The sequence below is a fragment of the Mustela lutreola genome, chromosome 1 (assembly GCF_030435805.1).
Source record: "Mustela lutreola isolate mMusLut2 chromosome 1, mMusLut2.pri, whole genome shotgun sequence".
Taxonomy (NCBI): Eukaryota; Metazoa; Chordata; class Mammalia; order Carnivora; family Mustelidae; genus Mustela; species Mustela lutreola.
In genome coordinates this window covers 228,610,047-228,898,404 of record NC_081290.1, presented here as the reverse complement: position 1 = coordinate 228,898,404, position 288,358 = coordinate 228,610,047, and the positions used below count along the sequence as shown (strand labels likewise).

Sequence of the window (288,358 nt, the reverse complement as noted above, 5' to 3'; positions counted from 1 at the left end):
AGCTAAGTGGCCTGGGGCAAGCCCTTCAACCTCTTGATGAGCCTCAGTTTCCACATCTGTGAAATGGAGTTGGTAACTCTCTCACAGGCTTGTGGTGGGGAATAAGTAAGTCAATGTCATAAAACACTTAGACTAGGGCCTGGCATAGAATAAGTGATAAAAATAATATAAAATACTATTTTCTTGAAAATTCCTTCTTTGTCAAATTTAGAAGCATGCTGTGACTCCAAATTTTCTCGGGCCGAGTTTCTTCAATGACCGTCGGCTCTCAGCAGGTGACCTCATAGAAGGTGTTATGCTCAGGAACTTGGATGAAAATAAGTTCTACCCTCTGCACCAGTACATTTCAAAATTGCCCTCGCCATACAATTTCCTTCTGACCCAAAACTTGTAAGGGAATAGTGCTTGGGAAATATTCCCTTAACCATTCTCTTCAGGCCTGGTGGTCACAGATGAAACAGCCAGCCTGCTGTGATTTGAAACGCAGGGAAAACATTCCACTCTCGTGTCACTGTCCCTGACAGCCTCACTGTGCCTGAAATATCGCCTATTATTCTTTGGCTTAAGCTATGGACATGAACAAATGTCTATGTGGGATGGAGACATTTGCTAACTACTGGGGAGCAAGGGGTACCTAACCACTGTCTCCAAATGTGATGTGCCCTAAAAATGACTTTAAGGCCTACGTTATAATGGTTGCTGAGACAACGGTGCTAGAGGTCAGATCATGAGATCCAGAAAGAAGGTAGTTGAAGGAGAAGGTCTCTTGCTCATGTAACCTTCTCCACCAACCATTGTGATATCCTGTCCTATTGATGACCCCCATGACCCACCTCCTAGTATTACCACCCTTCTTTTCAAATCTGGATTGGAGCCAGATTTGCTTTAATCAACAGGAGACAATAGAAGTGGCTCAGGGTCATTTCCAGACCTACATTTTAAGAAGGCCTGGTAAGTTTCACTTTTTGCAACTTTGGGAGCCTAGAGCTACCACATATGGAGTCTGGTGAGATAATGTAGAGAAGCCATAAGGCCATATGGAGAGAGAAAATCTCAATCATCCTGTAGCCCAGGAAATCTCAGACTACAGCTGAACAAGGGAGTGACCCCAAGCAAACCAGCAGGAGAACTGGCCAGGCAATCTCAGCCCTGACTGTAGAATCCCAAGCAAATAGAATGATTGTTGTGCTAAGCCATTATTCTTCAGAGTGGATTCTTTCACAGTGCTCTTCCATGGGGCAATAAATAACCAAAACAATCAAGTCTAGGCTCCAGGATGGTTAGTTTGGAGTGGGGGTGGGTTGGGGAGTGGAGACCAGGCAGAGAAGCACTGTTGAGAGGAAACGCACCTACAAAGCGTTCTTGAGTTTCTGAGATGCCGCCCTGCAGGTGAGCTCATCTCTTGTTCTGTGTGTCTTGCAGCCTCCCAGGGCCCTGGCCAGGCTCCCCTCAGCCTCACGCTCTCTTCCCAGCCCCCTCCCCCAGCCCAGACCGAGGACGTGCAGGTCCCCAGACAGACACATGTCTCAAGCAGGGCTCTCCCCTTGTCTCACCTCAAGTCCTAGCTCAGACCTGGAAGAATAAAGACCCCTCAATATCCCCCGTCCCTGCCCTGTCCAGCTAATAGGGCTTCTCAGTCCCCCAGCAGCTTTCCTCCAGGAGGCCAGCAGGACTTTTATGAGGGCCCTGGGGCTGGGGTGAGGCCAGTCACCAGTGGCATGGGAGACACCGGGGCCAAGAGAGGGATGCAGGTCTGGAATGCAGCAGCCACCCCCTCCCTGAGCGGGCCCTGAGAAAGGCGGAGCTTTTTGTTCCTTCCTGCAGACTGTGGGCAAAGTCATACTTAGCACAAGCTTTAAAAATACTCTCCCCACAGGCAGACCTCAACACTGTAATTCCCTTGACAGCCCCCACCCACCCGTTAAATCCAATGTCCTGTGCGGACCCGTGAGAAGTGGGTAGTCTCTCAGGTCCGAGCAGACCTCTAGGGAGTGGCGACACAGAACTTCCTATGTTTCTCCACAGGTCTAACCCAGTACCTCGCCGGCCCTCTGGAGAGACACTGATCACCTTTATTTCTCCAGCTTACACTTTACACTGAGGGCAAGAACGGCATCTACCTTGTCTCTCAAAGGGCCGCTGGCACCCAGGCTGGTACCCTGGCACGTAGTTGCTTGTCAATACATTCCTGAAAATAAATAAATGTGTTTGTTTCCTCTATTTTACTGACAGTGAAATGAAGGCCCAGCGAGGCTAAGTGACTTTCCCAAGGCTGCACAGCAAGCTCATGGCAGAAACCTGCTCTTGAGATTTCCAGTTCCTCTGCAGTAGGAATCTCCCTTCCCTTTCCTCTCCTCTCTCCCTCAGGCGGCAGCTGTGTCCTTCATCTGTCTGAGCTGGGATGGGGAAGGAGTCCCCTGTGAGGCTCCTTCTCCTCCTTTCCAGCTTCTTGACAGGGAACCACCTCTGCTCTGACTCTCCCCCAGGTGACGAGGTCTGTGCCCCGCTTCACCCATCCCTACAGCAGCCCTACTGGCAATGGAAGGGTGAGTTCCCCCCTCCACCGCCCCGGCCTGCTTCCCCAGCTGTAGCATAGTCAGCTTCCATTATCAAGGGCTCCTTCTGAAAAGAAGGTCTGGGAACCCCTATGAGACAAAGACTGAAGCCCCAGCCCCCTCATGCTCGCACCATGGCACACAGCACAAACACTCACCAGAAATGCCCAGAAATCTCATTTTTTCCAAATGTACCTAAATTTCACCTCAATGTTACGTAAGTTTCTAACTTTTGTGTGCGCGTGCACATGTGCACATGAATGGTGGTTGTGGTAGCTTTCAGGTTTTGTTTTTTTTTTTTGTAAGATCTTATTTTCATTTATTTGAGAGAGAGAGACAGAGCACAAGTAGGAGAGAGGGAGAAGCAGACTCCCTGCTGAGCTGGGAGCCTGATACGGGTCTGGATCCCACGACCTGGAGATCTTGACTGGAGCCAAAGGCAGACGCTTAATCATCTGAGCCACCCAGGAGTTCCTGGCTTTCAGGTTTTAAAACCAAACAAATCCAGATGATTCTCCCGCAGAATCAGGTTCAAAGTTTACACAGAGCTCACCTTCCACACCCATACCTCCTTTGCTCTTCACAACCTTCTTGTGGGGAAAGGAGGGCAGGGCTTACCACCAACCCGATTCACAGATGGGGAGAGTGAAGCCCTGAGCGTAGGTGGCAGAACCTTGGGGCTTGTACTCAGAAGCCCTATTCAGAGTGATTCCATTTCAAAAACAAAAGGAAAAGAAAAAAGGCCCAAGGTAATTACTGCACAGAGAGACCTGCCCAAAGAGCTTGCTTAGTCCTGGCAGGGAGCTTAATCAGCTGGTGGGAAGCCCATTTTCTAGGAAATGGGGGTGAGAGAGGAAAAGAATAATAAAACCCTGGGACAAAGGCAACAGGATGCTGAAAAAGTGACTCAAAGGATTAGGGCAGCCCAGGGTGTGAGCCTGCAGGCCTCTGTGCTCAGGATCCACCCCCACACACTTGGAAGCCCTGAGATTGTCAAAAACACCGCGGTCCTGGCCGCAGCGCACCCAGAGGTGTTCTGACCCCAGCCCTGTCATGGCGGTTCCCATGGACTGCAGTAGGAAGTGGCAAATGGCTACCTAAGCAGGGAGCTTGCACTCCCATCTGACAGGAGGGACTCCAGGGATCCTTGCAAGCACTGAGGTGCTGGCGGAACCAGGAGCAGAGGCCAGTCTCTGACCTGTCAGTGTCGTCCCCATGAGAGGACTGGGCCAACGCATGCCTCTTGCCTTTCCCCACCCACTGGCCCCTTTGCTTACATCCCTGTTCCTGGAGCTAATGCTCTAGTCCCAGGCTTGGGGCACAGAGGGTGAGGCAGCCCCTCGAGGAGAGAACAGAGGGGAAGCTTGGAGAAGTAGAAGTCTGAGTGAGTAGTGGCTGTCGGCAGTACCCAAGGACTGGATTGCCTTCACATCTTCCCCTCTGGAAAAACAACTTCCAATCTTTAAAAACTAACCTTTATTCAGGTGATTTTTAAAAAATTTCCCCAGTAGCCATTGCTTATATATTGACTTACTTCATTCTCCTGTGCAGAAAGATGTTTGACAGATGAGAAATCTGAGGCTCAGAGAGGTTACCTGATTTGCCTACGTCACACAGCAGGTAAGTGACAGATCTCTCTCGCTCTCTCTCTCTCTCTCTTTTTTTTTTTTTTTTTTTAAGGAAACTCTGTGCCTGATGTGGGGCTTGAACTCATGATCCTGAGATCAAGAGTGGCATGCTCCACCAACTGAGCCAGCCAGTTGCCCCCAGATTTCAGATTTTAAAATCAAGTCTGTCTGACTCTGGAGCCCATAAATAAACTAGGTGTATAGAAAACACATCCTAACCACCCAGAATGAGAAACAGAGACTCCTAGAGTGTTAGTCTCCTCCGTTCTTGCTCACCGCACCCGAGACTGGCGTTTGGCAGGGACCTTGGAAGGAATTTGAGGTCCTGCAGCTGGTGATCCAAGTGCTCTGATCTGGGCTCCAGCCCAATCCACCGACCTGTGAGTGGGGCCAGTAGGGAGAAACTTCTAGTCACCTCTGCTTGATTGTTCTACTGGCCAAGGGCAGTTGCTCTGGGGTTGGGAAGCCCCTCAGAGAAGGGCCCTATTGGCCCAAGTCTTCATTATTCCCCTTTTTTGGGTAATCTGCTCAAAGCCAACCAGTCGAGTGGGCCTGGATTTGAACCCAGGTCCTCTGACCTTCCTGTCCAGGCCTCCTCTCTGCCCATCCCAGGGCCTTGTTCAGTGTCAGATGTACCGAGGACATCTCATGGGTCATGGCTATTGTGGATGAGGCTATGGCATAGTCCCATATCCTATGCCCAGGCCCATGGCACTTTAACAAGGACCTCAGGGATTTCACTAAAAATGTCTGGCCATGTGGGGATAACCAGGCACGAAGGCAGGTCAGCAGGGAAAATATTTAGCCTCTGGAATCAGGGTGGCAGGAGAAGTGGGCGCACTTCTCCAGCTGTCCCTGCTGCTTTGTAGCTACATCACCCCAGCCAAGATGCTGGAGCTCTGGGTCCCTCACCAGAGAGTGGGGATACCAACCCTGTTTGCAGCCCATTCGCACCACCCTCAGAGCCCCCGTCACATGGCCTGGCACACTTTGGGGGTTCCTAAAAGGGGCCGACAACTTCCTCCACTTCCTGAGGTTGAGATTCAGGGTGCATCCCGGGACCAGGCCTGTGTTGGGTTTGACTGGGCAGTACTGGTGCCACGCTGGTGTGTGAGTCCTGTGACTCTCTGTGCTATTAGGCATAATGGGGACCCCAGGGAGGCTTGGGTCATTATGTCATTGACACCCAGCCAGGGGCGCGCTGATAAGACAAATTAATGTGTCATGGAGCCAGAAATCACGGAGAAAAAGGAACCAAAAGAAACAATGCAATCAGTAATGCCTGTCTACCACCTGAACGGCGTGTAAGTTTTCAGAGCAATTGCATGTCCGTGCAGTTTTCATCTTAACAAAAGCCTTGTGAGGAGCTAGGAAGGCACTGTTAGCTCCTTTTACAGAAGAGAAAACTGAGGGTCAAAGAGGAGTTTTGTGGTTTATCCAGGGTCATACATGCGGTGGCAGAGAGGAGGGTAAACTCTGGGTCTGGGCCCCTTCCCCAGACAGGGAAGGAGGGAAGGGCATGGGAACCCAGAATCCTCCTGTCTGCCCCCGCAAAATTGCCCTTAGTAGTAAAAAAAAAAAAAAAAAAAAAAAAAATCAAACGACACTGTGGGATACCATTTGCACTGTTATTGTCTCCTTTCTAGGAGGTAGTGTCTCCTTGGAGGACAGGGTGGGAACATGGGCTGTCTCACACCTGGCACAAGAGACAGAACTTTGGCACAACTTTGCTGAAGAGCAGTTTGGCAATATGTACCCAATGTCCTATAATGATTTCAAAATAAAAACTTTGAATGGAGCTACAACCCCAGCCAGGAGGTGGGTACTGGCAGGGAGGGGAGCCTGAGGGCACCCTCTGGGTGTGGACAGACAGTAATACCCTATCCTATTGATCAGGGTGCTGAGTACACAGCAGAGTTGTGACATCCAATGAGCTGTGCCCTTTGATACGTATGCTTCTCTTTCTCTTTATTAAAGTTCAGTAATAGGGGTTATTTAAGACTAAACCTACAGAAGAACATTTAAAGATGGGAGGAAATGTCTATATATATATATATATATATATATATATATATATATCTTAAGTAGAAAAAAAGTAGGGCACAAAATAGTATATATTATTTGACACAATATTTAGTTTAAAATTATATAAATCCAGGGGCTCCTAGGTGGCTCAATTGATTAACCCTTGTCATGATCTCTTGGTTGTGGGATTGAGCCCTACGTGGGGCTCTGTGCTCAACGCGAGTCTGCTTCAGATTTTCTCTCCCTCTCCCTTCTGCTTACTCTGTCTCTCTTTAGTAAATACATAAAATTAAAAAAAAAATAAAATCATAAAAATTAAGGGCACCTAATGGGCTCAGGTCGTGGAACATGTGACTCTTGATCTCAAGGTCATGAGTTCAAGTCCCATGTTGGACATGGAGCCTACATAAAGAGATAGATAATAGATAGATAGATAGATAGATAGATAAAACCATAAAAATGTATATATATGTAGAGAAATGCCTAAGAAGATACACCAGGTTGCTAACAAGGCTGCCTCTGTCTGGTGGAATGGTGCTTCATCTAAACTCACTTCTTGGCTCTGTATTTTCCATATTCACTATGATAAAGATGTATCACTTTTGAAAAAAACACGCACAGAGTGGTTTTAAATGCTACACTTCAATATTTGTATGGAATTCCCTAACTTACATGTATTTTTTAATAACCATGTTCTTAGAAAAATCCACAGGACAGAGATGATTATTCCCCTTTCAAAGATCAGGGAATGTAGGCCAGGGAGGGAGCCACTTATCCAAGGCCTCACCACAGCTGCGCATGGAGTGAAGGCTGACCTCAGCTCTCCCAGCTCCCTTGCTGAGCTGTCCCCAGGGCAAAAGACCATGTTGGGCACAAAGAGGCTTCAAAGGTAATGAAAATCACAGCTCTCTGAGTTGGACTTCACATCACATTCAGTCCAGTCCCACCATCTCTACATCATGCCGCAGAATGGCCACGTGCTCTCTCCTTGCCTCCAGTGCAGCCCCTTCCATTCTGCTCTATGCTTAGTGAATTGCCTAGCATTTTCACTGACCCCCAAGTCCATATCCTCTCCTCCACCTTCCTTCATCCATCTTCATCATACTTGTTGGGCCACACGAATACATATGATCCCTCTTTCTTGTGGAATTGGGGAGACAACAATCTGTCCCTGTCCCTCACTCCTAAGGATAGGACTTTGAGGTTCATATTTTCTAGACCCAAACCCCAAGGCCCCAAGAAATTGAATGACTCACCTGAGGTCACACAGTGATTTCAGTAGATGCTTACCGAGTGTCTGCTGTGGTACAGGACACTTTCTTGGCTCTGTTCTTATGACTGGAGCTACCTGGACACTGGGGGACCACCTGGGATCCCCCTTTTAGGAGTAAGGAGTAGAAAGGAGACATATCTCAATGCCAAACCTGCTTCCGGGTCCTCTGGAAGCCATAATCCGCCCCCCCGCGTCCCCCCACACACCAGAGTCTGCACACACGCTCCAACCACACACTTCCCTGCCCAGAACTACTCCCAGGCCACCCAAATCCCTCAGATCCCACCGGAAGTCCCAGCTCTCTTGCTCTTGCGATCCTGAGGAAATGAGTCAGGTGGGAGGGGTGAGGAAGGGAATGCGAGGAAGGAAGGAAACAGTTCTTGGTCTCTCATAGGGGGCTCTGAGGTGACCTTGAGAAAGTCACTTCTTCCCTTGGGACTTCAGCTTCCCCATGTGCCCACCAAGGTGTGGGTCCCCACCCCAAACCAAATCCCCACAGGTGCTGTTGTGAGGAGCCCGTGGGATCCAGGCTGGGGAAGGTCTTAGACAGATCAGGGGTTTGGGATGACTGAGTGGTGCAGGAGCTATGGCTGTTTAAAGTCTCCTTTCTTCCCTGCTCATTCATCCAAGCCTCCTCTCTTGGGCGAGCCTCGGGCGAGCACTAGTGGGAGGGAGAATCTTTGGCCAGGGTACCACCCCCAGTCTTTGGGGTCTGGGGGGAGGTGGGCAGCAGCGGGAGGCTAGTGAAGAAGGGGGTCAGAATGCAGGCAAGTAAACCAACAACTGCAAATGACAACAAGAAGCTCGGGGCATTGGGAGAGAATCCCAAGAAACAAAATCCGCTCCGTCTGTAAGATACAAGGAGGAAGAGTTGGCCCCTGGAGGGACTTTGAAGGAGGAGGAATAAGAGCTTTGCACTGGTGGACAAGATGGAAAAGGGCATGGAGCAGAGGCATGGATGTGAGAAAGGCCTCCCCTCCTGGCCCAAGAAGATCTTTCTAAAGATCCCTACAAAGACTCCCCGGGAGGCGCTGCCTCTGTTTGCAGGGCTCCAGAGAGACAGCCTGAAGCAGGGAACAGAGAGGCTGGAATAAAAGGCCTTTCAGGTCTTTCTAAGGTCGGGGATTCTGAACTGACCCCAATTAGAAGGAAAGCATGAGGTCATTTTCCACTCTGTGCCCAAGAAGCAGTGACACATTTCAGGACAAAAGAAAGATCTCGAACTGAAGTTACACAAAGCCCTCCATGGAATTACAAAGCCCTCCATGGAATCCGCATGCCTTTGCCTAGGCCTTTACCTCGGCCTTTCCTGGCCTGAGGGCCCTCATCTTCCTAGAATTCAGCTCTCAAGATCCTGTTCTGAGGTTCCCCAGTGAGGGCCTGGGCCCTGCGCCTCCTGCCAGAGGGAAGACCCTGGAGAGAGTTATGGGTGGGGAAGGACCGGGCATGGCTGCAGGCGGGTGACCAGCGCCCTGATCCTCAGGTCTCCCAGCTGGCCCCCAAGAGGTAGAGAGGTCCTTTTCTCACATGGATGCCCAGTTACCCCTGTCCCCTTAAAACACAGGTATAGCAAACCCCTTAACCACTGTTGTCCTCCTCTGCCAAGACTAGGAGCTTTGGCTTCTCTCTCTGCCCTCAGGGATGGTAGGTGGGTAAACTTAACATCATCCTGGTTCCGAGATGAGTCAGAATGGAGACTAGAAGGAATGGGGGGGGGGGTGCAGCTCCAGGAGGCCAGGTTCCCAGAGAATGTCTGAGTTAGGACTGAGGGCCCATAGAGGAAGCCATTACAAGACTTGATAACCAGCAGTGAGGGGTCAAGGCAGACTCCAGATGCTGGCTTGGCTGATGTGTTGGTGGCGGAAGGGCAGAAGAGAAAGCCAGGGGAGAGGACTACATAATGAGCTAGCAGGAAATGCCCATCGCCTCTTTTAGAATTTCACCTTTGGCATAATAGGAAAAAAATTGTAGATGACTGGGGCTCATGGGTGGCTCAGTGGGTTAAAGCCTCTTCCTTTGGCTTGGCTCAGGTCATGATCCCAGGGTTCTGGGATCAAGCCCCGCATCGGGCTCTCTGCTCCTCAGGGAGCCTGCTTCCTCCTCTTTCTCTGCCTGCCTCTCTGCCTACTTGTGATCTCTGTGTGTCAAATAAATAAAATCTTTTAAAAAAAATTGTAGATGACTGACTTAGTCAGTAGAGAGGTAAGTTAAATAATCTGTTATATCTGTACTAGGCAATATTATAAAGTAGGAGATGTGGGGAAAGAGTCACAATCAATTATGTTTTGAAACTGGGTCATAAGAGTGTTGCATAATAATCCTAGTTTTGTAAAAATAGATGTAAGCATCTGTAGATGAATTTTTTTTATTTTTTAATTTTTTAAAAGATTTTATTTATTTATTTGTCAGAGAAAGAGAGAGATCACAAGTTGGCAGAGAAGCAGGCAGAGAAAGCAGGGGAAGCAGGCTCCCTGCTGAGCAGAGAGCCCCACTCGGGGCTCGATCCCAGGACCCTGAGATCATGAGCTGAGCCAAAGGCAGAGGCTTAACCCATTGAGCCACATAGGCACCCCGATGATTTTTTAAAAAACTGAAATAGTAAACACCAAAATTAAAAGTGTTTATTTCTTTTTTTCTTCTTTTTAAAATTTATCTGGAAGAGGGTGGGCAGAGGGAAATGGAGAGAACCCCAAGCAGACTCTGTGCTGAGCACGTAGCACAACGAAGGCCTCAATCCCACAACTCAGATATCATGACCTGAGCCGAAATCAAGAGTTAAATGCTTAGCCGACTGAGCCACACAGGTGCCCAGCAGTTCTCTCTTGATGATAACTCATTGGGGATCTTTGCTATCTTCTTTGTGTATTTTTTGAGTTCTTTCATAAGGAACAACAGTGTTACTTATTTATGTGCTCTGTTCTGAGGAAGATATGGAATCTGGACTAACAGTTTATTAAAGCAATATAAAGGGTCTGAAGATACTTCTGTGTGTGTGTGTGTGTGTGTGTGTGTGTGTGTGTGTCCTGTCATGTGGGGAAGCAACCCCTTGGCCCCAGGCAGCAGCTGGGTATTTTCTTGTCTGAGTTCCAAGCAGCACAGTCCCTTCTGAATCTTGGGTCCCAGTCCATGGAGGACAGAGGCCACCAACAAATTGCATCAGGATCTCTAGCCTAGAACAGCTCTGGGAGCTTACTCCAAGTGGGGTGAGGCCGACCTCCCAAGGCCAAGAACCCGGAAGAGGGATGGGACAAAGGTATGGTGCTGTTGAGCTGGTCCAGGTGCACGTGATAATTAAAATCAATAAAATATTCAATTAAAATGTACTGAATGAATTGAAGAAGGGGCAAGATAAACTTTGTGAATCTTCTGGATACATTGGGAATTATTTTTTCAAATGAAAAGTGAATTAAACAGAATCATAGAGAAATTATTTCGAGACCAAGTACTAGTCTGTATATCAGCTGCCCCAGATGAGTAGTGCTCAGTCCCGGTAAGATCCCAGTAAGTCCTAGTGAGACACACCACTGACTGCTTGAGATCCAACTGAATTCTGTTCTTCCTTCCTAGCTGAGTCTAGTCTATGGCAGCAGCTAGGCTACATTCTGCTAAGTAAAGAGAAAGGGATAGAACCAGGGGCCTCTCTAGCTGTACTGTTACCCCCCTGAGCTCATTAGTTCCTCACACTTCCCTCCAGAAGTTCTGCACACATGGGATGTCCTTGGACACTTGCCTGAAATTGGCAGAAAGCCCCTGACCTTTTCCTAATGAGAGCATTATTAATGTTCTCTGACTCCAGAATGACAGCTCACTGCCTTTTTTTTTTCAGTCCTTCCCTGAAATTCTATTAATGTAGGAGCATCTGGGGGATTTCAAAGTTGGCAATGACCTTGACAGTTTCTGCAGCCGCTCTGCCTGCGGTGCCCTCGGGCATTCAGTGGTATTTCATAGGTTCACATAAGCCTTCCAAGGAGCTCCACAAATTCTAGACCAATTCCCATCCAATCACTCTGACATCTTCTGAGCAGACGAGGTGACCATTTCCTGGCAATTATTCTTCATCTTGCCTCCCTCTGTTCTGCACCACTGTGGTTTCTGCCCCCTAACATTGCCAGAGGTTTAGAATCAACTCTGAGTTATGGACTCATGAAGGTCAGAGCCTGAAGGGTCCCAGTCTGGGGGGCGAGGGGAGCAGTGGGTCCAATCGTTTTGTGCGAATTCATTTCCATTCTTTTCATCCATCATTTCTGAGCTGTTCTTCTGTGCTGGGCCCAGTGCCAGGTTCTCGGGGCACAGAGCTGGTGTTCCGTAATCTCCCCAATAGCCTTTGAAGAATTTGCTCACACTCACAGGGTAGAGAGACCCTGTAGACATATCCAATTCATTCATATCTCTTGAGGGCCACACAAAGTCTAGGAGAGGGAAGTGCAGGCTCCATACCTGGCATGGAGTCCTACATGGGGCTTGAACGCCCGACCCTGAGATTAAGAACTGAGCAGAGATCAAGAGTCGGCAGCTTAACCGATGGAGCCACCCAGGCGCCCCCAGAGCAGCTTCAATCTTCTTGGGTCTCTTGGGTCATCCAGATAGAAGTACCCCCAGCTGTTTGGGGCAGCTGCTCACTGGCCATACTCTTCTCCACAGAATCCGTGGAGAGACAACAAGTCTCCTTTCCCCTACTGCTCTATCTCCTCAGTCCCCCAAGATTCACCCCTACCTGGGCATAAACCTTTCCTCTCAGATGGCTGGGACCATCCTAAAAGGTGACACCAAGAAGAGAGAGCTTTATTTAAGCAACAAGGCCAGAGACCCCAAGTCCCCAAGCCCAGCCCCTGTTCTGCAAACAGGGGTGAGTTTATTTGCTGCTCTATCTGGGGGTCTTCAGAAGAACCAAAACGTGCCCCGGGTGGTTTAATAGTAAGGTTTCCCAAGGCCTCTGTCAGCATCACCTGAGGGCTTACTAACCTGTCTCAGCCTTACCCCAAATCTGCACCTCTGTTGAGTCAGAGTCCTTGGGGGGGGGGGGGCGGTGAAGCCAGAAATCTGTGCTGCTAATAGAGCCCCCAGGTGATTTTTAGGCTTGTCAAGTTTCAGAAGATTTCATCCCCTGGTTTCTCTTTCGAATAAAAGAACGCGTATTGACCATTCTGGCCAAAGGATTTTACAAAATTCTTTAGTTCTCTTCATGATGTAGGTGTGTGTATGTATGCTTATAAGGGGCATCTATATGGTGCGTATATGCATATGTGGTGTGTGTGCATGTGTGATGTGTGTGCATGTGTGTATTGTATATATGATGTGTGTGTGTGTTTGTGTGTGTGTGTGTGTGTGTGTTGGGAGGGCAGCAGGCAAGCAGGGGGAAGGTGGATTGGTTTTTCACACTACACGTGGAAAGACAGAAGTCCTGGGCGGGGGGATGCCTGGGTGGCGCAGTCAGCTTAGTGTCCGACTCTTGATTTTGGCTCAGGTCATGATCTCACGGTCATGAGATCAAACCCCGTGTTGGTCTCCATGCTCAGTGGGGTGACTCTGCCCCCTCTCCCAGCTCGCTTGTGCTTGGTCTCTTTCTCTCTAAAATAGATAAATAAATCTTAAAAAAAAAAAAAAAAAGATAAAAGTACTGAGGTTCCTGGCTGGCTGATTTGATAGAGCATGTGACTCTTGATCTCAAGGTCATGAGTTCAAGCCCCGTGTTGGGCATAGAACTTACTTAAAATAGATTGATAGGTAGATAGATAAATAGATAAAAATACCTATCTTTGGGGAGTGAAGTTAATAGTTATTTTTCCTTGACCTTCTGCTCATTTTTCAACTTTTCAACAAGGGGCATATTTGACTTATGCAACAAAAAGAAAAAAATTAAAAGGAATTCACTGTGTTTCATTGTCACCCACGTTGAATCCCTTAGTCCCAGCAAATCCTATGAGTGTGCTGCTACCTTGTCTGATGTATCAGTGGAAGAATGCTCACTGACTGTTTTTAGTCTGGCTACAGGAGCCATCTGGAAACAGGGATCCACCCTGTTCTGACATCCAGGGCTGGCCCAGATGGCCTGGTAGGGCCTTGGCTCGGTCCTGAGCGTTTAATTCCCAGAGTTCCAGGCAGCCTTGGAGCTGAACCCTTGCCAAGGGTGGGGTGGGGGGGACTAGGTGCAGAGCATAAGCCAGGATGGCGCCAGAACCTTCCATCCAGGAGAGCTGCCATAGGTCCTCACCTCCAAGACATGCATTGCCATCCGTGTATTGATTTTTGAAATAGAGTTCGACATCTAGAAATTGACATGTACATTCAATGAGGTGATAACTTCTTGTTTCCCCAAAGGATCTTATTAAATCTGCAAGTTATACTCAGAATGGAGCAGAGTGCCAGGGTCACAGTGGATGCCAAGAAATATCTCTTAATAGATGAATACATATATTAAAAGAAAAAAATCTGTCTTTTTATAATAGCACCATGCCTTCCACTGATCCCAAAGTAAGTGACACTTGCCTGGGGGCTCCCCTGGCTTGCTTGGCTTGGCATAGTCCCTTGGGGGACACTGAAGAAACACAGTGACCCTGTGAGCCATGACTCTTGAGTAGAACACTCAACCGACTGAGACATCCAGGCGTCCCAGGAATGAGGACATGTAAAGGGATATTAAGCTGAACCCGAGTGATACCAAAAAATATGTGATTCATTCCAAATGGGGAGTAGTTCATCATTATAAGAAAATTAACTATTTTGAATAGTTGTCTGCTTGGCCTGAGAAGGGAGTGACTGACTGAGTCCAGAGTTTAAAGGGATTTATTTGGCATGGAGCCTGGGTGGCTCAGTCAGGTAAGCATCTGCCTTTGGCTCAGGTCATGATCTTGGGGTTCTGGGATTGAGCCCCGCATCAGGCACCCTGCTCAGTCAGTGGGGGGTCTGCTTCTCTTTCTCTCTCTCAAGTAAATAGATAAAGGTCTTTTAAAAATAAAATAAAATAAAACAAAATAAAATAAAGGGATGTGACATCTAGCTAGTGGTCTCTAAGCGGGTCTCCTTGGTTGGTGGGGAACCTCCACCCCCATTCTGTAGTTGCTGTTGGCCCCCCAACCCCCACCCCACTCCAATACCCTACTGGGTACAAGTAGACACAAGGATAAGGGGCAGATGAGGATTAACTTGACTGTTCCAGATGTAACTTCGCATTGGGTCCTTCTCAAGATGACTGTGCAAAATCATTGGCATTTGTCTTGCAGGAAGGTCTGTGGGCCCCTCACAGTCTTTCCCCATCCCTGGGGAAGTCCCTTGATTTGGATTTGCCTTCTCTGGCTGAAAACTATGCTTTTTCCTCAGCTTAGCTCAGCTCCACTTCATCCCTTCTGAGGTGCCATGTGCCTTCCTAGAAGGTCCTCTTAATCCAACTCCTCTTGGGGTGGGGGGGGCGCGCGCATAGCAGGCCCCTTGGGAAAAACCTCAAACATCCTTGCCCCGCCAGAATCTGGGTTGTTCCTAAAGCACCACCATCTCCGATTTGGCCACTAGTGGGCGCTCTAATTAAGCCTCTAGCCAATAGACCTTCTCAGGCGCCAGGCGCGTACTAATCTGTACTCACTACACGTCCAGGCACACAGGCTACATTCTCTGGATGATTTCCAGGAAGCCCCCCTCAGATGGCTTAAGTAAGGAAGAGGTTCCCCTTCCCGTCGGGAGTCAGGGTGGGGCGCAGACAGGGACAGAGATGGAAAATACAATCCAGTCTCCAGGGAAGACTTCTTTACCCAGCTTTCTTTATCCAACTTTGTGTATCTTCATTGGGGGTTTTAGACTCTTTAAGTCCTTGGAGGGTGTCCTTCCCTTGGTCTCTGGTGCCTCCATGGGCTCTCTGAGACAAACAGGAAATTTCCTCAGCCCTGTCAGGCTTCTTTGATTCCAGCATCTTCTAGGTACACAAGGAGTCTGTGGGATGTGGATTCATACCCTCCCTCTTTGCTTAACAAGTCACTTGGGCAAGTTGCTGAACTTCTCTTGGTCCCAAGTTCCTTATTTGCCAATTGGGTTTTAAAATCCTTATTTCACAGAGTTTGGGAGTTTAGGCAGACAATATCGCGGGGCATTTGACATAGTGCTTGGCTTATAATAAATGTCCATTAAATGAGGATCATTATTCATATGGTCCTGCTCATATGTGAGCTTTCCTACTCTGGGCCTGGGATGCTTCCAGGTTTTCCAGGGCTGCTTTGCCTTGGGATAAGCTCATCCATTATGCTGCCTGTTGCCAGCTTGTCTCCCCGAGGAGCAGTAGGGAAAGATCACAGTTGTTACCTTCACACAGGGTGGGTCCCCACTCTACCCCATCACTTCTCAGTGAGGTGACCTTAACTATCTCTGAGCAGGGAGGTCCCTCCCCTGAAAAGTCAAGACACTAACAAACTGTTTAGAAAATAAACCTCCCTGGTCTCAAGTGGGCTGTTCTAAGGATGAAATTAGGTGGCATATGGCAGGTGTCTGGCACAACCCTCTCGGCCTGGGAGCCCTCAGCAGTGATTAATTCCCTCCTCCTCCCCCTGAGAGGGAGCAGTGGGGACAGTATCTGTCACCTGCATGTCTCCATCCACAAAACAGTTGTGACAGCTGAAGAAAAGAGTCTCTTGTACCAGGTCACCTGCACTGTAAAGGGTGAGTGGGGTTTGACCATTAGCAGGAAGAAAGAAAAAACCAGAAGTTCTAGAAATAGCTCTTTTAAATTTAAAAAGCCACTTTAAATTTTGCTCCCCAAGGAAGATTCAAAGCAGATTGTTCTGTTGAAATGTGTGTTTCTCTCAGGAATCGCTTGTACACGGTTGCTAAAGAGGGGTCCAGTGTCTATAGTACATGGGAGCCATATTGATTTTTTAAAATTTAAATTCAGTTAGCCAAAATATAGTACATCATTAGTCTCAGATGTAGTGGTCAGCGATTCATCAGTTGCATATAACACCCAGCACTCATCACATCATGTGTCCTCCTTAATGCCCATCATCAGGTTACCCCACCCCCTGTCCACCTCCCCTCGCCATATTGATTCTTAGGTAATATATTCCAACACATCCCTGTTTTGAAGCAATTAGGAACAAGCTTTCTTGTGACTAAAGGGAAGCAGTAGCATTTTAGGAAGGTCTTACAGAAAGCTGAAATTCCTGCAGAAGTGCTTTCCTCTGGGGCATGTTGCTGCTGATGTAGTGGCTTCAGGAACCAAGTCCTCTCCACTCTGTGAGGCTCTTGGGGAAGCGGATTGTGTGGATAAAGAAGCTGTGGAGAGACTTCCTCTTGTGTCAATGAAAACTTGTTTTCTTTTTTGAAGAAGTCTAAACCTCAGTTGAGGTTTTTCGCTTTGGGGACTCCAGCTCCGTTCGAGGCAAATGCCCTAAAAATCCCACAGCCGGGAGGAGGAACCTTGGGGTGAAGGCTGCTGGCATGTGGTGACCAGGATGCTGCGGGCAAGTGCTGGTGGCCACGGGGCAGCCATTGACTAGGATTGCTGCTGTATTTATTAGCGCTATGCTTACTGAGTTCCATAGGTCTTAAGTGTCGTGCCCCAAAGTCACTCTTTTGCTGGGGCTAAATCTATCTTTTTTTTTTTTTTCAGAGAATTTTATTTTATTCAAGGGGTTTTAATCCATCATATCCATTATTTATTTTGATGCTCAAATTAGCCTTTGCTTGGCTAGTGGGGCATTATCATTCTTTGAACCCTTCCTTAATTTCTTTTTTTTCTTTTTAAAAATTTTAAAAATTTACCTATTTTATTTAAACTCAATTAATTAACATATAATGTGTTATTAGTTTCAGATGTAGAGATCAGTGATTCATTAGTCTTTTGTACTACCCAGTGCTCACTACATCACATGCCCTCCTAAATGTCCATCACCCACTTACCCCATCTCCCCACACCCCTCCCTGCTCGCAACCCTCAATTTGTTTCCTATGATTAAGAGTCTCTTATGGTTGTCTCCCTCTCTGGTTTCATATTGTTTTGTTTTTCCTTCTCTCTTCCACTCTGATCCTCTGTTTTGTTTCTTAAATTTTACACAAAAGTGAAATCATATGATAATTGTTTTTCTCTAACTGACTTATTTCGCTTAGCACAATACCCTCTAGTTCCATTCACATCATTGCAAATGGCAAGATTTCCTTTTTTGGTTGCTGCATAATATTCATATATATATACATATATATATATATACACACACATACACACACACACACACACCACATCTTCTTTATCCATTCATCTGTCAATGGACATTTGGGCTCTTTCCATATTTTGGCTATTGTGGACATAGCTGCTATGAACACTGGGGTGAAGATACCCCTTAAGATCACTCCATCTATATCTTTGGTAAACCCTATAATTTTTACACCATGAGATTTTTACAAAAGGATTTTCTCTGTTTTATTTTCTTTTTAAGGTCTTACATATGGCATGACCACATTAGGCATGACCACATTTGGCATGGCCACATTTAGATACAAATGTCCACATTAGGATCCCATGGGCCCATTAGGATTACTCAAACCTCCACGAAAGCAAAAATTAAAATGCTTTTGGGGTCGTTTATGCCCCCTCAACCGCATAATTTCTAGGTTTGATAAAAACCATGTTACCACAACAAGAGACTATTCCTCATTTAGAAAGAAAAGTACATTTCAGAGGTAAGTAAAATTCAGATGTCATCTCCTCCAGGAAGCCCTCCCTGCCTTCTGCCAGTTTGGGCTAGGGGCCCTCTCCGGGCTCCCTCAGCTTCCTGCATTTCTCTGTCTCTGCTCAGAGTACATTGTGTGGTCACTGCTTCCACTGCTACACGGGTCTCACTGGTTCTTGGGGGTCAAGGGCCTAGCACAAGGCCAGGCACTGGGGTGGCATCAGGGAGCACTGTGCACTGAATGGAATGGTGTGAAAACACAGTTTGGGGCTGGTGAATAGAATAGTGCGACTCAGCCTGTACTTGCAGCCAGTGAGAACTTATTTCAGAGACTGTTTACCCCTCTAAGCCAGTAGTAAGCCTGTGTGTAAACACTTTTTACAAAGTTCGTGAAGTATTTAGCTTTGTTTACTAGCTCTGCCACAGGCCTCCTCCCAGCCTAGAAATCCCCCTGAGGTTCAAGGCGCTGTGTGCATGCATACAAAACCCAGGATGGGACTGCATGGAATGGCGAAGAAAACCAAAGCAGGAGAGCATAGGGAGGATAAGAAAGTGCTTGGCTGTGAATGAAGCTGTGTTCCAAGCCACACTCTGACATTCACATGTTGTGTGACCCAGACGGTCTCTTTGCCTCTTTGGTAGTTTCCTCATCTGCAGAAGGAGGGCTTTGGAGTAGGTCCCACCATTTGTTCAAAATATACTGGTCTTCAGGACCTATACAGTCTCTCCGTGGAGGAAAGAGGAATTAACGTCTACTGATGGGGCCTACAGTGTCCCAGGCAATTTGTATCTAATATATGAATTAAAGCCTCTTACAAGGTAGGAATTATTATCCTTATTTTATAGCTGCAGAAACCAGGCTTGAGAGATTATGTTACTTAGGGACACCTTGGTGGCTCAGATGGTTAAGTGTCCAACTCGATTTTTCATTCAGGTCATGATCTCAGGGCTATAAGAGTGAGCCCCACGATGGGCTCCATGCTCGATGAGGAATCTGCTTATGATTCTCTCCCTCCTTCTGGCCCCCCTTCCCTCCCACCCACTCATGCTCTCTCTCTCTCTCTCTAAAAAAAAAAAAAAAGAGGTTAAGTTTAAATTTAAGTTTTCATGAAACTGACATTGTATTGTGAAGATAAATAATAAGACACAAACATCTAAATAAGATGATTTCAGTTTACTGTAAGTTCTAGGAGAAATGATATGGCAGATTGCAGGTCTACCCAAGTCAAGGTCATTAGAAATGGCCTCTCTGAGATGACATTTGCGCTGAGATCAGGTTGAGAATGACCAGCATGTGATTATCAGGGGAAAGCGCTTCATAAGCTGAGGGAACAACAAGTGAAAAGGCACTGAGGCAGGGACAAGTTTGACTACCTGAGAACAAAAAGAAAGCCGGTGTGGCTGGAATAGATCAACAATTGGAAAAGCGTCAGAAAACAAGGTGGGAGATGGTGCCATGAGGCCATGGTACAGAGTTTAGATGGCTAGGCAAAGTCACTGGCAGAAGGTCAGCAGGGTCATGACATTCAACCTTAGAGACACTCTGACCCAGGCATCTCACAGTCCAGCTGAAAAGACCTGTCTGGAGACCCAACGAAGTCAGCTGGTGGTGGAGCCAAGAGTTACTGGAAGACCATGGTCTCCCTACTTCCCAGGGTGTTAAATCAGAGCTCTTGGCCCATCCAGTGACCCTGGCTGTAATGGAACTGTCCAGGCCACCGTCGTGTCTCTGTCCTGATCAATTGCACCAACCTTCGCTGGTCTTCTGACTCACACCCTTACCTTCCTAAGGTTTATTGTCTATACTGTAGGCAGAATGAGCTTGTTAAAATTTAGTTTAGTTGTCCGAACTCTGCTCAAACCCTGTGATGGTTTCCCTGTACCTTGCTATAACTGTTCATTTCTGTGTGTCCCCACCAGACGTGAGGCAGGCTCTTGTTTGGGAGCCCTGGACCCTTGGTGCGCTGAACACAGGCTCCAGCAGGCAAAAAACAAAACAAAACAAAACAAACCCTCAGTAACTGCTGAAGGAATAAACATGTATAGATATAAAACCGTGCAAGCAAGCAGATGAGGTGACTTGCTTTTTTCCTCTGTAGAGTCGTCTGGTTATCCCTGGGGTACAGCACATTGGTTAAGATCATGGGCTCTGAACCAGACTGCCTAGGTTGAAAACCTGTCTTTTCCACTTACCAGTGACTGGAACTTGGATAAGTTATTAGCCCTTTGTGTCCCCATTTCCTTGTTTATATAAAGCAGATAATAATACCATCTAACTTGTAGGGTGGTTGCAAGTATTAAATTAGTCAGGATATATGAAGGCCTGCAACAATTCTTGGTAACCCCCAACTACCAGTCACTAATATTATTACTGATATCTACATACGCAGTGAGTAAAAATAAATGCAAGAAAGGTCTAGACTGCTTCCACGGAGACTCCTGGTATTGAAGTCAATGCCCTGTCTTTGGAGGGTTCCCCTGACTAGCTGGCATGAACTTGGGCATGAACAAGTCATTTCACCCTTCAGAATCTGTTTCCAAATCTGAAAAAGGAAGGTCATTTTACTTCCCCCGTTGGAGGATAGCTTTGAGATTAAGTGAGATTATGTCTATCAAGTTTTTGGCACAGGATCTGGCACCCACTCAAAAAGCAACAAATGTTTCCTTTCTTCTCCCCTCTGGCCTGTGAGCTCAGCAAGCATGCCCAGCCAGGGATCCTTGTTAAATGGGCCTGAAGCTGCCCACACGCTCCGTGCCTAGCACAGAGCCGGGCCCTGTGGATGGACAATAAGCAGCAAACAGACAAAAGCAGCAAACAGACAATAAACACTTGTGGACTCTTACTTACGTAAGCTGCCTTGGCAATATTTCACACATCTGTCCCCTGGGTTTCATTTTTTTCTAGAAAACTTACCCAGAGCCTCATCATCTCTCATGGTGGCTATGCCAAGGACCACCTACTGATCTCCCCACTCTGGGAAGATCAGTACCAGACTGATCTTCCTACAGTACGGCTCAGACCACGCTCCTTGCCTTGCACAGAAGCCGTGGTGACCTTTTGGGCTGAGTCAACCCATCCCTGCTCCTTAGGCTGGTAGTGGAGGCTCACCACAGCCCACCCCTGGCTGTCCTCACCAGGTCCTCTCTCTACCCCCCTCTAACCTTAGACACACACACACACCACAAGATAGATTTGTCCCTCCCACATCTATCACTACAGCACCCCCACGGTACTGCTTCTTGCACCCGTGCTGCTGTGGACCTTGTATTGTGTTCATCCGTGTGCAGGAGCCAAGTGGGTCCTCGGTCAGTGTGATGAACAGCTTTGTGTTGGCCTTGCATAATACATACTTGACAGGTGAGTCCCCTAGTCTTGCCTGTTCTAGCATGCAAAAGTGTCTTGAATCAGTCTCTTGTCCTCAGCCCTGCTGTTCCCTAAGTCAGACCGAGTCCTCTCCCCCTGGGACCAATATGACAGCCTCCTAGCTGTCTCTCCTCTTTCCTTCTAAGCCCCACACAGACTGCCAGAGTGCCCTTGCTAAAACGAAAATCTCATCATGCCTTTCCTGAGCTGAAACCTTTTATTAGCTTCCCCAAGGCCACTGCTTAAAGCTGCCTTCCTCTTCAGCCTAATCTTCTGCTCCCCCATGTCCCAGCCCCCCTCCATACTTCCTTGTGCTCCTCCAGTCGTGCTTATAATACCATAGCAACCCTGTGCTGCTTCAGGTCTCTGTGTCTTAGCATATGCGGTTCCTTTTCCTTCAAATGATACCCCACCTGCCCTTCCTGTCCCTGTCATGTGATAAACAGTTGCCCATGCCTCCAAACCCAGTTCTGCTGAGAGTTTCGTCTGTGCAGGAGGAGATGGCTGACACATGAGCACCTTCCACTCTTGCCATACATTTGCCCTACAAACCTCCGGCATTCTCTGTGCACCAGATGCTCCTTAGAGGCAGCTACAGTTCTGGTCAGATCCCTGTGTGGGCCATTGGTACCCTGTGTTGATGGGAATGGTGCTCATATCTGCCTTGTTTCCTCCCCAGAGCACTGAGCTCCGAGCGGCTCCTGGCTCTGTCTCCCAGTGCCCTGCTACATGGAGGGCTCACACGATGCTCACACATGGGGGAGACCCATGAACAGGGGGCAACATAGGCACAAACGGTCTGTCAGTCCGTCTCTGAAGACTGAGGGAAGGCAAGTGTGGAACGGCACAGGACAACTTCCGAGATCTGAGCAAGGCTGACACAGTCTCTTGCCTCTTTTTCTGCAAGCTTGCCCATCACTAACGAAAAGATACCTTAGCTTTAGCTGTCCTGGGACTCCTGCTCAGGCTTCGGTTGAGTGGCTCCCAGGGGCAAAGTCCTCAGAAAATGCCCCTGCCACCCCCAGAATGCGGGGCGGTGACCAGGTCACACAAGTTGCTGATAGCCCAGCATGGTGGGAAATCAGCTTTGTTGCCATGATAGGGGGGAGGGGGCAGGAAATCTGTAAGCTTTGGATCTAGCTTCCCCTGTTCAGAGCTTCAGTGTGTCCATTCTTTTCTTTGACAAAGCTCACTTTGTACTTGGCACTGAGGATGGGAAGAGAAATTAGACTGTCCCTGCCCTGGAGAAGCACCTTGTCTATGGAAGCCGGCAGCGGGATTCAAGACAGATCATGGAGATCATGGAACAAATAAGTCACCATGTGGCGAAGTCCCAAAGAGCTGTTACTGAAGGAGAAAGGAACATGGTGCCTTCTAAGAATGTCAAGAAGAGGGGCTCCTGGGTGGCTCAATGGGTTAAGACTCTGCCTTTGGCTCAGGTCATGATACCGGGGTCCTGGGGTGGAGCCCTACATCCGGCTCTCTGCTCAGCAGGGAACCTGCTTCTCCCTCTCTCTTTCTGCCTACCTCTCTGCCTACTTGTGATCTCTGTTTATAAATAAATAAAATCTTAAAAAAGAAGAAGAAGAATGTCAAGAAGACAAGTGAGGGGTACCTGGAGATTAGGGGTAAAGATCCCAGGTGAAACAGGACACATTGTACAGGGTGGAGGTAAGGAGAACAGCCTTGTCACTATCGTTAAGAGCTAACATGGGTGTGGCACACACTCTGCCAGGCACTTTTCTAGGTGCTTCATGTGCGTTAACTCCTTTCATTGTCCCAATAAGGGATGAGGTTAATTGTGATTATTATCCTATGAGCAATGGAAACCCATTGAATGGTGGCCAAGCAGGGCAAATAAATCAGATTTACATATGAGAAAGTTCCCTCTGACTCTGATGTGGTGCACCAAAGAGGGTCAGAGTGGATGTCAGACGCCCATCAGGAGGACTGCACAGTCGGGGACCAGAGGCTAGATGCCAGGAGCCTGGACCTGGGGGCTGGCTGTGGGGGTGGAGAGAAGTGGACACTTCTGAGGGCTATGAAAGAGTGGAATAGACAGAACTGGTTGGTACTTACTCATTCTTCAGGACTCAGCCAGCCTCCCACAAACCTCCTCCCCTCCTTCTCTAGACTCCTCCAGGCTTGGCCACCTTTCTTCCTTCTAATAGCCCTGATCTTACTCAACACCAGATTCCAGGCCAATTTTCCAAAAAGCACATCACTGAAAGCCTGCTGCCCAAATGAATAATTCCTCAAACCATCGCTTTGCCAAATGGTTAATAAGCCAGAAGCAAATTCATAATAAGTCAAATCATTCAACGCTAATTCCTAAATTTGCTTGTTTCATTTTATTTTATTTACTTTTCTTTCTTTCTTTCTTTCTTTCTTTCTTTTTTTAAGAGAGAGAGCATATGTGCATGTGAGCAGGGGGGCACAGGGTTGGAGCTTTGCAGAGGGAGAACAAGAGGGAGAATCCATGCTCCGCACAGAGCCCACCCATGGCTTGATCTTAGGACCCAGAGATCATGATCTGAGTGGAAAAGAGTCAGACCCTTAACGGATTGAGCCACCAGGTGCCCCTTTCAAAACTACTATGTAATTTATAGCAGTTGGTATTTGCTGGGACAGGGTTTTGTGGTTTTTTTAGTTGTATTAGGTATGTAAAAAAGAATACTTATAAAAATATGCATAAAGTATAAAAAACAATGATACAACAAAACTCCTGCAGGCTCCTTGCTGAGCGGAGAGCCTGACGCTGGGCTCAATCCCAGGATCCTCGAATCATGACCTGAGGCGAAGGCAGACACTTAACTGACTGAGCCACCCGGGTGTTCCAGTCTAATTCATTCTTTACAACAATCCAGTGAAGTACAAATAATTAGCCTCATTTTATAAAGTACTTGAGGTTCAGAAATTTAAATGATTAAGGATATGAATCTAATAAGAAGTACAAGATTTTTTACATTGTATCTCCCCATATCATGAGGTGGTCTGTGAGAGGAAAAACCCAGACTCTGACCCATTCTTTAAGCAAAGCGTTCCTCTCTGGACAACTCCTACCCCACCCCTGTATCCCATTCTTCCCAGCATGTCACTAGTTCCTCCTTCCCAACCTCATTCCTCCCTGTCCCCTCCTCTCCATCACTAAAATCCATCATTGTCCACTGTTTGAACTGATATTGACCACTCACTGAATTAAAACAAAGAGCCAAGGACCTTAATCTACCACCTGCCCCTTCTCACCTTCCCCATCCCTCAGCCTCTTGCCCCCAGACAAGAGTCTTCCCTCCCCCTCTGACAGCCCACAGCTCTGCCCTACTCTGATGAACCTGAGTGCTTGGCCTGGGATGTAGCGTAAGCCTCTTCCAGATGGGAGCTCATTGAGCAAAGGTCTGGTCTTTCGTGTCTATTTCCCCAGCAGCTCCAGAGAAGTTTTCCCTAGTGATATTTAGCACTTTTCATCTGATGTTATTACTTTAAATATTTTTAAGATTTTATTTTTAAGTAATCTCTACACCAAACATGGGGCTTGAACCCACAACCCCAAAATCAAGAGTCACACACTCTACTGACTGAGCCAGCCAGGCACCCCTTTATCTCATGTTATAAAGGACCTGTTTTATTCTCCTTTATCTCCCCAGATCTCAGCTCAGGGCCTTGCACAGAATGAGCAACAAATATTTAATGAAAGAATCCATTTTTACCCAAACCACTTCCCATGCTGTGCTTGGATTAAGTTCAGTTAATGTTTACTGATCTGCTTTAAAGTACCAAATATTGTGCACAGCCCTCCTGTTCTGGGCCAACCAAGCCACTCCCTCCATCTCATCTCTGCAGGCTCAAGCAGAGGGCATACGAGGCATCTGGTACCTTTCTGGGCATAGTTTCAGAAACCTCCTGAAAGTCTGACCCCCAATAACAAGCACTAAGATTCACATAGCTCTTCCAAGTGGAAGCAGCACTGTCAGACCCATTTGATCTGCCCAGGCCCTGAATGCTACATGTGTCATGACCTCCGTGTTGCAGATAAGAAAAACCAAGGTCCAGAGATACCAAATGATTTGCCCTGGTCCACACAGGAAGTCTCCAGTACTGAATCCAACTTTTCTAAAGCGAGAACCCTTGCTTTCCCATTACAGAAATCTTCATGGCAGTTGGCAAGTCAGCATAGCAGGGTGGAAAAGGCTGGTAGCTTGGAGTAAGCCAGCCTTCGAGTTTGAGTTTCAGCCTTATCACTTAGTAACTGCGTGACTTTAATCAAGTCTTTAGCTTTCCTAATCCTGAGTGTTTCATCTGCAGATGAGGCAGTGACATGAACCTCACATGGTGATGAAGATTCATAGGAAGAAAAAAAAAATGTGTATAAATTGCCTTACACCTAGTCAGGGCTCAGTAAACTAAAACCTTCGCCTGGCTCCACTGTACCCTTTTGCCTAATCTCTATGACAATAATCCAATCCTCCAAGTTCTGTGCCCTAAACTATTAGTCTGTGAATGCAGGGGATTGCTCACCCACTGGGTTCAGCACAAAGAACAAATGCATATTAATTTCCTCATTCCTGGGCGCAGTTCTTTATTTTCCTCTGGTTGGTTGCTTGCCTTCTCTGAGACTTTTAAGAACATATATGTTTGGGTTTGCCCATAGCCTGATGTGGCCTGCTTTAGCTACAGAGCATGGTTTCAGCCTTCCTTCTCCCACACTGAACCCCTTTTCCCACCCACCAGTTACCAAGCTACAAAGGAGTCTGTCGTTCCTTGAAGCCCCCATGACCCTCAGGAGACATTTTTTTTATAGCTGATTTTCATCTCAGAAACGATTCCCTGCCCAACAAATGGTCTATAACAAAGAATCTATCAGTCCACTTAACTAAGTGCAAACGATGGGGGCAGGCCAGGTCCTAGGACCCAGAGGGGGTCCCCCAGAACTAGTCAAGAGGACCCCTGGCCATGTGGACAGGATGGAAATTAAACACCAGGCAGCAAGAAGTGAAAGCAGAGTTTATTGTAGGTACAGAGAGAAAGTGCAGACTCAGACAGAGTGTCTGGGAGACCCAGAAAGGAAAGGAGAATGTCTGGTCTTTGTTCGGGGGTCTCAGGGTTTTTACTGAGGATTGTGGTCTGGTGTACCTGTCCACTCAAGGCATCTAGGAACCCCTTAGAATAAAGACGAGGGTCCAGGTGTTATTCCTTGGAGCCTGGGCATGTGATCGTCGAGATGTCTAGCCTAGCTTGGGTGGTCTGGAAATCACATGTGATAGCTGCTTCTGCTCATTCTCACCTGGTCCTTCCTTAGATATTATCTATTTTAAAAAAGCATTAACTCCTTGTCCCTTACAATAAGGATATACACTATTTGCATTTGAGGCATGTGCAAAGTGGGATTGCAGGTTCTAGCAAGAACAGAAGCAGGGAAAGGAAGAAAAAAATCAGGTTTTTAGGCAGTCGGTCAGTTTCCCTATCTCACAAAGTCACGTGGCTCACACCAGTACTAATTACTATTCTGACTGCAGCTGGCAGTTACTGGATGTCTAGATGTGTGTAACGGCACTAAGTGCTTTATACACACGATCTCGTCTTATCTTTACAACAAAACATTGGGATGGGTAGTTATCTCTGTTTCAAAGATGAGAAAACTGAGAATTAGAAGGTTCGGTGACTTGCTCAAGACTACACTAGTGGCAGAGCTGTGGTTCAGAGCCCTGTCTGATTGCCAAGCCCAACTTCTTTCCCTGCCCTAAGAAGTTCCCCAGTGTGTTCATGGGAGATAGAAACCAAGAAACAAATACTTCATTCCTTGTGAATGTCCCTTAGTTTCTGATTATAAAATGTGGTTCTGTAATACAAAAGTCCTCCTCTGGAGGAGGAGAATCAAGAACTGGGATGAGGGAAAGATTTATTTTTTTAGTACTTTTTTGGTATTTGGTGCATTTTTTCTACCGGTATGATTTTTTTTTTTTAACTTAACAAAGTGTGTGGGAGGGGCGGGTAGAATATGCCACCCAAAATATGCTACTTTGGCAAGTGGATTGTTTCATGCTGAAAGCAATCGAGACCTAGCAGATTCAGGAAAAGCTTTTTGTCTCCCCCTTAAGTGCCTAAAAGAATTTAGAAAGGGGACCTGTAACCAGGAAGAGAGCTATTACCTAAGATCACATTTTCATCTGAAAGACTTCACCTGTATGGCGGGGCAAAGGGTTTTTTGCCCATCGTTTGCTCTTCTCACCTTCCTGTGAATCGCCTTCCCGGGTCCCTCCGCTTTGAAATCCCAGACCCAGGTCCTTGTCCTTAGTTTAGCAAGATATATAAGCGTGCCTGCCTTTGAATTTCATACCTTTGTGGGGACTTGTTTTTCTCTTGTTAAGCTACCTTTTTATTATAGGTGGGGTCTCAGCCAAGAACCTAGAATAGTTTTTAAAAACCAATTAAACATAGTAGAACATTTAGTAAATATAGTAAATAATAAAAAATCGTTCTTTTTTTTTTTTTTTAAAGATTTTATTTATTTATTTGACAGAGCGAGATCACAGTAGGCAGAGAGGCAGGCAGAGAGAGAGAGAGGGAAGCAGGTTCCCTGCTGAGCAGAGAGCCCGATGCGGGACTCGATCCCAGGATCTTGAGATCATGACCTGAGCCGAAGACAGCGGCCTAACCCACTGAGCCACCCAGGCGCCCTAAAAAATCGTTCTTAATCCCACTTTACATAAATACTCACTTCTGGCTTTTTTTCTAAGTGGTGTTTAAAATGGGATCATATTTACACATACCACTTTGTACCCTGCTTCATCACCCCCCCTCCACACCTCCTCCCCACTGCTTATTTGCATCTTATGACCTACTGACACATCTTTTTATGTGCATGATACAGATCTGATAGTACTGATGTTTTCCCGGTGGTTTATAAGCCCTTAACACTAGGAGAAAGCTGAGATGAACATTTTTGAATGGGAATCCTGTGCACACCCAACTGTGCACTCAGCTCGCTCCCAACTGATGCTCCTAATGACCCTGCTGCGGAGGAAGGGACCCCTCGGGCTCAGGGCTCAGTACAAGATGTTAGGGGTGCTTGGCCTGGGGCAGGGGCTGGTATCCCTGTGATACCCACAGAGAGCTCTCCCTCTGGGCTAGAGCTGGGCGGAGCAGAGGTCAAGTTACAGAGCTTCCTGGCTGGTCCAGGAGGGTCACCCCCCTACCATTCTGGCTCTAGGCTCAGCGGCACCTGCGGGCAGAAGTTCCAGCCAGCAGGGAGTGGCACACCAGGTCATGCCAGTGTCATTTTGTGATTATAACGCGTCCACAGGCGCCGGTCAGTCCCCATGACAATGACTGAAGTTCCTGTAAGGGGAGGTCCCCTCCAGACAGCTAAGAGGCTTGGAGAGGTGGCTGCCATCATGGATGGTGGTGAAATGACCTGAAAGATTAAGGATGTTCTGGATCCCTAAGTCCCTATTCCGTATGCTCTTACTGAATCCTTTAAAAAATTATAAATATGACACACACAAATACAGAATAATATAATAAACTCTGTGTACTCTTTACACAGCTTAGACACATCTTTGTATTTTCCTATATTTGCTTCAGCTCTTTTATTCTTTAAGAAATGGGGCACAAAGTATATAGTTGAGTGTCTCCGTGTAACCTCCCTAATTCCATTCTTATCTATCCCATAGGGGCTACTGCCATCTTTAATTTGGGGCTTACCAATTTATTAACTGAATGTGTGTTTTCAATGCTTCTAGTACGTCCGTATGGTCTTGCATGGTATAAGCTTTATATGAATTGTAGCCTACTATGACCATTCTGCAAACTTCCTTTTTCTTCCCCTCAATCTTAGGTTTTTGGGATTCATTCAGTATACCTGTGGTATACAATTTCATTTTGTGATTATACTTAAGCATGTGATTATATTTAAACATTCTTCTGTTCAATAAATAATCATGGCAACAAACACTCTTGTTCACACCTCCTAATACACAGATATGAGGGCTTTTAGGGTATGTTCCTAGGAGTGTTTGAATCATGCTGAATCGTGCTGTGGACACATCTTCACCTTCCCCTTCACCAGCCACTGCTCTCTGGAGTGACTGTCTCTCACCTGACATTTCCACCAGCGGTGTATGAATGTCCGTGTTCTACATGATTGACAAACTTGATTTATCTCTCTTTTTAAAAAGATTTTATTTATGTATTTGAGAGAGAGAGCCTGAGTGGTGGTGGGGGGGGCGCTGGTTTGGAGCTTACAGAGGGACAGCAGACTCCCCACTGAGCAGAGAGCCCAACATAGGTCTCCATCCCAGGACTGTGAGATCTTGATCTGAGCCGAAGGCAGATACTCAACTGGCTGAGCCACCCAGGGACCCCCAAACTTGATTTATATTTAATAAAAATGAGGGTTTTTTTTAAAAAGATTTTATTTATTTGACAGAGAGAGATCACAAGTAGCAGAGAGGCAGGCAGAGAGAGGGGGAAGCAGGCTCCCTGCTGAGCAGAGACACCCCCCCCAATGTGGGGCTTGATCCCAGGACCCTGAGATCACGACCTGAGCCAAAGGCAGAGGCTTTAACCCACTGAGCCACCCAGGTGCCCCGAGGTTTCTTTTAAAACCAAGTTCAAGTTTTATCTCTTCCATTTGCTCTCAATTGTACCTTGTATGAACTATTTTGACTCTCTAAGCCTTGGTATTTTATTTTATTTTTAAAGAATTTATTTACTTATTTGTCAGAAAGAGAGAGAGAGAGAGCATACAAGCAGGGGGAGCAGTAAGCAGAGAGAGAAGCAGGCTCCCCGCTCAAGGTGCCCGCATGGAGCTGGATCCCAGGGCCCAGGGATTATGACCCCAGCCAAAGGCAGAAAGCCCAATCAACTGAGCCACCCAGGCACCCCTAAGCCTGAGTATTTTAATCTGCTAAATGGAAAAGTGATTTTTACTTTGCTAGTCTGAGAGAATTAAATGAAAGAATGCATATAAAAATGCTTGCTTAAGAAATCCTTGGTGGGGGCGCCTGGGTGGCTCAGTGGGTTAAAGCCTCTGCCTTCAGCTCAGGACATGATCCCAGGATCCTGGGATCGAGCCCCACATCGGGCTCTCTGCTCAGCAGGGAGCCTGCTTCCCCTCCTCTCTCTCTGCCTGCTTCTCTGCTTGCTTGTGATCTCTCTGTCAAATAAATAAATAAAATCTTTAAAAAAAAAAAAAAGAAAAGAAATCCTTGGTGGCTCAATCAGTCGAATGTCTGCCTTCAGCTGGGGTCATGATCCCAGGGTCCTGGAATCAAGTCCTGCATCCAGCTCCGTGCTCAGCAGGGAGCCTGCTTCTCTCTCTGCCTCTGCCTGCTGCTCTGCCTGCTTGTGTGCTCTCTCTCTCTCTGTGACCAAAAAAAAAAAAAAAAAAAAAAAAAAAGCTTGCTTAAATGCCTGGCTAACATAATAGATACTCCATAAAGAGTAGTAGTAACAGTAACTATAGTAAATGATCTGTTTGTATTGGGTTCTTGCTCTGTGTCAGAGATTGTCCTGAGTGTTTTAAGTTCATTATCTCATTTACTCATAATAGCAACTTAGGAGGCTGGTACAAGTATTCGCTTAATTTTTCAGGTGGGGGAGCCAAGCAAATTGCTCAAAGTCACAGATAACATGAGGCATTGCTGGATTCAAATCTCTGGTCTGGTAGGGAGCTTACACTTAAACCCTCAGACAATGGGGAACCACTGAAAGAGAATCACTTTTATTTGTTTGTTCATTTGCTTGCCTATCTGACAAGAGTCTGTGCTACCCTATACGTAATCATCACCATTCTTTAAAAAAGATTTTATTTATTTATTTGATAGAGAGACACAGCGTGGGAGGGAACACAAACCGGGGTAGTGGGAGAGGGAGAAGCAGGCTTCTCACTGAGCAGAGAGCCTGATGCGGGGCTCAGCCTCAGGACCCTGGCTGGGATCATTACCTGAGCTGAAGGCAGACACTTAATGACTGAGCCACCCAGGCACCCCAATAATCACCATTATTATGTGGGTGGGGCATGTGGAGGAGAAGAAGGACCAAGGATTGGAGCTAACCCAACAAAGATTGTTCCCGGCCCTGTGTTTGGCACTAGGGACACGATGGGGCTCAAGACACTTTCCCTGCCCTGAGGTTGCCTAGATTTTGGTTCCGTGTTTCTCAAGATCTGGTTCCTGGACCATGGGTCTCACAATGACCCAGGCTGCTTGCCCAACATGCAGCTTCCTGGGCCCCCAGAGACTGGGGCAGGGCGCCCTGCAGGTTTCTGAAGGAACATAACAGGCAGCAATTCTAGTATTCACATACGTTTGAGAGCCACTGATCTAGCTGATTAGGAAGACAGACAGCCACAGTAACAGACAGCCACACTGCAGAAGGATAGGAATTACAATGGCAGGTCTGGGAAGAGTTTCTGGAGGAAGCCTGGAGTGGTCTGAAACCTGAAAGATAAAAAGTTAGCTATGGAGACAGGAAAGGAAGGGAAGATGTCCACAAAACCCAGCTGTGAGAGAAGTGACTCTTCTAGGGAAGAGTATTTAAAGTATTTTAGGATTTCCTGGATGGCTCAGTCCATTAAGTGTCTGCCTTTGGCTCAGGTCATGATCTCAGGGTCCTGGGATTGAGCCCACATCAGGCTCTCTGCTCAGCGGGGAGCCTGCTTTTCCCTCTGCCTATTTGTGTGCACGCTCTCTCTCTCTCTCTCTCCCTCTGTCAAACAAATAAATAAACTCTTAAAAAAAAAAAGAAAAGAAAAGAAAAAAGGATTTTAGGGTGACTGGAGTGGAGTGTGGGATATGTGGCAACAAGGCCATAAAGGTGGGTAAGATCCAGGTCACAAAGAACTTTGTTGGTCACATAGGGGAGTTTGGACTTTTTCCCCACAGGTAGTGGAAAATCACTGAAATTTGAGGGATGATTCAGAGAAGGACACTGATAGTTTTGAATTTAAGAAAGAGCCCTCTGGCAGCTGTGGTGGAAAGAATAGCAGTGGGACTAGAACGGGGCAAGGGTTTCCTTAGGGATCTGAGGGAGGGCACAGGCAATGAGGACCTGGACAGAGACAATGACAGCGAGAGAAGGAGAGAGGTGGACAGACCCAAGGGCCCACAGCGGTGATAACTGATTGGATACGGCTGGACAGGGATAGGGAGAAGTCAAGGCTTCTTTCTTTAGCAAACTGGGTCAATGGTTGTGAATTTCACTGTAGTAAGAAACCGTTGGAAAAGAAACCAATTTGGAGGGAAAATGATGAGATCACCTTATGACACACTAAATTTGAGATCTTCCTGAAATATAGAGAACTGTCCAAAAGACAGGTGGAAATGCAGGTCTATGGGGTATCCTGCTGGTTGCCCACTTAACATCCTCTTCCCCTTCCTCCCTAACAGAAGCCAACTTTGTTTGGGACAGTGATGTGCCTTGTTAAAACATCCATCCTCCTAGACCCTCTTGCCAGTCTTCTCAGACTCGATAGTTGGTCATGAGGTCCAGCTCTTCCCAATAAACTCTAAGTGGACATCACTGGATGGAGGTTCCAGAAAAGCTTTTGTTTTCCTGATAACAATGCACAGGTCCAGCTGGCACATGCCTTTTACCTTTGTCCTTCTTCCTTCTTTTTCTTTTTAAAAAATATTTTATTTACTTATTTGACAGAGATCACAAGTAGGCAGAGAGAGATGGGGAAACAGGCTCCTTGCTGAGCAGAGAGCCCTATACAGGGCTCCATCCCAGGACTCTGAGACCATGACCTGAGCCAAAGGCAGAGGTTTAACCCACTGAGCCACCCAGGCACCTCCTCTTCCTTCTTCTTGCCTAAACAGAGTAGTGATGCTTGGATAAGATGAAGCCATTTTGTGACCATGAGGATGAAGGCTGTTCGCATACTAAGGGAAGCAGAGAAGAAAAAAAGGATTTTGGCATGGTAGAGCTGTTATATGGCCCTGGGCTGTCTACCATCTGAGAAAAATAAACCCTAATTTAATAAGCCACTGGGGTTGGTTTTCTGTCACCTGCAGCAACATGTGATCCTAATTGATTAGGGCTAAAGGGCTCCAGCGCTAAAGCTCTGGAGACAAATCTGGGTTGGATTGATATTTTGGGTCAGCATCTAGATGGTAACTGACAGTATTTCAGTGGATACAAGAAAACCAGCACTGAATAGGCACAAATGTAAATGATTCTTCTAAATTGAAGGACAGCAGGCTTAATTTGTAGATACCGTTGAAAGGAGGAATTCTTGTTCACCAGGAAAGTGTCCTTACGCTACTTTATTGTTGATGTTTCCATAACCTCATTCAACACAAAACAATCAATTTAGGGCTATTCAATTACTACTCAACCCCATGACATTTATTTTGTAACAACTTTCTGGTTGCTAACCCAAAGGCAGGGATGGTTCATATGCTGGCAACTTACACCCCGGGGTGTGGTGTGTTTCGTGCTCAGGAGGTGACTTGGTAAACCTCAGTTTTCCATGAAGCAAGTGCCCTTGGAGTTTCTTTTGGAAAGGCTGGTATGAGGACTTCCCAGCACCTGTATTGCACTTGAACCTGATGGTCTTATCTTTTGCCAAGATTATTTGCCACAGTCTCCTAATTAACTAGAAGGTTGATCAGGCTAGTTTTCCTGATTCCTCTCTTCTCCCTGTCCTGCCCCCTACAAAGAAAAAAATCCAAAAACCAGAAACCTATTTTCCCTAACACATGGAAACATGTTATTCCCTTTCTTGAACACTTCTGTTGTCTCTAAGATAAAGCCCAAACACCTTATCTCAGTGTATTAGGCCTCAATCTTTCTATCCTTAGTTTCTGATAAATGTCCTCACCTCTCCCCCATCTCTGCACACTGGTCAGCCACTCTGAATGTCTCATTCTGCCTACATTTTATTTATCCTTTTCTTTTTTTTTTTTTTTTTAAGATTTTATTTATTTATTTGAAAGACAAAGAAAGCAAGAGCGGGGGAGGGGCAAAGGGAGAGGGAGAAGCAGGCTCCATCCCAGGACCTTGGGACCAGGGACTGGAGCCAAAGGCAGACGCTCAACAGACTGAACCCCCAAGGCGCCCCTTTCTTGCCCTTTCAAGTCCTCACAGACTATTTTCTTGCCTAATAATGCTTTCTCTGCCTCTTGCTCTGAAGGACTACCCCCATTCACCCACAGCAGCCAGGTTAATTTTCTGGCCTTTGGGCAGCTGGGAATGCTGGAAACCCAGGAGTAGTCAATCCCCCGTTCTCTTCTCCTGGATCTCTTTCCCCAATATCTCTCCAAATCCTGTTGACTCAACCCCTTAAACATCTATGAATTTGTCCCCTCCTCTCCGTCACTATTGCTGCTAAACAAATCACTACAAGTCCCTACAGGAACCTTCGTGTGGTCAGTCTTACCCAAGTCAGTCAATCCGTCCCACTCTCTGCAAATTTACCCATGTCTCTCCCTAAAAATTCTTCCTGTCCCTGATGGCATTATCCCTGCAGATCCCTCTCAAGCCTTCTTTCCCACGCTCCAGGTACAGAGAGAAATGGAGCCCAGTGCTGGCCTTCAGCCCTCTGTGCTTCACAGGCCCCTTCTCCTGCATTCCTCAGGGCTAGCATGGCACAATAGTTAAGAACATGGCCCCTGGCACCAGAACTGCCTGGATTTTAGCCTCTGCTCAGCCACTTCTTAGTTGGACGCCCTTGGGTAAAACATTTAATTTCACTGAAGGCAAAAGGTAGCCTTCATCTGTGGGATTGTCAGAAGATTTTAAAAGGTAATACTAAAGACTACTCAGAACAGGGTTGGGACCTGAGCAAATCTTATATAAGTATTAGCTATTATAATTATTACATTTAATTTTGATCCTTGAAAATTGTCTTTTTCTCTTCTTCTGTTATCTAGAATAGTGCAGAAGACATGGTACGACATGGCTTGTGGCTAAGATAAGGGGGCCAGGGAGCAGTGAGGGGAAATGCTGAGAAACTAGGGGCCAAAGAAGCTTACTTAGCTCAAGCCAACAAAAATTGGGTTTGGAGGACCTGGTTGACTTGGTCCATTAAGCCATTTGATAGTTGATTTCAGCTCAAGCCTTGTTCTCAGGGTCATGTGTTCAAGCCCTGGGTTAGGCTCCATGCTGGGCGTGGAGCCTTCTTAAGAAACAAACTGACTTTTTGCTCTCTGTGACCCAAATTTCAGCTTAGTTTAGAAAATAGGTCTTATAGGAAAATCAGGCCCAGGTGTTCTCCACCATCTCTCTTGTGCCTGGTGAGCAGGATGATGCCCTGAGCTTCACCAAGGGGGTTTCCTCCTTCCTTCTAAGTGACAATAATAGCACAATACTACAAAGTATTTTGATCTCATTTCATTTCCCAGGCATTGTATTTTGCAACCATCTTTTTCACTTAATCCAAACCTGAAGTGGGTACTGTTACTTCCCCATTTTTTAAAAAAGATTTTATTTTTAAGTAATCTGCATACCCAACATGAGGGTCAAACTCACAACCCCAGGATCAAGAGTCACACACTCCAATGACTGAGCCAGCAAGGTGCCCCTGCTTCCCCATCTTATAGATGGGGAAATTGAGGCTTATAGTGGTTAATAGGACTATAATCACAGCTTATTAAGAAGTGAGTTTGGGACATAAGGTTACATTTGCCATGTTCCAGAGCTGGTACTCTTTGTTTTTTTTTTTTAAAGATTTATTTTAGAGAGACAATTGGAGTGAGTTGGGGGAAGGGCAGAGGGAGAGAAAAATCTTCAAGCAGACTCCCAGCTGAGCATGGAGCTGGCCACAGGGTTGATCCCATGACCCTAAGTTCATGAGCTAAGCCAAAACCAAGAGTCAGGACACTTAACTGACTGAGCCACCCAGGCGCCCTCAGAGCTGATATTCTTAACCTCTTCACTGCTATGCCAGATTGCTTCATAAAAGTGGATGTTTTACTTAATCTGAGAAGTACCTGTGGACTTGTTCACATACTAGTTCTGGTACTAGGCCCTGGGAATACAGAGATGCTTATGGGTGATCATTTGTTTCCAGGAACTCCTAGCTGCCTTCTGTGTACAAGATAGTCAACAGGCAGTGAGGCCAAGTATGGGAAATGCACAGGGTGCTGGGGAGCAAGGAAAAGAAAGCATTAACTCTGCCTGAAGAGTGGGACCTGGGGTCCAGGTATGGAGGTGGCAGTTGAGTCTCAAAGTCTAGGATTGAGAGTGATGATTACTCTAGTAATGTTTCTGGAAGCATAAGCATGAGCAGGTGCATAAAAATTTATTCTTTGGGGCACCTAGGTGGCTCCGTGGGTTGAGGCCTCTACCTTTGGCTCAGGTCATGATCTCAGGGTGCTGGGATCGAGCCCTGCATCGGGCTCTCTGCTCAGTGGGGAGCCTGCTTCCCTCTCTCTCTCTGCTTGCCTCTCTGCCTACTTGTGATCTCTGTCTGTCAAATAAATAAATAAAATCTTTAAAAAAAATTATTCTTTGATGTTTTGTCCTGTATTTTAAGTGAGAACAAGAAATCCCAAAGGATGTCTGGATGGCTAAATCACTTACGCATCCAACTCTTGGTTTCAGCTCTCACCTCAGGTCGTGATCTCAGGGTCATGAGATCTAGCCTGGCATTAGGCTCCATGCTCATCAAGGAGTCTGCTTAAGATTTTCTCTCTCCTCCCTCTGCCCTTCCCACCACCCTGCCTCTCTCCCTGTCTCAAATTTAAAAAAAAAAAAGAAAGAAAAGAAAGAAAACTCCCAAATGATTTGTGTTTTGAAACTCTATTGTAATAGGGGCACCTGGTTGGCTCAGTCAGTTAGGTGTCTGCCTTCAGCTCAGGTCATGATCCAAGGGTCCTGGGATTGAGCCCCACATTGGCCTCTCTGCTTGGTGGAGAGTCTGCTTCTCCCTTTCCCTCTGCTGTTTCCGCTGCCTGTGCCCTCGCTCTCTCTCTCTGTCAAATAAATAAATAGATAGACAGATAGATAGATAGATAGATAGATAAAATCTAAAATAAATAAATGAATAAACTCTATTTTAATAAAACATACATATGTATATGTCTTAATAAAACACACACACAAACACAGAAATATGTTTGGTCCATTGTATACCAAAATATTATCACTGCTTATTACTGAATGATGAAATTTCAGATGACTTTTTTTTTTAAAGATTTTATTTATTTATTTGACAGACAGAGATCACAAGTAGGCAGAGAGGCAGGCAGAGAGAGAGAGAGAGAGGAGGAAGCAGGCTCCCCGCTGAGCAGAGAGCCCGATGTGGGACTCGATTCCGGGACCCCGAGATCATGACCTGAGCCGAAGGCAGAGGCTTAACCCACTGAGCCACCCAGGCGCCCCTCAGATGACTTTTTATATATGTATTTTTATTGGTTATATTTTTATATTGTGAAATATAACTTTATTGTGGGAATGTAAATTGGTATAACTACTTCCAAAAGCTATTTGGCATTATCTAATAAATGTGAAAATGTGCAGACTCTTCCATTCACAAGTAATATGCTAAAGAAATTCTTGTGCATGTGTATCAGATGTGTGCAAAGGAGTGTTCAAGGTAGCCTTGGTTACAGTAGCAAAAATGGGTAAATGGATAAATACAGTGTGGCATGGTCATGCGATAGAAGACATATAGAAGACAATCGAAGACATTACAAAAGAGTAAAAATGAAGAAACTACAAGTTTTTTAAAAAAGATTTTTATTTTATTTATTTGACAGAGAGAGAGACAGCAAGAGAGGGAACACAAGCCAGGGGTGGGGAGAAGGAGAAGTAGCTTCTTGCTGAGCAAGGAGCCCAATGTGGGGCTCTATCCCAGGACCCATGGATCATGATCTGAGTCGAAGGCAGATGCTTAACAACAGAGCCACCCAGGTGCCCCAAGAAACTACAAGTTTTATACAACAGCATAGATGAATCTTAAAAGTATATTGTTGAGCAAAAAAAAAAAAAAAAAAAAAAAGTCTAAGAAGAATGCTTACCATATGAGTCTATTTTTATAAAACTCAAAAACATGCAAAATATATACTCAGGGATACATTCATGTGATAAAAGTATACAACGGTAAAAGAATGATACAAAATTCAGGGGGGGCCTTGCGGGGGCAGTCGGTTAAGTGTCCAACTTGTGGTTTCAGCTCGGGCCCTGATCTCAGTGTCATGAGATGGAGCCCTACACTCAGTGCAAAGTCGGCCTGAGATTCTCTCTCCCTCTCCTTCTGACCCTCCCCATGCTCTCCCTCTCAAAAATAAATAAATAGATCTTTTAAAAAACAAACAAACAAGGTTCAGGAAGGTGGTTGCTTCTGGAGGGAGAGAAGTAATGAGATTGGAGAAGGATACACAGGACTTAAGGCATCAGTCATGTTCTAGTTCTCAAATAAGTTCTATCTTAATCAGGTTCTTTTTTTTTTTTTTAAGATTTCATTTATTTATTTGACAGATATCACAAGTAGGCAGAGAGGCAAGCAGAGAGAGAGAGAGAGAGAGGAGGAAGCAGGCTCCCCACGGCGCAGAGAGCCCGATGCGGGGCTCGATCCTAGGACCCTGGGATCATGACCTGAGCTGAAGGCAGAGGCTTTAACCCACTGAGCCATCCAGGCGCCCCTCTTAATCAAGTTCTAGCTCATCATTATTCTTTTTTTTTCCCCCCCTTAAAGATTATTTATTTATTTATTTGACAGACAGAGATCACAATTAGGCAGAGAGAGAGGAAGGGAAGCAGGCTCCCTGCTGAGCAGAGAGCCCGATTCAGGGCTCTATCCCAGCTGGGATCATGACCTGAGCCGAAGGAAGAGGCTTTAACCCACTGAGCCACCCAGGCGCCCCATCATTATTCTTAATGTATAGTCAGTTATGTATTATTTTTATATGTTATATATTTCATAATATATATTATATTATATTATTAATATATTATTATATTTTTATCCATATATTGAAATTTCCCATAATGAACATGAGTACAGTCAGTTATATTAAACAGAAAGATAACAAATGTAATGCCATTTAAAAAACTGTTATGCTCTTGTAGCTTTTCTTACCCTGGCCTCTTTATATTATTCATTCACCACATATTTGCTGAGGACTTACTCTGTCCCAAGCTGTATGTTGGGATACAGTGATGTTACATAGTTCCTATACTCATAGAGCTTACCCTCATGGGGGCTCTTTTGTGTCCCTGTAAAATTCTCAGAGTTTGGCTTTCACGATCAGTATTTTACAGATTCATTAGCAATGTTTGTTAATGTAGTTGTTAATCACCTTTATTCTGAAGCTACCTACTTAAATTCAAATCCTGGCTCTGCTACTAACTAGTTACATATATTTAGGCAAGTAACTTAACCTCTTTGTACTTGAATGACCTGAACTCTGAAATGGGAGAGAGAATAGTATCTACTTCATTGGGCTATGTAAAATTTAACTCAGTTAGTATAATATAAAGAACCCAGGACAGGACCTGGCTTGTGGTAAATGTACCATAAATGACACCTATTGTTATTGTTTTTGTTCTTTAAATATTCCTTGAGCAGCAGTTCTGACCAGGCATGTCAGGTCCCATGAGGGACTCATTTTAGTTGGTGATACAGAGACAGAATGAGACTGAGTCTGGAAGATGGATTCTTAAACAGACTACCATGAAATGTGAGAGAAGCTATAGTGGAGGGAAACCCAGGCTGCAGGACCATAGATGAGCCTCCAGCTAGCCTGAGGGGAGGGGCTCTTCCCTCTCAGGGTAGTGTCTCCAAGTGGGTAACATGCTAATATTCTCACATATAGGATCTAGTAAGTGCTGACAGGCTACCACAGATGTGCCTTGCCATAAGAAGCCAAGAGGCAATGTGTACATCATAAAATCACTCAATCTGTAAGCCTACACAGTTGGTTTCTGTGTATCAAATTTTCCTCTGCAGTTAGGAAATGCTGCAACATGTCTCATGTGGAAAAAATGGCTTACAGCTTGGATTTCTTTTGTCTTGGGAATTAGTGAAAAGGGTTTTCACTAGGAATCTAGTTGAAAGCTCCCAAAATTTGGGTTCTCTATTTGTTAGCTGAAAAACAAATACAGGGATTGGAAATAACATAAATATTCATTAATAAGGGAATAGTAACATGGATATATGATGCTTAAGTATATTGTGGTATATCTATAATATCGAATATGATATAATTATTAATATGTTTATAAGGAATTTTTTATGGCATGAGAAATGCTTATGAAATATGAAATAGAAAGGCAATATTCTAGCATGTAAAAAAATCCATAGATAAAATGCTGGATAAAAACATACTTACATGTTAACAATGGTTACTGCTAGTTGGTGGGATTATGAATGATTTCCTTTATTTTTTTCAGAGTTTTCTAAACTTTCCAATATAGGAATATATTACTTTCTTTAACAACACAGCTTTATTGGAGTACCTGGCTGGTTTAGTTGGTTAAATGTCTGACATCAGCTTGGGTAACGATCTCAGGGTCCTGGGACTGAGCCCCATGTCGGGCTCTCTACTCAGTAGGGAGTCTGCCTCTCCCTCTGCCTCTGCATCCCATCCCATGCTCACCCATGTGCGTGCTCTCTCTCTCATATAAAATCTAAAAAAAAAAAAAAAAAAAAAACCATCCTAATTAAGATATAATTAATCTACTATACTGTTCAGCATTTAGAATAATCACTGTATTCAAAAGTATACGATTTGGGGGCACCTGGCTGGCTCAGTTGGTGGAACATGAGACTCTTAATCTCAGGGTTGAGTTTGAGCCCCATGTTTGGTATAGAGACTACTTTAAAAAATAAAAAATCTTAAAAAAAATAAAGCAGGGGTGCCTGGGTGGCTCAGTGGGTTGGAGCCTCTGCCTTCGGCTCGGGTCATGATCCCAGGGTCCTGGGATGGAGCCCCACGTCGGGCTCTCTGCTCCACAGGGAGCCTGCTTCCTCCCCTGTCTCTCTCTGCCTGCTTCTCTGCCTACTTGTGATTTCTCTCTCTCTGTCAAATAAATAAAATCTTTAAAAAAAAATAAAGCATACAATTTTCTTTTATTTTTTTGCATATTCAGAGTTGTGCAACCACTACCATATCTAATTTTAGAACACTTCATTGTCCCAGAAGAAACCTTGTACATATTAGCGATCACTTTCCATTCCCTGCTTCAGCCAACCACTGATTTACTTTTTATCTACTTTACTTACTGTCTAAAGATTTGCCTATTCTGGATGTTTCATACAAATATGTACCCTTTTGTGTTTGGCTTCTTTGATGTAGCATAATGTTTTCAAGGATCATTGATATTGAATCAAGCATCCGTATTTCATTTCTTCTTATTGTCAAATAACAGTCCATTGCACGGATAGTCTATATTTTATTAATCCATTCATCAGTTTCCACTCTTTGGCTCCCATGAATAAAGCTGTTATGAGGGGCACCTGGGTGGCTCAGTGGGTTAAGCCGCTGCCTTCGGCTCAGGTCATGATCTCAGGGTCCTGGAATCGAGTCCTGCATCGGGCTCTCTGCTCAGCTGGGAGCCTGCTTCCCTCTCTCTCTCTCTGTCTCTCTCTGCCTGCCTCTCTGCCTACTTGTGATCTCTGTCAAATTAAAAAAAAAAAAAAAAGCTGTTATGAACATTCTTTTTTTTTTAAGATTTTTATTTATTTATTTGAGAGAGAGACAGTGAGAGAGAGCATGAGAGGCGAGAAGGTCAGAGGGAGAAGCAGACTCTCCATGGAGCTGGGAGCCTGTTCCGGAACTCGATCCCGGGACTCCGGGACCGTGACCTGAGCCGAAGGCAGTTGCTCAACCAACTGAGCCACCCAGGCGCCCCGTGTTATGAACATTCTTGTACAGTATTGTATGGCCAAGTTTTCAAATTCCTTGGCATACAGCTAAGAGTAGAATTGTTAGGTCCTACAGTAACTCTGACTGAGTATTCTGAAGAAGTACCGGACTGTTTCCCAAAGTGGTCATATCATTTTACATACCATCAGTGCATGAGGATTCAAATTTTCTCTGTCTTTGATAATATTTTTATTGTTTTTCTGACTATAGTCACCCTAGTGTATGTGAAGTAGAATCTCATCGTGGTTTTGATTTGCATTTGTCCAATGGCAAACATGAGCATCTTTTCATGTGATTATTGGCATTTCTCTTCCTTGGAGGAATGTCTAGCCATATGCTTTGCCCATTTTTATTTTTTTTTGTGTTTTTATGAAGTTGTAAAAGGTCTATATATTCTGAATACAAGTCTCTTGTCAGATATATCATTTATAAATATTTCTTCCCCTTTTTGAGTTGTCTTTCCACTTTCTGGATGGTATTACTTGTAATTTTGATGAAGCCCTATTTACCTATTTTTTCTATCGCAGCTTGTGTTTTTGTTATTTTATATAAGAAATCACTATGTAACCCAAGGTTACAAAAATTTACTTTTATGTAAACTAAGAGTTCTATAGTTTTAGCGTTTACACGTAACTCTATGATCCATTTTGAGTTAATTTAGTTTACTGTGGCAGGAAGGAGTCTAATTTCATTCTTTTGCATATGGATATCCGTTGTCACAGCACCATTTATCGAAAAGGCTATTTTTTTTCCTATTGAATTGTCTTAGCATCCTTTTTGGAAATCAACTGACCAAAAACTTATGGGTTTGTGTCTGGACTCTTCATTCTATTCCTATTAATCTACATGTTTATCCTTATGCCAGTATTACACTCCCTCGATTAGTATAGACTTTTAGTACTGAAATTGGGAAGTGTCAGTCCTCCAGCTTTGATCTTTTTCAAGATGGTTTTGGCTTTTTAAGGTCCCTTACATTTCCATGCATTGTTTTTATACTTGGGAAAATTTTCTTAGAAAGAGAGAAAGATAAACCTTGCTGATGGTACTATGGAATCCATTTTGTTTTCTGAGAGTGATACTATGGCAGTGCACCTGTTTTCTTGGTCAGGTGAATTTTTCTTTCCTAAATTTTGTCCTGGCTGTGGTAGACTTTTTTTTTTCCACTGTTGATGAAAATGTGATGAAATGTGCAAGGTATTGAATTAGTCAAGACTTCATCTCCTGCCTTCAGTCACTTGGCTGAGTCAGGGGTTCTTTCCACAACACCCTCAGTTTTGTTTTTTTTTTAAATTTTTATTTATTTGACAGAGAGTGCATAAGCAGAGAGAGTAGGAGAAGGAGAAGCAGACTCCAGGCTGAAAAGGGAGCCAGATGCAGGGTTTGATCCCAGGACCCCAGGATCATGACCAGAGCTGAAGGCAGCCGCCTAATCAACTGAGTCACCCAGGTGCCCCACAACACCCTAATTTTTTATTTAGTCCAAGCAAAATAGTATCATACTCTATTTTTGTGGTCTCTATGCTGCTTTTATTGTAATTTTGTCAGCAAATCCCGTTTTTTTTTTGTTTTGTTTTTTTGTTTTTTGTTTTTTGTTTAAGATTTTCCAAGTAAATTCTACACCTAGCATATGGGGCTTGAACTCACAATCCCAGGATCAGGAGTCACGTGCTCTACTGACTGAGCCAGCCAGGTTCTCCAATGCTAGCAAATCACTTTTGAGTATGTATTTCTGCATGTTCACTTTGAAAATATAAATAGATGTGTTCATTTATAAGTTATATATACAATTTTTATACATATTAAAAGCATACGCAAAACATTTTAGAGGCTGAGATTTTAAAAATTCTTAGAAATAGAAGTTGTCCCACAACTTCTGTTCCTCTTGGATCTTTACTATTCATTTCAGCGTGTTCCAGCACCCAGCCTAGGGCCAGATAAATAGCAGAAGTTCAATGTCTGCTGTTCCAAAGAAAATATTCAGATATCCTGCTATATCTATTAATACACACTGCCTCTATTCCTAGGTTCTGCACCCTGAAAGTAAAGGTTTTCCATCTATCATGTGCTAGGGTCACTTTGGCCAGAGGCTGTGGACGCATCTCCCTTTGTTTTCTCTTTTACTTGTGATTGCATTTTATCTGACTAGTTCCTTTAGAAAACAGCAATTGTATCATCCTTAACTATGATCTTCATTTCAAACTGCCTGGTCAGGCATGTCCTGAGTGCCTAGACCATAAAGAATGATCAGCAAACTTTCTTATCCAGATGTATCACTGGAGGGTATGAACAAAGGGCAAGGGAGCTCTTGGGAGTGACAATTAGGAAGTGATTCAGGAAGCTGGATTTTTTTTTTTTAAAGATTTTATTTATTTTTGAGAGAGAGAGAGAGAGAGAGAGAGAGCATAACCAGGGGAGCTGCAGGCAGAAGCAGACTTCCCGCTGGGCAATGGGGGATCATGACCCCAGTCTGAGGCAAACAGGCTCAATCATCTGAGAGCCACCCAGGCACCCAGGAAGCTGGATTTTAAAGGGCCAGGGGGAGTTAGCCAAATAGAGAAGAGAGGAAGGCAGTCCCAGCTGAACAGCAGGGCCAAATGCTGAGGTGGGAATAGACCCAGCACATTCTGAGCTAGGGAAGAATTTGAGTAATTGAGCGCAAGGGACCGGAAAGGTTGCGTTTGTGTTTTTAAAAGATCCCTCCAGCAGCGCTGTGTAGTGTTAGAGTCTTGAGGCTGGAAGTAGGGGAGGCTGTTAGTGCCTGGAGAGTAGGGCAACAATATTATAGGTAGCCTGTGGAAACCTCCGGCATTGGAAGCCGAAAATGAACCAGCTCAGCTTTAGGGCTTTGGCTGCATTTCTTTATTGGATCTCAACACCCCTCTTTTTTTTTTTTTTTTTTGCTACAGGGTTGTGGCCCATTCCCTTTGTTCCCGAGAGACACTTACCTCTACCTTTATCAGAAAATCACTGTTTATTTCCTACAGTTCCCGGGGGGCTGGGAGAGATCTGTTTCTGGGCTCCACTTGAGGCTTGCCCTCCAAGGAAGATACTGAGGTGCATCTCTACACAGGTTTTATCAAGCCAGGGCTTGTGGAAGGTTTCAACCCACTCCGCCCCCGTTAAAAATCAAACCACACGCGCACAGACACAGGGATAAAGGCTCAAACACGTCCAGACAGAGAAACGCCTCAGGGTTATCAAGGAGCCCCTAACCTATAGCCAGGGGCGTGTCTGGGTGGGACAGGGAGCCCGGGAACCGTCGCCCCCGCGTCCAGAGCACAGCCCCGCCCTGGGAAGAAGGGGGCGGAGGAAAACCTCAGCGCCCTTGGGGTGGGCGGGGCGGCGGCCCGGCGCGGGCGGCCTGGCGGCGCCGGTGGGCGGAGTCTCCCCGCGGGGTACTGCCGCTGACGGCGCCGGCCCCGCCCCTCGGGGGAGGGCGTGCGGGCGGCTAGTGCGGTGAGCGCGCGAGAAGGGCCGGAGCCGGCCTGGGAGCCTCCGGAGCCGAGCGCAGCGAGCGGCGAGCGCTTGGGTGGCGGCAGCGGCAGCGTGCGCGATGGCTCCGGCCGCGGACCGCAAGGGCTACTGGGGTCCCACGACGTCCACGCTGGACTGGTGCGAGGAGAACTACGCGGTGACCTGGTACATCGCCGAGTTCTGTGAGTGCGGGTGCCAGCGCCCGGGCCTGAGGCGGGAGGCAGGGAGGGAGGGAGGGCGCCGGTCTGAGGGGAGACGCCGCGTGAGGAAGGCGGAGGGCGGACCTGGCCGCCAGGGGAGGCACCAGGCCTGGCCGGGAAGGTGGAGTGGGGAGCCCTGGCCTGGGGGCAGGAATGGGAGCGCTGTTGAAAGGGGAGCGGACGGGGGAATCAGTGTGTCGGCTGAAGGGTGCCGGGGTCTGGACGGTTTGGGGGCGTTGAGTTTGGGGGAGTGGAAGAGAAGGGGGGAGCCCCCGCTGGACTTGAGGGGAGGCCTGAGGGGTAGGGCTGGGGTGAGAATTCCTGGCGGAGTGGAGGCATGGGGTAGGCTGGGGCGGCCTGAGCGGAGGTTGGGAGAGTGGGCACTGCTCGTTATAATGAGGGCCCAGGACACCTGCTCCTATTGTTGCTGCCACCACCTTCGGCCTAAGGGCACAGGAGAAAGGAACAGGTCCTAGCTTAGTCTTACCCCAACCGTGAAGAGTCCCAGGTTTTTCCATTCCTCTTCGTCTGTTCTCTTTGGACCTCTTCGGTCCATGCCAGGGAAGGTGCCAGGCTCTCAAGAACACGAGGGACCAAGACCCTGCGCCACTCTGCCTCCTTTAAGACCACCTAAGGCTTAAGGTTCATCTGAAGACACTAATTCCATTGCTTGCATCTTCTGAGGACTTGGGGAACATCCTCCTCCAGCTGCTGCTCCTGACAGTCCCCAGTTGCCCCCTGGGGTGGGGTAGAGGGGTAGGGATGGTGTGTGTGTGTATGTGTGTGTGTGTGTATGTGTGTGTTTCGCCAGATTTTATTCCACTAGGCTAGCGGAGCACAGGAAAAATCTGCCACTTTTTAAAATGCAGTTTACTTTGGTTAAGTTTTGAGAGCACAGTGTTTTTGAGAGCACAGTGTTTGATCTTTCTTCTGGTACCTATCTGCTTCTGGCAAAGTACAGAGCATTTTTTGGGCTATTTCTTTTTTTAATCGGATCCACTTTGTAAAGACACTAAGCAACTCTTCTTTGCTAACCTACTCTTTGTTGGGTCCTTTCCTCAGGCATTTGTTTGGCTTTCTAGGAAAGAGGCAAGAGTTTCCTGCTAGCTGATGCTACCTCATTCTCTTCACAATAATTGACTAAATTTAAAAAAACAAACAGAGACAAACCCGAACTCTTTGTAGTGTTCAAGACTTTAAACCATTCCTTTTAAACCATGATTTAGGTTGAGAGCCATTTATCCAGAACTACTGGTTTAAAGTAATAATTTTTATGTAGTGATGGAAGTATAAGGGCAAAGGGATCATTTGTAGTGTAATTACTTGGCAGCCCATGTGTTGGCAAGGAAGCGCTTTACCAGTTTGATGTTAGGTCATGTTGGCAAACCCATACGTGGTCCTGAGAAGGTCCATGAGAAGAAGAGACTTGAAACCATGCTTTCTGAACTGGAAATGTGTAACATGGAAAAGAGAAACTCAAGGGTCTTCAAATTTTGGATGGGCTGTCATGCAGAGCAGTTTAACTTTATTTCTCTAGAATGTGGAATTACAGTGTATGGATGGAAACTAACTGTAGAGGAGAGATTTTGCTTCAAAATAAGGAAACTTTTAAACCGAAGAATAATAGGATGGATTCAGGAGACATAGAGGTTCCTGAAAGTGTTGAAACAGACATTGCTCAACTAACTCACATGATTATTTTATGGAGAATTAATTGTTTAGTAAAGAAAAGGGGTTGGCTTTAGTTGTCCTTTAGGTCCTTTGCATATTTATGGGTGGATATAGGTAATAATGGCTCTTAGTTTAGAACCAAGGATTAGAATCAAGAGAAAACTGACAGTTAAGTCATGTGAGCTATGAGAGTGCAAGATACTTCTGTTCTGCCAGATAGCTCTGAGAAATGGGAAATGGCTTTTGGTCTTACCGTTCTCAGAGGAGGAAACTGAGCAGACTGCAGGGAGGGTTTTGACATAGGAATCGGGGTATAAGAAGAGGGTAAGTGAATGTTGGTTGTTGTTTGCACGTGTACCTTTGGAGAAAATTATTGGGAGGAAGTTGAGGTCAAGTCTTCTTACCTAGGAGGCAGTGGGTATCTATCATATTTTGGAGTATGAGAACTTGATCTTTGAAAAATATGCTGGTTAATAATGGTGTGTTTAAAACAAATGTAGTTTTGGGTGCCTGGGTGGCTTGGTTGGAGAGTCTGCCTTCAACTCAGGTCATGATCCAGGGTCCTCAGGGAGTCTGCTTCTCCCTCTCTCCTCTGCTCATGCTTTCTTTCACATTATATCACTCTCTCTCAAATAAATACATAAATTCTTTTTTTAAAAAGATTTATTTATTTATTTGAAAGAGAGAGAGAGAGAGAAAGATATATCACAAGTAGGCAGAGAGGCAGGCAGAGAGAGGGGGGAAATAGGCTCCCTGCTGAGCAGAGAGCCTGATGCTGGGCTCCATCCCAGGACCCTGAGACTGACTTCAGCTGAAGGCAGAGGCTTAACCTACTGAGCCACCCAGGCACCCGATAGATTCTTAAATAAAAAAAAACCAAAATGGGATGGGGTATTGGGTGAGCCTGGTAGTAGGTATTAAAGAGGGCACGTATTGCATAGAGCACTGGGTATGGTGCATAAACAATGAATCTTGAAACACTGGAAAAATAAAATAAAATAATAAAAAAAACAAGTATAGTTTTATCATTGTTATATTTACAGTAATGATACAAATATTAAAGATAAAAATGGAGATAATAGGCATATCTAAGTGCTTACTATATACCACACTTTAATAAGCACTTCATCTATCTTCTCTCATTCTTTTTTTTTTCTTTTAAAGATTTATTTATTATTTTAGAGAGCAAAAGCAAAAGAGAGAGTGGGTGAGCACTCACTTGCATGTGGGGTGGGGGGGACAAAGGGAAAGGGAGAGAGAGAATCTTAAGTAGACTGTTGAGCTTGGCTTGGGGGGTGCTCAGTCTCATACCCTGAGATCATTACCTAAGCTGAAATCAGATCAAGAGTCTGTAGCTCAACCTACTGGGCCACTCAGGTTCCCCTCTTTAATTTTTTCAACCTAATGTTGCAAAATGTGGTGTAGAGATAGTATTCAAGTTGAGGTCTGATTCTAAAGGCATTTTCATTTTGTCCCTGTATGTAAGGGATGATGATAGGTGAAATAGTATACTATTGCAAAGGATAAATTGAATAATTATTCAAGAGTCCTATCTTTTAGCATTAGGCTGTGTGTATTTTGAATAATAAAAAAAATGAGTTTCTGGAATTGCGTGTTCAGAAGTGGCAGCAGTTCTGAGTCACTGAAATACCTGAAAATTTGCCTTTTTATTTTTTAATATCATCCAAGGTCAGTTCAAAGTCTTCTTCCTTTTCTTCTTCCTCTTCTCTTTTTTTCCAAATTCCTTTTTTGCTTGAGCTCATTGTAAGGACAGGGGAAAAGGTAGAGTTTTTTTCTTAATTACAATTGCGAAATAATATATCCCTTGGTGTGGCAGAAGTTATAGGTACAGGCAGTCCTCACTCTTTATGGTAGTGACATGCAACTTAAAACCTGGCCAAGTAGTCTTTTGTTTTTTGTTTTTTGGTTTTTTTAAAAAGATTTTATTTATTTATTTGACAGAGAGAGATCACAGTAGGAGAGAGGAAGGGAAGAGATCACAGAGAGAGAGGAAGGGATGCAGGCCCCCTGCTGAGCAGAGAGCCCGATGTGGGACTCGATCCCAGGACCCCGAGATCATGACCTGAGCCGAAGGCAGCGGCTTAACCCACTGAGCCACCCAGGCGCCCCTTGTTTTTTGTTTTTAAGATTTTATTTATGATGGAGAGAGAGAGGGAGAGAGGGAACACAAGCACGGGGGAGCTGGAGAGGGAGAAGCAGGCACCCCGCTGAGCAGGGAGCTGGATATGGGGCTTGAGCCTAGGACTCTGGGATCATGACTTGAGCCGGAGACAGATGCTTAAGAGCTGAGCCATCCAGGTGCCCCCTGGCAAAGTAGTCTTAATAATCAATGGGAAAAGTTACAGTTGTTCTGAGAACTTTAAAATTTTTTGTCAAACACCATAAACCCTCTTATTGTTGGTTATAAATTAGAGAAATGAAAAAAAAAAAAGCGAAACTATTATTTATTACTCTGTAATTTAAAACATTAAAAACACTGATAATTAAAATGTGTTATTTCTTTGTACAAAAACTTACCAAAAGTAGTTTGAACAGTGCTGGCTTTCTTGTCATGTAACATGTGATGTGGAATGAGTGATTTTTCTATGCCTTAATGAATTGTCATTCTCCTTTCTAAGTTTGGTTCAGCTTCAACATTTTACTCTTTGCACTTTCAATATTGTGAAATATCTCTGAGAGTTCTTCTAATGCAGAGTTTTTTACTGGCATCATTTCTTCTGGTCCCTCTTCATCCTTTTCTTACAACCACTTTTTTCATTTATGTTGATTAGTTTGCCTTTAAGTTAGTCTGGCTGTTTATCTAGAGTCCCTCAGATGGCAGCAATCAACATCATCGTTGTCACCTATTTCTTTGATAACTGTTTATGTGTGATTGGAATTTTACTTCCAATATTATCACTTTTTGTTTCTTTGCTACACTTTCATCATTGTTGGCTATTTCCATTTTTTGCTTATTCATTTTTGTAAAATGTCACATACTTTCATTACCAGGAGACAAGGAGGCAACTCAGCTACACACTTGGCTGTCTGTACATGAATTGAATAACAAAGTGCAGTGAATAATCACTAACAGTTTTTGCCTTAATTTTTTGAAAATATTTTATTTACTAATTTATTTTGAGAGAGAATGCACCTGCAAGGGGGGGAGGGAGGGGCAAAGGGAGAGGGAGAGAATCACAAGTAGACTCTCCACTGAACACGGAGCCTGATGCAGGATTCGATCTCACAACCTGCAGATCATGATCTGAGCCGAAATTCCGAGTTGGATGCTGAACTGACTGTACCATCAAGGAGCCCTTCAAACCACTTTTCAGACTTAGATCTATAGTTAGTCATTAGAGCTTAGTAATGCTTGAAGGCAAAGAGCATTTTGAAGTCTCATCTTGGCTTAGTATTTACCTGTGTTGTCCAAGATATTAACTAGGAAGAATTTTCATTTGGTGGTACATATTGGAAGAAATGATAGATTTTTTTTTTTAATGGAACAGTAATTGGTATATGGGTAAATAAGAAGAATGAATACCTCAAATGGTAATTTGGGGAACTTTACTAAGCTAGAATACATAGAATAGTGAACATTTAAATGAAAGTCTTGGGATGGCTGGAAGGCACAGTTGCTTAAGCATCTGTCTTCAGCATGAGTTATGATCCCAGGGATCATGGGATTGAATCCAGCATCTGGCTCCTTGCTAAGTGGGGAGCCTGCTTCTCCCTCTACCTGTCTGTCTCTCTCCCTGACAAATAGATAAAATCATTAGAGAAAATAAATGAAAGTCTTGCCCAGTGCATTATTAGCTCTCGTTAAATTTTTAAGTTGTTCCTTTGATTTTGGGTTTACCCTATTCCTTTGCCAACTGTTTCTCTCTTAGTGGGAAAAAAAAAAACCTAACCGGGAGAGTTTTAGGTAGTGCAAAAGAGCATTTTAAAAGAAGTGGAGGCATGGAGAAACATTTTAAGTCTGGCAAAATGATAGAGCCCAAAAGAGACAGCAGAAGCATTAAACAGTGATACAAAAGTCCTACATATATACTGTGGGAAAAGTTTATGGTATAATGACTGGGAGCCAGGATCAAGATCCTATCTGAACTTCGCTCACTTGAATGTTGTGACTCTGGGCAAAGCACTTAGTCATTGTTTGTATCGGCTTATTTTCTATAACACGAGAATAATGATATCTGAGAGGGTTAGGAGAATTAAATGGCATGGTATGTGTTAAAGTACACAGTCAGGTGAAGTGCCTGGCCAATACAAGGTGCTCAATAAATATTAGTTGAATTGGAATCTAGTCAAAATAAGTCTAAAAAGAAAATCATACTGTGTTATAGTTGTGGCCTCCTCATCTGTAATGGTTAGTTTTATGTGTAAACTCGGCTAGGCTATCATATCCACTAATTTTTTTTTTTTTAAGATTTTATTTATTTATTTGACAGAGAGAGATCACAAGTAGGCAGAGAGGCAGGCAGAGAGAGGAGGAAGCAGGCTCCCTGCTGAGCAGAGAGCCCGATGCGGGACTCGATCCCAGCACCCCAAGATCATGACCTGAGCCGAAGGCAGCGGCTTAACCCACTGAGCCACCCAGGTGCCCCCATATCCACTAATTTAATTAGATACTAATCTAGGTGTTTCTGTGAAGGTATTTTATAAATGTTGTCAACATCTACAGTCAGTTGATTTTAAGTAAAGATTATTCTCAGTGATGTGGGTGGGCCACATCCAGTCAGTTGAAATGTTAAACTTTTGGGGGGGAGGTTTCTTCCTTGACTTACTTGACTCCTCACTTTGGCGGACCTTTCCTCTCTTCTCTTTTCCTCCCTTTCATCCTTTTTTTCATTTGTTTGCATATATTGAAAATATACCAGAATTTGTAGATGTTTTCAGTGGGATTGCTTTTGCACATGATGTTCCCTTGTCATTTGTAGCTACCTTCTCTCAGTGGATACCTCCTTAAACCTTGAGTGATTACTCCTTACAGGGTTGGATGCTTCTCTTTCCCTTGGAGGACTTTAAAAAAAAAACTTTTTTTTTTTAAAGATCTTATTTATTTGACAGACAGAGAGAGAGAGAGATCACAAGTAGGCAGAGAGGCAGGCAGAGAGAGTAGGGGAAGCAGGCTCCCTGCTGAGCAGAGAGCCCAATGTGGGGCTTGATCCCAGGACCCTGAGATCATGACCTGAGCCGAAGGCAGAGGCTTAAACCACTGAGCCACCCAGGTGCCCCTAAAAAAAAGACTTCTTTAAAGAAAATTATTCATTTGATAGAGAGCCTGCATGTGTGCGAGAGGAGGAAGGAGCAGAGGGAGAGGGATAAGCAGACTCTCTACTGATCCTGGAGCCTGACGTGGGGCTCGATCTCACAACCCTGAGATCATGACCTGACCGGAAATCATGTGTCAGACACTTAACAGACTGAGCCACTCAGGTACCCCTCCCTTCGAGGATTTTTTATTAACTGAAGTATAAAGGCCAAATTCTAACATGGCATGAAAACTCCTTTTTTTTTTTTTTTTTTAATGAATATTTTCACAACAGTCAAGAATTTTGTAGTGAAAAATCTGTTGCCTAGATTCTATTTTAACATTTTATTATGCTTGTTTTATACTTTTTTTTTTTTTTTAAGGTTTTATTTATTTGACAGAGCATAAGCAGGGAGAGCAGCAGGCAGAGGGAGAGGGAGAGGCAGGACTCTGGGATCATGACTTGAGCCAAAGGCAGCTGCTTAACTGACTGAGCCACTGAGGCACCTCATGCTTGTTTTAGTGCATATCTGTCCATTTACCCATTCTTCTGTCAATTCACTTTATTTTTGATACATTTCAAAGTAAATTACAGACATTTATACACTTTCCCCTAAATCCTTTAACATGCCTATTATCAGTTCAATTCTTTTTTTTTTTTTTTTAAGATTTTATCTATTTATTAGAGAGAGAGCATGAGAGAGACAGTGGGCATGGGCGGGGGAGGGAAAGGGAGAGGGAGAAGCAGACTCCCTGCTGAGCAGGGAGCCTGATACAGACTTGATCACAGGACCCTGGGATTATGACCTGAGCCGAAGGCAGACGCTTAACTGACTGAGCGACCCAGGTACCCTTAAAGATCAATTATTTGTGGGTTTTCTTTGGATGTAAAATTTATATTTGATGTTATGCACAAATTTTATGGTATATTTGCTGAATTTTAACAAGTGCATACATTTATGTAACCAAAACCTTTATTAGAATATGGAACTTTACTATCAAGGACGAAAGTTCCTCATGCCTCTTCTCTGTTAATCCTCACCTCCACCTTCCCCTTCTCTCTAGGGCAGCCACTGTTCTGATTTTCCTCCCCCGCATCATAGATTAGATATACCTGTTCTGAACGGAATATAAGTGGAATCATGCAGTATTTACTGTTTGGTATAAGACTTCCTTCATTCACTGTATGGTTTTTGAGATTTCACCAATGTTGTTGCAAGTTTTGGTAGTCCCTTTTTATTGCTAAGTGGTATTCCATTATATGAATATTCCGTAGTCTATCAGTTTTCCTATTGCCGAACACCTGGCTTTTTTCAGGTTTTGGCAATTATAAATAAAGCTACTATGAACATTCTTGCACCAGCTGTCTTGTGGAAATATATTTTCATTCTTTTTTTTTTTTTAATATTTTCATTCTTATAGGTAAATAGTCAGGATTAGAATAACTGGGTCAGAGGGTTAATTTTGTGTTCAATTTTATTAGAAACTGCCAGATCTTTACTCAAAGTGGTTTTACATAGTGTTTTACATTCACAGCATTTCATCCACTTCCTCACTAACATTTGGTGTGTCTTCAATTTTCACCATTTTCTTAGTTATGTAGTTTTTTAACTCATTGTGGGATCTGGTGTATTCTAAACTCTTTAGTCTTTGTTCCTCCCTTTTCCTATAATTCCTGCTTTCCTTGAATATACTGTACTCTTGCCAAAACATTGTTTATGTATTATGTTTATATTTTGGTGCACTTTTCATTGTTTGTGTTCTTCCCATGAGAGATAATAGTAAATCGTTTTTTTTAAAGCCATGAAGTTTGGGAGGTGGCTTATTATTCAGCAACAAGTAACTGAATAGCGTCTAAAGTTGAGTTTTTTTTTTTTTTTTAAAGATTTTACTTATTTATTTGACAGAGATCACAAGTAGGCAGAGAGGCAGGCAGAAAGAGAGAGGAGGAAGCAGGCTCCCTGCTGAGCTGAGACCCCCGATGTGGGGCTTGATCCCAGGACCCTGGGATCATGACCTGAACCTAAGGCAGAGGCTTTAACCCACTGAGCCACCCAGGCACCCCTAAAGTTGAGTTTTGAGCAATTTTGATTTCCTGTTGTGTAAACTCAGAGTATGCCAAATCACACCATACATTTTATTCTTAGAGGATGAAACTTTAAAAATAATAATAAAGTTTAATATAGGCCCTCTCTTTGAAAATTTCAGAGAATTTTTATAAGCATCATTTTATTTGTCCCTATAATGCACTCATAAGACTCAAAAGAGGCGTTTTACCCTGTGAAATAAGTACTTTAAGGTTGAAATAATTCAGTTGCATGACTGGAAAAATTTTTGATGCATTATAGGTGTGGACTCTATCTTAAAGTTCTTTAACTTTTCAGAGCAAGCTGCTTTTAACAGCAAGAGGAAAGAGTGAATGGACTCAAAATAGAACTCTTAACATTGCACTTGTTAAAATTTTGTTACTGCTGTAAAAACTGTCTTATGGTTGGAATTCATTCATTTCTACAAAACAATAAGGAGACGGTCTAGGTAAGATAGTCTTTGCAAATGAAATATTACAGTTTGAGGCTATTTTACCTGCTGGGTAGCAATTCCTCCCCACCCCCACCCCCTTTTTAAAGTAGACAGGAGGACAGTCTGGTTTTGTTGTCTGATATCCATTTGATCCCTGGAGTTCCTTTAGTTCGTTTTGCCAATTGGATGTTCAGTGTTCTTTTACTACTCTAGAAATATCCAACTTAGGTTAAGTGTCTCAGTTAAGTGTCTGCCTTTGGCTCAGTTCACGCACAATCCTGGGGTCCTGGGATTGTGCCCTGCATTTCCCATTTCAGGCTCCCTGCTCAGCAGGGAGTTTGCTTCTCCCTCTCCCTCTCCCCTGCTTGTTTTCTCTCTCTCTGTCTCTGTCAAATAAATAAAATCTTAAAAAAAAAAAAAAAAGAAAAAGAAAGAAACGTCCAACTTAAAGCTTGACAATCAAAGAGAATTATGACCTTGATAAAGGAGGACTGTTCTTTTTTAAAGAGCATTCATTAAATAAACATTTAGCCGCCCCCTCTGTGCCTTTCCTTCATCCTATTTCTTCCTTTTTCTCCAGAGATAATCACTATCCTTAGTTTATTGTTTATCATTTCCTAGCTTTTACCATATGCATTTCTAAAAATACACTGTTTAGGTTTCCTTATTTTATAGTCTATATAAGTGGAATTGTACTGTGTATGTGTGTGTTTATTCTTCAACTTGCTTTTCTCAATTATGTATCATCCTTGTTCCCAAGAATGATCTCTGTTGATGGGTTTAGATATAGTTCATTTATTTTTACTGTTTAGAATTCTATTGTATGAATATGTTGATTTATCCATTCTTCAGTTTTGGATGTTTTTTGTTTTCAGGTTTTGGCTATTACAAATAATGTTTTAAACTTTTTGTACATGTTCTAGTATATACAAATTAAGAGTTCTTGTATATATTGACAAGTATAATGGTTAGATTGTAGGGCATGCCCAAATTCAACTTTTACTTTTAGAAGATCAGAAGTTCTTATGTTTTTTTGTCTCATAACCTCTTTTATACATTTGAAAAATTTTTGAGGACCCCAAAGAGTTTTCTTGTGCACCTTTGTTGCTTCATTGGTTGCTTCAGGTAGGAGAGTAAATATGGTCCTTATTACTCTGTCTTAGGTAGACGTGTAAATCCTGTTTACAGCCTATATTTCTTGTTACTGCCTTCTGTAAGAAGTCTTCCTTAATTATTTGGTAAACGGGCTGTGTAGGTATCTTCATAAAATTGCTCTACCAACTGTGAGACTAGTACAAAGCCATGTGTACCATCAGTAAATGGTTTGCTTCTTTAAGAGATTGGACAAAAATAATGGCACTAATTCTAAAAATGATGTGAAATTTAAGTTGTATATTGAATTTCTGCTTTAAAATCTATTTTGTTCCTTTTGCCTGGCCTGTTTTTTACCCAGGCTTTTTTTTTTTTTTTTTTTTTTTTACACTGTCAGCTACTATGTGCCCTTATGTTTAAGGTATTTATCCTATAAAGCAGATAACTGTTTCTTTTATTGTTAAAATTCAGTCTTATTTTCTTGCTTTCTGTGACTACTGATATATTTTTATTTCTATCCTTTTTAAAAAAAAAGATATTTATTTATTTGACAGAGAGCAAGAGAGAGCACAAGCAGGGAGAGCAGCAGGCAAAAGGAGTGGGAGAGGCAGGCTCCCTGCTGAGCAGGGATGTGGGGCTCAATCCCAGGACCTTGGGATCATGACTTGAGCTAAAGGCAGATACCCAACCAACTGAACCACTTGGGCATCCCATATTTCCACCCTTTTTTATAATGCTTTTTATTCTACATCTGTATTTCTTGCCTTCTTTTGGCAGTGATAGGTTTTTAAAAATTTCTTTCTCCCCTCTATGGTTTGGAAGCTACTCCTTTGTTCTAGTTCTGGTGTTTATTTAAGTATTTTTTAAATACATGTTTGACTTAAAGTCCGAACTTATTTCTTCTCTCATTTTAGGTAATTGAAAGAAGCAACTTTAACTTTGTGTATACTCCTCCTAACTTACATGTCATTTATTTATTTATTTGCCAGAGATAGAACAAGAGAGAGTGAGTGCATCTTGTTCAGTATGTAGTTCTACCTTGGATTAATCTTTGCTGCATAACAAATTTCTACTTATGTAATGGCTTAAAGTAACACATATTTATAGTTTCATATTTTCTATGGGTTAGGAGTGTGGGCCTGGCCTAGCTGGGTCATTTGTTTAGAGATTCACAAGGCTGCAATCAAGGTGTTGGTGGGGGCTGTGGTCTCATCTGAAGCTTGAAAAGGGAAGCCTTTACTAGCAGAATTTGGTTCCTGGTGGTTGTTGGATTGAGGCTTCGGTTTCTTGCTGGCTTTTGGATGGAGGCTACTCTTAGCTCCTGGAATCTGCCCTTGGTTCCTTGTTACATGAAACCTCCAGAATAGGCAGCTCAACAATGTGGCAACTTGCTTTTTCAATGCCAGCAAGGGAGTAAGAGACTCCAGCAAGATGGGAGCTGCAATCCCACATTATACTATCACATACATATAATTATGTATATCTCATCATCTTGCTATATTCTCTTGGTTAGAAGCAAGCCATTAATTCTGCCTACATACAGAGGGAGGGGGTTACACAAGGGCTTGCATACTAGGAGGTAAGGATTCTGGTGGCCACTTTATTAATTAATTAAATTATTTATTTGAGAGAGAGAGAGCGAGCAGGTAAGGGGGGCATGATGGGGGAGGGCAGAGGAAAAGTCTCAACCAGATTCCTCACTGAGCTTAGAGCCCCACAGGGGGCTGAATTCCATGCCCCCAAGATTAGGACCTGAGTTGAAACCAAGAGTTGGACACCCAACTGACTGTACCACCCAGGTGCCCTATTTATTTAAAAAAAGTTTTTTAAAAATTTCTTATATAGAGAGAGTGTATACAAGTGCGGTGAGGGGCAGAGGGTGAAGGGGAGGGAGAGGGACAAGCTAACTCTGGCTGTGTGCAGAGTGGCTGCTCTGTTGGATCCCATGGCCCCCTGAGATCAAGACCTGAGCCCAAAGAAAGTTGCTCGTTAACTGACTGAGCCACCCCAGCGCCCCCTGGTGGCCACTTTAGAATATGCCTGTCACAAACCTTGTGTTTCTACTTCCAGAGGAGGTAATTGTTTTTATTGTTTTATTTGTTTACTGTTTTAAACTAGATCACTATGGAACAACTTTTTTTACTGTTTTCTGTGCTACTGGGTGGTTGCTTTTCTGTTTCATTTAACTAATGAGTAGGTAGTCCCTCAAGCATTTCATGTAGATGATCTCAGATCCAGTTCCCATCCTTCCATGGTCCAGTGCCTTATCTCTTATTCCTTTGTGAGCATTTGAAATTCTACTTTCTATGATAATGAGACAGCCAATTCACTGCCCTACCTCCTTCTCTTTGTAGAACAGTCATACTGATTTTCTTGGTTCTTAGTTTTTCCCTCTGGGAATTACCTTTAGTCTTTTGGGAGTTGAATTGTGCATTGAAAAATATATTATTAAACTTTATCCAGCGTGTCTAGGTGTTTGTAAGAGGATTTTTGGGGTGTCTGCCATATTGCTTAATAGCTATTTCTTTATTTTAGCTAACGATTTATACATTTCAAAACTAGAAATACTATTAACTAAATAAAAATGTGTGCTTACAGATATATAAGGTAAGAACTTCCGATAGTGAGTATTGGCACATGTGCAATATAGAGTTGAGAAGTATAATGGATAAAGACTTTCACAAACTGGCCGTTGATGACTTTTCTGATGTAATCTCTTGCCTTTCTAAACACTTGCATTTTATACTTCAGCAATATAATTCAGCTTTTATTTCCTCAAGCACAGAATGCAGCTTCATAGTTTCCTGTGTTTGCATACATTTTTCTTTCCGATCTGGAATGTCCTGCTTTATCTCTCTCATCTCTCTTTACTTGGTTAATTCAGTCTTTTAAATTTTTTTCTTTCACATTTGTTTTTTCTCTTTAGCATTTTTCATTTCTAAAGGCTTTCTTTTTTAAATCTACCTGACAATTTCTGATAGCTTTTTAGTTTTTGGGTTTTTTTTTTTTTTTTTTTTTTTTTGCTTTTATTTCCTTAAACATATCAAACATTTAATATCTTATATCCATTAATTCAATATCTTTCATCTTTGTCTCTGTTGCTTGTTTTGCTGTTCTTCTTTTATGGCTGCGTGCTTCCTTATGTGCTCTTATGATTTTTTTTTTGTGCTCTTATGATTTTTGATGATTTCATTTTTCTGTAGACTTGGGAGGTCTTTGAGACCATGTAAAGTCAATAAAAGGAGGGGCCCTAGGATCTTGTTCATTGCTGTATCCCAGGGTTTGTTACAGTGTTTACTATATGAGACTTTCAGCAAATATTTATTGAATGAATGATGTGTATATGTTTTACAGAGTATTGTAATTATAAATATATCTATATTCTCCACCATATTGATAATGCCTCAAGTTAAAAAACTTTTAAGCTTTGGGGCGCCTGGGTGGCTCAGTGGGTTAAGCCTCTGCCTTTGGCTCAGGTCATGATCTCACGGTCCTGGGATCGAGCCCCACATCAGGCTCTCTGCAGAGAGCCTGCTTCCTCCTCTCTCCTCCTGCTTCCTCTTCTCTCTGTGCTTGCCTCTCTTCCTACTTGTGATCTCTCTCTCTCTCTGTCAAATAAATAAATAAAAATATTAAAAAAAAAAAAAACTTTTAAGCTTTAACTCAGTATCCATAGCACTTAGCACAGTATCTTAATATAGATTAAGTTCCCAGTTAATGTTGTTAGTTAAACCAGTGAGAAATTGCTTGGCATGTTCTGCCCATTGTAATCTATAAAATAAAAAAGATTTATTTTTCCTTTGTTGTCATTTGAAGCCATTACTAGTGGAGATAAATGATGAATCAACTCAGATAACCAGTAGTATGTCTTGATCATGATTGATTAAAGCAGAACCTTTTTCCAGACTGAACTGCAAAACCAAAACTTTTTAAAGTTTATTTATTTAAATAATCTCTGCACTCAACTTGGGGCTTGAACTCACTATCCTAAGATCAAGAGTTGCATGCTCTTCCAATTCAGCCATTCAGGCACCCCTAAAACCAGAACTTTCTAAGTCCGGTTTCACTGAAGGCTGATCATATTATCAACTATCCAAGTACTTAACGGATTTCAGGGCATTGTGAATATGGAAGTTTTCAACAAATATTTACTAAATATCTACTATACATGTAGTACTTTATAATGTATGATGGATTTTTTCCCCCCAGTAAATTATGTGCTATGTGAGGTATAAACTTAAAATTGTGAAAAGGTGACTAGCAGAAAAGATAAGTGATTTGTTTCAGCAGTGAAAGAATTGCCTTAAGACAGTATCATTTCTTTAGTCATAATGGATCACAGATTAATAAATTCTTTTTTTTTTAATTTTTTAAAGATTTTATTTATTTATTTGACAGAGAAAGACACTGGGAGAGAGGGATCACAGGCAGGGGGAGTGGGAGAGAAGAAGCAGGCTTCCAGCTGAGCAGGGAGCCTCATGCGGAGATCGATCCCAGGACCCCAGGATCATGACCCAAGCTGAAGGCAGACACTTAACGGCTGAGCCACCCAGGCACCTCCAGATGAATAAATTCTGTAGACGTTCAGATAAGGCTAGTATAATTGCCAGAATTACATGGCTTGTTTGGTTCTTAAGATTAATTAGGATAGACCAACGCTTATGACTCTGTTTCTCTTACTCTCTTTCCTTTTTCTTTTTGCATGTTGCGGTGTTAGGAACACAGCTTGTTAAAGAGCAAATGACATGAGACTGAATCTAGATCTTCCCACTTGGGAGCAATATGACACTAGGAAAATTTCTTAATCTTGCCAGATATATAAAATAAGAATGAAAAGCTCACAAGGTGATATTTTATATTAGAAAGATTATGTAAATTAGGTCACTAGTTTGCTTCCAGGCATATAAACTCAATAGATACTAGTACTCTTCTGCTTTATTCTTTTTCTTTTATTATATAATTTGTGTGATTTTTTCCCACTATTTTATTCTCATTCTTTTTTAAATAAAATAAAAATCAACTTTAAAATAAAGTCAGTATTCAGATTAAAGGTTATAATGGAAAAGACCATGCAAATACTCTATATGTATGTGTGGGTGTAAGAACATTGCTGTTTTAGTTGGATCACAGAGAAACCTTTGTTTGCTACATGGGACACTTGTCTTGGCCGACCTATCTCATTTTCTCTGGTTTTCTTTAAAGCAGTTTTTTTAGACATTTAAAAGCTGACACTTGGGCAGTGAATACCCTGAAAAAAAGTCTTGTTCCAGTGGAAACTGACCCAAAGTTATTTGGGTAGAACTAGAACAGTTCTTTGGGGGCAGGATGAGGGAGAGGGAGAGAGAGAATCTTAAGCAGGCCCCATGCCCAGTGTGATGAGGGGCTTGAGCTGAAATCAAGAGTCTGATGCTTAACTGACTCAGCCACCCAGTTGCCCCTAGAACAATTCACTTCAGAGATTTGGGAATTCAAAAAATTAAAAAACTTGTATTTTATAGTTTTTAATTTTTTCCCTACTGCTTAGGAATTTGATTTAAATTAAACCCTGTTTAAGACATTAAGTTAAATGAAATAAATTCATAAACATATTTTACTTAATGTTAAGTTATGTTGGAGAAAGTATTTAGTTGCTTATGGTCTTAAAGAATGAGATATTACTGAACATTAACAACTAATTATACATTTTCAAAAGCAATTCCACAACTCAGATAGCTTTTCATGTTTAGGAAATGCATATCTCAGTGATTTGTTTTCATTATTCATATGGATTTGGAAGCTGACCAAAAGAAATGAATTATTTTTATTTCATTTTCCAGAAAACTTTGAAATTACCAGGAAGTTAAAGATATATAATTCAGGGCGCCTGGGTGGCTCAGTGGGTTAAGCCGCTGCCTTAGGCTCAGGTCATGATCTCAGGGTGCTGGGATCAAGTCCCACATCGGGCTCTCTGCTCAGCAGGGAGCCTGCTTCCTCCTCTCTCTCTGCCTGCCTCTCTGCCTACTTGTGATCTCTCTCTGTCAAATAAATAAATAAAATCTTAAAAAAAAAAGATATATAATTCAATAAATATTTAAGAAATATATTTATAACCATCAATTAGAATAAAATCACTAAGACATTTAAATTACTTTATTTTACTTTAAATTCTAAATTATTCATAATTATTATGATAAGATAAGAAAAAAATGTTTTACTGAATTTTTTTTCACTTTGTGGATTTTTTTTTTTTTTTTTTTTTTTTTTAAGATTCACTCATCCACTTTGGAGAGAGAGCCAGGGCATCGAGGGTCAGAGGGAGAGGGAGAGAGAAACTTTAGCAGACTCCTCGCTGAGCTTGGATCCCAACATGGGACTCCATCTCACGACCCTGAGATGACGACCTGAGCCAGAGCAAGGGTCAGATATTTAACTGACTGCACCATCCAGGAGCCCCTCATTTTGAGGATTTTTCTTTTTTCTTTGTTGAAGATTTTACTTATTTGAGAGAGAGTTTGAGAGAGAGAGCACGGGGAGGGGAGGGGCAGAGGGAGAGGGAGAAGCAGACTCTCTGCTAAGCAGGGAGCCCAGTGTGGGGCTCAGTCCCAGGACCCTGGGATCCTGACCTGAGCTGAAGGCAGATACTCAACCAATTGAGCCACCCAGGTGTTCCTCACTTTGTGGATATTTTTAAAAAAATGAAATAGGACATTCTAATCGAAATCAACATAAGAATAGGAAATAGTTTATAAAATGGAAAGAAGACAGGTTATTTGTCGGGAGCCAGTACAGGAGGCCTACTCTAAGAGCTGTAAGGGACTGAATATGATTGGCTGTTCATTTAGGTCCACTCACGCGGGAGGTGCATGAGCACTGCGGTGATTGGCTAGGCGGGCTAAGCTGCCGGTGTATATATGCTTGAATGTACTTGTAGAGGGGCGGGCCCGCCAGGAGCCAGGCCGCGCCGCGCCGGCCGGCCTGAGGGGGCCGCAGCCCGGACCATGGCGGCGGCGCAGTTCCGGTTAGGCGGCGGCGGCGGTGGCGGCGGGCGCCAGGGGCGGCGCGCGGCCCTGGAGGCGGTGGCGGCAGCGGCCGAGCGGGGCGGCGGGAGCTGCGTGCTGTGTTGCGCCAGAGGGGGAAGAAGATAAAAAGAAGCCATTAAAGAAGTTTGCCTCCACGCGTGTCTCCGTGTCGTTCTTGCTGGCGAGAGCGACAAGTGGTGCCGAAACCCGGGAACTCGTGCAGAAGAGACACGCGGAGTTAGGCAACGATCAGGTAAAGAGTGCACCTATTTCTGTCTAGTGACAGGGAAAGTTCCTCAAGTCCAGGACGAGCGTAGAAAGCTTTCCGGGATGGGAAACGAGATGGCTGCAAAGTTCCTAGGATAAGGACGAGAGTAAAGCTTTCTGGTATGGGAAACGAGATGGCCACATATAAAATGCTGGGGCCACTTTCTGATATCCTTAAGGCAATTGGTACTCCTTTAAAAAATAAAACAGCTTGTTTGTTTTTGAGAGAAGTGGGACAAACGGCTCCCTGGTTTTTGGAAAGGAGCAGAGGAGGGAAATCGCCCAAAAGCCAAAAGGTGAGCAAGATGCAAAAGGAGCTTGCAAAAAAGGAGGAAAAGCTAAAGAAGGCTATGGCGCAGCTCAAAATGCAGGGGAAAGTTATGGCGCAGCTGAAATTAAAAGTGAAAGAAGGAGCTATGGCGCAGTTACAAACAGAGACGGAAGTGGTAGATAACTTAGATCCTATGCCCACGCGCCCAGCCCCAACAGCGCCACCTTACGAGGGGCCTCGTCCGTATAAACCTTGCTGCACCAAGGCCTGCTATTGTGCAAGCTGCACTGCACGAGTGGCTGCCATAGTAGCCTCTCAGGAGTTTGGGTGGGAACAGGATTCTCATTCAGTCCTAAAATCCCCACTTACTCTAACTCCACCTTTTTTGGCTATAATTATACCTACTAAGACCCGGTGAAGGCACGTCTGCCCACCTCTTAGATAAGTGGCTACTCTGTAACACTGCACAAGCATGTACCGGTCCGGAAAGCCTGCACTTCCTTAATGGGTCTATATGGCACAACTGTGCATACAAGGCACACCCTAGCGCCACGTTTGAGACGAATGTTACCTGCAACTGCACCACAGCCAAAACAATATCCTATCCGCCCACACCTGTCTGCCTCAAGCCCCCTTTTTTCTTTATAGTATTCAATGCCCCTGCCACTAACTATGCTTTTAGTCTCTCTTGTGAGTCCCAGAATTGTCTGCTATCAGAATGTTGGAACACCACGGTGGGAGACTCGGCAGTAATAGCCAAGATACCGACGTATATCCCGATGCCAGTACAGGTGAACCCTGACAAGCTGCCGGTGCTGCTTCGACATAAACGAGACTTTGGAATAACAGCAGCCATTATTGCAGCTATCGCAGCATGCGCCGCCGCTGCTACTGCTGCCGTAGTAGCGTTGACAACCTCAGTACAGACAGCAGCTGCGCTCAACAACGTAACAGGAATGGTCGCTGAAGCATTGGCTACGCAAGAACAAATTAACGGACATTTGCATGCTGGGATCCTTATTGTAAATCAAAGGGTTGATCTTGTATTGCACCTGTTAGTGAGTGGAAAAAAATGTTACAGCAATCTGTTTCGTTCCTCAAACAGTGGGCCGGACTTGGTGCCATGGCTGTTCTCTTAATCACAGCTAACGTAATAATGTTACATTGGGTGTGTGGACAATAACACCTCATGGTTCAAGCCATGATGGCTCTTGAAGCTGGTACCTCCCCCCAGATATGGCTAAGTATGCTAGATCGGTAGTCAAAGACGGGTAAGACTGATCCCACACCATAGCAACCTAAGACAGGGGCTCTTCGACCAGGGAGAGTACCCGATGACGGGTAAGCATGTGTGCTGAGGATTGGCAACCTAAGACAGGCACGATCTCAGCCATTATAAATAAATAAAAAAGGGGGAGATGTCGGGAGCCAGTACAGGAGGCCTACTCTAAGAGCTGTAAGGGACTGAATATGATTGGCTGTTCATTTAGGTCCACTCACGCGGGAGGTGCATGAGCACTGCGGTGATTGGCTAGGTGGGCTAAGCTGCCGGTGTATATATGCTTGAATGTACTTGTAGAGGGGCGGGCCCGCTGGGAGCCAGGCCGCGCCCCGCCGGCCGGCCTGAGGGGGCCGCAGCCCGGACCATGGCGGCGGCAGTGGCGGTGGCGGCGGGCGCCGAGGGGCGGCGCGCGGCCCTGGAGGCGGCGGCGGCAGCGGCCGAGCGGGGCGCGGGAGCTGCGTGCTGTGCTGCGCCAGAGGGGGAAGAAGATAAAAAGAAGCCATTAAAGAAGTTTGCCTCCACGCGTGTCTCCGTGTCGTTCTTGCTGGCGAGAGCGACAGTTATTAGTACCCCTGCATTTGAGTCCTGATTTTGCCTTGTTCAAGCTGTACAATCTTGTATATATTAGGACAAATTGCTTAATTTTGATTTCACTTTCTTTAGCTGTCAGATTTGATTAAAAATACCTTATAAGTTGGTTTTGAGGATTAAGTTAGACAAAGTAATGACCTTTTGCATTCTAAAAGTACCATTTAAAATGTTGGATAATAGTTTTATTAATATTTAGAGTCTGTCAGATTACGCACTTAAATTTAAACTTCCTTTTCATCCATCAACTGAGAAAGTATTCATTTTTCTGTTTTTTTTTTTTTTTTAAAGATTTTATTTATTTATTTGACAGAGAGAAATCACAAGTAGACGGAGAGGCAGGCAGAGAGAGAGAGAGGGAAGCAGGCTCCCTGCTGAGCAAAGAGCCCGATGTGGGACTCGATCCCAGGACCCTGAGATCATGACCTGAGCCGAAGGCAGCGGCTTAACCCACTGAGCCACCCAGGCGCCCCTCATTTTTCTGTTTTAAAATGTCTCCTTTTTTGCTACAACTAAACTCTCCCTAATGTGGTGTCTAAGCCTCATAATTGATGCTAATATAATTGTGGAATGAAGGAATGAATATGTTCAACCTCTTGATATCAACATTATGTATTGTCATACATAATGATCTTATGTATGTATACATAATGATCGTATGTATGTTATACATAATGATCCAGATGGATGGATATGGATGCCTTTGTAACTTATTTCTGGAAGCCCCATCAAGACGTAGAGATATCGGGGCACCTGGGTGGCTCAGCTGGTTAAGCATCTGCCTTCGGCTCAGGTCATGATCCCAGGGTCCTGGGATCAAGCCCTGTATTGGACTCCCTGCTCAGCGGGAAGCCTACTTCTCCCTCTCCCACTCCCCCTGCTTGTGTTCCCTTCTCTTGCTCGCTCTCTGTCAAAGAAATAAATAAAATCTTTTTTTAAAAAAAGATGTAGAGATATTAACTTAAGCCCTCAAATAATGGCATAGGCATTAATTGCTGCAGACTTGGGAGGCAGCCTAGTTTAATTGCTAGACCTATACCTTGGGCTTGAGTCCAGTCTGCCCCTTTTTGGTTGAGCAAAAGTGGACAAGTCATTTAATCTTTTGAGTCTGGGTTTCTCTAGTCTGCTCCTTAGTGGGGTTACTTTGGGAATTTAATGTTAGTGTATGTGAAAGTATTTATAGACTATAAAACAGTATACAATACAGAAATTTTTGTTGTATTAAGATTGACAAGGATATTAGCTGAGCCATATGGCTTATGTTTATAATCATGAAAGTGTACAGAAAATAGTATTGCAAAGATCTTTCAAGTTTGGGTATTTGAAAGGACTCATGAGTCTCCATATTTACTTAAGGCTTTTGTTTAAAGGATATGGTGTAGCAAGAGAGAGAGTGAAGAAGCATTAGGAATGTGGGGGACATCAAGGGGAAACTGTCTAGAATCCCAATTTGTACACAGGTCCATTTCATCCTTGGATTGACCACCAAGGTCTTTGTGATAAATTCTGGGTTGTGGAGAGCTCAAGGCAGTTCGTAGTGGGGTATTTTTATGTTGTTCTGGTCATGTAGTCAAGCCTGGCTGGCTAACCAGTTCTATCAGGTGAAAATGTGTCAGTAAACAAACTGGTTTATAGGTCATCAGGTAGTTTTGGACCTGAAACAGCACATCATAAATCTAATTGACCTTATCTTGTCCAAGAGCCAGATAGCCAGATGTCCTCAGAGATGAAGATGGAGTTTTCCCAGTCCAGCTGTAAATAGAGCCTATTGTACACAATTATATTCAGAGCACCTGCTATGTACAAGCTATATGGTATGCCTTTGAAATTGGCATTAAGACATCATCCTTGACAACTAGGAAGACTAGTGAAGAAAAAAAAGACCATCAACAAAGTGTTATTGACAGTTAGGGGAGTCGTAAGCACAACCTCACAGTTTGTAGGTGATTTTCTGCTTGCTTATTTAAGGCTTCACTGAGGAAGTAACAGTTTAGATGTTAGAAGTAAGAAGATAGAATTTGTTAACAGTAATGGGCCCTACTCTGTACAGACATGTTTAAGATCCTCATTGTGACCTCCCTACCGTTGCTGAATGGTTTTATGTGCTTTATCTTTTATTTAATGACTTTTTCAACAATTAGATCTGATGAAATGTATCCCTAAGCAACAGGGAAGATTTGCATTCTGATATCTCAGGAAAAGATTTTAAGGAGACATACAGCATAGAGAATACAGTTAATAATATTATAATACACTTATCATGGGAAGCATTCAGTAATGTATAAAATTGTTGAATCACTGTGTTGTATACCTGAAACTAACATGTTGACTATACTTCAATTAAAAATTCAAAATTTTAATAAGAGTGTTTTAAGGAGGAACCACTACTTATTAAAAATATATACAGATTTCTAGGAAAAAATTACTTTTTATGGTCTTTTTTGGCAATGTTAAAAACAATACTAATAGGTCATATTTATTGACACTATGTGTCAACCACCATGCTAAGCACCTTATTTAATTATAATGAAAAATCTGTTTGAGGAACATTTATGATAATCGTCCTGCATATTTTGAATTATTTCCTCCTTCCGTAGAAAGAAAGTGGGTAACTTTCTTAACATTTTCGACATTTTATTAGTTTTACAGTGAAGTTATATATTTGCACGCTTTTGGTTGCCTTTTGTGTAACCAGCTGGGAATATATCCTTTCATCATAGAAGACGCTTAAATTAGTCATTCATGCCTTCTCTTCCCTCTCTCCCATCTCACAACCATCTTAGTTTAGTTCCTTATCATCACTTATCACATTTGGATTATGGTAGTCATAACTTATTTGTCCCCTTCCTACTGTATCCAGTCTGTAAACTTAAAGTTATTCTTCTCTTTATCATTCCTCTGCATCATTTACTCCCCATTTGCTCTCTCTGGAAGAGTTCAGACTTTGTGTAGTTTGGTAGGGAGATCATAGAGATATTGTCCATGTTTATATTAGTTCCACTGTATCAGAGGAGCTGTATGTAGCTTCCAATACAACTTTCCTCCTAGGCTTAATAAAAGTCATTTGTCATGGTTTCCTAGGCACAATATGTTCTTTCTGGCTTTGTACATTCGTGTGCTTTCTCTATGTCGGATATTGTTCTCTGCACTTGTTAAACTACTATTCACCCTTTAAGGCAAACTGAAATATTATCTCTTCTGTGAAGTTTTCATCAATTATACCAAGCCAAGGTCTAATGAATTGATAACATTTTCTATGAACTTCCATTATGGTATGTTGTATTTTTTTTATTATGTTAAAATCATGTTCATGTATTCATAAAATTAATGTTCATATGCATTTCCTTTGTGGAAACCACTTTTCTTGTTTTTCTTATTAGAGAGTAATTACTTATTGTGGAAAATTTTGAATCAGTCAGCAAATATTGATTGACTATTTTCAATATGCCAGGCACAGTGCTAAGTCTGGGAGAAACTGGTGAAATCTTCATGAAGTTTACACTTTAGACTTGGGGAAGTACTTAGTTCAGCTCTTAAAAATGTTGTGAAGGGAAATATAGAAAATACAAAGAAGCAGAAAAAGAAAAATGAAAAGCACCAGTAATCACCCTGTTCAGCATTACATTACAAAATGAAATGTAAAAATCATACCTGGTCCCGGGAGGCCTATGAGGCATAATTGATCTGCATAAGCTGTGGTTTAGATTCCGTGTACCAACTCCTGTGTCACCTCACCCTCAACTCACACCTGTGGCCTCATGGACCATTTCTTAGGAGCAGTTAATTGTTTGCTGTGTATCCTCCATACTGACTTTTCTCTTTCTCTCTCTCTCTCTTTTTCTCTCTGCACACACACATATTTTAAAAATAAAAATATATGACTATGCCTTATGTAGTATTTTGTGACTTGATATTCTCAGCAGATGTAAGGGATACTTCCATTCTTTAAAAAGTGATTTAGAATATAAACTTTATTTTTATTCTGTTTGAGCTTACTTTAAATTAAAAAAAAATACACTGAACCTACATTTCTGTATCAAAAGTGAAAAGATATTTGTTCACCCCCCTCATGTGAAATAATACATGGAACATGCGTTCTTTTACTTTTCACTTACTTCTACTTTTTTTTTTTTTTTAACCTCATACAAGTTAAGATAAGAGGGCCTGAAATATGGCAGTGATAGTGAGGATGAATGTAAGGGAACTCTAATGAGCATTCTCAACCCTTGCTTTTTGCCCTTCTGCCTCTGTGATAGCTCAGGACTCCTTTCCATCTCTTTCCTCTTTTCCTTTTCTTCTTCTCTAACTAGGAAGTCTTTTTTTTTTTTTTTTAAGATTTTATGTAATTATTTGGCAGAGAGAGAGACACAGAGAACAGGGGGAGAGGCAGGCAGAGGAAGAAGTAGGCTTCCCACTGAGCAAGGAGCCTCATGCAGGACTCCATCCAGGACCTTCAGATCATGACCTGAGCCGAAGGCAGCCACCTAACAATTGAGCCACCCAGGTGTCCTGGAAGTCTGTTTTATATGCATATAAAGCAGTAAGCAAGATACTTGTATAAATGGACATAAAGATGTTCAATGAAATATTGTTTAATAAAAGAAACATAACAACAGGGGTGCCTGGGTGGCTTAGTTGGCTAGGCAGCTATCTTCAGCTCCGGTCATGATCATGGAGTCCCAGTATCGAGTCTCGCATCAGGCTTCCTGTTCAGCAGGTAGTTTGCTTTTCCCTCTGGCCTCCCCCGCCCTCCCGTGCTCTCTCTGTCTTTCAGATAAATAAATAAAATCTTTAAAAAACAAAACGAAACAAAGAAAATATAGAAACAACCTAAAATGTCCAGTGGTATGGGAATAGATAAGTAAAATTGGTATATTCCTATGATAGCATACTGTACAGCAGTTGAAAGGAATGGACTGTTATAATTATCTACTGGATCTCTCACCTAATTTTTATTGATTAAAACTTTGTGGAGTGAGGGGCGCCTGGGTGGCTCATTGGGTTAAAGCCTCTGCCTTCGGCTCAGGTCATGATCCCAAGGTCCTGGGATGGAGCCCCGCATGGGGCTCTCTGCTCAGCGGGGAGCTTGCTTCCCCTTCTCTCTCTGCCTGCCTCTCTGCCTACTTGTGAGCTCTATCAAATAAATAAATAAAATCTTTAAAAAAAAACAAAAACAAAAAAAACTTTGTGGAGTGACATAGAGTTACCCGATTTAGATAAACATAAAAAGCACAAAACAAAACTGTATGTTTATGGACATACATATATGGAAAATAATTTTTAAATGAATTACAATTATGCACCCAAATTAACACTAGCCATTTTCTCTGGAAATGTGTGAAGGGAATTTGACTGGAGAGATGGTTGACTTTGATTATATCAGTAATAGTTCATTTAATTTATTAAAATAAAAGCTTGATGCAGACATGGCAAAATGTAAATTATGATCAATTTTTAGGTTTCTTTTTTTAATTCATTTACATTCAATTAGCCAGTAAGTAGTCCATAATTAGTTTCATATGCAGAGTTCAACAGTTCATCAGTTGCATACAATACCCCCATTTTGGAAAGCCATCCTCAAAGTGCCAGCCCTCAGGGTGGCAGTGGAATCACAAGACCCAAGAATCCCATTCGTTCTGTCTGCAGCGGCACTTTTGCCAGCCCAGGCCCGGACGTTGGGAGAGCCAAACATGGATCGCTGGGCCTCACCCTAGATGTCTCTGTGCTCCCGTGCAAGTAAGGTAAGTGGCAGGTCAGGTGATGGGTGAGGTCCATTTCAGCTGTGAAATTTCCAAAATGCCCAGTTAGCACCCACTCTGGTTCTTAGACCTTGTGTTACCACCTTCCACCCAACACCTTTGGTTTTCTTAATGGAAGAGAACAGCTTTCATTGATCACTTTGTACGATGAGCTAAATAATTTTTAAAAATTATCTTGGGGATTCCTAATTATCCCTAAACTCCCCATTATGGAACAATCGTTCCTGAATTTTTTTTTCTTTTTTCTTTTTTTATTAACATATAAAAGTATTATTTATAAAAAATATTATTTGTTTCAGGGATACAGGTCTGTGATTCATCAGTCTTATACAGTTCACAGCAGTCAGCATAGCACATACCCTCCCCAATGTCTATCACCCCGCCACCCCATCCCTCCCACCTTCTCCCCTTCAGCAACCCTCAATTTGTTTTCTGAGACTAAGAGTCTCTTATGGTTTGTTTCCCTCTCTGCTTTCATCTTGTTTCATTTTCCCTTCCCCTACAATACTCTGTCTTGATTCTCAAATTCCGATCAATGAGATCTTATGATAATTGTCCCTCTCTGATTGACCTGTTTTGCTTAGCATAATACACTCTACTTTCACCCACGTCCTTGCAAATGGCAAGCTTTCACTTTTTGATGGCTGCATAATAGTCCATTGTATATACCACTTCTTCTGTATTCATTCTTCTGTTGATGGACATCTAGCCTCTTTCCATAGTTTGGATATTGTGGACATTGCTGCTATAAACATTTGGGTACCCATGCTTCTTTGGATCACTACATTTGTATCTTTGGAGTAAATACCTGGTAGTGCCATTGCTGGGTCAGAGGGTAGCTCTATTTTCAGCTTTTTGAGGAACCTCTGTACTGTTTTCCAGAATGGCTGCATCAGCTTGCATTCTCACCAACAGTGTAGGAGGGATCCCTTTTCTCCGCATCCTCGCCAACACCTGTTGTTTCCAGACTTGTTAATTTTAGTCATTCTGACTGGTGTGAGGTAGTATCTCATGCTGGTTTTGATTTGTATTTCCCTGATGCCAAATGATGTGGAAGATTTTTTCATGTGTCTGTTGGTCATTTGGATGTCTTCTTTGCCTACATGTCTGTTCATGTCCTCTGCCCATTTCTTGACTGGATTCTTTGTTCTTTGGTTGTTGAGTTCGATTAAGTTTTTTTTTTTTAAATAAAGATTATTTATTTATTTGACAGACAGAGATCATAGGTAGGCAGAGAGGCAGGCAGGGGGATGGGAAAGCAGGCTCCCTGCAGAGCAGGGAGAGCCCCATGCGGATGCGGGGCTTGACTCCAGGACCCCGGGTTCATGACCTGAGCTGAAGGCAGAGGCTTTAACCCACTGAGCCACCCAGGCACCCCTTAAGTTCTTTATAGATTTTGGATTATAGCCCTTTATCTGATATGTCATTCACAAATATCTTCTCCCATTCTGTCAGTTGTCTTTTGGTTTTGTTGACATTTCCTTTGCTGTGCAAAAGCTTTTGATCTTGATGAAGTCCCAATAGTTCATTTTTGCCCTTGTTTCCTTTGCCTTTGGTGATGTTTGTTTGTTTGTTTGTTTTCAATTTATTTGACACAGAGAGATCACAAGGAGGCAGAGAGGCAGGCAGAGAGAGAGAGAGGGGGAAGCAGGCTCCCTGCTGAGAAGAGAGTTTGGCAATGTTTCTAGGAAGAAGTTGCTGTGGTTGAGGTCGAAGAGGTTGCTGCCTGTGTTCTCCTCAAGGATTTTGATGGATTGCTGTTTCACATTGAGGTCTTTCATCCATTTTGAGTCTGTTTTTGTGTCTGATCTAAGGAAATGGTCCAGTTTCGTTCTTCTGCATGTGGCTGTCCAGTTTTCCCATCACCATTTGTTGAAGAGACTGTCTTTTATTTCACTGGACATTTTTTTCCTGCCTTTGTCAAAGATTAGTTGACCATAGAGATGAGGGGGTCCATTTCTGGCCTCTCTGTTGTTTCACTGATCTATGCGTCTGTTTTTGTGCCATTGCCACACTGTCTTGATGATTACAGCATTGTGACAGAGCTTGAAGTCCAGAATTGTGATGTCACCAGCTTTGCTTTTCTTTTTCAACATTTCTCTGGGTATTCAGGGTCTTTTCTGGTTCCATATAAATTTTAGGATTATTTGTTCCATTTTTTTGAAAAAAGTTGGTGGGGATTTTGGCAGGGATTGCATTGAATGCGTAGATTGCACTAGGTAGCATAGACATTTTCACAATATTTGTTCTTCCAATCTATGAACCTAGAACATTTTTCCATTTCTTTGTGTCTTCTTCAATTTCTTTAATGCATACTTTATACTTTTCTGAGTACAGATTCTTTGCCTCTTTGGGTAGACTTATTCCTAGGTATCTTAAGATTTTGGGTGCAGTTGTAAATGGGACTGACTCCTTAATTTCTCTTTCTTTTTTCTTGCTGTTGGTGTGATTTTTACATCCTGACACTTTATGGAATTCCTGTATGAAGGCAGTTTTGGGGTGGAGTCTTTTGGGTTTTCCACATAAACTATCATATCATCTGCAAAGAGTGAGAGTTTGACCTCTTCTTTGCTGATTCGGTTGCCTTTAATTTCTTTTTGTTGTGTGATTGCCGAGGCTAGGCCTTCTAGTACTATGTGGAATAGCATGGTGATAGTGGACTTCCCTGCCATGCTTCTGACCTTAGGGGAAAAGCTTTCAGTTTTTCCCCATTGAGAATGATATTCGCTGTGAGTTTTTCATAGATGGTTTTGATGATATTGAGGTATGTATCTCCTATCCCTGCACTGTGCAGGGTTTGATCAAGAAAGGATGCTGTACTTTGTCAAATGCTTTTTCTGCATCTATTCAGAGGTTCATATGGTTCTTGTTCTTTCTCTTATTAGTGTAGTTTATGACATTGATTGATTTGTGGATGTTGAACCAATCTTGCAGCCCAGGAATAAATCCCACTTGGTTGTGGTGAATGATCTTTTTTTTTTTTTTTTAAGATTTTATTCATATATTTGACAGAGATTGCAAGTAAGCAGAAAGAGGAGGAAGCAGGCTCCCTGCTGAACAGGGAGCCCAATGCAGGGCTCGATCCCAGGACCCTGGGATCATGACTTGAGCCGAAGGCAGAGGCTTTAACCCACTAAGGCACCCAGGTGCCCCATGAATAATCCTTTTTAATGTACTGTTGGATCCTATTGACTAGTATTTTGGTGAGAACTTTTACATCCATGTTCATCAGGGATATTGGTCTATAATTCTTTTTGATGGGTTTTCATCAGATTTTGGGATCGAGGTAATGCTGGCCTCATAAAATGAGTTTGGAAGTTTTCCTTCCATTTCTATTTTCTGGAACAGTTTCAGGAGAATAGGTATTAACTCTTCTTTAAATGTTTGGTAGGATTCTCCTGGGAAGCCGTCTGTCCCCGGGCTCTTGTTTGTTGGGAGATTTTTGATGACTGCTTCAGTGTCCTTACTGGTTATGGGTCTGTTCAGGTTTTCTATTTCTTCCTGGTTCAGTTTTTGTAGTTTATACATCTCTAGGAATGCATCCATTTCTTCCAGATGGTCTAATTTGCTGGTGTATAGTTGCTCATAAAATGTTCTTATAATTGTTTGTATTTCTTTGGTGTTGGTTGTGATCACACACCTCTTTCATTCATGATTTTATTAATTTGGATCCTTTCTCTTTTCTTTTTGTCAAGTCTGGCCAAGGGTTTATCAATCTTATTAATTCTCTCAGAGAACAAACTCCTACTTTTGTTGCTCTGTTCTCCTGTTCTTTTGGTTTCTATTTCATTGAGATCTGCTCTGATCTTTATTATTTCTCTTCTCCTGCTGGGTTTAGGCTTTCTTTGCTGTTCTTTCTCCAGCTCCTTTTGGTGTACGGTTAGGGTGTGTACTTGAAACCTTTCTTGTTTTATGAGAAAGGCTCATATTGCTCTGTACTTTCCTCTCAGGACTGTCTTTTGCTGCATCCCAAAGATTTTGAACAGTTGCGTTTTCATTTTCATTTGTTTCCGTGAATTTTTTAAATTCCCCTTTAATTTCCTGGTTGACGCATTCATTCTTTATCAGAATACTCTTTAGCGTCCATGTTATTTGAGTTCTTTCCAACTTTTTCCTTCTGGTTGAGTTCTAGTTTCAATGCATTGTGGTCTGAAAATATGCAAGGCATGATCCCAGTCTTTTGGTACCAGTTGAGACCTGATTTGTGACCCAGGATGTGATCTATTCTGGAGAATGTTCCATGTGCCCTAGAGAAGAATGTATATTCTGGTGCTTTGGGATGGAATGTTCTGAATATATCTGTGAAGTCCATCTGGTTCATTGTGTCGTTTAAAGCCTTTATTTCCTTGTTGATATTTTGCTTAGATGATTCGTCCAGTTCAGGGAGGGGAAACTGTATCCAAAAATTTTAAAGAAAGAAAAACATATATACATAAAAATTAAGATGGAATACAATGAAGGGATGGAATATGAATGTAAAAATGAAAATTAAAAACATTTTTAAAAAGGAATTGATACAATGTTGGTTAAAATAGGAAGGAAGAACAATTCAAAAAAATTTAAAAAGAAAAAATAAAGAAAAATTTAAAAATTAACTGGAAAGATTAAAGAATCATGGAAAAAAGCCATGAATTCTATGTGCTCTCTTCCCCAAGCGCTGGAATTTTGCACTTCTCATTGACTGTTAAACTTGGTCTTGGTTGGTTGCTCTTGCTGATCTTCTGGGGCAGGGGCTTATTGCAGTGATTCTCAAGTCTCTTTGCCCCAGGTGGAGTTACACACCGCTGCCAGGGCCCAGGCTACGTAATCTGCTCAGGTTTGCTCTCAGTAGCTTTTGTTTCCTGAAATCTTTCTGTACAGCTTTGGAGGACGAGAATGAAAATGGTGGCCTCCCAATCTCTGGTCCAGGAAGAGCCAGGAACTCAGGGCCCCACTCTTCAGTATGTCCTCAGAGAAAAGCAATCAATCACTCCTGTCTCCCTGGTCTCCAGCCACACTCTGTGTTCACCTGGCCTATGATGAGTGTTTCTATCTCTGGTACATGACACTGGTTGGAGTCTTCAAGCTCAGTTGATTCCTGCAGCACGCTCCTGTGCTGCTCCTCCCAGAGGGGGAAAGGGAGTCTCCTTGTTTCTGCTGCTTGTTGGGCCCCTGCTCAAAGAGGCCGACTGTGCCACAGATCACAGTTTATGGCAACCCTGAGCTGAGACCCCACTCCTCAGCTCAGTCTGTGCAACTGGCTTCCCCATTGCAACACCTGGGAGCTCTGCCACACTTAGGCACCCCTCCCCTATCTTTCTGTGACCTGGAGGGTCCTAAGACCACACTATCTGGGTGAGGGTTCCACCCCCACTTAGCCACTGGAGCGACGTCCCCTTTGCTGAGCAGACTTCTAAAAGTTCCGATTTTGTGCTCTGATGCTCTGTCACTTGCCGGGAGCCAGCTGATGTAGGCTTCCTCCCCGCCATGGTCTGTCTTCCTGTATATCACCTTGGATTCGCTTCTCTGCAGTCCTTCCAGAATGTGGTTGCTTTTGTGTTCATAGAATTGCTGCTATTCTTTTCTTTAATGTCCTGTGGAGTTTGTAGGTATTCAGATAGTTTGATAACTAGCTGAATTCCTGGAACCAGATGAAATTTAGGTTTCCTACTCCTCCAACATCTGCTCTTACCCCCTCTTTTTTCTGGATTTTACAGTTTCTGTAATTAAAGGCCATTGTGTCGCATCTGGCACAAACTAGATAATGAATTTCACTTTGCTCTTTTTGTCAACCATTCCTACAGGTGGAGTGAATCATCGTAGTATCAGTAAGTACTTGGGATGTTACATACCCCAGTTATTTGTCAATACCCCAGTTTATTTAAAGCTTTTCCAGCCCCTTTAAACTTACTGCCCCCAACCCCGTGGTAACACGGGGTATTTGAGGTACAAATTCAGGAAATAAACATTCTTTATTGTGCCAGGAACCAGTTCTTAGGAGAAATACCATTATACCCTGCCTAGCAACTTTTGTATTGTTTCATGGTTATTGTTTCTGCACTTGAAAGTCTTCTGTAGATTACAGCTCACTAGTCTGCTACTAGTTAATTATTTGACTTCTATGTCAGTTTATTGTGAAACCTTAGTTATTTCCTAATTGTTTTTTTCTTCCAAGTTTTTATTATTGATTGATTGATTTTTAAAGGTTTTATTTATTAAAAAGTGAGAAAGAGAGGGAGATAGTGCATGTGCCTGTACATGAGTAAGGGGAGGGGCAGAGGGAGAAGGAGGCTCCCTGCTGAACAGGGAGCCTGGTTTGGGATTTGATCCTAGGACCCTGAAATCATGACCTGAGCTGAAGGCAGATGCTTAACCGACTGAGCCACCCAGGTGCCCCTTCATTTCTTGTTTTGTTTTTTTTCCTTTTAAAGATTTATTTATTTTGAGAGAGAGAAAAAGAAAGAAAACGAGAGCATGGTGGGAGGGGCCAAGGGTGAGAGAGGCAGACTCCCCACTGACTGCAGAGCCTGATGCAGGGTTCAGTGTCATGACCCTGAGATCCTGACCTGAGCTAAAATTAATAGTTGGATGCTTAACCTACTAAGCCACCCAAGCACCCCTTTCTTCCAAGATTTTATTTTTTAATTTTTATTTTTAAAGATTTTATTCGTTTATTTGAGAGAGAGAAATCACAGAGGGAGACTGAGGGGGAAGCTGACTCCCCACCGAGTAGAGAGCCCAACAGGGGCTCCATCCCAGGACCTGGAGATCATAGCCATAGCTGAAGGCAGACTCCAATGAACTGGTCCACCCAGATGCCTCCCCACCCCCAAGTTTATATTTTAATTCCAGTTGGATAACATACACTGTAATATTAGTTTCAGGTGTAGAATTTGGTGGTTCAGCCCTTACATAAAACACCTGGTGCTTGGAGTACCTGGGTGGCTTAGTCTGCCTATTTATCTATAATATATATTTATATATCATATCTTCTTTATCCATTCATCTATCTGTGGACACGGGCTCTTTCCATAATTTGGCTTTTATGGATAACACCTGGACTTTCCATAATTTGACTATTGTTGATAATGCTGTCGTAAACATCAGGGTGCATGTATCCTTTCAAGTTAGAATTTTTATATGCTTTGGGCAAATACCTAGTAGTGCAATTGCTGGATCATAGGGTGGTTCTATTTTTTAAAAATGATTTTATTTATTTGACAGAAGGACAGCCAGAGAGGGAACACAAGTAGGGGGAGTGGGAGAAGGGGAGCAGGCTTCCCGCAGAGCAGGGAGCCTGATGTGGGGCTCAACCCCAGCACCCCGGGATCATGACCTGAGCCGAAGGCAGACGCTTAATGACAGAGCCACCCAGGCACCCTGGGTAGTTCTATTTTTAACTTTTGAGGAACCTTCATTCTGTTTTTCAGATGACTGCACCAGTTTGCATTCCCACAAACAGTGTAAAAGTGTTCCCCTTTCTCTGTATCCCTACCAAGATATGTTGTTTCCTGTGTTGTTAAGTTTAGCCATTCTGACAGGTGTAAGGTGGTATCTCATTGTGGTTTTGATTTGTATTTTCCTGATGATGAGTCATTTTGAGCATCTTTTCATGTGGCTGTTAGCCATCTATATGTCTTCTTTGGAAAAGTGTCTATTCATGTCTTCTGCCCATGTCATAAGTGGATTATTTGTTCTTTGGGTTTTGAGTTTGATAAATTCTTTATAGATTTTGGATATTAATCCTTTATCAGATATGTCATTTGCAAAGATCTTCTCTTATTCCATAGATAGCCTTTTAGTTTTTTTGATTGTTTCCTTCTGGTATATTCATGACCTTTAACTGATGCATTCCAGTTCTAAGTAAATGAGTGAGTGAAAAATTTAGTGAGACTAGATTTGAATTAATGATAAATCTGATAAATTAATTTGTGAGTAAAGAATTACTCCATTACATCATAATTGAACTACTTATAAAATGATATCTGTTTTTGAATATCTTTACTATTTTGTAAATTTGGCACTAGTTTAATTTGCAGGAGAGCAGAGTCTGTCTGGTTTTCCTTTGTATTCCTTTATAGTGCTTTTCATAGTAGATATTCAGTAAATACTTGCTTTTGAATGAGTGAATCAATGTAAGGCGGCTGCTCTTAAGAAATTTAACTAAAGGGGGCACCTGGGTGACTCAGTGGGTTAAGCCTCTGCCTTCAGCTCAGGTCATGATCTCAGGGTCCTGGAATCCAGCTTGACATCAGGCTCTCTGCTCAGCGGGGAGTCTCTCCCCCCCCCTTACCTTTCTGCCTACTTGTGATCTCTCTCTATCTCTCTGTCAAATAAATAAAATCTTCTAAAAAAATTTTTTTTAATTTAAGGACTTAGATGTAAATACTTATGTTTTGATTTAATGGAAAGAGAGCTATCTGTACAGGGCAATCTGTGCCAAGTGCCAGATGAGGGGTTAGAACAGTTTGTGCTGAAAGAAGAGGGAGTGATCATATTCAGTACCAGTGACTAAGCAAAACTTACTGAGTTGGGCCCTGAAAAGAAAGTTTTAATCAAAGTGGAGAGGAAGTGGGGATTATCAAAATAATCATTTTCTGATTTTGTTATTTCAGAATGCCTCTTCATCCTGAATATGGTTTGGAAACTTCCCCTTTTTTGACCTTTGGATAAATCTGAAATCTTTATTTCACTAAGTATTTCTCCAGGGAGATCAGAACCATCTTAGTTCCCTTGTTCTTCTAATTCATGTCTTCTGTATCATTCTTTTCTGTTAATTGTTTATTCTCACTGTTCAGCTCTCATCTTTGAGCCTTCTTCAAAGCAGCATTATATAAATACAACATTCTTTTTTTTGCTATGAACCTTTCCCTATGATCTCCGTCTTAATAAACGATAGTACCTGAGCTGTAACTAATGTGGGGCTCCCAAGGTCTTCTGTTATCTCTTTAAGAGACCACTATGTGGGGCGCCTGGGTGGCTCAGTGGATTAAGCCGCTGCCTTCGGCTCAGGTCATGATCCCAGGGTCCTGGGATCGAGTCCCGCATTGGGCTCTCTGCTCAGCAGGGAGCCTGCTTCCTCCTCTCTCTCTCTCTGCCTGCCTGTCTGCCTGCTTGTGATCTCTATCAAATAAATAAAATCTTTAAAAAAAAAAAAAAAAAGAGACCACTATGTACTTGGCCTTTCTTCCCAAACCTAAAATGTACTTCCTCTTGAACTTAATATGGACATTTTCATTTTTATTATTTTATCATAAATAGTTTTAAGTGTTATTTTTATTAAATACAGAGTAAAGTGAAAATAGAATGTAGTTTTAAAAAATAATGTGTAAGTTTTGCACAGTGGCAGTATCATAGCCAATGAGGTTTATCTGAGGTGCGATTATTACTAATTAAAAAATAATGTGTAAAACCAGTTTTCATAAATTAAATAATTTTTTTTGAAACTACTATATGCACTCTAAAGAAAATAGAATGACTCTTGTATTAGTAGTGACATAAATACTTATCTTTCTTTTTTTCAAGGCATAGCTCCAGTGCTAGCTCCTTACTGAATCTCTTCTTGAGTTCCTTCCCTCCCCCTGAGTATGTTGTTGGGTGCCCCTTGGTCTTGCCATTCTCCCTTGCTATTTGTTTACCTGTCGGTCTTTCCTAAGTTGTATATATATTTTCCCAGAACAGGAACCAGAATTATTCACTTGCTAAACCTTTCTTCCCATCTCCCATCTCAGTGCCTTGCCCATAGGAAATACTTAATAAATGTTTGTCAAATTGAACTGAATTTTTGCTTATAATTCTTTAAAGTGAGACATACCTGTGTTGGTTTCCTGCTTTATTCTGATATCTGTCTTAATAAAGGAGTACCTAATAATGTAATACGCATTTGTATGTTTTTTTAAAACTCTGGGTGAAATAGCATATACTACTATTTTCTTTTTCTTTGTTATTGTTCTGAATTAGAAAGCAAGCTTTCTCCCTTTTGACAACTTTCTGAGTTGATCGAAGTATCAAGACAGTTCCCAGGCAGCACTTAATTTTTATTTTATTTTATTTATTTTACTTTTATGTCCATTAATTAACATATAGTATATTATTAGTTTCATAGGTAGAGTTTAGTGATTCATCAGTTGCTAATACCCATTGCTCATTACATCAAGTGCTCTCCTTAATGCTCATCACCCAGTACCCTGTCTCCCTACCCACCTCCCCTCCAGCAACCCTCAGTTTGTTTCCTATAGTTAGAGTCTGTTATGGTTTGTCTCCCTCTCTGATTTCGTTTCATTTTATTTTTCCCTCCCTTTCCCTATATTCATCTCCTCTGTTTCTTAAATTCCAGCACCTAATTCTTAATATGATCTTTTTGGGTCATAGTTATTGTTTTCATCGTACTTTAAAGATTTTAAATATTTTGCCCCCCACCCCTTACAGGTCTGGAAACCTAAGTCTTTTTTCTTTTTCTTTTTTTTTTTTTTTTTTTTTTTGAGATTTTGTTGATTTACTTCTCAGAGAGCAAGAGAAGCACAAGCAGGGGGAAATACAGAGAGAGGCTCAGGCTCCCCGCTGAGCAAGGAGCCCAGGACCCTAGGATCATGACCTGAGCCAAAGGCAGACGCTTAACCCGGCTGAGCCACCCAGGAGTTCCAGGAAACTAAGTCTTAAGCATAAATAATTTCCCCAAATTAACACAGCTAGGAAGTGGTATGAATAAAATGTTGCCTGATATAAATTGAGAAGATTAAATTAGAAGGTCTGCCTGTCTTCTTTCAGCTCCAAAGTCTTTGAAGTTCTGGGAATCTTTTACATTATTTGAACATCTGTATAAGCAGTAAAATATTTCACAAAGTGAACTTGTTTGGGGGGACGGTGTCAGGTTGCTTTCAGGCTCAAACCAGTTACTGCTCTCACAAAGATTGTTTGCTGACCATGCAGGAGGGCTCCTCATAGTGGCAATAAAGCAGTAATTTTTTCAGCTTCACCAGGTTTTAATGCTTCTATTTTTTTATCTTCCGTTTTTGGGTGGTGGTTATACAGCTGTCAATTGTCTACCCAGTTGCCCCAGGGCTTTCTTGTGTCTGGCAAAATTTGAGAGAACCAAGACTGCTGAGTGCACTGGCTCCACCTACTGTCATTCTGAGGCAAATATCTTCCTACTGTTTCTCCTTTGAGAGTTGTTTCAAATTTATGTTTGTATATTGCTTTTTCCCCTTGACTTTCTTTCCTTTACTTTTGATATTATACTTTTCTTTTCATTTCCAAAAACTTGTTTTACTTACTACGAAATTTCTAAATTATGGGAATGTTGTTAATGTCTGTAATTTTTATTTGGTGGGAGAATACAAAGAAATTGTGTTCGGGGGTATGAAAATATTGTAGTTTTCAAATTTGAAAAAATTCCTTAAGTCTATATTCAAATAGGATTCCCTCTATAAAAAAATATTTTTTTTCTTTAATCTTTTAGTATACTAACTCTGTGGTATATGACTGAATCTCTAGTTTTTACTTCTGGCAACTTTTTAAAAAAAGATTTTATTTATTTATTTGACAAAGAGAGAAACAGGGAGAGAGGGAACACCAGCAGGTGGGAGTAAGAGAGGGAGAAGCAGGCTTCCTGCTGAACAGTGAGCCCGATGCGGGGCTTAATCCCAGGACCCTGGGATCATGACCTGAGCTGAAGGCAGACGCTTAATGGCTGAGCCACCCAGGTTCTCCCCACTTCTGGTAAAAAACTTTTAATTGAATTTTCTGGGAGCATCCCAAACCCAATTAAACTCCAAAGAGTAGTAATTTAGCCTTCATTTTCTTTTTTCTTTTTTTTTTTCATTTATTTATTTTCAGCATAACAGTATCATTATTTTTTCACCACACCCAGTGCTCCATGCAGTCCGAGCCCTCTATAATACCCCCCACCTGGTACCCTGACCTCCCACCCCCCCACCACTTCCAACCCCTCAGATTGCTTTTCAGAGTCCATAGTCTCTCATTATTCACCTCCCCTTCCAATTTACCCCAACCCCCTTCTCTCTAACTCCCCATGTCCTCCATGCTTTTTGTTATGCTCCACAAATAAGTGAAACCATATGATAATTGACTCTCTCTGCCTGACTTATTTCATTCAGCATAATCTCTTCCAGTCCGGTCCATGTTGCTACAAAAGTTGGGTATTCATCCTTTCTGATGGAGGCACAATACTCCATAGTGTATATGGACCACATCTTCCTTATCCATTCATCTGTGGAAAGGCATCTTGGTTCTTTCCACAGTTTGGTGACCGTGGCCATTGCTGCTATAAACATTGGGGTACAGATGGCCCTTCTTTTCACTACATCTATATCTTTGGGGTAAATACCCAGGAGTGCAATTAGCCTTCATTTTCTATCATTTATTTATATTATATTTAAATTTTAAACTATAAAAGCAGTATAACCACATTGTGGAAAATACAGACGAAAGAGAAAAGATTGGTTTACCATCTTAAAAAACCCATTCTTATCATATTGGTGTTTGGGGTAACCTTCAGCAACCATAGTTATGCCCAGCCATGATTAATGAAAACAGTTTTATAGTTGTGCTAGTTACCAACTTATCCCTCAGCTCCAAACTGATTCATTGCATACTCTGTGAAAATGAACCTTTACATAGGTTCCTTTGCTAACTGGCTGAATGTTAAACTTTACCAGTAGAGGGCACTGGAGAGACATTGGAAGAGGGAGGGGTTTTCCATCTTGGTTCTGAGGTGCTGGCCTGGTAGTTTCTCCACTGCCTGGCTCTTGCAGTACAAGTGGCTTACCTAATGTCTCTCTGACAGTACATGAAGATTCTAGTGCCCTGATCTTAAAGCTTGTCAGCTTTTACAGTGATAGCTCCTGCGGAGCACTGCAGTCAGCAGGATCCACTAGCCAGTAGCTCCCCACTCCATGTGATCAGCTTTCCCTGGCTCCCTAGAGGGCATATGAAGAACAACGTTCTTAAGGGTATAATTTTCAGTAAGCTCTGCAGTTGTGGCACTACAGCAACTTTTCTGTTGTTCTGTGAGCTGTGGTCATGCCCTTTCCAACAGGGTTTAGATCTCAGTCCTGGCTGAGACCTCTTCTTTTAGTATTTATCTCCAACCTAGGAATAGTGGCCATTCCTTATATCTGCTATTTCTATATTCTCAAATATTCTCTTCTTATTAGCTAATCCCTCATTATTCCAAGTTTCTCGTAGGTAATGATTCTTTATGGTAAACTTTTCTTTTTCAAATTACCCTCTGGTGAGGGTTTCCCAAACACCAAAATGATAAAAATGGATATTTTAAGATGGTAAAATAATGGATTTTCTTCTTCTTTTTCCTGTATTTTCTACAATAAGGCTATATTGTTTTTATAATTAAAAATATTAATATAGGGGCACCTGGGTGGCTCAATGGGTTAAAGCCTCTGCCTTCGGTTCAGGTTCCAGGGTCCTGAGATAGAGCCCCACATTGGGCTCTCTGCTCAGCAGGGAGCCTGCTTCCTCCTCTCTCTGTCTCTGCCTGCCTCTCTGCCTACTTGTCTGTCAAATAAGAAAATAAAATCTTTAAAAAAAATATTAACATAAATGAATGATAGAAAGTAAAACCCAAATTACTTCTCCTTAGAGTTTGATTGGTCCTTGAGTTACACCATTTTAAAAAAATATTTTATTTATTTGTTTGAGAGAGTACACATGCTTGCACATGAGTGGGTAGGGGGAGGGACAGAAGGAGACGGGGAAGCAGGCTCTTGCTGAGCAGGGAGCCTGACTCAGGGCTCAATTTCAGGACCCTGATCATGACCGGAGCTGAAGGCAGATGCTTAACCAACTGAGCCACCCAGGTGCCCTGACTCATACCATTTTTAAAGGAGAAATTTTCAGTCCGTGGTCATTTAATGTGCATTCTTTTTTGTCCAGTAAAATTAAATGACATATAACTCCTTATTTATAAAGCAATTTCATATCTATTCTTTAAATCAGCTTTTTAAAAAACTTTTATTCTTGACTTTATAATCTTACCTTTATAGTTTTTTTGCCTTTGTAGTTAAACCTTTTGGTCTCATGTTTAAAAACTCATTGCCACTCCAAGGTCATCAAGCTATTTTCCCATGTTTTCTTCTAAAATTTATGTTGTTTTACCTTTCACGTTTAGATCTGCAGTACATCTCAAAATAAAAAGTATGAGTTTGGGGCCCAGATTCGTTTTTTCCCCATGTAAGTATCTATTTGATCCAGAACCATTTATTGAAAAGACCATTTTTTCTAAACTACACTGAAGGGCCATGTTTATCACAAATCCGGTGACCATATAAGTTGGTTCTTGGGATCTTTTTTATTCTTTTTGTCTGTCCTTGCTAATAGGCCTTGATGTCTCTAAATACTCTACCTTTGTTGTTATTTGAGATTGTCTGGGTTCTTCTTGGCCTTCTGAATTTTCATATAAAGTTTATAACCACTTTCTCAATTTGTACCCAAAAAACCTGTCAGGAGTTCTAGTCTTAAACCTCTTTGTTAGGTTTGTATTGAGGTATGTGATGAGTTTTGATGCTACTGAAAATTACATGTGTAGCACTACAGCTTGCAGTTACAGATTCAAGTTGTCAGTCTGACTCAGGAGTCAAAAATGTCTTTATTACTATGTTTTCTTAGCTGTGCAGAGAGATAAAGTGGGTATGGGATCATTATCTAATCTCAAGGCCTATTATCTTCCCAAATACACAGATTCAAGTATAATACAGTAATACTTCAGGAGTCTAGGCCAGAAAGCAAGTCTTTTTTTTTTAAGATTTTATTTATTTGACAGAGAGATCACAAGTAGGCAGAGAGGCAGGCAGAGAGAGAGAAGGGGAAGCAGGATCCCTGCTGAGCAGAGAGCCCGATGTGGGGCTCTATCCGAGGACCCTGAGATCATGACCTCAGCTGAAGGCAGAGGCTTAACCCACTGAGCCACGTAGGCACCCCAAGAAAGCAAGTCTTCTACAAGGAAAAAATTTGTGCTAGCTTCAAACTTTTCCATAGTAATGTTCAGTGGGGAAGACAACAGCATAATACTTACAAACTTTTGAAGGAATGAGAGCCCAACATTTTATAGCTAAGTCATCTTTTGAGAATAAAGGCAGAGCACGATATTCTCAAACACTCAAGATGTCAGGGAATACAATATGTGTAACTCCCTGAAAAACTACATGAAGATGGATTATGAAATCTAAACAAGTAGATCATCGTTTAAAAAACAAACAAACAAAGGCAAAATGGGAAGAAAAGTTCATAGTCTAATAGGGCAGCTTGTTATGCTTTCTTTGGACAGCTTTAATTTTAGAATGTTTTGCCTTACATTGAGTGGAAATCTACTTCTCTGTAACTTCAGTGATTTTAATTTTGATAGTTTACAGCTTCTGGAAACCTTATTCACCCGTAGTTTAACAATCCTTCAGATATTTGAAGACTGGAATCATGCCGTTCTCATGATGTTTTTATTAGTTAAGTGAATGATTCCTTTATTTTAGTCTCTTCTCTCAGTACTTAGGATTTGTGTTTGTGTAAAGTAGGGTGCCATAAATAGGTAAATATTCCAAAGAGAAGCTGAAGTAAAGCAGGGAGAAGGATGACCACTACCCATCTCTTCACATTTTTACCTCTAAATTTTGCTTTGAGGTAGTATATTCAGATTTTCCCCAAGATGGTCTACTGTCATCTTTCTCTCTTTGGATCTTTCTCTTACAGTTGTCCTTATTCTGTCTGTCACAGCAGCCTATATTTGTGGTTTACAGTTTCTCATTCTAATTTGTAAAACTTTGCATTGTCCTTAACTGAGTTTTAGGTAGTTTATAAGACTCTTCTACCCCCTGCCTCCAGGTGATTTGAAATGTGTTTCTGATTTTCATAGTATTGACATCTCAGCTGAATTTAATATTATCTGTACCTTTGGGCATATTTTGATTCCTTTATCTCAGCCATCAGTAAAGATTTTTGTTAGTTTGAATCCTAGGACCCTCTGAAATGGCATCTTCTTCAGGTTTCAGTATCTTCTGCAAGTTTACTTAAAGCTGTTGAAAACTGTTGTTTGGATATATAATTATCAGTCAGTCTAGTTCCCCACCTTATGTTTTCACCTTCCACCGAGGCAAATTATTTTGCTATTTGTGCAATTGGGAATTTACTTAAAACATTTTTAATAGAATACTCTTTGATATAATTTTTTAAAAGATTTTATTTGTTTATTTTGGACAGAGAACATGAGTGGGGAAAGGGGTAGAGGGAGAGAGAATTCCAAGCAGACTCTGCGCTGTGTGGAGCCTGATTCGGGACTTGATCTCACAACCTTGAGATCATGACCTTAGCCAAAATCAAGCCTGACCAAAATCAAGCCACCTAGGCACACCCTCTTTGGTGTAATTTTTAAAATATTAATAAGGACCTTCTTTACACAGACATTGTGCTAGTACATTAAAGGATAAGAACCTTGACTGTAAGGACAGATAGACCTGGAATAAGATCTTGGCCATGCCATTTGTTTACTGTGAGAACTTGGGTAAATTAAATAATCTCTTAGCCTGGGGCACCTGGCTTAGTCGGTTGAGTATCTGCCCTCTGCTCTTGTCATGATCCTGGAGTCTAGGGATCGAGTTCTGCATTTGGCTCCCTGCTCAGCAGGGATCTGCTTCTCCCTCTGCTTCTCCCCCCAACTCATGCTCACTCTCTCTCTTGCTGTCTCTCAAATAAATAAATATTTAAAAGAACTAATCTCTTAGCCTGACTTTATTGTTTGCTTAATGGGACAATAATGTTTCAATAGGTTGTTGTGAGAAGCAAGTTAGCACATGTATAATATGAAGTTCTGTACTTGGTCCTTAACATGCCAGTAGACTGTAGTTCGTTCTCTCTTTTCAGGATGTAAATCAAATCTTGTCACATCTATGAAACTGTCCCCAACTGTTTCATTCTCTTTCCTAAAAGTTTCTTTAATTTTTATTTTATTTATATTTATATTAAAAATATAAAAATCCAGTACATTAAAAAATAAATAAAAATCCAGCTAGTGGTAGAAGAATTGTACTAAAACTAAAAAGCAGTGCCTTTCCCTCATTTCTTTCTACCCTCTAGTTCTACTCCTCAGAAGCAAAACTTTTTTTTAAAAAAGTTTTATTGAGATAGAGTTGGCATACAATAGAGTGTGCATACTTGAGGTATATAAATCAAGTTTTGACATATATACGTGTGTGAAATCATCACCACAGTCAAGATACTGAAGACACCTCAGCTCTTCCCCACACCCATTGTTCTTCTTCTGACACTATAGGTTAGTTTATATTTTTCTAGACTTTTAAATGAACTGTTTTCATTCTTGTCTGCTAATTCTTACATATGTGTCAGTTCTGGATTAGTTTCACTGGATTATTTGTCTCACTATGGGTTGTGTTTCTTTTTTTCTGTGCTTGGTAATTTTTTTTTTTTTTTAGGATTTATTTATTTATTTTAAAGGGAGAGAGAGAGAGAGAGACCCCATGTGTGCAAGTAGCGGGGAAGGATAGAGGGAGAAGAAGGGAGAGTCTTTGAGCAAACTCTCTGCTGAGCACAGAGCCTGGTGTGAGGTTCCATCCCACAATTCTGAGACCATGACCTGAGCCAAAACCTGAGAGTTGGACGCCCAACCTACTGAGCCACCCTGGCACCCCCATATGCGTGGTAGTCTTTGAATGGATGCCAGATATTTTGATTTTTACCTTGTTGGGTATTGGATATTTTTTGTATACCAGAAATAGCCTTGAGGTTTGTTCTAGTATTCAGTTAAGTTACTTAGGAATCAATTTTTATTTTAAATTTTGTCTCTGGTATTATTGAGATATAATTGAAAACAGTTGACCCTTGAGTAATATGGAGTTGTGGAATATGGATCTGCCCATGCAGTCAAAAAGCCATGTATAATTTTTGACTCTCCAGGATATAACTATTAATAACTTACTGTTGACCAGAAGCCTTACCAATAACATAATAGTTGATTAACACATATTTTGTGTTATATGTAACATATACTGTGTGTTTATGATACAGTATGTTAGAGAAAAAAAAATATTAGTAAGAAACTCATAAGGAAAAGAAAATGTATTACAGTACTATATTATATTTATTGACCTGTGCAGTTCAAACCTGTGTTGTTCAAGGGTCTACTGTGTAACATTATGTTTAAGGTATACAGCATGTTGATTTCATAAACATATATTGTAAAATGATTACCAGCATAACGTTACATAATTACCTGTCACATAATGCCATTTGTGTGTGTGTGTGTGGTGAGAACATTTAAGATGAACTTTCTTAACAACTTTTAAGTATATATTATAGTATTATTAGCTGTAGTCACCCTGCTGTATATTAAATCTCCAGAATTTGTTAATCCTATAACTGAAAGCTTGTACACCTTGGCCAATATGTCCTTATTCTGCAGTTCCCCACCCCAACCCTTGGTAACTACCATTCTATTCTCTATTTCTCTGAATTTGGCTTTTTTAGATTCCAGATATACATGATGTCATATAGTATTTGGTTATCAGGGTAAGCTGGATTCATGAATACAAGTTTGGAAGTATAACCTTCTATTTTTTGGGAACAGTTTGAGAAGGTTTGGTGTTAATCCTTTTAAATATTTAGTAGAATTTACCAAGGAAACTGCTTGTCCTCAGCTTTTCTGTGTTGGGAGGCTTTTGATTACTGATTCACTATCCTTACTTGTTATTGTTTTATTAGGATTTTCTTTTTCTTCCTGATTCAGTCTTGGTGGACTGTATATATCAAGAATTTATCCATTTCTTCTAGGTTTTCCAGTTTGTTGGCATATAATTGTTCATAGTAGTCTCTCATAATCCTTTATGTTTCTGTGGTATTAGTTGTAATGTCCTCTTTTAGTGGTGATTTTATTTATTTGAATTCTCTTGCTTTTTTTCCTGAGTTCGTGTAGCTGAGGGTTTGTCAGTTTTTATCTTTTAAAAAGCCAGCTCTGGGACACCTGGGTGGCTCAGTTGTTAAGCGTTTGTGTTTGGCTCAGGTCATGATTCTAGTGTCCTAAGGTGGAGTCCAGCATCAGGCCCCCTGCTTACTTCTCGCTCTCCAACTCCTCCATGCTTGGGCTCCCTCTCACGCTGTCTCTATCAAATAAATAAATAAAATCTTTTTAAAAATAAATAAAAAAAAAACAGCCCTGCATTTCATTAATCTAATACATTTATTTCTACTCTGATTTTTCTTTCTTTACTTCTCCTAACTTTGGGCTTACTTTTTTCTAGTTCTTTGAGGTATAAAGTTAGGTTGTTTATTTGAGATTTTTCTTTTTTCTTCTTTAAAGATTGTTTATTATATGAAAGAGGGAGAGAGAACATGCTTGTCGTGGGGGGAAGACAGGAAAAAAGAGAGAGAATCTCAAGCAGACTCCACTAAGCACAGAGCCTGATGTTAGGCAGAGAGGCAGCAGAGAGAGAAGGGGAGACAGGCTCCCCGCTGAGCAGAGATTCTGATGTGGGGCTCTATCCCAGGACCCGAGATCATGACCTCAGCCAAAGGCAGAGGCTTAAACCAATGAGCCACCCAGGTGCCCCTCTGTCCCGGCCGGCGCGACAAATCGACCAGGAACGTGAGGGTAAGAGGATGAAGAAAAGAAGTTAAGAGACAAAGAGATGGGGGCAGGAGGAGCACTGAGGAGGATGTACAATAGTGCTAAGTTTATTCAAAGCATTAAGGCCATATATATAGTGATAGGAGAAATAGTACACCTGTGTCCAGTTAAACAACCACAAGTTCCCATAATAAGTTTCACCTTTAACTATAATCAGACCTCGTGACGCCAAACGGCTGATGCCAATACAATTGTTCTGTATTGATACAGCAAACCCGAAAGTAATTTATGAGCAGTATTAAGGCAGCAAGGACCAGCAATGAACTTTTGACCCCAACCGAATTGTTCTCATTTGTTTAGCAAGAATGTGGGAAGTCACGTAGGCCAGCGCACAACACATAGCACAGACCCTTTCTCAGTGCTACTCAGTTTCCCATCCTAAACCTTTTGTTAGGTTATTCAGACTTTGAAGGAGGCACAAGTCAGGGCCTGATTTGGTCCTCGTCTCAGGCCTATTGTGGCCTCCCACACCCCTCCTTTTAGAATTATTTTAACTGCATTCTATAAGTTGGTATATTGTTTCCATTTTCATTATTTCAAGATATTTTTTATTTTTTTTTATTATTTTTTTTTAATTTTGTTTATTTATTTGACAGAGACAGAGATCACAAGTAGGCAGAGAGGCAGGCAGAGAGAGAGAGGAAGAAGCAGGCTCCCTGCCAAGCAGAGAGCCCGATGTGGGGTTCGATCCCAGGACCCTGGGATCATGACCTGAGTTGAAGGCAGAGGCTTTAACCCACTGAGCCACCCAGGTGCCCCCTCAAGATATTTTTTAATGTAACATTTGATTTCTTCTTTGCTCCATTTGTTGTTCAGGAATATGTTAATTTCTACATATTTGTGCATTTCTAGTTTTCCTCCATGTTACTGATTTCTAGTTTTATACCACTGTGGTCAGAAAAGATACTTTGTATGATTTCAGTTTTAAAATTTTGCTAAGATTTGTTTTGTAACATCAGTCTATCCTGAAGAATGTGTTTTCTGCTGCTCTTGGTTGGATGGAATGGTCTATATAGATCTGTTAGGTCCTTTTGGTGTCAAGCATAGTTTAAGTCCAACTTTTTTGTATTAGTTTTCTGTCTGGATTTACTATTCATGTAGAAAGTGGGGTATTGAAGTCTACTATTAATTGTATTGTCTGTTTCTTCCTTCAGATCTGTTAGTGTTGCTTAATATATTTATATTCTCTGATGTTGGGTACATACATACTTACAGTTATTATATCCTCTTGATGAATTAAGCCTTCGTTATTGCATAATGATCTTGTCTTTTTTACAGTTTTTGTCTTAAAGTCTATTTTGTCTGAGTATAGCTATGCGTACTTTCTTTTGGTTTCCCTTGCATGGAATATATTTTTTCCATATCATCTCTTTGAGCATATGCATGTCCTTAAAGCTGAAGTTAATCTCTTGTAGCTGGCAAGCATACAGTCAGGTCTTGTTTTTTGTCCATCTAGCCATTGTGTGCCTTTTAATTGCAAAATTTACAATTAGATTTTAGATAATTTACATTTAGATTTAGATAATTTATTTTTTAGATAACTTATATTTACATTTAGAGTACTTACTGATAGTTAAGGACATACTAATGCCATTTTTTTGTTTTCTAGCTGTTACATAGTTCCCTTATTCCTCTTGTTGCCTTATTTTTTTCTGTTTGTGTATTTGTTTTTAAAGATTTTATTTATTTGATAGACAGAGATCACAAGTAGGCAGAGAGGCAGGCAGAGAGAGAGAGGAAAGAAGCAGGCACCCTGCAGAACAGAGAGCCCGATGCCTGATCCCAGGATCCTGGGATCATGACCTGAGCCGAAGGCAGAGGCTTTAACCCACCCAGGCGCCCCGCTTCCATATTTTGTGAATTGATGATTTTCTGTAGTTATATGCTTTGATTCCCTCTCTTTATTTTTCTGTAGGTTTTTGCTTTGTGGTTACCCTGAGGCTTACCTAAGACAACTTAAGGATGTAACAGCCTTTTTTTCTGCTGGTAACAACTTTGCTTGCTAAAACTCTACCCATTTATTCTCTTCCTTGTAAGTTTTTGATTTAACAGTTTACCTCTTTTTTTGTTGTCTATTCATTAATAAATTATTATAGTTATAGTTTTTTTGTTTTGTTTTTGTTTTAAATTCCAGAATGGCTAACATGCAATGTTATATTAGTTCCAGGTGTACATTGTAGTGATTTAACAATTCTATACATTACTCAGTGCCCTTTATGATAAATACATTCTTAATCCCCATCCCCTGTTTAACCCATTCCTCCCCCACCTCCCCTCTGGTCACCATCAGTTTGTTTTCTTTTTTTTTTTTTTTTTAAGATTTTATTTATTTATTGAGAGAGAGGTAGTGAGAGAGAGCATGAGCGAGGAGAAATCAGAGGGAGAAGCAGACTCCCCATGGAGCTGGGAGCCCGATGCCGTACTCCATCCAGGACTCCGGGATCATGACCTGAGCCCAAGGCAGTCATCCAACCAACTGAGCCACCCAGGCGTCCCATCAGTTTGTTTTCTATTGTTAGGGATTTGTTTCATGGTTTCTCTTGCTCTCTTTTTTTTTTCCTTTGCTCATTTGATTTGTTTCTTAAACTCCACATATGTGTGAAATCATATGGTATTTGTCTTTCTCTGACTGGCTTATTTGCCTTAGCATTATATTCTAGATCCATCTATGTTGTTCTAAATGGCAAGATTTCATTCTTTGTTATGGCTGAAAAATACTCCATTGTGTATACATATGCTACATCTTCTTTATCCCTTCATCTATGGATGGAAACTTGGGCTGCTGCCAGAATTTGGCAGTTGTTAATTATGCTATAATAACATGGTGTGCATATATCCCTTCAAATTAGTGTTTTCACATTCTTTTAAAAATTTTATCATTATTTTAATATTTTATATTATAAATATTTTATAATTTCAATGTTATAATTTGATATTAACATTTTATTGCTATTATAAATAGAAAATATTATACATGTTTTTATATTTATTTATTTATTTATTTGACAGAGAGAGAGAGAACATGAAGGGGGAGCAGCAGGCAGAGGGAGAGGGAGAAGCAGCCTCCCCACTGAGCAGGGAGTCAGATTCGGGCTCCATCCCAAGATTCTGGGATCATGACCTGAGTTGAAGGCAGCCGCTTAACCATCTGAGCTGCCCAGGTACCCCAGTGTTTTCATATTCTTTGGATAAATACCCAGGAGTGCAATTACTAGATTTTAAGTATTTTTATTTTTAACTTTCTGAGGAAGCTCCATACTGTTTTCCACAGTGGCTACACTAGTTTGCATTCCCACCAGCAGTGCATGAAGGTTCCTTTTCCTCCACATCCTTGCCAACACCTGTTGTTACCTGTGTTGATTTTAGCCATTCTGACAGGTGTGAGGTGATACCTCATTGCGGTTTTGATTTGCATTTCTCTGACAACGAGTGATGTTGAGCATCTTTTCATGTGTCTTTTGGCCATCTGCATGTCTCTTGGTGAAGTGTCTGTTCATATTTTCTGCTGATTTTTAAATTGGATTATTTGGTTTCTTGGGTTTTGTATCAGTCCCTTCTATATTTTGGATACTAACACCTTATTGGATATGTGATTTGCAGCTATAGTTTTGTGGGGTTTTTTGGCGACTACAGTTATTTTTACTACTTTTGTCCTTTCACCTTTATAAGTGATAGAGGTAAGTGATTAACATACCAGCGTATTATGATATTATGGTATTCAGACTTGGACCATATGCTTACCTTCACCAGTGTGTTGTTTATTTTTATATATATTCATGTTACTAGTTAGCATTATTTCATTTCAGCAGGAGATCGTTCTTCATGGTTTTTTGTTGTTGTTGTTGTTGTTTTTAGAGATTGAGGGAATACCAGTGGGAGAAGGGGAGGGACAGAGGGTAAGAAAGAGAGAGAGAGAGAATCTCAGGCAGGCTCCATGCTCAGCATGGAGCCCAGAGCTTGGCTTGATCTCATGACCCTGAGATTATGACCTGAGCCAAAATCAAGAGTCAGTCATTTAACTGACTGAGCCACCTAGGTGCCCTGATCTTGTGGAGGTTGTTTTGTTGTTGTTTTTTTAGATTTTATTTTGAGAGAGAGAGAGAGAGAGAGCCCAGTTTGGGGAGGGACAGAGGGAGAAGCAGGCTGCCCCCTGAGCAAGGAGCCCAATGCATGGCTTGTTCCTAAGGCAGTCGCTTTACTGGTTGAACCACCCAGGCACCGCCGATCTTGTTTTCTAATGTAAATGTTCACAGCTATAAATTTTGCCTTAGTGTGGCTGTTGTTTCATCCCATGAATTTTGGGATGTTGTGTCTATTTTAATTCATCTCTAAGTATTTTCTACTTTTTTCTTTTGATTTCTTCTTTGATCAATTGGTTGTTCAAGAATATGGCATTTTATCAAAACAGTGTATGGTACTGGCACAAAAACAGACACCTTGATCAATGGAACAGAATAGGGAGCCCAGAAAGAAACCCATGCTTATATGGTCAACTAATCTCCAACAGGGGGGCAAGAATATATAATGGGAAAAAGAGGAGTGCCTGGGTGGCTCAGTGGGTTAAGCCTCTGCCTTCAGCCCAGGTCATGATCTCAGGACCCTGGGATGGAGCCCCACATCGGGCTCTCTGCTCAGTGGGGAGCCTCCTTCCTCCTCTCTCTCTCTCTGCCTGCCTCTCTGCCTACTTGTGATCTCCATCTGTCAAGTAAATAAATAAAATATTTTTAAAAAATGGGAAAAAGACAACCCCTTCATAAATTGTGCTGGGAAAACTGAATAGCTACATGCAAAGAAATGAAACTGAACCACTTTCTTGTATCATACACAAAAGTAAGCTCAAAATGGATTAAAGACGTAAATGTAAAAACTGGAATCCTAAAACTCCTAAAAGATAAAATTGGGGTTCTTTTATTAAGAAAAAAAGAGAGTGATATTGGGATGGCAAATAGCCCCCCAAAATATAGGAAAGAAAAGAATATGTCATTTAATTTCCACAGACTTGTGAATTTTTGTTTGGTTATTTTGAACTTCATTTTGTTGTGGTTGGAGGAAGTATTTTGTATGTTATCTATCTTTTCAAGTCTGTTGAGAACTTTTAGTCTAACATATGGTCTGTCCAAATGTTTCATGTGTATTTGAGAAGAATGTATATGATATACAGTAGAGTGTTCTGTATATGTCCATTAATTGATATTTGTTATAAGCTCCTGTGTTGAAAATTACTCATTTTGAATTTTGAATGCTTTGTGCCACTTTATTCTACCCAGAATCAATTTATAAAATAGTTTAACCATTTCTTTCCCCCCTTTACTACTTATTTCTGCTTTGGGGTGTTTACTATTTCTTTGCTTTTCATGTTTGAGGTTTGTTTCTGGTTTGTAAAGATGGGAACAAAAATCAGATGAAGAGAAATTGTTAGAAAAAAGAAATTAAATATATTACCATAAAATGAAATTTCAAAAAGACATGCAAAATGCATACCCCAATTTGTTGCTCTTTGATTCAGGAGACAAAAGTAACACAATTCTGTATTTTATCTTGTCATTAGTCTGTCTGTGGATCGTTCTTTCAGTCTCAATACCTACCTTTTCCAACTCATTTTCTGCTGAATATTTGGGGTTCTTTTTGAGATACTCTTTTTATCTTTAGAATTAGCACCTGGGTGGCTCAGTTGAGGAAGCATCAGCCTTTGGCTGAGGTTATGATCCTGGGGTCCTGGGATAAAACCCTTATTGGACTCCCTGCTCAGCAGGGAGCCTGCTTCTCCCTCTGTAGCTCCCCCTGCTTGTTCTCTCTTGTGCTTTCTCTCTCTCTGTCAAATAAATAAATAAAATCTTAAAAAAAAAAAAAAGAATTTTCTTTAGTGACTATTCTGATTGAAAAATCTTAGTTTTGGGACATGTGGGTGGCTCTGTTAAACATCTACCTTCTGCTCAGGTCATGATGGTGGGATAGAGTTCTACAAGGGGCTCCTTGCTCAGTGGGGAGCCTACTTCTCCTGCTCTCCCACGTTTGTGCTTGCTCATTCTCTATCTCTCACTCTGACAAATAAATAAATAAAATCTCTGAAAAAAAGAAAAATCTAAAAAAAGAAAAATCTTAGTTTTACTTGTCAAAAGTTATCTTTATTTTAATTGGATCTTTTTTTTTTTTTTTTAAAGATTTTGTTTGAGAGAGAGAGAATGAGAGAGAGTGCAGGAGAAGGGGGAGGGTTAGAGGTAGAAGTAGATTTCCCACTGAGGGGGGAGTCTGCCATTGGATTCAGTCCTAGGACTCCAGGGTCATGACCCAAGTTGAAGGCAGTTGCTTAGCCAATGGAGCCACCCAGGTGCCCCTATTTGGATCATTTTACAGTATTTATTTTGAGTAAAGAATTATTTTCTTTGTAAATATGTTTCCACCATCTTTCTCAGAAGTCACCTATTTAACTTTTATTAAGGGCCAAGTTCATGTATTTTTTTTTTAAAGTGGTATTGATTAATATAATTATTTTCTTGTGTTCTTTTCCTATAGGGAATACAGTGAGTAACCTGATTATGATTATACCTCCAATTTTTGGTGCAATTCAGAGTGTTAGAGATGGACTGGAAAAGCGGTACATTGCTTCTTATTTAGCACTCACAGGTATGTGTAACACTTTGTCTAAAAATGATGTACAGTATTCAGATGGATTATTTTTCTCATTCATACTTAAAATTGATTCTTAATTTTGTGCTACTATACAACTTGAACATATTCTGAAACTTCTGATATAAAACTCCAGTACATTGAACTGTATTTTGAATACAGTTTTTAAAAAATCAGAATATTTCAAGCATACAGAAAAGAATAGAGATAATATAACAAATATACCCATGTGTCTTACCACTCAGCTTTGTCAGATGTTAGTGCTTTGTGATATTTGTTTCAGATTTTTTTCTTTTTTAAGGAAATAAACTACTAGATAAAATTGAACCTACGTTTGTATTCCTGCCTGGTTTTATTCCCTTCATCCTCCCAGCTCATCCTCCTAGAGTTAATCTCTACACTTAATTTGATTATCATTTTCTCAGTGTTTTTTGTGTTTATACTACATATATATGTATATTTTAAAGTATATATAATATGGTTTGCATATTTTCAAACTATTTAAAAGGTATTATACTGTATCTAACCTTTTCCAACTTACTCATATACCTCTGCCTTGTCTGTGAGGCAGGGACTGTGTCTTGGTTATCTTTGTATCCCTATTGACAGGCAATTTAGTGGTATTTAGTAAGTGTTGGATGGATGGGTGAATGAACTTTATCAGAGCCTAAGATGGGAAAATCTCTATGTCATGTTCTTGCATTATCATCATCACAAGAAAAATAACAAAGTTGATTCTAGTTTGTTTCTTTTATATATAATCTTCTAAACACAATTTCTTGTTTTAGCCCAAAGTATTATTTATATATAGGTAGAAAGGACTTTTAATTACTACAGATCAATAAACTATAATGTGTCATATCAGATGCTATATAATGTATCATATCAGATTCTACTGTAATTAATCATTGGATGTGAGAGACTTCAGTTTCAGAATTCATTTCTCATATGCATGATATTTTAAGAAAGTTATTTGTTTTGGGGCACCTGGGTGGCTCAGTGGGTTAAAGCCTCTGCCTTCGGCTCAGGTCATGATCCCAGGATTCAGGGATCGAGCCCTGCATCGGGCTCTCTCTTCAGCAGGGAACCTGCTTCCCTTCCTCTCTCTCTGCCTGCCTCTCTGCCTACTTGTGATCTCTGTCAAATAAATAAATAAAATCTTTAAAAAAAAGTTATTTGTTTTAAGAACGTTACTTCAAAAGGAAGACTTGTTCACAAACTTAGCTTTTTGCTTTATTTCCTGGGATATTTAAAAAAAAAAAAGAGATTTATTTATTTATTTTTAGAGTATAGACGGTTAGGGGCAGAGGGAGTGGGATTCTAATGCAGACTCCACACTGAGCATGGAGATTGACTCGGAGGTTGATCTCAGGACCCTGAGATCATGATCATGACCTGAGCTGAAACCAAGAGTTGGAGGCTTAACCGACTGCACTACCTAGGTGCCCCTATTTACAGGGATGTTTTAAGAATGTTTATAAAATACTGACAGGTCACAATCAGTAATAACAATAAGAATAAAAAGATTTGTAGGAATTCCTGGTTGCCTAGGATAATAGTGTCCTCCTAAATTAGAATTTGTCCACTCATCCTCCCAGAAAACCACACAGATTAAGAAAGGAAGTTCATAGTACCACACTTATTCAATACTGTGAACTTCAGATCATTTTTAAATAGGTAAAAATGCCAGTTTCCAATAGAATTATCTTTGATGCTTTAGAATTGGGGAAGTTTGAAAAACTGCGTGAAAAAGAGGAGAGGGGTTGAGAGACAAAGTCTGAAAAAAAAATCTGCACACTAAATGCAAAATTTCTGAAAGCAGTCTGAGATCTGGTAGATGACAATACTGGCTAAAGGTAAAGACTTTAAAATGTGTAAGACCTAAGGTAGCATGTTTTAGAAAGGTACTACTTCTGGGAAAGAGATATGTAAAAAGGGGATGGGACTGGGGTGCCTGGGTGGCTCACTTAGTTAAGTTTCTGACTCTTGATTTTGGCTCAGGTTATGATCTCAGGGTCTTGGGATTTGAGCCCTGCATTAGGATCTGTGCTGAATGTGGACCCTGCTTGGGATTCTCTCTCTCCTTCTCTCTTAAAAAAAAAAAAAAAGAAAATGTATTTAAAGAAAGAAAGAGGGAGCGACTCTTTGGAGATATGTCAGTGAAGGGAAAGAAGGAAACTAGGGGGAGTTAAGATCCTGTGGAAACAGATGAACTAATCAGACCCTTCCTCCTTCACTCCCTGTATTGCCCAAGTAAGTAAGTATATATGAAAGAGGGCACTGAACCTCACTATTTGACAGAAGGGAGCAGTCTTGAGCTAGGAATTTTTAGGCCCCCCAAAATCATAAGGAAACTATAGCATAAAACTCCAAGCTGAATTAACTAGCCTCAAAGAAATGAATCAAAAATTCAGAAACAAATAACACCCTGTTTTAAAAGAAATAAAATTAGAACTGATTAAACTTTGGAAAGATATTGAAGCTGAATTACAATGTGTTGAATATTTAATAAGGGCTACTTAAGAAGACAGAGAAGTAAGCAAAAGAATGAAAATTAGATGATGAAAAGGGCCAGAGAGAAAGTGATTGAAATGGAAAAGAGGCAGAGAAGACTTCATAAACATATCACTGGAGTCCCTGGAGAAGAAAAACAAAACAGTGAAATAGAACTTACATTTAAAATTATAATTCAAGAAACTTTAGAAACAAAAGAAGAAAAAAAATGAATCCGTATTGAAAGGTCCATTTTTGCCTCCTAAAACTGTCTTGGAATGATTAACTCTGAAACATAGCCTTGTAAAACTACTGGATTTTAAAAATGAAAAAAAAAAAAAAAAAAAAAAAAAAGCCTTAAAGCTCTAGTGAACAAGGGCCCCTTACCGACTAAGGCAAATAAATTAGGCCAGCATCACACCTCATCAGCAACAAAAAGAAGGGTACCAATGGAACAGCATTTTTAGTGTCAGCCACACATTTTCAATTCTAATCAAGTTGTTTTCAGATATCCAGGGTATAGAAAGACATTTTTAAACATGCAAGTCTCACTGACTATTATATACATGACTTCTTCCTCATGAATCTGTGAGCACTGTACTAATTTAGTAGCTACTAGCTACTTGTGACAATTTAAATTTAAATTAATTAAAATTAAATAACACATAAAATTCAATTACTCTTTTGGACTAGCCACATCTCAGGCGCTCAATACTCATAGGAGGCTTGTGGCTACCCTATTGGGCAATGCATATATAGAACCTGTCCATTGTCATGGAAAATTCTGCTGATTACATTATACTAGAGAATGATGTTCATCCAACTAAGAAAAGACTGGGAAAACTTCAGCAAAATGTCTGATGATGAGACTTTAATATATTTAACTATAGATCTAAGTCTAATATAGGTGGGATAGAGTTAAAGGATAATATAGGGACACATTATATGGTGTAATAAGTAAAAAGAATGAAGTTTTTTTAAATAAGGGAAAGAGGGATGCCTAGGTTGGTCAGTTGGTTAAATGTCTGCCTACAGCTTAGGTCATGACCCCAGGGTCCTGGGATTGAGTGCTTCCTCAGCAGGGAGTCTACTTCTCCTCTCCGCCTGCTCTGCCTGTTCCTTCCCCTGCTTGTGCGTGTGTGCTCACTCTCTCTCTTTCTCTCACCAAAATAAATAAAATCTTAAAAAAAAAGTTCAAATGAGGGAAGGAAAGCGCAAAGTAGAATAAATAAGTTCATTGACTGTAGCCTAGGTAATAAGTTGACTACTAAAGAATATAATTTAAAAGTAACAAATTGGGTTGTAAAAGGTCAAGTAAGAAAATAAAGGGGGGCTCAGAGTACTATAAAATGCCTAAGTACAAAAGAAACCCTTAGAACAACAGAGATGCTTTTTTACATACCAAAAAAAGTTTTTTAAAGAGCAAAAGACTTATCACTTAGAGAAATACATTAAATATAATATATGTGTAACAATTATAGTAAGATAGTATTATTGAGATTAAATACATCAATCATATCAATCAATACAAATGAGCTTAACTACCAAAGGAAAACATTTTCGAATTTGCTTACTAAACAAACCAAACTTTCTGCTTTATATAAAAGATGCACTTAAAGTGATTCAGAAAAAATTAGAAATCATAACAAAGTAGGGGTAGTGATCTTGATATCATATAAACTAGAATTCCCATTAAAAAGCTTTAAATGTAGGGGGGAGGAGCAAGATGGTGGAGAGTAGGAAACCTAAATATCGTATGGTCCAGGAATTCAGCTAGACAATTACCAAACCTTTCTGAACACCTACAAACTCAACAGGAGATCAAAGAATAGCAGCAATTCTATGAACACAAAAGCAACCATTTTCTGGAATGCAGGACCTACAGAGAAGTGAATCCAAGGTGATATACAGGAAGACAGACCATGGCGGGGAGGGAGCCTATATCAGCTGGCTCCCAGCAAGTGACAGAGCATCAGAGCACAAAATCTGAACTTTTAGAAGTCTGCTCAGCAAAGGGATGTTGCTTCAGTGACTAAACGGGGGTGGAACCCTCACCTGGGCAGCATGGTCTCAGGGCCCTCAGGGTCACAGAAAGATGTTGGAGGGGTTGCCTGAGTGTGGTAGAGCTCCCAGGTGTTGCAGTGGGGAAGCCAGTTGCACAGACTGAGCTGAGGAGTAGGATCTCAGCTCGGGGTTTCCATAAACTGTGATCTGTGGCACAGTCGGCCTCTTTGAGCAGGGGCCCAACAAGTGGCAGAAACAAGGAGACTCCCCTTCCTCCTCTGGAAGGAGCAGCACAGGAGCATGCTGCAGGAATCAACGGAGCTTGGAGACTCCAACCGGTGTCACGTATCAGAGTTAGAAACGCTCATCATAGGCCAGGTGAACACAGAATGTGGCTGGAGACCACACTCCAGGAGTGTGGGAGACAGGAGTGATTGATTGCTTTTCTCTGAGGGCATACCGAAGAGTGGGGCCCTGAGTTCTTGGCTCTTTCTGGACCAGAGATTGGGAGGCCACCATTTTCATTCTCGTCCTCCAAAGCTGTACAGAAAGCTTTCAGGAAACAAAAGCTACCAAGAGCAAACCTGAGCAGATTACGTAGCCTGGGCCCTGGCAAAGGTGTGTAACTCCACCTGGGGCAAAGAGACTTGAGAATCACAGCAACAGGCCACTGCCCCAGGAGGCAGTTCCTTCTACTAGACCAAAATATACCCAAAATCTAGTATGTGGCTCTGTTCTATTTGCCAGCCTGATCATACTTTTTTTTTTTTTCCTTTCTCCCCCCTGCCCCAGTTTGGGGTCTCTTATGATTCGGTTAGTATATATGTTTCTGGGCTCATTCTTAACATTGTAGCATTTTGTTACCTCATTCATCAATTTTCTCTAGGCAAAATGATAAAACAGAAATGCTCACCTCAAAAACAGAAAGAATAAGAGGCTGTTTCAACTGTCAGGGATCTGACCAATATGGACACTGGTAAAATGTCGGAACTAGAGTTCGGAAAGACAATTGTGTGATGCTAGCTGGGGTTGAAGAAAGCATAGAAGATAACTAGAGAATCCTGTCTGGAGAAATAAAAGAACTAAATTCAAACCAAGTTGAAATAAAAAGGACTATTAAAAAATGGAGCTCTAACTTCTAGGATAAATGAGGCATGAGAGAATTAGTGATATAGAAGACCAAATAATAGAGAATATAGAAGGTGAGAAAAAGATAAACAACTACTGGATCACGGGAGTATTCGAGAGGTAAGTGATACCATAAGACGGAACAATGTTAGAATAATTGGGATCCCAGAAGAAGAAGAAAGAGTGGGGCAGAAGGTATACTGGAGCAAATTATAGCAGAGAACTTCCCTAATGTGGAGAAGAAAATGGGCATCAGAATCCAGGAGACTCTTGAGAACTGCCCTCAGAATCAATAAAAATAGGTGAACACCCTGTCACCTAATAGGAAGACTTACAAGTCTCAGATGAAGAGAAAATTCTGAAAGCAGCTTGGAACAAGAGGTCTGTAATCTACAATGGTAGAAATATTAGGCTGGCAGCAGACCTATCCACAGAGACCTGGCAGGCCAGAAAGGACTGGCATGACATAGAGGACTAAAGGAGAAAAATAGGCAGCCAAGAATACTATATCCAGCTAGGCTATCATTGAAAATAGGAGAGATAAAAAGCTTCCAGGATAAACAAAAACTGAAAGAATTTGCAAACACCAAACCAGTCCTATAGGAAATATTGAAAGGGGTCTTCTATGCAAAGAGATAGCATAAAAGTAACATATATCAGAAAGGAACAGAAACAGTATACAGTAACAGTGCCCTTACAGGCAATACGTTAGCACGAAATTCATATCTTTCAATAATTACCATGAGTGCAACTGGGCTGAATGTCCCAATGAAGACACAAGGTAGCAGATTGGATTAAAAAACAAGACCCATTGATACGCTGTCTGCAATAGACTCATTTTAGACCCAAAGACACCTCCAGATTGAAAGGGAGGGGGTGAAAAACGATTTACCATGCTACTGGACATCAAAAGAAAGCTGGGGTGGCAGTCCTTATACCGGACAAATTAGATTTTAAGCCAGAGACCATAATAAGAGGTGAGGAAGGACACTATATCATATTTAAAAGGTCTGTCCAACAAGAAGATCCAACAAAATTAAAGAAACATATTGACAATAATACAATAATAGTAGGGGACTTTAACACCCCCCCTTCCTGAACTGGACGAATCATCTAAGCAAAATATCAACAAGGAAATAAAGGCTTTAAACGACACAATGAACCAGATGGACTTCACAGATATATTCAGAACATTCCATCCCAAAGCACCAGAATATACATTCTTCTCTAGGGCACATGGAACATTCTCCAGAATAGATCACATCCTGGGTCACAAATCAGGTCTCAACTGGTACCAAAAGACTGGGATCATGCCTTGCATATTTTCAGACCACAATGCATTGAAACTAGAACTCAACCAGAAGGAAAAAGTTGGAAAGAACTCAAATAACATGGACGCTAAAGAGTATTCTGATAAAGAATGAATGCGTCAACCAGGAAATTAAAGGGGAATTTAAAAAATTCACGGAAACAAATGAAAATGAAAACGCAACTGTTCAAAATCTTTGGGATGCAGCAAAAGACAGTCCTGAGAGGAAAGTACAGAGCAATATGAGCCTTTCTCATAAAACAAGAAAGGTTTCAAGTACACACCCTAACCGTACACCAAAAGGAGCTGGAGAAAGAACAGCAAAGAAAGCCTAAACCCAGCAGGAGAAGAGAAATAATAAAGATCAGAGCAGATCTCAATGAAATAGAAACCAAAAGAACAGGAGAACAGAGCAACAAAAGTAGGAGTTTGTTCTCTGAGAGAATTAATAAGATTGATAAACCCTTGGCCAGACTTGACAAAAAGAAAAGAGAAAGGATCCAAATTAATAAAATCATGAATGAAAGAGGTGTGTGATCACAACCAACACCAAAGAAATACAAACAATTATAAGAACATTTTATGAGCAACTATACACCAGCAAATTAGACCATCTGGAAGAAATGGATGCATTCCTAGAGATGTATAAACTACAAAAACTGAACCAGGAAGAAATAGAAAACCTGAACAGACCCATAACCAGTAAGGACACTGAAGCAGTCATCAAAAATCTCCCAACAAACAAGAGCCCAAAAGCCTCTGCCTTTGGCTCAGGTCATGGTCCCAGAGTCCTGGTATCGAGCTCCACATCAGGGTCTCTTCTCAGCAGGGAGCTTGCTTCCCTTCCTCTCTCTCTGCCTGCTCTACTGCTTACTTGTGATCTCTGTCAAATAAATAGATGGAATCTTTAAAAATAAATAAATAAATAAAATTAAAAATAGAATTGGAAGGAAAACTTCCAAACTCATTTTATGAGGCCAGTGTCACCTTGATCCCAAAACCAGATGAAAACTCATCAAAAAGAATTACAGACCAATATCCCTGATGAACATGGATGTGAAAATTTTCACCAAAATACTAGCCAATAGGATCCAATAGTTCATTGAAAAGGATTATTCAGCACGACCAAGTGGGATTTATTCCTAGGCTCCAAGATTGATTCAACATTCGCAAATCAATCAGTGTCATACACTACATTAATAAGAGAAAGAACAAGAACCATACGAACCTCTCAGTAGATGGAGAAAAAGCATTTGACAAAGTGCAGCATCCTTTCTTGATCAAAACTCTGCGCAGTTTAGGGATACAGGCTTCATTCCTAAATATCATCAAAGCCATCTATGAAAAACCTACAGTGAATATCATTCTCAATGGGGAAAAACTGAGAGCCTTTCCCCTAAGGTCAGAATCTCGGCAGGGACATCTACTATCACCATGCTATTCAACATAGTACTAGAAGTTCTAGCCTCAGGAGTCAGACAACATAAAGAAATTAAGGCATCAGAATTGGCAAAGTTGTCAGACTCTCACTCTTTGCAGATGATATGATACTTTATGTGGAAAACCCAAAATACTCTACCCCAAAACTGCCTGAACTCATATAGGAATTCAGTAAAGTGTCAGGATATAAAACCAGTGTACAGAAATCAGTTGCATTTGTATACACCACCAACAAGACAGAAGAAAGAGAAATTAAGGAGTCGATCTCATTTATAATTGCTTCCTAAACCATAAGGAACTCTAGGAATAAACCTAACCAAAGAGGCACGAAATCTGTACTCAGAAAACTATAATGTACTCATGAAAGAAACTGAAGAAGACACAAAGAGATGGAAAAACATTCCATGCTTATGGACTGGAAGAACAAATATTGTGAAAATGTCTATGCTACCTAGCGCAATCTACACATTCAGTGCCATCCTTATCAAAATACCATCAACTTTTTTCAAAGAAATGGACCAAATAATCCTAAAAATTTGTATGGAACCAGAGAAGACCTTGAATAGCCAGAGGAATGTTGAAAAAGAAAGCCAAAATTGGTGGCATCACAACTCCAGACTTCAAGCTCTTTTACAAAGCTGTAATCATCAAGACAGTGTGGCAATGGCACAAAGACACATGAGTCAGTGGAACAGAATAGAGAACCCAGAAATAGACCCTCAACTCTGTGGTCAATTAATCTTCAACAAAGCAGGAAAGAATGTCCAATGGAAAAAAGACAGTCTCTTCAACAAATAGTGCTGGAGGGGCGCCTGGGTGGCTCAGTGGGTTAATCCTCTGCCTTCGGCTCAGGTCATAATTTCAGGGTCCTGGGATCGAGCCCCACATCGGGCTCTCTGCTCGGCAGGGGGCCTGCTTCCTCCTCTCTGCCTGTGTCTCTGCCTACTTGTGATCCCTGTCTGTCAAATAAATAAAATCTTTAAAAACAAACAGACAAACAAAAGAAACAAATGGTGCTGGGAAAATTGGACAGCCACATGCAGAGAAATGAAACTGGGCCATTTCCTTACACCACCCACAAAAATAGACTCAACATGGACGAAAGACCTCAGTGTGAAACAGCAATCCATCAAAATCCTTGAGAACACAGGCAGCAAACTCTTTGACCTCAGCCACAGCAACTTCTTCCTAGAAACATTGCCAAAGGCAAGGGGGGCAATGGCAAAAATGAACTATTGGGACTTTATCGAGATCAAAAGCTTTTGCACAGCAAAGGAAACAGTCAACAGAACCAAAAGCAATTGACAGAATGGGAGAAGATATTTGCAAATGACATATCAAATAAAAGGCTAGTATCCAAAATCTATAAAGAATTTATCAAACTCAACACCCAAAGAACAAAGAATCCAATCAAGAAATGGGCAGAAGACATGAACAGACGTTTCTGTAAAGAAGACATCCAGATGGCCAACAGACACATGAAAAAATGCTCCACATCACTCGGTATCGTGGAAATTCAAATCAAAACCAGCATGAGATACCAGCTCACACCAGTCAGAATGGCTAAGATTAACAAGACAGGAAAGGACAGATGTTGGAGAGGATGCGGAGAAAGGGGAACTCTGCTACACTGTTGGTGGGAATGCAAGCTGGTGCAGCCACTCTGTAAAACAGCATGGAGGTCCCTCAAAAAGTTGAAAATAGAGGTACACTATGACCCGGCAATCACACCACTGGGTATCTACCCTAAAGATACAACTGTAGTGATCTGAAGGGACATGTGCACCGGAATGTTTGTAGCAGCAGTGTCTACAATAACCAGACCTTGGGAAGAACCTAGAGGTCCATTAGCAGATGAATGGATACAGAGGATATGGTATATATATGCAGTGGAATACTATGCAGCCATCAAAAGAAATGAAATCTTGCCATTTGTAATGACGTGGATGGAACTAGAGGGTATTTTGCTGAGCAAAATAAGTCAAATCAGGGAAAGACAATTATTATATGATCTCCCTGATATGAGGAATTTGAATGGCAGTGTGGGGGGTTTGAGGGGTAGGGAGGGAAAACATGAAACAAGATGGGATCCGGAGAGGGACAAAGCATAAGAGACTCAATCTCAAGAAACAAACTGAGGGTTGCTGGGGCAAAGGGGTTATGGAGAGGGTGGGTGGGTTATGGACGTTGGGTAGGTTATGTGAAATGGTGAGTGCTGTGATGTGTAAGCCTGACGATTCACAGACCTGTACCCCTGGGGCAAATAATATATTATATGTTAATAAAAATAATTTAAAAAGTTGAAAGTAGAGCTACCCTAGGACCCAGCAGTTGCACTACCGGCTACCTTTGTATCCAAAGATAGAAATGTAGTGATCCGAAGGGGCATGTGCACCCGAATGTTTTTAGCAGCAATGTCCACAATAGCCAAAGTATGGAAACAGGCTACACACAATGGACTATTATGCAGCCATCAAAACGAAAATTGGGGCACCTGGATGCCTCAGTGGGTTAAACCTCTGCCTTCAGCTCAGGTCATGATTTCAGCGTCCTGGGATCAAGCCCCACATCGGGCTCTCTGCTCAGCAGAGAGCCTGCCTCCCCTTCTCTCTGCCTGCCCCTCTTCCTACTTGTGATCTCTCTTTCTCTCTCTCTCTCTCTCTCTCAAATAAATAAAATATATTTTTTTAAAAAGTGTAAATTTGCCATTTGCAACAATGTGGATGAAAGTAGAATGTATTATGCTAAGCGAAATAAGTCAATCAGAGAGGGACAATTATATGATCTCACTGATATGAGGGATTTGAGAATCAAGACAGGGGATCATAGGGGAAGGGAGGGGTAAATGAAAGAAGATGAAATGAGAGAGGGAGAGTGAACCATAAGAGACTCTTGGTTTCAGGAAAGAAACTGAGCATTGTTGGAGGGTAGGGGATGGAAGGTATGGGGGAGCAGGGTGATGTACATTAGGGAGGGTGTGTGCTATGGTAAGTGCTGTGAATTGTGTAAGATTGATGAATCAGAGATCTGTACCCCTGAAACAATAATGCCCTATATGTTCATTTTTTAAAAAACATTGTGTGTGACAAAGACATTATAATTCTAGAAACCATGATATAAGTTATGATTTTCCATGCACCAAATGATACAAATACTATTTTTATATAGCAGAAACTACAAAAGATAACAAGGATTAAGAGAAATATAATAATAGAAGATTATAGTAGGCCACACTCAGTACAACACAGGGTAAGTGAAGAACAACAATAAAACAATATCTGAGATGTAACAACATAACCAGCTAAGTAAACCATGTGAATTTAGGCTAAACTTCACACCCTGATAATAGAACATATGCCTTCTTCTCATGTGTGCATAAAACATTCCTGTGAACAAAAGAGTGAGTTCCATGAAGAATAAGCAAAATAATATCCTCTGGGCATAATGCATCCATGTTAAAATGATCAACAAATTCAAACCAGATCAAGGTTCTTCCTTTTCAAAATTTTAAAATCTTTTATTAACTCCTGATTGAAAGGGAAAATATAAAATGGAATTATCAAATCCTAAAAATAGAGTTGTTACAAAAATTTTGCCTATCAGATTCTGTGGGGATTTATTTAAAGCAGTCATCAGAGGACAGTCCATAGGCTTAGACACTTATTAATAAAAGATCAAAAGGTGAAATATTTTTTAAAGATTTTATTTATTTGAGGGAGAGAGAGAGAGCAGGAGCAGAGGGAGGGGCAGAGGGAGAAGCAGGGAGCCCCAGGAGTGAGTCTGTGGGAGCCCGACGTGGTGATGGATCTCAGGACTGAGATCACGACCCATGCCTAAGGCAGCTGCTTAATAAACTCAGCCACTCAGGTGCCTCCCAAAAAAGTGAAAAAAATTTTTTTAAAGATTTTTTTTTATTTGACAGAGAGAGTACCAGTAGGCAGAGCCAGAGAGAGAGTACCACTAGGCAGAGCAGCAAACAGAGGGAGAAGCAGACTGCTGAGCCCAGAGCGACACGTGGGACTCAATCCCAGGACCCTGGCATCACAACTGGAGCCGAAGGTATATGCCTAACCCACTGAGCCACCCTGGCGTCCTCAAAAAGTGAAATATTAATTAAGATCTCATAAGGCAAGAAAAAAGGACCACAATGTAAACCAAATGAATGTTCAAGGGAGAAAATTAAAGACATAAGCTGAAATTAACAAGATAGAGGACAGAAAAACAGTTCTAATTAATGCATCAAAATACATTTTTATTTCTTTAAAGAAAAAGTAGGTAGCTAGCTAACTTAAGAATCAAGCATAAACATACATAATAAATGGCAACAGGAAATATCCGTTGAAACAAATTAAATTTTAGAAACCTCTTTTCAGCTTTTTTGATGTTTGTGGGAAACAGTGTTTTCCAAAAATAAACTGGAATTTTTATTTGCTGATTTGTTCTAAAATAAATAAATAAAAATAAAACCTCTAGGGGTGCCTGGGTGGCTCAGTGGGTTAAAGCCTCTGCCTTTGGCTCAGGTCATGATCTTGGGGTCCTGGGATCGAGTCCCACATCTGGCTCTCTGCTCAGCGAGGAGCCTGCTTCTCCCTTTCTCTCTACCTGCCTCTCGCCTACTTGTGATCTCTGTCTGTCAAATACATAAATAAAATCTTAAAAAAAAAAACGAGATAAAAGTGCCTTAAAAAAGAAAATTAAGGACTAATATGATTATCAATGTAGGTATGGTAAAAACAAATAGGAGCGAACTACTGATGCATGTAACAACAAGGAGGAACCTGATAAATTGGCCAAGTGAAAGAAACTGAAAGATATAAAAGAAAACAGATTATGTGATTCTATTAATATGAAATTTTTAGAAAAGGCAAATTATAGAGATAAGAAGGAAATCATTAGTTACATGAGGTTTAAGGTGGAACTGATGTTGACTGCAGATGGGCATAAGGGGACTTATTGGGGTGATGTAGTTATCAAAAAAACTGTATTGTGATTGTTGCACAACTTTTTAAAATTTACTAAAAGTCAAAGTTATACACTGTGTGAATTTAGTGTTATATCTCCCTGCTTGATTAAAAATTAGAAACCAGTTGACCCTGGAAATGGAGGAATGTGCACACTGTGTGAGAGAATGAGAGCTACATTGAGTGTTTCCATGCTGGGTGGGGCTGAAGGAAGAAAAGCAATAGAGGAGAATATAGATACAGAAGACTTGAAATCAGTGATTCCCGGTGTAGGAGCTACATCTGTGGTGGGGGATAGCTGTTTTTCCCATTGTACCTGATGTTTAGGATCCAGGCAGCCATTCCTAATTGTTGAAGAACTGATGAATCCTATTTGTCACCCTGAGTTTGAGGTTTTTCTCTTAACAGAGATCAATGTCTTATAAAGTGAATTCATTTGAATATTAATGACCAAAAGTCATTTTTTTATGTTTATACAGATAAGATGATTTGAGTAACTATTCCTCATATTGTGGTAATCTGGTGTCTTCTGATATTCCTGTGAATATATGGAGGTACATATTTTCTGAATTAGTTTTTCCTGTAACCTTTTCCAACTGAAGAAAGTTTAGGGGTGATTAAGGACAAAAAATACAGCTCAATAGAGGTATCATAATGAAATTCTTGGGCTTCTTGTATGAGTATCTCTTCATGGAAGGCATCTTCAAGAAATTATTTGAGGGTCAGAGAAAGCGCTTGAGCTCAATTTTTAAAAAAAACTTCTTCCTGGGACACGTGGGTGGCTCAGTTGGTTAAGCCACTGCCTTCAGCTCAGGTCATGATCCCAGAGTCCTGGAATCGAGTCCTGCATGAGGCTCCTTGCTCAGCAGGAAGCCTGCTTCTCTCTCTCTCTCTCTCTCTCTACCTGCCACTCTGCCTGCTTGTGCTCGCTTGCTCTCTCTTTCTGACAAATGAATAAAATCTTTTAAAAAATTTTTTTCTTCCAGTTACATCACTAATACAGATTAATAAGTACTTTCAATTCCTTGGAACCAGAAGTATTTCTGATTTCAGATTGCTTTTACATTTTAGAAAATTAATAGATCATAACAGATTTAGAATCTTAATAGATTATAGAAAATTAATAGATTATAGAGAGTATACCTACTAAGCCCACCAAGACTTGGAGCAGCACCCCATAGGTAAACTATTCATCTTGCTGCTTAACATGAATATTTACACTAAGTGGGCCAATAATTATTATAAATAGCCTTATATCTAATCAAGTCAGGTTTTACTGTGGTATTAGATTGGAGTTAGCTATAAGCATAATTAAAACAAACAGAAGATTTCACATGTTTTATCTTTCAAAAGTGTCTTTAAGCAGTGAGTCTTGAGTAGCAGCAAACACATCTAGTGTTCTAGTGTTGAGGTTTTGGTTTCTAAACATCTTTATTCACTGAAGGAATGAAGACTTCTTGCAGAAATGACCATTTCTGGGAAGAGGCAAGAATACAAGATGAGTCTGGCACATCCTGTCGTGCCAGAAAGTAAGAAAGTGCCAAAAATGAGGGAATCTTTTCAAAATAACATAGAAGGCATTTGGCCAAGCCAGGACAATTTGAACTTCCAAATGAAAAATGATGGAATTTGGGGTGCCTGGATGGCTCAGATGGTTAAGTATCTGCCTTCAGTTCATGTCATGATCTACAGGTCCTGGAATTGAGCCCCATGTCCAGTTCCAAGCCTAGCAGGTAGTCTGCTTTTCCTTCTTCCTCTGCTTCTCCCCGTGCTTGTACTCTTTCTCTCTCTCTCTCAAATGAATAAATAAAATCTAAAAAAATGTGGGGGGGGGGGATGATGGAATTGGGTTATAGTACATGGTATGGAAAAAGAATCTGTAAGTTTCTACTGATACTACCAAACAAATGGTATGGGAAGGGAAACTTTTTTTTTTTTTAAATGAGTAGAATTGTCTGCTGAGTGGCTTAGTTTTTAAGCATCTGTCTTCGGCTCAGGTCGTAATCCAGGGTCCTAGGATCGAGCCCCGCATCCGGCTCTCTGCTCTGTGGGAAGCCTGCTTCTCCCTCTCCCCCTGTTTGTGTTCCTTCTCTCGTGTCTCTCTCTCTGTCAAATTAATAAAATAAAATCTTGGAAAGAAAAAAGAGAATTGCCAAATCAATAAGCCAACTCAAGTGTAGAGAATACACTGATGGTTACCAGAAGAGATCGGTCTAGGGGATGGGTAAAATAAGTGAGGGGGATTAAGGAATATGTTGTGATACTCACCTGGTAATGTATGGAGGTGTTGAATCACCATATTATACACCTGAAACTAATATTCATATATTTACTAATTGGAATTTAAATAAAACCTTAATTGCCAACTAATATATGTAAACAGAATGATAGGGTTGGTTTTTTAAATTTAATCACTATTTTGCAGCCATCATCCTAATGATTGATTTAGACAAGGGTCATCAGTGAATGGCCGAAGATACTGGGTGAAAGTGTTTGGGAAATAATTATACAGCCTGAAAGTATCTTCTGACAGATTACTGACTAATTACAATGGAAAAAAAATGGTAACAACACAGAAATGTGGCAGATACCCCTTTATTCAAGTAATAAAAGTTAACATGATTAATAGCTGGTTCTTCCTGGTGTGATACACTGAAAAAGAAACATCAGTTATACGCGGTTACTGCCATTAGTGCATAACCTGAATCAAATGATGAGAAAACAATCACAAAAAAAACCCCCACAACAAATTGAGGGGCACTCTGTGAAACAACTCAAAAAATGTTAAAAGTTTTAAAAAAATGTTTAAGTCATGACAGAGAAAGTCTGAGGAAGTGTTCCAGATTAACAGCTAAGTGAAATATGGGATTTGTAGCATGAGGATAAGAAAGTCTTGGGGCACCTGGGTGGCTCAGTGGGTTAAAGCCTCTCCCTTTGGCTCAGGTCAGGATCCCAAGGTCCTGGGATCAAGCCCCACATCAGGCTCTCTGCTTGGCGGGGAGCCTGCTTCCCTTCCTCCCTCTCTGCCTGCCTCTCTGTCTACTTGTGATCTCTGTCTATCAAACAAATAAAATCTTAAAAAAAAAAGTCTAAGGAGCAGTATTGGGCAAATCAGTGAAATTTGAATAATGACTGTATATTAGATAATATTGTATTAATGTAAGTTTTCTGAGTTTGATAACTACATTGTGGTAATAGAATGTCCCTGCTTGGGAGATAAATGCTAAAGAATTTAAAAAGTCATAGTCTCAGCAACTTACTCTTAAATAGTTCTACAAAATAACACTAGTGTAGGTATTACTTTATTTTATGTACATTTTTATGAATATAGACAGATAAAATATGGCAAAATATTAGTAAAACTAGGTTAAGGGTACTTAGGAGTTCTTTGTAATGCTTTTATAAATTATGTAATATCTTTTTTCTTTTTATAATTTAAATTGAATTCCTTATACATATAGTATACTATTAGTTTCAGAGGTAGAGATCATTGATTCATCCGTCTTACATAATTACATCATTATATCATGTGCCCTCCTTAATATCCATCACCCAGTTAACCCATTCCCCTACCCTCTCCCCTCCAGCAACCTTCAGTTTGTTTACTATGATTAAGGGTCTCCTGTGGTTTGTCTCCCTCTCTGATTTAATCTTGTTTTATTTTTTCTTCCCTTCCCCTATGATCCTGTTTTGTCTCTTAAATTCCACATATGAGTGAGATCATATGATAATTGTCTTTCTCTGATTTACTTATTTTGCTTAGCATAATACCCTCTAGTTCCATCCACATTGTTGCAAATGGCAAAATTTCGTTTTTTGATGGCTGAGGAATATTCTATTGTATATATATACCACATCTTATTTTTCCATTCATCTATCGATGGACATCTAGGCTCTTTCCATAGTTTGGCTATTGTGGACATTGCTTAAATTCTGCAATATAAGTATTTTCAAAATAAAGGGTTTACTTTTTAAAAAGATTTATTAAGCACTTATTATCTGGATGCTGGGATATCAAGCATTTTAACAAAAAACAGATTTGGAGTAGTAAACATAGGAACAAAAATAGACAATGATTACAGGAGAGATGTTTTTGCTGATCTAACAATCTCTCTTTGTGTTACTTCTATACTTTATTCTTGTTTTTGTGATTGCGATCTTATCAGTACATTTTAACTGTCATAATCTGTTTTTAAGTGTCTGTTCCATCTGAGCTTCCTGAAGGCAGGGCTCAGTCTTACACTTCTGGATTTCTGGCATTCAGCAATACCTGGTGCTAGCTAAGCATGTGAGAATGTTTGATGAATGAATGAACGCTTTATTTTAAATGACTTGAACAGCGCGCATGTTTTGCTAAGACTTTTTCATATATGTACTTGTTTGAATTTTTCACTGAGTTAAGTCTCCCACTGAAAAAATGTGTGTGTGTGTATGTATCTATGAGAGAGACACACACATGTATACGAACAAACTTTATCTGGAAATAAAGATTTGATTAACAAATCCCAAGGAAATTTAGTAAATACTTGCATAAGATTTTCAGTATTTTATTTTTGTGTTCAAAAATCTGTAATAATTTCTTTAGATGCACTTAGTTTTTGGAGTTGAGGGAGATTTTACAGAAAGAATTAGGAACTTTGGCATTGTGCTGAAGCACATTTGGGATGGACTATTAGTAATTTATGAGGTATATTTTGTTCTCGTTTCAGCCTAAATCCACAAAATTTAGTCATTTTTAAATTCATTCTGCAGATGTTTACTGAGAATCTATTATGTGGTAGTTATCGTTCTCAGATCATTGTTCATCGGAGCTTTTTAAATTTGAAGCTGTATAAGCTAAAATAGAACCATGTCAAAAGAAACCTTTTTCACAAGATTTAATTTTTTCTCCTATGTGATTTAGTTTTTCCCTTTATCCCTAAATCTACAAAATCTATTTGTAGTTCCATAAATGTATTTGTTGTGTGTTTTAAATAAGTAGGTAATTGGCAACAAGAAAAATAAAATGAGTTGTAAAATAGTCAAAACAAAGTAGAGAGGAAAAAGTCTAGTAAAGTTTTTATTATGTCTAAGTCTATTCTAAGTCCATTTTTACTGAAGTAGTAATGTCAGAGATAAAAAGTCATTTCCTTGTGAAAAGGACCATTGAAAATTCTTTGCATGGAGTAGCCTTAAGTTTTGGTATGACTTACCTAGAGTCTGTCACTGCCAGATTAGGTCAAAGTCATCTGAAATGATCTTAAGAATGTTACGCTTTTTGTCTAGGAGAAAGTAAGGGGATTGCGTACTAGGTTAATAACCTTTTAGATGATGGTAATTACAGTTAGTAATGAAACAGACATAAAATCAATGTGCTGTGGAAAATATCTTTGGAAATCATTTTATAACCAGCTTATAACTTATTTATTACCCTTCATTTTAGTTCCATTGTTTCCGAGATTGCCAGAAACACAGTGGTCTTTTTTTTTCCTAATATTTTGGAGAAGAAATGTGATACTAACATCACCCAAAAGAAACAGTGTTTTCATTTTTTGCTTAATATTCTTCTTTCTGTGTATGCAGTTGTGGTTTTTATGACAAAACTTTGAATGAACATGGCCAGCCTAGTAGCCAAAACTCAGGGACAGGGGGTGCCTGGGTGGCTCAGTCAGCTCAGGTCATGATCCTAGGGTGCTGGGATCAAGTCCCAGGTCGGGCTCCATGCTCAGTGGGAAGCCTGCTTCTCTCTCTCCCACTCCCCCTGCTTGTGTTCCCTCTCTCACTGTCTCTCCCTGTCAAATAAATAAATTACAAACAAACAAACAAACCCCAGGGACAGGCTCAACTAGAAGAGCAGAAACTCTGGATAACTAAGTAGCCTGTGTAGTCAGTGAATAGGAAGTGAGGAAATGAGATGGCCAGGAAAGTGGCCTGGTAGAAAGTAAAATATGGAAAGAACCTAGATGTCTATCAACAAATGAATGGATAAAGAAGATGTGATGTGTGTATACACACACACACACACACACACACACACACACACAGTGGAATACTATGCAGCCATCAAAAGAATGAAATCTTGCCATTTGCAATGACGTGGATGGAACTAGAGGGTTTTATGCTGAGTGAAATAAGTCAATCAGAGAAAGACAATTATCTTGTGATCTCCCTGATATGAGGAATTTGAGATGCAGGGCAGGGGGCTGTGGTGGGTAGGGAAGGAAAAAATGAAACAAGATGGGTTTGGGAGGGAGACAAACCATAAGAGAGTCTTAATCTCACAAAACAAACTGAAGGTTGCTGGGGGTTGGGGGGTAGGGAGAAGGTGGTTGGGTTATGGACATTAGGGAGGGTATGTGCTATGGTGAGTGCTGTGAAATATGTAAGCCTGATAATTCACAGACCCATACCCTATATATAAGACCTATATATAAGATATAGCCTAAGGCAGAAAGCAGACAGCTGTAATGACTCTTCATTCTGGTTTTTATGGCCTCAGTTATGACTTATTTTAAGTGTTTTAGGCTGGTACCAGAATAAGACAATAATTGATTGACAGTTATTTTCTGAAAAAATAAATATTAAAAAAATCATAGCATCTAGTCTCATTTTTGTTATTTTTTTTAAAGGTTTTATTTATTTATTTGACAGACAGAGATCACAAGTAGGCAGAGAGGGGGAAGCAGGCTCCCCGCTGAGCAGGGAGCCTGATGCGGGTCTTGGTCCCATGACCCTGAGATCATGACCTGAGCCGAAGGCAGAGGCTTTAACCCACTGAGCCACCCAGGCACCCCTCATTTTTGTTATTATCATGCCCATCATTATTGCTGTAACTCCATTTTGTTTAACATAAACCTCCCTAAGCAGTCCAAACATTCCCTTTATTTGGCTATAGGTATCCTTAAACGGATTATTTTGGTTCTCGCTTCAATTACCGTATTATCTCTCATCCATTATTACCATTTTGTATTCTTACTTTTCCTCTACCTGTGAACATTTGTTTGTTCCTTAACCTGCTTGATGGCTTGGATAGATGTTCCAGTTCCAGAAACAGTATGAATAGTACTAAAGCAAATCACTTACATAGGAGTATTTGATGGGTAAAGTATATTTGGAGCACAGCAGACAAGAGGTTTCCACTTCCCAATTCGTTCTTTTTAAAAATGGAGGTGTTAAAAAAAATTGAAGTGTTATTTCATATATAGTAAATGTTCAAATGTTAAGTAAACATACAGCTCAACAAGATTTTACTCATGTAACCATCACCCAGATCAAGATAAAGGAAATTTTAATTAACCCAGAAAGTTCACTTATGTTCTTTTTAAGGCAACATTCCCCCCGCAAAGATAACTGCTACTCTCTCTCTTTTTTTTTTTTAAGGTTTTATTTATTTGTTTCACAGAGAGACCACAAGTAGGCAGAGTGGCCAGCAAAGGGAGAGGGAGAAACAGGTTTCCCGCTGAGCAGAGAGCCTGATACAGGGCTTGATCCCAGGTCCCTGGAATTGTGACTAGAGCTGAAGGGAGGCACTAAACTGACTGAGTCACCCAGGCGCCCCAAAGATAACTACTATTCTGATTTATATTTCCTTATATTGATTTGCATGTTCTTGAACTTCATGTAAATAGAGTCACAGACTATGTACTTTGTCATCTGGCTTCTTTCACTTGAGGTAATTTTCTTAAAAAAACTTTTTAGAATTTATTTATTCATAAGAGACAGATAGAGAGACAGAGGCAGAAGGAGAAGCAGGCTCCCCGCTGAGCCGGGAGCCTGATAGACTGGATCCTAGGATCCTGGGATCATGATCCAAGCCAAAGATAGACACTTAACCATCTGAGCTACCCAGGCTAACTTGGTGTGCAGCTTTTGAGATTCATCTGTGTTTATATTGTTTATATCAATAGTTCATTCTTTTTAATTGATATATAATATTCCATTGTGTGAAAATAATGTAATTTATTTGCTTATTTTCCTGTCAGTGGGCATTTGGGTTGTTTTTGGTTTGGGACTTTTATGAAAAAAGATTCTGTGGATATTCATGTATATGTCTCTCTTTTTTTTTCTTTTAAAGATTTTATTTATTTAAAGAGAGAGCATGGGGTGGGGGAAGGACAGAGAGAGAAGAGAATCTTAAGCAGACACCATGCTGAGCGAGGAGCCTGAGGCGGGGCTTAATCCCTGGACCCTGAGATCACAACCTGAGATGAAACCAAGAGTCAGACACTTAACCGACTGCGTCACCTGGTGACCCTCTTATATATATATCTTTTTTTTTTTAAAGATTTTATTTATTTATTTATTTGACAGAGATCACAAGTAGGCAGAGAGGCAGGCAGAGAGAGAGGGGGAGGTGGCAGGCTCCCTGCTGAGCAGAGCCCTATGTGGGACTTGATCCCAGGACCCTGGAATCATGACCTGAGCCAAAGGCAAAGGCTTAAACCACTGAGCCACCCAGGCACCTCTGTATATGTCTTTTGATGGACATACGCACTCATTCCTTTTGGATATGTGTTTAGGTGTAGAATTGTGAGGTCATAGAGTAGTCTGGGTTTAAATTTATTAGATGCTGCCAAACAGGGACGCCTGGGTGGCTCAGTGGGTTAAAGCCTCTGTCTTTGGCTCAGGTCGTGATCCCAGGGTTCTGGGATGGAGCCCCGCATCAGGCTCTCTGCTCAGCAGGGAGCCTGCTTGCCCCCTCTCTCTTTCTGCCTGCCTCTCTGCCTACTTGTGATCTCTGTCAAATAAATAAATAAAATCTTTAAAAAAAATAGATGCTGCCAAAAATTTTTTTAAATGGCTGGACTATTTTATGTCTCTATCAACAATATCTGAGAATTCCTGTTATTCTATATTGTTGCCCATATTGTCAGTCTATAATTTTAGTCATTCTGGTTTGGTGTGTAGTGGTGTCTCACTGAGGTTTTAATTTGTGTTTGTCCATTGAGTAATGATGTTGAGCACTTGTCAAAAGCTTGGCCTGTTGGATAGCATCTTTTGTAATGTGCCTCTACAAGTCTTTTGCCCATTTAAAAATTGGATTGTCTTTTTCTTACTGATTTTTGTGTCACATTTTCTGGATATTAATCCTTTGTCAGATACATGTATTATGAATGTGTTTTCCCAGTTTCTAACTTGCTGTTTTACATTTTTAATAGAGTCTTCAGAGGAATCAAAGATCTTAGGCAAGAGTTTTTTGTTTCTTTTTTAAGATTTTATTTATTTATTTGACAGAGAGAGAGATCACAAGCAGGCAGAGAGGCAGGCAGAGAGAGAGAGGGGGAAGCAGGCTCCCTGCTGAGCAGAGAGCCCGATGCGGGACTCCATCCCAGGACCCTGGCATCATGACCCAAGCCGAAGGCAGAGGCCTAACCTACTGAGCCATCCAGGTGCCCTAGGCAAGAGTTTTTAAAGACACTTCAGACACCAGTTTATTAACTAATATCCTAGCCATCTGTTGGTTTTCTATTGCTACTATAACAAAGCACCATAAATTAAGTGGCTTATAGCATTAAATAAATGTATTATCTTGTTCTGTAGATTAGAATTCTAATACAAGTCTTACTGGGCTAAAATTAAGATTGGCAGGTCTGTGTTTTCTTTCTGACTCTCTCTAGGAGAGAGTCAGTTTCCTTGTCTTTTCCAGTTTATATGGCTCAGGGCCCCTTTCTAGTATTCCCTAGCATTCCCGGGCTCATGACCCCTTTCCTGTATTTTCAAAGCTAGTAACTTTATATCTCTGAGCATTCTTCAATAGTCCCATCTTTCAAAGGCTCCTGCTTTTGAGGACTCAGGTGATTAGGTTGGGCATACTCTAATAATCTAGGATAATCTTCTCAATTCAAGGCCCTTAATTTAATCACATTTGCAAAGTCTTTTTTTTTTTTTTTTTTGCCATTTAAGGTATAGTGACATATTTGCAGGTTCTGGGGTTGGGATGTAGACATCTTTGGGAGCCATTATTCTGTCTACCACTGTAATGTAGTTACTACTGTAGTCCATAAATTGTAAACTAATATAGCAGCCCATCTGCTACTAATGTTGCAGCATCCTCATTGGGAGTGGGATTGGAGAACATAATCCAAAATATACTGATAAGGCTAACTTGGATATACTGGCCTCTGTGTGTATGTGTTACTATGATAAGGCTATATACTAGGTACATAGTAGATTAGAGAAACGAATGTGCAATTCCCCTTAGGATAAGTGGAAAACAGTTAGAAAAGCTCTTATTAAATATCTTAACTGGCCTTCAGTTTAGGGATAAAGTCCAAACTTCTTAGGGCAACTCTCCAAAGTTCATTCTCTTATTAATCACTACGCTGTACTGCCTCTCTAATATGGTAGTGCATTTTATTTCTCATGTGAGTGCTAACTTCATGAGTAAAGTAGGATCATGCATGCCGTGTAATTGTAGCTGGCAGTGTTTTGAAACCACCAAATAACACCAGAATCTTTAACCTGAGGTCATAATCTTAAAATAAGCACACCTTATTCCCTGTAATGCTTTTGATACTTTATAGTAATATGCCCTTCTCCTTTTTCATTTATTCTAGGTCCCTTTTTATACATTTTGATAAATCAGGATAGAATTTTTAAAAGAACTCACAGTATTTCTTGGGCTGTTAATTTTTTGTCATGGCAAATAAGCTAACCTACTTCTAAAATCTAATGACTCTATTCTCTGTACATGAAATTTTTAATAACGTGAGTTAGGGGTTAGACAATAAAATTTATTGATGCCTATTATATGCCGGGTCCATGCTAGGTAATCCTCATATCAACCTTTCATGATAAACATTGTTATCGGTATTTTATAGTTTAGGCAGTGAAGTCTCAAAGAGAGTTAACCATCTTGCCAAAGTTGATAAGTAATAAGTGGTGGCTTTGGGATTCTACTTTATATCTAATTCCAAAGCTCTTGTGCACTCTTTCCATGGCATGATCAGTCAAATGGATCAAAGTAAATGGGTATCAGAACATATCTATATTCTCTTGTAACCTTGAAAGACTTTGACTCGTAGCACACCAAAATATTTGAATCAAGAGGTTCCAACTCAGTGAAATTCTATTATATGCTTGAGAGACTTAAAACTGTACTGAAGTGCTGTGAATATGAACATCTAATTAGAAGATGTACAGTGACCTTTCTATTCTAATTCCATTACTATTTCAACTGCCTCAGTTTTCACTTTAGCCATGGCCATATCGGGAAACTTGTCCCCATTATTCGTTTTTGGAATGTTCTAGATAATTCCCTACAATTGTGAATTTTATTATTTTTTTTACTATTTTCTTAAAATATGAATTTGATTTTAACTTTTATGCCTGAGACTTTTTTTTAAAGATTTTTTTTTTTATTTACTTGACAGAGATCACAAGTAGCAAAGAGGCAGGCAGAGAGAGAGGAGGGGAAGCAGGCTCCCTGCTGAGCAGAGAGCCCAATGTGGAACTCGATCCCAGGACCCTGGGATCATGACCTGAGCTGAAGACAGAGGCTTTAACCCACTGAGCCTCCCAGATGCCCCCCCCACCCCCCCGCCATGCCTGAGACTTTTTAAGGGAAACATTGTGATAAAATGTTGGCTAAGAGATAGATTATTACAGTCCACAATAGCCAAACTATGGAAAGAACCTCGATGTCCATCAACAGATGAATGGATAAAGAAGATGTTGTGTGTGTGTGTATATATATATATATATATAGATAGATAGATAGATAGATAATTCCCTATATATATAGATAATTCCCTATATATATAGATATATAGATATATAGATATTCCCTATACACACACACACACACACACACACACACACATACATACAATGGAATACTACTCAGTCATTTAAAAAAATGAAATCTTCCCATCTGCAGCAGCGTGGATGGAGCTAGAGGGTATTATGCTAAGTGAAAACAGAATAGCTAAAAGTTGGATATAGGGCCTGTAGGGCTTATTAAAGAAATGGTATCTCATTGTGGTTTTGATTTGTATTTCCCTGTTGCTGATACATCTTTTCATGTGTCTGTCAGCCATTTGTATGTCTTCTTTGGAGAAATGTCTATTGATGTCTGCTGCCCATTTCTTGAATGGATTAGTTGTTCTTTGGGTGTTGAGTTTGATTAAGTTCTTTATAAATTTTAGATGCTAGCCATTTATCTGATACGTCATTTGCAAATATCTTCTCCGATTCTGTCAGTTGTCTTTTGGTTTTGTTGACTATTTCCTTTGCTGTGCAAAGCTTTTTATCTTTGTGAAGTCCCAATAGTTCATTTTTGTCCTTGTTTCCCTTAATGGGTGATGTTTCTAGGAAGAAGTTGCTGTGGCTGAGGATGAAGAGGTTGCTGCCTGTGTTCTCCTCAAGGATTTTGATGGATTGCTGTTTCACATTGAGTTCTTTCATCCATTTTGAGTCTGTTTTTGTGTATGATATAAGGAAATGGTTCAGTTTCATTCTTATGCAGCTCTGCAATTTTCCCATCACCATTTGTTGAAGAGACTGTCTTTTTTTCCATTGGACATTCTTTCCTGCTTTGTCGAAGATTATTGACCATAGAGTTGAGGGCCCATTTCTGGATTCTCTCTTTTGTTCCATTGATCTATATGTCTGTCTTTGTGCCACTACCACACTGTCTTGATGATTACAGCTTTGTAATCGAGTCTTGAAGTCCAAAACAGTGATGCCATCACTTTTGCTTTTCTTTTTCAACACTTGGGGTCTTTTCTGGTTTCATACAAATTTTAGGATTATTTGTTCCATATCTTTGAAAGAAGTTGATGGTATTTTGATAGGGATTTCATTGAATGTGTAGATTGCTCAAGGTAGCATAGAACATTTTTCCATTTCTTTTTGTCTTCCTCAATTTCTTTAATGAGTATTTTATAGTTTTCTGAGTACAGATTTCTTTGCCTCCTTGGTTGGTATTATTCCTAGGTATCTTACAGTTTTTGGTCCAATTGTAAATGGGATCAACTTCCTAATTTCTCTTCCTTCTGTCTGATTGTTAGTATACAGAAATATAGCTGATTTCTGTACATTGATTTTTCTATCCTGCCATTTTGCTAAATGCCTATATGAGTTCTAGCAATTTTGGGATGGAATCTTTTGGATTTTCGACATGGAGTACCGTGTCATCTGTGAAGAGTGAGAGTTTGACTTCTTTGCCAGTTCAGATACTTTTTATTTCTTTTTGTTGTCTGATTGCTGAGGCTAGGACTTCTAATATTGTGTTGAACAGCAGTGATGGAAATGGACATCTCTGCCATGTTCCTGACATCAACGGAAGAGCTCTCAGTTTGTCCCCATTGAGAATGATGTTTGCTGTGGTCTTTTTGTGTATGGCTTTCATGATTGTGAGTTATGTTCCCTCTATCCCTACACTATGAAGAGTTGTAATCAAGAAAGGATGCTTTACTTTGTCAGTGTTTTTTCTACATCTATTGAGAAGTTCATATGGTTCTTAATATACTGTTGGATCCTATTGGCTAGTATTTTGGTGAGAACTTTCGCATCCATGTTCATCAGGGATATTGGTCTGTAATTCTCCTTCCTTTTTGGTAGAGTCTTTGGTTTTGGGATCAAGGTCATGCTGGCCTCAAAGAAAGAGTGTGGAAGTTTTCCTTCCATTTCTATTTTTTGAAACAGTCTCAGAAGAATAGGTATTACTTTTTCATTAAATATTTGGCAGAATTACCGTGGGAAGCCGTCTGGCCCTGGAGTCTTTGTTGGGAGGCTTCAATTTCCTTACTTTTTATGGGTCTGTTCAGGTTTTCTATTTCTTCCTGTTTCAGTTTTGGTAGTTATAGATGTCTGGGAATGAATGCTTCCATATCTTCCACACTGCCTAATTTGTTGGCATATAGTTGCTCATAATATGTTTTTAAAATTTTTTGTATTTCTTTGGTGTTGGTTGTGATCTCTCCCCTTTCATTCATAATTTTATTAATTTGGATCATTTTTCTTTTCTTTTTGTTAAGTCTGACCAGGGCTTTATCAGTCTTATTAATTCTTTCAAATTCTTCTTTCTGTTTTTAAGTTTTTATTTATTCACTAGGGAGAGAGAGAGAGACAGAGAGCACAAGCAGGGGGAGAGGCAGAGGGAGAGGGAGAAGCAGAATCTCTGCCAGGCTGGGAGCCTGATGTGTGACTCAATCCCAGGACTCGGATATTGTGACCTGAGCTGAAGGCAGATGCTTAACCATCTGAGGCACACAGGAGCTCCTTATTAATTCTTTCAAAGAACCAGATCCTAATTTAGTTGATCTGTTCTGTTGTTCTTTTTTTTCTCTCTCTCCTTCATTGATTTTTCTCTAATCCTTATTATTTCTCTTCCCTTGATGGGTTTAGGCTTTATTTGCTAGTCTGTCTCCAGTACCTTTAGGTGTAAAGTTAGGTTGTATATTTGAGACCTTTCTTATTTCCTTTTTTTTTTTTTTTTTGAAGATTTTATTTATTTATTTGACACAGAAAAAGAGATCACAAGTAGGCAGAGAGGCAGGCAGAGAAAGCAGAGGAAGCAGGCTCCCTGCCAAGCAGAGAGCCAGATGCTGGGCTCAGTCCCAGGACCCTGAGACCATGACCTGAGCTCAAGGCAGAGGCTTAACCCGCTGAGCCACCCAGGCGCCCCAAGACCTTTCTTATTTCTAGAGAAAGGCTTATATTGCTATATACTTCCCTCTTAGCATCACTTTTGCTGCATCCCAAAGGTTTTGAACAGTTGTGTCTTCATTTTTATTTGTTTCCATGAATTTTATTTCCTGTTTGACCCATTCATTCTTTAGCAGGATGCTCCTTAGTGTCCATGTATTTGAGTTCTTTACAACTTTCCTTATGTGATTGAGTTCAAGTTTCAAAGCACTGTGGTCTGAAAAATATGCAGGGAATGATCCCAGTCTTATCATACGGGTTGAGACCTGTTTTGTGACCCAGGATGTGATCTCTTCTGGAGAATGTTTTATGTGCACTAGAGAAGAATATGCATTCTGTTGCTCTACGATGGAATGGTCTGAATATACCAGTGATGTCCATCTGGTCCAGTGTATCATACAGAGCCCTTGTTTCCTTACTCATCTTCTGCTTAGACAATCTTTCCAAAGCAGTGAATGGGGTGCTAAAGTCCCCTGCTGTTATTGGATTACTATCTATGTGTTTCTTTAATTTTGTTATTAATTGGCTTGTATAATTTCCTGCTCCCTTGTTAGGGACATAAATATTTACAATTGTTAGATCTTCTTGTTGGATAGACCCTTTAATTATGATATTGTGCCCTTCCTCATCTCATTAAAACAGTCTTTGGTTTAAAATCTAATTTGTCTGAACAAGGATTGCCACCCCAGCTTTCTTTTGATGTTCATTAGCATGATAAATGGTTTTCCACCTCCTCACATTAAATCGGGCAGTGTTTTGGGGTCTAAAATGAGTCTGTTGCAGATGGCATATCCATGGGTCTTGCTTTTTTATCTAGTTTCTGATACCTTGTGTCTTTTGATTGGGGCATTTAGCCCATTTACATTTAGAGTAATTACTGAATATACCATATTTATACCACTTAATATACCATATTGTAATTATATGTTTACTTTCTGACTTTTTCCTAATGTTCTTCAGTAGTTAAGAGGTTGGAGAGATTTAGGCAGAGGCCACATCATGCAGGGCCAGAGTAGAGTCTGGATTTGACTCCAAAAGCTAAGAGGGGTGGCGCCTGGGTGGCTCAGTGGGTTAAGCCTCTGCTTTCGGCTCAGGTCATGATCTCAGGGTCTTGGGACCGAGCCCAAGACCTCTCTGCTGAGCAGGGAGCCTGCTTCCCCCCACCCCCCTGCTGCCTGCCTCTCTGCCTACCTGTGATCTTTCTCTCTGTCAAATAAATAAATAAAATCTTAAAAAAAAAAAAAAAGGGTGCCTGGGTGGCTCAGGGGATTAAGCCGCGCCTTCGGCTCAGGTCATGATCTCAGGGTCCTGGGATTGAGTCCCACATCAGGCTCTCTGCTCAGCAGGGAGCCTGCTTCCCTATATCTCTCTCTGCCTGCCTCTCCGTCTACTTGTGATCTCTTTCTGTCAAATAAATAAATAAAATCTTAAAAAAAAAAAAAAAAAGATCCCCATGACTGCTTTGTGGAGAAGAAGAATGCAAGCTGGGAACCCAGTTAACAGACTTTTGCAGTGGTGTAAGTGAGAGGTAATAGTTGTTTAGACTAGGACAGTGGAGGCTGGAGAGAAGTAGATGATTCAGGACATTTTTTGGATATAGGGCCTGTAGGGTTTATTAATGTGTTAAATGTGGGACTTAAAGATTTTCAGATAACTCTAGGTTTCTAGTTTGAGCAAGTGTGTAGAGAGATGATCTGGTATTTTGTTTTTATTATGGTGAGTTTGAAATGCCTGTGAGACATTAAATGAAGGTGTTAAAATGTGTGAGATTGGAGTTCAGAGGGGGCTTTAGGCCCCATTATCCTTAAGTTGTTATTTAAAGCTATGGGAACTGATGAGTTCACTCAGGGAATGAATGTAGGAAGGGAAGATGGAAAAAGATGAATATAAATTTTGTCAAGTTTGTCACCCAAAGGTAGAATCTGGCATGCAGACATCTTAATTGGCCCCTATTTAAAATTTAAGCATTTTAGGAGCACTAGGGCAGCTTAGTTGTTAAGTGTCTGCCTTCAGCTCAGGTCATGAACCTGGGGTCCTGAGATTGAGCCCCACATCAGGCTCCTTGCTCAGCAGGGAGCCTGGTTCTCTCTCTCCCACTGCCCCTGCTTGTGTTTCCTTTCTTCTTGTATCTCTGTAAAATAAATAAATAAAATCTTTAAAAAAAAAAAAAAACTTAAAAATTTAACCATTTTAAAATTAGTTGCCTGTATTTAAAAATTGAGAGAATTCCCATATAAATCCAGATCTTTGTGGTGCTTGGGTGGCCCACTTAGTCGAGTATGTGCCTTAGACTCCAGTCATGATCCTGGGGTCCTGGGATTGAGCCCCATGTGGGACTCCCTACTCAGCAGGGCCTGGTTTGGGGATTCTGCATCTCCCTCTCCTTCTGCCCCCCGCCCCCACTCATGCTCTCTGTCACATTCTCTCTCTCTCTCTCTCTCAAGTTAAATAAAATCAGAAAGGAAGGAGGAAGGGAAGAAAAAGGAAGGGAGGAAGGATGGAAGGAAGGAAGGAAAATCCCTTTCTTTGCCTTCTCAAGAAAGAAAAGGAAAGGAAAGGAAAGAAGAAAAGAAAAGAAATCCCTGTCTTGCCTTCTCTGAATAATTAGAAGATGCAACATCACTGAGCCTGCATAGAGAACAATCAGTCCAAGCTATTCTCTTTAGAATGGTCTGTATAGTTGACCACAATCTCTACTGTACCCTCATTGTTCTTCACTTAGTTATTTTACTCAAATGCCTCTCTGGGCATTTGAATTTACAGCCCCTGATTTAGACCTTAAGGGTAGAAGAAGCAAAAAAAAGAACCTAGGAAGAAGTAATCAGGAGATAAGAAAACAAGGAGAATAGGGCATAATGGAAAACTAGGTAGTAAAGTGTTTCAGTTACTAAATGCCACTTAGAGATTGAGTAAGATGAAGACAAAAAAGGACTGTTATGGTGTGAATGGGTTTGACGAAGAGATGGGAAAGAGGTGAGGAAGTAGAGGTAGTTCTTTTGAAAACTCAGGAAAGTGAAGAGGTATAGGTAATAGGGCAGAAGGGTGGTTTTTGGAGATACTAGCAAGTATGTGAACAATCCATTAGAGAAGTAGACATTAATGATGCCAGAGAGAAAAGTGAGAATAAATTGAAGATTTAGGAGGACAGATGATATCCTAGAGCACAAGAGCCCAGTTGGCCTTTGCTAGAAGGAGACATCCTGCTTTGGGGAAGGAAGGAGAGTGTTGGTCCTGAGGTGATGGCAATACAGAATACTGATAGATAAAAATGAGAATATTCAGTGTTCACAAAGAGCCAGAGGATTATCTTAGGCTAAAGATTTAGACTAAATATAGACTTTTACTCATTCATTCATTCATTCATTCATTCATTCAAAGAGAGAGGGGAGACGGTGGGGGTAGGGAAAGAGGGAGAGGGAGAGAGAATTTTAAGTGGTCTCCACACACAGCATGTAGCCTGATGCAGGTTGGTCGCTTAGTAAAGTATTGGTTGCTTAACCAACTGAGCCACTCAGGTGGCTATATAGATTAATATAGATTTATTTAGACTTAATATTTATTTTGGAATTTAATCTGCAAAATTCTGATACTTTTCTTAAAAAGCACATAATAGTCACATATTGTCTCATAGTATTGAAAGAGAGGAGAATATTATGTTACATTTTATAGAACTGAAGGTCAGACATGTGGATTTAAGATTGCCCATTGACCAGAACTGGGGCTTCACTCCCTAGTCATCACGAGTTCCAGTCTTACCCTCTTCCTGACATACCAGTATCTCTAACTAACCTAAACTCTAAGTGAACTAGCCATATACTTTAATCTTAAGGGAACATTAATTGACTTTTTTGATCAGGTTTTTAGAGAGCATTGTGGTTGGGAGAATATGCTTACACTAAATTTGTTTTTTTACCACCTTTGTGATTCAGAATTTAAAAAGAAAAAAACAGGTTCCGAAACTTATTTGGACATGTTTCTTTTGATAACCTTCTTAAAATCATAGAAAAGATGTTTTGTTGAGAAAAAGATAATACTGAACCTCTGCAGAATATTTTTTCCTGTCTTTTCCTGAATTGAATAATAAAACCTGAAATCATACCTTGCCCTCATTTCTTATCTAATGAAAATAAATTTGAATCTTATATATGAGCCTTATATTTCCACATCTGGCTTTTGAAAGGGTTTTATTTGGTGCCTCTAATTCTGTCTTGATTCATATTCTTACCACAAAGTAATCCCTTCTTAAGTTTTGGATCAGCCTTGACTTATTAAAGTTTATACACCAGAAACGGTTGTTTATGGGGAATAATTTCTAGATACCTGTATCTTGTCAAGACAGTTTTATGTACAGCCTTAAATGACAAACTTATTTTTCATTTTTAGATTCAAATTCATAGGGGTGCCTGGGTGGCTCAGTCTGTTAAGCATCTGCCTTTGGCTCAGGTCATGATCCCAGGGTCTTGGGATAAAGCCCTGCATCAGGCTTTCTGCTCAGTGGGGAGTCTGCTTCTCCCTCTCTCTCTCCCTGCCACTCTACTTGTACTCACTCTCTCTCTGTCAAATAAGTAATACAGTCTTAAAAAATATATATATTAAGGGTGCCTGGATGGTTAGATGGTTAAGCGTCTGCTTTCAGCCCAGGTGATGATCCCAGGGTCCTAGGATCCAGTCCCATATTGGGCTCACTTTTCGGGGGGAACCTGCTTCTCCCTCCCCCTCTACTGCTCCCCCTGCTGGTGCTCTTTCTCGCTCTCCCTCTCTCTCAAATAAATAAATAAAATCTTTTAAAAAAATAAAAAAAATCTTTAAAAAATCCATATTCAGGGGAGGAGTCAAGATGGCAGAGAAGTAGCAGGCTGAGACTACCTCAACTAGCAGGAGATCAGCTAGATAGCTTATCGAAAGACTGCAAACACCTACAAATCCATCGGCAGATCAAAGACAAGAAGAACAGCAATTCTAGAAACAGAAAACCACTTTCTGAAAGGTAGGACTGGTGGAGAAGTGAATCCAAAGCGACGTGAAGATAGAGCCTGGGGGGAGGGGCTGGTGCCCAGCAAGTGGCGGAGCAGCGGAGCACAAAATCAGGACCTTAAAAAGTCTGTGCTGCTGAGGGACATCGCTCCAGAGGCTAAACCAGGGTGAAACCCACGCGGGGTCAGCGTGGTCTCAGGTTCCGCAGGGTCACAGAAGGATCGGGGGTGTCTAAGTGTCGCAGAGCTTACAGGTATTAGAACAGGGAAGCCGGCTACAGAGACAGAGCCAACAGTGAGCTCAAAGCTCGGGGTTACCTTGAACCGGTCGCAGGCTTAGTGAGCTTGGAGTGCGGCCGGAGGTTAGGCAGACGGGAGTTACTGGGCGCTGTTCTCTGAGGTCGCACTGAGGAGTGGGGCCTCGGGCTCTCGGCTCCTCCTGGCCGGAGACCAGGAGGCCGCCATTTGTATTCCTGTCCTCCAGAACTCTACGGAAAGCGCTCAGGGAACAAAAGCTCCTGAAAGCAAACCCCAGCGGATTACTCAGCCCAGCCCCTGGTAAGGGCGGTGCAATTCTGCCTGGGGCAAAGACACTTGAGAATCACTACAACAGGCCCCTCCCCCAGAAGATCAACAAGAAATCCAGCCAAGACCAAGTTCACCTACCAAGGAGTGCAGTTTCAATACCAAGGAGAGCAGCAGAATTCCAGAGGAGGAGAAAGCAAAGCACGGAACTCATGGCTTTTCCCTGTGATTTTTTTTTAGTCTTGCAGTTAATTTAATTTTTTTCTTTTTCATTTTTTTCTCTTCTTCTGCTAAAATTTTTTTAACTTTTACCCTTTTCTTTTTTAATGTTTTTTAACTAGTTTATCTAATATATATATTTTTCTTTTTTATACTTTTCTTTATTCGTTTTCTTTTTTCAATTCTTTTCTTTTTTTTTTTTCTTCTTCTTTCTTTCTTTCTGAACCTCTTTTTATCCCCTGTCTCCCCCCTCACGATTTGGGATATCTTCTGATTTGGTTAAAGCATATTTTTCTGGGGTTGTTGCCACCCTTTTAGTATTTTACTTGCTCCTTCATATACTCTTATCTGGACAAAATGACAGGCAGAAAAATTCACCACAAAAAAAAGAACAAGAAGCAGTACCGAAAGCTAGGGACCTAATCAATACAGACATTGGTAATATGTCAGATCTAGAGTTCAGAATGACAATTATCAAGGTTCTAGCTGGGCTCGAAAAAGGCATGGAAGATATTAGAGAAACCCTCTCAGGAGATATAAAAGCCCTTTCTGGAGAAAAAAAGAACTAAAATCTAACCAAGTTGAAATCAAAATAGCTATTAATGAGGTGCAATAAAAAATGGAGGCTCAGGGACGCCTGGGTGGCTCAGTTGGTTGGACGACTGCCTCCGGCTCAGGTCTTGATCCCGGTCCGGGATCAAGTCCCACATAGGGCTCCCAGTTCCACAGGGAGTCTGCTTCTCCATCTGACCTTCTCCTCGCTCATGCTCTCTCTCACTGTCTCTCTCTCAAATAAATAAATAAAATCTTAAAAAATAATGGAGGCTCTCACTGCTAGGATAAATGAGGCAGAAGAAAGAATTAGCGATATAGAAGACCAAATGACAGAAAATAAAGAAGCTGAGCAAAAGAGGGACAAACAGATACTGGACCACGAGGGGAGAATTTGAGAGATAAGTGACACCATAAGATGAAACAACATTAGAATAACTGGGATTCCAGAAGAAGAAGAAAGAGAGAGGGGAACAGAAGGTATACTGGAGAGAATTATTGGGGAGAATTTCTCCAATATAGCAAAGGGAACAAGCATCAAAATTCAGGAGGTGCAGAGAACTCCCCTAAAAATCAATAAAAATAGGTCCACACCCTGTCACCTAATAGTAAAATTTACCCTGAAAGCAGCCCAGGAAAAGAAGTCTGTAACATACAATGGTAAAAATATTAGATTGGCAGCAGATTTATCCACAGAGACCTGGCAGGCCAGAAAGAGCTGGCATGATATATTTAGAGCACTCAACGAGAAAAACATGCAGCCAAGAATACTATATCTAGCTAGGCTATCATTGAAAATAGAAGGAGAGATTACAAGCTTCCAGGACAAACAAAAACTGAAAGAATTTGCAAACACCAAACCAGCTCTACAGGAAATATTGAAAGGGGTCCTCTAAGCAAAGAGAGAGCCTACAAGTGGTAGATCGGAAAGGAACAGAGACAATATACAGTAACAGTCACCTTACAGGCAATACTATGGCACTAAATTCATATCTCTTAATAGTTACCCTGAATGTTAATGGGCTAAATGCCCCAATCAAAAGGCACAGGGTATCAGAATGGATAAAAAAACAAAACCCATCTATATGTTGCCCAAAGGAAACTCATTTTAAGCCCGAAGACACCTCCCGATTTAAAGTGAGAGGGTGGAAAAGAATTTACCATGCTAATGGACATCAGAAGAAAGCAGGAGTGGCAATCCTTATATCAGATCAATTAGATTTTAAACCAAAGACTATAATAAGAGATGAGGAAGGACACTATATCATACTCAAAGGGTCTGCCCAACAATATGTTATATCAATTTTAAATATCTATTCCCCCAACATGGGAGCAGCCAACTATATAAACCAATTAATAACAAAATCAAAGAAACACATCAACAATAATACAATAATAGTAGGGGACTTTAACACTCCCCTCATTGAAATGGACAGATCATCCAAGCAAAAGATCAATAAGGAAATAAAAGCCTTAAATGTCACACTGGACCAGATGGCCATCACAGATATACTCAGAACATTTCATCCCAAAGCAACAGAATACACATTCTTTTCTAGTGCACATGGAACATTCTCCAGAATAGATGACATCCTCGGTCCTAAATCAGGACTCAACCGGTATCAAAAGACTGGGATCATACCCTGCATATTTTCAGACCACAATGCTGTGAAGCTAGAACTCAACCACAAGAGGAAGTTTGGAAAGATCCCAAATACATGGAGACTAAACAGCATCCTTCTAAAGAATGAATGGGTCAACCAGGAAATTAAAGAAGAATTGAAAAAAATCATGGAAAGAAATGATAATGAAAACACAACGGTTCAAAATCTGTGGGACACAACAAAGGCAGTCCTGAGAGGAAAATATATAGCAGTACAAGCCTTTCTCAAGAAACAAGAAAGGTCTCAGGTACACAACCTAACCCTACACCTAAAGGAGCTGGAGAAAGAACAACAAAGAAAGCCTAAACCCAGCAGGAGAAGAGAAGTCATAAAGATCAGAGCAGAAATCAATGAAATAGAAACCAAAAAAACAATAGAACAAATCAACGAAACTAGGAGCTGGTTCTTTGAAACAATCGATAAAATTGATAAGCCCCTGGCCCAACTTATCAAAAAGAAAAGAGAAAGGACCCAAATAAATAAAATCATGAATGAAAGAGGAGAGATCACAACTAACTCCAAAGAAATACAAACAATTATAAGAACATACTATGAGCAACTCTACGCCAACAAATTTGACAATCTGGAAGAAATGGATGCATTACTAGAAACATATAAACTACCACAGCTGAACCAGGAAGAAATAGAAAGCCTGAACAGACCCATAACCAATAAGGAGATTGAAACAGTCGTCAAAAATCTCCAAACAAACAAAAGTGCAGGGCCAGGCGGCTTCCCGGGGGAATTCTACCAAACATTTAAAGAAGAACTAATTCCTATTCTCCTGAAACTGTTCCAAAAAATAGAAATGGAAGGAAAACTTCCAAACTCATTTTATGAGGCCAGCATCACCTTGATCCCCAAACCAGACAAGGATCCCATCAAAAAAGAGAGCTATAGCCCAATATCCTTAATGAACACAGATGCGAAAATTCTCACCAAAATACTAGCCAATAGGATTCAACAGTACATTTATAGGATTATTCACCACGACCAAGTGGGATTTATTCCAGGGCTGCAAGGTTGGTTCAACATCCGCAAATCAATCAATGTGATACAACAATAAAAGAAATAAAAGAAAGAACAAGAACCATATGATACTCTCAATAGATGCTGAAAAAGCATTTGACAAAGTACAGCATCCCTTCCTGATCAAAACTGTTCAAAGTGTAGGGATAGAGGGCACATACCTCCATATTATCAAAGCCATTTATGAAAAACCCACTGCAAATATCATTCTCAATGGAGAAAAACTGAAAGCTTTTCCGCTAAGGTCAGGAACATGGCAGGGATGTCCATTATCACCACTGCTATTCATCATAGTACTAAAAATCCTAGCCTCAACAATCAGACAACAAAAGGAAATTAAAGGCATCCAAATTGGCAAAGCAGAAGTCAAACTATCACTCTTCACAGATGATATGATACTATATGTGGAAAACCCAAAAGACTCCACTCCAAAACTGCTAGAACTTGTACAGGAATTCAGTAAAGTGTCAGGATATAAAATCAATGCACAGAAATCAGTTGCATTTCTCTACACCAACAACAAGGCAGAAGAAAGAGAAATTAAGGAGTCAATCCCATTTACAATTGCACCCAAAACCATAAGATACCTAGGAATAAACCTAACCAAAGAGGCACAGAATCTATACTCAGAAAACTATAAAGTACTCATGAAAGAAATTGAGGAAGACACAAAGAAATGGAAAAATGTCCCATGCTCCTGGATTGGAAGAATAAATATTGTGAAAATGTCCATGCTACCTAAAGCAATCTACACATTTAATGCGGTTCCTATCAAAGTACCATCCATCTTCTTCAAAGAAATGGAACAAATAACCCTTAAATTTATATGGAACCCGAAAAGACCTCAAATAGCCAAAGGAATATTGAAAAAGAAAGCCAACGTTGGTGGCATCACAATTCCGGACTTCAAGCTCTATTACAAAGCTGTCATTAACAAGACAGCATGGTACTGGCACAAAAACAGACACATAGATCAATGGAACAGAATAGAGAGCCCAGAAATAGACCCTCAACTCTATGGTCAACTAATCTTTGACAAAGCAGGAAAGAATGTCCAGTGGAAAAAAGACAGCCTCTTCAATAAATGGTGCTGGGAAAATTGTACAACCACATGCAGAAAAATGAAATTGTACCATTTCCTTACACCACACACGAAAATAGACTCAAAGTGGATGAAGGACCTCAATGTGAGAAAGGAATCCATCAAAATCCTTGAGGAGAACACAGGCAGCAACCTCTTCGACCTCAGCCACAGCAACATCTTCTTGGGAACATCGCCAAAGGCCAGGGAAGCAAGGGCAAAAATGAACTATTGGGATTTCATCAAGATCAAAAGCTTTTGCACAGCAAAGGAAACAGTTAACAAAACCAAAAGTCAACTGACAGAATGGGAGAAGATATTTGCAAACGACCTATCAGATAAAGGACTAGTGTCCAAAATCTATAAAGAACTTAGCAAACTCAATACCCAAAGAACAAATAATCCAATCAAGAAATGGGCAGAAGACATGAACAGACATTTCTGCAAAGAAGACATCCAGATGGCCAACAGGCACATGAAAAAGTGCTCCATATCTCTCGGCATCAGAGAAATACAAATCAAAACCACAATGAGATATCACCTCACACCAGTCAGAATGGCTAAAATTAACAAGTCAGGAAATGACAGATGTTGGCGAGGATGCGGAGAAAGGGGAACCCTCCTACACTGTTGGTGGGAATGCAAGCTGCTGCAACCACTCTGGAAAACAGTATGGAGGTTCCTCAAAATGTTGAAAATAGAACTGCCCTATGACCCAGCAATTGCACTACTGGGTATTTAACCTAAAGATACAAACGTAGTGATCCGAAGGAGCACATGAACCCGAATGTTTATAGCAGCAATGTCCACAGTAGCGAAAGTATGGAAAAAACCTAGATGTCCATCAACAGATGAATGGATAAAGAAGAGGTGGTATATATACACAATGGAATACTATGCAGACATCAGAAGAAATGTAATCTTGCCATTTGCGACAACATGGATGGAACTAGAGCGTATCATGCTTAGCGAATTAAGTCAAGCAGAGAAAGACAACTGTCTTATGATATCCCTGATATGAGGAAGTGGAGATGCAACATGGGGGCTTAAGGGGGTAGGAGAAGAATAAATGAAACAAGATGGGATTGGGAGGGAGACAAACCATAAGTGACTCTTAATCTCACAAAAGAAACTGAGGGTTGCTGGGGGGAGGGGGGGTTGGGAGAAGGGGGGTGGGGTTATGGACAATGGGGAGGGTGTGTGCCCTGGTGAGTGCTGTGAAGTGTGTAAACCTGGAGATTCACAGACCTGTACCCCTGGGGATAAAAATATATGTTTATAAAAAATAAGAAATTTAAAAAATCCATATTCATAAATAAAGTCTTTAATAAAATAAACTGTAATTAATAAACTAATTTTGGTGAGGCTTTAAAAATTGTTCTTTTGCTTTTGTGACATATTGAGATTTTTAGCTAGTAGGGTTTTTATTCCCTTTTTCCCCATTAAAGCACATAAAGTACATCATAGTTGTCAGTACGATGAAGTATTTTAAGAGACTCAGTTATCACTGTTAATCCTCTTGTCTCATTTCCTGTTATATATATTTGAAGTAATCTCTACACCAAGCGTGGGGCTTGAATTCACAACCCCGAGGTCAGGGGTTCCGTGCTCTACCAACTGAGCCAGCCAGGCACCTGTCATTTTCTTTCCAATATTTTTATGTATGTGGAGAGCACCTGGGTTAAGCAGTGATTAGAGGCAAGGTGATCAAAATGCTTCCTGAACTCTGTTTTGATTTCTTTTGAAATGTCGGTATATGGCTGGGTTTCCCATCTGGCTCACATTAGAGGCATGCTCAGGCATCCTAGTTTATTTTTCTCCTTCCCTTTGCCAACCACCTCCTGCCCTTGTTTCCTTTGCCACAGATTTCCTTAGATTCTGGTCGCAAAACCACAGTTTCATTCTTGACTAGTCCCCTTCCTCCTCTCAGAATTCCCACATCCCTTCATTAGCCAAGTCTTCAGGTTCTATCTTTGTGATCTCTAGAACAGACTCTTTCCATTTTTGTTGTCATCGTTCTAATTGAGAACCTGTGTTTTCTCTCACCTAGATTTCTCCTTACTAACATCACAGGTGGCATGGGACACCATGCATTTTTTCCTGAGTAAAAGTTCTGTTCCCTTGGACACATGCTGCCCTACAACTTTATCAAAATTCTGATATTTCTCTTAATTGCTTCCAGGAGTAGGTGTGACACAAGGAAAGACTTTAGGGCAGACAGACTTTGTTTCTATTCTTAGCTCTGCCACTTTCTAGCTATTTGATGTTTCCAAACAATACTTTCTTTTCTCTGTACAACAATAGGAATAATAATGTGGGACTACCTTCTAGATCTTTTGAAATGTTTGGAGGTAGGGTATATATAGTACCATACCTGGCACTGGTATTACAGGTGCAAACTAAAAAACACTATATATGCTACCATCTCACTTCTCTGCCTTATTTTCTCTTCCTCTCTGATACTCACTCCAGTCCTATTGAATGAAATGCTTATTCCTAAATATTATTCACATCTCCAAACCTCTACTCAAACTATAGGTATGTTCTCCACATGCATGTTCTCCCTCACCTTATCTGTCTGCAGATCTCTCTTAATTTCTATCTCAAATTTCACCTTGTGAGGTAAGCCTTTCTGTTCTTATTGTCCACATTCTACCCAAATAACATTTTTTTCCCTCTTTGGACTCGTTTCTCATATTATTTTCTTAATTCAGGGACATTCCTTACCACCCTCTACTACCAATTTACATACTCTGATGGGAAGTGCTGGATCATTGAGGAGGAAGGGGAAAAAAAAGTCAACCAATTAGCAAGTACTTAATAAGTGTTCTTTATATTTTCAGCACTGTGTTAGGTTCCGGAGATTCCTTGTTGTTTTTTTTTAATTTTTAAAGATTTTTATTTATTTGACAGAGAGTGACACAGCAAGAGAGGGAACACAAACAGGTGAGTGGGAGAGGGAGAAGCAGGCTTCCTGCTGAGGAGGGAGCTGTTGTGGGACTTGATCCTAGGACCCTTGATGACTGAGCCACCCAGGTGCTCTGGTTCTGGAGATTCTTTAGTGAACTGTAGAGACCTGGACCATGCCTTTATGAATTTTAGAATTTAGTAGTGATCTTTGGCTTTTGATGCTCAGGAAAATCTTTGGCATGCCTTTAAAATACAGATAACAGAATATGCACCAAATCAGGAGTTTCTAGAACAGGGGCCTCTAGGTAAAATAGAGTTCTCCAAGTCTAGTAACTACTGGCCTAGCCAAACACTATTTCTTACATGCCTAGAATGGTTATCTTAATGAGGAGGAAGCAGAGGAAGATTTGGCTTAGGAGGTGACATTTAATATAGATAAGGGATATACCCTGACTGAAGTATTAAGTGTATCGAATGTACTCATGGTTCATAAAAATAATTATATATATACACACACATTTCTATATACACACACACATATATGTGGATATAGATATCAAAATGTTAGGAATGGTGGGCTGGGGCACCTGGGTGGCTCTGTCAGTTAAATGTCTTCCCTTGGCTCAGGTCATGATCTCAGTCATGGGATCGAGCCCCACATTGGGCTCCCTGCTCAGCTTCTCCCTCTCCCTCTGCCTGCTACTCCCCCTGCTTGTACTCTTTCTCCGTCAAATAAATAAATAAATAAAATCTTAAAAAAAAAAAAAAGAGAGAGAGATATGGTGATTTTGAGTAGAACATACACAGCAGTTTATTATTCTTTAAACATTTCTGAAGTTTGAAAGTATTTCAAAAGAAGAAGCTAATAGAAATGAACAAAAATTAATTGGGTCTAGAAATTGTGTGAGATTTCATTTTTTAAAGGTTTGTTTTGTTTTGTTTAGTAATCTCTACACTCATTGTGGGGCTCAAATTCACTACCCCAAGATCAGTAGTCTTGTGCTCTTCCAACTGAGCCAGCCATGTGCCCCAAAGTTGTATAACATTTCAATAAGCAGAGACGTAGATTATAGGATTGATGGCAGGGTGTAAGTATTCCAGGCTGAAAGGACAGGGTAATCACAAGACCAGCAAAGGTAGAGAAGACTAGAAGTTGATAGTGTGAGGTAAGAAATCAGTCAGGTAAGCAGTCAGGTGTGACTGAACTACAAGTTGCAATAAAAGAAATGAGTGGAGCCAGATTATGAAGCTCCATGTATGCCTTGCAAGTTTAGTCTTTATCATTTAAACTAGTGGTTGCCAAGTAGAATGCTCATAGCCCAAGTAGTAAGGAAAATGATCTGTTGAAGTATACCAAGAAAATTTTGTAACTTCTGTTTGAATATATGTTACCTCTTTTTTACCTCATCTAAATTTCTATTTTATGTGTTTTAAAAAATATGTATATACAGTTTACAAATAAATATCATATATGGGATTGCTAAAAAATTTTTTTGTTTTTATCAAAGTTGAGAGACCACTCCTTTAGACATTTTCCTGTATTGTAATTATAGCAATATCTTTAAAAATGCAAAACTAACTAGTCCCTGTATGTATGCATGTGTATATGTGTGTATACATACATTTGGGTATATATTTATGGGCTTTTAACAAATTAGTCTTTAGGATAAAGTCCAAATCTGAATCAGATTTTTTTTAAAAGATTTTATTTATTTATTTGACAGACAGAGAAATCACAAGTAGGCAGAGAGGCAGGCAGGGGGGAGGGGAAGCAGGCTCCCTGCTGAGCAGAGAGCCCGATGCGGGGCTCGATCCCAGGACCCCGAGATCATGACCCGAGCTGAAGGCAGAGGCTTTAACCCACTGAGCCACCCAGGCGCCCTCTGAATCAGATTTAAGTGTGACTTTAAAAGCTCTTCTCAATCAGGGTGCCTGGGTGGCTCAGTGGGTTAAAGCCTCTGCCTTCAACTCAGGTCATGATCCCAGGGTCTTGGGATTGAGCCCTGCATTGGGCTCTTTGCTTAGCAGGGAGCCTGCTTCCCCCCCAACCACTGCCTCTCTGCCTACTTGTGATCTCTGTCTGTCAAATAAATAAATAAAATCTTAAAAAAAAAAAAAAAAAGATGAAATGGCAAAGCAAAGAGAATTTAGGGTAATGAAACTATTCTGTATAATGATGAATACAAGTCATTATAAATTTGTCCATATCCAATAGTGAACCATAAAATGTAAGCTGTGGATTTTGGGTGATAATGATATACCAATGTAGGTACATTAGTTGTAACAAATGTACCATTGTGGTAAGGGATCTTGATAGTGAGGGAGGCTGTGCATTTGAGGAGGTAGGGTTTGTATAGAAAATCTTTGTACCTCAATTTTGCTGTGAACCTAAAACTGCTTTTTTAAAAAACCATTAAAATATAGGCAAATCTATAATATAGAACATTCTACAAGAAAAAAAGAGAGGGGTATGCAGCCATCATTTAGGGAAATGCTAATCAGAACCACAGTGAATACCACTTCAATACATTAGGATGGCTATAATCAGAAAGACAGCCAATAACAAGTATTGGGAGGATGTGGAGGAATTAATATATTGCTCATGGGAGTGTAAAATGATACAGCTGCTTTTGAAAAACACTTTGGCATTTCTTCAGAATGCTAAACACAGAGTTAACATATGACCCACAAATTCCACTCCTAGGTATATATGCCCAAGAAATATGAGACCAAGTCTGCACAAAAACTTGTATGTGAATGTTCATAGAAGTGTTATTCAAAATAGTCAAAATGTGGGAAAAAACCTAGATGTCTATACTAGCTCGAGCTGCCATACCAGAATACCATAGCTTGGGTGGCTTGAACAACAGACATTTATCTTCCACAGTTCTGGAGTCTGGAAAGTCCAGCATTAAGGTACTGGCTGATTTAGTTCCTGGTGAGATATTGGCTTGCAGCTGCCTTCTCCATGTCCTCACATGACTCATGCAGGAAGATTGAGAGTATGGTCCAATCTTTTCCTCGTCTTCTAAGGACACTCATTCCATCATGGGGCCCCACCTTCATGACCTCATCTAAATCTAATTACCTTCATTGTGTGTGTGTGTGTGTGTGTGTGTGTGTGTGTGTGTGTTTTTAAAGATTTTATTTATTTATTTGACAGAGTGAGAGAACACAAGCAAGGGCAACAGTGGGGAGAAAGAGAGGTAGAAGCAGACTCCCTGCCAAGCTGGGAGCATGATGTGGGACTTGATCCCAGGACCCTGGGATCATGACCTGAGCCCATGGCAGACGCCTAACCATCTGAGCCACTCAGGCACCCCCCTAATTACCTTCTAAAGGTAATTATATACATGCTATAATATGAATGAGCCTTGAAAATATGCTGAGTGAAAGAAACCAGACAGAAAAGATTGCATATTGTATGATTCTATTTATATGAAAAGTCCAGAACAGGCAAGTCTATAGAGACAGAAAATACATTAGTGGTTGCCTAGGGTTGAAGAGTAGGGAGTTTTGAAGAGAAATAGGGAGTGACTACAAATAGGTATGAAATTTCTCTTTGGGATGATGAAACTGTTCTAAAATTAGGTAATGATGATGGTTGCACAGTCTGAACATTTAAGAACAATTGAATTGCGTACCTTAAATAAATTAATTTTATAGTATGTGAATTATCTCAATAAAGCTGATAAATTTTAGCAAAAATTGTTGGCTTACTTTAAAGTGAGAAAACATTGAGTAGAGAAAGATGATGCTCTTCTATTACATCTCTTTGCATTCTTAAGTAGATTGTTGAAGTAAATTATAGAGAACTCTGAAAGTCAGGCTTTTAATGATATATAATAAAGAGTACAAGAGAATATTTGAAAAGGTTTGTACCAAAACAGTTCTTGAGTAGAGCACAATTAAATGGCCAGTCTGCTTTTCAGAATGAGTAGTCATCCCACTGCATTTAAAATTTTTTTTTATTTCATAGTATATTATGTGACTTTAACTCACAGAGTTTGTGGACTTCCCCCTCCCTTGCATTAATTTATCCACCTTTGCACTTTCTAATACCTTCTTTGGAAAAAAGACATCAACCATTCTGCTTCTTTTTTTTTTTTTAAAGATTTTATTTGTTTGAGGGAGAATGAGCGAGAGAGAACACAAGCAGGGGCAGAGGGAAAGGGAGAAGTGCAGTAAGCCCAATGTGGGGTTCAATCCCAGGACCTTGGAATCATGACCTGCTAAAGGCAGATTTAACTGCCTGAGCCACCTACCCCTGCTTCTTCATTTCTTTAGTAAAATGAGTACAGTAACTGTTTACTGTCATCTGTCATCTCATGTTAAACAGCAAAAATAATGTGATAATATATTTAGTGGGTTTGTTGTTGTTGTTGTTGTTGTTGTTTTTAAAGCAGGAATAATGGAACACTCTTGGTTTCTGCTCAAGTCATGATCTCAGGGTTGTGAGATTGGGCCCTGTGTTGGACTCTGCTCAACTTGGAGTCTCAAGGTTCTCTCCCTTTTCCTCTGACCCTTCTTATTGTGCTCTCTCTCTCTCTCAAATAAGTAAATCTTTAGGAAAAAAAAAAAAAAAGTAACAAGGGATACATGGGTAGTTCAGTCGGTTAAGTGTCCAATTCTTGGTTCTGGCTTAGGTCATGATATTCGGGTGATGGTCTCAAGCCTGTCCCAGACTCCACACTCACCTTGGAGTCTGCTTGAGATTCTCTCCTTCTTCCTCCTCTTCTCTGCCCCCTACTGGTGTTGCACGTGCATGCTCTCATAATTAATTAATTAATTGAAATCTTTTTTGGAAAGTAAGAGTACAAATTATTTGGTGACACCTCCATTTACCATGTGTGTTGGGCCAACTCTTATACATCCTTAAGGCTAACTTCCATGTTTTTTTTTTTCTTTGTCTTTCATAAGTGCCCTCTACTGAGCTCCCATGGTACTCTGTATATCTCTTTATCATATCTCTACCTACTGGCTTCTTCTCTGCCTGTCTCTTCCATTAGACTAGATGCTTCATTAAGGCAAATGATTGGATCTTATCTTTGTACTGTAACTGAGTTTGGCAAATAGGATTTGTTGTTTGTTGAATTTAACTTAATGTGGAACCCTTTTTGCTAGGTGTAATAGGGACCGATACTTGGTTAGCTAATTTTTAAAAATTCAAAACAGAATTATTATAAAATTATGTATATACCTACCTTAAATTTTTATTTTATTAAAACATAGTTATATAATCTTTGACAATTATTTGATATATGACGTGGTCTTGGGATCCTAATTATAGTTTTACTTAGCTTTTCTTTCATTAAAAAATAGAAGTTTTAAAAAACCCTAAAATGAAAGTTTATTTAAAATAGAGGCAGTTGGGAAGAACTTGGAGAACTAAATATGGAATCTTTAGATTTTTACTATTTTTTTCTCAATCTAACAGGTGTCTTACCCACAGTTAATTCAATAGCAGTATTTATTAGCAACTCACTTTTATTGAGTCTGTTTTAAGCATTTTAAATAGTTTTTGTAGAAACAAGAGCTCACTTTGTAGTCATATTTCTGATAACTAAATGCAGTGGCATTAACAGGTTTGGGAACAAACATAACTCTCTAGCTCTTAGTAAGTATATACAATTCAAGAATATACAATTCAACAATTCAAAAGTATACAATTCAGCTATTTGGATAAAAGTACTAGAGTAGCTAACTAGCTATAATCATCATCCTGTAATATTGAAGCTGCAAATCTTATCGTGAGAGGCAGACAGTCTCTCCTTTGCTGTCCTGTCCACCGCTCCCTTGCAGTGTAGTCAACAAACTTCTGTCTCTGTTAAAATAAAAAAAGGCTTATCCTGAGTATCAGGTAGTATATTTTACAGAAAGAATGGAAAATACTGTTTAATCCAGTGAATCCACTTAGTGGAGGGAATTTATGAGAATTTATACTATACTTGGTTTTTTTTCCCTATACCAGAATTTCATCAATTATAGAACTTACTAAGAGTCTGCTGTACTCTGCCATAGATTTTATAAATTTTGTTCTTAAAATTCAGTGCTTTGCATTGTCTTACTATCTTCTCACATAACTCTGGCCAGCCCCAAAGAATTTTATACTAATCGTCTTTTTTTATTTGTTTGTTTTAATTCCAGTGGTAGGAATGGGATCCTGGTGCTTCCACATGACTCTGAAATATGAAATGCAGGTCAGTAATGACAAAATTAACTAAATGCTTATTTCTCTTCACCCAGAGACACTTAAGATTTGAGGAAACAGTACATTACTAGAGGGTGCTATTGAGATAAGAGACTGAAGGGGAAAAAGGGATTACATCTCTGGAGCTTTTACTTCAGGCCAGAGGATTGAAATTGACTAAGAGGAATAAAGAGGAGAGCAAATAAGTTAGTTGCCCATGGAGAAAACAAGTGAGAGCACTATAGGTTTTGACCTCCTCTGTGCAAACATATGTATAATGTTAGCACAGGATTAGGGAGTAGAGACACCTGGAGACATTTTAAAAAGACAGTTCACTAAGATAATATATTCTTTGATGCCTATTTTTCCTCGTGTCTCTTTTATGGCATCCATTTGAATGGATGGTTCCTTTAGTTAGCAAAGTTTTAGAGCTATGCAAGGATTTTTATTTACTGTCCTTACTCTCAGAGGCCATACATATCTAGTTCTCAGTCTTTTGACCTCTTTATTCCCTATTGCTAACCCAGAAGCTCATAGAAGAGCACTGTCCAGTAGAAATATAATGTGAGTATATATGTAATTTAAATTTTTTTTGGTAATCACATTGAGGAAGGCCATGTTGAAAAGAAATAGGTGAAATTAATTGTAATAATATATTTTATTTAACCCAATATATTCAAATATTATTTCAACATGTAATCAGTATAAAAATTTATTACTGAAATGTTTCATGTTTTGAAATAAGGTGTATATCTCAATTTAAATTAGGTTTATTTCCAGTGCTCAGTAGCCATATAAGGCTGGTGGCTACTAATTGGAGAGTGCTATTCCAGAGGATGTATGAATTATTAATTACAGTTATTTGAATGTATAGGAATTAATTCTTAGGAATGATTCTGATATTCAACACATATTTATAATACATAATAAAATACCAGAGAACTGTTTAAGATTTAAGGAGACCAAAGAGACATGACAACTAAATAGAATGTGTGATTCTGGACTGGATGGGTGTGTGTGTGTGTGTGTGTGTGTGTGTATGTATGCTTACATTTATGGTATTATTGGGATGCTTAGAAAAACTTAAAGGAGGTCTGAGGATTATATGGTAGTAGTAAATCAGTGTTAATATCCTGATTTTGTTGGTAGTATTATGCCTATGTAGATGAATATCTTTTTTTAAAGATTTAATTCATATGCCATAAAATTAACCATTTTAAAGTATGTAAGTTAGTTGTTTTAAGTACACTTAGAAAATTGTGAAGCTATCACCGTTATCTAATTACAGAACATTTTCATCACCCCAAAGAGAAACCTCATGCCCATTAACTCTCCCTCCTCATTACTCCTTCCACCTTGCCTCTGACAACTACTAAACTACTCCCTGTCTCTGTGGATTTGCCTGTTCTGGATATTTCATAGCAGTGGGTCATACAGTGACCTGTTAGGTCTAGCGTCTTTGACTTAGGCTGAATAATATTCCATTACATAGATATACCAATTTGGTTTATTCATTTACCAATTAATGGGCTTTGGGTTGTTTCCACTCTTTGGTTTTTATGCATAATGCTTCTTTGAACATTGGTGTGCAAGTTTTTGTGTGGATATATGTTTTCTGTTATTTCAGATATATATTTATTAGAAATGGAATTGCTAGGTCACATGGTAATTCTGCATTTAACTTTTTATTTAAGTTAAAAAAAGTATTGTTTTATGTGCTTTGGTGAGTGCTGTGAAGTTTTTAAACCTGGTGATTCACAGACCTGTACCCCTGGGGATAAAAATATATGTTTATAAAAAATAAAAAATTTAAAAAAAAAGTATTGTTTTGCATTTTACCTTTTGAGGAGCTACCAGACTGTTTTTCAAAGTGGCAAATTTTTTCAAAATTCCCACCAGCAATTTTCTTGATATCCTTGCCAGGTGATTGTCCTTCTTTTAGATTATAGCCATCTTGCTGGATATGAAGTGATATCTTATTGTGGTTCTGATTTATATTTCCCTAGTGACCAGTGATGTTGAACATTTTTCATGTGCTTATTGCCCATTTGTAATCTTCATGGAAGAAATGTCTGTTCAGATCCTTCTCCCATTTTTAAATTGGGTTATTTGCCTTTTTAATCATTGAGTTGTAAGAGTACTTTATATATTTTGGGTACTAGACCCTTACTGAATACATAGTTTTCACTTTTCTTCCATTCTGGGCTTTTTTTTCATTTTCTTAATAACATCCTTTGAAGCAAAAAAGTTTTTTTGATTTTGTTGAAATCCATTGTTTTTTCTTAGGTTGCTTGTGTGGTTTTTTTGTTTTGTTTTAGTTAGGTTTTGGTTTTTCAGGGAGAGAGTGTGCAGGGGGAGGGAGAGAAAGAATCTTAAGTGGGCTCTGCACTAGGCTCGATCTCATGACCCTGAAATCATGACCTGAGCCAAAATCAAGAGTTAGATGCTTAACCAACTGAGCCACCCAGGCACCCCAGGTTGCTTGTGCTTTAGATATCATATGTAAGAAACCATTGCTTAATCCAAGATCATGAAGGTTTATACCTATATTTTCTTTTTTTTTTTTAAGATTTTATTTATTTATTCAACAGAAAGAGGGAGAGAGAGAGAACACAGAAGGGTGAGTGGCAGGCAAAGGGAGAGGGAGAAGCAGGCTTTCTGCTGAGCAGGGACACAGGACTCAATAGGAGGACCCTGGGATAATGACCTGAGCTGAAGACAGTTGCTTAACCAACTGAGCCACCCAGGCGCCCCATATATTTTCTTCTAAGACCTTTATAGTTTTAGCTCTTATATTTAGGTCTTTGGTCTATTTTTTTTTTAATTCGAGTATAATTGGCATAAAATATTATATCAGTTTCAGGTATATAGTGATTGAACAAATCTATATATTATTCATTGTTTATCATAATAAGTGTACTCTTAATCCCCTTCATCTATTTCACCCACTCTTCTCCCTCTGGCAACCACCAATTTGTTTTCCATATTTAAGAGTCTTTTTTTGTCTCTTTATTTCTTTGTTTTGATCCTTAAATTCTACATTTGAGTAAAATCATGATATTTACATTTCTTTGATATATTTCACTTAACATTATACCCTCTAGATCCATCTGTGTTACTGCAAGTGGCAATGTTTCGTTCTTTTTATGACTGACATCTTATTTATCCATTCATCTGTGAATGAACACTTGGGTTGCTTCGTATCTTGGTTATTGTAAATAATGCTGCGGTAGACATAGTGGGGCATGTATCTTTTCAAATTAATGTTTTCATTTTCTTTGGGTAAATACCCAGTAGTTGAATTACTGGATCACATGGCAATTCTGTTTTAACTTTTTTGAGGAACCTCTGTACTGTTCCACAGTGGCTGTACAGTTTGCATTTCCCAACAGTGCATGAGGGTTCCTTTTTCTCCACATCCTTGCCGATACCCGTTGTTCCCTGTGTTCTTAAATTTAGCCATTCCGCAGGTCTGAGGTGATACTGCATTGTGGCTTTGATTTGCATTTCTCTGATGATGAGTGATGTTGAACACTTTTTATGTTTGTTAGCCATCTGTATGTTTTCTTTGGAGAAATGTCTGTTCATATCCTATGCCCATGTTTTACTTGGAATTTTTTTGGTGTTGAGTTGTGTAAGTTCTTTATACACTTTGGATACTAACCTGTTACTAGGCATATCATTTGCAAATATCTTCTCCCATTCAATAGGTTATCTTTTAGTTTTGTTGGTTATTTCCTTTGCTATGCAGAAGCTTTTAGTTTTGATATAGTCCCAATAGTATTTTAGTTATTATTTATTTATAGTTATTTGCTTTTGTTTTCCTTGCCTTAGGAGATATATCTAGAAAAATGTTGCTGTGGCTGATACTGCTTGTGCTCTCTCTTAGGATTTTTTTGGTTTCAGGTCTCATATTTAGGTCTTTAATCCATTTTGAGTTTATTTTTGTGTATGGTATAGAAAGTGATCTAGTTTTGTTCTTTTGCATGTAGCTGTCCAGTTTTCCCAGCATCATTTGTTGAAGAGGTTGTCTTTCTGCCTTTGCATATTCTTGTGTCCTTCGTCATAGATTAATCAACCAGGTAATCGTGAATTTATTTCTGGGCTGTCTATTCTGTTCCCTGATCTATGAGTCTATTTTTTTTCTTGCCAATACCATACTGTTTTTTTTTTTTTTTAAAGATTTTATTTATTATTGGACAGAGAGAGAGATCACAAGGAGGCAGAGAGGCAGGCAGAGAGAGAGGAGGAAGCAGGCTCCCCGCTGAGCAGAGAGCCCAATGCGGGGCTAGATCCCAGCACCCTGGGATCATGACCCAAGCCGAAGGCAGAGGCTTAACCCACTGAGCCACCCAGGCGCCCCCTATTTTGATAACTGTCTCTTTGTGTAGTATATCTTGAAATCTGGGATTAAGATATATCTAGTTTTGTCCCCCACCCCAAGATTGGTTTGGCTATTCAGGGTCTTTTGTGGTTCCATACAAACTTAAGGATTATTTTTTCTAGTTCTGTGAAAAATGCTGTTGATATTTTGGTAGGGATTGCATTGAATCTATAGATCGCTATAGGTAGTATGGACTTTTTAACAGTATTTGTTCTCCTGATTCTTTAATCCATTTTAAATAATTTTTTTTAATGTGATATGAGGTCTGGGTTTAACTTCATTCTTTTGCATGTGGATATCCAGTTACCCCATAATCATTCATTGAAAAGAATGTTCTTTATCCATTCAGTTGTGTTGGCACCCCTGTTTATGATGGTCAAGCAATCATAAGTGTATAAATTTATTTCTTGATTCTCAGTTAAACTCTCAGTTCTGTTCCATTGACCTGTATATCTTTACTTACGCCAGTACTAGTACCACACAACCTTGATTACTGTAGATTTGTAGTAAGTTTTGAAATTGGGATCTGTGAGACCTCCATATTTTCCCCTTTAAATAAAAATTCTTTAGGCATTTCTATGTGAATTTTAGGATCAGCTTTTCAATATCTTCAGAAATTAGCTGGGATTTTGAAAGGGATTCCATTGAATCCATAGAGCACTTTGGAGAGTATTGCTATCTTTATTTTTTTCTTTGTATTTACTTTTATTTTGCATATGATCTACAATAAAGATTATTTTGGTAATAAAATATTTTAAAACTTAAGTTAGATGATTTTTTTGCTAATTTGTAACTTTATGAGTAGTATTGCTATCTTCAGTATTGTCTTTCAATCCATGAACCTAGGATGTCTTCCCATTTTTTAAGTCTCTTGTTTCTTTCAATGATGTTTTATAGTTTGTGTGCAAATATTGACCTGTTAAATGTATTCATAAGTGTTACAGTTTTTGATGGTATTGTAAATGAAATTTTCTTAATTTCATTATTTTGATTTCTCATGCCTAATTTATAGAAATAACAATGATTTTTGCATATTGTTATTGTATCCTGCAACTTTGCTAAACTTTTTTCCCTGTAGTAGTTTTGTGTGTGTGCATATGTGGATTTGTTAGGGCTTTCTGTGTACACAATCATGTCATATGCAAGTAGGGATCATTATATGTCTTCCTTATCAATTGGATGCCTTTTACTTATTTTTCTTGCCTAGTTGCCCTAAATAGAACTTTTAGTACACTGTTGAATGGAAGTGGAGAGACCAGATATCCTTGTTTTGTTCCTGATCTTAGGAAAAAAGCTTTTAGTTTTTCACCATTAATTACATTATCAGCTGGAGTTTTGTATGGATGCCCTTTTTAAGTCTGAGGAAGTTCCCTTCTATTCCTATTTTGTTGAGTGTTTTTATCAAGAAAAGATGTTGGAATTTTCAGATATTTTTTTTTCTGAGTCTCTTGAAATAACCAGGTTGTTTTTCTCCTTTATTATATTCGTATGGTCTAGTACACTGGGTCTCATATGTTGAACCAACCTTGCATTCCTGTGATAAATTCCATTTGGTCAAGGCATGTAATCCAAGTGAGTATCTTTGTAGGAAACATGCACTAGAGTACTTAGGAGTAATAAAACTTCATGTCAGCAATTTACTCAAACAGTTCAGAGGTTAAAAAAAAAAGTTCTTTGTATTGTCTTTCAAACTTTTTGTACCTTGAAATTGTTTCAATTATTTTTTTGATAAAAAAACAATATACGTGTTCTTTAACCCCAGCAATTACACTCCTAGGAATACCTTCTTAAAAAGTAATCAGAAACAGGGAAAAGATGTTTTACGAGTATGTTATATAGGTGGGAGTGTTACACATAATAAAGGTTTTTAAATGATCTAAATACTTAACAAAGGGAGATTGTTAATATATACTATGATATATCTATGTGTTGAAATGTACTGTTGCCATTTAAAATAATATTTCAGGGACACCTGGCTGGCTTGTCAGTAGAGCATGTGACTCTTGATCTCAGGATCTTGAGTTCAAGCCCCACACTGGGCATAAAGCTTACTTAAAAAAATAGAATAAAATAAAGGAAGCATGATCTCTGGTACATTTAAAAAGTAAATAAATAAAATATTTTGAAGACTTTTGAAATGGGAAAATGTTATAAAGACAAAACTTTATGTACTGTGATAATTAATTTTATAAGCAATAGAGGAAAGACTAGAAGGAAGTACATTTTGCTTCACTTCTTTTCCTTTGTTACAAAGTTTGTAATCTGTGGCTCAAAATTATAATAACTCCCACCTACCCATAAAATATCCTTAAACTTGGGCGCCTGGGTGGCTCAGTGGGTTAAGCCTCTGCCTTCAGCTCAGGTCATGATCTCAAGGTCCTGGGATCAAGTCCTGCATTGGGCTCTCTGCTCCGCAGGGAGCCTGCTTCCCCCTCTCTCTGCCTGCTTCTCTGCCTACTTGTGATTTCTCTCTCTCTCTCTCTCTCTCTGTGTCAAATAAATAAATAAAATCTTTTTAAAAAAAAATCCTTAAAGTCCCTGCCCCTTGCTTTCTAAGCAATATTCAGTTCTTTTTTTTTTTTTTTAAGATTTTATTTATTTATTTGACAGAGAGAGATCGAAGTAGGCAGAGGGGCAGGAGGAGAGAGAGGAGGAAGCAAGCTCCCTGCTGAGCAGAGAGCCCTATGTGGGGCTCGATCCCAAGACCCTGCGATCATGACCCGAACCGAAGGCAGAGGCTTAACCCACTGAGCCACCCAGGCGCCCCCAATATTCAGTTCTGATCAAGCTCAATTATCTGTGTATTCTGTGCCTGAAATGAGTAGCTAAATATTGGTCATAGAAATTATATCCCTTTGTTAAATCTCACTTTTAAGTTATTGAACAAAAATCTCAAATAACCACTCAGTGCCATAAGATAGTACCGTTATATTTCCTGACAGTTTCCATTCTCTAGAATTATTATTTCACACTTGCTGCTCTTTTTAGATTTCTTTTTATATCTTTTTTTTTTTTTTTTGCCTCATATCCTCTTCTCCTCAGTGATAATGTCACCAGTATTTCACTAATAATATAAAAGTTAGTAAGACATTCCCTCATCTTTTTACCACTATCATCTTCCTCCTATTATTGTGGAAGAAATGTCCCAGCTCCTCTCAAAGACTCAAGCCTGCAGTTAGTTACATACTCCCAGTCATTTGCTCCACCAGTCTTTTTGAAAGTCACTACACTCATTCACTGCTGTCTGCTTACACACATACTCAACTAACTCCCCTCCTTTAAAAATGACTTCTCCCTGGATGGCCATCTGGGCTGCTCTTTACACAATGGCTTTGTGGTTTTTAGAGGAGATACTGTAACTAGTCTCTGCACAGTAAGATTTCTTGCATGGCAGCGCTTCAAGCTTCTTCTTTTTTGTTTGTTTGTTTTTACGATTTTATTTATTTGAGAGAGAGAGAGCATGCATGCACACAGGTGCACAAGTAGTGGGAGGGGCAGAGGGAGAAGGAGAGAAGCGAGACTCTCTGCTGAGCACAGAGCTGGCTAAGGGGCTAGATCCCTCAACCCTGATATCATGACCTGAGCCAAAACCAAGAGTCAGATGTTTAAACAACTGAGCCATTCAGGTGCCCCAGCACTTCAAGCTTCTTGATGTGGAGTAGAAACTTCAGGAAGCCACTGAGCAGCTTTGTTTTCTTGTTGTTCCTGTAACCAGTGTTGGGCATCAAGATCTAGCCCTTGAATCTTCCATGCACCCTATTGTCAATGCTTTTGAGTTTCCACCAGTCATGATTAATTTTCATGTATCAGTCTGACTTGTGCCAGATGAACTTCTTGGTCCATTAAAAAGTTAATCATCTTGGGCTTTACCAAAGGTCTGAGGGCAGCCATGATGTTGAGTAGGAGATGGCCGCCACTTCTGCAGGCAGTGCTGAGGAAGAGAGGGGCTCTGGCCCATCTTTTAGTCCTGGGCTATCTTCTCTATATTCTCTCCTAGGTGATCTCATATAATGTCATGATTCTTATGCTAATGATTTCAAAACATCTGTCTTCAGTTCTAACCTCATCTTTGAGCTTTAGATTTGTACAACCAACTACATGTTTGACATACCACTTCAATGTCTATTAGAAATCTTAACCTTTAATGTGGGCAATATGTAATTCTTTATTTCTTTTTCCATACCAGTTCCTCCCCTAGTATCCACTGTGATGCCATCAACCACCCAAAATGCTAAAGCTAAAAACTAGAGTCATCCTTGATTTCTTTCTTCTCCTCATACCTCACATCATATCTGTTAGCCATTCTTCTGTTTTTTGTTTTTTTGGTTTTTTTTTAATATAACTGGAATGGGGCACCTGGGTGGCTCAGTGGGTTAAGCCTCTGTCTTTGGCTCAGGTCTTGATCTCAGGGTCCTGGGATTGAGCCCTGCATCGGGCTCTCTGCTCAGCAAGGAGCCTGCTTCCCTTCTCTCTCTGCCTACTTATAATATTGCTGTCGAATAAATAAATAAAATCCTTAAAAAATATATAACTGGAAAATGTGTTCCGTTGCATACCCTTGTGTAAGCCATCCCATCTCATTTCCTGGCTCTTCAATAGTCATCCAAGGTAGTCTTTTAAATTTTAAATCAGGTCGTATTGTTCTTCTGCTGAAAACTCTCCAATACATCTATTTGCACTTAAAATGAAATCTAAATTTTTTACTGTGACCTAGTAGATCTGGCCCCGGTTTTGTCCTACAACTTCAGTTTTTACTCTTCCTCTGAATTTTTTGCTACATTCCAGTCACACTGGCCTGATCTCCCCCAACTAGAATGTAAACTTCTTAAGAACAGAGATCCCACTTCTCTTAAATACCCACTGTACTTTAGCGTTTAGGCTAGTGCTGGCACATGGCATCTGCCCAATAAATATGTAAACGAAAGGGAGGAAGGGGGTAAGGAGGAAAGGAAGGACATTTAATTAAAGACATGAGTAAATAACTAAAGAGATGCATTAAAGTATTAAATAGTGGTTTTCCCTGGATCGTGGGATTGCAGGGCATTATATTTCTCACTTGCATTTCTATGTTTTTTAGATTTACTGAAATAAATGAAATAATTTTGTAATAAGGAAATAAATGTTTATGGTTGTTTTAAAAGAAAAGAGACTTTGAAAGACTCAAATGTGGTTTGGAGGAGTAGTAATGATAATAAGCCAATCTGAATAATCTTCATCCTAAAGCAGACTACCTTCTGTTCTTGGGGGGTGGGTATTTAATTCAGTTTTGAGTTTTATTTAGGTGGCAGATTATTATTTTCCAAACATGTTAACACCAATATGTCTCGTCCCACCTGCTTTTCTTACAGTGTGGCACTGACTCTCCTCAAGAGTTGGAGTCTTTATTCTCCTTGCCCTTGAATCTGGGCAAGACTGTTACTATGGTAGACATAAAGTTATATGACTTCCAAGAGTGAGTCACAAAAGGCAATAGAGCTTCTTCCTCATCCTCCTGGGATGCTTACCTTTGGAACCCAGGTCTATGTTGTAAGGAAACCAGTCAGCCATGTGGAAAGGCTCATGTATGTTCCTACCACAACCTCCCCTGAAGTTCCCAGGCTGCAGCCACATCAGCTGCCCAAAATTTGAGTATGTGATTCTTAAGATGATTCCAGCACCAGCCTTTGAGCTGTCCTAGCTGATTCTGAGTGAAGGAGAGATGAACTGCTCCCTCCGAGTTCTGCTCATAATGCATATTTTAAAAAATATTTTTACTTATTTATTAGAGAGAGAGAAAGCACAAAAGCGGGGGAGCTGCAGGCAGAAGGAGAGGGAGAAGCAAACTCCTGGCTGAGCAGGGAGCCTAGTGCAGGGCTTGATCTCAGGACCCTGGGATCATGATCTGAGCCAAAGGCAGACACTTAACGACTAAGCCACCCAGGCACCAAATGCATATTAACCAGCAAAGTATATATTGATATTTTAGGCCACTGAGTTTTAAGGTTGTTTGCTATATAGTAAAAGATAACTGGAATAATTTTAAAACATATCTACTTTAATTCTGGGCATATGGCTATCTCTGATATTCCCTTATACACATATTTTCTAAAACTTAGTTAAGTTTTTAAATTTCTAGCATCATTCCTCTTGTCCATCATGTTGTTCCTAAAACAGTAACCCTGGAAGGTAGTATGTGTCTATCACATATATAAAGAAGCACCTGCATGAATGTGCTGAGACAAGGCTAGGCTAAGTATCTGAGTGAAGGAAGGGATAGGCTCCCCTACTGTGTACTGAGTAGATCATGACAGTATTTCATTGCTGAGGACTAACCTGGTTTATGTTCAAATGAGAAACACCAGAATGTTGAAAGAACTAAAACTATAGTCGTGATGCTTGAGGGGAAGGAACTGGGACTATTTTAGCTTGAAGAAGAGAAGACATGCCGCTCACTCAGCTGTACGTACCAGACTCTCTCAGTTCTATGCATTTTTCATGTTTGGCCCTACCGCACTTCCCTTTCTCCCTTGGGCAGTTCCTGTTCATCTTTCAAACTCTAAGCCAAAGTGGCAGCTCAACTAAGAGGCCTTTCACGGCCCCGGGGTTGGATATGTACTCTTCATATGTTCTTCTACAACATTCTGTGCTTGTTACTGCCCTTATCTTTTGTTTTATAAATATTACTTATATCTTTCTTCTGTATCAGCATGTGGGTTACCTAAGAGCAGGGACTCTGTCTGGTTGACCTTGGTGTATCCCATACTTATAGTGCACATAACACTACGTAAATGTTTTATGAATCAGTATTTAAAGGGTTGACATGTTGAAAGAATTCGATTTATGCTTTGTGGTCCTAGCGGTGGTAAAGGTAAAGAGACATCTTGCTCAACGTAAGGAAGAATTTTCTGAGCTAGTAGATGGTAAGAACTTCCTTCAGAGATCTTGAGTCCTCTGTCCTTGGAAATGCCCAAGTATAAGCTAGACACACACTTTCATTAGTTCAGAAATTAGTACCTGGGCAACAGATCTGCATTGGTAAAGATGATACAGTCCTTTCCTCAAGGAATCCATGGTCTCAGAGTGAAGGTAATATGCTAGTGAATGCAGTGGTAAAGGGACCTGCAGTATGCTACGGAATTGAAGAGAAATTATTTAGGGAAGGGAACTGAGAGACAGGGTTTCACGCAGGTGACTCAGATACATGTTTGAGTTGCATCTTCAAAGTTAAATAGGTATTTTCCAGGCCAACTTGAACCTACAGAGTTGAGAGTATATCTGGTATCTAGGGCACTGCAAGTAATACCTTGTGTTGTAGCCATGGATGGAATGAGAATATGTGGTGATGATGGTGACAGTTCCAACAGTAATAATAGCTAACATTTGTTACTTTATTGACTACCTGCTCTGAGTAGGCATTGAACTAAATGTTAGTAAGAGATGTGATTTGGGAAGCTAACCAGAGGCCATATCTAAGCCTCTTGGACTTTATCCCCTGTAAGCCATTAATAGATTTGGAGCAGAAGTGGGACACACTTTGATTTGTATATAAACTTAATTGTTGATAAGATTGTTACCAAGATAACAGAACATTTAAATAGACCAGATGGCCTTTGATCTTGAGATCTCTGATTCTGTGCTTTATTTATCATTTACTGTAATACTCTATCACGTTTGGGGACAAATTATATAGATGTCTTATTTCTTCCCTCTTTGGGTCTACAAAGTTGTGCTTGCCTCTCTGGACAGAGATGATATATGACCCAATTTCCCAATGATTTGGGAGGGAAGAACCCTCAGTATTAAAGGATTTTTAAAAACAGCTTCCCCATCTTTCTAATTTAAACGTAAAATGATTGTGAATATTCCTTGAAGGCTTCTTACCTCTTTTCAGGATTAAGTTGTCTCAGCTATGTTAGGCCATTATTTTTTTATGCACAGTCATTGAAGCAAAGTACAAAATGACAGTGCTGCCACTTACTAAACCCTGGTAGACATCGAACCATTTCATCAGCCTGAACTTATCTGGTTGTAGCTGTAAAGAAATTGGAGGCCCATTTTTACTTCTGCCTAAACTGAACATAAGCAGATATTGACATTTCTGTCTTAAGAGTGATTTAGAGCTTAGATGGTATTTTCTTCAGATTTGTTATTGCTAGGTAGCTGCTTGGGCTCCAGATGAATTCTGCTACCACTTTGCTGGCTGTTTGAGCATAGATGCCACTTAATCTTGCTGAGCTTTTGTTTCCTCATCTATTTAATGGATTTACTAATACTTGTAGGAGTATTTTGAGGATCAGTTGATTGGCATATGTGTAAGTGTCATCATAGGATCTGGTAAATAAGTGTTTAATAAGTATTAGCTTCCTTCCTTTTTCTTTAACCAGTTAGAATTTCTGAAACTACTATTATTGATTGTTAAGTGATTCATTCCTTTGAGCACTATTGTGTGTGCTCTTGTGAAGAGTAATATATTTTTTTATTAACATATCATGTATTATTTGTTTCAGGGGTCCAGGTCTGTGATTCATCAATCTTACCAATTCACAGCACTCAACATAGCACATACCCTCCCCAGTGTCCATCACCCAGCCACCCCATCCCTACCAACCCCCGCTGCACTCCAGCAGCCCTCAGTTTGTTTCCTAAGACAAAGAGTCTCTTGTGGTTTGTATTCTTCTCTGGTTTCGTCTTTTTCATTTTTCCCTTCCTTCCCCTATGATCCTCTGTCTTACTTCTCAAATTCCTCATATCTGTGAGATCATAGATTGTCATTCTGATTGACTTATTTTGCTTACCATAATACCTTCTTGTTCCATCCACATCATTGAACATGGCAAGGTTTCGGGAGGTTTTTTGATGGCTGCATAATATCCATACACACACACACACACACACATTGAAGGGTAATATTTTAAGCTATTGCTAACTCCTTTCTCATGGATTAATGAGAAGGAGCAATGCATTTGGGAGTGGATTTGAGGAAAACATTAAAGAAGGAATAGAGACACCAGGAATGGCCTTCAAGTAAGCGGTGAAAGGTGTCAAAGAACAATTTAGAATCATAGACCTTTAATATTAGAAGAGATTTTTATTTTAAGATTTTATTTATTTATTTGAGAAAGAGAGACAGAGGGAGAACAAACATGGGGGAGAGGGAGAAACAGGCTCCCCACTGAGCAGGGGTAGGGGGTGCAACATGGGACTGGATCCCTGGACCCCAGGATCATGATCTAATCAAATCCCTAGAAGGGATTTTTAAAATGTAGTCCAATCTACAAATTTTATAAATGGAAAAACAGCTTAAGAGAGGTGAAGTAAATTGACTAGAACTTACACAGAAAGTTAGAGACAGATTAAGGACTACATTTTTTTTTTTAAGATTTTACTTATTTTAAAGATTTTATTTTATTATTTTTTTATTTATTTGACAGAGAGACACAGTGAGAAAGGGAACACAAGCAGAGAGAGGGGGAGAAGCAGGCTTCCTGCCAAGCAAAGAGCCTAATGTGGGGCTCCATCCAAGGATCCTGACATCATGACCTGTTCCAAAGGCAGACACTTAACCAACTGAACCACCCAGGCGCCCCTACATTTTGTTTTTATTTATTTGTATTTCCTTTATCTATCTTAGGAATTTGTCTTGCATTGCTGGTGGCTAAAGTATAAAAGCTTCAATTTTTTAGGAGGCTTCTCCCAGATATTTTTTTCATCTTTTCACTCATACAACTCATTGTTTTTTGCTTTCACTAACTGACATATACAGGTATTCATAATCCTGGAGAGGGTAGAGGTAAAGGCAATTTCTTAATTTCTTTAGCTATATGGAATTTTTCTTTGTGTTCTTCTGCTTTTTCTAAGTATTCTCTGCTGAGCATAAATGTTTGATATTAGAAAAAAGAAATAGCTGCTAGTAAAAAAAGAATGTATCCACCCCTTCTCATAAGTAAATAAATATATTTATCCTGGAAAATAAAACCAAAGAAAAATGTGTGTGTTCACCTATCATTTTCTTTATAATACAAAACCAAAAATTGCTTAAATGCTAGGTAATTAATGTAAGCTAATTCAGACTTTATAATGTAGACAACAGATGTTCTAGTTATAAATATTACCTTCTTTCTCCTTAGCTCTCTATCTCAATGAGTAGAACCACCTTACACTGAAAGCCTGAGCCAAAAACCCATGATTCGTCTTCAATTTCTCCTGCTTTCTCACTTCTGTGGAACTGAAAGCTCAAATACATCTAGCTCTATCTATCTCTACAGCAATGAACTTAATCCATTATCTCCAATCCAAATTTCTGTAACTGTTTCCTAATTGGTGTCCCTGTCTCCCCTATCCATTTGTCACAACAAAATAGAAATACTGTTCCTACAAACAAAACTAATTGTTTTCATTCTTTGAGCAGTATTTGCTAGGCTTGGTACAAGTGTTAGAAATGAGACATGTAAAATGCAGTCTCTGCCCTCCAGAATGCATGCCACTTTTTAAACATCTTTAATACTTCCCCGAGGTTAGGCTCATGGATTTGAACCACAGGCTGTGATCTGGCCTGTGCCTACCTTTTCAGACTCCTCTTCAGTCACACACCCCACCGTCTCCCTGGAACTCTGTGCTCTTTTACCAGTCATAATTTTGCTGCTTAAGGTTTTGAAATAAGACTTCTGTATTTGTATTACCCAGATTTTAAAATCTGTGCCCTTTTAACATATGCTTAGTTCAGTTTAGTTTCTCTAAACAAACAAACAAACAAGCAGCCAACATCTGGAGTCCAGTCTTTTCTTCTGAGCTACAAGTTTGTACTTCTAGTTGCCTGATTGACATTTCAACTTGACTGTCACACAGGTACCTCAAACTCAGTATGTTGAAATTGTTCCTGTCATTTTCTGTCTTCACAGTCTCTGTAAACTGTATTGTCATCAACTGTGGTATTTAGGCAACAAACCTGGGAGTTACCCTTAGGAGTTTCTTCTCCCTCACCTTTATATAAAATCAATCACAAATCCCGGTTTAATTTACTTCCTAAATATTTCTCAAGTCTAGTCACCTCGGTCTATTCTCAATTGTGAGGCCTTAATCCAAGGAGAAACTTTGCTTGGCCTGGACTGCTGTAGCTTCCTAGGTAGCCCTCCCACAACTGTGCTTTTTCACTGCAGAACACTCTACACATACCCGATCTGGCACCATTTGTTTATTATTGTATTTGTCAGCTGAGACTGCTATACAGAAATGCTGTAGACTAGGTGGCTTAAATAGTAGACATGTGTTTTTTCATAGTTCTGGAGGCTTGAAGTCTGAGATCAGAGTGCCAGCATTGGGTCTGGTGAGAGCTGTCTTAGAGGTAGCCACTCCTTTTTTTTTTTTTTCCTTAAATGCTCTTTGTTTATTTTAAGTGTAGTTAACATACAGTGTTATATTAGTTTCAGGTATACAGTATGATAATTTAACGGTTCCATATATTACTCAGTGCTTATCAAGATAAGTATACTCTTAATTATTTATTTTTAACATAAGTGTACTCTAAATCCCCATCCCCTATTTCATTCATTCTCTCACCCACTTCCCCTCTGGTAAAGTTGAGTCAGTTTTTTGGTTTATCTTTTATTTTTTTTCCCTTCGTTTTCTGCGTGTTTCTTAAATTCTACATTTGAATGAAATCACGGTGTTTGTCTTTCTCTGACTGGTTCTTGCAAGTTCTCTGTTATCTCTTCTTAGAAGAACATTAATCCCATCCCGAGGACTCCTACCCTCATGACCTCATCTACTCCTAATTACCTCCCCAAAGCCCCATCTTCAGATACCACTGGATTGGGGATTAGGGTTTCAACATGTGAATTTAGGTAGGACACATTCAATCCATAATAACTATATTTTCTTATTTTTTATATTCTTGATGCTCTGGCTTCTGGAGCCTCCTTGACTAGGCAGGCATTGTCCTTTCCAGGGGTGTCCATTTCTTATATAGCAAATAACTTGCCCTGGACTGCCCCTTTCATATTCAGACTAACCAATCCAGAGCCTATCCTCTAAACCACCTTCTTTTTCTGACTCTTACACTCCAGGAGACAGTATTCTTCTGCTCTAATCACCTCAAGTCCAGGTACCAGATAACTCAAGATAGCCCCTAGACCTTAGAGCCTGCTGAAATTACTTAAATTAGCCAATGCTAAGCCTGCTTGCCCTCTCTTACCTTGCCTTTCTCTGGGAAACCACAGTAAAGGTTGTCATCCATGCTTTCTCCTTGCTTGTTCTGCCTCCTGACACTGGTGCTTTCCCATGTGGCCCTGCTTGGCATGGCATGTCACTTCTTAGGAACTGCCTTTTCAGTGGCAGTCATTTCCTGATCTGTTGGCTTCACCATACCCGAAAAATAATAAAACCTGTATTTTAAACACACTAACACCACTACGGACTGCCTTGTGTCCCCTCAGAATTCATATGTTGAATCTCTAGTTCCCTATGTGACAGTATTTGGAGATGGGGCCTTAAATGGTTATTAGGTTTAAATAAGGTTTTTGTGATGGGACTAGCGCCCTTATAAGAAGAGACCAGAGAGCTTCCTCTCCCTCTCCACCATGTGAGAATACAGTGAGAAGGCAGCCATCTGTAAGCCAAGAAGAGAAACTTCGCCAAGCACCAAATCTCTACGATCATCTTAAACTTCCTAGCCTCCAGAACTATAAGAAATAAATTCAGTTGTTTAAAGTATCCAGTCTAAGGTATTTTGTTGCCACCCAAGCTGATGGAGACCGCCACCTAGCTAAAACATTTTCAGTGGTTTGCCGTTGCTTTTAAGATAAAATTAAGAAATTCTTTCAGCCTAAAACATTTGCCTGATTGGTTTACTGCTTATCTCCAGCCTCATTTCATATCCTTTCTCTTCATCATTAATTAAGCTTCAGTCACAATGGACATATTTCAGATTTTTAAGTTTCCTTCCTGCAGCAGGACCTTTGCACATTATGTTCCCACTGCTTAGGGGTTCTCATCTTCCCCTCAGTCCCTCTTTACCTTACTCATATCTGCATGTTTCAGGACTCAGTTTATGTGTCACTTCTTTAAGGAAATCTTCACGACTCCTTATATGAAGGCCCTTGTTTTTTGATCATGGTGCTCGGTACTTTTCCATCATAGCACTTACTATAATTGGAATTAAACATTTATTTGTGTGTTTAACTTTCTAGGGTTTTTCACCCTGGCTAGACTGTAAAGCATGAGGGCAAGGGTTATCTTATCTCCTGCATATAGCATAGTTCGAGGCACATAGTAGGTAGTTAATAGATATTTGTCGAATGAGTGAATAAAAGAGTGACAATAATTATTTTAGCTGCCTTTATAAACTGTATAGATAGACCTATGGATAATATGGAGAAAACAGATCTTTTCATCTCCTATCCTCCAAATACATGAATAGAAGTTCTCCTAAAATGGGTCATTTAAATACCTCAGTACTACATTGTGGAAAGGCTAAATAATTAGACACATATTTTGCTAACACATGAAAACTGAAGTAAAGAAGATATAAATGCAAATGATGTTTAATATAAAGCCAGGGGATTGTGGTTCAAAATTTCAAATAGAGGAATCTTCTTTATATCAGAAACCTTGTGGTAGATATTATGATCCTGTGCCAACTTTTTTGAACGTGTGAAAGTGATTAAAGTGAAAAGTTTTGGAGACAACTTAATGTAGAGGTATGCCCCAGAGTGAGTTTAAAAGCGGGCTCTATTACTTATTAGCTCTGTGATCTTAAACAAATTACTTAAATTGTCTAAACCTCAGAGTTCTCATCTTGGGATAGAGATAATAGGATCTACCTTGGAATTTTTGTTAAACTTAAATGAGATAATGAATGTAAAACACTTAACTATAAGACCCTGCACATATGCTATTTCATTATTCCAGTAATTTACCAGAATATATTACTTTGTGTAAACACTCTTCCTTCTTCCTAGAATGTATTTCTCTACCACCGATTTCATTTCCTGCCACCACCTTCTCTGGTTTCTGTGACCCCCTTTTGTTGGAATCTTTATATCTAATCCCATGTTTTTCATTTCCTTCCCTCACTAGACTGTGAGGGCATTGACTGCATCTTGTTTCCATTATATCCTCAGCAACTAACACATTGCCTGGCACATAGTGAATATATTATTAAATAATTAATTAAATGCATATCTAGTGAATAAGTAAATAATATAGGATTGGCTTAAGGATTAGAAATAACCTATCTGCAACATTTAGCTTAATGTCTAACTTGTAGTTTAATACATATAGCTATTGTTATTATTACTAATAATATTTTTGAGAAACATAGGTTACTTAGATTAACTAAATGATTTTGCTGCCATTAATATCCCTTCTTATATGTATTAGTGAAAATTTTACCCACCTTAGGTGTTCTAGGAAAAGGGAAAGTGCAAAAGAATATTGATAGGACCCCCAGACCTGTAGATGGTAGACCTTATTCTTTCCTGGAAGTATGAGATCATAGTTTGTGGTACTGAATGAGCTGGGTGGTCCAGTGAGTCAGGTGTCCTACTTAGGCATGTACATTAGGGTAGATAGGTGGATGGACGAGCTTGTTTGTTCAATGAGAGTAAACCAACCCCCATAAGTAGAGGGCAGGGAAAGGTGAAAGAAAGAGACAGGCCACTCCTGGTTTGTAGGTGGCAGTTTTAATAAAAAGAGAGTGCCTACATACAGGGTTCATCTTGGGTGGCAACAATGGGTCCCCCACCTGCCCATCAAAACTTGAAAGTGTATAAAGAGGACTTCGTTCAGCCAGATATACTATATAAGTGTTTTCAACACCACATCACTATCTCAAGACTGTCCTTGGAACAGCCTCTGGGAGCAAGAAAGACAAGTGGAAGTTACTCCTCTTCCAAGGATAGGAGGGAGTGAGGAGATTCCAATCGCCTGGGTCCAGCTCATAGGTTAACTGACGGTCACGTCCTTTCAGTGACCTTCCCCAACACTCAAATTAGATGTTAAATATATGAAAGTTATTAGTAAAAGATACTAGGTGAGAGGTGACTATAATAATCATTCTGATGTTTTATTTTGATTTGTATAATAATTGTACCTCTGCAATATTCAAGTCTTCTTATCTTTTTTTGTTTCTTATAGCTATTGGATGAACTCCCAATGATTTACAGCTGTTGTATATTTGTGTACTGCATGTAAGTGCTTATGTTTAAAATTCCATTGTTTAATATATTTTAAAATTAATTTTCACCTCATAATTAAGTAATATAATTAACCCTATTACATTATACTGGGAGATTGTAATAGTGTAAAAGGTTATTACTTCTGTGATCTCCATGTAGAGAATAAGCTGTGGGAAATTATAATAATGTTGCTATTAACTTTTATGATCTCAAAGCCCTATGGCCAGTTTAGATACTCTTACTAAAATCTGACTTAAAGAATTTTGACTTAATTTGTATAATCTGCATTTCCTTGAGTTATGAATATAGATAAAAATGTTACATATTATACCATAGAAATAATATATATGTACTTTGTACCTATAATTGTGGTAGGTATTATACAAATCCTCTGTAATTCTTCCAGTTGTGCAAGATAAATGGGTATTATCCCCATTTTATAGATGATAAAGTGAAGCACAGAGGGATTTAGTAACTTGTCTAAGGATATAAGCAAAACTTGTGCTTAGGTGACTTGCCTAAGGCCATGTAGCTGGTGTCAGAGTTGGAAATTGAACTACAAATTTAATAAGCTTACCTTCTAACCATGCATTTAATTCTATAGCACTAGTGCTTAAAACTTCTCTAAACCCCTTATGTGATGGTTATCTCTTTTTAGTATGATCATTATTACTAGTTCAAGTATATTTAGTATATTTTCTTCTTCTTCTGTCTTTTTTTTTTTTTTTTTTTTTTTTGTGGAGAGAGTGTGTGCTAGTGGAAGTAGTAGGTGATTGGGGAGGCAGTTAGAGAGGGAGAGAGAGAGAAAATCCCTGACAAATCCACACTCAGTACGGAGCCTTATGTGGGGCTCTGTCTCAAGACCCTGAGTTCATGACCTGAGCTGACATCACAAATCCGATGCTTAACTTAACTGACTGAGCCACCAAGGTACCTCAAGAATATTTTTGTCTAAAGATATCTAAAAATCAGAATTCTGTGATATTATTTAAAGAGCTCATGTGGGGGCACCTGGGTGCCTCAGTTGGTTAAGCATCTGCCTTTGGCTCAGGTCATGATCCCAGGGTCCTGGGATCCAGCCACGCCTTGGGCTCCCTGCTCGGGTTTGCTTCTCTCTCTCCCTCTCTCCATCTGCCCCTCCCCCTGCCCTGGTTCTTTCTGTCTCTCTCTTTCAAATAAATAAATAGAATCTTTTAAAAATAAAATTAAAAAGCTCATCTGAAACTTTTCTGTAAAGGGACAGTAGTAATGATGTTAAGTTTCATGGGCCTATCTCTGTTGCAGCTCTTCAGCTCTGCTGCTGTAGCAGTGAAGCAGCCATAGATAATATGTAAACAAATGAGTTTGACTGTTCCAGTAAAATATTATATACAAAAACAAGTTTGGGCCTTTGGGCAGTAGTTTACTGCTCCTGATCTAGAAAAGTACTTTCAGGTGAGCTTTTTAAAAATAAGTCATCAAGTCACAGAATATGAAAGTAAAAGAGACCTTAGAAATCATCTGGGCCAACCATCTTTCTGTAGAGATAAGGAAATAGGAGTTGGGTCCAATTCCTACAGCCAATTAATGAGTAAACTGAGAACTTTCCTGCTGCTTCTACTAAAACATAGGTTCAAAGGTTGGATACCTAACCCATGGTCAAATATTTGTTCTTATTTCCTCATTTACTGAGTATTTGCTAGCCTAGTGATTAGATATGATTAGACACATGAGAAAAAGATTTTATCCCTGCACACAAAGAGTTCACAGTCTGGTTGAGGAGATCCATAAAGAGACAATTATAATAGAGTGATATTTTCTGTAATAGTGTGCCTTACTCAGGGATGGCTCATTGCAAGATTTAGAAACATACTCAAGCCAGCTTGACTTAAGAGAGATTTATTTAGAGGACATGAGGAAATTATATGAAACCCAATAACAGGAAGTACAGCCTGACTACAATTCAAGAGCAGCTTACCTTTCCCACCCTTTTTTCTCCATTCCTTCTTCTCTGCATGGTCTCATCTTTGAATTTGCTTTCTTTTTCCATCCGTGCATGTCACTTTTCTGCTCATTCTTCTTCTTTTTCACTCAGTTTAGCTGCCCAAATATCAGCATCAGACTTTGAATCCATAAAGCTTTATACTTTGACTCCTCACATTTAATTGATTCAGTCTCTGACTCCCAAACTCCCAAGTTTTCAGGAGAGAGCCTCTCTTTGACCCAGTTAAAGCCAGGTGCCTTCTCTTGATTTCTCCAGCCTCTTAGAGGTGGTGCAGATTCTCTGAGATGAGAGTTTGGGTGGGAGGAAATGATGGGCATCACTAGACCCAAAGGTCTGTATACAAGTGGTAAGACAGCATTCTATTTTACTAGTTATATATTTTAAAATAAGTTTCTTTCTCTCTCTTTTTTTAAAGGTTTGAATGCTTCAAGATGAAGAACTCTGTAAACTACCACCTGCTTTTTATCTTAGTTCTATTCAGTTTAATAGTAACCACAGTAAGTCATACTTTGTTTTTAATAGATGAAGCATGTGATGTGGGTTTGAGAATTGTCAGAGTATAGGTAGTACTAGAAATGTGAGAATAGATGAACTGGCACAGAGAGAGCATGAACCATTAAGATGACCAAAGATGCAGCCCTATGGAATACTTTTTTTTTTTAACAGAGATAAACAAGAGTATACAGTTATGATACTGTACCCTAAAAGTTGCAGTTGATTTGTCTTGTTCGCTATTCATAGCCTGTCGGTATGCAAACTTCCATAATGCCTAAAGATTTCAATAAGAGTCATCACTTTAAATATAAAAAGTATATACATTTAGGGTATTAAACATGATACTTTGATACATAGTGAAATGATTAATTTAGGTAAGCTAATTAACATATCTTCAAACATGTATGTGTGTGAGAGAGTGAGAGATGAGACCCCCTGAAATCTATTCTCTCAGCAAATTGCCAGTGTTCAACCCAGTATTAACCATAATCACTATGCTATACATGGGAATACTGACATTTGAGGGTCAGGCGGAAGAAAATGGAGCCAGCAAAGGAGACCTAGAATAAGTAATCAGAGATATAGGAAAATGAAAGAGCCCAATATCACAGAGTACAAAAAGATTTCCAGAAGAAGTAACAGTGTTAGTTGCCTCTAAGAGGATGAGTAAAATACAGATTGAAGTTTGACCTATAAAAATTTTAGTTAAAAGACCAGGTAACCCCAATAAGGATACTGTCAACAATAGATTGATAGAGGCAGAAATTAGGTATCAGTGAACTGAGAAGGTGAATAGGAGGTTGAAAGAACAGGTACACTATTTCCTTATGCTTCTACCCTGCACTGTGTAGTCCTTCATATAAACTACATGCTCATTGATCATGAGAGAATCCTTGTGTTTCAGAGGTGAAAGGAAGTCTTATAAAAGAAGAGACTAGAGGACACCTGGGTGACTCAGTCTGTTAAGCATCTGCCTTGGGCCCAGGTCATGATCTCAGGGTCCTGGGATTGTGCCCCACATCGGGCTTTCTGCTCAGCAGGGAGTCTGCTTCTCCTTCTCACTCTCCTTATGTGCTCTCTCCCTCTCTCTGTCTCAAATAAATCTTAAGAAAAAAAAAAAGAGAGTGAGAGACTAAAGTCTAGAGAGTTTTAGACCAAATTTATGTGGAGAATTGTGGCAGAGTCAAAACTGGACCACTTTGTAAGTTCAGAACTGATGTGATCAGAATTATAGGCTTGGGAGTCAGTCAGATCCGAGTTTGTAGCAACATAGTTACTTAATAACTAGGAACCTTGGGCAAGTTACTTAATCTCTCTGTATTAATTTCCTCATCTGTAAAATGAAGATAATAATAGCATACATTTTGTATTAGTTGTGAAAATTAATACCTGGCACACAGTAAGAACTCCATAATTCTTTTGCCTTAAAATATGTCTTTAAGAGGCATGTCCTTTTGCATTTCTTCTATTAATAGCAGTAGGAATATGAAACTATACAAAGGGAAGTTAATATTTTGAAACAAAACATTTCAGAAATGAAAAGCATTCTTCCTTACTGAGTTTAGAGTTACAGACATATAGTGTCTCATAAACATCTTACTATTAAAGTTCTGTGGGTGCTTAAAGGAAATAATCTGCTTTTATTGTGTGAGGATAGGAACTTCCTTCTGGAATAAGAAATTTTGTAGCCAAATTGTAAAATTACATAAAATTTTTGTGAGGTCAGCACTACTTTAAATGAGCATATAGAGATAGCAAAGCACAAGCTTTGCTGTCAAAGAGATGATTGCCTTGTTGGGGAGAGAAACAAACCATTAAGTTATATGACATTTATACGTGGTCAGTGAGGGCACAAAGGAGGGTGAATGGCTGCTTCTGCTGAATGGAGAAAGGACCGGGAAAGGCTTCTAGAAAAAGGGATAGTTTTAGCTGGATATTGGAAGACGAATGTTTGCCAGCAGGGGAGGATTTCTAAACAAATTAAAGAGTAGCATGTTTAAATATGTGGAAGCACTATACTTTCTGGAGCCTAGGATGAGAAAGGGGAAAGATGAGAGCAGTGAGAGCAGGCAGAAAGTCAGGAGTGAGATCATGCAAAGCTTTGAAATTTGGACTTTGTATTATAAGTGTTCGGAGCCCTTTCAGGATTATGATTTGAATTTTCCTTCCTCTCTACCATGTCATTTTAAAGGCATATACTCCTACAGGGCAATAAATGGCATGCTAAATCTTTAATAGACATTGAACTTAATTACCCAAGTGATATTAGAGCCTAAAACTGAGTTTGTGTAATTGGAAATCCATTTAGGTGGTGAGTTATGTAACTAGATGAGTGTGTTAGAGGTTTGGGAAGTAAAAAAAAGCACAAGAAATTTGTTAAATGCTTTCAGTTATTGAGCATGCATTATACTGCTAAATTGTTTCATGTATTTTAGCTTATTATTCCCATTATCTGGATTAGGAAAAATTTAGTCTTTTGGTTAAGTGATTTGCTCAAGGTCTATAGCAAATAAGTGGCAGACTCTGAAATTTATCACCTGTCTCTAAGTCCAGTGTTCTTTCTGTTGTAGAACAAAATGTGTTATAGACATTGTCAACAGAACCTCTTCACCCCACATGAGTAACTGTGTACCTTTGCCCTTCCTTGATGCTGATGTAGAAGGCAAGAGGCCAGAGTAATCCACAATAACTGAAAAATTTGTTTACCATGGTAAAGCTAGCACTGGTGGAGACCCATCTGAAGGTGCTAGCCTTTCTGTGGCCCGCCACCTAATCTGATTGGTTTTATGTGGCTATAGTCAGATCTAAGTAGCATACTAGGGAAGCAAGAGAGATTAGGGATTTGCAGAATTGTTAGAATAAGTTTTCTTCACCTTCATTAATGCACTTCATTTACCTGTTTTTCTTTTAATATTTTGTAGGTTTACCTTAAGGTAAAGGAGCCTATATTCCATCAGGTAATTTTAAAAAATTATTACACACGTGATTGTTTAACAATACTTGCCTGCATTGTGTTTCCTTTTCTGGTAAATTATATGCAATACAATTTCTGAAAATAAAATGGTAGATGTCCTATGAAAGTGTTTAAAACAGAGTTTGCAAACTCAAGTGCCTAAAGGATACCAGTGCCCAGGCCCAGCTGTCTTTAGTAGTCAGTATACAAGTGTAGCATTGCTCTTATAAGAAAAATCAAAGTATTCATGTACATACACATACAAGGTTCTTTTTATGACATCATTTTCTAGAAAAGATAGACTGAAGATTCCCCAAATATTTCCCTCCTAGTATTTTATGAGTTTTTTAAGGTGGGAGATTATTTACATTGAGGAGAGCAGACATAGGAAACTTTTCCGTAGGAAATAATGATTTAAGTATATCCCATAATGAAACCAGAGGAAAATAAAGTAGCAGACCCCAAATAGAGCCATTGTTCATTGAGTGCTGTCATGTGCCTGGCATTATACCATTACTGCACAGACTCTGATCTCCCCAGCAGTTCTACAAATTAAGGATTATTGTTCACATTTTAAAGGAAATGAACTCAGAGATACTAAGAATTTATCCAGCTTTACACAGTTATTAAGGGGCAGAGCCAGGATTGTAACCTAGATTTGACTCCTATCACAATTCTTTTAACAAACTGGAAAACAAACAAATAATAAATAAATAAGGACACATTTCAAGAGTATCAGAAGCCTTGCAGTTTTAGAATATTTTGTGCTTACTTAAAAAGTAAGTGTTCCTGTATCTTTTTAAACTTCAGCTAGATAATAATCATCTAACTGAAATCTGTTCCTTAAAATAAATTCCAAAAGCACGTTATTGTGCTTTGCTTTTCTACAGGCAAGCCTAAAGTAGATGTTACCAGAGAAAACATCCTCACTTCCTTAATATTTTAACTTGAAGTATGTCATTATGGAATTACCTCTTTATGAAGAAAGATTTACTGACACAGTGTAGAGGATGAAGTTTATGTGTATTAAGTATACTTCAGCTTTTGTAAATTTATGATTTGTCTTTATAAGAAAGAAAAATCATAAGAGCAAAAAAACCAAAATATGGAAATTTGGGGTTAATTTTTATAAGCTTATGTCCATCAATTTTCCATTTTGTGTTTTAGACTATTTTACACTATGTTTATGTAATAAAATTAACAAACTGTTCATTTAACTTCCCATGCTGCAACTTTCATGTGTTTTTTTCAGTAATAAGTATTTTCTTTTCTGTATATAGTGGTAAATGTTTGCTACTAGGAAGGAAGGGAGGGAAGGATGAAAGCTTAGAACTATGGGTTATACACTAGGCCTTCTCAGGAGAGAAGTGAAGAAGTAGAGAAATGGTAGGGTGAAGTAGATAAGTAGTCTCAAGGTAGAAGACAAGTATTCATTTAACAGATGTCCACTGTGTACCTTCTCAGTACCAAATTCTGAGCTCAAAGTTGGAAATAGAGGGGCAGTGGAGCAAAAATGTGAATACCTAAAATCAGGCAGACCTGGATACAAATCAAGTGTCTACTTACTAACTGTATACCCTGGACAAATTACTTACCTTCTTTGAGCTTTGGTTTCCTCATTATTCCACAAACACTTTAAGTGCTTTCAGTATGCCAGATGCTGTACTAGACATAAAAGGGATACTAGTGAATAAAATAACAGTGTCTCTGCTCTTGAGGGGCTCATTATCCTCTATGTCTAAAATTGTATAATAATCTCCTAAGATTGTCTGAGGATTAAAGGATGTACTGCAGGGGCACCTGGCTGGCCCAGTCAGTAGAGCATGTGACTTCATCTCTGGGTTGTAAGTTTGAGCCCTATGTTGGGTGTAGAGATGACTTAAGAATAAAATCTTCTAAAAAATAAAAATAAATTTAAAAATAAATGAAATAAGAGGGTTCCCCTTTCTCCACATCCCCTCTAACACATGTTGTTTCCTGTCTTGTTAATTTTGGCCATTCTAACTGGTCTAAGGTGATATCTCACTGTGGTTTTAATTTGAATCTCCCTGATGGCTAGTGATGATGAGCATTTTTTCATGTGTCTGGTAGCCATTTGTATGTCTTCATTGGAGAAGTGTCTGTTCATATATTCTGCCCATTTTTTGATATGATTGTCTGTTTTGTGTGTGTTGAGTTTGAGGAGTTCTTTATAGATCCTGGATATCAACCTTTTGTCTGTATTGTCATTTGCAAATATCTTCTCCCATTCTGTGGGTTGCCTCTTTGTTTTTTTTTTTTTTACTGTTTCCTTTGATTTTGATGAAGTCCCAAAAGTTTATTTTCACTTTTGTTTCCTTTGCCTTTGGAGACATATCTTGAAAGAAGTTGCTGTGGCTGATATCGAAGAGATTACTGCCTATGTTCTCCTCTAGGGTTCTGATGGATTCCTGTCTCACGTTGAGGTCTTTTATCCATTTTGAGTTTATCTTTGTGTACGGTGTAAGAGAATGGTCGAGTTTCCTTCTTCTACATATAGCTGTCCAGTTTTCCCAGCACCATTTATTGAAGAGACTGTCTTTTTTCCACTGTATATTTTTTCCTGTTTTGTTGAAGATTAATTGACCATAGAGTTGAGGGTCCATATCTGGGCTCTCTACTCTGTTCCACTGGCCTATGTGTCTGTTTTTATGCCAGTACCATGCTGTCTTGGTGATCACAGCTTTGTAATAAAGCTTGAAATCAGGTAACATGATGCCCCCAGTTTTATTTGTTGCTACATTTCAACATTTCCTTAGCGATTCGGGGTCTCTTCTGATTCCATAGAAATTTTTGGATTATTTGCTCCATCTCTTTGAAGAATACCGGTGGAATTTTGATCGGAATGACATTAAAAGTATAGATTGCTCTAGGCAGTATAGACATTTTAACAGTGTTTATTCTTCCGATCCAAGAGCATGGAATGGTCTTCCATCTTTTTGTGTCTTCTTCAATTTCTTTCATGAGTGTTCTATAGTTCCTCGAGTACAGATCCTTTACCTCTTTGGTTAGGTTTATTCCCAGGTATCTTATGGTTCTTGGTGCTATAGTAAATGGAATCGATTCTCTAATTTCCCTTTCTGTATTTTTGTTGTTAGTGTATAAGAAAGCCACTGATTTCTGCACATTGACTTTGTATCCTGCCACGTTGCTGAATTGCTGTATGAATTCTAGTAGTTTGGAGGTGGAGTCCTTTGGGTTTTCCATATAATCATGTCATCTGCGCAGAGAGAGAGTTTGACTTCTTCATTGCTAATTTGGATACCTTTTATTTCTCTTTGTTGTCTGATTGCTGTTGCTAGGACTTCTAATACTATGTTGAACAAGAGTGGTGAAAGTGGGCATCCTTGTCTTGTTCCTGATCTCAGTGGGAATGCTGCAAGCTTTTTCCCATTGAGGATGATATTTGCTATGGGTCTTTCATAGATAGATTTTATGAAATTCAGGAATGTTCCCTTTATCCCTATACTTTGAAGCGTTTTAATCAGAAATGGATGCTGGATTTTGTCAAATGCTTTTTCTGCATCAATTGAGAGGACCATGTGGTTCTTCTCTTTTCTCACATTAACTTGTTCTATGATATTGATTGATTTGCGAATGTTGAGCCATTCTTGTAGCCCAGGGATGAATCCCACCTGGTCATGGTGGATAATCTTTTTAATGTGCTTACACTGTTGGTGGGAATGCAAGTTGGTGCATCCTCTTTGGAGAACAGTGTGGAGATTCCTCAAGAAATTAAAAATAGAACTTCCCTATAACCCTGCAATTGCACTCCTGGGTATTTACCCCAAAGATACAGATGTCATGAAAAGAAGGGCCATCTGTACCCCAATGTTTATAACAGCAACGTCCACAGTAGCCAAACTATGGAAAGAACCTAGATGTCCATCAACAGGTGAATGGATAATGAAGTCAATCATATGATCTCCCTGATATGAGGAAGTGGAGATGCAACATGGGGGGTATGGGGGGTAGGAAAAGAATAAATGAAACAAGATGGGATCGGGAGGGAGACAAACCATAAGAGACTCTTAATGTCACAAAAGAAACGGAGGGTGGCCGGGGGAGGGGGGTAGAGAGAGGGTGGTGGGGTTATGGACATTGGGGAGGGTATGTGCTATGGTGAGTGCTGTGAAGTGTGTAAACCTGGTGATTCACAGACCTGTACCTCTGGGGCTAATAATACATTATATGTTTATTTAAAATTTTTAAAAATTAAAAATAAAATGTAACAAAAGATAATAAATACTTACATTTTATTGAGAGGACCAATTTAATAGGTAAAATATACTTCCTTTGCCAAAAAATAATGATTTTACTAACTTCATTTTTCTTTTCTTATTCAGGTCATGTATGGAATGTTGGTCTTCACATTAGTACTTCGATCTATTTATATTGTTACATGGTAAGTGGTTTGGATCAACAGTATGATTAGATTACATTCAACCAATAATCTATAGCCTAAATTGAAATAACACCCAACTCTAGCAGTGATATTGATAGAAAACTTCAGGCCAACATTTATTGTGGTATAAGATAATGAAATCTAGTTTTTTAAGCAAGGTGTTAATTAGCATCCTATAAAAACAAAAGTTCCACATTAATTTGAGGAAAATTGTATGATGGCCTCCTTTTGAGTATTTGTAATGTACATTAATGTATTGCCTTGAAAAATCCCTATAGTAAAAACAAAAATTGTTTTTGTTTCTCTGAAACTATGTGACTCAGAACCCTTCTTATAAACCACTATTTTAGGAAAAAAATGTCACAAAGAATTAGTAACTCCAGAAAGATTATTTAGGAAATAGTCATAATCTTTATAGAGTTTATGAAGATTAAATAATATTAATGTGAGTAACTTCCATGGGATCTGGCCATGCAGCATGTGCTCAATAAATGAATAACATGATTTATGGGTTTATCCTTTTTTTCTTTTTTAATTGAGCTTTTTATTTTGAGGTAATTGTAGAAGCACATGTATTAACAGAGATCCCCTACACCCTTTACCTATTTTCTCCAATGATAATGTCTTGCAAAACTGTAGTACAACATTATAACCAGGATTTGACATTGACAGAGTCAAGATGCAGAACAATTCCATTGCCACAAGCATCTGTATTGTCCTTTTGTAGCCATACCCACTTCTCTCCTATCCCATCATCTCACCACCTATTCTTAACTCCTGGCATTCACTAATCTATCCTTCATTTATATGATTTTTTTAATTTCAAAGATATTATGTAAATGGAATAATACAGTTTATATAATAGCCTATGGGATTGGCTTTTTGCACTCAGCATAATTTACTGGAGATGAGTACAATTTGTTGAGTGTGTCAGTAGTCCATCTGTTTCTATTGCTTAGTAATATTCCATGATATGGATGTATTACAGTTTAACTCTTGACCTGTTAAATGACATCTGGATTGTTTCTAGTTTTTGACTATAAAGAATAAAGTTGCTGTGAACATTTGTTTTTAGGTTTCTGTGTGAATGTAAATTTTCCTTTCTCTGGAATAAATGCCCAGAGTGGAATTGCTAAATTATGTCATGGTATATGTTTAGTTTTTCTCAGAACTGCCATACTGTTTTCCAGCTGGGTTACCATTTTACATTTCCACCAGCAGTATACGAGTAACCCATTTTCTCTGCATTCTTGTCAATATTTCATGTTGTCACTATTTTTTTTACTTTACCCATTCTTACAGGTATGCACTAATCTCTCATTGTGGTTTTAATTTTCATTTCCCTGATGTCTAAAGATAAACATATTTTCATGCGTTTATTTGCCATCCGTTTTTCCTCTTTGTTGAAATGATTGTGTCTTTACCCAATTTCTGATGGTATTGTTTCTTTTTTTTTCAGTTGAGTTTTGAGAGTTCTTGATATATTTTAGATACTATTCCTTCATCAAATATGTAGCTAATATTTTCTCTCCCAGTCTATACCTTGTCTTCTCATACTCTTCACAGTCTTTAATAGAGCAAAACAGTTTTTAATTTTAATGAAGTCTAATTTATCAGTTTTCATTTTATGGATCATACTTTTGGTGTCAAATATAAGGACTCTCTCCCTAACCCTAGATTCCTAGATTTTATCCTGTTCTTCTTTTTTTTTTTTTTTTTTTTTTCTAAAAGTTTTGTATAGTTTTATATTTTACATTTGAGTTCATGATTTATTTTTAGCTAACTTTCATATAAGTTATAAGGCTTAGGTCAAGGTCTTTTTTTTTTTTTTTTTTTAGCTTATGAATGTCCAGCTATCCTCGGACCACTGGTTGAGAAGACTTCCTGAAATTTCTCTACTGTATCGCTTTTGCTCTTTCCTCAAAAATGATTCATATATATTTATGTAGGTCTATTTCTGGGTTTTTTATTTTGTTACATTAATCTGTGTGTCCCTCCACCATTGCCACACACTCTTGATTACTGTAGCTATAAATAATACAACTCTTCAAATCATGTAGACTGTTTCCTCTCAGTTCTTTTTAAAATTGTTTTTAGGTGTTTAGGTTCTTTTGTCTGTCCATAAAAATTTTACAATATATATTTAAAATTTTTGTTTGAATTTTTTTAAGAATTACATTAAACCTACATATCAATTTGCGAAGAATTCACATCTTTACTGTGTTGAGTCTTCCAGTCTTTAAACACATGTCTTTCCATTTACTTTGATTGTTCTTTGATTTTGTTTATCAGCATTTTGGAGTTTCCATTTTTTTTTAAGGTTTTATTTATTTATTTGACAGGGAGAAATCACAGAAGCAAGAGAGGCAGAGAGTAGGCAGAGAAGCAGAGAGAGAGGAGGAGGCAGGCTTCCTGCTGAGCAGAGAGCCTATTGCAGGGCTCGATCCCAGGACCCTGAGATCATGACCCGAGCCGAAGGCAGAGGCTTAACCCACTGAGCCACCCAGGTGCCCCTGGAGTTTCCATTTCTTGAGCAATTGTAAATGGCATTTTATTTTTAAATTTAGGTGTCCACATGTTCATTGCTATTATATAGAAATACAGTTGGTTTTCTTTATGTTTATCTCATATTCTGCCACCTTCTGAAAATAGTTCTAGAAGACTTTTATAGATGCCCGAGATTTGCTGCAAATAGGGCCAGTTTTTATCATCCTTTCTAATGTATATGCTTTTCATTTCCATTTTTGCCTTATTATCCTATCTAGAACTTCTAGGACTATACTGAGTAAGAGTGGTGAGAGTAGATTCCCTAGCCTTGTTTTTAGCTTTAGGGGAAATGGATTCAGTCTTTCACTATTAACTTAAGTGCAGTGTTAGCTGTATGGTTTTTGTAGATGTTCTTTATCAAGTTGAGGAAGTTCAGTTTCATCATTTTTTCAATATCAGTTGATCACCTGATTTTCTCTGTAGTCTGTATTATTGTTAATACATTGATTGATTTTCAAATACTGAACCAGCTTTGTTATTCTGAATAAACCCCACTTAATCATTTTTTTTATTGCCAAATGATACTTGTTAATGTTTTGTTAAGGATTTTTACATCTATAATCATGAAGGATATTGATTTATAGGTTTATTTTTTGTTTCACAGTTCTGGAGGCTAGAAGTCAGAAATCAAGGTGTCAGTCTGGCCGTGATTCCTTTGAAACCTGTGAGGGAATCCATCCTTACTTCTTAGCTTCTAGTGATTTGCTGACAATCTTTGGCACTCCTTGACTTTTATCCACATAATTTCAATCTCTGCCTTTGTCATGCCATGGTGTTGTCCTTGTATTTCCGTGTATTTGCATGGGTTTTTTTCTTGTAAGAACATCAGTCATATTGGACGAGGAGCCCACTCTACTCCAGTATAACCTCATTTTAACTAATTATATCTGCAGTGACCCTATTCCAAATAAGGTCACATTCTGAGATACTGGGACTTAGGTCTTCAACATACCCTTTCTCAGGGGAAAAATTTAACCTACAGCAGTACTTTTCCCTGCACCACTTAAAATATGCAGTTATAACTACATCAGACAGTATTATAATTTTTGCCCCACCATAAACATAGTTTAGAAATTCAAAAGGGAAAGAAAAATAAATGTATTACATTTACTCATATTTTTACTCGTTCCATTTTTCTTTCTTCCTCTCTAACATTCTAAGATTCCTTCTCTCCTCATTTCTTTTCTGTTTAGAAAACTTCCTTAGACATTCTTTTTAGGGTTGATCTGTTGGCATTATATCCTCTAGGTTTTTCTTCATATGACAATGTATCTTGATTTCTTCACTGGATACAGAATTCTAGGTTGACAGTTCTCTTTCAGAACTTTAAAACTTTCTAATGGCCTTCAGGTTTTCTGATGAGAGATCCTGTCATTCAAATCGTTTATTTCCTATGGTAGGAGAGGTGTTGCTTCTCTCACTTTTTTTAGGATTTCCCCTTGTCTTTAGTTTTCAAAATGTTATCTGTGATGTGTCTTGATGTGGGTTTTTTTGGGTTAACATGTTTGAGGTTAGCTCAGTTTCTTGAATCTGTGGGTTTATAGTATTCTTTTTGTTGTGGGGGGAAGAGTTTTTTGGCTAAATTTGAAAGTTTCTCAGCCCTGCCTTTCTTCTCTCCTTCCGGGACACTAAAAACACGAATGCCAGATCTTTTGTTATAGTCCCACCTTTTTATGGTCTGATGAGGAAGTCAGTCTAGACTCCCCACTCAGTCTTGCAGCATGGATGGGGGTGAGGCTAGAGGCTATTCTGTAGCAAAACATCATAGTGTGTAGCTATAAAATATTAGTTACTATGTAAATTTTAGTCTTGCTAAGGCTGCCTCTTTCCTGGTCATTTGGCTAGAGAGAGCAGGCTTTTGTTGGGCTGGGGTTTTTATTTGTCTGTACCTAGTGGCATTTCTGGGTTGCTATCATTTTCATTTCCAACTCTGGAATATATAAGGCAAAAAGAAAACACGGAATATACCAATGTAGTGTAAGTTATGTCCCACAGTCTCTAGCCAGTTGGCCGCCTTCTCTCCACCTTTCAGAGTCTTCTTATGTTTGTTTTTATATAATATTCAGGATTTTTAATTGTACTTAGTGGGAAGAGCAAGGGAAAGTGTGCCTGTTTAATCTTCCCAGAAGCAGAAGTCCCTTATTTATTCTGCTTTTATTTAATTTTTTAAAAAAGATTTTATTTATTTATTAGAGAGATCACAAGTAGGCAGAGAGGCAGGAAGGGGGGGGGGGGAAGCAGGCTCCCCCCCGAGCAGAAAGCCCGATGTGGGGTCGATCCCAGGACCTTGAGATCATGACCTGAGCCAAAGGCAGAGGCTTAACCCACTGAGCCACCCAGGCGCCCCTATTCTGCTTTTAATCTAGGCATCGTAGGGAAGGGTAAAGAAGCATAAAATACAGTTCTTGCCCTAAATCAAGTCCAAAAGATAGGATACCAATACTTGTAGAAACACACATGACAGTTCTGTAAAAAGTGGTTTAACAGTGGAAGTCCTAGGAGATAAAACACCTTTTTTTTATCTGTCTTGCCACAGCTACTTTCTTATATCTCCATTTGGTGATCATTTCATTTAGTATTGTTCATTGTTTACCTGTCTTGTCCATCTATGTTGTGTTTCTTGAAGTCTTAGTTATCATGGTAATTCCTGGAATTCAGAAGAGTGATTATCAGTAAAGATATTTTAAAATCAGAAAGAACTTGTTTTCTGGGGAATTTTTTGTTGTGGTGGTGGTGTTTTAACTATGACAAGATATATCTGAAAGTCTCTTTTGTAACAAAACATTTAGAAATTGTGGATAAAGCACAACAAACATCCTTTTAAATGCATAGCTGAACTCAAAAAAAATGTAAAGAAAATTCTAAAGTATCAAATGTGGAGAAGGAACTGAAAACTAAACTGACAGATGAGTTCTGAAATCATGAGCAGTTACAAGACACCTTGTCTTTTAGCCTCAGTTTTAGGTAGGAAAAGTGACTCCCCTGTGAATTTGTAGTCACTGTTCTGCCTTCCCATAGATTTTGGATTCAAGTACAGATTACTTTTATTGTCTGGGAAACTTCAAGGTCTAAAATTATCTTAAACTGATCCAACATTCCTAGAGCCCCAGTATATCTGAGGGAAGCAAAAGCAAATTATCTTTAAAGAAATGCAGTTTCATGTAAGCCCCATAGGATTTCTGCATATTGGATGGAGATCAAACAAGTGTGCACAATCAATTCCAAAACCAGAGAAGGAAGTAAACTACCATAAGTAAAAGTCAGGAGAAACACAAATCAGTTAAAAATGAACTCCCCCAAATCAGATACTGAAATATAAAATAACTATTTAGAAAATATTTAGTAAAATGAAAGATAAAATGAAAAGGAACATGAGATTATCAAAAGTGAAATTCCAGATTTGAAAAAGAATCAAAGAACTTCCAACATTAAAAATATATATTGAAATTTAAAAAGTCCAATGGATAAGCTAAAAATTAAATTAGACACAGATGAAGAGAGAATTAATTAAATTGGAAGGCAAGTCTAAAGAAATAAGCCAAAAAGCATTACAGGGAAATAACAGTCCTTATCGTGGGTCCAAGGGAAAGAATAGCAAAACCTGAGGGGCCCCTGGGTGGCTCAGTGGGTTAAAGCCCCTGCCTTCTGCTCAAGGTCCTGGGATCAAGCCCCGCATCGGGCTCTCTGCTCAGCAGGAAGCCTGCTTCCCTTCCTCTCTCTCTGCCTGCCTGTCTGCCTAATTGTGATCTCTGTCTGCCAAATAAATAAAATCTTAAAAAAAAAAAAAAAAAGAACAGCAAAAATTGGGACAGAATAGATATTCAAAGAGATAGTACATATAATGTAGATGCTAGAAACTAAAAGCTGTATTTTCCTTATTTCTTTTGCTGGTAAGTTTCCAGATACATTCAGGTTTCTGCCAATCACATGTATTCACATAAGATTGAATTCAGAACCAAGTTAACTGGGGGAGATAAATGGTAGTATGTAAAGCATCCATTTACTAGTATGAATCTAGGTGTGCATCATGGCTCTGGAAACAAGTGTGATGATAGCTTCCTGATATATGAATTATAGCTAAGGTTATCATATGATGCTGGGTGCAGCAGTGGTCCAGAGGTTTCCCAATTCTCCAGCTTCCTAATGTGAAAAAGAAGAAAGTTCCTTTGGCAAGATAATTCTGTGGTAGTGTTCATGAGTCATTTCTAGAGAGCCTAATACTTGCTCAGTCATCATTTTGGTTGGAATTGATTGTTAAATTCTTTTCTGCTCTAAGTAGAGCTATTATTTGCAGCTGAATTCTGATTGTTACCTGTAGAAAAAGCATACTGAAATTGCTGAAATCCAAAGACAGAAATCTTAATACATCCAGAGACAGAAGATGTATTAACAAGGGAATAGTCAACAACAGACTTATCAACAGCAACAATGGAAGCCAAAACACAGTAGACTATTATCTTCAAAATGCTGAGAGAAATTAACCATCAACTTAGAATTGTATACCCAAATATCCTTCAAAAACAGGGACAAGATAAAGGCATTTTAAAACAACAAAAATGGGAAAAGTTTGCCAATATAACTCACTAAAAGACTTTCCTTTTAGGAACTACTTTAGCTGGTGCCAAAAAAAAAAAATTATATATATATATATAGATAGATAGATAGATATAGATATCGATATCTAGATATCTTTTGGATTATCTGAATAAAATATTGTGACTATTTCATATCTAATTTGAGATATAGATATATCGATATCTAGATATCTATATCTATATCTCTTTTGGATTATCTGAACAAAATATTGTGATTTTTTCATATCTAATTTGAGATTTTTTTTAATGAAACTAAAGTAGTAGACAATAATATGAGATACAAGGGGATAATCTTAGTTACATAGTTAGTTCCTAAGGTCCTTTTTATTTGGGAAGAAGATACAGACAGTGATTAATTTTAGATTTTACGTGTGTGTTTTTGATAGCCATTAGAAACAGCAATTGATTTTGTAGTGACTTTCAAAAACATGAGGGAGTAAATGGAATTATATAACTGAATCCAAAAGAAATTGGGAAAAGAAGGGTAAAAGGGGAAGCAGAGAGAAATCAGAACAAATTCAAAGCAGAAAATAAAGGGGTAGAAATAATTCAAAATATATTAATAATCACAGTAAATATAAATGGACAAAGCTAAGCAATTAAAAAACAAAGACTCTCAAGCATGGAAAAGAAATCCAGCTATGTGTTATTCATAAAAAGTGTGATTAAAATATAAATACACAGTATGTTGCACACACAAAACATACTTAGCTTAAGAATTTTATCTCCTTTCTCAGAAGGTACCAATTGCAAACAGGAATGAACTAGGAGCCAAAATGTGAAATTTCATTTTCATTTGAAGCAGCTTTGTGCAGTTAGTAATTCCTAGTTTAAACTGTAACTGAACATTGTGGCTGCATATGTATTATTTTATACTGTACTTTTCCCATCACTGAGGTTTGGACTTTAATAAATGAAATTCCATAGTTTTTAAATGATGGGTTTTTTTTTTTTTTTAAGATTTATTTATTTGACAGAGAGAGAGAGACAGCAGCAAGAGAGGGAACACAAGCAGGGGGAGTGGAAGAGGAAAAAGCAGGCTTCCCACCAAGTAGGGAGTCCGATGTGGGGCTCAGTCCCAGGACCCTGGGATGATGACTTGAGGTGAAGGCAGACACTTAACAACACTGAGCCACACAGGCACCACAGAAATTCCATAGTTTTTAATATCATAAAATGAGAATATTTCAACAGTATATTCTAGATAGCAATATACTAATTGAAGTGAATGCTTGTATATATTAAGTTATAGCCTTAAACCTTTGTTTCTAATGCCTTAACTGTCAAATGATTAAAACTTAAAAGCACAGTATTTTCTAATACTAAAAAGTAGGTATTTTATAAAAATTATTTTAAAATTATACAAATTTTATAAAATCATATATAAAATTAAAAAGCAAGTATTTTATAATACTAGAAAAATATTATAGTCAGCATGCTAGACCAAGAAGTAAACACTAAAGTGACTAGAGCAGGTACTGATGCTGTCAGTGTTTAGCTCTATGTGTTTCGCTGTGTTTGTGCTACAAAAGTGCCATATTAGACTGTAACTAGCTAGTACTGCTGCCTTATGTAACTCCAAAAAGGAAAACAGGACTTGATTAACTGAGTGCTCGTTTCTTTTAAGACATTGCTATTATCCTTGGCTTGGATAGGTCATGCAGATTTATGTGGCTGCTATTTTCATTTACTTAGCATTACTTTAATACCTTGAATGGAGAACCAGACATTCTCTCTTCACCTGACTAGCGATGGCTATTTAACTGTAGTAGCAAAACAAACAAACAAAAAAACATTTTTTATGAAAATTGGTGACAGCTGGCACTTAAGATCAGAAGAGTTGTTTATATTTCATGCATAAGGTGCTCTCTGCCCAAAGCTCTGAAAGACTTTAAGATAGAAAGTAATACTTACTACAATACTGAATTTTCATAGAATTATTATTACATTTGATAATAAAACCCACCTATTTGGGGCACCTGGGTGGGTCAATGAGTTAAGCCTCTGCCTTTGTCTCAGGTCATGATCTCAGGGTCCTGGGCTCGAGCTCTGCATCAGGCTCTCTGCTCAGCAGGGGCCTGCTTCGCGCTCTCTCTCTCTCTCTCTGCCTACCTTTCTGCCTACTTGTGATCTCTCTCTGTCAAATAAATAAAATTTTTTAAAAATCTTAAAAAATAAAAAAACCCACCTGATTAGTCTCAGAAAATCCACATAAATACACAGTACTTTTTTTTTTAAAAGGGTATAAAAACAGTATGTGCCACACAAATACTGACTAAAAGAAAGTTGGACTAGCCATTTTAATAACAAAAAAAATTAAAGCTTTATTTAAAACAAATGTGTTTGCTACGTTATTATTAAAAGATTTAATTTATTAGGAAAAAAAGCAATTCTAAACCTTTTATGGAAAATTTTAAGCAAAAATTGACAGAATTACAAAGAGATGTGCATCAGTGCTGCATCATGCTGAAATATTTTAACACAATAAACATATTAGCCAGGATGTGGACAAAATTTAAATAATACAATAACAAATTGATTTAATATATTTAAATTAAAGAAGTTTGGTGTTTTCAAGAATGCATGAAGTAGTTATTAAATCTACCAGACAATAGTTTTATTTTATTTTTTTATTAACATATAATTTATTATTTGCCCCAGGGATATAGGTCTGTGAATCATGAGGCTTACATATTTCACAGCACTCACCATAGCACATACCCTCCCCAATGTCCATAACCCAGCCACCCTAACCTTACTCCCCCACCCCTCAGCAACCCTCAGTTTGTTTCATGAGGTTAAGAGTTTCTTATGGTTCAGACACTAGTTTTAAAGCAAGGTTCAGCAAACTTTAAGTATAACATGTTCTCTGACTATAGTATAATTAGTTAAAACAGAATTAGTCAAAATAGCCCATGTATTTGGAAATTTAAAACCATACTTGTAAATAAAAGTCAAAAAAAATGCAGTAGAAATAATACTTATACAGTAATCACAGTGAAAGTGCCACAGATCAAGTACTACAAAGTACTGGTTATTAGCCGGAAATTTATGCCTTAGATGTTTACATTAGGAGCAGAGAAACTGAAGAATAATGAATTAAGCATACAACTTAAATAATTAGAAAAAGGATCAATAGAATCAATCCACACAAATGAAGAATGGGACTATGAAAGGGCAGAAATTAAAGAAAAGAAAACATATAATATTGAAGATCAACATCTTCAATCTAATTTTCCTCCCTTCTGAAACCATACTAAGATCCAATAAAGCATAAACCCACAAGAAGACTGAATAAAATACTTAAAGCTGGAAAACAGATGGATTACTGCTAAACCGAGAAAGCCAAATTTTAAACAAAGAACCTCCAGTTTACATCATAATTTTATCAAGTATCAGGCATTAACCAACAGACAGTTTAGAAAAGCAGATGAAATTGGGTTCTAAAATAAGAAGGGCTGGTTAAAAGCCTTAAGAAGATGTTAAATGCTTACATCCCCTCACCTACACCATACCATGGAAGAACTACAGGAGCCTATAGGTTTATTCTCTGGTAATGGTGAACAATGTCTCTAGACTGGGTTTTGCCAGACAGTGAGCATGTCAATAACATGGTGAAATCAGAGAAATTGGGTGACCTTATGCACTTTGAATGTTGAATGTAAAAACCTCTAAGCAGAGAATTGAGAGGATCTTCTTTTAGGGAATATGAGAAGCCTTTAAAGACCTAAAGATACTGATTTGGGAGTTCCCTAACAATTGGCCCAGCAAAATAACCCTACAGTAAAGGTTACTACTCTTAGGGCCTCAACCACATGCTTAGAGTTTGTGGTCACCTTTTTAGTTTCCCATTCTTAAGAGTGAGGAGAAAGTGCCAGACAAGAGGAATACATCCAGTATGAAAGACAGAGGCCAAAACAAATAAGGGGCTGCGGGGGTGGGGTGGGGAATCAACTTAGAAGAAACAACTTATGCATGAAAGAGAAAACTTCAAATATAACAAAACAACAAATACCATTAATCCATTCATGTTTCTAGAAATACACAATATCTATGAAATCAAGAGTAAGATGCAAGACAAAAAAAGGAGCATTCAGAGAATTCCCCCCACCAAAGATACTAAAAATATGGTAAAACTGATCACTGAAGCAAATGGTTTGAAAGATACAGTTGAAGAAGTCACTGGAATTCCTTCTCCTGAACAAATATTGTGATTGCATTATGGTCCATCATCCCCCATCCACCAATAAGAATCTACCACAGGAAAGGCACTAACCATGGTGTGGTCCAGAGTAAATAAGAGCACAAGGCCTCAGGACCCTTAGGCCCACTCGTCACCACTGCTGTGGAGAAACAGCAGTGGTGATGAAGTGTTTCCTCATGTCTGTGGGCTTCACAGCAGAAAAGACAGAAGCAAACACACACACACACACACACAAACCTGGGTGCCATCAGGATGATGAGAAAGAAATGGAGAAGAGACTCAATAGAAATATTACTAGGCCAGATGCAAAGACAGTGCAGATAAAATGGAAGGGAAGGAATCATTACCAAAATTACTTAAAATACCCTGCAATTGAAAGACATGAATTATTACATTGAAATAGCCACTGGCTACTCAATACAATGGGTAGAAATAGACCCATGCCAGTTTCAGAATTCTTGACAAGGAAGACTCCACAAGTTTGTAGGGTTAGAAGGCAGATATACATATGAAGGATCAGAAATCAGAATGGTTTGGGGCTTGTCAAAACAAAACTGGCAGCTAGAATTCTAGAATTCTAACTTAGAATCCTGCAGCCAACCAGACTACCAGCTCATATATTTGAGTTCTCAAAAAAAAAAAACCAAAAAAAACAAACCCTTATAACCCGTAAACTATTATGGAAACCTCCTCAAGGATGTATAATGAGAGAGTAAACAGAAAAGGAGGAAGACATGAGATAACAAGACATAGGAAATCCAACATTGAGAGGGGTAAAGGCAATTCTCAGGGTGAAGAGGAAGGGAAGGAATTTCTCAGCTGATAGCTATACACTAGTGAAAAAGGTAGTTCAGAGTAAAGCAATGTTACACCACACCCATGTGTGTTGAGGGCCTTCTGTATTACCCATTCTCATACCTGATAATAATGGGTAGTCTGTCCCCAGAATCTTATCTGTACTTAGCTTGTAGGGACCATGTGCTGATGAAATTCTTGCTCTCTCCTCTGTACCCTGCTGCCTGGATAACCAAAGACATTCATTTCACCCCACAGAAGAATTTTGCTTTGAACTACCGCTGAGAGCTGAAGATTGGCCCTGGTAAGTAAGCTTAGAAGCAGAAAATAGAGAGTACCCTTCTCCCATTGATCATATTTTGTCACATCTCAGCATCTGGCCCACACTGCAACCCTGCCAGATGCCTTCACTTTGTTGAGCCCTGTGTTTCCTGGGACTCATTCTTGCCTCCCCTAAATGGGGTTATGATATACTCTGAAAAGCTGAAGACAGACTGTGACTCTCTTAACCTAATCTTCTGTGAGAACCTTCATCAAACAGTGGCAATAATGCTTTTTCCTCTGCACAGCCAGGTTTGTGCTTTCCTGATGGTTTTTAAATTACCCTTTTTCATTCATTTATATACAAATACTAACAGGTAAAAATAAGAAAATAATTGAGAAAATCTATTCTTGTCGTTCACTATACTTTTAAAAAAAAAGGAGAAAAAGTACAAAGTGTTTTTTTAAAAAGTTATCTTTAAAATGGGGACGCCTGGGTGGCTCAGTTGGTTAAGCAGCTGCCTTCGGCTCAGGTCATGATCCCAGCGTCCTGGGATCGAGTCCCGCATCGGGCTCCTTGCTCCGCAGGGAGCCTGCTTCTCCCTCTGCCTCTGCCTTCCACTCTGTCTGCCTGTGCTCGCTCTCACTCTCTCTCTCTCTGACAAATAAATAAATAAAATCTTTAAAATGAATAAAACAAGAATATGTATTATCACCACTTCTTTTCAAGACTAATATTGAAGGCTTTTCCAATAATAGTATTTGCAGATCACGTGATCATGTACAGAAAATGTCATAGGACATGTACAAAAAACTCCTAGGAGTAATAAATTGGAATTCAGCAAGGTCATAACATTCAAATGAATATTCAAAATTCATATTTCTATATATTAGCAGCAAATAATTGAAAAGAGAAATTTCAAAAGTACAGTTTCCAGTAGCACCAAAACACATCAGATGTTTAAAGATTAAAATTTAGTGACTGTATGTAGGACCTGCATATGGGAAACTACAACAAACAGTTTTTTGCTGAGGGAAATTAAAGAAGACCTAAAGAAACAGATAGGTGAGCCATTTTCATGGATTAGAAATCTCAATATTGTTAAGATGTCAGTTCTCCCCAACTGATCTGCAATCACAATCAAGATCTCTGCAGGCTTTTTGGCAAAAATTGAGAAACTGATACTGAAATTTATAAGGGAATAAAAAGGATCTAGAAGAACTAAAGCAGTTAAAATATATATATATGTGACATGGGCGCCTGGTGGCACCATTGGTTAGGCCTCTGCCTTCGGCTCAGGTTACGGTCCCAGGGTCCTGGGATCAGGCTCCCTGCTAAGTGGGGAGTCTGCTTCTCTTGCTCCTTCCTATCTTCACGCTCTCACGTGCGCTCTCTCTCAAATGAATAAATAAAATCTTAAAAAAAAAAAAAAAAAAAGAATGACAAAGTTAGATGACTTAACACTCCTTAATTTAGTCTGTGGTACACTGATCAAGACAATGTGGTATTGGTGGTAAAAATGAAATATAGATCAGTAAAACATCCTCAAGTAGACTATTCATCTGTATTGACCTGATGTTAAGTAAACATTCAAAGGTAATTCTGTGGAGGAAAAGATAATCTTTTCAATAAATTGTCCTAAAACAACTGGATATTCTTATTTTAAAAATGAACTTAAACTCCTGCCATTGCAAAAGTTAATGCCATTACAAAAATTATTAGAATTGAATCATATCCCTAAATGTAAAAGCTAAAATTATAAAACTTCTAGAAGAAATTATAGAAGTCTTTGCAGACAGACTTTAGTTAAGTGAGGTTATTAAATAGGATACAAAAAATACAAACTATAGTGAAAAAAATTGATAAATTGAGCTTTACCAAAATAACAATTTTTTTTCTTCAAGAGACATTAAAAAAGTGAAAAACAAATCACAGATTTGAAAAAATTACAAAATATATATCCAACAAAGGACTTAAAGTTTAGAATATATAAAGAATTCTTACAACTCAATAAGAAGGCAAACAATTTTTTAAAATAGGCAAAGATTCAACAAATAGTAACAAAGAAGATTAACGTGGATGGCAAATAGGGAACAAGAAGATGTTCCATAACATCATTGAGGAAATGGAAATTAAAACAATGTTAAGATACCACTGACATCTCCAAGGAACAAATAAAATGAAAAAATCTACCCATGTTATATGAAGTGTTGGTGGGGATATAGAACAAAAAACTCATACACTGCTGGTGGAAATGTAAAATGATACAGTCACTTAGGAAAACAGATTAACAGTGTCTTAATAAGTTTGACATTCACCTGCTGTGCAATTCAACTATTCTTCACCTTTTTACCCAATAGAAATGAAAGCAAACATTCATACAAAAACTTAGCTATCAGTGTTCATAGCTGTTTTATTTGTTATAGAAAAAAATGGAAACAACATTAGTGTCCAGCAACATTTGGACAGATACACAAATTGTGGTATATCCACACAATGGAATACCACTCAGTGATTAAAGGAAATGAAGTCTTGATACACATAACAACATGGATGAGTTTTAAAATAATTATGCCAAGTGAAAGAAGCCATACAATGAAGAGGATGTATTGTGTTATTCCATTTATATAATGTTCTAACTAGCTTTTGGAGATGATGGATATGTTTAGTATCTTGATTGTAGTGTTTCATGGATATATACAAATGTACTGATCAAATGTACACTTGAAATATAGTCAGTTAAATTGTAAGTCAGTGATACATCATTGAAGCTATAAAAATATATAAGCTACTGTTCTTATTTTGGGTAACTCACTAAGCTTCAGTTTTCTTATTGGTGAAGTGAAAAAACTAATACTTGCCTCACAGGGTTTATTTGAAGATTTTATTCATTTACCTGTGTATCTAATTGACTGTGGTGCCTGCCTGACGCAGAGCAGGTGACTCAGTCAATGTTAATTCTGTTGCAGCACGACCTACTTCTTCCAGGGAACTGAAAAAGTTATTGGGGGCCTTCAGATTACTTTCTTGAAACACTTAGCAAAGTCTTAATGGCATATTCTCTCTCATTTTTAATGGCTAAATGTAATAGGCAAATGTATTAAGAGAATTTAATAGATAGGTTTGCATTTAATACTAATGGAAACCTTTCCTTTTCCTGAAAGCAGTGGCTTCAAGCTCTGAACATGACGTGACTTAACAAAATTTCAGTTTGCTGTTCTTTTTTTTTTTCCCACAGGGTTTATCCATGGCTCAGAGGACTGGGTTATACATCCTTGGGCATATTTTTAATGGGGTTTCTATTATGGAACATAGATAACATCTTTTGTGATTCACTGAGGTAAGATACATTTTTGGAAGCAATTTATTAAGCAGAAAATTTCATAAGCATATAGAATTACTAGTGCCATGAAATGAATTTTTGCCATTGTTAAGTTAAATTCTGAGAATACTTGTTTAATTAACCTAAAAATTTGGACCTAAGACTATTTCATAATATCTATAGGGATTTTTGTGTGTATATATCACAGAATTATAGAGTTGACCAGATGTTAATTAGGCCTCTGAAATCTGTCTAATCTGCTGTGTTGAAAAAATACTAAGGATTTGTAAGAAGCATATAAGATTCATGTATATAATTTTGTACTTTAATATACTTAATGTTATTTTCTAAGAAAGGCAAGTGTTCTCTTTACCACTTTGTCAGCAATTATGTATTGATTAGAGTTTGAATTTTGGGTCTCTGGGCTTAGTCTGTCACCAAGATAAATATCTTTCTGTACCTCAGTTTCCATGAAATGAACATGTTCAACAGGTTAAGCGAATGGGTCCTTCCAACTCAAAATTTTGTGCCTAAAGTTTTGCATAAACACATAAATTGAAAAGCACCAGAGAGAGGCAATCAGCAAAATTCAGACTGTGAGAAATCTACAAGATAAATGACGTGTTCTCTTCGGCATAAATTGCAGAGGGGGTAAAAAAAGAGGAACATACAGATTAAAAGAGACTTAAGGGCGCCTGAGTGGCTCATTCAGTTAAGTATCCAACTCTTGATTTTGGTTCAGGTTGTGATGGCAGGGTGGAGAGATGGAGCCCTGTGTGTCAGCCTCTGTGCTCAGCATGGAGTCTGGGATTCTCTCTCTCCCTCTGCCCCTACCCCTACAGGTGTGCTTGTGTACATTCGCACTCTGTCTGGAAGGGAGGAAGGAAGAAAGAAAAAGAGGAAAGAAAATATTTAAAAGTATATGAGACTTAAGAGATAGGGTGTATCAACCAAATGCAATGTTCATTTTTTTTAAATTTTGATTCAAGCAAAACAACTGCAAAACAAAATTTTAAACTCATGAGACAATTGGAACTTTAATCAGCAATTGAATATTTCATGATATTAAGAGATTATTGTTAATATTTTATATGTGAAAATGGTATTACTGTTATGTTTTAAATAGCTGGTTTTTTTTAAAAGTTTATTTATTTATTTATTAAAGCAAACACAAGTGGGATAGAGGGACAGGTAGAGAGAATCACAAGCAGACACCATGCTGAGTGTGAAGCCCTACTTGGGGCTTGATCTCGTGACCCCGAGATCGTGACCTGAGCAGAAACCAAGAGTCAACCATCTGCACCACCCAGGCACCCTATAAAGAGCTTTTAATCTTTAGAGACACATACTGAAATATTTAGAATTAAAATGATACAGTATCTAGGATTTGCTTCAAAATATGGAAGGGGAGAAGTGAATGTGAGTCTCAATAGTTGGTTAAGTTATTTAAATTGTTGAACCTGGATAATGGATACACTATAATTTTGCTCACTTTTGCACATGTTTGAAATTTCCCATAATAAAAAATTAAATAAGTAAATATATATTTTAAATGTACAAACAAACTAGTAATATACCTTGCTTAGAAAACTAAGTTCTGAATGAGTGATTCTGAATCTGTATTACTCATCAGAAGCCCCATTAGAGAGAGCACTTACGCTGCCAAGATAAGTCATCATCTTCTGGGTTAAAAGCCACTAAGAAATGAAGAAGGTTCTTAGAGATGGTAATTGTCTCAAAAATTCATGAGATATCTAGAGAAGTAGTTTTAAATTGATTGTTTTCCTTCCTTCTAGTAAATGAGAAATTAATATGGTACACACTTTAATCAAAAGATGTAGAATTTGAGACTCAGCTATGCCACTTGGCTGAGTGACTTGGGCAACTTGGTCTCTGAATTTTAGGTTCTTCATCTGTAAAGCAAAGCTAATAATAGCCACTTCAAAGACTCACTATGAAGTGAAATAATATTTACCAAAAGTACTTTATAGACTGTAAGGTGCTCATCAAGATGGAGGTTGTGTGTAGGGCAGGGAAAAGCATGTATCTGACTTCTTGAGTGAATAGCTACGTAGACCAGTGTTTCCCAGATTGTGTTCCAGGAAACACTTGTTTCAGGAATTGTTAGTAATATATTATTTGAAGAAAGGGCTCTGTCCATTAGTACATTACCTAAAAAACAAACAAACAAACAAAAAAACTCTTGTGTAGTTCTGATAGGACTTCTCAAAGCCTTCATTCTATTAATAGACATTGCAGTCTCCAGGAGGGCAATAAACTATATACTACTGTCTGTGGGTTTTTTTGAACACATAATCATTTCTTCATGGAACTCTGGTAGAATTACTGTTCCTCAAAATATACTTTGGAAAACAATATGCAGACTACAGCAGACTTAAGAAAATTAAATAATTGCCATATGTGAGAATAACATTTCAAAATGCTCAAAGGCTGTCAGCAATAGTTGCTAAATATTTAAAAAATAGTAATAATGGTGATTTCCCCCCCTCTTTACACAGGAACTTTCGAAAGAAGGTGCCACCTATCATAGGTGTTGCCACACAGTTTCATGCATGGTGGCATATTTTAACTGGCCTTGGTTCTTATCTTCACATCCTTTTCAGGTAGGAAATAGAGACTTTTTTTTTTTTTTTTTTTTTTTTAGCATAGTATTGAAGTGTTTTTTCCTTTACTCTTCAAATAGGATGGTATAAATATAAAATGTCAGGGACAAAAATCAGGAACTTATATTCTAGCTTTGCCTCTGCACCTGGGTGACCTTAAACAAGTCCTTTCCCCTCTCTGAAGCTTCGTTAATTTTCTCATCCTTTTTTTTTTTTTTTAAGACTTTATTTATTTGTCAGAGAGAGAGAGACTGAGCAAGCAGTGGGAGTGGCAGCAGAGAGAGAGGGAGAAGCAGGCAGGCTCCCTGCTGAGCAGAAGCCTGATATGGGACTCTTTCCCAGGAACCTGGAATCATGACCGGAGCCGAAGGCAGAGGCTTAACTGACTGAGCCACCCAGATGTCCCTAGTTTTCTCATCCTTATAGCGAGATGGTTGTACTTACTGACCTCTGACACATGATTTACATTTTAAGTAGTCATTCATCTCCTTTTTAGAGCAAGTAGGATGTAAACATTTCCGTTTCTTATTTATCAACATATCTTTATTTATAGAGAATAAATTTAGAGGGAGAAAAGCAGACAGATCCCATAAGTAGCAGGCTGGGAAAGCATGAGTGTTAGAAGTCCCCAGCTTAATTTGTCTCTTTCCCTGAAATAAGTTGGTTGCCACTTCTCTTCCCTTGCTCAAGAGTCTGTTGGAAGTCAATCATTTATAACAAAAATGAAATCAGAGTTCTCTCTGATCACACTATTCAAATAATGTCTCCATATAATTCTCCCCTTACCAGGCCTTATTTTTCTTCAAAGCATTTATAAACAGTTTATAAACAACATTGTTTATAAACAATATTAATATATTTATTGTTTGTCCCCACCAGCTAGACTTAAAGTTCCTTGAGGTAAGGGACTTTATCTTATTCACTGCTATTCTCAAATGCTTAGAACAATACCTATCAGATAGTAAGCACTCTGTATATACTGTTAAATGATTTAATGAATGAATGTGTACCTATCGATCTCTTTACAAGGGGGCCAGAATATGTTTAATCTCAAATTCTTCTCAAGAATTGAGAGAGCTAAAATATTTCTAGGAAGGGGAAAAAATTTTTCTTTGAACCAATATGAAAATGAAAATTTACTCAACTGAAATTTGTAAAATACTTCCTTAAAATAACATTGGCATCTCACCTCTCTGGGGATAACTTATTTAGGCAACCTGAATTATCTAAAATATAACTACCTGAGAATTACAGAAAAAAGACTTTGAGGCAGCTAAATAAGCATCATTGCATTCATGCGGTGAAGAGCTCAAGGTTATTAATCATGGAAGAGCTCTTTAACTCTGAACTGTAAGTATATTTATTTTACTTTATGCAACCTGTTATTACTATATTGATTATTTGGATTCTCAGCCCATAGCACTTTAGAAATAGCTAATTTAAAAGGGAAGGGATAGGAAATGTTTGAGGAAATTGAAAAATTATAGAAAAGGAGAAATAAGAATGAGGCTGACAGTTACAAACTTAGCACTTTAACACTGCCCAAGAAGTCCCAAGGCCATTACTGCAGTATAGTACAATACAGTAGTAAATTTCTATATAGATAAGAAGTGAAAGTATACTCATTATATGCTATTTTAAAAGGTTAGGGTTCAGGGCACCTGGGTGGCTCAGTGGGTTGGGCTAAAATCTCGGGGTCCTGTGATGGAGCCCCGCGTCGGGCTCTCCGCTCAGCGGGGAGCCTACTTCCCCCTTTTGCCTACTTGTGAACTCTCTCTCTCTGTCAAATAAATAAATGAAATCTTTAAAAAAAAAAAAAAAAAAGGTTAGCGTTCCCACTTTCCCTTTCCCGTTTTCACCTTCCCCTTTCCATCTCCCTGTCACTTTCTCCTTCTCTTCTCCTGGTATGGAAACCCTTTAGAGAAGCGGGATAATGGTGGGAAGAAGTGCTGTGCCGAGGTGGCAGCATTCAGTGTCTGAGGAATGAGGAAAGGAGGCCAGTGGTAGTAGCATGCTGAGCTCTAAGAAGATCTGGTGGGGGGGTGGGGGGTGGAGTGGCTGCTGTGCCCTGCAAGGAAACAGTGATGAGGTGAAGGGATATGGCCGGGTGCGTGGAGGAGGTGGCTGGAGTTAGGAAATGGGTTACACTGAACTACTAAATTCATTGATTAAACAATAAGTAAATATATTGTGGATCATAAAAGCCTGATTTTTCCACTGTCTCAGAAGGGATTTACAAATATGGAAAGAGGGAAAGCTAGACAGAATCTTGAGAGGTTTAGATTGGAATTTAAATTATTAGGGACACCTGGGTGGCTCAGTCAGTTAAGTGTCTGGCTTCAACTCAGGTCATGATCTCAGGGTACTGGGATTGAGCCACACATCGGATTCCCTGCTGAGTGGGGCATCTGCTTGTCCCTCTCTCTTCACTCCTCCCCACTGCTTGCTCTTCTTGCAAATAAATAAATAAAAATCTTTTTTAAAAAGTATTATTATGAACTCATGAGTGTGTGACACAAACATAAATATATACACAGATATGGAAGAAGTTAAATGTGTGTGTGTTGTATGAATTAAAAATACATGTGTGTATATATATGCTAATACATACATGTATTGCCTAGCTCTATGAAACCCTGTGAAGCCTGAAAGGCAAGCTTTGGCCTTATAAACCTGAGATATTGTGAATATCAAAATTAAATAGCAAAGAGTTTCAAGTTAAAACCTATTGAATAAAATGAGACTCTATGAGTGCATACTAATATAAATAAATGAGAAGGGAAGTATTCCTTATAAAAGAATGCCAACTAACAAATGTAGAAGGAATAATGGACACAAATGATTACCATTTGGCAGCCATCTTAGGGATAGTTGATATGTATTATGTATCAGTGGATGCTCTGGCTGATAGGTGGGAATATGATGAGGAACACATATTGGTGTAATTTAGAATATCTCTCCATGAAAGACCAATACAGGGGGGAAATGGTGACTTTATAGTGAAAAAAAACTGGCAGCAACCAACTTGACTGTGCATTTAAGGTTAAGACTGTCCATGACAGAGCATGTCATTATGGTATGTCTCCTGATAAAGTGCACTGAAATGAGCTCAGCATAATTTCTGTAGTATTTCTGCCGAAAATGCATGGCCTAGGTCTGGTTATGAGGAAATATTGATGGTTCTATGTTGAAGATCCTTCTACAGAATCAGAGTCTTATACTTTTTAAAACTATCAAGTTCATGAGACAAGGAAATACTGAAGAACTGCTCTAGTTAAAAAAAAAAACAAATTAAGATATGAAAACTAAATGCAATGCATGATTCTAGATAGCAAACTGGATCAGAAAGGAAAAAGAAATTACTGGGACAGTCAACAAAATTAGAATGAAGTTTTGAGTTGGGTGTTAGTATTGTATTAATTTCCTGAGCGGAAGGGTTGTATTATAATAATTTAGGACACTGTCCTTGTTATGTGGTAATACATATTAGAATATTTAGAAGCGGTGGGTATCATGTCATTCAAAGACTCCATAGGATATATATACACTTGGACATACGTGTGTGTGTGTGTGTGTGTGTGTGTAAAAACAAATGTGGTTAAATGATAACAATTTGGCATCTAGGAGACGGGGTACAGAAATTCTTCATACCAATCTTAAAACTTTCCTGTAAATTTGAAACTATTTTTAAATTAAAAAAATAAAGGAGAGGAGAAGGCCAAGCCTCCAGATGATGATGGGGGGGGGGGTTGAAATATTGGGTGTAAATAAGCAAACAGAAAACTGATCATCTAATTGGTAATCAAAATGCTTTCTAAAACAGTAGGATATCCATTTTTGTGAAAAAGACAGGGCTAAAATATACATATTTGCTCATAAATACCTAATTATCTTTGTAAGGATTTATGTTAACTGGTAAGTACCAGCATTTATCTCTGTGCTGAAGGTACCAGGTAGGAGAAAGACCTTTTTCCTTTATACTCTTCCAAATCTTTACCAAATGATTATATTACATTCTTAGAAAATTTTTTAAGTAAAACGGTGAGATATTTTTTTATATCCATTAAGTGAGCTCTATAATATTTTAAAATTACCTTCTGTATTCCTTAGTTGCAGGGAAATGATACGATCACACATTACTTGTCAGTGTAAATTGATGTAACCCATTTGGAAAGAAATTTGATACTATATGTGTTTGTGAAAATAAAATATTTATATTTTATTATATTCCCAATTTATTCCTTGAAATCTATCCTAAAGAAATAACCCAGAAAAGTGAAAGTGTGTGTGTAAACTCAATTATGTTTATTACAGTGTTTCTTAATCAGCAAAGCAGCAATAATAATAGAAGAAAAAGAAATTACACAATAGTGTAGAATTATAAAATAAATTATAGTATATCTTTTATTCAGCTATTTAAAGTTATATGAAAATTTTATAGCAACTTAGAAAGATATTTGGATTATTTGGCTTTTTAAGTGAAACAAACAGACTAAAATCATATGTAGGTAATTATTAACCCTGTGTAAAAACTAATTTGTATCAGGACAAGGGTTAAAGTAAATATGGGAAAAAATGAAGCATTTTGATTATATTTGGTGGCAGAGTTTTGACTTTTTTATTTTGTTTTGTTTTCTATTAATGTTAAAATGTTTTACTTTGATTTTTTTTTAAGGAGGCAGGGAAGATAGAATATGTTTTAGACATATTTCATCCTAAATAACTAAAATAAAAGAAGCTTGGATATTCAAGCTTCAGTTATGGAAATTTTGATTCTTTGGGTACCTCATCAAGTGAAGCATGCAAATAATATTTCAGAGGGATGATTTGAGAATTTAACAATATAACATATGTGTCCTTTCAGACTTAAGTACTGTACAAATCTTTGTTTCAAACAAAGAGTTAGTACTGGGGATTAAAAATATCTGAGCTTGGAGCTTTACTCCATCACTTCATAACTGTGTAACAGTCTTGAGCCAAGTTATTTACTTGCCATGTATACTGATTTAGAATCCAGTCTCATCTTCATAGGTTACTTATTCTAAAGCTACTGTAAGGAAGACTTTCCTTACCTTCCTGATTATCTCATACCTGTATTGTAATCCTTATAGAGCTGATATAACCACTTCCAGAATATTCTAAGAATCCTCTACTTTAATCCTTGCTACCATATATCTTCAAAGATGAAACTGGCAGTTGTGACATGAACCATCGAGTGTGAGTGGAGTGCTCCCTACTAAACTACAAACATCCTGAGGTCACAGTCGAGGGTATTCATTTCTGTCTTCCTTAGCATCTTGCCAGTGTTCTGCATAGAGTAGCTCCTCAAAAAATGGTTGCTAAATGAACAAAGAATCTACTAGGGTTGCTTTCTTTGTGTGTATACAGAGGCACTGTGCTTAAATTTCTCAGTAAGCCAGTTTGTATGAATTAAAAATTAATCTGAAGTGCTTTCCCTCTCTCCCCTTTTCTTTTAGTTTATATACAAGAACTCTTTACCTGAAATACAGGCCAAAAGTAAAGGTAAGTTCCCTTCCTAGGGGTACGTGTGTATGCATGTGTGCATGCATGTGTGGGTGTGTTGGGAGAGGCTTGGTGTTGGGAGAATGGGTCCCAGGTGGAAGAAGGGGGTGGCGTGGAAAGGTAGTAGACAGAGTACAAACTTTGGAACCAGATGCTTTTGAATCTTGACCAGGTCTTCCACGTACTGCTTTATGACTTTGGGCAAGTCTGTTCTTTTTAAGCCTCGGGTTTTTTCAACAATAAAATGGAGCTGTCAATAGCTACATTACAGAGTTGTTTTAAGAATCTGAGATGATTAAAATGCCCAGCTCCATGCCTGACAAAATAGAAGTTTAATCCATTTAAATAAATTAAATAAAAATAGTTTCTGAGATCTGGTGCAAGTCTGGAAAGACTATGCCATATTCAGGCTACTAATACCAGGGTAGTTGTTAGCACATCTAGCTCCATAGGTTCTTTTTCAGGCATGACATGCGGTAGTTACCTTCTTTCATTTTTCCCTAACTTGTTTCCAAACAGTTTCTCTTCGGAATCTGGCCAGTGATCCTGTTTGAGCCTCTCAGGAAGCACTGATGAATTATTCCACCAAGAAAACAAAAAAGCACCTACCATAGACCTGGCCAAATGAATAAGGAAATCCTTAAAGATCTACACATTCAAGTATATTATGACCATCAGAGTAAAGAGTGACTTTCTGAGTAATGCTGCCAGTCACGCAGAGAATAAGGAATGGGGCATGTTGGATGTTTAGCTTGTGTCTTTATCTCATTGTCCTTCTCCTCCTCACCCTCACTCTAAAATGTTTTTTTTTTTTTTTTTAAAAACAGACATGATGTGTGTGTGTATATACTCAAATGCTGGAAAAATAAGGCTTTTCTTAACAGGTTAACAGTTTGTGTGGATCATAGGAAATTGACCTCCTTCCCTTTTTTGATAAGGGTTGCATGTGAATTATATTTGCTTAATATTTGATTAAATTATCAAAACAGCTAAGTATCGGAAAACCCCATATCCAGATGGCCGGCTGTGGAACCGGCACTTAGCTGTGTAAGCCTTGATTTATATTCTTGTCATAGTAACCTAATGAATGATTTTCCAAGATGAAAAATAGTTCTGATAGTTCTTCACTGTCTGCCTTCGTGCTAGTCAGTATGTCATAAGCAAGCTCCGTCCTGCTGCTAGGTTCCATACTTGCCATAGGCCAGATTTGCAGTGGGCTCTGAGGAGTCTGTGCATGGCCACAGCCAATCAGAGTGCATGGGTCATCTTATAATATTTACGAAGACCATGAGGACACTTGTAGCATGTTATACTTCCGGCCAGTTAAGGGTGGTTTCTCAGTTTTCTTTGATCTTCGCAGATCTTTAAGTTTCACTGGTATTATGGCTAGGCAGACATGACTGGTGGTCTGGCCTATTCCCCATATTCCATCCTCTCAGCCTAACTTATTTGAAGTTACCAGTGAATATTGTTATACTCTGACTTTAAATTATGCCATCTTTTCCGGTTTTCAGAGAGGCTATGGTTATGCCCAGGGGAATGTTTCAGGTTAACTAGAGCGGAAATGATCAGGATCCTTTTTACCTAAAGCTTATTGGAATATCTGCCCCTTCATTTTTTAAAGGAAATAGATATGAGTTGAGAACAGCTCTAACTTACTTGAACTTGTAACAGAACTCACCAAAATTAAAGTGCTAAGAAATGGCGGTGAAATATCATTGTAAGGCAGCTAGTTCTAATTTAGCTTTGAACATACAACAAATTGAATCACTTTTCACAAACATAACACCTGTCCAGAGTAAAAACCTGATTTGGCCCCTTTGCTGATGTATCACCGTATTTGTAGCTCCATACCATTTGGTATTTTTGCAACTTTTTCCTGCTCATGCATTATAAAATCCAGATTGTTTTTACCACATGGTGACATTGACTCAGATTAAATCCTGAAGCTACAACTTCAAAAGGAGAATCTTTTTTTCTTCTTATACAAAGGTATAAAATACTGCTATCATTTCTCCAGTATGTAATAAGTCTCCTTGGTACAAATTTAAAACCTATACAAATTTTGTTTTTCTTCACCTATTAGCCTTAGTTTTAGTCAGAATACTATTTTCCTTACCTTAGTGTGCCAGCATGCCATCAGGCAGATAAGTCTGCCTACTTTTATGATCTTCCAGCAAGAAAAACACTTGCCAAAATAAATCTAAAGAACTTTGGTTGTGCCTTAAGAAAATCTAAATCTAAGTTGTTCCAACACACAGCCCGTAAGACTGTTCTTTTGCCACAAGATTCTGACTTCTGGCTACATGTCATGTGCCATCTTACATTTTTTAAGTAAGTTCATTTGTTTCATACCATTGTCTTTTTGTACTTTTCTTTCAAGATAAACTTCTGTGTAAAGAATTTATATATGGCAACAAAGACACAGCCTTCTTGACAGTGCAGCTAGGTGTGTGCCACCGAGTTTCTGTGTATCACAGTCAGATGAGGTATGGAGAGCTGCCCCCACTGGGGTCCTTTCCAGCAGCTTGCTGAATGGGCAGTTCAGCTGCCACCCCCCTGGAGTTGCTTGAGGAAGGTTGTTTAACACCTCCGTGGAGAAGCATGGGCACCACTGGATGACTTGTAATGCTGTGGCCGGTTTTTCAGAGACCCTTGTTTCTGCTGTAAAAACAGCAATGTGAAAGCAGAAACAATCTTAGAAGTGTTGAAAGGAAAGCAGAGACAATCCAGACTCTTAACTCTCCAAGTTAGTCTGTGCCTCTTATGTGGCTCTCCTTTTAACGGCCTAAGTATTTGCACACTCCAGACTTTGTTTCTGTGCCATAGTGAGTATTATGGAAATACTGCTGACCTTCAGGATATCACTAAATCGAATTTATTACAATGGCTTTATTTTTCCCTTCTAGGATTATGGGTGGGCATTATAGGGTTTGATTACTACCCCCTTCCCTTTATTTTCTTGGCAGACTTCCTGAACTAGAGTATACAAAAAACCTGTTTTCTGCTGAGCAAACAATTGTTTGTTTACATATCATCTGATATGGAAGGCATTCCTCTGCGAGCCCTATACCAAAATACCTTTCAGAAAATACTGATACCTTAAGAGGATATGAAAGAAGCAGTTTGCTTGCACATCTTAATATCCTGCCATTTTCACAGAAAATTGAAAACAACTTGCCTTTTTTTTTTTTTTTTTTTTAAAGAAAAACTATATGAAAGGTGGTTGTACTAATGTGGTTGGTCACTCTACCCACCCCTTCCCACCTTGGTGCTTTCACGAAATGTTGCCAACACCTGAAGTAATCTCTTTTATCCATAAATTGATGATTGGTGAGAAGTTGATGAGAAACATTCATTTTTTGGCTGGATTTCTTGTTGTAGTCTACGGCCATACCACCCTGAACGCGCCCGATCTCGTCTGATCTCGGAAACATTCATTTTTTAATAATTTAAAATGAGAACCCCAAATACTGGTACTTGGTGTAGTAGAATTAGATAAAATAATGTGGTTTACCCTAAATGCACAATTTCCAGGACTGTTAAAATAGGCTTTCCTTACACTAAGAAAGTTTTTCTTATACTAAGGAGAAGGAGGTAGGGGTCAAGAAAAGAAAAACTTTAAGTACACAACACATGAAAATCTTTAAATACCTGAAAAAACTAAGTTCTATTAAAGATTTTATTTTTGGGGCACCTGGGTGGCTCAGTTGGTTAAAGCATCTGCCTTCTGCTTGGGCCATGATCCCAGGATCCCGGGATCAAGTCCCTCATCAGGCTCCCTGCTCAGTGGGAAACCTGCTTCTCCCTTTCCCTCTGCTGCTCCCCCTGCTTCTGCTTCTGCTCTCTCTCTCCCTTTGTCAAATAAATAAATAAAATCTTTTTTTTTAAAGATTTAAAAGTCTTTTAAAAAAAGATTTTATTTTTAAGTAGTCTCTATACCCAATGTGAGACTCAGACTTACAACCTCAAGATCAAGGGTCACATATTCTACTAATTGAGCCAGCCATGTGCCCCAAAACTATGTTGTTGTTTTAATGCCAACTCCTTCAGAATTTAGCCAGTGCCCCTTAAAGTGTAATGACTTAGCTTAAGGTTTTCTTATGAGTTCTCTGGGTTCCGTATTACTTTGCTCTTGAAAAAAATTTTTGCTAAGTTGAACAGTTTTAGCTCTCAATTCCACATTTACATGACAGAAGGAATTATTTTAACCCTGTGGTTTATGATGCATTACTAGATAAGTATTTATATTAAACTGATGTTTGAAAGAGAGTCAGTTACAATTGGAATTTGCGAGTATGCGGCAATTTATAGATCTACCTGTGTCTTACATTTTGCATCTTATCAGTGCCATAATATTGTTTGATGACTTTGTCTTATTTTTTAATGTCTAAAATTACAGCTTATTAACTAAATATTCAGAAGTAATGAGTAAAATTTGGCTAAAAGTTAAACCCCTTTGTAGAGGGGGCTATAAAGTGGAAAAAAAGTCACAACCCATCTGAGTGGGTTAAAAAATGCTGTTTTTTAAACTGTTGGACTTCCTTTAAGAATAAGGAAACTTTTAAATGTCTAACTGTAGTTGCTAAATGAGAAGTTGGCAGTTTGCTGAGGTTTATGTGAGCATGTTGCTTGACTTAACATTTTCTCCTGTTGGGGAGGAAAAAACCTCTCCTCTACACTCTTAAATCCAGTAGTTAGGGGCCATGAATTAAACTGATTAGCAAGAGAAAATGTAGATTTTATTCACATCTGTACTCAAAAGTGTGACTCAATGAGGCAGAATTCAGGACTCATTTGCCATCTTAATAAGGGGAAGGGAGAAAGGGCACTTAGGGGAAAACAAATGTCTTTCAGAAAGGATAAATGGGGTCTTAGGAGAAAGAAGGGAGATATGACAGTTTTGTGACAATGTCTGCTTAGTTGTGGTACCAGAAGTCCCAGGGAGATTTGTAACAGTTGAGCTCTTGGGAGAGGTTCTCCTTTTAGGCAGATAAGGGGAGTTCAGAAAAGCCTCTTCCTGCATCTGTTGACTCTCAAGTGCGCTTAGCTCAAAATAATTGTTATGCCACAGTGGTGTGTTCTGGACCTCTTTATTTCCCCGTTTAAAATTTCCCAAGGTGTATCAAGGAGCAGAAGCTGAGATAGTGGCTATGGAGAAAGGATTCAGGTTAGAAGCTGGGAGGTAAGAGAGATGCAAAGGGAAAGAAGGCTTAGATTTATGGAGAAAGAAAAGGAAAAAAACTAGTAGTTGGAGCAGATTATAAACTCAGTTTCTTGAGTTCAGAAAGCAGTCAGTCCAAATGATTTCTAGATGAAATGGCAGAGTCACGATGGCAGTGGCAATGTCACATGGGTATTTCCTGGAGCTCAAAGGACCATGTTCTGGTGAACTTCCTGAGTGGCCTAGACTGTTGGAATAAAGCCTTTCAGGGTCCCTTCAGCTTGCAGGGCTTTAGGAAACAGGCAGTTCTAGTTCTTAGTGGTGCCAAGTCAGGAGGGTAGAAAAAAGTTGGAAAGGTTACTGACAAAATGCACAAGGTTGCAGGATTCGGCTTTCAGAGAGCTGAAAATAGCTCAAAGACAATGAACAGGACTAGAATCTGATAATCCACAATGGTGGGCTATAGTTTTCCATTGAAACACAATTTCTCTGAAATCACCCCCACTTTTATCAAAGATAATTAAGGTATGACTATTTTTGTTTACAAAACAAATCGTCTCATTAAACTTGGCCTGATTGTTTATGTAAATGTAGCAAGGATAGTAATTGACAACATAGGCCTTCTTAAGTTTGTTTTGCTGGAACTTTTATTAGGATACTCAGATTGGACTTTTAAAAGGCTCAAGGCTAGCAGAATTTGCCATCAGACTTCACTTGCAGTACCCACAGATTCGGATGAATTCCTTCTCAAGGTCCCCAACCCTCCTGGGCCTGCCAGAAGGTAGCTTTCCTCACTCACCTATAAGGCTGGGAATTCTGTAAGCCAGGTGCCAGGTGGGTTTTCCAGGAAGGTTCCTTAAAGTCCACCTTTGTTTCTTAAGCCTGGTCATCTCTGATGCTATGCACACTGTTCTCATACATGACACTCCAGTCAAAGCCTAATATAACCAGTGTTTATATATATAACCTAATACAACCAGTGTTTCTAATTGTGTCCTGTTATAAGAAGAACAAATTCTTGCTGAACTTACTCAAATAACTATATTGCCATGGAAATAACATTCAGGAGGGTTTCCAAATTTTGGATGGATCAGGGAGGGAGAAAAGATAAATATTTTGTTTTTGTTTACAAAGGCATAACCTACTAAATTGCTGTAAGTATAGATAGCTTAAGAGAAAGAGGGTTCTTAAACCCAGAAAATGAAACATTAAAGAACCAGCAATATTCTGAGTAAAGGTCATAAAAGAAATCATAATCATTCTTTATCAATCTACTCAGTGCCATGTGATAAATTTGGGTTTTTCTTGATTGGGGGTTCTATGAACCTATGAACTTTTCTGTTTGTTCTAGAAATCATTAGTCCAGGGTATGATCTTAAAATTACCTAAACAATGATATCAGAAACCTGTACCCCAGAGTACATGCTCTAATCTTACTGTGGATCCCTGAGACAATCCTTTTTTGTTGAAGATTAAACTTGCAGCTGATTACAAGAATTTTCAGGAAAACATCAGAGTAAGATAATACATATGAACGACAAAAGGCTTTAAATGGCCATGGTTAAAGATTTGATGAGAGTTCTTTATAATGTAGTTGACAAGGAAATTTAGTTGTCTCTGTGATATTTAACATTTTAAGATAACTGGAGTCATCATTGATCACATTCTACCAGGACATGGATAGCTATGACATTACAAATTTCCAATAATTCAAGAAACTGTGTCCTTTTAACAGGGGATTTTACCTCTAGTTTTGTATCCATATACTATTAACCTCATTTCTTTAAAAAAAAAAAAAAAAAGATTGTAAATAAACACTTTCAGTCTTAGTCAGTTTGCCCACATGAATAAGGTATTCCCCCTTCTTTCTCTCCCCTCCGCCCTCTGTCCCCTGTGCTTTTCTGCAGACCCTTTACAACTTTGTGCCCATGTGGGATTTCGTCCTTTCCTCATCCTCATTCTGGAACAACCTTTAAGCAACCTCTGTGCAACTACTTGAGGACAAAATTGTTGTTCTTATTTCCTTAACAAAAACACATCTTTTATTTCTTTCAGGCCTTTGAGATTGCATCCCATCTTTATTGTTTCTAGTATTTTAGACTTACGTGGGTTGATTGGCATTCTTAGCCATTAGTAACCTAAATTTCTAAGTGAAAATGAGGAAGTCATCAATTGTGAACTGTCACATATCAGCATTTTGTAAATTAGCACGTTTATGAATGTACCACTTCAATTTCCAGAGTTGTATGTTTCTTCATAGTACAGTTTCTTAATGTGGTAAAAGAACATGTTTATTAACAGACCCAAATATCTTTAGTCAAAATAATCTTTAAGTCAGATAACAGGTCCAAATATTTTTAATCAAAAATAAGTCAAAAGTACATAAGCTTGGGCTTAGTAATTGTTTCACTATTCTATTTTATTTGAAAATGACGTAAACACAGATACAAATAACTGCTTCATCTGAAATTCAAACTGAAGGTAAAACCCTGACTTGTGACCGTAAACTGTGATATTGGATAATGAAATCGTGACATCGTTGAGAGAAAAGTGGAAAATGTGTAAGAGCAAGTTTCAACAAGCTGCAGTTCTTTCCCTGATAGGCAATTAGAGCAGCTAAGGAGAAGACCGAGCACTAAAGAATGTAAGCAGTATTGGTAGCTACAGCATTTCTGCTGAAACAGACATACACTTGGCCATTTACAATAAGCAGTACCAACCCCCATTTTAATTCACTTTCAGTAGCCAGTATTATTTCACAAGACCTGCATTTATTATTAAATCCAGCAAATTAACTACCTTTTTGGATTGGCAGCTCGTGTAGAAAATGACCACAAGAGTATTTCCTCCTAGAAGACCCTAAAAACAAATTTATCACAGGTGACCTAAAATAGTCCCACTCTGTTTAGCTCAGCAGCTTTCAGTGTTATAGCACCAACCACAGGTCACGCTTCGCTCAACTCTTTTTCAGCCCTTCTTAACAAGACCTGCTTTGTTGCTTTAAAGACTACAACACTGATACTTGAACTATAGTCACTGGTAATTTATTCACAAAATTGTCATTAAAGAAACTTTATTTGAAACTTCTGGCAGTGTCTTTGCAGAACATCACTTGTACATTGAGTTGGAGAAGTAAGTTTGCAGCAGAGCACATTTCTTAGGGAAATCTTTAAGCACATAAATGTAGTTCACTACAGATACACATTTTGAGATCATCTGCACCTTAAAGAAAATGATAAAAATGTTTTATGATATCATATGGCTCTAGACCAGGGGTTGGCCAACTACAGCCCACAGACCAATCCAGTCTGCAGTTGTATGGCCTACAAGGTAAGAACGATTTTTGCATTTTAAAAGTGTTGTTTAAACATACAAAAAGAAGACTATGCAGCAGAGATGTATGTGGCATATGATGGCATATGTGGCATGTGATGCTCAAATATTCACTACCTGGTTGTAAGAGTTTGCCTCCTCTTCTCTGGGCCTCCAATAAATGAACTCCGTAATGCAAGTACAGTGTAGTACTTCCCACTGCACTCGTCCACAGGATGATTCCAGTGTATATTCATCAGAATGAAAATATTTTATACATTTAAGACCTCTCTCACTTCGTTGAATGTAATAGGATTTGTGTTTAAGTATTTCCACTATAAAATTATTTCTTCATACCAGTTTTACTGGATCATTAATGGCCTGCTCTAAGTGCCTAAACCTTTGAGTAAAATTACATGATTTTGTTTTCATTGTGAAGGGAATTACATTCCATACTGTAAAATCCAAAGATGCTAGTTAGCATTCAGTTTTTAAGTTGACTTCCGAAAAGTTGAGATCTTCTGACCATCTTTCCTCATGCCATGTAAAATGTGTCATGTGGCAGTTGTCAAGGAATTAATAAGCTATCACAGTCATGGGTTTTGGTTTTTGTTTTTTTTTTAACTTAGTCCTTTTCTTAGTCCTTTTTTAAACGAAGTGCTTTTCACAATTAGTCCTGGTTTCCTTTTGGCTTTTCTTTTTAGAGCTAAATTATTTAATACTAATTAATTAGTGAGTCTGTTTTAATAACTAGGTATTATCAATTTCTGTTTAATGTTCTGATCAGACATTGTCTACTGTCCAGCATTCCACACATTTAATATTTCTGAGTCGTTAATGTGACCAACAGATAAACTGTTCAAGCTAATATAAAGGTTCCTAGTTTCATTTTGGTGCAGATGTCTGTTCTACTAGCAATTATTTAATAAACATAGGTTGTACTGAATTTTCGCAAGGAACTAACCATTTTCAGGTGATCTCAGATCTGCTTATTCACTTTTTCCATTTGATTTGCCAATGCCACAATCATTTTTCTAGAAGATGGTAGAATTATGTATTTTTATCTAATCTGCTATAATCTAGGCTATATTTCGTTACTTCTCCAGGTGAAAGTATTAAAAATGATAACTGTTTTGAAATAAGACTTCTGGTAATGTTTTACCCTGGTTTATATTAATACATTTATATAAAGATAGGTCAGCCAGGACACCTGGGTGGCTGTTGGTTAGGCGGCTGCCTTCAGCTCAGGTCATGATCCCAGCGTCCTGGGATCGAGTCCTGCATCAGGCTCCTTGCTCGGCAGGAAGCCTGCTTCTCCCTCTGCCTCTGCTGCCACTCTGCCTGCCTGTGTTCATTCTCTCTCTTTCTGGCAAATAAATAAAATCTTAAAAAAAAAAAAAAAGATAGGTCAGCCATGTTTAGTTGCACAGTCTGTGCACTTTACAAGTCACCCACTTGAGGGAGAGGGTTAGTGGAGGCTGAAAGCTAACCTGTGCTCAGCTTGGCAAGGTATGTGCCTTGGTAGGGTTGCATCTTGGGACACCTTTTTCCAGTTTCTAGGTGAAAGGGTCTGTCAAGGCCAGCAGCAATCCTATCCTGTTCATGGGAGGGCTCTTCTTTCTACTGCAAGCCTGGGTAATTTGCAAAGCAAAAGCTAGTTAAACATTTCTAATCTATAAATACACAGCATTCTCAACTTTAGGAGCTCCAGAGTAAACACATGAACCTTACAGCTTCACACAACAAAGGGGAACAGATCAAAACTAGAAAAATCATACTGCATAAGCCATTGTATGTCTGTAGTTTTTATCTTTGTCAATGGCCAAAGGGCCATCTGCAAGATGTAAAACATAGCTAGGACTTCCCACTTCTCACTCAGTAATCCAAACCATGGCTTTTGAAATATTAGTTTTCCTAGCCAAACCCGCTGGAATGGGAAGTTTGAATCACTGCTGACCATGTGGTAGATAGGTCAACTAGTTTCTCCTTTGTGTGTCATGAAGGGTGTATGGGTTGGGATTGCTTTAATTCTACCTCAGAGTAATTCATGCCTTTCTCAAACCACCCTGTCACACACACACACATACACTCTCTCTCTCTCTCCCCCCAAACACAGGCATCCACCATTTGAGTGAATTTCTGTGAAACTGATGAGGCTTAAATCTAGCATGCTGGGACTGGGTTTTTTCTCCCACCACCCCCCAGGTTTCTTTCTTTTTTCTTGCTTTAGCCCTGGACTGGAATACAGGTCTACCTAGGTGATAGAGAAAGCAGGACCTGTCTCACGTGGTAAGCTGGCCTTGTCTCAGAATAGGTCTTATTCTCAAATGTGGAGAAAGTATAAAAACAGGATTCATTTCTCGAGCTTTGCTATGTGGGAACCATATGGCCCTATGCCATCCACTCAGCAAACTTTGGAATGCTGTGTCCATGTTAGATGCTAGGAGCACATGGAGAACAAGACTTCATGCCCTAACCACTTACACTCTAGTGCCCAACAAGTAACTACCAGGAACATTGGAGTGAGTATCATGGAGGGGGGAAACAGAGAGCTTTGGGAGTGTGCACAAGAGAACTAGAGAAGGGGACACTTCTCTGAGGAGGAATGTTAACTGTAGAGTGAGAGGAGTTAGGAAAAGAAAGGCCGGTAATAGCAGAGAGAGTAAGAAGTGAGTGTCTGGAGAGATGACAGGAATTAAGTCATGCAGGGCTTTCTTCTCTTTCTTTTTTAAAAGATTTTATTTATTTGAGAGAGAGCGCACGCACGAGAGAGAGAGAGAGAGAGAGAGTATAAGCAGGGGGAGTGGTAGAGGGGAAAGCAGGCTTCACACCAAGGAGGAAGCCTGATGTGGGACTCAATCCCAGGACCCTGGGATCAGGACCTGAGCCAACGGCAGACACTTAACAACTGAGCCACCTAGGTGCCCCTGTGCAGGGTTTTCAAAGCCACATTAAGAACCTGGAAGGGTTGAAAATGGACTAAAGGGAGCCAGTGTGGGTGCAGGGATACCAGAAAGAAGATCAAGTATATCTGAGTTATAGGGGAAGCAGCAGATTTGGGGTGAGTTCACAAGTAAGGTTGGGATTCATTGAATGTGAAGTCTGTGTGAGGGAAAATCCTGGTGGAGAGCTTAAAGGGAGTAAAATACTGTAGATCTGGAGCTCAGCTGAGCAGTTGGGTTGAAGACAGAACTCTGAGAAAAACACATCATATTTAAAGCCATGAGAGTGGAGAAGATCATGGAAGGAAAGAAGAGGGTCTCAGACTGAGCCCTATAAACCAAACCATTGAAGGATTAGGTAGAGGAATTATGAAGGGCAGGGGCACCTCCAACCAGAGAGAATCACCACTCACTTGGAAAAGAATCTAGGGATAGGAGCCCGAGTTCTAGTTCTCAGGGTCTCTGTATGCCCAAGGCTGGGTTGTCGAAGCTGTGGCTGCTGGCAAGGCTAGCTCTGGTCCATGCAGCTTGTTGGGGGGTGGGGGGAGCGGAGAGTGGCCCTGACCCAGCACTGCACTGAGGCAGCAGGCTCCAAGGGGAGCCTGTCAGCATTAAGTCCTGACAGGGCACAGTTACAAACTTCATGTCCTTGTTGGGGTCTACAGACCTGGCTTAGGATCTTGGGCCCCCACTGAAAAGGTGTCTGTAGCCAAGTCACTTAACTTTAGATATCGGATTCTGGATTTGTAAAATGTAGGATTGTCTGAAGGGTTAGCACCATGGTGTAGCCTGAATCTAATTATAATGGGCTTTCTGAGTAGTATCCTTCCTGTGAGAATGTCCGGCCTGGGCCTGCCAGGAGTACCTCAAGACTTGTGGACAACCCTGAGGAGTCAACCTCTCTTTCAGGTCTCTCTTCCATTGACCAGTTTGACCTGGATCAAGGGACTATCCAACTTTCCTCCCTTCCTGGTCATCAGGTGCCAGCTTGTGCTCACAGAACCTGTTTGTCTTGGAGGTGGGGACAGGTTCCTCCACCTTATCCCACTCGTTTTTCAGACTAGGGTGTGGCTGAACAAGAACAGGACTGAGACTTTTACACTAGATTAAAGCACCACCCATTGTGAAGAGGTGGGCCGGAAAGGAGTTAAGATTGTTATAACTCCACCTCTGAACGGTACACATGTCTGAAGTCACCCTGCCACACATATCCACTACATATATCTCAGTAGGACCCTGCCCTCCCACTGCCCCTGGCCACTCCAGAACCTTCCTAGAAAGGCCACAGTTGCCTGTCCTAAAGTCTGTTCATTTTACTCCAATAAACTTACCCCATCTAACTCTCTCGCCACTTCATCCCTAAACTTCCCAAAAGACATTTCGGTTAAGGAAAATAGATGTGTTTTTAGGGGGCTTAAACAAAATGAGTCATTCTGCTCACCTGGATGGTTGCTCCGTGCCAGGCCTCAGACTATCAGCCTTGAGTGCAACAGGAGTTCTTAGTCTGGGAAAAATCCAGTCAGGTCCCTCCCTAGGGCTGTTCTCTTGACCTCGTGTGCATGTGCGCAGATTTCATTGGTGCTCTCACGTCCTTCAGCCTTCACCTGCCTGACAGTTTCCAGGAAGTCTGGACTTCCCTAATCCTCCAGCCATCTCTCAACCATCCCCATCAAAAGCTATCCTCAAGCCTCCTCCCCTTCTTTCCTTCCTCCCACCACTCCCTTCCCTCTCATCCAAGTTAAAATGCAGGCGTGGTATTCTAAGCCCTTTCCAGGGTACTTCTATCTTTGTATCTTCAACTCCCAATATTTACTCCAACTACATTAAACCTGGAATGTTTCCCAGGCGTGCCCTGTTTATTCCCACCTCTGTAGCTCTGTCCGGGAGTGCCCTCTCCTTGCTTGCTGGCAAAACTCCTTTCCATCTCAAAGCCCATGTGGTAAATTAAATATGGCCATCAATTTTTGGAGCTCCTCCTCATCCCTTGTATCTGGGCTGCTCCTTTGACTTGCTTTGACCAACAGAATGTGGTGGGAGTGATACGATGCAAGTTCTGAAGGCAAGGCCTTAGAGGCCTTGTAGCTGCTGCCCTCACCATCTTGGAACCCCGAGACCACCATGCCATGAGGCAGCCCAGGATGAAGGAGCAGAGAATGCACAAGGCCTTGCTGTCCCCAGCTGACCCATTAACTAGAGCCACCAGAGAGAGCCCAGGCAGGCCTGGCACCAGAAGCTCCCAGGCCACCCACAGAATCCTGAAAAATAATTGAGACTGGTTGAGACTGGGGATGGTTTGTAATACAGCACTAGATAACTGATACAATCCCATCCTAATGTGAAGGCTTCCACAGCTCCTTCAGTTCCTTTCTCCAAGTTCCCTCTCTGTGTTTTGTATGCATCCCACCCCTTTTTAATTATTCAATATCTGGCTCTCCCAAGAGATGGTGAGGTCTTGAGGACCAAGACCAAGTCTGATTCACTTCTCACTTGACCACTCACAGTGATAATGGGATGAAGCCTGTGACCATTTGCCAAATACAGTATGCTTGGATGTCACTAATGTGTTTAGAAAATAGCCTGTATGAACCCTTCACATACGATTTCCTCAACAAAGATTTTAGAGCATATCCTATGCTTTTTAAACTTTTTAAAAATATTAATTTGTCAGAGAGAAAGAGAGCACAAGCAGAGGGAGGGGCAGAGGCAGAGGGAGAAACAGGATCCCCACTGAGTAGAGAGCCTGATGAAGGACTCGATCCCAGGGCCCTGGAACCATGACCTGAGCTGAAGGCAGATGCTTAACGACTGAGCCACCCAGGCATCCCCAGAGCATATCCTGTGTTAACAGAACAGGTCCCCGGCCCTGGGGTTGCTCTCAGTCCAGCAGGGAGAACTGATCATGAAAACACAGCATTCAAGTGTATCCGTCAGGCATGCTGCTGGAGAGGACAAGGCAGTCATGGGTAGAGTTAACAAAACTGGAAGAAATGGCATTTAGTTTCATCACAAAAGGTAAGCAGTCACTGTAGGAGGAAGTTTGTAGCTGTCCCCCCACTTCACCTTCCCTCCAAGGAGGAGGAGGATGTCACGGATTGGTCAGATTCAAGAATATTGAACAAAGCCCAGTCCTGGGGGTGGGGCCTCAGCATGTGAAGGCATGAGGTTAAAGGTAGGTCCCAGCCTGGGGATGGCGCCTGTCTATTTCTCTCTCAGACACTCAAGGTAAGACGGGGGCTTGGGCTGCTTCCCATTGCCGAGGAGGTGCACCTTCTCCCCCTCCCTGCACCGTTCCCCTTAGAGGGTGAAGAAAGAACCAGACGGAGGACACAGAGGGAAAGGAACCAGGACAAAGCTGCTGGGTTAGGGCTCCGTACTTGGAATTGGGGCCAAAAATAAAAATCTTGTTTGTCTGCCATATCCATTGTGCATATATTCCCCAGGAATACCTTGGGATGGTAAGGGGCTGGTGGATGACCCAGGAATCCATGTGCCATTCATCTATCTCGGCATGAAACCAGAGGAGGGAATAACCAACAAACTTTTCCTGTCCTAGGAACGTGAGTAAGAAAATCCCAGGCAGAGTGAATAGCATTGCAAAGGAAAGAAAACATATGCATGGAGCAATAGATGGAGAAAGAAGTGAAGGAACAGGGTCACAAAGGAACTATGTGATCCTCCTCTACCCCATAAACATTACTGTTTCAGTTGCTAATGTTACTGTAGTACCCACTTACTGCGTGCCATGCATGGGTCACACAAATCACCTCCTATCATTCTCTGAGCCACTGAAATAAATGAATTGCCCATGTTCCCACAGATGAGGAATGCGAGGCTTGAAAGGGCCACCTAAGTGGCAGGTCTGTCCTCTTTAACCAGCTTGGCTATTCAGTAGCCAAGGACACACGCTAAACTGAGCTCATTGTACCAGGTTTCCTGCAGGAGGTGGTACTTGAACTGAGTCTTGAGGGACAAAGGATCAGGGCCAGTAGAGGCCATGAAAGCCCAAGGTGCAAGGACTCCAGGAGATCCAGAAGAGGGCACTGAAAAAAGGGGGAAATCCAGCACAAAACAAAATCAAAAACAAAACCATGGAGGACTCCCAAAGCTCCACAGTGTCAGCATCCTGGAGCAGGGTCCCGCCCTCAGGAACAGGATCTGGCCCAACCTTTTCTTCACTCATATCAAAAACTGGCTCTGATTCAGCTTCCTGGATCAGGTTTATCAAAGTAAATCCAAGTTTCCTTGAGACAAGAATTGCTGTTGCATTGAGACTGAGATGATTTTTTTTTTTCTAGAACTGATTCTGGGCAGGGAGAGAGAAACTAGAGAATGCTTTTCCATTTTTTGTAAAACTAGCTTTTGTGTGGCCTTTTGGTATGGACAAAATTATTTTCTTGCTTCTGATTCCACTGAGGGATGAGTGTTGACCTTCTCAGTTTCTCAGCTGAGAAAACCCAAATCGGATTAACGACTTGACACAGTTAATGAATGCAGCTGGGACTCATGCCCAGTTATTCAGACTCCAAACTCTATTCTCATTCATTCTTTAATCTTTCATTTACTGGGGGAAAAAATGTGCCAGGCACAGGACAAGCCACTGAGCTTTATAATTAAGTAGACTTAGACCATCTCACGGTCTCTCCTGTCTCAGAGCCTCAAATACTGAAGCATGAATATAGTGAGAGTATTTCTAATGGGACTCAGTGATTGCACCAACACTTTTGCAAGGATCTCTCACTTTTTTGGGCAGTTACTGGCACTGCCATATTTTTTTTAAGATTTTATTTATTCATTCGACAGAGAGAGAGAGAGCACAGAAGCAGGGGGAACAGCAGGCAGAGGAGAGGGAGAAGCAGGCTCCCTTCTGAGCAGGGAGCCCAATGTGGGGCTCGATCCCAGAACCCTGGGATCGTGACTTGAGTCAAAGGCAGATGTTTAATTGACTGAGCCACTCAGGCGTCCCATGGCACTGCCATTATTTCACCTGCTTTGTACCCGTCCTGTGCTAGACATTATGCGTGGACTATAATAGGCAAGCAATTGAGCATAATTCAATCCAGTAACACCTCCTATGTGGAAAAGACTCAATCTGAGAATATTTATTGAGCACATACTTTGGCAAAGTATTCATTCAACACATATTTATTGGCACCTCTGATAATCATAATAGGTAATATTTACTGACTGCCTATTCTGTACTGAGTACCGTGTGAAATTCTTTACATATATTATCACAATAACTCTTAGGAGGTAGATATTAGACAGCTTGAATTAGCTTGCTCAGAGCATGCAATTAGAAACTAGTACAGGCAGGGAGAGGCCTTATGGATACCAAGGATGGTGCTCTGGCTGCCAGTGAGGCCGGGGTGGGCGCTGCCGGTGTGCAAATGAAGCACCTCAAATTCCAGACAACGTGGGAGACTCATCCAGGGGCATCTATCCCTTCACCACTGATGGGAGCGATTTCCGGAGGAACTTTATCCTCACTTTGGGACTTTTTGCTGTGGGTGTTTGGCTGGCCAGAAATTTGAGTGACATTTACCTAATGGCAACTCACCCAGGGTGTAGTCAAACAGACACATAGAACCCCCTCCGCTGAACTTGAACATTCCAAAAACAGAGCCTCCCATCTGTGACCATCACAAGACTTGCCCTGATGGAAGCTGAGGTTTCATTCAGACAGGTGCCTTCCCTTCCCAATTTCCTTTTCTCTGTTGAGCCCACTCAGAACTCTGTTCTCTGGTCAGCAGTCAGGTTTCAGCCAAAGTGTTATTCTCTGTTCTGTAAAGTTCTGTACATAGCCCCTAGGTTTCTGCAGGGGTGATCTTTGCTTTTGCCCTGAGGAATAAGCTAATGGTATTTTAACAACTATTTGGAATAAAGACTGCACACAAGGCAAAAGGAAAAAAGAAACTAGTAGATGCAGTATTTGAACCTGGGAAACCAGCATTTTTCTTTTTTTTTTTTGAAACCAGCATTTTCCACCACTATATTGGTGGAACCCCAGGACACCATGGGTAAACAACCCAGATATCATCCCTGCCCTCAAGATGCATAGAGAATAGGAGAGAAGATACACTTTAAAACAAATAGTGTTCTTGTCTCCTTTGAGTTACAATAAAGCCTAGTCAGGGCCATACCTCTTCAGTGGACCTAAAGGATGAAGCGGCTGAACAGGCATTAAGTAGGCAAAGGAGGGAGAGGGCATCCATCCAGGCAGGGGAGCTCCAAGGCAGAAGGAGCTTTGCCAGTCTAAGGCTGGTGGCCAGGGTATGTGGCTGACAATAGGAAGCCAAGGAAAAGAACATGAGTTTTGGCATGAAATCTGCACGGTTCACAGGTACTCCAGCTACTGTGGAGGAGGGATCCCCCAAGAACACGGAAGTATGTGGAGAGACCGAGCAGGAGGCTATGTCATCTGAGCCGCAGATGCTGGTTTGGAAGAGACTGTTGATAGTGGGAATGGAAGTAGATAGGTGGAGGAAACATTAAGGTGTTAAAATCAACTGGGCTTGGGTGGGGGGATGAAGACAAGGTAGGAGTCAATCACAGTTTGGGGCTTGAACAAAAACCACAGTGGATGGTGTCACTCTGGGACAACTCTGGGGACAAAGATGAGAGTTGAGGTTGCACCTGATGTGGCTGTGGGCCACCACGTGGATTTTGGAGGTCTTCAAGCAAAGGAGATAACTAGGACAGAGTCTGGGGACCTCCCACTATTAAGGGTGGAAAGAGGAGGAAATGAGCAAAGGGAATTGAGAGATATGGTTAAAAAAGGGAGGAGGAAAGGCAGGAGAGAGTGGCATCTCTGAACGAGAGTGGAGTGTTTCAAGAAGGACAGGACCCAGTGAGTGTGAAGGGATTTCGCATGGAGTAAATACAGGAAAGGCTGTTGTGATCTGGAGTTTGTCCTGCGGGGTTCATGGAAACAGGGTTTGAACGGCAGCTGGACAGGTGAACGGAGTTAGATACACAGCAAAGAAAGCCTGATCTGGCATGTTTGGGGAACAGAAAATAATACCAGGCAGGAAGAAAAAAAAGTGGGGCCGGAGGAAGTGGAAGAGATCGTGATACCAGTGCCACTTGTTGACTGACTTTCTATGTTCATTTAATGCTCCCAATAACCCTGCAAAGTAGGAATCTACTAGCCCTTTCTTGTAGAGAACACGCAGCCCTAGAAATTGGAAGTGACTTGTTTAAGAGGATACCCGTAAGTGGGGACACTGGAAGCGGACCTGGGTCTGAGTCCAATGCTATCACCTCATGCTTCCTTGACTAGGTGGCAAGGAGGGGAAATGGATCAGAGAGAGGCTAACAGGGATGGAGAGGAGGGAATAAGCATGGAGAGACTGGGGTGCAGCAACTCCAGGATATGGAGCGTGGATGTAAATTGAGGCTGGGGAGAGTCAGGGTTTCTGGTTGGAGCAACTGGGTGGATGGTGGTACCATTTACTGAGGTGGAAAAGCAGGATATGAAGTCACGGGAAGATGAAAATTTTAACTTTGACATGAGACTGCTGCGCCTAGGTGGCATGCGGGGGAGATGTGGGGAGACGAAGAGATTCTGAAAGTCAGAGCACTCCGGACTGTGGGAGACGTGAGATGCTTCTGTGTACTCTTGAACTGCGTTTCCTTTGACCTTGTAGCAGCAAAGTTGAGAAGGCCTGGTTCTGGGAGAGAAGTGGGAAGGGTGCCCTTCCGCTGATGTCAGACATGACTCCTGCCTCACTTCTGACTCGGTTTCCCCCACAGATGTCTTTTCCCTGCCACAGGTTCACGAATCCCAGGGCTTTGTCCCTCTTTCTGGTGCGTTTGAGTTGGCCCTGCACCTCTGGGTCCTCCAAGCCTCCGGGTCCCAGAGGGAGAAGGTGTGGGATGGTTCTCCAGAGGCTCCCCTGCTGCCCTTGCGGCTGTGCAGCCATGGGCATTCATCCGAGTCCCGAGGTGTGGCCAACGACTCGGTCAACGCCATGGTCGACTTCTACTTCGAGCAGCTCCCCGCGTGCATCCGCAATCCAAGACTTCCTGCGGTGCCGCCACTGCCGCCACTTTCCTCTGCTCTGAGACGCGCAGACCAAGTGCGTGGGCTACCGCGCGCTGCTGCTGGCTGTCAAGTCGTGGCCCCCCCCAGCCACCAACGGCGTGAGCTCCTCCGCCGCACGTGGGGGCAGGGGCTCCGCCCCTTCCTGCTGGGCTCCCTGGGGTCCAGCAGGATGAGAGCGCGGGGCGGCTGGCGGCCCTGGCGGCGCTGGTGGCACTGCAGGCGCGCGAGCACAGCGACACGCTGCAGCGGGCCTTCCCCCACACCTTCCTCAGCCCACGCTCCAGCACCTGCTCTACTGCCTGGCCGAGCGCCGGCTGCGCGCGCGCTTCCTGCTCAGCCGCTGCGACGACGGCTCCGCGCACACCGCCGACGTGCTCCGCTTCCTGCAGACGCGGCAGCCACCCGGCCGCCCCCTCCTCGCCTGCAGCTCCTGGCCCGCTCAGTGCCGGTCCGCGACGGCTGCAGCAAGTCCTTTGCGCCCCCGCGGCTCTACCCCGGGCAGGCCTACCGGCTGCCCAGCCCCGCGCGAGGCCGCCCGCCACAGCCCGCTCTTCCCCATCGGGACGCCTACAGGGGCACGTGTGTGAAGCACGCCAGCCCGGCGCCCGGCAGTCCTTCCACCCCTGCCTGCGCCGCAGCTGCGGCCTGTGCACCGCTGTGCGCCCTCGAGATGCTGCTTACGTGGGAGGCGCTGCGCGAGCCGGGGGTGAGCTGGACCCAGGTCCTGAGTACGGGTGGGCAGGGTGGGAGGGTGAGCAGCCCCCACATGAGACGCTTTCCGCGTTGAGAACGCATCTTCTCTGTTCTGTATGCCTTCTATCCCCCCACCCCCCAGCTCGGTGCACCCGAATCCGAACCTGGCTACACAATGGAATCACCAGGGTGGGAGTGGGAAAGGCATGGGGCCTGGCCCCACCTCCACAGTTTCTGACTCTGCCTGTCTGGGGTGTCCTCAGACATCTAGGTGATCTGAAGGTGCAGCTATTCGGAATGAAGCCCACTGGGCAAGGGAGGTCTGTTATCCTTCCAAACCCAGCTCCCTGTCCCCTCCAGGAGCCTGCGGGTCTAGCTCCCGCACTGAGTCAATGGGGGCAGTGGAGCAAGGCAGTATGAGGAGCCAGGATGGAACGTCACCTGTTGGGTGCGGTACACGGATACTACACTTACCTTAGCCAAAAGGCGGAGAAGCGATGGGGTGCAGTACACGGGTGGTCATTACCGTCATTCGCTCTGCTAGTGATGGGGCCAAATGGCCGTCAGCAGGTGGATGCCCTCCCCTAGAAGTCAGTTCACACTTGGGCCCTGGAAAGCAACCAGATCAGAGCTTGGGTGGGGGGGAATGCCTCCCACCCCGTTCTCACAACCACTCCCCCACCCCCGCAATACCTCTGCGAGGTCAAAATCCCCACTGTGCAAAGGGGGACCCTGAGGCTCACCAAGGACAGTGATCCAGGGCCATGTGGTCATTCCCAGTTATCCCATCACTGTGGTCCCCTCCACACTCACTGACTCCAGCTGATGGCCTCTTCTAATGGCCTTGCCCATGCACACCTGCCCCAACAGCACTTACTCCCGGGATGGGGAGGATGGCACGGGGGCACAGACAGGTTCCTTGTCAGGTCTGGGCCTCAGAGTTGGTCAGCCTTGGGGAACCAAGCTGGGGATTCAGGGGGGGTCAGTGTGGGGGTCAGTGATGATGAAACTGTGAAAGATGTTGACTGGGAAATCGGGACAGTATTTGGAAAGTGTGTGGAGGTCAATGTACAGAACTGTGTTGGGGGTGGGGAATCTGATTAGCAGCCTTGAGGGACAATGATCTAGAGAGAGTGCAGGGGTGATTGACTGTGTTGTGAACATCAGGTAGGAGGCTGGGGGGGTCAGTGATCAGGACTCTGGTAATGGGGCGGTGGTCCTGACCGCCAGGAGCTGTCCGCCATCTTGGCAGAGCAGGAAAATCAAGGAAATGGCTTCAGGGTGAGGCAGAAATGTGTATCAAAGTCCCAGCCTGACAAGAGGGGCACAACTTCTAGGAGGAAGGAGCTCCAGTGGGAAGTCAGGAGGCCAACCAAACGCCTTCCCTGCCCTCAGGACAAGACCCATCCCTCCCCTATGGTGGACTTGATCTGGGCAGAACCACATGCAGTGTCTTGCTTTGCCTCTGCACACAAGCTCTCATCCCTTCACAGGAAATATCTTCCAACCTCCACCACCATCCACGTCTCTCGAGGCATTTAGGAAGTTGCCAGCTCTCTGCCAAAATCTGCTATTCCCTCCCTCCTGGGCGTATACCACTGCCTGGAAGCCTACACTGCCCAGCTTTCGTTGCAGTTCGCCATGACCCTGTGAGCAGGCTTTCTTAGATGACTGCTTGTGGACACCATGAGGAGCACACCTGAACCCTGCCTCGCCTGGGCTCACCTCCCTGGATTAGCCCAGGGATGGCCCTGTGACCCAGCTCTGACCTCACAGATGAGGACAACACTCCAGGGATCCAAACAAAGAGCTGCTCTACCCAAGATGTCAATAGTGCTGAGGTTGAGAAAACTCTTTTCCTCTCTACAAGGACCTGGAGTCAACCCTGGATCTCTGACAGGCCTTTACCCAACTCCTGATGCGGTAGCCAACTGCCTCAGGGGTCACCTCAGCTTGAGTGTGCTGCAGCCACACCTCAGGCCTGCCTTCCCAACCATGCTCCCATTTCAGGAAAGGGCTCTATCATCTCCTGACTGGTCCAAGCCAGAAGGTGGGCGGTGATGATGCATCTCGAACTTTCCTTCTCCCTCATAGCCCATCTGGTTCTCCACCAAGTTCCATTGATCCAAAATAGCTCTCCATTCAGTTCTTTCTCATCTGTCCATCTTCTTCTCCATGGTGCCAACTCTCACATGGGCCAGAGCCACCTAGGGATCCATTCTCTACCCCACAGTAGCCAAAAGCCAGACCTGGTCATCAATTGGCCCCTCTCAAAATCTACCCCTGTTGCCCTTGGATAAAGAGCAAATGCTTTTCCCTGCCATCAGGACAAGGCCCATTCCTCCCCTATGGAGGAATCTGCATTCCTTTGACCCCTCCAGCTTTATTTCTCCCCACTCTGCTGGGGCCTCTTGAGGTTTGGTGCATTCTCTCTGGCCCCGGGCCTTCCACCATGCTGCTTCCTTGCCTGAAACATTTTTCTACTCTCGCTTCATTTTTTAAAAAGTATTTTATTTATTTATTTGACAGAGAGAGAAAGAGCACAAGAAGGAGTGGCAGGCAGAGGGGAGAAGCAGGCTCCCTGCTGAGCAAGGAGCCCAATGGGGGACTCCATCCCAGAATCCTGGGATCATGACCTGAGCTGAAGGAAGATGCTTAAACCACTGAGCCACCGAGGCACCCCCCCCCCCCCGTCCCACCTCTTCCCCACCCCTACTCCTCTTCTGTCATCTGACAGAACCTTCAGATGCAAGGTGAAACGTCACCTCTTTGGAAAAGCGCTTCCCAACCCACTAGTCCTGGGGCACAGGGTTTCTCAACAGGATGGGTCCTTACACTCTACCTTGTTCTAGCTCTGAATTCCCCAGAACTCTTGTATCTGCATTCCCACTGCGGTGACAAATTACCACAAAGCCAGCTGCTTAAACCCATGCAGATTTATTCTCTTACAGTTCTGCAGGTCAGAAGTCCAACACAAGCTTCACTGACTTAAAACCAAGGTGTCAGCAGGACTGTATTCCTTTCTGGAGCTCTGGGGTGAATCTCCTTTCTTGGCCTCTTTCACCAGTTCTGAAATTGCTCCTCCTGCTTTTAGGGACCCTTGTGATCACATTGGGCCCATTTGGATAATCCACTAGGATCATCCAGGATTTCTTCCTATCTTAAAATCAACTCGTCAGCAACATTCATTCCCCCTGCAACCTAAATTCCCTTTTCCCTTGTAACCTAAACTATTTGTAAGCTCCAGGGTTGAGGGTGTGGACATATCTTGGGGGTCGTTATCCTGCCTACCAGTGCCTAATAAATATTTGTTCAATACGTGAACAATGATTAAATAATCAACTAAAACTAATAAGTGAACTAATGTTCTCCCTTCACACAGACCTCCCTGAGGCGGAGTCTCAATGCTGGATTCCCTTCTCCCTAGGGCTTGTAACAGACAAGAAAACCAGAATGCTGAGGCCAGGATTGGACACCTTCCTTATTTACTAGAAAGTCTGACTTCTGTGCTTTGACAACTTCCTCCTGTTTTCCTGACAAGCAGATGGACTATTCCCCATCGCCCCTTTACAAGTAAAGAGATTAAGACTCAGGAAATTTATAGCTCAGAACTCAGGGTTAGAACTCTGTAGTTATGGGCCTGCTGTGTCACTCTGGGTCCTGGTCATCCCTTCTCTGAAGCTGAGCTGCTCTTGTCACCAGGCCCAGTGAAGACCAGCGTCCGGCAGCGCCCTGGCACCCCCTCGCGTCATCTGGTCCTCAGGCGTGCCCAGCTACCACTCACTCCGACGGCTCTTCAGGCTCTTGCGCCCCACAGCCGCGAGGGGGCGCTCCTCGCACACCGTTTCTGCGGGGAGGCAGGCGGCGGCGTCCTGGATCGGTGAAATTCTGGGTCACGGGGGCGGTGCTCCCAACACCGTTACCCCACCAGTGCTAATTGACAAAGACCACATGAGCAGAGAAGACGACGGGCTTGTCTCACAAACGCGCTTGCGAAATCCTACATAAAATACCAACAGACGGAGCGTGACAACATGTAAAAAAGGTAAATGTATCAGCATCTGGATGGGTTTATCCCAGAAATTCCAGGTGGGTTTATTTAGCATTAGAAAAGCAATCGCGGTGAATGGATAGAAAAGGAAGATCTGTCAGTGTGGCACTCAGATCAAGAGAAATGTATCTCTGGTGCAGGAGAAAAAAAAATGGATAAAATTCAACACCCATTTGTGACTCACTCACTCCCTTCCTTCTTTCCTCTCCCTCCTTCTCGCCCTCTCTTCCTTCCTTCCTTTCTTTCTTCTTCTTTTTTTTTTTTTTTTTAAGATACAGAGAGAGAGCATGAGCTGGGGAGGGGCAGAAGGAGAGGGAGAGAGAATCTCAAGTCAGGTCGGTGCTCAGCAGGGAGCAGTGATGGGACTGGATCTCTCCATCCTGAGATCATGACTCAAGCCCATATCAAGAGTCCGTCACTTAATGAGCAACCCAGGTACCCCAGCCATTCATGACTTTAAAAAAAAAATTGTTTTTTTCTTTGTAAAAGGTGAAAGCATTTGAAAGCATTTCCTTTAAGATTTGGAACAAGATGGGGCGCCTGGGTGGCTCAGTCCTTAAGCGTCTGCCTTCAGCTCAGGTCATGATCCCAGAGTCCTGGGACCGAGCCCCGCATCATGCTCCCTGCTCAGCATGGAGCCTGCTTCTCCCTCTCCCACTCCCCTTGCTTGTGTTCACTCTCTCACTGTGTCTCTCTCTGTCAAATGAATAAATAAAATCTTAAAAAAAAAAAAGATTTGGAACAAGATTAGATGTGCCCACCATCACTTCTGTTCTACATTGTTCAAGACGTGAGAGCACAGCAGGAAGACAAGATAAAAATTCAAAGATATAATGACTTGAAAACAGAAAGAAAACAATCAAAACCTCAGAGATCTGCAACCCTATCTGCAATTTCCCGTCTCTATAACAAACTAATGCCATACTCCTTATCTGAAGTGAAATTTGTGCATAATTTAATCTCTCATGAATATATTTTCAAAAAAATCACCATAATCCTTTAATTTTAATATTAGATTAATAAAATACTTTAAAATTATATGAATTGTAATGTGTGAATTCTTGGGCAAAACAAGAAAAAACAAAAAACCCCTTACAGATCTCTAAACTAGGGGGCAGTACACCTCATTGAGAACCAACATACAAAATTCAATTTAATTTCTATATAGTAGTAAAAAGGGGTCAGGAAAAGTCATTTTTTAAAAAAAGTACCACAATAATAGAGGGGCACCTGGGTGGCTCGGTTGGTTAAGGGACAAGCCCCTTGAAGTCCCTGACTGCCTTGAATCCCTACCCCAACCAGGGAACAGGGATTATCATCATCCCCACTGGCCAGATGTGGAGACTGAGGCCCTGGTAGGAGAATGACCTGCTTAAGGTCACACCAATCTTCAGAGGGAGGAAAACCTTCTGGGTCCCACCCATTTCAGAAGCACTGGGAACTGGGACACAGGGTGGTGGCAGCAGCCCTCTGAGGCAGGAGGGGAGGGTGGATCTCCAAGTTCAGGCCCACCTCAGCTTCCTCACCATTCCCCTTTCCTGTTCCCTTCCCAGCCCTCCACCCATTCAATTCCAGAACCCCACCTGGATGCCCCCCTCCCCTGCCCCTGGAGGCCATGGAGGTGGGGGGACTGCTAATCTCTCCACGTTAAATCAACATTATAACGATTTTTAGAGCCGGCCCCTCTCCACCCCGGAACAGTCATTTACAGAATTATACTGTAGTGCTCATGACCCTCTTCTTCCCTCCTGCCTAGACTCAGCCTGGCCTTTGAGTAATGAACAGGCTCATTAACATAATTTTCCCAGTAGAAGAACAGTCTTTCCAGAAGGTCAATTCTGATGCTCTCCAAAACCCAGAAATGACATTAGTTTGTCAAATGTCATCCTTTATTCTTGTCTTAAAAGTCTGAAGCAATAGAGTAGGAGATTGGATTTGTATTTCAGAAAATTCATTCCTGCTGTAGTTGAAGGGATCTGAGGGGAAGGAGGGGATCCTGAGGAGAGTGAGGAAATGGGGAGCAGAGGAGTAAGGGAATGCCTGACCTGGGAGGGAGAGAGGAGTAGAGAGAGTCTAGAGGTCATGGCAGGTAGAATGGGACTTGGAGTTTGGAGTACGAGCAGAAGACACAGGAGGGAGCAAGGCTGGTTCAGGTCTCATCCAGGAACTTGAACTTCACAGGCTTGGTGGGAAGAGTCAAGGTTCTTATGAGGGTGCTCTAGGCTTTTTGGGAAACAGTCTGGCCGTTCCTCAAAAAATGTCACCTGGAGTTACTCTATGGCCCAGTAATTCCATTCCTAGGTATATACGCCAAAGAACTGAGAACACGGGTTCGTCCAAGTATTTCTACATGAATGTCCACAGAAGCATTATCCATAATAGATCCAAGGTGGAAAAATACCAAGGGTCCATCAATAGATGAATGGATAAACAAAATGCAGTATATACATACAGTGGAATATTATCCAGCCACAAAATCGAATGGGTGTACTGACGGATCCATGCTATAACATCCACGAACCAGGAAAACATTCTGCTGGGCGAAAGCAGCCAGACCCCCAAAGCCACCCATTGTATGATCCTACTTGTATGAAATGTCCAGAAGAGCAAATCCATAGAGACAGAAAGTAGTTTCATGGTCACCAGGAAATGGTGGAGGCAAGGGGAGCAACTGCGAACGGGAAGATGAAAATATTCTAGAATGAGATCATGGTGATGATTGTACTATTTTGCAAATAGACTAAAATCTACTGAATCTTACCCTTCCAAAGGGTGAGTTGTATGGCATGTAAAAAAATGGTATCTCAATAATAACACATTTACAAAGTTGCGGTTGGAGACAAAGCACTCTCTCAACTTCCCTGCTCTCCCACTCCCTTTTCCTGCTCTCTCCACCCCTTCCCACCTGCCCCTCAGGAACCAGTCTCCGAAGACTGTCTGTCCTTCCTGTATTTCCTTTGCCCAAATGAGCAGATCCCCGTATGTCTGTGTGGGGGTTTTTTTTCTTTCAAGATTTTTAAAATTTATTTGACAGAGATCACAAGTAGGCAGAGAGAGAGAGAGGGAGAAGCAGGATCCCTGCTGAGCGGAAAGCGGATGGATGCTGGGCTCGATCCCAGGAAATTGGATTTGTATTTCAGAAAATTCATTCCACTGCAGTTGAAGGGATCTGAGGGGAAGGAGGGGATCCTGAGGAGAGTGAGATCTTGAGATCATGATCCTGAGATCATGACCTGAGCTAAAGGCAGAGGCTTAACCTACTGAGCCACCCAGGTGCCCATTCCTGTGTGTGTTCTCTTCTTTCTGATATGAAGAGCAGCATATTGTATAGACACTCTTTTGGCCTTTAATTTTTTCTCTTAATAGTGTGTCTGGAATTCATGCCATATCAATTCAGAGATGGTCCTATTTAATTTTTTTTATTTCTTTTATTGTTTAATTTATTGTTTATTTTATTTTATCATTTTATTTTTACAACTGCCAAGTACTTCTTTGCATGGCTGGGCTACAGTGTATTCAACAGTCTCCCATGTGTGGTAAATTGTTTCTAAGATTTTGCAATTAAAAATCATGCTTCAACGAAAAAACTTTTGCATATGTATTTCCACATTGATGGAGGCCTGTCTTCAGGAAAGATTCGTGGAAGTGGAATTCCTAGGTGAAAGCATAAGGACATATTTAGTTTTGTGAGGTATTGCCAAAGTTCTTTCCAGAAGGTTGCGTCAATTTGCATTTCCACCAGTGAGGTACATAAATGTATTTGAATGCCTGTTTCCCCACAGCCTTGCCAACAGAATGTGTTGTGATATTTTTCATTTTTTGTCAGTCTGATAGGTGAGAAATGCAAGCTTTTTCAGAGTTGTTTTAATTTGCCTTTCTCTAATTCTAAATGTCCTTGAGCATTTTTTTCCTTATGTTCGAGGGCCATTTTTTCAAAGACTTTATTTATTTGAGAGAGAGGCAAAGCAGGGAAGGTTTGGGGGGGGTAAGGGCAGAGGAAGAGGGTGAAGCACTCAGCAGGGAGCCTGGCCTGGGACCAATGACCCTGAGGGCCATTTTTTATGGCTTTTCTGGTGAATTCTCTGTCCTGCCCTTCCCCTCATTTTACTGTTGGATTTTTGGATTTTGTCCCTCAACTGTGAAGAGTTCCTTATGTATTAGGGAGAGCTGCCCTTTGTGGTATAATGTTGGGAATATTTTCTTCCCATTTGTTACTTGTCTATGGACTTAGTTTATGGTGATTCGTGTCATGCAAAGTTTGTTTATTTCTATGTAGCCAAATTTATCTGTCTTTTCTTTTATGGCCTCGGAGCTTTGAATCGTCATGGAAAGCCTTTCCCAACCATGACACTTGAAGAGGAAGTCACTCGTGTTTCCTTCTGGTCCTTGTATGGTCCCAGTTTTACACTTAGAGCCTGAAACCATGGAGTTTATTCTTTTTGTTGGGTGGGGTGTAAGATATGGGTCTATATTTTCCCCTTTTCCAAATGGCTACCCAGTAGCATTTATGATGAAGTCCATCTTCAGTATGTAACAAAGGTGCACCTCAAATCACTGGGATAACAATGTATTTAGGTCTGTTTCTAAATTTTTTAGTTAACTGCAATTTGTCTCTTCATGCACTAGTGTCACCCATTTTTAATTACAGAAGCTTTTATTGTTTTAATGCCTTTAATTTTTCATAAGTAAGCTCTACGTCCAATGTGGGGCTCAAACTTATAGCCCCTAGATCAAGAGTCACATGCTCTACTGGTTGATCCATTCAGGTGCTCTGACATTTTGAATGTCTGGTAAAGCCTCACAGATTTTCTTTTCCAGTGTTTTCTTGCCTTTCTTGCCTATCCTTGCATGTTTATTTTTCATATGCTGTTTGGCATCAATTCGTCGATCTTCATAAAATAGTTTGCCATTACTATTTTTTTTTTAAGATTTTATTTATTTATTTGAGAGAGAGAGCACAAGTAGGCAGACTGGCAGACAGAGGCAGAGAAGCAGGTTCTTTACTGAGCAAGGAGCCTGATGCAGGGCTCGATCCCAAAGGTAGAGACTTAACTGACTGAGACACCCAGGCACCCAATTTGCCGTTATTTTTAATGGCCATATTTTAATTTGCATTGAAACTACAAATTAACATAGGAAGAACTAACATCTTTACAATGTTGAATCATCCTACCCAAGAGCAGGGGATGTCTTTTCAATTGTTCTTCTTTAGTGTCTTTCAAGAATGTTTTGATTTATCCTCATATAGTTTTTTGGTTTTTTTTTTTAAGAGTGGTTACATTTCAAAGACCTTTAAAACATATTATTTATTTATTTATTTATTTGAGAGAAAGAGAGACAGAGAGAGAGCACACATCAGGGGGAGCAGCAGAGGCAGAGGGAGAAGCAGGCTCTCCGCTGAGCAAGAAGCCACGCACAGTACTTGATCCCAAGACCCCTGGATAGTGACCTGAGCTGACAGCAGACGCTTAACTGACTGAGCCACCCAGGCATCCCTCCTCATATAGGTTTTACATGTTTCTAATTAAATTTGTTCTTAAGCATTCAATCTTTGTTGTTATCACTAATAGGTTTTCTGTACTATTAGGACCTTTGTTTATTGTTTTTCTATATACAAAGTTTTTTTAATTTTATATTTTAACTTTACATTCTGCTACTTTACTGAACTCTTCTACTGTTCGATTTAGGGTTTTTTATTTTATTTTATCTTAAAGATTTTATTTATTTATTTGTTAGAGAGGCAGAGAAAGAGAGAGAGAGCATGAGCAGGGGGAGGAGGGGCAGGCGGCCCTCCACCAAGCAAGGAGGCAGATATGGGACTCAATCCCAGGACCCTGGGATCATGACCTGAGTCAAAGGCAGATGCTTAGCTGACTGAGTTATCCAGGCATCCTTTGAATTAGTTTTATCATCAATTCTCTGTGGTTTTTCAGGTATAATATTTTGTCATCTGCAAATAGAAATAGTTTTATTTCTTCCTAACTTATTGTCAGGCCTCCAACTGATTTCTTTTGTCTAATGGCGTTAGCTAATACCTATGTGGAACAGTGGTGGACCAAATGGTCATTCTTGACTGGTCCCTGATCTTCATGGAAATATTTCCAGTGTTCCTTGATTATATAAGATGCTGGCTTTAAAACTACATTTTATCATTTGAGGAAATATCACTCACTTCCTATTTCACTGAGTATTTTCTATCATGAATGGGCATTGAATCTTGTTAAAGGCTTTATTGGCATCCATAGAGAATATTATATGATTTTCCTCCTAGATTCATTAATATGGCACATGTTTATTATGGGTTCACTTGGGTCCCCCAAAAGATGTTGAGGTCTAACCTCCAGTACCTCAGAATGTAACCTTACTTGGAAATAGGGTCTTTTAAAAGGCGATCAAGAAATGAGGACATTAGGATTGACCCTGATCCAATATGCCTTGTGTTTTTATCAAGAGGGGAATTTTGGACACAGAGATGGACACACACAGAAAACACATGTGAACATGAAAATGTAGATCAAGGTGTTGTGTTTACAAGGCAAAAAATGCCACAGATTGCCAGCCAACTGCTAGAAATGAGGAGGAAGGCACAGAACAGATTCTCCCTCACAGCCCTCAGAAGGACCCAACCCTAATGACACCCGATCTTGGATTCCTAGGCTCCAGAACTCTGAGACAATACGTTTCTGTTGTCTAAGCTGCCCAGTTTGGGGTACTTTGTGATGGCAGCCCTAGCAAGCTAATGCTATTAACAGATTTGCTAATGTTAAACCAACCTTGCATTCCTGGAATGAATCCCACTTGGTTCTAGCTGGCTCTTAAGAAAATCCAGGATACTAGCAAAATATAGACAATGTTTCAGAGAGTTCTGGGATTAAGAGCAACTGAAACATCATCTTGTCCTCTGTGTCACCATTTTCCATGTGTCTGCTGGAAGCCCATTGTGACCCTCCCATTTCCTGTACTCTTGGGAGAATACCGTTAGCGACTACTCCCAATCTGAAAACTCTGTCTGACTCATCTCTCTCCCTACAGTCCTTGGTCTACAATCCCTGGCTACAATCCTCTCTACAGCCCCTTGTCTAAATGGGAGTAGGGGAACTGGTCGACATGGTTATTTGAATCCTTTCCCGCCAAGACACCAGCCACTCCCCATGCTGGGGTGCTTCCTCCAGGCTTCTCAAACAAAAGCTAGCCAATTAGATCTGCTGAGATTTTTGAAAGAAATTATTTTTATTGTAAGAGCTTCTTCTGGGAACCCTTGTTACACACAGGAGCAGTCAAGATAAGGGTGTTCTGGACTGGAGCAGAGAGGACTCTGTGCCCAGGCTCTGGTGAGATGGGGGATATGGAGACCCACAGAACTATGGAGAGAGTGGTGGGTCAACTTTAGGGGACAAAAGACTCTTCAAAGAGGAGTTGAAAGAGCTGCCCTGTGAGGGAATGAGCTCCCACTTATAGGGGGATGCAAGCAGATTGGCTTGCCAGTCAAGGGGTCTAGAGAGGCAGCTTTTCCCTGGGGCAGAGAAAAGGAGGAGGAGGAGGAGGGCACAAGAGTGGAGTCAGACAGGGTGGGTGTGGATCCCAGTTCTACCATTTCCCAATTGTGTGACTGGGGCATCTCCCTGAGGCTCATGGGTCTAATGAGGGCTCCTGCAGAGGCTGGCTGTGAGAATTTAATGGGAAAAGCACCTACACAGCAGGTCCCGTGATGGCATCTGTCGATGACTCAGTTTACAAAGACTGAGAGCCACTAAAGCCCCAGTAGAGCCCCACCCCTTCCTCAAGCTTGCTGGGAGACCAGGTTCTTCCTGGCTTGTCTGCAGGCCATACACAACAACCACCCCCACCCTGTCCCACCCCTACAAGAGCAGGGCCAGTGCCTCCCCCAACCCCCAAATGTGATAGGCGCCCTGGACGGGTCACCGTCTCTCTAGGCCTCTCTCCTCATCTGTCAGAGAAGGTAGGTAATGCCAGAGATGGGCTCAGAGTGGGCCCTTGCAGTTCTGACCTTCTGGAATGCCTAGGCTTCTAACTAATCATGTGTACATATCTCTGCTTCTCAGGACCCAGTGTCTTCCCAGAATGAGGGGGTTGGATCAGATGAACATAGCATCAGCTCGACTGTGCCGAGCACTCTGAGCCAGGGCCCCTTCTAGGGGCTTCACAGGAATGGTGTATCCCCTGTGATATGAAGGCTACCAGATTGTTTCTGTAGGGAGGTGACAGAAGCAGAAAGATGGGTGACTGGGCCTGGGTCCTACCACCGATGGGAGCCCAGGCAGTGACTTCCGAGCTCAAGCTTGGGATCAACACATGACACTTCATGGTGGTTCCAACGCTCTGAAAACACAAGGGGACCCAACATTCACTGTTTTGCAGACTGAGGCGAATGTTTTCTCAGACATGACTGGGCACCCTGCATGACTGGCAATAGGGGCCTGACGATTTGCCTGGAGGAGACCATCACACATTTCCCCAAGAAGCCCAGTTTACAGGCAGGAAAGGGGACAGAGGACTTGCCTGGATCATGCAGCCAGGGATGGGCAGAGTGAGCACTGGAGCCGGCCGGCCTGGCTTCCCCTAGTATTACTATCTTCTCCAGAATCAGCCTCAACCTCCCAGGGAGTCGAGGCTCCGGATTATAAGATAGGCTTCGAGAGGTCAGGGAGGAAGCACAAACAACTGGGTGGGAACGCCGAAGAAGAGGGGTGTGGGGCTTCAGAGTGAGGAGGTGGGGGTGGGGCTTGGTGATGGAGGCCCTGGCTCTGGGGGCCTGATTATCAGCACTTTCCTCCTGGAGAGGGAAGGAAGAGCGTCTCAGACCGCTGCCGAGCTGCATAAACAAGGTCTAAGGGTCGGGGAGGCGGCGGCCTCGAGCGGAGCCCTGAGGGTCTGGGGAGGCGGCAGCCAGGGCACAGGCCGAGCAATGGGGTGTGAGTGGGGAAGTCAGTCACAGAAGCTGTTTTGAAACAATATTCTGAGGGTGGCCTGTCATCATGGCTGCATCTTTGGAAGTTCCCTTGCATGGACAGGGACGGCACGGAGGTGGGGAGTAGGTAGGGGGGTAGAGGAGGCGGGGCTGGAGCTGCATTCCGGGGAGAAATATCTAGGAGGCTTGGGACAGAGACGGTGCTGTGGTGGCCGGACAATCCGAGTGCCAGAGACGTTGAAGAGATAATTAACCGAAACTAAGAACCCCGGTGAGTGGGCCGGAGTTTCTCCATCTGCAAAGTGGGCTGGCACAGATCAGGCTGGCAGGTCTACCCGGAGCCCTGCGCCCCTACTGTGTGCCGCGGTTGGGCATTTCACAGACCTTCTCAACCTTACTCCAGAAACATGCCGCTCCTGCTGCAGTCCTCTTACAGCACGCGTAAAGGCACACTGTGCGCCTGGGGCCAGCTCTCCGCATCAGGGTGTGCCTCCCGGGGCTCTAGATTCCTCCTCCTTGTCCCGAACCTTGGAGATGGGGAAGAGAGGGGCACGCGCCCCTTCAAGTTCCTCATTTCCAAGCCCTCTGTTTGGGCCCTGGCATGGCTGTCTACAAGATGCATGCCCTAAGCTCGGCCGGCCTGCAAGTCTTCCGCGGAACTGGCAAACAACCCTCGGGCACATCTGGGCTCGGCCCTGGGGTGGGGGGCTCCCAGAGATACACAACGGCTGACAGTGCGAAATTGGGAGGGAGGGAGAGCGGGGACCTGAACGAGCCAGCCGCGCTGGCCCAGAGTCCCCCTCCAATCCCGGAGCGGGAACTCGGCGGCCACTTCCCCGCCGCTTCGCCCCGCGGCCAAGCGCCAGTTCGCCTGCGCAGCAATCCTGGCCCGCCCGCTCCGCAGGAGACCACGCCTCTGTCCCCAAATGGGCGGAGGCCGCGGGGCGGGGCGGGCCGCGGCCGGGGAGTCCGAGCTCGAGCCCCCGCCCCAGGCCAGCACCGGAGGGATCCCCGGCCGGAGCGGGAGGCCCGTGCAGTCCGGGTTCCCGTGCTCGCGCGGCGCCCACGGTCCGAGTCCTGCCCGAGCGGCGGCGGCGCGGCAGGTAGGAGGCGCTGCGCTGAGGGAGGCGTGTGCGAGCGCGCGTGTTAGTGTGTGTTTCGGAGGTGTGTGTGCGGGTGCAGCGCCGGCCGGTGCGTGCCCGGTGAGCACGAATCGGTGTGAGGGTGTGCATCCCGCAGGCAGGGGAGGAAGAGGTGAGCGCGGGCCTTGAGGCCCCAGGCGGGGGCGGGGGGTTTCCCCGAGCCTCCCCCGCCCCCAGGGCTCCTGCCCACCGCCATCCCCACCTCGCGGCCGGGGGCCTCTTTTACCTCCTCCTCGGTGGGTGCTCCGGAGCCAGATTCTTAGTTCCGACGCGCTGAAGTTTAACCCTTCCCGACTTGACTGTCGCTTCTCTTCCTCACAATTACCCTTTCCTGTTCTTTTCCCAGCCTTCCTCGGTGGGTTCAGTTCCGCAACCCCACCTGGATATCCCCCCAGCCCCGGCGCTGGAAGCTTGGGAAAGGGCAGGGCCAAGGCCAGTTCCCTTCCCGACCCTCCTGCCAGGTTGGATGGCGGCCTTTCTTTCTGGGCTGCTGGGCTTGGATGTGTCAAGAGGGGGCCGGGGGAGGAGGGGAGATCTGGGAGAGAATGGATCTTGGGCTTCTCTGATCCTGCTCCTACCCCTGAGAGTTGGGGACCTGGGGAGACCTGCCTGGGGTCCACAGCTGAAGTAGGACAGCAGATCATGAACAGGTGCCAAGTCTGTCCAGGTTTCACTTCCTGGAGGGATTCAGCCCCAGGGCCCTCACTGGGATGAGGAGGGTAGGGTCGAGGGGGCAGTGAGCCACCTTGTTTCTCAGGGCTCCTAAGCCAGAATTTGAAGGTGGGTCAGCTTGGCTCCCAAGTCAGAATCTTCTTCCTGTACTAGCGTTGGAGAGTGAAGTGCTGAAGCCAAGTATTCCTAATATCCTGGGGTGGGTGGTTTGGGTAGGCTTCCTGGAAGAGAGGGGTTTGAGAGTAGGGCTCAGCCCACCCTCAGTGTGAGGCCTTGTGAGGGAAACCACTGTGTTTTCCTGAAAGGATTGAGACCTCTCAGGATCTTTTGGTCCTGGTCCCTGCTCTGGTCCCCAGAGTCCTGGAGTAGGGGTGGGGAGGCCTGGCTGCTGCTCCTGGCTGAGGAGACTGGGTTGGGTCGGGTGGACCCAGCTGCGCCTGCTTAAGGTCAGACCAGAGCTGGGTGCCAGGATAGTAAGGTGGGGTCATTGCCAAGTGAGCCTCCCTTCGATTGGTGGGGCATGTGGGTCAACCCCAGGGCAGGAACCTGCCTAGGAGCTGGCGGAGACTACCCTGAAGATACAGTGGTGCTGGTTCTCAAAGGCTGAAAAGTTCACCAAGCAGAAGAGAAAGGGCGGGGCACTGCAGGTCCAGGGAGAAGGCCTGGGTGGGTGGGGGGGTGGTCGTTAAATGGTCTGATGTGCATCTGAGAATTGTCCCCCATCTTCGGCTTTGTGATGGTTGAGTTACTGTGGGGGCCAGCGAGGAGGAGGACTCAGCAGGCAGAGGCCCCCTCCCCACTCCCCTGCCTCTCTTCTGCCCAGCCCCCCACCCAGGGCTATGTTTGGCCTGGAGAAGGGGTTCTGATAGACATTCCCCTTGCAGGGGTGCTGCGAATGAGGGGATGCACCAGGGCTGCACAGGGACCCCCGTGCAGAGGGAGTGTGGGTCGAGAGCCCCTTTTGAGATGGGGCCGCCACTGGGGGAAGTCAGTGAGATGGAAGTTGGCTGTGGGAAGACTGTGAGCTCTTGGGGTAACATTCAGGACCCTGCTTCCAGGCCTTGGGCTGCTTCTGCCTTCCCCCACAGGCTTTTGGGACAGCCCTGAAGCTCTGGTCCCTGAACAGGATGCCTTCTCGGAGCCCTCGAGGGCACCTCAAAGCCTCTTTCCACCACCTCCTACCTGTAGGGCCTGGCCTTGTGTGCGGGCTTCTCTGAGACTGTCTCTGCCCTTGCCTGTGTCCAGGGATAAATGCTTCCTAATGATAGGGATTCAGGACGGTGGTGATGAAGGTAGATCGTGTCACTTGAAGTATGTATGCAAACTGGTGTTTGATAGCCATTATAATTAATAGTACAGTTGATCCTTGAACAACATAGGTTTGAACTGCATGGGTCCACTTGTATGTGGATTTTTTTATAATACAGTACTGTAAATGTGTTTTCTCCTCCCTATGATTTTCTTAATAACATTCCCTTTTCTGTAGCTTAGTTTATTGTAAGATTACAGACAAACAAGATATGTGTTAATCAGCTGTTTATGATATTGGTAAGGCTTTGGTTAACAGTAGGCTGTTAGTAAAGTTTTGGGGGGAATCAAAAGTTATATGTGGATTTTTGACTGGGGGGATCGGTACCCCTAATGCCTACCCCAGCCCCCATTGTTGTTCAAGGTCAACTGTAATTAACTGTTGCTATCACTTAGTGCCTTCTTCCCTGAGGGATACTGTCCACAGTAAAGAGGGGCCAACTTTGGGAGAAGGGTAATAAGAAAAGGGTTTTCTCCCTTGGAAGTAGAAGTGCCCCTGCCCCTCCCCCCTTCACGGAGTGAGGAGAGCTATGAGGGGCTCAGAAGCCCTGTGTCTGTCTACCCAACCAAGTCCCTGGGCCTCCCAAAGTCTTCTGTCCCCAAAGAGTCATACAAAAAGCTCTCAGCAGCAGGCCTTGGGCTACCCTAGCCACTGAGAGCAGCTCTCCAGCTTCCCACTTGGGGCTGCACAGACAGATGGAGAGTCTGTCTGTCCAGATGGGGAATCTTTTCATCTGCAGCTAGTCTTCGCACCTCCCTCCCCTGCTCCCATATTCTCAAATGAGAATATGGGCTCCTTCCCTCCAGCCCTCAAGTCCCCCAGGGAGCTCTTCTGCCCCTTGTCCTCCCTGAGTTGATGGTGGCACTCCAGGATTGCATTTGGTTAGGCCAGGCTGGGTCAGGCTGCCGGCTTCCCTTGGCCTTGGGCCCTGCTTTTTCCTGCTTACTAAAGGCAACATGGGCTAAGTCCCTTTAGGATTCTAATCCAGTAAGGCGGCCCTTAGGCTCAGACACAGGAAGCTAGTGGAATGTGAGCATTTGCTTGCTATCCGGCCTGAGTTACTGCTCCCCACTGTACCTGCCCTGGGATATGAGGGTGCCAGTGGCTGGGGCTGGGGTGGCTTTCTGCCACAGCGAGGCATGTGGCTTGCGGGAGAAGGGGCTAGCGGCCAGAGCAGATGAAGCCTGTGCTCACCATCCCTCAATGGCTGTGTTCAGGGATGGCCACAGGGCCTTGCGCTGTGCCACACAGAGCCCTCCTGCCACTGGGTGCTGCCTGACACTGGGCGACTTATTCTGGTCAGGGTGTGGCACGCCCTGAGTGGTTTGTGACCAGCAGTAGGAACTGCGACACTGAAGTCTGGGGTGACTTTGTTTTACGTTGAAACAGTTCAGGGCGTAAGAACTTCACCCTCCCTTGCAAGCTGTGCACTCACTCCCTTGAGCGGGAAAGAGGTGTGAGGCCACACGCATGACTACCCACATCTTCTCCAGGATCAGTATTCGTTTCCTCTTGCTGCTGTAACAGTGAATGCTGTGGCTTAAAACAACACCCAATTTATTCTCTTAGGGTTTTGGAGGTCAGCAGTCTGAGTTGTCTTAGGGGACTAAAATGGTGTTGGCAGGCCAGATCCTTCTGGAGGCTCTGTGGGTGACTGTTCCTTGTCTCTTCCAGTTTCTGGTCCTCTTCTGGGGTCACATCTCCCTCTACCTCCCTTGTATAAGGACACCTGTGATCACATTGAGGGCCCGCCTGGATATACCAGGATGATCCTCACAACTTAAGACCCTTAATCACATCTGCAAAGTCTGTTTTGCTGTATAAGGGAACATTCTCCAGTTCCAGCAGTTAGGACACTGATATGGGGTGGGGGGTGGGGGTTGGCATTAGTGAGCCTGCCACACAGGCTCATTGCAGGCCATTCTGAGATGGCTGCCTGGGGCAAGCCAGATACCCACTGGCTTGCCCCAGGCAGTCACCCTGTGTCAGTCCCCCTCCCCCCCCCCCCCCCCCCAACAGCCCAGGAGCTTTTGTGGGCTGAGCCTGGGGCTGCTACACATCTGGCCCTAGTGCCCAGCCTGAGACCATGGCAGCCAGAGTTCAGGGCTGTTTGGAAGAGGGGAACATGTTGGCCTGTCCCCACGGGTTGCCCCAGTGATCAGACCCTGTCCTGCCCCTGACAGGTTAGGCCTTTCAGAATGGTGTACAGCTCACTGCAGACATTCATTCAACAAACCCAATGCTGTTCAGGGTCTCCTGATCCCCACCATCACCCCGTGAGGGCCGGGGCCTGGCAGGAGCCCCATTTTGCAGATGAGTACAGTAAGGCCAGTGAGGCTAAGTCCTGCCTGGAGTAGAGGTGTTTTGGGAACTGGTCCAGGAGAGCAGAAGACCTTCGTTTTATAGACGAGAACTCTGAGGCACAAAAAGGGTAACTGTCTCCTCACCTGAGGACAAGGGTAAGGATGTGGAGGGGACATTTGAAGGCTCTGATTGGTCCTCGGCCTGGGCATTGGAGGTTGCCATGGGCGGGCACGTGACCTGGTGCCGAGCCATCCATGGATGCTGCGGGTGCTGCCAACCACCTCCCCTCGGGGACGCGGTTGCCATCCTAGAAGGTGGCATGGGCTTCCTACTGCCTCATGAACAGCCTCAGCCAGAGTGGCCTGCGTGCTGCAGATCCCGCCGCAGTGTGGGTCTCCATATTGTCCTCACAGCCAAGGCCATGGCCCTATGGGCCCTGCGTTTGTCTCAGCAGCTGTTTTCTATAGTCTGGTCTGTCTGCCGGCGTCGTGGCCTTCCCGTGGTCCCGCCTTGCTGTGAGCCATGCAGGAGCTGGGATCGTCTCACCGCACACTCCCGAGGGCTCAGCCTGGCTTTCGAACTGTTGTAACTTGGCTGTGGCAGTGTTCCTCTGCTAGCCCCCTCTTCCCTCTTCCTCTCCTCTGCACCCCATCCTCCAGCCTTGCCTAAATGGTTTCTTCCTTCCAGAATGTTCCATCCTCCTCCTAACTTTACATTTCCACCTCTTGAAATCACAGCTCCCCACTTGAGATCCCACTTAAATGCCTCCTCCTCTGTGAGCCTTTCATGCCCTGTCTGCCTGAATCCATGCCCTTTTAGAACAGATCTCCCGGCTTGGTACCAGCGGCATTGTGTCACTCCTCCACTGGGCTGACCTCCCGGCAGAGCCCCCCACCCCCACCGACTCCTCTGCCCCTTGACCAGGCATGGGGCAGGTGTGGGAAAAGGTTGGAAGGTGAACTCCCAGGGGCTGATGGGCAGGGCATCCCTGTCTTTGCTTGAGGGAAGGGTGAAGGGTCAGGCAGAGCAGAGCTCTGACAGGAGACAGGCTCCTGGCTTGGTCCCCAGCACATCTCTTCCCGAGCCCCTCGACTTCATCTGCAATGAAAATAGTACAGAGGTTGTGCAGGAGCTCCAGCTAGGAATTGAGCATCAGTTTCCCTGTCTGAGAAACGGGTATCAGCCCAGCAGGTTTCCAGCTTGAATCATCTTGGAGGACACGGTGCTAGAAGCAGACTGCCTGTTCTGGAAGCAGGAAAAGAGGCTGTCATGGTGACAAACGCAGCATATTGAAAAAAGCAGGAAGTGTCCTCTTCCCCAACCATTCAGTAGGGAGAACCTGTAGACCGGAGAGGGTAGGGGCTTGCCTGCGGTCACACAGCACAGTGGAGCCGGGGTGGCTTCAGTAACCTGCTGGGGTCTCACTTTGTCAGGGTGATTCCCTTGTGGGGAGTGAGCAGTACCTGTGAGCAGAGCCTCCCAGCATCACCCCCACCCAAATTGGACAGGAAGCAGCCCCTGGCGAGGGGTGGGGGGGTTGAGGGAAAGGGAGGGTGGGCTCTGCTGCATCTGCCCCTCCCTCCAGCACCTTCTCACAGGAGGTGGTTTGGGGTCTGGAGCTCCAGTGTAGGGTGACCAGCTGCCCTGGGTGTCTTGGGATGCGTGACCTTCAGTGCCCACACCAGGTGAGCTCGCCGCTTGCCCTGCCCGGAGCCCATCCCCTGCCCAGGAGAGCCCCTGTCTGCGTAAGTGTGGCTTCTTCCTCCGTCCCAGCTTCTTCCTGTCCCTGCCCTCGGCCCAGCTGGAATGCTCCTTTTGGAGGTATCTCTCCCAGCTATGCCTGCTGGCCGAGATTCCCGGCCTCCTCACGACATCCTGTGGGGGGACCCAAGGCCCAGCGAGGAACAACTCGCTGTGGGGCAGAGGCCTCGGACAAAGCTGGGACCACACAGAGAGCCAGCCCAAAGCTGGCTCTTCCCTCATGGGCCCTGCTGGGGGTTCCTCATCGCCGTAGCACCAGAGAGAGGCCTATGCCCCACACGTGCCTGGCCCTGCTCTCTCCACAGCTGCAAGCATTGGGCGACTTGCTTGGGTGTCTGTGTTCCATAAGATCCCTGCAGCTGGGTGGGGACGGGATTGGATACAGGAACGGTGGGGGAGGGGAGTGGAGAAGAAAGACAGGATTTCCCAGCCTTGGTGCCAGGCCGCCTGGCGCGTTGGCTGGGATGACTCACTGGGCCCGGCCCCCTGGTGCTGCTGCTGGAGCCCGGAGTGTGACCTGGAGCGTGAACCAGATTGTGAACCGGATCGTGAACTGTGGCCAGCTCTCCCTCCTCGTGTACTTTCCCTCCCCCACCCACCATGCTTTCCTCAGCACCCAGTACACACAGGAGACCAGAGTGGACCCACGGTAGCCCAGAGATACACCTCGAGCTGGCTAGTGATAGCTGGGGGTGGGGGTGGGGGGCAAGAGGAGAGTGGGAGTGGGCTGCGGGGGGCATACATGGACAGAGCCAAAGCCACGCAGACAAGCAGGCAGTCACCAAACTCTGGGGCTCTCCCTTTCCAGGGCCCTCCCTGGCATCTGGTCTGTCCCTGCCTGAGCCACAGCCTCAGCCCCTTTCCTCAGAACCCACCTCTGCCCCTCCTTGGCTACCCTGTGCCCTCAGTAGGAGCCCAAGCCTGGCATCCTGGCGCCCCAGCCCAGCAGAGCTGGTCCTGCCAGCTTTTCTCACCCCCCCAACCCTGCTCTACACTGGGGACTTCCAGTTCTCCCTCCACACTCTCCTGCCTTCCCTCCACCTGGACTGAGTGGGTCCTGCTCGCCCGCCCCCTGCCAGTCTGGCCTGGTCTTCAAGCCCTGCTCTGGTTTGCTCTGGTTCCATCTTGAAGAGATACCGCTGTTCTTCCCATCCCTGTAAACCTGCCTACATCATGCCTTCCCCCTGGGAGTGCTGACTGCTGAGTGTCTGGCTTAGTTCATGGTTTGTGTCATGTCTGTCTGTCCTTGCCTCCCCTGAGACAGCGGTGAGGCTGTGACCCTCCTTGTCAGCTCAGGGCCAGCCCAGAATGGCTGTCAGCACAGATCTGCACATTGGCATTGTCTGTGTCCCCTGAATTATGAGACGCAGCTGTGCAGCCTGCCCTTGACCATGCGGCGAAGGGGAGGGGGCCCTGTTGCTTGGAGTGGGGTGTAGTGGGAGGCCGAGGAGGGGAGATGGGGGGCTCTGGTGGCTGGGCTGTGGGTGTGGGGCGTCCCTGGCTCCTTCGGCTGGCACTGGATGACGTCCTCTGTGCCGGGCCCGTGCTGCACGATGGGCACCTACACGATGGCATGTGGGGAATCCCAGCTCAGAGGGGGGGACCCCCAGCAGGCCTTCCCAAGTTCTCCCTTTCACGTCCACAGCCGGCTTCTCACCAAGGAGAGTTGTCTCCCTCTCATGAAGCTCTAGATGCTGCCTTCTCTCCGTTTACACAGGAGTCTGTCATTTCAAGTCCCGTGGCCTGCTGTCTGGTTTTTCTGCTCTAGCCTCATACTTTGCTAGTGCATTCTCCATGTGGCAGCCAGTTGAGTCTCTAGTCCTTCACCTGCTTCTCACTTCTCCGTCACCTCAGAAGGAGCCCGGTCCCTGGCTGGCGTTGGGCACCAGTGCTAGGCTCCGGTGAGCCTCACCTATGACCTCCTCCCTACCCGCCGCTGCCACTCTGGGTCAGCCCAGCTCCTTGCCCTGAGCAACAGGGATATCTCCTGGGGTTCCTGGCTGCACCCCCTTCTCAGAGAGGATACCCTAGAGGCATGTGCCCAGGTTGGGGTATGGGGGTGCTACCCTCACCTTGTGGGACCCTCTTTTGGGTTAGAGCACTCCTGGTGTCAAAACCACAACATTCTGGAAGGAGGAGGATGAGGCCTGCAGAAGGTCACACAGCCTGTATGTCCCAAGGCCAGGCCAGGATTGGGGCTCCCTCCCTGCTCTTCACCCTGCTCGCTCCACTGTGGGTGGCAGGCAGGACCCTCCAGATACGGAGTGTCTGGCTTGAAAGGGGCCCAGAACTGGCAGGATCGGGAGCACTCGATTCAGCCAGCCCTTCTTTCCAGTGCCATCGTGCTGGCTGTTGGGTTGAACATTTTATGAAAGTGTAACTGCCGTGTGGAACAGCATGACTGCCGTGTGGAACAGCGCATAAACCACAGGCATCCAGCAGCGTGAGCACAGCCTGGCAGCCTCTACCCACCACCAGAAGCTGGATTCTCAGATCTCCAGAAGGCCCCTCGGGCCCTGGCAGTCAGTGCTGCCAATGCCAGCCACCTTCCTGCCTTGTATTTACCACAAATGGGTTATGCCTGCTTTTCAGTTTTATGCGAATGGGGCAGCAGTATTCCTTCTCTTGACTGTCACCCTGGTAAGGCCCACCTGGGGCCCTGTGTGCGGCAGTAATTCACTCATTTTTGTTGCCGGGTACTATTTTGCTGTGACACCGTCTTTATCCTGTCTTTTATTGGTAGACATTGGGTATTTTTTTCCAATTTTCAGCTTTGACAAACACTCCTGTGGTAAACGTTCTTGTACATGTTTTCTGGTGAATATATGCATGCATTTCTTTTCTTTCTTTTTGTTGTTGTTGTTGTTCTTCTTTTTTTAAAAGATTTTATTTATTTGTTTGAGCTAGAGTGAGAAAGAGAGAAAGAGGGCATGAGCTGGGGTGGGGGTTGTGCAGTGGGAGAGGGAGAACCAGACTCCCCGCTGGACGGGGAGCCTGATGAGCCCCTCATTAGGGGGCTCAATCCCAGGACCCGGGATCATGACCTGAGCTGAAAGCAGACGCTTAACCCAGGTGCCTCGTGTGCGTGCATTTCTGTTCGGTATATACTGAGGAGTAGAACTGCTAACTATGTATTTGTTCAGCTTTAATACATATGGTCAGATGGTTGGGCAAAGTGGTTTTACCAGTGTAGACCTTCCACCACCAGTGCTGAAGAGCTGTACACGAAGGAGGGCTTGTGTGCGTGTGGTTTTCACTGTAGCCATTCTGGTGAGGGTGGAGTGGTGTCTTCTCAGCATTTTATTTTATTATTTTTTTAGGTAGGCTCCATGCCCTTATGGGGCTTGAACGCACGACCCTGAGATCAAGGGTCCCGTGCTCTACCAGCTGAGCCCGCTAGGCACCCCTCTTGTGGTGGTTTTAAGTCGCATTTCTTTGATGACTTGTGAAGTCAAGGGTTTTTTCTTCTTCTTTGGCCAGATGGGCATGCTCTTTTTCTCATGTTTTCTTCAAGAAGCTTTATCGTTTATCCTTTTGGTTAGTTTTGAAATCTATGTGGAATTGTTTTTTGTGTAGAGTGGGAGGCAAGGGTTAAGATGAATCTTTTCCCACCTGGATAACCCAGTCGATGCAGCACCATTCATTGAGAAGACCATCCTTGGCCCAGAGCACTGTGGTGTCTCCTTTGCCATAAATCAAGTGTCCTACTTGTGGTCCTTTTTCTGGACTCTTTATTCTGTTCTCTTCTGTTCCATTGGTCCTTTGTCTCCGCTGTGCCCAGTACCACACTGTCTAAGTTATTAGAGCTGTGTGATGTGTCTTGTTAACTGCAGTGCGACTCCCCCTAACCCTCCTTTTTCCTCAACTGTCCCCTGCCCTCCAGGGCTCCGGGTCCCCACCTCCCAACTCCCCCCACACCACTGTGAACTTCATAGTTTTCTTTAAATCAACTTCCTTTTTCCTTAATATTTCTTTCTTTCTTTTTTTTTTTTTTTTTTAAAGATTTTACCCATTCATTTGACAGACCGAGATCACAAGTCGGCAGAGAGGCAGGCAGAGAGAGAGAGAGAGAGAGGAAGGGAAGCAGGCTCCCTGCTGAGCAGAGAGCCTTATGTGGGGCTCGACCCCAGGACCCTGAGACCATGACCAGAGCTGAAGGCAGAGGTTCAACCCACTGAGCCACCCAGGCGCACCAATTTCCTTAATATTTCTTAAAGGAAACTGTGTGTCTACTAAATGGAAAGTCATTATTACTATCCACAAGTCCAAAGCCACTGGTGATAAAGTAAAAACAGCAGAAAAAACCCTTCACTTTCCGCCAGGCGCTGGTGTCTGCTGAGGTCTTCTCCTCCTGTCAAGCGGGTGGACCAGGGCCCGTTAGATGGAACTGAGCTCACTCTCGGAGGGAGTCCTAGAGAGAGCCCCACAGGGGCAACAGAGCTTTCTTTCTGATGTCTTTACTGCCACATCAGAGTACATGCTCAGGTTTTAATCCGAGGCCCTGTCTTGGGAAGCCCCGGTGTGAGAGGGAGTCTGGAAGCTTGGGATCCAGCCAATGGGCTGCAGATTTTGGACACTTGTCTCGATGTTCTCATCTATAAAATGGGATGAGACTCTCTCTTGTCCTTCCCTGGCTGTGGTGACTGCATCATGCAGGGAAGTCCCCTTGCCGACAGCCCTGTCCTGTCCTGCTGCTGGCTCAGTGTGACCGGCAAGAGGAGCCCTTACCCCACCTGGTGCGCAGCTGGGCGGTCCACACCGCCTCCTGCTGGCCTAGGAACAGCAGACCAGGCTTCAGCCTCCTGGAGGCAGGTCTACACCATTTCCAAGGTGAGGACAGAGTCTTGCAGGGCAGGCCTGGGCCGATGCCATTTTCTTTCCCAGTCACCTGAGAAGCTACAATCAGGTAGGGCTGACAGAGAGCTGCTCAGAGGGATTCACGCCTTGCCTGAAGATGCACAGCACTGGGTGGTGCAGTCAGGATTGGAGCTCAGGTCCGACTGGCCTGTCCCAGACTGGTTGCTCTGAGCTCCCTGGTGAGGGCTCTCAGGCCCTTGTTCTGTGCCCACTTAGCAGCCCCATGCTCGGTCCGCGGGCCCCACCATGCCAGGCTGGGTCTGGGTGACCTTGCACTTTCTTGCCACTGAGACTTGGCTTGAGCTGTTCCCTCTGTCTGGAGTGTCCTTTGTCTCCTAAAGAATGGCCGGCTTCTGGGGCCTGGCCTCTGTGAAGGCCTCCTGGCATCGTTCTTGCCGGAATCTCTGAATGACGTGTTCCCTGCCGCCTTGTGTCTTTTGGCCACACTAGACCATGAAGTCCCTTGGGGATGGGGACCTTGAGTTGTCGTTGCCCTCCTGGCAGGGGTGTGGAAATGCAGTGGGGTACCCCTGATGCCAGCAATGGCCTCCCTTGGGAATACAGGGCATTCTGTGCGGCCATGTCTCCTCTGATGCTCCCAGAGTCCCTGGCTCGTTAGCTCTTCCTTCCAGGCAAGGACCACACAGATCAGAGAGGTGATGGGGCATGTCCAGGATCGCACAGCATAAGAGGACATTGGGAACTAAAGCCAGTGCTCTGTCAAGATCCGGAGAAGAGCTAGCTGCTGCAGTGGGAGCCAGGGTGGTGGCCGTGATGCCCCTGGGGACAGCAGGGGTGTGGAGATGGGCTGGCATGCAGCCAGCGGGAGTGGGCGGGAGGGGGGCAGGCCCTGCCTTCATGAGCCCTGAGGGCTGGTGTGGCTCCCACATGGAAAGCTAAAACCTTTGGTGGTCCCTGCCACTCTTCGAGCCACCCCCGCCCCCACCGCCCCCGCCACATAGAAGAGGTTTCTCCTTCACCTGTGTTGGCTCTTTCAGTATACATTGACTTTATCTACCCCCCATTGTTGGACCCTTGGGGGACACAGAGGAACTGGGTGTGCTGGGCTGGGGGGATGGATGAGTCCTGTGCAGGTAGAGGACGATGTGGGGGTGTCGCAGGGGTTCCAGGACTGTGGGGGGGAGAGGGGAGGGGAGCGGTCCTTGGGCTGAGCTGTGACAGGTGAACCGCCTGGAGCTCTTAGCGCTGTAGCTTGGCATGCAGAATGAATGGTAGGGGTGGGGTGAGGTGGGCAGGCACCGAGGGAACAGGACAGGCTGAAGGCAGTGGGGACGCTCGGGCTTTCCTGTTAATGCCGGCTTGCGCACTGTATGAAGATGTCCAGAGACCAGAAGCGCCGTTCTCCCAGCTCAGGCCCAGAGAGAAGAGCCCCTGGGTTTGGGAGCCGACTCTCCTGACTCTTGGTTTGTCCACGGCCTTCAATGCTCATGTCTGCACAGGGAGAGGGCAAAGCTCAGAGGCTCTCGACTCTGACCTCGTGGGTTTGTTGACCCAGTGGGTGGAAAGGGAGATGATCTTGGGGCCCTCAGAAGGTGTGGGAGGACAGTCGCCATGAGGACCCGTGTGTGCAAAGGCTGGGGCCAGAAGAACCTGGCGTCGGTAGGCCAGCAGGAGCCTCGCTGGCAGGGGTGCAGCTGGTGAGATGGCTGAGCTGGGGCAGACCTTCAGCCAGGCCTGGCCCCCGTTCTCCTGGCCTGGGCCCAGCCAAGCTCTCCTCTCTCCTCCCCCACCTCCTTTCTGTCCTCTCTGGGAGCGTTCACCATGGTGTGGTCTAGAAGGCCACCAGAACCCTTATTCTCCAGGAGCTTGACTGTGTGACCTCGGGCAGCTTGCTCCCCAGCTCTGGGCCCTCTGGGCTCTGAACATGGAGTTGCTAGAGCTGATTTCTGGGATCCTGCTCTCAGCTTCCTTGATCTAATTCTTGTAGCTTTAATTGCTTCCTGAGCAGGCCCTTCCGGAAACTGTGATGCTAATAACTCTCCTGGTTGGCCGTTTGCCAGAAGCCCAGGGGTTGGCTCTCTCGAGGCTCCCCTCTTCTCTTTCCCTCAGGCCTCTAACACTGGGAGGCTGGGTGAGTGTGGGCCGGGTTCTGGGCCTTCCTGGCCGAGGGATGGCCTGAGGTCACACAGCATCGGAGCAGGCTGGGTATAGATGTGGGGCAGAAGGTGAGGTTGCCGTGTGTCCTTGGCACTCGCCAGGCAGAGACCCCAAACCCTCTGATTTCCCTGCCGTCCATCCGGATCCCATACTGACCACCCATCTCACCTTCTGCCCTTCCTACTTCTCCCTTCCCCGTCAGATCCCTCCCCTTTCCCTTCCCGTGAGGCTGGCTCAGTCAGGGTGTGTGGCGTTGGGCCTTTCTCTGTGCCGCAGGATCACTGGGCCAAGATGAAGGCACCAAAGGATGTGGGTTCAATTCCAGACTCTGCCATGGGACGCCGCCAAGGCTCCTCCCTTCACTTAGCCTCAGTTTTCTTTTCTGAAAAATGGGAACAATCAAAGACTTGGCCAGCACTGTTTGCAAATACTGCACACGGCCCTCTTGCCAGCTGGTGTGCCGGCAGGTGCCAGAGGGATGGAGCTTCTCTCTTGGTAGTGAAAGGTGGTTTGTTTCCTCTTCTCAGTCTCCTCCCTCTGGCCTGCCAAGCAGCCTTCTCAGCCTCGGGCTAATCATCACACATATTCCACTTAGTTAAAGCCATGTTGTTCCTACTGTGGAGCTGAGGAAATGGGGGCTGAGAGGTTCAGTGACCTGTTCAAGGCCACACAGCAGGTGAGAGGTGCAGTTGGGACGGGTACCCACATCAGACTTGCTCTCAAACCTGTGTTCACCCCAGGAGCCAGCCTGCCTCACTTTGGTTTTCCTCATCGGGGCTGGGAAGCCAGGGCCTATGGCCCAGCGGGGTGGTAGTTTGCTGCCCTGGGCAGACCCCAGGACCAGCAGACCCAGGGGTGTGGAGCTCTGCCAGCAGCCCAGACGGAGTCTGAGATACGGGGGCTGTGGGTCTGACATCTGGCCGTCTGAGCATCAGTCAGGGCCTCTCAGGAGCAGGCCGGCTGCTGTTCCCCAGCCTGAACCCTCCTCCCAGGCCTTGCCTGGCCACATCCAGTCCATGTCCCTTGTGTTGGGTTAGCACACGGCTGCCAGCCCAAGGGGGCTACAGGGAGGCGGCTGACAGGAACAGCCTCCTTCTATTCTGGGCTCTGTGCAGGGGCTGCACGTGCATGGGGAACCAACCAAGCCGACCCTGGTCTTGGGGCTCTGGTCTAATGGGCACCTGCGGTTCTGCTTCCTGGGATGGGAATCCGTGGGAGGGGTGGAGGGAGATGAGGAGTTCAGCGTGGGATCGGTGCCCGTGGGTGCCGGGGGCCCTCATTGGGTTGGGGGACCCGAAGAGAGGTCCAGGCTGAGTATGGGGTCATGAGGCTGGGGAGGTGAGCAGAACACAGCTTGGTGCAGTGCCCCAGGACCAGAGGGAGAGGGAGGGCAGGGATGGGGGAGTGTCAACCAGGGCCGCTGCCTCTCTGGGCCCGGATGAGACTGTTCTGAGACTGTACGGGAGTGAGACTCGGTGAAGTCTGCGAAGTCATCAGGGAGAGTCTGGCGTAGGAGACTGGGAGGCTACAGAGTGAGGGATCTGGGCCTCGGGGGAGGTTAGGTCAGTAGGATTAAGGAGCCATGAGGAGATGTTTATTCCAGAAGCAGGGTGAAGGAGGCAGTGCTGGAGGGCTGGCGGGGGAATGAATGTGAGCGATGGCCACAGGGGGGCGCCCTCCCCACGGGGCAGAAACGGACCTTTAGATGAAGTGGGGAGGGTCTGGAGGAGGGGCGTTTGGAGGCAGTGGCCCTGCTCTCCTGTGCCTGCGAAGGCAGCCAGGGAGCTGCTGGGTTAGCCAGGAGTCAGACTCTTCCCTAGGAGGTGTAGGGGGATTTGGGGACAAGGGAAGGAGCAGGCGGGTGCGGCCCTGGAGCCCCGAACACCTTGGGATTGAGCCCGTGGCCTGTTGGCCTGGAGGCTGACGTTGCCTCCAAGCATCAGAAGTGAGAGCATTCAGGACGAGGTGTCTGGTCAGTCGGTTCCTGTCCCTGCCGTGCTTGTAGCAGCCGTGTCTGTCCCTGCCTCTGAGCCTCGGCTCCTGGCCTGAGCGACAGGGTGGAGGCTGCCCACTACCCAAGGCTCCCCTGACTCAATGGGCGCAGGTCCTCCAGTCTCCTCAGTAAGTGATGATCTTCTCACCCTCCTGTTGTCCCAGGTACCTCAGGAGCCACCCACGTGCCCGCCTCGCTCTCTGCTGCCTTGTGTCGCCCCCCCCTGCTGGGGCAGCGGCCACCATGTTCTCGTGTGTGAAGCCCTACGAGGACCAGAACTATTCTGCCCTGAAGCGGGCCTGTCTGCGGAGGAAGGTGCTCTTCGAGGACCCCAACTTCCCGGCCACCGATGACTCGCTGTACTATCAGGGCTCCCCGGGCCCCACGGTCAGGTGGAAGCGGCCCAAGGTCAGTGTCTGGCCACAGCTGGAGCTGAGGCGAATCGGCCCAGACCTGCCCAGTGTGCAGCGGATAGGCCGGTGGCTGGTCACCCCGAGGCTCCCGGTGGGGGGGGGGGGCTGGGAAAACGGAGGGCCTTCCTGCTGTGGGTTTTTGCCTGGACAGGGAGCCGGGCCATCACCCTCATCCTGGGGCCGCCGCCACCTGGCCAGGACCTCGCCCCCTCTCTGAGCCTCAGCTTCCTCACAGGGCAAAAGGAGTGCCCTGGCACCCAAAATAAAACTCAGGGTGGTTTGGGGCTTAAAAAGGAGGCAAATGTTTTACTCTAGTAAAGCAGAGAGTGACATTCGAGTGTAAGCGATTTGCTGGTTGTTGTCGTCATGATTCTGAGACGGTCATTTGCCACAAATGAAAAGTATTTATGGTGATGGTTCATCGATACTGATAACAGCAGTAAGAAGTCACAGTGCCCTCGAGGGTTGTTGGGAGCCTCCTGAGAGACGGCCTGTGAGCCACCGGCACCGGCAGCAACACCATTACTGTGGAGAATGGTGAATCTGTGACATCTGTCTGGCTGTTGCCCAGCCTTGGTCGCTGAGGCTAGAGAGTGTTGAACAGAACTGTTTGGCCTCATGACACAGTTTTGTCGACTTTAACCCCAATCCCTGCATGTGAGCGTGGGTGCCCCCGGGACCTGGGTGAGGGGGCGGCTGCTGGCACTGAGTTGGTCACACAGGAGGGACATTGGTGCAGGGAGCTGTGCTGTGCTCCCTGCCCCATAGTTAGAGGAGGCATCTCGGGATCGGAGGGGGAGGCACCGTGTGGAAAATATGGGAGACTTGGAACTCTCCGGCTTTTTTGGGACGTGGCGGGAACATCAGGGAAGAGGGAGTCTGAGTCCTGTGGTTGGTGGGGCTGGTGTGTCCTGGGGCAGCCGGATCCCGGGAGGGTGGTTGGGGGCCGGGGGTGGGGGGCACAAGGCTTTCAGCAGGGTGTGACGGGGCAGGTTTGTGTTTTATGAAGTTCCCTCCGACCTCCTACACATTTTGGGAAAGTGGGATTCAGGTTTCGTGTTCCTCTCCTAGTCTGTGATCTCAAGTCCATTCCAGCTCAAAAAGCCTGTGTATTTTCTTGGACTGGGGTGTTTGAGAGGTAGAGGAACTGAGGCCAGTGGGGGAGGGCGCATGCTCTGACTGCCCAGGGAGCCGGTAACTGAGCCGGGACGGGACCCAGGAGTCCTGCCTGCCCTGGCCCTCTGCCTGACACCTTGGTTCTCTGGAACTCCCAGGAGCCTCCTGGCCTGGCCATAAGATTCCTGCCTCCCAGGCCCCCTATGCCCACGCCTTCCTCTCTGTCCTTTGTCTGGTGGGTGGGGAAGGAGGCTAGCCTCAAAGGGCCTTTGTGAGGTTTTAGGGGTGTGTGTGGGGGGGAGACACTTGAGCTCTCTGCCTTCCTCTCACTCCACCCCTTTGCTGCCCTTGTCCTGCCCTCTGGCCAGCACGCAGACATTTTAGATCCGTGACTCTGGAAGGAGGCTGGTGAGGCATGGCTGGGGAAGGTTAGGCTCAGTGTGGTGAGAGGAGGAGATGCCAGCCTGCCTGGGCTCAGCATCCCCCTGCTGTGTGATCCTGGTGCAGTCGCCTGCCCTCTCTGGGCTCCTTTTCCTGCCAGAGGAGGAGCAGAGCCTCCCTGCCCTGCCTGTGGAGGCTGGTGACAGAGGGCTTGTGGTGGTTGGTGTTGACAGGGAGATATCTGAGTGCACCCCAGGGCTGGTGGTAGGGGATGGGTTCTGGCTTTGGGAGGCGGAGTTCACGGCCAGGGACAGTTGGGGGGGGTGGGATGAGGAGGTGAGACGGGGTGGACCAGGGTGTGATGGTGGTTGTATAAGCAGCACCTGCTAGGTGGTGTGGGGCTTACCCTGTGGTCAGGCGGTCAGGACGGCTGGTTGGTGGAGCAGGAAGTCAGGCCCGGCTTGCCCCAGGCGGATGAGGCGAGGCCAGCCCAGTGGGGTGACCATTAACTCCCAGCTTCTTGGTCCTTGGCCAGTGAGTTGGAACTTTGTCCTAAGGCAGCTGTGTTTCTGTGGAGTCTTACTTCCTGCGGCCTGTGACCTGACTTTATAAATAGAGTGAAAGGCTCTTTCTGGATAGCCCCTGGGAAGGCCTTCTTCACTCCCACCCCACTTTCCCCCCTTCTCTTTAAGTTGCTCAGTGTCATGGTCTCTCTCTTCTTGAGGATCTCAGACAGGCTCTCTCCCTGCTGGCCTGCTGGACTTCACTTCGCATTCTTCCAAAATGGAATGTGAAGGCTCGTTTTTGAGCTAGATGAACTTGGCCCCACCTCCCAGGAGGGGCATGGCAGGTGTGACCTTGAATAAGTCACTTCCCCTCCCTTGGCCTCAGTTGCTTCATCTCTAAATGGGGAGACTAACTCCTGCCGATCGTGGTTTCTGGGGGTTGAGATGACTCGTGTCTGTGGTGTTACACCTGGGAGCCGGAGGCCCCGGGTCCCTCTCTTGCCCACCTGCTCCCTGCCATCCCTGGTTGGGGATGGAGAGCTGGCCCTGCCTGGAAAGACCCATCTCCTGTGGACTCTATGGGTGGAGCCAGGCCTCATCTACCTCATTCCCCACCCAGGGCACCTGCCTTGGGCTCACACCCTCATCCTTCCTCTGGGTTCATTGTTTCTTTGTTCCTTCCAGTTTGGTAAAGGCCTGCTGGCCTCCCCCACAGGCCTGGTCGGGGAGATAAGAGGAGACTGTCATCGAGGCCTGTGACTCAGGGGGAAGCCAGAGGGTGTGGACTTGTGAGGGCCTTCCTCCTCTCTCAGGCCCAGGTCCTTTGTGGGGGTCCCTTTTCATCTCTGTGGGAAGCGAGTACCCCCTGCCTCATCCAGCACTCTGCCTCTCCTCTTGTCTGGAAATAAGTTTGCAGGTCCTTTGGTGGAACCAAGAAGGGAGCAAGTAGGGGTTCTACAAACAGATGGCAGTTTTAGAGCCCCCCCCAGAATCATCCCCCTAGTGGCCTGGTGGTCCCCAGCCCCCAGTCCTGGGCTCACATTCATCACACCAGCACCTGGAGAAGACCCCACTCCTTGGCTGTGCTGGAATATAGGCCCCTTTATGCCACGGAACAGATAGTTTCACTGGGGCCGGCCATCTGGGCCTCGGCCCTGCCCGGAACGATCCCTTCTGGGCACCTGCTCAGAATGCCTTGCAGGACCGGATTGCTGGGGGCGGAGGGGGAGTGTGGGATGGCCGCTCCTCCTGAGAACCTGCCCTTTTTGCCCCGTCCCAGGCAGACGGACTGCTTTCTTCTTGGGCCTTACTGTCCCGGGTCGGGGGTCGGCTCCTGCCTGGATCTTAGACTGCAGGAGGGTGGAAGACGAGGGCCGAATATGCCTGGGTCCGCTGTCTCGGGGCGTGCCTGTTTGTACACCGGGCCTGCACACCCGAAATTCTTGTTGTGCCCTGGAGGCAGACAGTTCTGGGCTATGCCCCGTGTCCGGTGGAACTGGTCTGACGGGCTGAAGGGCCGAGAGGTGAGAGGTGACTGCTGATGTAGAAGGCCGTACCCCAGAGAGAGGTCTGTGGAGCATTAGAGCTGTCACCTCCCAACCCTGGGAGATGACTTGGTCCAGGGCTCCCTGAAGATGCCTGTTGGGCCCAATCCTGCGTGCCACTCTGCCCTCCCTTGTTCCGGGAGAGCCTTCCTGCAGCCCCAGCAGAACCTGCCAGGCCCTGCTCTTGACGCTGGTATAGTGGGCGGAGTTGGGCCTGGGCCCTGTCCCGGAGCTCGCAGGCTGGTGCGGGTGGGGGTGACCCCGAGTGTGAACAGTGATAGAAGGGACCACACGTGGCCAGGAGCCCAGGGAGCATGGTGTCAGAGGTGGCATGTGTCTCGGTACTGTGGCTGGATCCCATCTTGGGGGAAATTTGGAGTCCCCGTTTCTTTCTGGAGACCTCCCTACCCACTGTCCCTCTCCTTGCCTGCTCTGTTGGTGTCACTGCCTCCAGGCAGCCTCCTCTGATCTCTCTCTGGCTTCCTGCTGTCATGGCTGCTGGCTCACGTGGAGGGTCAGAGTCAGGCTTTTCCTCCTCCAGGGATGGGCCTTCAGGCTGGGAACTTCCCTGACTAGCTCTGTGGGCTGTGCCTACACAATAGCCCAGGAGCGATGGAAGAATAAACACAGGTCTTGAGATCCTGGCCCTCGGGGGAGGGGAGGGTCTGGGTTGCCTCTGACCCCTTGGTCTCATTGCTGTATAGTGGGAAGCCCCAAGCTGGGCTGGGGACAGGTGCGGGATTGTGAGGGAGGCAGGGTGGCTTTTTGTCATAAGTCCTAGCCCCCCGGAGGCCGTGGTGCTGACTGCCTGAATTTGAATCTCACTTCACCTCTTCCTCTGTGGCACTGGGCAAATGACTTCACCTCCCTGTGCCTTGGTTTCCTCATCTGTGAAGCAAGGAGGCCAGTGGTACCTGCCTCACAGGGTGGTGTGGCACAATGCTGGGCACAGAGCCGGTGCCCACTCCTCGGGAGCTGTTTGTGTGATTGTCCATGCGGGGTATCCCCAGGTGGCTACTGGACTTGGGGGTGGGTCCAGGTACCACCGACCTCAACTCACTCTAGCAAGTCTTGTGCCTGCGGGTGGTAGGAAGACGCCCCAGACCCCTACCCCCTCTCGGCTCCCTGCCTGGCTGGAGGTACCCCGCTTCACCGTGGAGGCTCAGGGCAGCACTGAGCCTGGGAGCCAAGACTCCTGACTCCTATGCTCAGTCTCTCTTCAGGGGCCAGAGAAGGATCTGGAGCCAGAGCCCCTTTCTGGGTGCCAGGGCCAGGCTGGGATGGTTGGCCCTGCCCCAGGGGTCAGCTCAGTAGGGAGGAGACCTCGTCAGGGAGCCCAGCCCACCTGCGTTGTGTCCCATTGGCCCATTTACTGCCGTGTGACCTTGGCTGTCACTGGCTCCTGGGCCTCGGCATCCTTCTCTGTGGACCACCGGCCAGTCATGTCTCTCCAGAGCCTTGGCCTGGAGGATATGAAGGGGAGGGGTATGAGGAAGTCACCTCGTGTGGTGGCCATGTGGCTGGGGTCCTCTAGGTACGAAGCAGCACCCCCAGTTCCCACCCTGCCCCCCTTCCAGGGAGGTGGGTGCTAAGTCACGGCTCTCCCTGGCTCAGGGCGCTGGTCGGCCTGTGGGCCAGGCCGTGGAGAGAAGATAAGAAGGGTTGTGGGGAGGGAGGCCGTCTTCTTCCTGCCTTGCTTCCTGATAGCAGCCCGCTCTGCAAGTTTCCAGCCTCACTAGGTTCTCATGACCTGGGGCAGAATCACTCCGACCTGCGGCATGCCACAGTCTGTATTATGGGGAAATCACCATAAGGCTTGGCTCTGGGTCACACTGAAGTCCCATCTGGAGCTGTTCATGCCCTCAGGGGGGTTAAGGCCTTCAATCTGGCCCCCCAAAACACTGGTTTTCCCAGGCAGAGGTGGCAAGAGGAGTCCCATACGCCTTATTGAGAACCCCTAGCCCTTTTCCCCTTATCCCCGTAGAATGCCCGGCTTCTGGGATTTGTGGCATCGCCACAGCCCTACAGGGGTATGCCTGCTTTGCACAGGTGAGGAAATGGAGGCTGAGAGAGGCTGAGGCACCAGCCTGAAGTTTCACAGCCAGTAAATGTGTCTTCCTGACTGCTGCCTTCTACTGGCTGCCTGTAGTAGGACCTCAGTAGCTCTTTGTGATGGAGCCAGGCCCAGCTATGTGTGGGGCATATTGTTCAACCTCTCTGGGCCTCGGTTTGCTCATCTGTACTGTGGGCATAGTGCCCACGTCTCAGGATCATGGTGAGGATGGGTCATGGCACCAGCAGGATGACTGGTGCATGGAAGGCCTGTCTCAGTGTTTACCACCTCCACCTTGGGGAGCATTCCCTCCCTCCCTCTCAGCTCTGTGGAGTAAAGATGCTTCAGGACACAGGTAGGCACCTGCATGCCCCAAGCAGACACCTGGACTGGGAAAGGGGAAGGGCACTGCCTTCCTGCCCAGCCCTGTCTCTGCCTGGCCCATTGGACCCACACTGGCCACACAAAAGACCCTCTAGGAGCTCTGCTCGGCATTGCTTGCTGTGTGTCTTTGACAAGTCACTGCCCTTCTCTGAACCTTCATTCCTTGGCCATAAACTGGAATAACAACCCCACACTCCTCCATGGGGTTGAGGGTGCAGTGAGACAGCCTGAGGATGTGCTGGCCTGGGACCTGGCGTGGTCAGCTCCCTGCTTCTCCCCTGCCCTTGCTACTCATTCATTCTCTGTGAGTTTGCTGTTTATTTCTGCCTGGGGCCCTCACCCTCTGTGTGAATGGGGGCCCCTGAGGGTGGGCTGGGGTGGGCACTGCCAGTCTGCTGCTGCTGGGGGAGGATGGGAATTGACCCTTTGCTGGCTGGGGAAGAGCACAGAGGGCAGGCAGAAGGGGGTGCCCCGGAGCCAGTCCCCCAAGCCCTTCCACAGCATCTGTTCACCCTTGAACCTCTGGCCCTGAAGGGCAGACTTCTTCATCCAGGGGAAGGAAGAAGGGCCTTCTGGGCAACACCTGGGGGGAGCTGGATTCGGAGAAACTGACCAGCCACACTGGGGCCCCCGGTCTGCAAGGGGAGGCGGGCCAGTCTCCACGCTGGCAGTGAGGTCCGCTCTTATCTTCTCCGCAGGACATCTGTGAGGACCCCCGCCTCTTTGTGGACGGCATCAGCTCCCACGACCTGCACCAGGGCCAAGTGGGCAACTGCTGGTTTGTGGCGGCCTGCTCGTCGCTCGCCTCCCGAGAGTCGCTGTGGCAGAAGGTGAGGCCTGGGGTGGGGCCCTCACTGCTGACCCGGGGAGGTGCACCCTGAGCTGGCAGGTGTGATGTTATGAATGCCTGTGCCGGTGTGGGGAGGGGTGACACCAGCGCTCCCAGCTCTGGCTGAGCAGCAGAATCGCTTTCCCCTCACCTGCCAGCTTAGGTTCTCCAGGGCCGGGTGCTGGGAATCTGTGTGGCTCCCACGGGCATCCTGATGTGTCCCCACCTCAATGTTGGGGGCCCACAGTGTCCCTGGAGCCCCCTGGCAGAACTGGCGCCTGAGAAATGTGGAAGCTGCCTGAGTCGGGTGCAGTGTGTAGCCACCACTAGCTGGGGCTCAGGAGGCCCCCTGCCAGAACCTGCTGTATAGACTTAGCCAGTCAGTCCTCGTCCTTATCTTGGCCTCCGTTTTCTCCCTTGTTCAGCGGGTGTGGTCCAGCTTGTTTTGTTTCATGATTCCTGGTTCCAAGTGCTGATGTTCTGGACCAGCGCCAAGGGCTCATGATGGAAAGAGCGGTCTCTGGTCCTGACACTTTGCCCTCTTGTGGCGACACTTGGAAGTGCAGCCCTTTAATCCCACAGGGAGAGCTCCCTTTCTGGGGAGGCTGGGAGGCTTGGGTAAAGGCTGGACTGCTGGTCTGTATAGAGTCCATCAGGACTGCATGCAGGTTCCTGTGCTAGCAGATACCAGTCATTGCCCCCTGCTCCTCCCTGCCTTTCCTGCCCTTCCTATAAGGAGTCAGCAGCAGGCCTTACAAGCTCTGGGCATCTCAGCCTGATGGCTTAGGTTAAAGCCCTTGCCTCACCATTTGGTAGCTTTATAATTAGTTCTGTTTACTCATACGAAAAACCAGGATATGAGGGTAGCTCCCTCTTGGAGTTTGTTAGGGCAAAACAGGAAACTGTTCTCAAAGGGCCTATGCAATGCGGTGCTCAACGAGTGTGGGCTGCATTACCCATGTTTTGGTAATTAACATTCATAGAACATGATGGGTATTCTCAGGCAAGCAGGGGGCATCCGTCAGCTGTCAGAGGGAACTGTGCCCTTAGCCGGGGCTGGGACTGTGTTAGGTGCCCTACTGTCATGCCTTCTGAACAGGGGTGTGACCTTTCAAAGCCACCCCAGGGTATATATCCCTGGGGTCTGGCTCCTGATGGTCCGGGGGGGACCCAGGTGCTGGAGAGCCCTCAGCAAAGGTCACTGCTGCAGCCTGTAGACGGGGGTGATTGTAGATATCCAGGCTGGAAGGGCCTCAGAGAGCCACATGTGGGATCATGTCACTCATGAGCCTCAAAGACCAGAGAGAGCTGGGGCCCAGTGTGTTCTCTGGATGTAGGGCTGTCCTCTCCGCCCCTGTCTCCAGGCTCCAGGCCCCTTCTCTGAGCCCAGAACAAGGTCTCCCTGCCTCTGAGCCCATCCACAGCTATGTCTGGGGCTGACGGTGGCACTTAGGAATCCTGTAGGGCTGGCCCTAGACTTCCCACCCTGTCCTGTAATCCCCTGTTTACCTGTGGTCTCCCTTCTTGAGGTGAGCTCCCCATGGGCAAAGCGGGCCCAGCTGTATCTTCCAAATGAGCCCAGCAGGGTCCTGGCCCAGAGAAGGCTCAAGAAAGTTCTGAGAACAGAGTCCCTCCCCAAATTGTTGGATGGAGCTGTAAGCCGCCAGTAGCACCACGGCCGGCCCTCCTCCCCTACGCCTCCTGGGGCCTTCAGTGGGGCCAGAGCCTGGCCCACCGTGTGCCCTCCTGGGAAACAGGCTCTCTGGTCATTCGTAGGGAGGAGCCTCCACCTCCTGTGTGTCTTGTCCTGGGCTTGGCCTGCGGCAGTGAGTGGAGGAAGGGAGCCAGGATCCTCAGGCAGGAGGACTATCATTGAAGCTGTGGCCCCTCTGTGTTTATTTGTTGCTGGGCGGGAGCTTCTGCCTGCAGGGGGTCAGGGCTCCCGGCCTGGCTGGTCTGGAGTCTTCAAGGACTGGGAGGCAATCTCCAGGAGCTCCAGTCCCTAGGAGGCTGGAGGGAACAAGGTGTTCTCAGCTAATTGCACTCCGCCTCCTGGTGCTGCTGTGGTGATAGCTCCTGGGTCCTAGAAGGAGGTGGGGGGCCCTGGGGAGCTTATTACTGTGCCTTACTCCCCTCCTGTCCCTGCTGACTGGGCCCTGTTTGTTGTCACCCCTCACTTTTGGGCCTGTTGCCCTGCAGGGCCTCCCCTGCCCCACCCACTCTGTTTTCTCCATGGAGCAGGGGTGCCCAGCCACCCCCTCTCCCCCCACCCACTTCACTCTGGGGATGCTGAACCTCAGGACACTGGTGCACCATGCCCGTAATATGTAGTGCCCCCTCCGCCAGGAAGCCACCCCTTTACCTCTAGTTCTTGATGCAACCTGGGGCTGATGGGCACAGGATTTGAAACCAGCCAGACCTGGGTTGGATGCTCGGTTGGATGCCCTTGTGTGACACTGGGGAAGTCAGGTTCCTTCTCCTTGTCTTGGCGTAAACCTGACCTTTCTAGTCCCCAGGATAAATGGAGCCTGTGGTGGGAGAGGGCAAGCCTGTGGTATTTAATGGCAGTATACCTGTGTTCAGTCCCTCCCACCCACCCCTGGATTCCCCACCTGTCCCTCTGTTCTAGTAGACACTTCTTGGCAGTGGACCTCTCCCTCCTGTGGGATCCCTGGTAGGGATGTTATGATCTGTCCATTCTCTGAGGGCGGGACAGTGGACTTCAGGTGACTGGGTTTTGTGGGCCAGGAATCAGGACGTGACAGTGGGCTGGAGCATTTGCCATCAGGCCTGGTTCATTCTGGGTGCTCACCTCCCCCAGAGCCTGGTGCAGGCCCAGGCGTGGGGGCAGGCCCGATCCCTGCTCTGAGCCTGGAGCCTCGGGCGCCCCCGGCCAAAGGAGGAAAGCCGAGCAGAAGTGAGTGCCTGGCTGTCTGAGAGGGAGGATTGGAGGGTGGCCGACATGTCCCCGCGTAATCTGCGCAGCTCATGCCCATGAGCTACAGAGCAGGTCATTCAGCCCAGGTAATGGGGCACCCAATGTACCCCATGCCATTCCCAACACTGGGGATAGAGGATGTACACAGGTACTGCGTCGCTGAAGGCTTGCTTTAGCTGGAAACAACTGGTGTTGGGGTTTACTCTGTTTCCCTCTAGACTGTTTCTCCAGTTGGGGTTCAAGAGGCATTTGCATTGCTTTTCGGTACACAGTTTTACAGTCACATAGGCAAGTTTGGAACCTCCTCTACTCCTCTGCTCATTCCTACTCCAGGCTCTAGTGGGTGTCCCCAAGGTGTCCAGTGGCCAAGCAGAGAGCCGTGGGTGGCCCTGGCCCCACCTGCAGCCTTCTTCCCGCTTCCTCTCCTCCCTTTCCACTCTGGCCTCTCCGGCCTTGCCTTTTTGAGGCCCAAGCCCTGGACACCTTCTACCCTCAGCCTTCTGCTGGTCGGCAGCTGGCCCAGGCTGAGCCCAGGCTCTCCCCAGGGTCATATAATCCCTGGGTCTCCCCGGCATCCTGCAGGTCCAGAGATGAGGTGGGCATTGTCACTCCCCTCGGTGCGGCTTCCAGAACACACCCTCCACTTGGCAGCCCCTATAGGCTGATGCCCTTGGCTCTCCACGCCCCCTGACCCTGCCCACCTGTTGCCATTCCTTGTGGACCAGCTTCTACCCGGGCCCCAGGGGCTTGGAGCCTCCAGTCTCCCAGCCTTTTCTGCCCAGTGCTACTGTGTCCCAGGGATTACCACACCCATGTGGCTGACACCCTGCCCTCATCATCCTGGCCTCAGTCCTGTTTGTGGCTTCATCATCCTTTACCATCAGCAGCCTCGGCCTCCACTCTCCATGGTGGCCACAGCCCACACCCCCAACTGCCTTTCCCGCAGAGGTTCTGCTGAAGGTCCAGTCTCCCTGGCCTCACCTTCCAGGCGTGTCCATCATCCTGCACTTTAATACACACCTGCCCCTAAACCTCATTTTGGCTTCCGGTCAGTGTTTGTGTACTCTCCCCATATGCACATCTTCGCCTCTGGCTGGCGTTGGCCTTGGGCCCTATCACATTAGTTCTCTTCTCAGTGCCATTCATTCATTCAGTCATTTAACAAGCATCTTCTGAGGGCCTCCTATGTGGCAAGCCCTGTTCTAGGTGCCGGCTTAACTCCACAGGAATTCCTCAGCCGTGTTGTTTCCCTCTCTTCTGACCCTAAAGGTACAGAGTGAAAGGTTCTGGGAGAGTCAGACAGCTTGAGGTTTCGCATCCTCTTGAATGCCCTTGGGGGACTGCCCCCAGCGGCCTCCAGAACTGACCTCAGTTGAGATGTTTACAACAGACAGCTGCTGGGTGATCACGTGGCCAAGATCCCACTGACTGATTTAGCCTCCATCTAGCAGTTACTATGCTTGTGGTCCACTAGACCCTCCAGATCATTTTCAGTTGTTACACTTTGGCCTGTGCCTCTGTCCTCTTTTCTGTGTGTGGCGTGTCATGGCAGCTTCCCCTTTCCCCTCACCCCTTCCTCACATATTCCAGTTCTTCCATTTACTAGAATATACTAGCTGAGCCCCTGCTTCCGCCTCAGCCACTGTAGAACAGATGTCTGTCAGATTCTCTCAGCCTCAGGTCTCCTAGGGGAATCTGAGGCTTGATGCGGATAGAATACGTGCTAGGATTCAGTGGGGAGGAGGCAGGGCCAGTGGACAGGACTCCTGTAGGTCAGTGATTCTCCCAGTCCCTGGACCAACAGCATCAGCATCCCCCGGGAAGGTTGGCAGAAATGCAGATTCCTAGGCCTGGTCAGCCCTGTTCAATCAGAAGCAGTGGGGGTGGAGCCCAGTGATCATGTTCTAGGTCCTGCAGGGGATTCTGATGAGATCTAAAGTTTGCCAGTGGGGTTAGGTGAGAGATGGAGGTGGCCAGGCTGGTCCTGGCACTGGGGCTGGACTGGAGGGCTCCCAGGGCCCCTGGGAGGCGGAATGAAGGCCTTGGCGGTTGAATGTGGAGAGGAGTGAGGGTGAGGCTGAGCTGAAGGCGAGGTGGCTTCAGGTTCTGGTTGGGGTGGAACCTCTCCCAACAGCAGGCCCCCTCTGTTCCTTGTCCCCCTCCCCTCCTGCCAGGGGGTCTTGCAGCCTCTCCAGTGCACCCCTGCTCCCCAGTTCCCTCCCTTTCTTACTGCCCCAGGCACCCTCCCTTCTTCATAAACAAGCCCTTCCGTGGGAGTCAGGTTGTCAGGGCTGTTACCACAGCAATTGACATCAGCAGCCTGGTCCCTAAGGAACCTGTCGCCCTTCTGCCCGCTGGCTATGCCTCAGTTCCTGCCTCTTGGAGGAGGAGAGAGAAGGCGTGGGGGGCCTCCCATCCCCATTTTGAGCACTGGGCAGGGCAGGGCCAGGCTGGGCCTAGGGGCAAGGAGAGGGGAGGGGTCGGGGGAGGGCCAAAGGGTAGGCGGGGCATCCTTGGGGGCCTCTGGCCCTGGCTGTGAGGCCCCTGCACACACGGCACACGGAGCTCCTAGGCACACGGGGCTCCCAGGCACACGGGGCTCCCAGGCAGCGTTGCAGCAGCAGCACCCGGCATGGCGGAGGACGGGCCGAAGCAGCCGCAGCTCAGCATGCCCCTGGTCCTGGACCAGGACCTGACCAAGCAGATGCGGCTGCGCGTGGAGAGCCTGAAGCAGCGCGGGGAGAAGCGCCAGGACGGCGAGAAGCTGCTGCGGCCGGCTGAGTCCGTCTACCGCCTGGACTTCGTCCAGCAGCAGAAGCTGCAGTTCGAGCGCTGGGATGTGGTGCTGGACAAGCCGGGCAAGGTCACCATCACGGGCACCTCCCAGAACTGGACACCCGACCTCACCAACCTCATGACGCGCCAGCTGCTGGACCCCGCTGCCATCTTCTGGCGCAAGGAGGACTCGGAGGCCATGGATTGGAACGAGGCCGACGCCTTGGAGTTTGGGGAGCGCCTATCAGATCTGGCCAAGATCCGCAAGGTCATGTACTTCCTCATCACCTTTGGCGAGGGCCTGGAGCCCGCTGACCTCAAGGCCTCTGTGGTCTTTAACCAGCTCTGACGGCTGCTGCTGGCTGCCTCGCCCTCCCCATGCCTGCCCGCCTCCCCCTCCCCTGCGCGTGCTCCTTTACCCGAGGCCTGTGTTGGAGGACCTTCTCCTAGCTGCTGATCTGCCCTCAGCGTGCCCAGGATCCTGTGAGCCTGTGTGCTTCCTCCTCTCCTTTCCCTGGTGCTGGCACTCCTGCTCCCATGAGGAAGATGCAGAGGTCCTGTAGTCTAGAAGCTGACCCGGCTGCCACTGCTTCTGCTGTAGACCATGGAGGCCTGGTGGGACCCAGGGCATGTGCCTTCCCTCTGCTTCGTTGTCCGGAGAGAGACTCAGAGAGGCTGACAGAGACAGACAGACACAGAGAAAGAGATCCAAAGCACCAGCCTTCGGGCTTCCTCAGGAGACGGAGAGACAGACAACAGAGCGGCCTCCCTGGGGAATCACTGCTCTCCTGGCCGCAGTGCCCTTCACTGAATCCCAGAGGTGAACAGTGAGCCCGGGGACCCAGGAAGGCACCGCTCCTGGCCCGGGCCTGGCATGGACCCGGGATGCTTCAGGGGCCCCAGGACTTCAGGCAGCATTTGGAGGGCTGATCTGGGGCAGTGGGGAGCAGCTGGCAGGCTCGAGGCTGTGCTTGCCAGCTCCTGCCCTACTGGGGATGACTTCAGGGGGTTAAGTGAGAGGGAGGGAACATGTGAAAAAGTTACGTAGAGATGCATCTATCTGTATGTGTGCGTATATACTGAGAGAGCGTGCTGTGTTCATGGCTATGTTCTAGAGCCTGTACCTGCGAGCAAGTCTGATTTTAGATGATCTACTTTGTATTGCCCAGCTGGTTCATGGGTGGCCCTTAGTAGGGGCTTGGTCAGGATAACCTTGGGGAGGGGGTGCTCCTGAGCTGAGAGCCTCTGAGGTTCATACAGTGAAGCAGGGAACAGCATAGTGAAGGGATTTCCCTCTGCCAGGGGGAAGCAGGAGAGAGGGGTCCAGAGCCCTGGAGCTGGAGTCAGTAGATTCTTTGGGGCCTCAGTATCCCTGCTGGGATGTGAGGTTTTTCCCTGCTCCCTGGGCAGGAAAGGCTCAGGCCCAAGGGGCACCTCAGGAAGTACTCCCAACACCCTGTCTGTCTCTAAGCCAGCTCTGGGTGGTTTTTTTTTTTCGTCAGGAAGAGGCCCATGACACTTTGCTCATGAAGCAGACCCAGCGAGAGCCACAGGGCCCAGCGAACAGATGCACTGGGAGAGGGCGAGAGCCATCCACAGTGGCTGGGAATGCTGGGAGGGTGAGCCCCATTTGAGGCGTGCAAACAGGAGCGGGGTTTGGGAATGGACATTCTTTATGTGGGGAATGGCTGTGGTGTTTCTGACTCTCCGCTCGGGGGCCTTTTCCCGGCGGGGCTTGAAGTCTCAGTCTGGTGGCCAGTAGGGCCATCCGGACCCCCCGAGATGGTCCTGCCCTTCGCCTCTCTGCTTGACCTCCGCCTGCAGCTTGGAGGACCCTCTTGCTGCAGACTGCCTGTACCCTCACCCTGAGCCCCCACATCCACTCCTTGCACTGTGTGTCCCCAATAAAGCCTCTGTGCCCTCACCTTGTGGTGTGCAGTGTCTCACCGCGAGCCACCCTTGCCCCCCCCCCACGAGCTCTGACAGCCCTCTCCAGTCCCTGCAGAGCCCTCAGCATCCCCTCCTTGGCCTTTTCCTGCATTCCCACACCCTCCCCCGGCTGCTGTCAGAGATGAGGCCTGGAGCAGTCAAGGGACTGGCCCATGGTCAGACATCAGGATAGAGTTAGAACCAGGTCTCCTGATACTCAGTGGGGTACCAACACCCCTGGCAGGTTTTTCCCCAGGAGCCCCCAGTACGGCCTCTGTCTGAAGCGTGGGGACATGCTGAGGCCACTGAGAGGTGCCATCTGGTCCTCAGCAGGTGGAGCCCAAAGGGGCTGGGTGGGGATGCACCAAGCCACATACAGTCTCCAGGGTCCCTCCCTCATGGGCTGGCTGGCCAGGGGGCAGATGGGATGGGGAGTGGCAGGGGTGGGGTGGGGCTAGGCCTACATCGCCAATTTAATGCATGTCCTCAGGCAGTCCCTGCCCCGCTGACCAGACAAGAATGATGTTACCACATCCCTTTGGTGCCCACTTGGCCCTTCTCTAGAGCTCTTTCCCTTGTCATCTCTCTGGAGCTCATTCAGTTTAGGACAGAGACAAAGTGGCCTGGAGGATGAAGCCATCTGCCTAAAGTCACAGAAGGCGTGGAGGGGCTAAAGGAGGTGGCCGTGTTTGGACCAGGCTCTGGGTGGGCAGGGGGAGGCCTGCTTCTTCCCAGTGACGGAGGTCACATTTTTTTTTTTTTAAAGATTTTATTTATTTATTTGACAGAGAGAGATCACAAGCAGGCAGAGAGGCAGACAGAGAGAAAGGAGGAAGCAGGTTCCCTGCTGAGCAGAGAGCCCGATGTGGGGCTCGATCCCAGGACCCTGAGATCATGACCTGAGCCGAAGGCAGCGGCTTAACCCACTGAGCCACCCAGGCGCCCCGGAGGTCACATTTTGCTTCAAGGGCCACACTTGAGATTTTGCCTAGGAATGACCCTTGTTTCAAAAGGCTCCATACAACCAGGTCTCACTTCCCAGTCCTCCACCCCGGAGCCCTCCCCAGAACAGCTGTGGCCATCTTGTTTCCCTTCCCCGAGCCCTGCCCTTCCAGCCCTGGCCTCCATCCACTCCTGAAGATCCCTGCGGAAGGGGTGGGGGCAACAGAGCCCAGCCCTCCCACCCCTGCTCCCCTCCTTAGCTTGACAGCCAACACTGGGCTGGGAGGATGCCAGGAGTCGGAAACAAGGACCCAGTTCCCATGGAACCCACAGGAAACCGTAGAGAGAAGAGACCTGCCGTCTCCTGAGCTTCTTCCTTTCACTGAGGCAGCGCGTGCCATGCTGAGGGGCCTGCCACTGACCACCTGTGTGACCCTGTTGGCAGGGACTAATGATGATGCCTCCTTGTACGGTCCTTGTGAAGCCTGAATGGGTTTATGTTAGTGAAACTCTTCAGGGCCTCAGGAGGGGGCCACACAGCACCTTCTCTCCATTTGCTCTTCGTGACTCTCCTGGTCACTGGAGATAGACGGTCTTTTCAGTGATTTTGAGAGGATTGTCAGGAGAACCTATTTCCAGAGGAGCAGCGCGGGGTTCAGAGAGGTGAGGTGGGTTTCCTGAGGTAGCCCAGCAGCCCAGTGCTTCTGGGAGCAGGTGGTGTGGGGTGAAGGGACGGACAGGGGCCAGGCCTGGCCCTGGTTGGAGTGGACGAGAGGGCATTCTCCTGTGCCATCATCACCAGGCTCAGGATGGCCCAGCAGAGGGGATCTTTAGCCCGAGTGGTGTAGCTGGGCAGCCCAGCAGGAGAAGGCCTGCCCTGACCCTGGAGTCCTGCCCGGGTCTCTGAGCATACGGCTCGGCCCTGTGGACAGGAAACCCCAGACCCCTGCAGGTGCATCACGTCCTCACTCTGCGTGGGGAGCGATGGGGCTCTGCTTTCCTGAGGGTGTGGGGAGTAGGGTTGGGGGGCCCAAGCTTCCTGACCTCTTCCTGTCATGGCCTCTGAAACCCGAGAATTTGAGACTCTTGCAATCAGAAGCTGAGAACTGAGGAGCTTCAGGTGCTTGAAACCAGGGACCCTCTATTTTACCCACCTGACTTGGGTAACACTGGCACCACCCGCCCCCTGCAGCCCTTCAGACCTCAGCTCTACCGGCCTCGGGCGGAAATGCCCCTAGCTGGCCCTCAGGCTCCTGGACAGAGATCTGTGCCAGTGCCTTCCCTGCGTCATGCTTGCGTGCACGCTAACACACACTTGTGATGCCCGTGTGCACACACACATGTGCTGGTGCTCACACACACGCGTGCTGTGTCCACCACGGGCACTGGCATTCATGCACTTGCACACTCAATGCAAGCATGTCCCACTGGCTCAGAGTCCGAGGGCAATTTGAGCTGGGAGTGCTCCAGGCCCCGGGGACCCACGGTGCCTGCCTGCCCTGAGCTTTCTGGGCTGATTCTGTAGTGGGTGCCAGGGGCTTTCCAAATTCTCCATAGTCCTTGCCCTGCTACCGGCTCAGTCTAAGTATGTGCATTGAGCCCTCAGGCCTCTCTTTTCCCATCTGCGTGGGGCGGCTGTTGCTGAGGTTCCTCTCGGGAGGGAGGCTGCCCAGGTCACCTGAGCTGCCCGCCAACCCCAAGGTTTGCAGGACGTTGTTTGGGTGCACGCACTTGTCCTGTGTTCCCCAGCGGGATGAGCCCTCCTTACAGGTGCACAGCCCTCCACTGTTAAGGTGACACCCCCAAAGCCACTGTCAGTCCTGGGTCTCCCAGCAGCCCTGGGGTAGAGGAGGCAGAGGCCAGCACTGAGGCTCAGCGTGGCGGCCAGTCGAAGCGAAGTCCCGGCCATGCAGTGTGGTTGGGCAGGAGTACAGTAGCGGCTGCAAGGTCACTAGTTGGACAGGGCCCTGCTGCAGCTGGCACTTGGAGACTTTTCTTCCAAAAAGACTTGTCCAGCTGGGGAGCTGACCTTTCTATACAGGGCATGGGGCGGGGATCTGGGGGAGAATGGGGCTCAGCCCCACCCTCCAGAAGCTCCCTTCTGGAAAGGGAAAGAGCCTGGGGAGGGGCTGCCCTGGGAGCACCAGGCCCGGAGAGCCTTGCATACTGTTGCTCCGCTCACCCCCGAGGGACAAGGAAAGTACCGGAGAGGGAGCCACGTGTGCAAAGCCAAGGTGGCCTGAAGCATCATGGGCGTAGATTTTCTGTGAGCCCGAGGTGGGAGGTGGTGTTGGGGGCTGAGGCCGAGAGGGTCAGCAGAGCCTCGGCTGTGACTGCTGGGCGAGGGAGCTGGTGGCCCTGGGGATGGGGCCTTTCAGCTGGAGACAACATGGGAGGAGAGAGATGGCTTACTGTGCTCCCTGCTGCCCATCCCTCCACCTCAACAACTGTCAGCTTGCGGCCACTCGTGTTTTCCTCTTATTCCCCTCCCCCCACGCCCTCCAGGCCACATATCATTTCATCTGTAAATATTTCCCAGTGCATCTCTGGGTAATAAGGGGTCGTGAAAAACAAAATAAAATAAAACAAAAACAAAACTCTGTACCTGCAATCCTAGAACAACTAAAATAGTTTCACATTTCACGGTAATTCCCTCATAGCATCAAACGCCCAGTAGGAGTTTTGGTTTCCAATTTCTGCCATAAATATCTGTGTGTATGTGTTTTAATTTTATTTAAATTCAATTAACCAACATAGAGTACACCATTAGTTTCAGATATAGTGTTAAATAATTCATCAGTTGCGTCTAACACCCAGCGCTCATCACGTCACGTGCCCTCCTTAATGCCCCTCACCCAGCAACCCCATCCCCCCCACCTCTCTCCTTCCTCAACCCTCAGCTTGTTTCCTAGAGTTAAGAGTTTCTGTTGGTTTTTCTCCCTTCCCGATAACATCCCATTAGTTTTCCCTCCCTTCCCCTGTGACGCTCTGAGCTGAGCTGTTTCTTTATCACATGAGTGAAGCCACGTGGTAAGTCTTTCTCAGCCTTAGTTTGCTCAGCATTATCCCCTCCAGTTCCACCCACATCGATGCAAATGGTAAGTATTCATCCTTTCTGGTGGCTGAGTAATATTCTGTTGTGAGTCTGTATCACACCTTCTTTATCCATTCACCCGTCTGTGGACTTCTCGGCTCTTTCCAGTTTGGCTACTGGGGACATTGGTATGAACGTTGGGGTGTATGTAGGTGGCCCTTCGGATCACTGCATATATTTCAAAGCTGTGACCATCAAGGCAGTATGGTACTGGCACAAAAACAGACACATAGATCAATGGAACAGAATAGAGAACCCAGACACGGGCCCTCATTTTCTCTATTTTTTGAGTGTCTTCTATTTTCCTGATTCCTGCTATCTTTATTATTTCTTTCCCTTTACTTGGGGAAGATTTTTTTTTTCCTAGACTCATGAGGTAGAGATTTCTTCAATATTAAACCTTTTCTTCCATCCATCGTTGGCTTGATTTTCATGGTAGTATTTCAAGTGTTCTCTCTGCCCCACATTTCCTGTAAGCGCGGACCTCCCCTAGTGGTTCCGTGAGGTTTAGGCACAACTTTTTGGCATGACTGCTTCACAGGAGACCTTGCGTACTTCTCTCACGAGGCACGTGATGGCTGCTTGTCTTTCTTTTTCATGATGTTAGAAGCCATCCATGACTATTGCTAAATCCATTATTTGCCAGCGGTCATAAAATGGTGAGTCTCTTATTCTAGTCTCTTCCTCATTTCTGAAGCTCATCTCCAGATACAAACCCCCTTCATCTTGGTTCCCCACTGGCCCAGTTGGATAAATCCTGATTCTTTCCCTTAATTTTCCAGTTTTAAAAGAAAAACGAGTTGATTCCCAGCTATCCTCCAAGAGTGACTGATGACTTGTTGTTGTGAGTATTGTTGTGATCTCGTAGATGGGAACCTGTCTTATGTGTTTTGATCCATTGCAATAATTACTCTTACTGATGCTGCACTTGGCCTGTCTCTGGCCAGTGGGAGCCTCTGTAGGTTGGTCTTGGAATCCTGTGATGTGGCCTGAGGGTCTTCGGTTGCTTCCTTGATTCCTGGTATGACTGGACGTGGTGTGGAAGCTTTGAGTTTGAGGGCCTCTATGAGTACACCTTCTTGCACAGTGTCCTCCTCCTCGCTCAGGACCCTGCTGGCAGCAGAGGGAGTGTGGGATAAGAAACCAGCCTTGCTAGGCTCACCGGCCATGAGGTAGGAGGGGAAACTGAGGCCCATGGGGATCCCTGACTCAGGATCTCCAGGCCCTAGAGCCTCATTAGCTGCTTCCTGAGCCACAGAGGGCGCAGGGCCAAACCCCAGGTTTGGCTAATGATCCTTCTGCATCCCCAGCAGTAGTCCCCGTGCCCTGTGAGGGCCCTCTTCCTCCCCGGGCCCCATGCAGTCCAGAGCTTTCAGAGCAGGGGGTAGTGGGGGAGGGTGCATGGGCCTGGCTGGTGTGCTCAGCTTCGGACTCCCTGTCCCTCGGTGCTCTTGGGCAGCTCCTCATCTCTCCACCTTCCCATCTGTGCAGTGGGGATGATAAGCCACCCTGCGTGTACCTCATTTTTGATACAACTTTCTGTCCTGAAAGCAAAGTGAGAGAGGGTGCTGGGTGCTGGGGCAGAGGCTGGCCTGGGAGGTTTACAAAAGAACACAGAATTGACTGAAAAGGGACCACTGGGCAGTGTCGAGTTCTTGCTGGGTTCCAGATGCTGTGCGAGGCCCTGAAGCCCCGAGTGTGAATCCTGCCTCCCTCCCCGGTCCTCATGGGCAACACTGCGCCAGCAACTTCCCATGGTATTGCCCTGAGAGGTGGTGGGAAGAGCGGGGGCGCGGCTGAGTGAAGAGCCCGGTCTGTGTCTGGCCTTGGGCAGACCTCCGCTGCTGGCAGCTTCATTTGCTTGGTCTCCAGTGTCTCACAGGGACCGTTTGTCTTTGCCAACATCCCTGTTGATGGTAAGAGGTGTGTAAACAAAAACCCTCTTAATGAGCGTGGGGGTTGGGGAATGGCTTTTGGCTGAAGTGTCTGTGCACAGGCTGGTCCGGGCCTTGGGATTTATGGCCTTCTGATGCATCTCTGGTTTCTCGGCCTGGATGCCTGCATGCTCACCCCCATCCCTGAGGGTGTTTTTCTTCCAGAAGGAGCTTCCCATGGTCCCAACCCCTGCCTTGGTCCCATGCTGGGGAGGGCCAGCAAGTCACCTGACTCTAGGGTGAGGGGATTTCCCTTCTCTGTCCACCTCCTGCTGCCCAGATTTGCCTCTTTCCATCAGACTAGAGGCCTCCTGAGGGCAGAGACCATACCTGATTCACCTGGGTCCTAAGTGTCAGCACGGGTCCCCTGCAGAGTGGTCTGCAAGTCACAAGTCTGAATCCTGGTTTCAAACCCAGGTCTGTCTGACTCCAAAGAATGTGTGTTTTCTGACTGTGTGGCCCTGGGCAAGTTGCTTGCTCTCTCTGAACTTCAGGGTTTTTTAGCTGTAAAGGAAGGATAGATGATAATAATCTATGCACAGGGTTATTGTGCGAATTAAACTGAGATAATCTGTGGTGGTTGCGGACGTGGCACCTGGCATGTCCCAGATGTTCCATAAATGATATTGTTAGAGACCCAATCAATGCCTGTGAATTTTAACACCTGTTGATTGAGCACCATCTCTGGGCCAGGCCCTGGGCAAGGTGCTGGGCATATGGCAGTGACCAGGCCTGATGTCTTCCTGCCCTCAGAGAGCTAGACTTCCAGTGCTAAGTTGAGCGGGGTGACACATGCTTGTTTAATTATAATTGTGGTAATGGTCCCCGAGGAGAAGGGCCAGGGGCCATGAGTTGTACAGATGGGGTCCTAGTAGTCTAAAAAGTCAAGGAGGGCTTCCTGGAGGAGGAAGTGGGTCGTTAAGGGCAAGTGAGAATCAGCTGAGTGAACAGAAGAAGGAAGAGCAGGTGCAAAGTTCCTGAGCAGAGGAAGAGCCTGGAGCAGGGAGCAGGGGCTAAGGGGCTAGAAAAGCCAGCCCGGAAATTGGTGGCAGGACAGCGCAGCTTAAGGATTTGGACTCACTTCCCAGGGAGGTGACATGATCAGAAAGATAGATCACTGTGCTGCTGTGTGGGCCAAGGGCACATGTGGCAGCTAGTGCTGTTAGAGGGTTCTGGGCTCGGAGGTGGGGGCTGGTCAGGCTAGCGCCAGGGGCAGATGGGAGATGGATTTTAGCAGAATGTGGGAGCTCAGATTGCCCGAGTAGGATGGACTGAGGTAAAAGGAGGGGTCGCTCAGGCTGGACTGGGTGCTGGCAGCGCCATTCACCAGATGGGGGCTGGGAGGGATGTGGTGTGTTTCTGAGCGGGGGGGGGGGGGGGGGGAAGGAGAGGGAGGCACCAGGAAGCTCCTAGGGTCTTAGAGTGACAGCTGGCAGGAGCCTACACCTAACCACTGCAGAGAAGGGAAACTGAGGCCCAGAGGTGAGAAATGTGCACCCGAGTCCCACACTCGTTCATGGCAGAGATGGAGACAGGACCCACTATTCCTTTCTCCTTTGATTCCCTCCAGGCAGCCCGCCGCCGCCGTGTCCTCAGGAAGCCACATGTGACCTGCACTGTGTTCCCGTCCTGTCCTCTTTCCTATCCAGGTCATCCCAGACTGGAAGGAGCAGGAGTGGGACCCTGAGAAACCCAATGCCTATGCAGGCATCTTCCACTTCCATTTCTGGCGCTTCGGGGAGTGGGTGGACGTGGTCATCGATGACCGGCTGCCCACGGTCAACAACCAGCTCATCTACTGCCATTCCAGCTCCCGCAACGAGTTCTGGTGTGCCCTCGTGGAGAAGGCCTATGCCAAGTAGGTACAGTCAGGGGACCGGTGGGTGGGGGGCCAGCCTGGGGCAGCATGGCTTCCAGGCTCTGTGTGTCTGCACCTCCAGCCAGTGCTTCCGGCACAGAGGCGAGGGGCTGCTTCAAAGTCACACAGTGCGCTCAGAGCCTGGGAACCCAGGGTGTGGCCAGCTGAGCCTGCGCTGTGGGGGTGGTGCCAGGGGGCAGGGTCAGGGAGACCTGGACTGTAGGTCTGTTACCAGGTGTCCTATCCCCAAAACCCATCCACGCAAGGAAGAATAGCTTCTCCTTATTCTACCTGAGAGGGCAGAGCCAACACTCACATTCGGGGTGCTGGATTTTCCCCTCAGATCCAAGCTGCCAGGCCCTCCGTGGCAGCCTGGCTGGGATGTGGGCTCTCAGAGCCCTGGCTGATTGTGGAGCATGGGCCCTCCCTGCCCGTTGGGCTCTGAGCTTCATCCACTCATCCATCTGTCTACCTGACAGTCCATCTATTCTGTTTCCACCGACCCCCACTCCTGCTCTGTGCCAGGCCCTGGGTCCCCAGCACGGGCCCCAGCGAAAGCTGGCCGAGCTGTGGAGGGCTTTGGGGCAGAGTGACCTGCTCAGGCCCCTGCAGGTCAGGGGCAGGCCTGGGGCAGGACGGCGAGTGGGGCTGGAGAGCCCATAGGCTCTGTGGAAACCTCTCCCTGGTTCTGCCTCCCAGGCCCACCTGTTGGTCTCCCTGGACTGTGTGTGTGTGTGTGTGTGAGACAGGAAAAGGAAAGACACCAACTTTCAACATCAAACTCAAGAAAACACAACACCGACAGATTCCATTTTCAGTCCAAAGGGAACCAATCTCGCCCCCTGGTGGGCTCCGAGTCTCCAGCACCCTAGCTGCGGGGGCGGGGTGGGGGCTTCCCTTTCTGGAAGTGCCCCTCACTAGCCCCTCAGTAGCAGCTTCTGCTTCGGTCTCTGCGTCTGTCTATTCCCGCTGGATCCTATAAGCGGAATCTTACAGTATTTACCCTTTCGCATCTGGCTTATTTCTCGGCGCTCGATGCTGTCCGAGCTCACTTCCGTTGCAGCATGCCAGCGTGTCCTTCCTGTCTAGAGCGGCACAGAATTCTGTTGCGTGGATAGGCTCCACTTCGTTTCTCCATTCATCTGTCGGTGGACTCGGGTCGTTTCCACCTTGGGCTGTGGCGAACATACCGTGTGAACATGGGTGTGCAAGTGTCCCTCCGAGTCACTGCTCTCAGCTCTTCGCAGTGTACACCTGGGAGTGAGCTGCGGGATCTCATGGGAGTTCCGTGTTTGAATTTTTCAGTGACTGCCCGACTGTCTTCCACAACAGCTGTGCTATTCATGCTTACTTCTAAAATTGTAAAATGAATGCATGTCTCTTAGAGCAGATCCAGCAAATATAGAAACCCAGGAAGAAGGTAATAAAAGTCCCCTGTGCTCCTGCATATTTTTCCAGGCCTCTCTACTTCTCTGTTTGGGGCCACCTGAGTGAACCAGGCTCCCTGCCTTCCGGAATCTTTGCTCCCCTCCCTTCCAAGGCCCGGCTGCCCACTTCTGTCTCCCTCCCTGTGCTTCTTGTATCCTCTCCACACCCTCCCCACCACTTAGAAACTCCTTTAATATATTTTTCTAGGGGTGCCTGGGTGACTCAGTTCATTAAGCAGCTTCCTTTGGCTCAGGTCGTTATCCCAGGGTCCTGGGATCGAGTCCCACATCTGGCTCCTGGCTCAGCGGAGAGCCTGCTTTTCCCTCCCACTCTATCTGCTGCTCTTCCTGCTTGTACTGTCCCTTTCTGTTAAATGAATAAATAAAACCTTAAAAAAATGTTAAAACATTTTTAAAAAAAGATTATTTATTTATATGACAGAGAGACACACAGCTAGAGAGGGAACACAAACAGGGGTTGTGAGAGAGGGAGAAGCAGACTTCCCTGCCCAGCAGGGAGCCTGATGCAGGGTTCCATCCCAGGATCTTGGGATTATGACCTGAGCTGAAGGCAGCTGCTTAACTGAGCCACCCAGGCGCCCTCCTTTAACATCTTTGATGGCTCTTTTTTTTTGTAGGTTACCTTGTAAAACCTGCGTTCCTGTTTTGTGGGGAACCGCAAAAGATAGGTCAGGTATAGATTTTCATAGATATGTGTAGATTTTCAGTTTATGTAATCTGTTCTGTTATATATCCCATTCTGCTGCTCATGTTCATGTTCAGCACTGCCTTTAAGACTCCCAGCCTTTTCCTAACATTCACAGAAGAAGCTACAGTTGTGCCCTTGGCACCTGGTAGGTTGTACATAGTAGACGATTAGTGTTTTTTATTTTTATTTGTTTATTTATTTATTTATTTATCAGTAATCTCTACACCCAATGTGGGGCTTGAACTCATGACCCTGAGATTAGGAATCCCATACTCTACTGACTGAGCCAGCCAAGCCATGCTCAATGTTTTTTAAATGAACTATTGCATACATTTTCATTTTTTGTTACTTTCTAAAATATTTATTTATCTTCAAAAAGAGAGCGTATGTGTATGTGTTGGGGCCCAGGGGCAGAGGGATGGGGGGAGACTCCCTGCCACATGTGGAGCCTGACACTGGGCACGATCTCAACCCAAGATGATGACCTGAGCCAGAATCAAGTCGGATATTCAACCAGCTGACCCAGGCGCCCCTACCGACATTGGAAACATCCCCAGAATCCAGCTATATTGTTTCGTCAAACGTACCAAGCAAGCACCAGAGATTTCCTGCCACAGGATTTCTTTTACAAGCCTTCGTTGGGGGGCAGCCTCGCATCCCAGAGCATGGATGCAACATTAGTTTCTAAAGTCAATTCCTTGTTGTTAGGCATTTAGGCAATTTCTGCATTTACATTGTTATAAATAATGTAAATTATTCGTAATTGATGTTTCAAAAACTACGTGAGCTTTAAACACTTTTGAGAAGAATCGCTTGATTTCTGGACTGCTAATTTGGAGGACAGGCTGCTAGGGCGAAGGGAAATTTGGGTGACAAAATGGTGTGGTTTGGTGGGACAAACACTGATCTAGGAGCCAGTGATATGGATTACAGTGTTGGCTTTGCTGTGACCTGCTCTGTGACCTTAGCTGTGTGCTTGACCTCTCTGAGTCCCCAAAATGTGCCCTGGAAGGTGAGGGATTTCAGCTGGCTGGGGATTGTGAGCTGGGAATTCTTTCCACATTGCTCCCCAGGCTGGCGGGCTGTTACCAGGCCTTGGATGGAGGCAACACTGCAGATGCGTTGGTGGACTTCACAGGTGGCGTGTCTGAGCCCATCGACCTGACCGAGGGTGGCTTCGCCCACGATGAGGCCAAGAGGAACCAGCTCTTTGAGCGGGTGTTGAAGGTGCACAGCCGGGGAGGCCTCATCAGTGCCTCCATCAAGGTGAGAGCACAGAGGCTGCCCTCCCGAGCTTCTTCGCAGGCCCTTACTGGGGAGCGAGCTGGCCGTGCTGTCCCCGGCAGGGCCCCTGCTCAGATTGGCTCCTAAATCTTTGCCCTCAGCCTGGAGGGTGGAGGGGAGCAGTTGGGGGTGGCCTTCCCCCTCCCCAGTGCTGGGCAGCACAGGCCATAGGCCCCTGTGCCCTAATTTCTATGGTATGAAATACCTTCTGGTTTGACCAGCATCCCCCTTTTATGGGCATCTTGTACTGGGGTGAGGGTTGTCTGTACCTCTGATGGTCCCTTAGTCTGGGTTTGAGGCATCACGAGCTACAAGGTAACGGGAAAGGGGGGAGCCACTTCCTGTAGCTGGCACAGGCCCGAGTGCTTCAAGAGGATCATCTCTTTGACTTACTCCTAATCCAGGTGGGGAATCGGGCTCAGTGCAGACACCAGTGGGGGGTTGTCTAGACCAGAAAAAGGAAAAGCCCTGATTTAGAGCATTTACGGTGTCAGTACTTTCGCCGTGTTGATTTCAAGCTAATGTTTTAACAGTTGCACAGCTGAGCCAGTGGCAGTGAACTCCAGTACACCCCTGGGCCAACCCCACTTTAGGCCCCTTCCTTGACCCCACACTGCTGCTCACTGGGGGCTTTGCGAACTCTGAGCTCAGTCCCTAACCACAGCTTCTGCTTTGTGTAGGGCTGTCATTCCTTCCCTGTCCTGTAGAGGGCGGTGTAGGCGCACACCCGCCTCGCAAACCAACCCGCTGACCGGGCTCTGCCTCTATGGTCAACTGTGTCCTCCCGCAGGCAGTGACAGCAGCAGACATGGAGGCCCGCCTGGCGTGTGGCCTGGTGAAGGGCCACGCATATGCCATCACTGACGTGCGCAAGGTGCGCCTGGGCCACGGCCTGCTGGCCTTCTTCAAGTCGGAGAAGCTCGACATGATCCGCCTTCGGAACCCCTGGGGCGAGCGGGAATGGAATGGGCCGTGGAGTGACACGTGAGGCCCAGGGATGGGAGTGTGGGCACAGGACAGACCCCGGGTGGGTGGGCCCCGGTATGAGATCTTGGGCAAGGGCAAAGGTGGGGCTTCCTGGAGGTGGTGGCTGGGCCTAGAAGGCTTTGGGAGGAGGATGACATTAGGAGACCTATGTTGTAGGAGGTGTGTGTGGGAGTGGGTTGGGGTGGAGGGTGGATTCTGCAGGGCAAGGACCTGGAGGTAGGGATAAGCTGATTCCTATAGGGGACAGAGAGCCCCACCTCGTAGTGAATGGGGAAGAAAGCAGGGAGGGAGACCACCAGGGGTGAGAATGGGGGTGACTGCTCTGTATTCAGCTCATGGCCCTGGTGAAGCTAGGACAGGAACAGAGCCAGGCCTCCAGTGGGGGAGCCCCCTCCCCTGAGGGTCATTCTGCCCTTGCCGCCAGTCTGTGGCTTTGCTCTCAGACCTCCGGCCCCTGGCATGGAAGCAGCCCATGGTTACCTGTGGGAGTGGCAGACAGGCTTTTTGGAGAGGGGCTGGGCCTGGCCCTGGGGCTCCCAGCTATACCCACACTGATGGAGGCCTGGTGCTGAGCTCGCCCTCATGCCTCCTTTCCCTTGCCAGGGTGGCCCTGGTGAGGTCTCTCCTCTTACGCTCCCCCCTCTTCCTCCCCATGTCCATATGCCAGGTCGGAGGAGTGGCAGAAAGTGAGCAAGAGTGAGCGGGAAAAGATGGGTGTGACCGTGCAGGATGACGGGGAGTTCTGGTGAGTGAGCTTTCGTCCCAGGTGGGCGTCTGGGGGCTGTGGCAGGGGGCACCGAAGGGGAGGCCAGGGCCAGGGCTCTAGCCGATGCCCCACCATCAGCTTGCTCTTTGGCTTTGGACAAGCCATTTCTGTGCACTGAGTTGGGCACTAATGGGCCCATCATCCCCATGGTCCCCAGTGCCAACCACAGGGGACTCCGAGCTGTTCGAGCTGGGCCCTCAGCAAGTAGGCTGGGATACCAGCAGGTGGGGCCTTGACCCCTTCGGCAGGGGGCATGCTGGCTGCCTGATTGGTGGGAGCAGGGAGAGGAGAGGCCTCTTGGGGTGGCTGTCCCCTAAGCTGGCTTCTGGGTGCAGAGGAGCCTTTAGTGGGCCAGGAGGGAGACCCAGCCCAGGGGTGAGAGAGTACACTGGGTTTGAGATGAGGGAGTTCAGGGAGGCGAGGGGAACTCCGGGATTGGAGGGTTGGCTGGGAAGATGACAGCAGCCTTGCTTAAAGAGCCCAATAATGAATGATTCCTGCATTCATCCACCCGTGCGTCCAGTAGTCCCGACTCTGTGCCAAGCTCAGAGTCATTCTTCAGCAGGACCCCTGATCCCCATAGGCCATTGCCTCCTGGAGGGGCACAGGGCACCCTTAGTGCCGTAGATGCTGCGAGAGTCCCAGGCCAGCTCAGAGGCTGATGGCAGTGATCCAGGGGTCAGGGGAGCCACAGCAGGTCCCCCCCAGGCCCTCTGGTCTGGGCTCCTGCAGATAAAATCTGCTTTGCCCAGTGTGGCTCGGGGGTCAGTTGAATTAAAACGGAGCAGTGGAGAACCCTCATCAGGGGAAAGGGCTTCTTCATAAGGCCTATCGCCTGTGTGCTCACACTTAATGCACGTATGTGCCTATTCTCGTGTATGTGCCCACTCAAAGGGGGGTGGGCATAGCTGACCTTCCCCGGGCTCCTGAGGTATGCTGGGCGGCACGTTCCCCAAGGGGCTCCTGCCACCAGTGTCTTTGGGCCTCCCAGCAGCGTGGTTGATGATGGATGGAAACATGCTTTATAAACTGTAGAGGGCTGGCCACAGGCGTCCTTTGTACTATTAACAACTGAAGAGCTGGCCTCTGCCAGTTCATGTCCTCTGGAATTTGTACCACAGGCTTGGATTGCTTTCCTCAGTTCCTGCACGAGCTGTGAGAGGGGTGGCTGCTGTGAGGGTCAGTCCCGTCTTACACGTCAGGAGACTGGGGCCAGAGGAGTCGTGAGGCAGGCGTCTGCACACACCCCAGTGTGGGTGGTGGCTCAGGGCACATAGGGTGAGGGGGCAGGTGGGCCAGGCAGGGGACCTGGCCGGCTCATTGCCCCACCGTGGCCAGGATGACCTTCGAGGACATGTGCCGATACTTCACTGACATCATCAAGTGTCGCCTGATCAACACATCTTACCTGAGCGTCCACAAGACGTGGGAGGAGGCCCGGCTCCGGGGTGCCTGGACGAGGCACGAGGACCCCCAGAAGAACCGCAGTGGAGGTTGCATCAATCATAAGAACACCTTCTTCCAGAACCCACAAGTGAGCGTGCTCGGGGATCCCATCCCCCGCCCTTGCCACCGTCCTGCATGACCCTGGGTACCTCCCTGTCCCCCTGCGGGCCTCTGTGCACCTGTCTGTTTAGTTGGGGGGGGGGGCGCGTTCAGGGGAGGTCCTGGGCAACCTGCAGATGATAAAGACAAGGAACTAAGGCTCTGGGAACTCATGGCTGTCTCGTCCAGAGTTACCAGGACATTTAGAGGGAAGCTGAGCTGAGGACTCGAACCCTGTGTTTCTATACCTACGGTGCTGCTCTTGCCAGAGGAGCTTGCCAGGCTGGCTTTCCCTCAGGGAGGACGTCTCCCCTGCAGCCTCCTTGGTTGTGAACCTGGCAGCTTATTAGTTCTCATGTGTGACGTGCCTTCATTTGGCACCAACTGCATGCGGGCTCGGAGCTGAGCCTCCCTGAAGTCACCAAGTCTTGTTGCCACTCCTACAGGGTGGGCATCATGGGCCTGAATCATAGATGAGGGACTGAGGCTCAGAGAGGCGCTGTGATTCATGCGAGCTCTCCCCTTTGAGCTGGGGCCTGGCTCCGGCCTAGCTTCAGGGAGCCGGCAAGCCCATGTCCGGCACAGTCTTACCACAGTATCTCTCTTCCTCGGCTGTCCCTGCAGTACATCTTTGATGTCAAGAAGCCAGAAGATGAAGTGCTGATCTGTATCCAGCAGCGGCCGAAACAGTCCACCCGCCGGGATGGCAAGGGTGAAAATCTGGCCATTGGCTTTGATATCTACAAGGTAAGGCCAGCTGGGTCCCCTGCTCTGGGTGAGGAGATCGAGGGAGCTGGATTTTAGGCCATCTGGGCCTGGGGAGAATATTCTAGAACACTTGGGTCCCTGACCTCATCCCTGCCCTCTGGCCGCAGTGGCTGATGCCCTGGGCCTGCTGTGGCGTGAGCCCTCTTTGGAACATCGGCAGAGGGCTCCACCTGCCTGGGGTTGGCTGCCCTGGGAGCTCTCAGTCTGGTTTCTTCCCTTCCAGGACCCACAGGCTCTTTGGTGTTTGGGAAGGGGAAGACAGCCAGTGGTCAGGCCACACCCTGGGAGGCTCTGGGTCCCCCTGAGCTAGAGGCCCTGCTGGGCCCTGGGAGCAGGCATCCCGGGCAGAGCCAGGCAGGCTTCCCGCTGGTGGCTCCCACTGGTCTGGGGCCCGAGACTATGCTCATGTTGCAACACCTGGGGTGTGACAGCACACAGCATAACAGGACACCACGGGCCCCCCAGATGCCCAGAACCTCAGGAGACCACATGTGGGCTAAGCCCCTGTATTAGGTGTGCTTGGTCATGTACTGACGGTCTGTGCATGTCCTTGTGTTGCGACGTCCGCCGTGTGCTAGAGTGTCCTGACTTTGACCTGTTGGGACCTCACGTGATGGGCCTGCAGCTCATCATGGCAGGAGTTGGCTAGCATGTCCCGGCAACTGGTGACATCATTGCCTGGCCCCGGGCTGTGATGTGGGTTGATAGTGACTCTGGGGGCTGCCATTGAGTCAGAAACCACAGGGACCTCATGACCAGGGAGGAGTCCTGGTGCCTTCCTACTCTTAATGGCTTTGCTGAGACCTAATCCACATGCCATACAGCTCACTCACTCAGTGTGCTGTGACTTGGAGCATATTTGGAGAGTTGTGTGACCATTGCCACTATTTTATTTTTAATTTTTTTTTCCAAATGATTTTTTTCCCATTTTATTTTATTTTATTTTATTTTATTTTATTTTATTTCTCTTCGATGTTCCAGCATTCATTGTTTATGCACCACAGGCAGTGCTCCGTGCAATATGTGTCCTCCATAATACCCACCACCAGGCTCATGCAACCCCCTACCCCTCCTCCTCCCTCCAAAACCCTCAGTTTGTTCCTCAGAGTCCACAGTCTCTCATGGTTTGCATCGCCACAATTTTAGAGCATTTTTGTCACCCCGAAAAGAAACCTGGCACCCTTCAGCCACCACTGCTCAGTGCCGGCCTCACCCAGCCACAGGACTCGGGCAAGCACCCATCTACCCCGGTCTCTGCCCATTTGCCTTTTCCGGGCAGTGCATGGACGCAGATTCTGTCACTGTATTCACGGGCGGGAGCACGGGAGCCGGAACCGGGATGGGGGTGTGGGGGTTGAGGGGGGGTGGGGGTTGAGAGGGCCCCGAGGGGATGGGGGGGGGCAGGGGGCGGGGCATGCGTGTGGCCCAGCCCCCTCTCCCTGTGCACATGGGCAGGTGGAAGAGAACCGGCAGTACCGCATGCACAGCCTGCAGCACCGGGCTGCCAGCTCCATCTACATCAACTCGCGCAGTGTCTTCCTGAGGACCGACCAGCCCGAGGGCCGCTTTGTCATAATCCCCACCACCTTCGAGCCTGGCCACACTGGCGAGTTCCTGCTTCGGGTCTTCACTGACGTGCCCTCCAACTGCCAGTGCGTGGGGGCAGCTCGGGCCGCGGTTGGGAGGGCCCAGTCCCTATACCAGGCTGCCCCAGAATCTGCAGCCACAGAGATGTTAGGTATCTGCCCCAGGCATGGAGCCCAGGCTTCCAGCCTCCCTAGGATGGCACTGGCGCTCATGGCACCCATGGCCATCCTTCTTCTCCCCTCCCCTGCTCCTCCATCCCCTCTCTTGGCTACATAAAGGGACAATGTCTCGTATGTGCACGGCACTTCACAGTTTACAAAGCTTTCAGTCATCTCATTTGCTCTTCCAGAATCCCAAGTGGGTGGCCTGACCCCTCCATTTTACAGATCAGGATTGGGGATCATGGTCGGGGCTTGGTTTCCAAGGTCATGACACCAGTGGTTGAGTTGGGCTAGGTGGACTGCTGGAACCATTCCATCCCTGCTGGGGTGCAGACCCTGTGAGTCCCACAACTGCCCTCCCACTTCGGCAGGCAGCTCCTTGCACCCATGGCAGACCTGGGAGGCAGCATGTGTGGTGGGCTCAGTGCAACTGAGTCCTGCCAGTCCACATTCCACCTCTGTCCCGCTGTGGGGCAGATCCCTTCTCTTGATGAGCCCAGTGCTTCATAGTCTGTTAAATGGGCATGGTAATAGTCACCTATCACCCGGGGCTTCGGGAAGATGACACATAATACCTGTAACATCCCAGCAGAGGGCTGGGCCCACAGCAGGTGCTCAGTATATTGCTTTTCTCTCCGGCAGAATGGGGCACCCTTACAGAGGGAAAGAGCAGCAGGAAGCCCAGGGTGGTTTGCCCAGGATAAGTAGTGTCTGGACTAAATATTACTCCCCTCCCCTTCCCCCTTCTCAAACCCTCGCACCTCACCCCTCTCCTCCTCTGCCCTGTCCCAGGGAGCTGCGCCTGGATGAGCCCCCTCGCTCCTGCTGGAGCTCCTTGTGTGGCTACCCCCAGCAGGTGACCCAGGTGCACGTCCTAGGGGCTGCTGGTCTCAAGGACTCCTCGACAGGTGAGTTAGCCCAGGGAAAGCTCCAGGACCTACCTTGCTGAGAAGGTGGCTCCGTCCTCTTCCCAGCCCCGTCCTCTTCCCTCTGCTCAACAACAGACACCCAGCCTCCAGATCTCTCCTGCTCTCACTCACGGAGTGAGCAATCCTTTCCTAACATCCATGCTGGGCTGAGTCTTGGAATGAAACTGGGTGCCTAGAGAGGAACTGGGCACCTGCTCTTGGGCAGCTTCCTATGTGGTGGAGACAGTCAGACACAGGAACAGCCAGCCAGGAGGCACGGCTTAGGGAAGGCTTCCTGGAGGAGGTGGCCTTTCTCCAAGCTGAGGAAGCATTAACGTACGTTGGTGAAGTGGAATAGGGGAGTGCTCAGCATGGAGGCCAGGGATCGACAGTGTGCTGCCCACCCCCCGCCCCATTTCTGGAAGTTAGGAAGTGAGTCAGGCTCTGTCTCCCTTCTATTGAATATAGGACTCGGACTTCTGCTTTGGTGAGGGGAACTCACTTCTCAGACACCTGTCCCAACCCCCACCACCCCTACCCCAACCCCACCATCACCCCATTGCCCACTCAATTTGTCTAGGAGCCAACTCTTATGTTATCATTAAGTGTGAGGGGGACAAAGTCTGCTCGGCCGTGCAGAAAGGTACCTCAACGCCCGAGTATGATGTGAAAGGCATCTTCTACCGCAAGAAACCGGGCCAGCCCATCACAGTCCAGGTGAGCCTGCCCGTCCCAAGGGCCCCTCCTGGCGTGCCACTTCCCCCTGCCCCCAGCCCCCACCTGATGCTTCCCCATTCACAGGGGCTGGGCCCGGGATTGCAGATTTTTTTGTTGGGGACCTAGGAACACTATGTGCTGATTCCTATTCTCTCCCTGACATGGTATGGCCTCAGGAATTCTCTTACCTGCCCTGCCCAGTGTCCCAGAGTCTGTGGGGTGGGCAGATTAGATTAGCTGGTAAGAATTTGCGACACAGCAGGGTTAGGCCAGGGACAGTGGTCTTCTTTGCCAGCTTTGCCCCAGTGGCTTGGGAGTTGTTCCTTAAATACCTCCAGAGATGGGTCTGCCTGAGAGCTTGTACCAAGATAAGATGCAGTGTAATGGGGGTGGCTGTCCTGAGAGCGAGGGACCAGAAAGCTGAGGTCCTGGGCATGGGATGATTCTGGGCTCATTAGTGGGAAGTCCTCTGCCCCTGGGCCCAGGCCAGCCCCTCCCTGGGTGAGAAACCATCTGTAAACAAATGTCCAGTTCCCCTGGAGAAGCCACTATAGGATTTCCAAGTTTTCCTAACACTGGATGCCATTGGATCAAATCACAGACCCGTAGATGTTGGGGCTAAAAAGACCCATAGGGGCCGCTGATCCAGCCCTTGTATTGAAGATGGGGGAAGTCAGAGCAGCAGGTGTATCGCTTGTCCAGTGTCACCTAAAGTCTGCCGCAGTGCTAATAACACACTTAACTGTATACGTGGTAGGGAGTTGGACAGATAGGAGGAAGCCTGAGATTCTGGAAGGGGTACGGCCTGACCTATATTCCGGCTCTTCAAGATGCCTCCCCCTCCCATCCCATGTTCCTCTGTCTCCTTCCAGATATGGAACCACCGAGTCCTGAAAGACGAATTCTTGGGCCAGGTGCAGCTGAAGGCTGACCCCGATGACCTCCAGGCCCTGCACACCCTCCACCTCCGGGACTGCAACAGCCGGCAGCCCAGCGACCTGCCTGGCACCGTCGCCGTGCGTGTCTTCAGCAGCACTTCCCTCATGGCTGTCTGACACCCACCCACCCACCTGGCTGTCACAGTTTTAAACCATCTGCATGTCCCCAACCTGGCCAGGGACTCACCTGAGAGCCAGGACGCTGGGAGCTTCTTCCCAGCTTTTCCACTGACTTGCTGTGTGACCTGGGGAGGCCTCTGCCCTTCTCAGGGCCTCAGTGTCCCAAGGGTCCCGAAGTGTTCCCTTCTCATGGAGGAACCTTCCTGCCTGAGATTTATAATCACACCCCTTACCCCAGCTGTCACTACTGCTAAGGGATTCTATCCGTTGAAAACATTTTCCCAAGGCCCTGCTGTCTGCCAACGGAGTGCCAAGATGTCACTTGTTTACACACAATCTGCCACCTCCCCGAACCCCACTCTTGCCCCTGTTGTCCCTGGGCCCGCTTTTTCTGTCCCCTATACCTGGTTTGCTAGCCACCTTAAAAGGGCTCTTGGCTCTTGCTGGGTTCCTGCTTGGGCTGGAGTCAGGAAAATGGGCAGGTGACATTTGTTCGTTCTCTCATCCTGTTCACTTGCTCGTCCATTTATTTATTCAACAGAGGTTTGCCAAATGAATAAATGACACCCATGAGAGTCCCAGTGGTGCCGGCCACCTCCCTACCACTCTGGGAGACCCGGCATCTGTGTGGGGCCTCACTCCTGCTCTCAGGTCCTCTCCGAGGCGGATGCCCACATGCCCAGAGGAGCTACTGTGGCTGCCATCTTGCCCCAGGCTCTGATTGCTCTCCTAGTCTCTGGGTGAAGCCCCCTAGTGGGATGGCATCAGTGGTTGTGGGAGGAAGGGAATTTTCCTGCCTCTGTTGCCTTCATGCCAGAAGGTGTGTGCTTGGTTTGGTGGCCAGGAGGATGTGAGGAGGCCTGGGGACCTGAAGGTTCCTCTCTGCTGCAAGACTTTTCCTAGGAGGAGGGACCCTGGGACAGTGGTCTCAGGCCCACTGGGCTCAGGTCACTTGTTGGGCTTGGAAGGAGACAGGTGAATCCATCATCTGACCAGAGGCGGCTCTCCCCAAAATTCCCCCCCAGAATGCAGCCCAATGAGCTATGGCCCTCCTCTTGCTGCCTGGACCAAAATGTTCCTTTAGTCTTCAATGTTTTATATTCTTCATGTGTTACCAATTTCAACCAGGGGCTTTGAAAGGAAAACAAAAGCCTGAGCCCCTTTATTCATCTTCAGCTCCAGTTCCTGTGGTCCTCTGATTTTAATTTTGATTCTGCCAGGGTGGGCGGGGTATATAGGGATGAGGAGAAGTCCTGCCTTCTCAGACAGGCCCACGGTGGGGGGGGAGGGGTGGTGAAGAAGAGGGTGTTTCCTACTTGGATGTGTTGCCAGCTGGCCCCACCCAGTTCTTAGTGAGTGTTGGTGCCACAACCTGCTTGGGTCCCTTCTGTGCCCTTCTCTGGCTCCAGACAGGGGGATGCAAATGAAAAACCCAGTTGGTTCAAGAACAGGAATTCCTGTGGCCTTGTTGGGGATTTGTGGCTTGCTCTGTTCCTGTGCCCTGGCACCCTTCCACAGGAAGGGCTGGGAAGCGAACCAGGAGGCCAAGAGGATTCCTTCTTGAAAACCTGGGCCTGGGGCTGGGCCAGGACCACATGACCAGGAGCAAGTCACTGAAACCACCTGTGCCTCAATTTCCCTTCTGCGAAGTGGGGCCCACGGTTCTTGTTTGCCGGCACTCTTACTACCATGTGCTGAGTAAGGGCACACCCTTCATGTATCTCTGTATGCGAGCACACCATACACCTTCACGGAGTCACTCAGTGTCTTTTCCAAGTGAAGACTCCTGAGTTGGGGCGGAGAGGTGAGGGCCAGATAAGCCAGCTTGGGGCCCCTGGGGCCAACACCCGGGTCTTCGCTCTGCCATGTGCACCTGGGCTAGGAGGCAAACCGGGAGCAACTGGCTGGCCTGTGTGGGCTTCAGTCTGGGGACTGGACACTGCCTTCCCCTTTCCCCCAAGAAAAACCAGGTTTGGCAGCCCTGCCCCTACTTGCTGCCCTCAGTGGTCCAGCCTGGCTCCTGGCTGTGCAAAGGTGCCCGGTCCCTGGGCAGGTGAGGATGGCGTTCTTCCTACTGGGTGGGGAGAGCAAATGCTCCATGCTCCCGATGTGCCCTGCAGCCCGTGGGGGGCCTCAGGGTCCCCACTTGCCGCTGGGCAGGGGTTCCGGTCACACCACCTGGATGTGGTTTTCACTCCCCTCAGGACCGACCGTGGGGTCAAGAGTGGAGACCTTTTCTGTTCTCAGAATAAACATTAACCACAATCCCAGAAAGACTTTCTTGGATCTGTCTGTCCCTCTGTGGGTAAGGGAGAGTGGAGGGAATATTTCCAGCTCATGTGTGGGCAGAGGTCGTGGGGATCATGCCATCATTCCTTCAGCCCACCTTGTCCCAAGCCTCGCCCCAGGCACTGGGGACGTAGGGAACCAGCCTGTCCCATCTGTGGGGCTGTCCACACACCAGGTCCATGCATACACTGTGGCCCTAACAAACACTGTGCAGGGAGTGACTGGAAAGGCAGTGTGGGTTCTGGGGGCTTCCAGCTGACCTGGGAGGGAAGGTCGGGCCCCCTGGTGCAAGTGGACTGTGGAGAGAGAGAGGAAGTCACAGAAAGAGGGGCGGGGTTTGTGGGTACAGTTGGATGGTGGGGAGGCCAGAGTGCAAGCTATTAGGAGGAAGATGCTGTCCGCTCCAGCCAGGAGCTGGGGTCGGGGGTAGGTGGGGGGGTAGGGGCTCGGGAGAACTAGTGGACAGATTTTGGAAGTAGAGTAGGACAGAATTCAGTGATGACTGGGTTAGGGTGGGTGGGGAATGAGGGGAAATTAATGAAGGTCAGTCAGTTCATAGGTCTCTCTACAGGACCGTGAGCAAAGAACATTATGAATGCTGAGCCCTGCTTAGCACAGAACATGACCGTGGGTGCTGGGTAGATTGTTGCCGTTACGGCAACCGGCGATTGCTGAGGACCTCTCCACTCCCTACCACACTGGGGCCATCCTCACATCAGGCCTGCATTCTGCCCCCGTGTTCCTCTCAGGGTCTCTCTGTTTTCCCAGCTGTGCAGGCCGTGTTCAGCCTGGGAGGCTCAGCAAGGGAGGTGATGGGAGGAGGGGTAGGTAGCAAGGGGCAGGGGCAGGCACCAGCCCAGAAGTGAGGACGGCACCCCGGAGCAACCCCTGCCCAGGGCCGCCTGACTGAGCTCACACTGGCAGCTGGGGTCCTGCAAGGGTCAGGAGTGCCGGGTCAGAGTCTTCGAGTCTGGGCAATGTTGCTTCTCACCTGCAGCTCTAGGGGGAGGCCAGACGCTCAGCCTTGCTCCTATGGGGACTCCAGGGGGCAGTTCTGCCTGCGCCCACCAGGTGGCACACTTGGCCCCCCACCCCGGTCTTTGGTTGGGGGTAGCTTCCTCCCTGCAGACACATCTCCGTTACAGAGGTGGGGGCTTGGCGAGCACCTCCCTCTACCCGGACCAAAGTTGCCCCCAGACAGGCCCACACTGATGGGTGGCAGGAGGCAGAGACCGGCAACAAGGACATGCCAGGTCTCAGCGAGGAGTCCTCAGTGTTACTGTCTTTGCCAACGCTAATAACACTGTGTACTCCTGTGTATGCCCCTCTCCTCGCACTTTTAAATCACATTATTTCCCTTCAATTCGTATGTGTCCCTGGCACAGGCAGGGTTGCCCCAAGTCAGTGGGGTTGAGAAAGTTTCCTGGTTGATTAGGGACACCAGCCCCCCACCCACCCCTAGAACAGGTTGTGGGGACCGTGTTGAAGTGAAGAGCTTCAGGGGACACATCTGAGGGGAGCCCTTGGGAAACAGGTCTGGGGAAGGGTGTGTGTGTGGACTGGGGAGAAAGAGCCAGAACATGGGGCTTACAACCTCCTGCCCGGCCCTGCCTGGTCCTTTCCTCTCGAGGCATTTAAGGAGAAGAAAACAAGGCTTGGTGGAGGGCCAGCAGGTGCTGAGACTCAGCAAATCAATGACCCGGTGGGGATGGGGGAGGTGCCCGCCACGTGCAGGGAGCAGGTGGTTACTGCCGGTAATAGCAGGCAGGCAGCTGAAGCCGTCTGGGGAGCTTTTGCCGGAGTCCCGCACTGGTCGGAAGCACCGCAGAGGAACCCGGGAGTCTGGGCGTCCTCACTGGGCAGCATAGCCTGCCTCCTGTGCTGATGTCACAGGGCACCCAGGTCTTGGAGGCCCCTCTGACTCCGCCTCCTGAGGGAAGGCTCCGGAGGGGGGCGCGGGGAGGGCAGCAGTGCTGTTGGACAGCTGTCCTGGTCGGGAAAGAGAAGGAGACGCTGAGAGGGAGACAGCTGGTCACACAGGTAAGAACTGACAGCTCCAGAGAGACACCCCCCTGCTCCCCCCCAAGGGTGACGAGCCTCGGAGCAAGACAGAGGAAGAGAGGACGTGTGTCAGCAGATTGTCCCAGACCCAGGACCCCAGCTCTTGAGCCTTTCGTGCAGGGGGCAGCTGCATTCCGTCTGGTGGGCAGCTGAGACTGGGGAGCTGGGACCCCGGTAAGCATGGGCTGCCTGCTCTCCTGGGTGCTGGGAGAAGGGTGTGGTGGACGTCCCGGGAATCACGGATCCGCCCATCCTGGGGCCCCTGCCCTTACAGCCGTTTCCTCCTAGTCTGGCCCCCCTGCCACAGCAGCCACTGAATGAAACTGTCCTGAACCTAGACAGATAGAGGCTTGTAACGGGGAGAAAGGCAAAGCCAAGGGATACGGTGTCCATTGAATGGTCTCTGAGAGGGCCTTGGGGCAGGGGAGCAAACGTGCTGGGGAGGCAATGAGAGAGAGAGACTCTTTTGGCCTCTGACACGATTCCTTGATCTTCTTTCTCTCTCTTTGGATAAGTGACTTCCTTCCTCTGTGCCTCAAACTTCCCCTCTGTGAAATGGGAATAAGAACCACCACATACCACCCACCCCCCCTCCGGCCCCACTCCAAGTTGGGTAAAGTCAGCATGGACATAGAAGTGTAAATACAGTTTTTGTACAAGAAGTTTATCTTGTAGCTTTTTCCTTCTGTGTACTGTTAAATTCCATGCTCCTTTCACCCTCCAGAGCCCTGAAAAGCTGGGCTCTGCCCCAGCTTTCGAGGCTCACCCTGGTGCAGGAGGTCGGTCCAGCCACAAGGCACCCTGCTCAGATGCAGCTCCCCACGGCAGCCACCTGCCAGCCCCGTTGAATTGCCTTCCCCACCAGTCAGGCTGGGGGCTGGTCTCCAGCAGAACTGCTCGCCTGCTGTGTTCTGGAGCTCCAGGCCAGGGGTCAGGGCTCAGGTGTCAGGCAGTGTCCTGGACAGGGGATCAAATGCCTCAGTGCCTCTGAATGGGCCTTGTGAAAAATTGATGCTCACCCTGGAGGGGCAGAGGGGCCCTCCACCAGAGCCTGTGGGCTGGGGCTATCTTGGATCACCACGTTTGGTCCCACGGTTCCTTCCTGAGCAGTCTCTGGGCCTGGCCTTATACTGTGTGAGGTAGAGGCTGAGCTCACCCCTGCCCTGGATTAACTCTCCAACTTTAGGGGGACAGAGGTGGGGACAGACCCTGACCTGACAACATAATGCATATAGTCAGAGCTGGATAGATAGAAACATCAGGGTTCTTCGATGCCTAGGGGTGGTCAGAGAAGACTTCCTGGAGGAGGTGCTATCTGAACTGAGCCATGAAGTATAGGTGGGAATTTACTAGTCAGAATTCCAGGTGGAGGGGTCAGTGTATGCAGAGGCCAGGAGCTATGAAAAGGGCTGGCATGTTTCCAGAGGAGTGAGTGCTGAGGATAGCCCAGGTGTCAGGGAGAAGGTAGGGAAAAGGCAGTGAGAGGTAAGACTAAGACTTCAGTAAGAGCTGTATCATACTGGGCCTTACAAGCCAGCCTCACAGGCTTAGGACCCCCATCCTGAAAGCAGTGGGTGCTCTGGGGAAGGGTTTTAGGCAGGGTAGGCCATGAACAGGTCCTGCTCAGCCTATGACCATCCCCTGGGGACTGGTTTCTCCTGTCACCCAAACTCCCAGCCCTGAGCTGGGAGGCTGGAAATCAAGTCCTAGTCCTAGTTCTGAACTTGTCCTGCCCTGCTGTGTGATTTTGGCAAGTCTTGGTCCCTCTATGTCCTGGTCGTTCCCATAT

The 288,358-nt window shown here is 43.8% G+C and overlaps 4 protein-coding genes and 1 non-coding gene across 11 annotated transcripts; all 5 read left to right on the top strand.

Moving 5' to 3' along the window:
• The first annotated feature begins 45,731 nt into the window (after nucleotides 1-45,731).
• On the top strand, nucleotides 45,732-199,139 carry ACER3 (alkaline ceramidase 3). 3 transcript variants are annotated; one of them, XM_059188317.1, is made up of 11 exons: nucleotides 45,735-45,960; nucleotides 97,833-97,943; nucleotides 145,010-145,062; nucleotides 164,548-164,600; nucleotides 166,988-167,069; nucleotides 169,989-170,024; nucleotides 174,385-174,443; nucleotides 190,085-190,186; nucleotides 192,688-192,792; nucleotides 198,270-198,315; nucleotides 198,835-199,139. In XM_059188317.1, the coding sequence occupies exons 1-11, from the start codon at nucleotides 45,858-45,860 to the stop codon at nucleotides 198,886-198,888; spliced, it is 804 nt and encodes a 267-aa protein (XP_059044300.1). In that variant the 5' UTR covers nucleotides 45,735-45,857; the 3' UTR covers nucleotides 198,889-199,139. The 3 variants fall into 3 exon arrangements, with proteins under 3 accessions (XP_059044309.1, XP_059044300.1, XP_059044318.1); XM_059188326.1 differs by lacking the exon at nucleotides 192,688-192,792 and having other exon boundaries at nucleotides 45,732-45,960; XM_059188335.1 differs by lacking the exons at nucleotides 45,735-45,960; nucleotides 145,010-145,062 and having other exon boundaries at nucleotides 97,838-97,943.
• LOC131822832 (U4 spliceosomal RNA) lies at nucleotides 80,991-81,127 on the top strand. The gene has a single exon (XR_009350326.1). It is a non-coding gene; the product is annotated as a U4 spliceosomal RNA (small nuclear RNA).
• An 18,030-nt stretch (nucleotides 199,140-217,169) lies between the features above and the next one.
• B3GNT6 (UDP-GlcNAc:betaGal beta-1,3-N-acetylglucosaminyltransferase 6) lies at nucleotides 217,170-223,505 on the top strand. The gene is given in 10 exon segments (XM_059176099.1): nucleotides 217,170-217,278; nucleotides 217,396-217,742; nucleotides 217,744-217,851; nucleotides 217,854-217,926; nucleotides 217,929-218,048; nucleotides 218,051-218,197; nucleotides 218,200-218,290; nucleotides 218,292-218,335; nucleotides 218,338-218,483; nucleotides 222,173-223,505. Coding segments are annotated over 10 exon segments (1,194 nt in total). The 3' UTR covers nucleotides 222,182-223,505.
• Nucleotides 223,506-231,252: 7,747 nt separating this feature from the next.
• On the top strand, nucleotides 231,253-284,493 carry CAPN5 (calpain 5). Of its 5 annotated transcripts, none has more exons than XM_059188266.1 (13): nucleotides 231,253-231,367; nucleotides 247,771-248,014; nucleotides 254,702-254,833; nucleotides 270,094-270,302; nucleotides 273,512-273,704; nucleotides 274,513-274,706; nucleotides 275,377-275,454; nucleotides 276,814-277,009; nucleotides 277,645-277,767; nucleotides 279,244-279,440; nucleotides 280,329-280,444; nucleotides 281,025-281,161; nucleotides 282,034-284,493. In XM_059188266.1, the coding sequence occupies exons 2-13, from the start codon at nucleotides 247,850-247,852 to the stop codon at nucleotides 282,214-282,216; spliced, it is 1,923 nt and encodes a 640-aa protein (XP_059044249.1). In that variant the 5' UTR covers nucleotides 231,253-231,367; nucleotides 247,771-247,849; the 3' UTR covers nucleotides 282,217-284,493. The 5 variants fall into 5 exon arrangements, with proteins under 5 accessions (XP_059044249.1, XP_059044258.1, XP_059044268.1 ...); XM_059188275.1 differs by lacking the exon at nucleotides 231,253-231,367 and adding an exon at nucleotides 231,611-231,721; XM_059188285.1 differs by lacking the exon at nucleotides 231,253-231,367 and adding an exon at nucleotides 232,372-232,553.
• Nucleotides 260,348-262,041, top strand: OMP (olfactory marker protein). The gene has a single exon (XM_059188308.1). It carries the CDS (start codon nucleotides 260,403-260,405, stop codon nucleotides 260,892-260,894), a length of 492 nt encoding a protein of 163 aa, XP_059044291.1. The 5' UTR covers nucleotides 260,348-260,402; the 3' UTR covers nucleotides 260,895-262,041.
• Nucleotides 284,494-288,358: the final 3,865 nt, after the last annotated feature.

Coding starts and splice junctions, on each gene's coding strand:
- ACER3 (XM_059188317.1), top strand. CDS start 45,858: ATGGCTCCGGCCGCGGACCGCAAGGGCTACTGGGGTCCCACGACGTCC. Junction 190,187..192,687: donor ATCTTTTGTGATTCACTGAG/GTAAGATACATT, acceptor CTCTTTACACAG/GAACTTTCGAAAGAAGGTGC. Junction 192,793..198,269: donor TATCTTCACATCCTTTTCAG/GTAGGAAATAGA, acceptor CTTTTCTTTTAG/TTTATATACAAGAACTCTTT.
- CAPN5 (XM_059188266.1), top strand. CDS start 247,850: ATGTTCTCGTGTGTGAAGCCCTACGAGGACCAGAACTATTCTGCCCTG. Junction 248,015..254,701: donor TCAGGTGGAAGCGGCCCAAG/GTCAGTGTCTGG, acceptor TCTTCTCCGCAG/GACATCTGTGAGGACCCCCG. Junction 274,707..275,376: donor AATGGGCCGTGGAGTGACAC/GTGAGGCCCAGG, acceptor TCCATATGCCAG/GTCGGAGGAGTGGCAGAAAG.
- OMP (XM_059188308.1), top strand. CDS start 260,403: ATGGCGGAGGACGGGCCGAAGCAGCCGCAGCTCAGCATGCCCCTGGTC.